The following is a 271295-nucleotide window of genomic DNA, read 5'->3' as shown; positions in this document are numbered from 1 at the left end:
ATACATTTACAGAGACAAACAAAACTGACACAAACACATACATGATTTCTATTTACTTTTTAAGAGGTCCAACCAGCCTCCTTATCTTGTGCAAGCAGGAGTGGATCCTCAGACCCCAGTGGGTCTCTGGGGATCACTGTGTTTACCCAGGCACAGTAATTACATAGGTCCATCGCTACCCTTCCCAACTCGGCTGGAATATTTGGGCAGAGTAGCATATATAGGTTTTTGTGCAGGTGGTGGGTCTCATAAGGTCCACAGGCCATAGATTGCCAATCCCTGATACAGAGAAAGAATTCCTGGGTTCACTTCCTAATGGTATGTGCTATCCTATCACAAATATGTTTAGAGATAGGATTGCTTAAAGGAACACTATAGCGTTAGGAATACAAATATGTATTCCTAACGCTATCGAGCTCTAGTCACCATTTAGGGCCCCGTTCCACGGCGCATAAATTATTTATTAATCATTTATTTGCTTACCTAATCTAGTGCTGGGCTCCCTTGGCACTAGTGACCTCTCCTCCTCCATCGACGTCAGCTTCCGAGTGGAGCCAAATGCGCATGCGTGGCCAGAGACGAGCGCGCATTAAAACCCACCCATAGGAAAGCATTACTCAGTGCTTTATTATGTGGATCTTTATTGACACTGGACTCCATGAGGATGTCCAGCGTCAAATAAGTGCGATTTACTCCGTGTAAATAGTGGAAGCGGCCTCTAGTGGCTGTCAGGGAGACAGCCACTAGAGGCTGGATTAACCCCTTAATGAAAACATAGTTTCTCTGAAACTGCTATGTTTTCAGCTGCAGGGTCAAAACTAGGGGGACCTGGCACCCAGACCACTTAATTGAGCTGAAGTGGTCTGGGTGCCTATAGTGGTCCTTTAAATGTACTGAAATATGAAATAAATGTCATTTTTCTACTATACAGGGAGTGCAGAATTATTAGGCAAGTTGTATTTTTGAGGATTAATTTTATTATTGAACAACAACCATGTTCTCAATGAACCCAAAAAACTCATTAATATCAAAGCTGAATATTTTTGGAAGTAGTTTTTAGTTTTTTTTTAGTTATAGCTATTTTAGGGGGATATCTGTGTGTGCAGGTGACTATTACTGTGCATAATTATTAGGCAACTTAACAAAAAACAAATATATACCCATTTCAATTATTTATTTTTACCAGTGAAACCAATATAACATCTCAACATTCACAAATATACATTTCTGACATTAAAAAACAAAACAAAAACAAATCAGTGACCAATATAGCCACCTTTCTTTGCAAGGACACTCAAAAGCCTGCCATCCATGGATTCTGTCAGTGTTTTGATCTGTTCACCATCAACATTGCGTGCAGCAGCAACCACAGCCTCCCAGACACTGTTCAGAGAGGTGTACTGTTTTCCCTCCTTGTAAATCTCACATTTGATGATGGACCACAGGTTCACAATGGGGTTCAGATCAGGTGAACAAGGAGGCCATGTCATTAGATTTTCTTATTTTATACCCTTTCTTGCCAGCCACGCTGTGGAGTACTTGGACGCGTGTGATGGAGCATTGTCCTGCATGAAAATCATGTTTTTCTTGAAGGATGCAGACTTCTTCCTGTACCACTGCTTGAAGAAGGTGTCTTCCAGAAACTGGCAGTAGGACTGGGAGTTGAGCTTGACTCCATCCTCAACCCGAAAAGGCCCCACAAGCTCATCTTTGATGATACCAGCCCAAACCAGTACTCCACCTCCACCTTGCTGGCGTCTGAGTCGGACTGGAGCTCTCTGCCCTTTACCAATCCAGCCACGGGCCCATCCATCTGGCCCATCAAGACTCACTCTCATTTCATCAGTCCATAAAACCTTAGAAAAATCAGTCTTGAGATATTTCTTGGCCCAGTCTTGACGTTTCAGCTTGTGTGTCTTGTTCAGTGGTGGTCGTCTTTCAGCCTTTCTTACCTTGGCCATGTCTCTGAGTATTGCACACCTTGTGCTTTTGGGCACTCCAGTGATGTTGCAGCTCTGAAATATGGCCAAACTGGTGGCAAGTGGCATCTTGGCAGCTGCACGCTTGACTTTTCTCAGTTCATGGGCAGTTATTTTGCGCCTTGGTTTCTCCACACGCTTCTTGCGACCCTGTTGACTATTTTGAATGAAACGCTTGATTGTTCGATGATCACGCTTCAGAAGCTTTGCAATTTTAAGAATGCTGCATCCCTCTGCAAGATATCTCACTATTTTTGACTTTTCTGAGCCTGTCAAGTCCTTCTTTTGACCCATTTTGCCAAAGGAAAGGAAGTTGCCTAATAATTATGCACACCTGATATAGGGTGTTGATGTCATTAGACCACACCCCTTCTCATTACAGAGATGCACATCACCTAATATGCTTAATTGGTAGTAGGCTTTCGAGCCTATACAGCTTGGAGTAAGACAACATGCATAAAGAGGATGATGTGGTCAAAATACTCATTTGCCTAATAATTCTGCACTCCCTGTAGGAGGTTTTTAGACTTTGCAGTCAGCACCATGTCTTTTGCACTTGATACCTAGCTGAAGTAGGTGTAAAGTTGAGAAAGTTAGTGACAACATACAACCTATCAGTCATTATAAAACATCTAGAATGGAAAGCTGGTGTTAGCTAGCATTTTACATGTCCTATGGAAGATATTCAAACACAACAACAGCTGCTGATTACCAGTCTCTAACAGTGAAACTCTGTTGCATGGAAACATTTACAAGTCACTAACGTTCTGGCAGGCATTTTAAACATTGCTGGCCTGTCAGTAAGAAATAGCCGCAAGAAAGGATACAGGCGCACACCCGTGCAGGGCCCGGGCTAAATATCTCATCCTTTTAGCAGTGAGCTGGGATTTCTTAAAAGGTCCCTCTCAGCTGGCAAGGGCCGTGTCCCTGCAGTGTAAGATTTCTTTAAAGATAATGAGCTTAGATTTAGAGTGTTTAGCTTCACTCCACCCTATGTTAGGGTGGTCAGTTTTGTCCAACTTATGCACACGGTCCGCACAACATAGACTGAATTCATAAGTGAGAGGAAGGCCATAGGCCACACATGCATATAACCCATTTCACCAAACAGTGATATGCTCTGAGTGTAACGTGATAGCAGCCATAGTATGACAGGTATCAGTTTATAGAGCGGTCCTCTCATTCTCTTGGGATAAATACTTATCTTGTAAAAAGATAGAGAGTCTCTTCCTGGTTGTAGTTTTTGTGGCTTGTAGCTGCAGGCAGACCTACGTGACAGTAAATTACGGGAAATTTTGAAGGTATGTACATGCGTTTTTTAATTTCATGTTATTTGGCAGTTTTTAGTGCATTAGCTATACTGAAATAAATATATCAATTTTGAAAACAAGCGCTTTTACTTTAAAAATATCTCATCCGTGATTTTTACAGTGATAAAACAGCCATTTCAACACCATGTGGGAATTCCTCTTAATTACTCACAATTATTTACACAAGAAAAAAAGTAAAAAGACGTGCTGAGAGGTTAATAAATTGTTTAAACTTTACGAACATTTTCTGCGTGTTTTCAATAGTCTCCATTCCAGGTACATACAAAAGGTTTATAATAAAATAGTGTAACCAGTTTTTTTTACATACTGTATTTATTACTGTATGTATGCATTAACTGACTTCCAGAACCACAATAACTCTAGATATGAAGAGATTCTGTCCTCCTTTTCCAGTCTCAAGGGGAAACAGCCCAGAGGGCCTGTACTTGTAACAAATCCCCCACAGATAGAAAGCCAGAATTGGCATACAGTTTAAAGGGATACTATAGTCACCAGAACAACTACAACTTAATGTAGTTGTTCTGGTGAGTATAATCATTCTCTACAGGCTTTTTAAAGGAGCACTATAGAGTCAGGAACACAAACATGTATTCCTGACCCTATAGTGTTAAAACCACTATCTGGCCCCCTTTGCCTCCCTAAATATAGTACAATCATACTTGTATTCAAGTCTGAAGCTGCTGCCTCTCGGCCTGTGAACTTTCTCTGACATCACCAGAAGTGGTGGCATGACCCAATCACAATCTCCATAAGATTGGCTGCGACTGACAAGGAGGCAGAACAGGGGGGGGCAAGCCACATAAATGGTGGTATTAACACTATAGGGTCAGGAATACATGTTTGTGTTCCTTTAAATAAAAAAGGACTAATGTATACAACAAATAAACCAAACAGAGATCAAAATATTTAAAATATCACTCAATAAAGTCTGTCCTCCCTGGAGAGTATATTAGCTTATCCGAGATATGTTTCCCCTCTAAGATTGTTTAGTCCCACAAACATTTCAATGATAAAAATAAAACATTTTTAAAATGTAATTTTAGGTATAACATTGAATTGTTTGTGCAACTACAGTATCCAGTCCAATGGAGTCTCATCAATAGTGCTGGGGAAGTGCCCCACCAGTTCTTGCAGAAAATAAACTATATAATTATTTTCTTCTGTTGGGTTTTAAACTTTTTTTTTTTTGTAAACTAAATAAATAGTGTTTTCCTGGTTGAGCAAACTAAATGAATTTGTGTCTGTGTGATAAAAATGTGGTCTGTCCCTTTAACCCCTTAGTGACCAGACCACTTTAAAATTTTCTTACCATTTGGGACCAGGGCTGTTTTTACATTTCTGCGGTGTTTGTGTTTAGCTGTAATTTTCCTCTTACTCATTTACTGTACCCAATCATATTATATACCATTTTTATCGCCATTAAATGGTCTTTCTAAAGATACCATTATTTTCATCATATCATATAATTTACTATAAAAACAACTATAAAATATCATGAAAAAATTTAAAATAACACACTTTTTCAAACTTTGACCCCCAAAATCTGTTACGCATCTACAACAGCCAAAAAACACCCATTCTAAATAGTTTCTAAATTTTGTCCTGAGTTTAGAAATACCCGATGTTAACATGTTCTTAGCTTTATTTGGAAAGTTATAGGGCAATAAGTACAAGTAGCACGTTGCTATTTCCACACCATTTTTTTTCTCAGAATTAACGCAAGTTACATTGTAACCCGAATATCGGTCAGGAATCCTTGAATAATCCTTCACATGTATATATTTTTTTAAAAGAAGACAACCTAAGGTATTAAACTTGGGGTATTTTGACACTTTCCATGCAACCATTTTACCACCAATCTATGCTAAATTAAAAAATAATAATAATAATAATTGGTGATTTTTTGACACACAGCAATTTAAGAATACGTGTACGGAGAACTTTAAGGGTTACTGCCAAAGAACACCCCAATATGTGTTCAGCAACAACTCCTAAGTACAGTGATACCACCCATGTACAGGTGTATTTAAAATGGTGGTATTTTAACACTTTCCATGCACTAATTCTACCACCAGTCTTTGTCAACCTTTTGGGTAATAATTGTTTTGTGTTATTTTTCACACACATTGTACTTTAGGTATGGATTCTCAGCTCCTGTTATGTATTACTGCCAAAGAGCACCCCAAAATGTTTTCAGCAACATCTCCTGAGTACAGTGATACCACCCTTGTACGGGTTTGTCGTGTTCTCTGGGGGCTAAAAGTCCTTATTTGGAGGGTGCGCATTCCAGTTTTCCAACTTGGAATTTTCACAGCTGGTCATCATGCACCCATGCCCTATTTGGGACATTTTTAAAGCCGGCCAATGTAATTTACCCCCATCAAATCATATATTTTTGAAACGTAGACACCCTAGGGTTTTTCAAATTGTGATATTTTAACACTTTATAGAAACATAGAAACATAGAATGTGACGGCAGATAAGAACCATTCGGCCCATCTAGTCTGCCCAGTTTTCTAAATACTTTCATTAGTCCCTGGCCTTATCTTATAGTTAGGATAGCCTTATGCCTATCCCACGCATGCTTAAACTCCTTTACTGTGTTAACCTCTACCACTTCAGCTGGAAGGCTATTCCATGCATCCACTACCCTCTCAGTAAAGTAATACTTCCTGATATTATTTTTAAACCTTTGTCCCTCTAATTTAAGACTATGTCCTCTTGTTGTGGTAGTTTTTCTTCTTTTAAATATAGTCTCCTCCTTTACTGTGTTGATTCCCTTTATGTATTTAAATGTTTCTATCATATTCCCCCTGTCTCGTCTTTCCTCCATGCTATACATGTTAAGATCCTTTAACCTTTCCTGGTAAGTTTTATCCTGCAATCCATGAACCAGTTTAGTAGCCCTTCTTTGAACTCTCTCTAAGGTATCAATATCCTTCTGAAGATAGGGTCTCCAGTACTGTGTACAGTACTCCAAGTGAGGTCTCACCAGTGTTCTGTACAATGGCATGAGCACTTCCCTCTTTCTACTGCTAATACCTCTCCCTATACAACCAAGCATTCTGCTAGCATTTCCTGCTGCTCTATTACATTGTCTGCCTACCTTTAAGTCATCAGAAATAATCACCCCTAAATCCCTTTCCTCAGATGTTGAGGTTAGGACTCTATCAAATATTCTGTACTCTGCCCTTGGGTTTTTACGTCCAAGATGCATTATCTTGCACTTATCCACATTAAATGTCAGTTGCCACAACTCTGACCATTTTTCTAGTCTACCTAAATCATTTTCCATTTGGCTTATCCCTCCTGGAACATCAACCCTGTTACATATCTTAGTATCATCCGCAAAAAGACACACCTTACCATCAAGACCTTCTGCAATATCACTAATAAAAATATTAAAGAGAATGGGTCCAAGTACAGATCCCTGAGGTACCCCACTGGTGACAAGCCCAAGCTTCGAATATACTCCATTGACTACAACCCTCTGTTGCCTGTCACTCAGCCACTGCCTTACCCATTCAACAATATTGGAATCCAAACTCAAAGATTGTAGTTTGTTGATAAGCCTTCTATGTGCAACAGTGTCAAAAGCCTTACTGAAATCGAGGTAAGCAATGTCTACTGCACCACCCTGATCTATAATTTTAGTTACCCAATCAAAAAAATCAATAAGATTAGTTTGGCATGATCTCCCTGAAGTAAACCCATGTTGTCTCTGATCTTGAAATCCATGTGTTTTTAGATGTTCAACAATCCTATCCTTTAACATGGTTTCCATCACTTTCCCCACTACTGAAGTTAGGCTTACTGGCCTATAGTTGCCCGACTCCTCCCTATTACCTTTCTTGTGAATGGGCACAACATTCGCTAACTTCCAATCTTCTGGGACTACTCCTGTTATCAATGATTGGTTAAATAAATCTGTTAATGGTTTTGCTAGTACACCACTAAGCTCTTTTAATAGCTTTGGGTGTATTCCATCAGGTCCCATTGACTTATTTGTCTTTACTTTTGACAGTTGAAATAGAACCTCTTCCTCTGTAAACTCACGTGTAATAAATGACTCATTTATCCTTTTTCTTAACTGAGGTCCCTTTCCTTCATTTTCATCTGTAAATACCGAACAAAAATATTCATTGAGGCAGTCAGCTAGACCTTTATCCTCATCTACATACCTTCCTTCTTTTGTTTTTAATCTAACTAATCCTTGTTTTACTTTTCTTTTCTCATTTATGTATCTAAAAAAGGTTTTGTCCCCCTTTTTTACTGACTGTTCTATTTTATCTTCTGTGTGTGATTTGGAAGCTCTTATAACTTGCTTAGCCTCTTTCTGCCTAATCTTATAGGTCATTCTGTCTTCCTCACTCTGGGTTTTTTTATAATTACTAAATGCTAACTTTTTGTTTTTTACTATTTTGGCTACATCTGTGGAGTACCACAGTGGTTTCTTGAATTTTTTGCTTTTACTGACAAGCCTAATGCAATTTTCTGTTGCCTTCAGTAGTGCAACTTTTAAATAATCCCATTTCTTTTGGACTCCATTTAAATTGCTCCAGTCTGATAATGACTCCTTTACACATATTCTAATTTTGGAAAAGTCTGTTTTTCTAAAGTCTAAAACTTTTGTTTTTGTGTGGTGTGACTCAGTCACTGTTCTTATATTAAACCACACTGACTGATGATCACTGGATCCTAAACTTTCACCTACAGTAATATCTGATACCAAATCTCCATTTGTTAACACTAAATCTAGTATGGCGTCTTTACGAGTTGGCTCCTCAACGACTTGTTTTAGAGACAATCCCAGTAGGGAGTTTAGAATATGTGTGCTCCTGGCACAAGTAGCTATTTTTGTTTTCCAATTTATATCAGGAAGATTAAAGTCACCCATGATGATAACTTCCCCCTTCATTGTCATTTTAGCTATTTCTTCAACTAGTAGATTATCTAACTCTTCAATTTGTCCTGGGGGCCTATAAATCACACCTACACGAGTTACTTTCCCTGCACTAATTCTACCACCAGTTTTGTTGAACTTTTGGGTAGTCATTTTTTGTGTTTTTTTTTTTCTCTCACATTGTACTTTTGGCATGTATTCTTAGTTCCTGTTATGTGTTGCTGAAAAAGAACACCCCAATATGTGTTCAGCAACATCTCCCAAATACAACAGTGCCCCCAATGTACAGGTTTTATGGGTTTTTGCAAACTTACAGGGGTCATGTTCCATGTTTGCACATTGCAATTTGCCAGATTGGTTTGCTGGGCCTATGTTACCTTTGAGACCATATAGCAGCTCAGGAATGAAAATTAACCCCATCATGTCATACCATTTGTAAAAGTAGACAACCCAGGGTATTCAAAATGGGGTATGTCCAGTCTTTTTTAGCAGCCACTTAACCACAAAAGCTGGCCAAAGTTCACATTTTTATTAGTTTTTGCATTTTTTTACACAAAAACTGCACTTTTACTGGTGATTTCATCATTGTGATAGGTTTTACTGATTTATAATACTCATATGTGTGTTCAGCGAAGTCTCCCGAGTATATCAATACCCCCATGTACAGGTTTCATGGTGTTTTTGAAAGTTACAGTGTCAATATAAGGCTTGCCCAATTCAGTTTGCCAGATTGGTTTGCTGGGTCTGTGTTGCATTTTTAGACCATATGGTAGCCCAGGAATGTAAATTAAACCCCATCATGGTATACCATTTTCAAATGTAGATAACCCAAGGTATTCAAAATGGGGTATGTCTAGTCTTTTGTAGTAGCCACTTAGTCACAAATGCTGGCAAAGGTAGTGTTTTTATTCATTTTTATAAATGTTTTATTTTTGCAATTTATATTATATAATACGTGTGTGTGTGTGTGTGTGTATATATATATATATATATATATATATATATATATATATATATATATATATATATATATATATATATATATATATATATATATAGTGGAATATACCTTGCACTCAGGCTTCAAACATACCAGAACAGGTGCAATACCAGGGCTTGAATATCCAAATGATAAAATAGTATGGTTGCACTCACGGATTTCCAATAAAATATAACTATTATTCCAGTTCCTTAAAATAGATCAACATTTCAGTCCATCTTGTGGACTTTCATCAGGATCCTGATGAAAGTCCACAAGATGGACTGAAACGTTGATCTATTTTAAGGAACTGGAATAAATGTTATATTTTATCATTTAAAAATATATATATATATATATATTCACACACACCTTTATTTCCTATATATGTATAATATATTATAATTAAAGCATTTTATAATATATTATATATATATATAATGCATATTTATGATTACATTATAAGTGTATTTTGAGATATATGTGCATATATCTCAAAGTAAACTTATAATGAAATCATATATATGCTTTAATAATTTTAGCAGCCTGGAGACTGTGTGACAGCTCAGACAGTCCCCCTGCTGGCAGCTCCTAGAGTCCTATTGCGGTGATGTGATCATGGTGATCACCGGGGTCAAGGTAAGTCCAGGGCTCCTATTTGCCGCGGACATACTAGGTACGTCTGCGGTCCTTAACAACCGTTTTTTTTTGTCGGCTGTGCTCAGTATATACATAAATAGATCACTATAAATACTGCACTCAATCGCATATAATATGCGTAAAAAAAAGAAATATGTACAATATATTAGAATGCAAAATTCATTTATTATATATTCGTTGAAAACAGAAAAAAGGGGATGAAATGAAAAAAAAAAGTAACTACTAAACTACTATTGCCAAATATATGGAATGGTGTACACTCTGTTAGTTCATTCACTATACAATAATTAATATATATACACTATTATATACAACTAATCTTATATACACCTAATAGCTATAACTTGATAAGTGATAATAGAGAATATATACAGTCCGGTGGATCCACCAATAATTGATCAATAATTCATGCTGGAATAGCCGTTGATTGTCTGATCAGACAAGAAAATATATCTTGTATTTCTTTTATGTGTACCAAAGAAGAAAATGGACAAAAATAGAAAGAAAAAAAAAACAGAATAACAAAAATATACCCCTTATGGGGGTTACCTCTAATACCTGCACCACCCTGTAGTAAAGTGCCAACACAATAATTATAATTGTTTTTCAAGTGTGTGTTTTGATATATATATATATATATATATATATATATATATATATATATATTAATGTCAAAATGCAGTTAGAATAAAATGACATATATATATATATATTTGTTTTTTTTAAAATAATTTTTACAGTTTTTTACTTTTTTTTTTCAATTCTTTATTATCATTGTGCATTAGCGGTACATACATGCTTGCATTGCCACAACAGCTAGTGCAAGTTGTTCAATCAATAGGATAAACAATTGTCAGCTTTGATAACATGGCACATTTTTAGATATATAGTAATATATTAAGTAATGAATAGTTAAGTACCGGTAGCTGTAATTCAATTCCTGCCTAAGTGTTGCAAGGCTAGTAATCAGTGGGTAAGTGTAGGGCAGGGCGCATTAGATGCCTCTTTTACCAAGGAGTTGGCTAGGATCCAGTGGACTGAGGGTAAGTGAGAGAGGCCTGTGCCCCCCTGTATACTCGTAAGATGGCAATTACTGTTGGGGGGGTGGGGGTTGTTTAAGTGGAGCCAGAACAGTGTGTGGGTAGTTCCCTAGGAGGTTATGCAAGTATGCCATAATCATAAAACAAAATTAACTTTAACTTTCAAACGATGCTTATGGAAAATTATGGAACTGTGAGCTATACATAACAGCCACGGCATTATTAATTATTTACAGGAAAGTTCAGGGCACCGAAGTGGATGCTGTTTCTCCTCGTTCGTCTGCCAGTATGAATGGACATGCTGTAGCAGGATTCCAGGCCGTGGATGTCATCTGTAGGTTAACTGTAGCTTGTTCAGGTGTTTGCTCCTCCAGTGCAAGTTTCTGTTGTGTGGCTGGGATCTCAACTGCTTCTTGTACTTTGAGGTTGCCAGTCTCTCTGGGTATGAGCAGACTTCTGGGTGAGCCCCATCAGTAGGGTATATCATGTGTAAGGAGCTCTGTAGTTAAAGGTCTCAGGGACCATCTCCAATCCATGGTGGTTTTAGATATATCAGGGTAAAAGGTCAGGGAATGTCCTTCAAAGTGTAGAGCGGTTTTATTGCGCACTGCCGCCATGAAGGCCGTGCGGTCTCGGCCTTGTTGGAAGCGCACAATTGCATCTCTCCCTCCCTCTGAGGTACCTGTCTTAGGTTTGGTGATCCGATACCAGCTGTCTAGTGGCATCCCTTTGGCCTGTTTGGAAGAGCGATCCCAGCATTCGGCGGAATAGGTGCGGTAGTTCTGCGGTCTCCACCGCATCAGGTAGGCCGCGTATTTTGACGTTCTTCCAGCGCCTCTTATCTTCAAGTGTAGCCATGCTGTCTTGATGATTTCGTTGGGCTTTTTGTAGGACTAAGAGTTGCTGCTCTACCGTCGCTAGTCTGCTCTCCTGTGCGGCAGTGTTAAGCTCTGTGTTTTGCAGGCGGGCCGATACTCCGCTGATCTCTTCACGGAACGTGCCGATGTCAGCTGCAATATTGCGGCGCAGCTCACCAAGCATGTCCCTCAGCTTCTCCTCCGTGATCGGAGGTTTCGCAGGTGAGTGGGCCTGTCTGCTCCTAGCTTGAGCGCCGTAGTCACCCTTATCAGACCCAGAAGCTTCGCTAGATGAGTTATAGAGGCATTCTATCTGAGAAGACATTGCGGGCCTTTGGAAGTTTTGGGGCCTCCGCAGAAGGACTCCAATATCAGCCGTTATAGGGTGTCTATCCGTCTTCGGTTTTTTATTCCGTCACCCCATGTTGTCTGGAGAGCAATCTGCTACAAGGGGTGTCGTTAGGGTAGGTTTTCCACCGTTTTTTAAGTTGAATTGAGCATTTTTTGCTCGGAGCTCGAGGCATGTGCTTCCTCTTGGTTTGGCTGCTGGCTCCGCCCCCAGTTTTTTTACTTATTTTTAATTATTATTTAATTTTTATAATAATATATATATACAATATATATAGTTATTATATATATATATATGTGTGTAATTTTACTCTAAGTATATTTTTATATTACTATATGTATTAATATATTAATAAAAAAATACACTGAGTATGACGTTATATATAAGATATATAGATATACATATTATATATAGATATAATATATGTATATATATATATATATATATATATATATCTTATATGTATATATATATATATATATATATATATATATTTTTTTTTTTTTTTTTAATTGAATAATTTTATTTTCTTTACTTTTATTATCTTTTTTTTTTACTTTTTCACCAGCAGGGGGACTGCCTGTCAGTTCAGGCATTCCCCCTGCTGGCAGCACTGTGGACACCTATTGTGGCCATGTGATCGCTCTTTTAGTGCAGAGAAAAGTGTGTTCTGCTTTGTAAAACGGTTCCAACAAATAAACTTCATGAGTCGTTTTATCTACCACTGCCAGCAGTACAGTCAGCGGCCACCTTCTAAGTATACCTCATTAATCCAAATATCTAATTAGCCAACCGTGTGACAACAACCTAATGTGTCGACATGGTCAGGCAGTTTAACTGCTGTTCAAGCCAAACATTACAATGACAAAAAAATGTGATCTAAGTGCTAAGTGACTTTGACACAGTGGCCGAACTACGAGGCCACCACCAGTGATGGTCAGACTCGCTATTGGCATTGGGCCCCAGAACTCTGCCTGTTAAGAGCGGGTCGGGCTGATCTGGGCTGGGGCAATTAACTAAAAAAGTGTGAACTTACCACAGGGGCCCAAAACAGCTGTACCTTAGCCTTAGGTACTAATTAGGGTGTACTTAAAAGTAATCTGAATGTACCTTTCCTGGTACAATACTTTGTTATTATTATTATTATTATTACTTGGTTACAGTCATCCACTGAGTAATTGCTGGGGGGGCGAGGTGGATTGCTGCTAGATGATCCTCAAATATTCCAAGTCTATATCCTTTAGAAATTGGCGTATACAGCCGTCATGTTGCTACTGACCAGAACTCGTTGCTATGTCCTCACCTCTTCCTGTGCGGAGGCAATGAAAACTTGACTTCTCCCTGCACACAAATAGGAATTCACTCTTTCTCTGGCTTTCTCTGACTCTCTTTCTTTCTGTGTGTCTCTTTCCATTCACCTCTGTCTCTCTTGCTCTCCTTCATTCGGTGTGTCTCTTTCCATTCACCTCTGTCTCTCTTGCTCTCCTTCATTCGGTGTGTCTCTTTCCCTCTCTCTGTCTCCTGGATCTCACTTTCCCTTTCTGTCGCCCGTTCTCACATTTGTTCTGCCTCTCTGTCATTCTGTGTCTTTATCTGTCTCTCTCCCTGACCCTTTATCTCTCTCTTTCCCTCTCCAGCTCTCCTCCCTTTGTGTATCTGTCTCTCTTTCTCTGACTGTCTCGGACTTTCCTTCTCTGTGTGTGTCTCTGTCTCCTCTGGCACTCTCTGGTTCTCATTCTCTATGTGTGTTCTATATTGTCATTCTCTATGCCTCTCTCCCTTCTACTCTGTCTCTTTCAGACACAATAACACTCAGCCATCCACCATGCAAAATCACACTCAGCCAACCACCTCATGATCACACAGAGCCACCACACACGTCCCATTCAGGTGTCTTGCTTAGGGAGAAAGAGGAGTGGCAACAAGATGGTCACAGGGCCCTTATTTGATTCTTACACCAGGCAGTTGCAGTTCCTAGTTAAGTTCCTACTTTGATAGTGAAATGATTGGTGGTGCCAGATGTGGTGGTTTGAGTTTCTCAGAAACTGAATAGCAAGAAAGCCAAAACGTACTCAGTCACCAATGTTCTGTGAGGTAAAACACATTATTAATGAAAGCTTTCAGAGTCATGTGATTCAAATACATTTTTCCACTCACACCGAAATCTTTTTAATTAAATGTCCCTCCCTATCCACTCCACCCACCCCTGTGACTCTTCCCATTCCCTTACTACCTAAACCCAAGCCTGTTCTTTTTCTTTTCTGTTTTGTTTAGTATAAAAAGTAAAGGTAGATTGCTATTTAGATCCATAAACCGTGAAGTGGCTCAAGCAACCACATGGTGGTAGTAGAGGATCACATAAAAAAACATAGGTTTCTCAATCTCTGATAATTTCTATAGCATTACTGGTCCTATGAGGAACAAATCATATATTATTATTATTATTATTATTATTATTATTGCCATTTATATAGCGCCAACAGATTCTGTAGCACTTTACAATATTATAAGAGGCGGGATATAGGTATAACTAGGACACTTACAAGAAAACTTACAGGAACGATAAGTTGAAGAGGACCCTGCTCAAAGGAGCTTACAGTCTATAGGAGGTGGGGTGTAAAACACAATAGGACAGGGAATAGCATTTAAAATAGGTGGGAGTGAAGCAGTACTGGAGGAGAGAGTAAAGTGCTGCCCTATAGGAGAGAGCAAGAGACAGGTATGTGAGGTAGAGGATACTCTGGGAGGCCATACCCTTTTTTCTAAAAAGTTGGGTTTTAAGGCACTTCTTAAACGATTGGAGACTAGGGGAGAGTCTGATGGCGGTAGGCAGGCTATTCCATAGGAAAGGAGCCACCCGCGAGAAGTCCTGCAAGCGTGAGTTGAGCGTATGGGTGCGAGCAGCGGACAGGAGAAGGTCACAGGCAGAGGGGAGAGACCGAGAAGGGCAGGGCCGGCGCCACCTGTAAGGCGACCTAGGCAGCCGCCTAGGGCGCAACTTACCAGGGGGCGCCGGATCCCTGTCCCCGCTGCGCCTCCTCATGCTGCGCCGCCTGAGCGCTTTAGCAAGCCCCAGGCGGCGCAGCACTGCTGCACGGAGGGCGGCCGGGTTTGAGTGACCGGCAGGAGGGAAGCGCAGAGCGCTCCCTCCTGCCGGTCTCTCCATGTAGCGTGGCCGGGCGGCGCGGAACGCGGGACAGGAACCTTTGTTTCCTGTACCCGGCCGCCGGCGGAATGACAGGAAGTGCTCACTGAGTGCGCATTTCCGGTCATTCCGCCGGCGGCCGGGTACAGGAAACAGAGGTTCCTGCCCCGCGTTCCGCGCCGCCCGGCCATGCTACATGGGCAGGAGGGGAGGGTAAGGACCACTAAGGGGGGGAAGGGGGGGATTGTAAGGACCACTAAGGGGGGGGCAGTTTGTAAGGACCACTAAGGGGAGGGGGGGGTGTAAGGACCACTAAGGGGGGGGGGGTTGTAAGGACCACTAAGAAGGGGGGGGGGGTTGTAAGGACCACTAAGAAGGGGGGGGGGTTGTAAGGACCACTAAGTGGGGGGTATAAGGACCACTAAGGGGGAGGGGGGTATAAGGACCACTAAGGGGGAGGTGGGGTATAAGGACCACTAAGGGAGGGGGGGGTATAAGGACCACTAGGGGAGTGATGGGGGGGGGGATAAGGACCACTATGGGAGGGAGGGGGGATAAGGACCACTATGGGAGGGGGGATAAGGACCACTATGGGAGGGAGGGGGGGATAAGGACCACTATGGGAGGGAGGGGGGGATAAGGACCACTATGGGAGGGAGGGGGGGATAAGGACCACTATGGGAGGGAGGGGGTGATAAGGACCACTATGGGAGGGGGGGGGATAAGGACCACTATGGGAGGGAGGGGGGGATAAGGACCACTATGGGAGGGAGGGGGGATAAGGACCACTATGGGAGGGAGGGGGGGGGTAAGGACCACTAGGGGAGGGGGGATAAGGACCACTAGGGAAGTGAGGGAGGGGGGATAAGGACCACTAGGGAAGTGAGGTAGGGGGGATAAGGACCACTATGGGAGGTTGGGGGGGATAAGGACCACTAGGGGAGGGGGGGATAAGGACCACTATGGGAGGGAGGGGGGATAAGGACCCCTATGGGAGGGAAGGGGGATAAGGACCACTAGGGGAGGGAGGGAGGGGGGATAAGGACCACTATGGGAGGTTGGGGGGGATAAGGACCACTATGGGAGGGGGGATAAGGACCACTAGGGGAGGGGGATAAGGACCAGTAGGGGAGGGGGGATAAGGACCACTAAGGGGGGGAAGGACCACCAAAGGGGGGTAAGGAGGGAGGACTACTAAGGAGAGGGGAGGAGGGTGATTACCACTAAGGGGGTGGGGGGAGTAGGGGAAGGTCTACTAAGGGGTTTGGGAGAGGGAGGACCACTAAGGGGTTTGGGAGAGGGAGGACCACTAAGGAGGGGGGAGTGAGAAGACCACCAAGGGGGACTGCAGAGGGACAGGGGGCCAAGGGAGAGCACTAAGTGACAGAAGGGGAGAACACGGAGGGACAGAAGGGAAGGGGAAATCAATAATTGAGGGGAGAGCACTATGAATTTTTTTAAAAAAAGAAAGAGCTGTTCCCCTCCCAGTCTCTATCCTACCCCACAAACCCTCTCTTTTACACTACACACATACACAATGCACCCCCCCCCCCACACAGAAACATACAATGCATTCCTACTCACACACAGACACACCCGAAACACACAATGCATCCCTTACGTTCTCTTACATAATTAATGCACCCCTTACAGACACACACTGCATTCAATTACATACAATGCATTCCTACTCACACACACACACACACACACACCCAGAAACATACAATGCATTCCTTACACGCAAACACACACTACATCCCCTATAAACACACTACATCCCTTACACAAATTGCACACATAAAACATCCCCAACTCATGGATGGGCCATGTAGGTGGATTTATGGGTGGGCATTGTAGGCGTATGCCCCCTGGGGGCCCAGACCTTGAGCTGTGTAAGGGACCCTAAAAAATGGAGCTGCTTCCTGTTCGTTAATTGTTGTGAGCACTGTTAAAAACAGTCTCCAGAGAGCCTCTTCTACACCAGACCTGTGGAGCCAGACTGAGCCCATCATCAGCCTCTTGTCCTCATCTGGTGGTAAGTAGGCAATCCAATATATTATTAGTGGCACTAATCTCTAATTTACCTCACATTAAATGGATACTATAGTCACCAGAAGCACTACAGCATAATGTAGTGGTTCTGGTGTCTATAGCCTGTGCCTGTAGGCTTTTTAATGTAAACACACTGTCTTTTCAGATAAGACACTTTGTGAAGACTGGCGTTGGCCCATATGGCAGAGCATATGGGCGGGGCATTGTGATGTCACATGGTGGGCTGGACATATGGGGGGGCGGCAAATTTCTTTTTGCCTAGGGCGGCAAAAATCCTTGCACCGGCCCTGGAGAAGGGGCATACCTATGGATCTGTGAAGATATATAAGAGGGGCTAGAATTAGTCAATGCTTTATAGGTATGGGTTAGCACTTTGAATTGACTGCTATAGGATACAGTAAGCTAATCTAAGGTCTGACAGATGGGTGAGGTGTGAGAGGACCGACTAGAGAGGAAAATCAGTCTGGCGGCAGCATTTATTACAGACTGTAGTGGGGCAATATGGTTTTTGGGAAGACCAATTAGGAGAGGGTTACAATAATCCATGCAGGAAATTACTAGAGCATGGACAAGCTCTTTGGTACCATCTTGCGTAAGAAAGGGGCGGATATGGGCTATGTTTTTAAGGTGGAATCTACAGGATTTGGTAACATGCTGGATATGAGGCTCAAAGGTGAGACTAGAATCAAATTTGACACCAAGACATCGCGCTTGCAAGGATGGAATGATGTGGATACCACTGACTTGAAGGGAGTGCGAAAGAAGAGGATCAGTATTAGGAGGAGGAAATACTGATTTTTGAGAGATTTAGTTTTAGAAAGTGGAAGGGCATCCAGTCAGAGATGGAGGAAAGGCAAGCAGTGACAGGTTGCAGGACGGCAGGGGAGAGGTCTGGGGAGGAGAGATATTGCTCAGTGTCACGTAGCGTACAGGTGGTAGTGGAATCCAAATAAGGCAATAAGTTTGCCAAGAGAGGTAGTATAAAGAGAAAATAGAAGGGGACTAAGGACAGAGCCTTGGGGGACTCCAACCGAGACAGGATGAATGGAAGATGTATCATTATAAAATGAGACACTAAATGAGCGTTGGGAGAGATAGGAGGAAAACCAAGAGAGGACAGTGTCACAGAGACCGAGTGATTGAAGAGTTTGAAGAAATAGAGCATGATCAATGGTGTCAAAGGCAGCAGAGAGGTAAAGAAATATTAGTATGGAGTAGTGGCCTTTGGAATATTTCACATTAAAATATTACATTACTAATAAGTATAATAATGTTACTAATGTGAAATTAATATATGTTTGGGTCTTTAGGATTATTAGAATGATGTATATATACATTTTACCCTTTATGCCATTTTCTATTTTGATGATTGTATGTTCAAGAGGTACAGACTGGAAGCACTGTTTAAAGAGTGCAATGTATAAGCTATGAATAGGCTACTGACATAATGTTATTTTATTCTATTTTATTTCATATTATTGTGATCGTCTAAATCCTTGTGGGGACCGTATGAAGTGGAACGCATATGCGTTCCAGCTATGTGCATCACTTCCGCATAGCCGACAAGAACACTGACACTTCCGGGTTGGTGGAACACACGTGCGTTCCACGGACGTTTTCCGGAACTCCATACAAGGACTGTGAAAAACGAGCAAACGAAGTACAGCTGTTGGAAAACAGCTGATTGGAGGAATCAAAGGAAAAACCGGCGGGAGGGTCTTTAAAAGGAAGCCACAGCTCCCAGAAGATTTGAAGCACCTTACTACTCCTGAGGAAGTCTGAGAATACAGACGAAACGCGTAGAGTTATTTGTAATTTTGTGATTTTATTTTATTTTTATTTGCTTTTCCTGCCTACATTTCTGCAAGAATCTTCCTATTCAACACTGATTGGACACACAGATTTGTACTGATGGGCCTTTTTACTTCTTTTATATTGTAAGTGTAAGCATTAAAGCTGATTTTTTACTTCATGACAGTACTGTACTATGATATTTTTATCTTTTACATGCAATACCAACCATGAGGAATTCGTGAGAATCCACTAATTTGATGAGCCTGAAAATCACTTCCATTTTGTGAGTGTAACATATAAATAAGGGGCCATTTGTGAATTTACGTTAATCCTCTATGAGCGTATTCTTTCTTTATTTTATAGGTCTAGGTATATCCCACCTTTCTATCATAGCCAGCATTACGCAATTTGAACTCCAGTATCTCTTCTGTGTGCTTAGACTATGGGCTAAGCCTCACATGCAACAATGAGCCTTGGGCGCCCATGACCCTGTTTTTTGGTTCACAGGTTGTCTTTTCTTGCACCACTTTTGGTAGGTACTAACCACTGCATACTCGGAACACCCCACAAGACTTGCTGTTTTGGATATACTCAGACCCAGTCATCTAGCCCTCAATATTTGGCCCTTGTCAGTCACTCATCTTTCGCTTGCCCATTTTTCCTGCATCCAAAAAATGAAATTCTAGAACTGACTGTTCACTTGCTGCCTCATATATTCCACCCCTTGACAGGTGCCATTATAACAATATAATCAATCTTTGTAAAGATGGTCTTGGGAACAGGCATTGGAATTGATTCTTGGCTGTAAGAAGAAGTGGGCCGAGGAGCCCACGTTTTCCCCATTTGGTATTGAATGTTTAAGTCCATTACAGGTAGAGGCCAGGGGACTGGATATTTCTGGCCAATCAGAGATATTGCATTGAAGTAGAAACATAGACAGTTAGATCGTTTTTCATTCTACTCCTCCAGGTCCATTTTTGTAGACAAAAAAGCAACATTTATAACAGTGATTGACAGACACAAGATGGAGGCGCTCAATTCTAGGATTGGACTAAATAGAGCGATGTGGATTTGTACATTAATTTTTATACTATATTTTGAATATTTGAAATAAGTAACCATAATATTAAAAGTCCTGGGAAGTCACAATTCCTCTTTAAGACACTCTAGCAGATGTCACTGAATAGGAAGAGTGTAATTGTTTTCACCGTTGGCTGGTATGTTTTGTCGATGTGTTTTGTTATATCCCACAGATGATTGTCTATGGGTGAGTGCTGTACAGAATAAACACAAGAGCATTCCGTTATCTTGAGAGCAGATTCTGTCATTTGGCCTCGTGCCCAGCCAGATTTTGCAACATATGTATCAAAATACACAATTACATTACTTGGTGGGAGAATTTAACGTTATTATCCGCTGGCTTTCCACAAGATGTAGGAGGTGATAAATATAGCATTTTTACATTTGCTTCCAGTAAATGTTAAATTACGCCATCACCAAAGTGAGATATACAGTTTACTTGGTGTAATGGTCGACTTCCTTCCCTAGTCCTTCCCTCTATATGGCTGTAAAGGATAACATAACCACAGAAGTTCTATATTGTTAGGGTGATCGATCTTCCCCCTTAAAAATAATCTATTTTGCTTTTCTTTAACTCGCAAGCAGATATTGCATTTTTGAAGATTATTTGCCAAATGCAAATGGGTATTAATTAGACTAGTGCACGGCAGGAAAGTTTGGTGAAATATTTTTTTTTTCAGAAAATTACATTTATTTTAGGACCACCACTGCTCATTCATGTAATGTGTCGTCATAATTATGTACGTATATCTCTATTAAAAAAAAAATAAGTGAGAGAACATTTTGTACTGAGAAGAACAAAACTTCCACACACATCTATTCTATAGAGTGGGGCCCTAGTAGAAGGAGGAGTCAATTAGGCATCAATTAAAAAAAACTTTTAATAAACTTTGATTTTTTTTTTTATATTTTGAAAAATACTTCAATATTTTATATATATATATATATATATATATAGAGAGAGAGAGAGAGAGAGAGAGAGAGAGAGATTTTTTCTTATGTACTATATTTTTTTATATATGTAAATAATAGTTTTTTTAGAGTTACACAGTAACTCGTGTAGGTGTGATTTATAGGCCCCCTGGACAAATAGAAGAGTTAGATAATGTACTAGTTGAGGAAATGGCTAAAATTACAATGAAGGGCGAAGTTAGTATCATGGGTGACTTTAATCTGTGGAGCACACATATTCTAAACTCCCTACTGGGGTTGTCTCTAAAACAATTTATTGAGGAACCAACTCGTAAGGAGGCCATACTAGATTTAGTGTCAAATATTAGTGGAGATTTAGTATCAGATATTACTGTAGGTGATAGTTTAGGATCTAGTGATAACCAGTCAGTGTTCTTTAATATAAGAAAAGTGACCAAGTCACAACACACAAAAACAAAAGTTTTAGATTTTAGAAAAACTGACTTTTCTAAAATTAGAATATGCGTAAAGGAGTCATTATCAGACTGGGGCAGTTTAAATTGAGTACAGGAGAAATGGGATTATTTGAAAGTTGCACTACTGAAAGCAACAGAAAATTCCATTAGGCTTGTCAGACAGAGCAGAAAAATTAAGAAACCACTGTGGTACTCCCCAGAAGTGGCCAAAATAGTAAAAAACAAAAAGTTAGCATTTACTAATTATAAAAAAAAACAGAGTGAGGAAGACAGACAGATCTATAAATTTAGGCAGAAAGAGGCAAAGCAAGCTATAAGAACCTCCAAAGCATACACAGAAGAGAGAATAAGAATAGCACAGTCAGTAAAAAGGGGAATACAATTTTTTTTAGATACATAAATGAGAAAAGAGAAGTAAAACAAGGATTAGTTAGATTTAAAACAAAAGAAGGAAGTTATGTAGAAGAGGATAAAGGTCTAGCTGACTGCCTTAGTGAATATTTGTGTTCAGTATTTACAGATGAAAAGGAAGGAGAGGGACTTAATTTATGAAAAAGGACAAATGGGTACTTTGGTACACGTGAGTTTACAGAGGAAGAGGCTTTATTTCAACTGTCAAGAGTAAAGGCAAATAAGTCGATGGGGCCTGATGGAATACACCCAAAGTTATTAAAAGAACTTAGTAGTGTACTAGTAAAACCATTTACGAATTTATTTAACAAATCATTATTAACAGGAGTAGTCCCAGAAGATTGGAAATTAGCGAGGGTTGTACCCATTCACAAGAAAGGTAGCAGGGAGGAGTCGGCAACTACAGGCCAGTAAGCCTTACTTCAGTAGTGGGGAAAGTGGAAACCATGTTAAAGAACAGAATAGTTGAACATCTAAAATCACATGGATTTCAAGATCAGAGACAACATGGGTTTACCTCAGGGAGATCATGCCAAACTAATCTTATTGATTTTTTTGATTGGGTAACTAAAATTATAGATCAGGGTGGTGCAGTAGACATTGCTTAACTAGATTTCAGTAAGGCTTTTGACACTGTTCCACATAGAAGGCTCATCAATAAACTGCAATCTTTAAGTTTGGATTTCAATATTGTTGAATGCATAAGGCAGTAGCTGAGTGACAGGCAACAGAGGGTTGTAGTCAATGGAGTATATTCGAAGCATGGTCTTGTCACCAGTGGGGTACCTCAGGGATCTGTACTTGGACCCATTCTCTTTAATAATTTTAGTGATATTACAGAAGGTCCTGATGGTAAGGTATGTCTTTTTGCTGATGGTACTAACATTTGCAACAGTTTATGTTCCAGGAGGGATAATGACAAATGATTTAGGTAAACTAGAAAAATGGTCAGAGCTGTGGCAACTGATATTTAATGTGGATAAGTGCAAGATAATGCATCTTGGGCGTAAAAACCCAAGGCCAGAGTATAGAATATTTGATACCCTACTAACCTCAACATCCGAGGAAAGGGATTTAGGAGTAATTATTTCAGATGACTTAAAGGTAGGCAGACAATGTAATAGAGCAGCAGGAAATGCTAGCAGAATGATTGGTTGTATAGGGAGAGGTATTAGCAGTAGGAAGAGGGAAGTGCTCATGCCATTGTACAGAACACTGGTGAGACCTCACTTGGAGTATTGTACTCCAGAAGGATATTGATACTTTAGAGAGAGTTCAGAGAAGGGCTACTAAACTGGTTCATGGATTGCAGGATAAAACTTACCAGGAAAGGTTAAAGGAACTTGCAAGGAAAGGTTAAAGGAACTTAACATGTATAGCTTGGAGGAAAGTCGAGACAGGGGGAAATGATAGAAACATTTAATTACATAAAGGGAATCAACACAGTAAAGGAGGAGACGATATTTAAAAGAAGAGAAACTACCACAACAAGATGACATAGTGTTAAATTAGAGGGGCAAAGGTTTAAAAATAATATTAAGAAGTATTACTTTACTGAGAGGGTAGTGGATGCATGGAATAGCCTTCCAGCAGAAGTGGTAGAGGTTAACACAGTAAAGGAGTTTAAGCATGCGTGGGATAGGCATAATGCTATCCTAGACTTAAGATAGGGCCAGGGACTAAAAAAAAATAAAAAAATTGGGTAGACTAGATGGGCCAAATTGTTCTAATCTGCCGTGACATTATATGTTTCTATGTTAATTGGAGAACAAAACCCTTCCTTCAATATTGGGAGGATGTAACATTCATAATGGTGGGCTTGTTTTTTATTATTAAAACAAATGTAAGATATGAATGCGTATTGTGTAAACTAACACAACTTTAATCTGGAAAAAATAGATGATACAGGCTATCTTCCACTCCCACACAGGCACAGCAAGGGTAAAAGTAGGAAATCGATGTCTACTGGTTTGTCTTAGTCAATAGCTGGGATCAAAGTATCTTCTTGAACACGAATCCTGAAGCAACCGAACATGCTCGTCTATTGCTGTTGTCGTTGGTTGGTATTACACATGATACTTCAGCGATATGAAATTTGGCAGCTCATTTGGGCCTCACACCTCAAGTAGCAATGTCACCACCGGAGAGCTTTGCAAAATATGTAAAGGCTCTGGAAGTTGACAGAGCCGTTTTAAGTTCCCTAAAGACTTGATAAGATGCTAGACGTATACTTGGAGAAACACTGTAACGTTAAAAAGTAAATATATTTGATCTTAACATTAGAGTTCAAAAAACATGTTTAAAAAAAAAAAGTAACAAAATCACTTCGAAATTACCTGTTATCTGGGGCGTGGGCCTGACTGCTGTGCTGAATGGCAGCACATGGAGTGAGCTCCTTGCAAATACTCATCTAATCTAGCAAATTATTACTGCATACGTGCTTGAACAAACTGTGCCTCATGTGCTGGGGACAACATACACTCAGCAAAGCTGACATCGGAAGCTTTTAGATGGGCAGTTTGCACTCTATGATCCTCGGTGGCCTACCTAAGGGTGCAGGCGAGGGAGAAGCGGACAATCTCCATGCTGGTATTCCCTCTGGTCTTGCGGACAACGGAAATGCACCCGCTCCCCTCCCCTGCCGGTGAGGGATTTCCTGGCACCAGCTACTCGGCTCTACTTACCTAATCCTGAAGGGGCTGTGACCCTATTAGCGTCTCAGCTGCACAAGGTCTGCAATACCGCTCCTGTCAAAATGGTGGACATCACACGTGCTGCCAACACACAAGGCCTGCTAGAGACCAGTCTGACACGGCTTGATGCAATCTTTGCCGACTTCTGGCTGAAATTTGGCAGTAAGCAACGTCAGGCTGATAAGACAAGATGAAGTGGCAAAGCATCGCAGCACTCACCTTCGGAAGTCCAGTGTACTGCGGCTGCAGCTGTCAGACAAAACACCATCACACCTGTCTGTCCGAAACAGCCGAAGAAGAAGTCACAATCCTCAGACGCATGTCTGCCTCCCTGGTTCCCCACCACCCACAGACACTCTCCTGGGCTGTGGACTTTTAGGGAATTACCCCTCACCAGGAGGAGGAATCATCGTATACATGATGAATACTGCAAAGCAAAAATCCTGCACCATAAGCCAAACAGGGTCTTGAAGCCATCAAGGAGATTCCGTTAGACCCCAACAAGTCTACCCGACTACCCTCCAGCCACCATACACCTACGTTCATATGTGCACCAAAGCCTGATTCTAAATTACTCATGGCGGGACTCTGTGCTGCGGGGCATAAGTTAAACTTACAGCCGAGCAGTTGTATTCTCTCTCAGATGTGGTGTTCCATCATTCTACGCTAAGGAAGACTCTTATGTTTCTTGTATGTGGGACTCAAGGCTAACTTGTCCAAGGAACCTCCTGGAGATACTTTCCCTACCAGTGATCTCCATGCATCCCACTTCCTTATTTATTTACTTATATCATGTTCTCCCTAATATGCACTGTGTTCTTTCTTGCCTTTGCCTTATTATATTTCTTTAAAAGTGCAGTATACCTAGCGTTTTATGTTCTATCAACTATGCTTTACTTTAATGTCTATGCCGACGAGTCATTATATGATTGTCTGTTAACCCCTACACGCCAAAAAAGTCTTCAGTTGTGAATAACGACTTTTGTCCAATCTAATGATTCTCATAAAGAATCATTGCGGTGATAAGGTGCATGAGTGGGGATTTCAGCCCGTTGTCAATATAAGTATTGGATGTGCTTGGCATCATTTTGTGAGTGATGGTGAGGAGTGTGAAGACCTTCGTAAATTGAAAGTATTAAGTGATAAAGCACCTCTAGTGCTGTGTTTTCCCAATTGGTGTGGAAAAAATGGGGTTCCGCCGTCATTCTGCCAACCAGAATGGCCGCTATTTTATCGCTGAATAGGGCCCCGGGTGCCATGGCCCTTTAAGAGCATGACAGGGCCCCTGTAGTAGCAGTCGGCTGGGAGGAAGTGACAGCAGATAACTTCCTCCCAGCTTTACAGAGTGCTTTACATTATAGGGAGGAGGCCGCTGGAGACGGCCGCACTGACAGGATGGATGGCAGAGGAGAGGCAGGAGTGAGCTGCTGCATGGACAATCTCATCAGCCTCAGTCAACATCACCAGGAACCCAAGGAGGGTGGCTCTGATGTGTGTCTATCTGTGTGTCAGTATGTGTATATGTACCAGTGTGTGTATCTGAGTGTGTGTATGTGCCAGTGTGTGTATACTTGTGTGTCAGTGTGTGTATCTGTGTGTGTGTGCCAGCGTGTATATCTGTGTGTCAATGTGTTTGTATGTTCCAGTGTGTATATGTAAGTTTGTTTGTATGTGCCAGTGTGTGTGTATCTGTGTGTCAGTGTGTGTATCTGTGTGTCATGTTCTGTGTATGTGTCACTGTGTATGTCTGAGTGTGTGTTTGTGCCAGTGTGTGCGCCATTGTGTATATATGTCGGTATGTGTGTATCTGTGTGTTTGTATGTGCCAGTGTGTGTGTGCCAGTGTGTGTCTGTGAGTCAAGATTTGTGTATGTGTATCTGATTGTATGTGTGTGTGTGTATATGGCAGTATTTGTGTATTGGTGTGTGTCAAGGTCTGTGCGTTTGTCAAGTTCTGTGCGTGTTTTAAAGTCTGTGCGCGTGTCAAAGTCTGTATTTTTGTGTCTGTGTGTGCATGTGTCCGTGTGTATATGAATGTGTGTGTATGTGTCAATGTGTTTATATGTGTGTATATGTGTAAGTATGTATGTATGTGGCAATGTATGTGCATACATCCAAGCAATCAAACACAACATGCAAACACACCTCTGCAAACACAAACATTACATACAAAAACACCCTTCAATTCAAATTCCAAATTTATATACAAAAAAACACACCTTTCACACAAAAACACCAATACTACACACAAATGTACATTTAAAAGCCAACACTACATGCAAACACACCACTGCACGCAGATGCAAACATTATATACAAACACACTGTATTAAAATGCAAAATTTATATACATACACCTACTCTACACATAAAAGCACACCTGCTCCTAAGTACTATAATCTGATAACTATGTCTACAGTGTAATAACATTTTGGGGGTTCTACGCTGTTCATACACTATGTCAAAGGATTCCATGGGAAAAATTAATTGGGAACCCCTGCTCTAGTGGCTTTCTGTCAGACATCCATTAAATGTGTAGTTTAGGCAAAAAGTAAATAATGCCATTTCTCAGACACGGCAATGTTTCATTTACATTGTCAAATATAAAGATGCAGCATATATGCACCAAAACCACATCTCTCCAAGCACAAAGGCCAACGCAAAGTTAAATACCATTGCTATTTTCAGAATTTTCTCATTTATATCCTTTAATATGCCTAAAAGGCTCTTGACAAAGTATACAGTACAAAGCAGCTTTTTATTTTAAAGGCTGTACACACATTATATAATTATTGGGCAGTGAGCATATTTTAAATTGTTTTCGTAAGAAAAATATGAGAGGGAAAAAAAAATCATTTGTTTAAGGCGTGCAGACTGCCTACACTGAACTATAGAATGTGCAACCTGTCAGAGCAAGCACTGTTTGAAACAAGACTCCGGAACGTCAAGTGCTACATGTAATTGAAGATGATCTGGGAAAACATACACTTGGGAGATAGACAGACTGACAGCAAGCAGCTTCCCTTATTTATCGCTACCTGCACATTCCTTGTAAAGGATACACGCAGGTGAGAAGGAGGCTGGACAATACACACTCATATAGGTGTTTTGTGTATGTATGTGTGTATGTGTAGGTTGGTGTGTGTGTGTGTGTGTGTATGTGTGTCTCTGTGTATGTGTAGTGTGTGTATTGTGTATATATATATATATAGATTTAAAAGACACGCTTTTGATAATTGATTTTGGCATCGTGTCTACTAGACTAACACAACTAAATATTTTTTTTTTAATTTTTTTTTTTTATATTTCAGACAGTACCCGCCAGTAGATTTCTGCTGCAGTTCCTGTAACTCAGGCCTTGGTACATAAGTCATCATCAATGCTTTCCCTTTTATCTCATTTTCCTTTCTCCCTTTTTTCCTTCCTAATAAGTCCACATGACTTATTAAAGTATATAAAACATTGATCCAAAAAAAAAAAAAAACACCCCACAAAAAAACAAACAAAACAAAACCAAAATACATTACAAACACAAAGATGGTGACAAATTATCTATCTATTGGTCCTCTATAATGTTCCTATATTAATACTTGGGTTAGCTTTGTTATTACTTTTGCTTTATTCTCCTTTTATTTCCTAATTTATTTGTTGGATTAGGTTATCCAGTCAGCTTATTTAGCCATTTATCTATATCAACAATCTTTTTTTTCTTCAGATTTCTATTTACACCTCCTTCCATTTTTAACTGTAGGATTAGCTGTTTTTTTATAGTTTCCCAGTTTGGTAATGTCTTAGTTCTCCATCTTCTAGATATATAAATCTTTGCCGCTATTAAGGCATTAGTAAGGAAATATTGCAGATCCGTGTTGTATTGGCTGAAATTTAGATGCAATATAAACATTTCAGGAGAGAAGGGGATTTTAGTTCCAGTTATTTCTTGAATTTTACTAATAAACAATTTCCAAAATTCTTCCATCAGAGGACAGCTCCACCAAATATGTAACGAGTCTCCTACTGCTTTATCACACCTCCAACAGATGTCTGATATGTTCGGATCTATTTTATTCAAACGGCTAGGGACCAGATAAAGTCTGTTTATTATCTTAAAATGTAACTCCACTAAGTTTAAACATTTAATATGTTTAGCAACTGTAAGCCATGCTTTTTTCCACTCTTTTTTTATCAAACTTTTTTATTATTTTCAAATCTTTCTCCCATTTCTCTATGGCCGGGAATGTAAGATCTTCTTCCCTATGTCTCAGAATTGAGTTACACTTTTTTAATCGATTTCTTATATCTTTCGCCTTTATTAAGTTACTTAATTTACAATTAGCTTCTGATTTTTCTCTATCTAATACTTTACTTAGGTAGCTTTTAATTCTTATATAATTATATTTTTCGTTTTCTGGAAGAGCAAATTCAGTACGTATTTGTTCATATGGTTTGAGATTTGATCCTGTCATTAAATCTTCTATAGTATGTATGCCTGCTTTGGTCCAATTTTTTAAATTTAGATCCTCCATGTTATTTTCCAGTATTAGGATCGGTAAAGTGTTAATAATACCGTTTTTGAGTCCCAGATTTTTCCTTATCTTACTCCATGATTCTCCAATGTCTTGTAACACTATGCTTTCCGAGCTTGGTTGACAATTATCCGTATTCCTTTTTTGAGTGAACCAAAAGAGAGTTAACAGATCTTTATTATTTGACATTTCTTTTTCGATTGCATACCATCTCTCTAATTTAGACTCTGGCTGTTGTGAAATAATACAATGAAAAAGAGTACTCGCTTGGTAATACTGTTGAATTATTGCGAGTCCTACTCCTCTATTGGCTTGCTTTATCGCTAAGAATTTTCTTGCCATTCTTGGTTTTTTTGCTTGCCATATAAATTTGGAGAAGGATTGTTGGATCATTAGCAACCAACTATCGGGTACTCTCAGAGGGATCATTCTGAACAAATACAACCACTTTGGCAGGATATAAGATTTAATTATGTTTATACGGCCCCACCAGGAAAATTCCAGATTTCTCCCGTCTTTTAGTAGCTTATTCATTTTAAGGAGTAATGGGAGAAAATTGATCTCAACTATTTTCCGTGGATCTGTACAAATATTGATTCCCAGATAGTTAAATGATTTCTCAATCCAGACAAAATCAAACCTCTTTTTTATCTCTTTTTTTTCTTCAATATTTACGTTACTCGCCAGGATAGTGGATTTATTTGTATTTACTTTATAACCTGAGGCCTGTGAGAATTGTTTTATAGTTGTCATAAGCTGTGTTATTGATTGTAACGGGTTTTCTAAAGTTATAATCACATCATCAGCGTAAAGGTTTATTTTTATGTTTTCTTTCTTATGATCAAAACCTGAATTTTTTTCTTCTTGTCTTATGGCAGATGCCAGAGGTTCTAAAGATATTATGTAAAGTAACGGGGATAAGGGACACCCCTGTCTTGTTCTGTTGGATAGTGGGAACCACTCTGTTCTAAAGCCATTTCCCATAATTCGAGCTGTTGGAGCGGTATATAGAGCTGAGATATTTTCGAGAAGTCTTCCCTCCAATTCAAATAACTGCAGTGATTGTCTCATGAACTGCCAGTTGACCCTGTCGAATGCTTTCTCTGCATCCAATGACAGGGTCAACATGGGAGTTCCTGTCTTCCAAGCGGAGTTCAAAATGTCAACTAGTCTTCTGATATTATGAGTAGATGACCTACCTGGGACAAACCCAACTTGATCTCTGTTGATCACCTCTGATGTAATTTTTTTTAAACGTTCTGCTATCATGGCCGAATACAGTTTAATATCAGTATTCAAAAGAGAGATTGGACGATAGTTCTTTATTTTCTCTACATCCTTTTCTTGCTTAGGGATTGGTACTATATTTGCTTGTAGCAATTCTGCAGGTATGCTATTAGGTGTTGCAAAAGAGTTGAAGGCTTCAGTTAAATCCATTTTGATGTTATTTCTTAGTAATTTATAAAAAAGATTATCAAATCCGTCTGGCCCTGTGGATTTATTCTTTTTTAATTTGTTAATACAAAAAATCAATTCTTCTTCTTGAAATGCTTTATTGAGCACCTGTAATTGTGTTTGCGTAATTTTTGGGCTGTTAATGTTCCCAAGGAATTCGCTGATATTCGCCTTTTCAATTGAGTCTTGGGTATTATATAGTTCCTGATAATAATTCTTAAAGGCTTCTGCTATTTTTTCCGGTCTCAGCAGGGTCTCCCCCTTATGGATAATTTTGGTAATGACTCTTTTTGATTTTTCTTTTTTTTGTCTATTTGTCATTAATGTTTCTGCTCTATTTCCGGTGTAGTACCATATCTGTTTTAAGTAAATCAGAGCTTTATTAGCCTTTGTCATAAGATGTTCATTTATTAATTTTTCAGTTTCTGTTATTGAGTTGGTGATATTACACGATGGGTTCTTTTTATTTTGATCAAGTAAGTTGTCTAACTTTATATACAGTTCAGCTAAATTAGCTTTTTTTTAATTTAGTTTATTTTCTTAAGCTGATAAACTTATAAAAAGGCCCCTTATTACTGATTTGTAAGTACACCAGATCATTGCTGGAGAGACTTCATTATTTCTGTTTTCTTTAAAAAAATAATCTGTTGTTTCTTTAATTTGTTTAAGATTATCTTTATTTTTCAGTATCCAGTATCCCACAACACAACTAAATATTTAAATTTAAATTTTTTAGAAATATTTTTTGTTCTGAAAGTCAGTTTGAGAGCGTAAACGTTGACAAAACATGTGGTATGTGGATGGCATTATGAGGGGGAACAATACTATATTAGGCAGATTGTCTTTTAAATCTAGTGTTACTCCTATGGCATGCTGCAATACTATGTATATACACACAGAAACACACAATTCTTGCTCCTCAACCATAATACCCCAGGTAATGTGTATGATACTGTTCACTTATCAATCAAAATTTGGTAATTACCTAGAGGAAGGCTGTAGATTACCTTTGCAGCTGTTTGTCTGACAGTCTGTGTTTCCGTGAGCTTGTGTCAGACAGGAGCGATTAGTGAATAGTAAATAGCAGGTGTTCGATACCAGCTGCCAAACATTTTTTGATACATGCAATTCAGATATATGACTGTTTTCTGCAATGCATAAGAAGTTGAGCAAAAGGTCTTCGGTTCAAAGGTAAATCCCAGTCTCAAAGTAAAGGTGTCTACTATCTATCTATCTATATATCTATCTATCTACCTATCTATCTATCTATCTACCTATCTATCTATCTATCTATCCTGGGAAGTAAAGTCAACGTGACTTTCAGTAATAGGGCAAATTAGCAGGTCTGAAGTTAGATATTCACTTTGATCAAACTCTGATAATCGTAAAATCCCAGAAACTGACAGTTCCACTTGAATTCTTTTTTTTCTTATATAGTTAGTCTAGGACAGGGGTCAGCAACCTATGACACGTGTGCCATGCATGGCACTTGAGGTGCCTTTGTACAACATTCAAGGCTGCCAAAGCCAAACAGTCTCCCAGTGGGACTTCAGATATCTACTAATGCAACCCGAGCGATGATTGCAGGTGGTGAGGAACAATCCTCAATTTACGCATTGCAGCACTTAGAGGAAGTGTTCACAGATCACTTATTCCCAACACTTGTGAAAGGAAATCTGCACTGGAGTAGAGCAGCCCACAGCAGCTATTGCAACTCCCGCCTCTGACCTGCACCTAGCCATCCTGATCACCATTGGACCTCAGTGAATCCACACACACTTCTAGATATACACAGAGTGGCAGAAGAATCCTTTCCTAAGGTTGTGCGCTGTGGCACTTTAACAGCGCGACCAAGCCCCTTCTAGGCATGTGCAATTCTTTTAGTTCCGATTGTAAATTCGGACGAATTTCGACAATTCGGACATTCGGATGCTTCCGAATGTTCGAAGTGCCGAACCGAATTGCCGAACTGCTGAATTTCAGAAGTGTCGAAGTGCTTTGGATTTCTGAAAAGTGGCAAAACAAGAGTGGGAGGGAAAATTACGTGAATGATGACAGGAATCTAGACCAGTAAGCTAATTTCTGGCACTGGGAGCCCTACAGATTTGTAAGTGGTTGTGGTGGCAGTCTGGGCACCTAACCCTACCCCAACCCTAACGTAACCCTACGCCAACTCTAACCCTATCCACCACAACCACTTACACATCTAGGGATTGGGGTAGGGTTAGGTTTGGGGTAAGGTTGGGTTAAGGTTAAGGTTGGGTTAGGTTAGGGTTGGGGTAGGGTTAGGTTTGTGTTAGGGTTAGGGAGCCCAACAGATGTGTAAGTGGTTGTGGTGGCAAGAGAGGGATGCTTACGAATTGCAGAAGTCCCGAATTGCCGAAGTCACAAATTTCGCAAGTCCCGAATTGCCGAAGTCACAAATTTCGGAAGTCCCGAATTGCCAAAGTCACAAATTTTGGAAGTCCCGAATTGCCGAAGTCCTGAATTTCGGAAGTTCTGAACCGACCGGAAGAGCCGAAGTCCCAAATTGCTGAAGTCCCGAATTTTGGAAGTGCCGAACCGAACCCAATTTTTTGTCCATGCACATCTCTAGCCCCTTCTATCCTGCACAGAGAGCTGGGAGGAAGTGACAGTGTATCACTTCCTCCCAGCTCACTCACACAGCAGCACGGTAGGAGGAGGAAGAAGCCGCGAGGATGGGGCCGGATAGGGAGTGCAGTCCCCCAACTCCCACCAGCCACAGCCAGCAGAAGGTAAGAACCTGCTGGGTGGCTTAATTTTTTTAATGTGTGTGTGTATCTGTTTGTATGTGTGTAATATGTGTGTATCTGTAGTTAGTGTAAGTATCTTTGTGTTTGTGTGTATCTGTGTGTGTTTGTGTGTATCTGTGTATGTGTAGTGTATGTATCTGTTTGTATGAGTGTAATGTGTGTGTATGTGTAGTGTGTAGTGAGTGTGTGTATCTTTATGTAGTGTGGGTATCTGTGTGTTTGTATGTGTGTAATGGTTGTAGTGTGTGTTTGTATGTGTGTCTCTGTGTATGTGTAGTGTGTGTATTGAGTGTGTAGTGTGTGTCTGTGTATGTGTAGTTTTTGTATATTAAATGTGTGTAATGTGTATATGTGTGTATAGTGTGTGTATCTGTATGTCTGTGTATCTGCATGTGTGGCAGTGTGTGTATCTGTATGTGTCAATGTCTGTATGTGTCTGTGTATCTGCAGGCATATCAGTGTGTCTGTACATCTGTATGTGTGTCAGTATCTGCATGTGTGTCAGTTTTTGATACATAAAGTTGCACAGACACACTTATACACATGCAGATATACAGACACACAAACACTAACACACATGCAGATGCATAGACAAATAGATACAATCACTGACACACATACAGATACACAGATACAAACACTGACACACATGCATATACACAGACTCAGTGTATAGGTATTGGCTGCAGTGCACACACAGACACAAGCTACATCCTCAGCATACACACAGACACATGCTACATCCCCAGCACACACACACAGACACATACTACATCCCCAGCACACACACAGACACACTACATCCCCAGCACACACAGACACATACTACATCCCCAGCACACACACAGACACACTACATCCCCAGCACACACACAGACACACACTTGACCTCCAGCACACCCACATAGATACACTACCACTGCAAAAACATATATGTTTGTTAGTTTTTTGGGCGGGGGGTAGCATTTCATACTTGGATCCAGGCAGCACAATGTCTTGGGCCAGCCCTGCAAACAGCCCACACAGAAACACACACACAAATCCCACAAACACAACATTACTGACAATCTCCACAAGCAGCTTCTCACATGCCATACCGTAGCAGCCCCACAAATACACACACCACCAAACACACAATGTGTCATCCACACACAATTCTATAAGCAGCCCCCATACACAACCCACATTCATAGGTATCATACGCAATGCCACAAACTACTCATAAACATATACAGTATAACAGCCCAAATACAATGTTACAAAGCAACTGCAGCACACATAAATAACACAAGCACAATACAGCAACATACAGGCCTCAATTAAAAAAAAAAAAAATAGGAACGGCATGCCAAGGGACTTCAAGATCTTGTTTTGGCACAGTACTACTAAAAGGTTGCCTAACCCTGGTCTATGATCTTTCAAGTCAATACACACATTCATATAAATGCAATCACACTCTCACCTACTCCCGAACATGTATGTAACCATAAGTACCATAGGTATGTGTGTAACGTGTCTATGTCTGAGTGAATATGCATGTGCTGAATTAATGTGCCTGTGTATAATGTGTATGTGTGTATGCAGTCCATGCATGTGTATGTGAAGTTGTATATTCCATGTGTACAATCTATGTGATAAACTATTATTATTTGTGTTTTGTAATGCAGCTGTTATTGGGCAGAGACTGTATGGTTGGAAAACTGGTGGTAAAGTGTTGCTCGTAGTCTGCAGTTTACTGGTCCGCCCTTAGATGAGAAATTGTTGGAATCAAAATATAGGAATGCGATTTATCAATACTGCTAGGAACCAACACAGATTAATAATCTATATCTATACAAGTACATTGCAAATATGGTTTGATTTAACTCTCACAGAGAATTAGAGAAACATCTCACACCGTGGCAGGATAACCAGAAAAGCGATATATATATATATATATATATATATATATATATATAAAGCCTTCTGCTGGTTCCTCATATGCTTCACACCATGGGTTTAAATCCATAATCAGCATGCCCTCATGTTTGGGGAAGTTATAAGGTGATGGGTGTGAAGCTACACAACTGGAATTTGACTTTACACCTGTCTCAGTAAACATTTTCTCTTAATCGATTGCATTCCTGACCCTATAGTATTAAAACCAACATTTAGGTGGCTTGCCCCCTTTAGAAAGGTTTAAAACTTACCTTATTTCCAGTCTGCTGCCCCCCCCCAGTCCTGCCTCTTTGGCTGACATAATCAGAATTGATGATCTCAGCCAATGCAATGCTTTCCCACAGTGCCAAACGCGACCCTGGCCGTTTAGCATCTCCTCATAGAAATGCATTGAATCAGTGCATCTCTATGAGAAAAGTTCAGTGTCTCCATGCAGAGCGTGGAGACGCTTAACGTCAGTGTTTCACAGCATAGTGCAGCACTGACCCAGGAAGCACCTCCAGCGGCCATCTGAGGAGTGGCCACTGGAGGTGTTCTTAGGCTCTAATGCAGGGCCGGACTGGGAAAAAAATTAGGCCCAGGCATTTTTCAATCAAAGCGGCCCCCTTAGAAGGGGGCGGGGCCAGAGAGGGTGTGTTTTGTCATCACTAATGACAAGCACGGCCCCTCTCAAAGTGAGCATGTTAGTTCAATGCGCAGAGCCCCACTGAAGAGCTCTGGCATTAGAAAAAGGCCCTGAATTTGTTCTGTGCAGCGCAAGCAAATTTAATAACATGCTTGCGCTGTGTTTGCTTTTAAATTGTCTCTGGTGTCTCAACAAGTGGGATACCAGAGGACAAAAGGGCCAGGAAAGTGCATGGTGCATATGTTTGGAGCCTGCTTGTGAGATTGCGTGTGTGTAGAGTGTGGTGTGGTATTGTGTAAATAGGTCAATTTCATTTGTGTTTGTGGTGTAATATGTGTGGCTAGGGGCTGTAGAGAGTGTGTGTATAGGGGGCATAGTGTTATAGGGGATCTAGCGAGTGTGTGCATATGGGCTGTAGTGTGTGTGTATATGTGACATAGTGTGTGTACGGGTTGTAGAGAGGGTGTGTTTAGAGAATGTTGTATGTGTTTGCTGACAAGGAATGTAGTGTGTGTGTAGGTGGTGCAGTGTGTGTGTGTAGGAGATCTACTGTGTAAAGGACCCAGAGTGTGTGTATAGGAGATTGTGTGTGTGTGTGTGTGTGTATGTGTAGAGGATGAAGAGTGCATATAGGGCAAGGGATCTAGCGTGTATCTGGAGCGTAATGTGTGTAGTAGTGCAGTGTGAGGGGAGCTGTAGTGTGTGTGTATATATATATATATTTGGACGTATTGTATGTGTGAGGGGCGCAGTGTGTGTGTATGTAAGAGGGGTGCTGTGTGTGAGGGTGTTTTTATCTGCTGTCACATTCTAGGTTTCTAATTTTCTTTGTCTGTTAACTCACCGAGGGTTATTTTATATATTATATATATATGTGTGTGTGCTGTATATGTGTGAGCAAGGGTGCTGTCTGTCTGAGGGTGCTGTGTGTGAGTGAGGGTGCGCTGGGTGTGTTTGGGTGCTGCGCTGTGTGTCTGGGGTTGCTGTGTGTATCTGGGTGCTGTGTGTGTGTCTAGGGGTGCTGTGTGTGTGTCTAGAGGTGCTGTGTGTGTGTGTGTCTGGAGGTGCTGTGTGTGTGTGTCTGGAGGTGCTGTGTGTGTGTGTCTGGAGGTGCTGTGTGTGTCTGGGGTGCTGTGTGTGTTATTTAACCCCTTAAGGACACATGACATGTGTGACATGTCATGATTCCCTTTTATTCCAGAAGTTTGGTCCTTAAGGGGTTAAATTTAAATATATTTTTTTATTAATAAATTTTTTTTAAAAAGTTATATGACCCCCCCCCCCTTCTTAACATGTTTTTTCTAAATATGTGGCAACACTTCTAGTTAAAAACAAAACAAACTGTCACCTCAAAGAAAAAAAAAAGTTAATAACCCTTTACTCAAGTATTGAAAGTAAGTAGTTTTTTTTTTCTTTTTTAAATGAAGTAATGAAGTATAGAATAACACATCCCTACCTTTAGTATAGGACAGGATCTATCCTGGGAGGAGGGAGGGGAGCCGTTCTGCCTTGGAGGGGGAGCCATGCTGCCTTCCCTGGTGGTCCAGTGGTGAGAGTGAACTCTAGCCTGCGGGCTAGAGTTCACTCTCGCGAGATCTGAGCATTGCCGCGGTAACCGCGGCAATGCTCAGAATCCCGCGAGAGGACCCGGCGGAGCTGCTGGCTAGAGCTCCGCCGGTCCTCTCCTCCCTCCCACACTCCTCAGCCGGCGGCCGCTTAGAATTGTCTCTGGGCCGGTGAGGGAGATCTTTGATCTCCCCACCGGCCCATGGAGACCCACAGCAGGGCCGGCGCTCGGGTAGCGCTGGCCCTGCAGGGGCTGGTAGGGGAGATCCTGTCATCTCCCCTGCCGGCCTTGGCCCCACGGCCATCGCGGCCCACCGGGCATTTGCCCGGTGTGCCCGATGGCCAGTCCGGGCCTGCTCTAATGTAATCACTGCCTTTTCTCCCTTTACCTCATTTACCTCATTTACTCAAATGTAACCCCATTTACTCAAAGGAACCTACTTACAATTTACTTCAAGGGGCAAGTGTCAGAGGTAGCAATATATATTTAATATATGAATCTACTGATTAATTTAAAGTTAAAACTGCTTTCATTTACCGTGGGGGGTAATGTAAAGCAATACAGATTCCATGCCTCCCAAAATTTGAAATGTATAGTGAGGGACACTATATAATATAGGGTTATGAGTGGGAATGTGGTCAGGGGTGGGGCTGTTCTAAGAAATTTTAGGTAACATATTTGTTACAACTTATGTAGCTAAAATGTCATTTATAACTAAAACAGTGTATTTTATTTACACAGACTGATTTCTAACACAGTTATTGTAGTTTAAAGACACATCACTGTGAATATTATTGCTGTGGAGCTCTGTTACACACACTTAGACACACCAACAATATGTGGTTCCTAGAAAAGAGGGACAGATGACCATGGGCTCAAGATAAGGACCGTCCCTCCTAAATAGGGACAATTGGGAGGTATGAGTTTCTTTTGAGGTAAAGTAAAGACATATTGGAAATTTTAAGCAACATAGCCACGACAGATCATGCACTGTATTCTGTGTTGTATAAAACACCTCTCAACACTCTTAGCCAATCACTGCCTTCCATCTTGGACGAAGTTGACATTGATAATACAGGAGTGTATATTAAAAAGTGGCTGAGAATGGGGGGCGGAGCCAACAGTCGAACAGAGCGGTCGCATCTCCAGCGAGCTCCGTGATAATACCAGCTTATTATCTACAAACTACACAATATTATCCCCCCAAAATCATACGACCAAGCTAACAGCTACTACAACCTAGGTAGCATGGGAAAGAAATGCAAAAAGCTGAAATCGTACGGAACACGCCCGGGAGCAAGTATTGGGGACCTGTGGCGAAGAGCACAAGGGGCCTTAGAGCCCAACATGGCGGACTACGCAGGCTATGTGGACGACTTTGCCAACTCCGACGACCCATTCTCGGACCAAGAAGAGACTGTCTTACCTGCTTTGAAGCCGCCGACAACACCCAAAGCACAGACGGACGCAACTCCGGTTACGAAGGTGGAGATGAGGGAGTTGCTGGCCGAGCTACGCCGGGGCATCCAGGCCGACATGGCAGAAATGAAGAGGGACATCCAAGGCCTATCAGACCGCGTGGATGTCGCTGAACGCACCACAACGAGCCATACACAGCAACTTGCTGCTCTGCAGAGGGATGTCGCCGCTCTACAACAGCAACACATCCAAGCAGAACACAAAATGGCAGCTATGGAAGACACGCGGCGGGCGCAAAACCACAAGATCAGAGGGATAGCGGAGTCTGTCTCGGATGCAGAGGTGCCTCATCTAATCCGACGGCTGGTAAGCACGATTCTCCCCATCAGACAGGCCAAGGGCATGAATATTGACGGCGCATTCCGCATACCCAAACCCACGACAGCCCCACAGACAGCACCCAGGGACATTATTGTCAAATTCAATAAACGCCAGGATTAAATGGCCGTAATGGCAGCCACCAAGGGAAATACGCCATATGTCTTTGAGGACATGTCCCTCCTATTCTGCGCAGATCTCTCTAGAGGTACGATGCAATGGCGCGCAGCCCTTAGGCCACTTACCACCATACTCCGCGCACACAACATACAGTACCAATGGCGCCCACCCCGTAAACTCCAAGTACTCCACGGGACCGACACCTATCTAGTATCCGACCTCCCAGAGGCAAGAAAGCACTTGGCGGCATGGGGCCTCCCTCAAGACGCCATTCAGCAACCTGGAAAGCACCTCAGCTCCCGTATGGGGAACCCGGCCACCTCCGAGACATTTGTCCCGAGAAACGCCAACCAGTGCGTTTTCAATGCTTTCCTATGGGGAATTAAGCGACGCTGGAGGTCCTCACACAGCGTCCTGTGCTATGGACACGGAAGTGCCCTCTAGAAGAGGAGTTAACCCTGCATGGTAATTTTCGCAGTTTATAAAAAAACTGCAATAATTACACTTGCAGGGTTAAGGGTAGTGGGAGTTGGCACCCAGACCACTCCAATGGGCAGAAGTGGTCTGGGTGCCAGGAGTGTCCCTTTAACATAGACTGAAAAATAAGGATTTGGGAAGAGCGCAGTTAACTTTTTTCCTTTGGTTGTATTAGGGCTGATGTGTACTATGGTCGTGGCTGCCGCCCAGGAGTGATGGGAGTTTGAAGGCAGGACTTGTTTTTGTGTATTTGTATTCACATTTGTATCACACAGCTATGTTACAATGCTGCCTCCCACCCCATGTGTTCCCTATTAAGGGTTAATAAGCATGTAGGGGTTTATAAAAAAAAATACCCCTCTTTGTCTCATTAGAGAAATCAATCTTTGCTAGAAGCTCAAGGAAGTAGGCCCTACACTGAGTAGTCAGTGTAGGGCCCACCTAAGAGGTTTGCCTTGAGATGGCAGGTAGGTATCCCTCCCATGGCCATTGGAGTAACTAAATAACCTCCATTTGTTTAAATATGCTTAGGGGTTTGGGAAGAGCGCAGGTAACTTTTTTCTTTGGATAAAACTATAATTTCGTCTTGAGAATGAATGCCCCCTTTTATGCGTGACAACACCTTACTTGCCTAGCAACTGCTGATTGACATAGTTTGATGTCTACAGCAATTCCCAAATCCATATCATCTGTTGTTTAGAGTGTAAGTCACTTGTGAATTCATCAACCCAAAGTGCATAATGTTGCATGTACTTAAAACTTCATCTGCAATTTGAGTGCCAAGCCCCTAATCTATCTAAATCCCTCTGCATATCCTGCTCACATTGCATTACCTTACACAATGCATGACTTTTAATGCCTGTTTGAAGATCATATATAAAAAAAAATGAATAAAAGGGGTCCCAGAACAGGCCCCTCAGTGACACTTGTGTCCAGCTTGAAAATGTACCATTAATGACAAATGTTTGTATTCTATTTTGAAGACAATGTTTTAAAACAAAAATATTTGAGTAGACCAGTTTTTTAGTTTGACATGATCTTTCAGAAAACAATGCAGATTTCTGCTGATGTCATTCTAATTCCCAATGAAATCCTAATTATCTCTTAAAAACCCTTTCAATTTTTTTCCAGTTACAGATATTAAGTTCACAGGTCTTTAATTTCAAGGCAGATGTTTTGAATCCTTTTTGAATGTAAGAACCACATCTGCCTTTCAGTGGCAGGACTAATATAGAGTGAGACCTGGTGGAAGAGTATTTTTTGCCCCCCTCCCCCCCCTTCTCTAGTGCAAGAGTGGCCAAAAGGTAGATCACATCTGTTGTATAACTCCAATGATGCTATGCCAGCTGTAGATCTACTATTTGCCCATCCTTGCAGGGTTATTTTTGTGAGCAGTGTTTGTGCGTTTGAATGTACACATGTTTTTGTATAGAGTATATGTGCATGTACGTGTGTATTTGTATGTACTGTTGCCATTGCAATGCAGTGGTGTACTTGTGTGTAGTGTTTGCGTTTGAATGCAAGGGTGTGTTTATATGTAGTGTTGGCTTTTAAATGCAGATGTGCTTTTGTGTGTAGTGTTGATGTTTGAATGAAAGGGTGTTTGTATATTGGGACAAACGCTCCTTCCTACGAACATTTGCCAGAAACTCCTGGAGGAGTGTGAAAACTGACCTCCTGCCCACCGGCTATGATCCAGGTCAAAGACCCCGTTCGGGAGTTACCCTACACAGCCGCCATTAGCAGCTTTCCCTTGGTGCCACTGGTTCGGCACTTTCCCGAACTCCAGCTCACTGGCAGCCGTTCGCATGAAGAAACCCACAAATGCTCCTCAGAGGTACTAAGCCGCGACTGCTATGGAACTAATTTCGGTATAAGTGATACCGGAGAAACTGACGGAAGCCAAGCACAGAGAGATGGACACAGGTTTCTTCAGGAAGGAAGAGATTCTTTATTGGATCACCGATCGGGACTCAGAGGGACTAATGTCACCAAAATACAGCAAGTTCTGAGCCCCGGACAATAGTGCAGGCTCCTTATATAGGCATATAACTCCTCCCATATTAAGCTCCACCCGCACATTCTCTTAACCAATCAACACAAATAAGAATTAACTTCCTGTTTGACCGCATGGCTTGTCCAGCACAATGGAGGAGGGGAATACTATATCCTGTATTCTTGCACATGCTCCGTACACTACTGATCGTATCTTGCCACGTGCAACCAACTGATCGATACGTCAGCATATGCACGTACACATGCCACGTGGTAATCTCGGCCTACTAAATTTATTTTTACCGAGATTCCACCACATTCCCCCCTTTGATGCCTCTTGATATTTTACAATTACTTGAGGCATCACATAACCTTAGTTTTGCTTACACCGCAAGTTACCTTGAACCAGACCAGACTTATCTTATGATGTGAATCTTCAACATTCATCTTCCTGCATTGGTTCTCCTTGATCTAGAGCCCTATATTTATATATCGCCATTATCTGTGCAGCAGCCTTCCTCTCTGCTATACTTCCTATCAGGCTTTGCACAGACCTAACTACTAAGGGTATAAGACACGGTAGGAGTAGACACAACAGTAAAATCAGTAGGACTCCACCTACCACTGCCTTAAGCCCTCCAAACCACTCATACCAGCTACCAAACCAACTACTTGGATTGTACCCCTTCCATACCTGAGTAGGCACATGCGCTAGTTTAACCATATGGCTAGTAAGCTCAGCTATTGCTTGCCCTTCGTCGTCTATTTGAAGACAGCAATTGCTTAGGTTAAACTTCCCACATACACCTCCCTCTACTGCCAAAAGGTAATCCAAGGCTAATCTATTTTGGTAGACTGCTGTCCTCATCCTGGTGTTATGCTTCGCTAGAAGATTGAGCGCTTGTGATGTCTCATTTGTGATAATCTCAACCACCGCCTGTAATCTTATAATACGGTTGAGCATATAAATAGGGGTTCTATAACCAAAGGTACCATCCTCAGCCCACGTGGCTGGCCCATAATAATCTATAATACGCTGGGGAGGCCATTCATTATCTTCCCAGGTGCCTATCTCTATGGGTCCCCTTTTCTTCCTATGATTCACATCATACACTTTAACACCTAAAGTCTCACCTGTTTCAATCGGTAACAAGAAGAAGGATGGTTTGAGCATACCCAACACACATGCCCCTTCCCAGTCCTGTGGCAGCTCCGAATAGGCTTTCTTACCACAGATCCAGTACAAATTTGCTGGGGCTCTCCAGGTAGATGTGATAGATAGATCAAACCACACATCCTTTAAATTGGCGTATCTAGCAAACGGGTTTGATGGTTCTGAGACATTTGAAGCCGACCACCAAGTTGTATTCTTTGTATCATCATCATAAGCTTTTTGCCCTAGACAAGTTAATTCTCCTACAGAAGTATTATACATTATTCCTTTCCTTGCTATGCAAACATAACCTATGATGGAGGTCTTTAATCTCCACTCAGATTTACCTCTAACACTCATATGATAATCGGCTTGTGTAGATATTAATTGGTCAACTGCCTCAGAACCGGACATTACCTCCTTTGCTTCCCAAGGCCATTGGTCTCCCATGTTAGTACCTCCACACACATAGCAGTTGGTAACATTAAGACTACCGGCAATACTTTCAGCTAGGTCGATGAACAGGTTTTTAGCGTTATGGGGGATCTTATTATCTATACTCATCTCTTCATAAAAGGAATGATATACTTGATGAGTCTGGGAGGATACCGTATCAGTCTCTATCTGTAACGCTCAATTGTTGACAAGATGGAAACAACTGCAGATTTCTGAGTTTGATAATGTTTATTACTTTAAATAAAAAAGATAATCAATTTGAACTGTCTCTTTAATTCCTGGCAGGTTATAACCAGCAGCGGTGTTTGAAGTTGTTTTAGGATAAGGTAAATTTAACACAACCAGCGAGAAGTTCCAAATTAGGATGCAGATAATTAATAAGTAGGTGTTGGAAACAAGATTATGAGTTGATGTGGAGCAGATAGCGAACCACTTAGATTTAGGATGGTTATGTATTAAGTTTGAGCCAATCTGGTTTACTTAACTTATGAAGGAGTGATAATCCAAATTGGTGATAGAGATTCCACAGAGATTCGAGGTTGCAGCAGGCAAGAGAATATCCAAAAACAGTCCGAGGTCGTAGGAGAGGAGAAGGAAGGTAAATGATTAAACAGTCCGGGTCCGATACACAGTAGAAGTAAATATTCAGGTTGAAGTTCGCGGGAGCTTTCGAGTTGATCCAGCACTGTGGTGTTGACGCGGACTCTCTATGAACCCTGGGAACGACCACGTCATAGGAGGGGGAGTGGCCGCGCTCCGAGAACCCGGAAGTCCACGGTTAGCGAATGCCGGAAGGTCTGACAGAACCCCCCCTCATAAGAAGCAGCCACCGGATGCTGTCAACGAGGTCTGGATGGGTAGCGAGCATGGTACGCGTTGATAAGTCGACGAGCATGCACCGCGGAGGACGACACCCATGAGTCTTCGTCAACTCCGTAGCCCTTCCACCGGACAAGATATTGTAAGGAACCACGATGGATTCGTGAGTCGAGAATCCTCTGAACCTCGTATTCCTCTTCACCTTGTACCAGAATGGGATCAGGAGTGGTATGAACATCCCTCATGAAAGGGTCGGAGTGGTGAGGTTTAAGCAACGACACATGGAAGACTGGATGCAGTTTCATGGTAGGTGGAAGTTTCAATCTAACCACGTTTTCGTTGATGAGTGACAATATACGAAAAGGGCCAAGGAAGAGTGAACTTAGTTTCTTTGAGGGACGGTTGGTAACAATGTTTTTTGAAGAGAGCCATACAAGATCACCAACCTTGTAAGTAGGGGAAGGTCGTCTACCAGTATCGAAAAACTTTTTCTGAGCAGATGATGCATTTTTAAGGTTATCACGTAACCTGAGGAAGAGGGCAGACATGAACGAGTTATGGTTGGAGACGTATGGATTAGAAGAAGGAAGTCCTTGATCGGGGAATGAAGAAGGATGGAATCCAAAATTTGAGAAGAATGGAGTCATTTTGCTACTAGTGTGTACCGAGTTGTTGTATGAGAACTCTGCCATTGGTAACCACGTGATCCAATCATCTTGTAAATGAGAGCAATAACACCGCAAGTATTGTTCAAGACATTGGTTAACTCTCTCTGTTTGTCCGTTGGTTTGAGGATGATAGGCTGAAGATAATTTACGTTGAATGTTGAGGGAGGAACACATCTCATTCCAGAATTTGGAGGTGAACTGTGTTCCTCTGTCTGATATGATTTCTTCAGGAAGACCATGGAGTTTCACGATGTTGTTGATGAATACTTTTGCAAGTTCAGATGAAGAGGGTAATTTCTTTAAAGGAATAAAATGGGACATCTTGGTGAAACGGTCTACCACCACCAGAATGGTGGTATGATGTTGAGAAGGAGGGAGTTCTACCAAGAAATCCATTGAGATGGACTGCCAAGGTCTTTCTGGAACAGGTAGGCTCAGTAATTGACCGAATGGTGGATGATGGTCAGATTTTGATCTCAGACAGGTTGGGCAGTTTTTGACATAAGATTCTATGGTTCTGTCCTGGCGAGGCCACCAGTAATATCTTTTAGACAGCTCCAGTGTTTTTCTTGTACCAGGATGACCAGCCAGAGGGGAATCATGAATCAAGGAGAGTATTTTATTCCTAAGCAAGGGAGGAATGTATAACCTGTCTTTGAAGTAGTACAACCCGTCCTTTTTTGATAGATTGTCTTGCTTGGGAAGTTCAAGATCTTCTTCTTTAAGATGTTTAATATCATCAGTTAATGACGAAATAATACCTATGATTTTAGGAGGTTGAGTTTCGTTTACAGGAAGATCTTGGTGAATTCTGGACAGGGCGTCTGCCTTTTTATTTCTGGATCCAGGTCTGTAGATGATTTGAAAATTGAAACGGGAAAAGAAAAGATTCCAGCGTACTTGTCTGGCAGAAAGTGTTTTGTTGGAATGAAGATATTCAAGGTTCCTGTGGTCGGTATAAACAATTACAGGAGTGCGTGTGTCTTCAAGTATGTGACGCCAGTTTTCGAATGCAGCTTTAATACTTAATAATTCTTTTTCTCCTACAGGATAATTTCGTTCAGCAGGAGACAAAGATCGTGAAAAAAAAGCTACTGGATGGAGAGGATCTTGAGGCGTTTGGTGTTGAGAGAGGACAGCCCCGATAGCTGTATCAGAAGCATCCGTTTCCATGACGTAGAGAAAAGCAGGATTAGGTAGTTGAAGAATGGGAGCACTTGTGAATCTCCGTTTTAATTCATCAAAGGCTGCTTGAGCCTCTTCGTTCCAAGCAAAGGACCGTTTACTGCTATTGAGCAGGTTGAGGGGATGAGCAACCTTAGAGTAATTTTTAATGAACTTCCTATAGAAGTTGGCAAATCCCAAAAAACGTTGTAAGTCTTTAGTATTAGTAGGAGTAGACCAGTTGACAATGCAATCTATTTTGGAGGTATCCATACTTATTGAATGAGGGGAGATAACATATCCCAAAAAAGTGATTTCATTGACTTCAAATATACATTTTTCTGGTTTTGCGTATAATTTGTGTGTTCTTAATCTGGATAATACCCATCTCACGTGTTTTCTGTGTTCTTCAAGGTTGTTGGAGTAGATGAGAATATCATCTAAGTAAATGATGACACAGACGTCTAGGAGATCTCGGAAGATATCGTTAATGAAATGCTGAAAGGTTGCAGGGGCGTTACATAGCCCGAAGGGCATGACAAGATATTCGTAAAGACCATATCGGGTTCTGAACGCCGTTTTCCATTCATCATTGGCCTTGATTCTAACAAGGTTATATGCCCCACGAAGGTCAAGTTTAGTGTAGATGGTAGCTGTTCTTAATCTTTCAATCAACTCATTGATCAGGGGAAGAGGGTAACGATTCTTAATAGTTATTTTATTTAAAGACCTGTAATCGATGATGGGGCGTATAGTCTGGTCCTTGTTTCTCACAAAAAACATGCTGGAAGCGGCTGGTGAACAGGAAGGTCTAATGAACCCCTTCCGGAGGTTTTCATCTAGGTATTCCTTGAGGGTTTTTAGCTCTGATTCAGAGAGGGGATAAATATGTCCAAAAGGGATAGGAGCACCAGGAACAAGGTCAATCGGACAATCATAGGGTCGATGAGGAGGAAGTGTCTCTGCTTCCTTTTTACTGAACACATCAGCGAACTCCGAATAGCTGGAAGGTATAGTGGATTCCCTAGTAACATGCAAAATGGGGATGTGTTGTAGACATGTTTTCTGGCAATATGCAGAGTTAAACGTGAGAGAGAAAGGAGCCCAGGTAATAAGTGGGTTGTGAGTCCGTAACCAGTCTATCCCTAATATTATAGGATAAAGAGGAGAATTTATGACATCAAAAACAAGAAATTCAGAATGGACATAATTAGTAGTAATCCTTAAAGGGACAGTTTCAAGGCGAATGGGCCCCGAGGAGATTAAGGAGCCATCAATAACTCTGACAGAGACGGAATTACGTTTTTGAACACAAGGAATTTTATTTTTTGTAACAAAGGATGAGTCCAGGAACACCCCATTAGCACCGGAATCAATAATGGCCTTAGTCGTAATTCTTTCTTTGTCCCACTGTAATATGAGAGAGACAGAGGAGAAATGAGAGGTTGGTTTAGAAGGAAGTACACTCATTATAGTCGTGGTAGAACCATGCTTACCGCCTCTTGGACGTTTCAATAGGGGACAGTCTGGGACCACATGTTCTTGCGAAGCACAGTACATGCAGAGGTTCAGTTGTCTTCTTCTGGTTCTCTCTTCTGGAGTAAGAGGACTTCTCACAACCCCTATTTCCATAGGTTCAGTGGGAGTTATAGGTTTCTCCGGTGCCTTTGAAGAGGTGAAGGGTTTTTTCCATAGAGAGCTAGTGAGTGATTTCTCAGCTTTTCTTTCCCTAAGTCTTCTGTCGATACTGATTGACAGTTGAATAAGTGTATTTAGTGTAGTAGGTAGTTCCGTTCTGGAGAGCTCATCTTTGACAGCTTCAGATAACCCAATACGGAACTGGTTACGTAGAGTTATGTCATTCCACTGAGTTTCAGGTGCCCATCGTTTGAATTCAGCAATGTAATCTTCAACAGGCCGGTTTCTTTGCTGCAGTGTTCTAATGGTTAAATCTGCAGTCGCTTGTTTGTTTGGGTCTTCGTAAAGGAGAGACATGGCTTCAAAGAATTCATCCAGAGAATCCAATATGGGATCATCATTCTCAAGAAAGGAATGAGCCCAGGCCATGGGTTCACCTCTCAAAAATGAAATAACAGAACAAACTTTAGATCTTTCTGTGGGATATGATCGGGGTTTTAATGCAATCAACAACTTGCAAGAATTGATGAACTCTCGGTATTGGGACCTGTCTCCAGAGAATTTTTCGGGGTTGGAGACAGCAGGGTCACTAGCCGAGTGTGTAACTGTGTGAGGAGTATGGGTTTGCAAGTCCCTTACATAAGTAAGGATTCTTTCATTGGTGATCTGTAGATCTTGCATGCCTTGAGTGAGAGTATCCACCCTTTGGTTTAATCTGGTGATTTCAGAAGTGAGATCTGCTGTATCCATTAATTAGGCTGGATCAATCTGTAACGCTCAATTGTTGACAAGATGGAAACAACTGCAGATTTCTGAGTTTGATAATGTTTATTACTTTAAATAAAAAAGATAATCAATTTGAACTGTCTCTTTAATTCCTGGCAGGTTATAACCAGCAGCGGTGTTTGAAGTTGTTTTAGGATAAGGTAAATTTAACACAACCAGCGAGAAGTTCCAAATTAGGATGCAGATAATTAATAAGTAGGTGTTGGAAACAAGATTATGAGTTGATGTGGAGCAGATAGCGAACCACTTAGATTTAGGATGGTTATGTATTAAGTTTGAGCCAATCTGGTTTACTTAACTTATGAAGGAGTGATAATCCAAATTGGTGATAGAGATTCCACAGAGATTCGAGGTTGCAGCAGGCAAGAGAATATCCAAAAACAGTCCGAGGTCGTAGGAGAGGAGAAGGAAGGTAAATGATTAAACAGTCCGGGTCCGATACACAGTAGAAGTAAATATTCAGGTTGAAGTTCGCGGGAGCTTTCGAGTTGATCCAGCACTGTGGTGTTGACGCGGACTCTCTATGAACCCTGGGAACGACCACGTCATAGGAGGGGGAGTGGCCGCGCTCCGAGAACCCGGAAGTCCACGGTTAGCGAATGCCGGAAGGTCTGACACTATCCCTATAAACAATAATGTCCCAGGATCTAAACCCGTCCCGTATATCTGAAACCCAAATAAATTGCCATACTTATCTAAGAACTTGTCGGGGTTATTAATAAGTATATGGACTGGGTTACATTCCATGGACTTACAATATGGGCTAGTCGGCAACTTAGTCACTATCATGTCTTTGTCTACTGTCTGTCCCCAAGTCGCCCACCCCACACAAGACCAATATGGGCAAAAGTTATAGTCTTTATTTGGGCATCTAGGACTTACATACTTATTTTTGCTACTGGGACAAATGTATTTATCGTTAGACCCATACGTCCTCTCCCATCTAAGATCCCCACATACATTCCACGGCTTTCTACCACTCGATATCGCATTACACGCATCAAATAGCAGAACACCCGAAGAATGTACGGATTCTAACACCGTCTTGTTAATTAGGGTCCCCTGAGGATCTCCATTCCTGAGAGTCAACCAAATTGTACGAGGTTGATACTCCGGACTGAAGCACTTAGGTTCTCCTACTCCTAAATGGCACACACTATAGTCTATATTTAAGTATCTACATCTCGATACATCTCCTTTACACTCGTATTGTGAATGCCAAATTAGGGTTTGGGAAATATGGTTACCTGTTCTCGTAGTCTTAATGCATACCTCACAGCTAGGAGTGTCGGTACCTCTACCTTCCTGAATATAAAAACACATGTAAATAAACACAATCAAAAGCACATCTTTCGCCGTCATCCTCAGTCTTCGTCCGTGCGATGGAACCTCAGCTTCCAGGATGTGAGGGCTGCAGGGAATGGAGTCCTGCTCGTCTTCACAGGTGTCCCTTCGAGACTTTCCTGGCTTATACACTATGTGTTGGTAAGAGGACAGGCTTTATTATGGCCTTCTCACTCACACCTGTAACAATAAAATTTGTAATCCACAATAATTCCTCGTTACTCCGACTGAGTAGTGCGTTTCAACCGGATCTTGCAGGGATTCTCTGGATCTGCTGTAACTTGCCAAGAATCGACTGCTGCTGGTTTAACCCTGGAGTGATGTATCCACGGAGTCACTTCGGCTACTTTTATCGCTGTAGGGGTAGACAAAAGAACAACATAAGGACCTCTCCACTTGGGCCCTAACGGTACATTATTCCACTCTTTAATCCACACTTGGTCTCCTGGATGATAACTATGAACAGGGGGATAAATATTCACAGGTAATCTATCTTGTACCCATTTCTGTACCTCCTCCATAGTCTTACCCAATTCTACAACCTGCTGCCGAGTAATTCCTTCTCCCAACTGACTCAAATCCCCCCTTAAGTTACCAAGTACGGGAGGTGGTCGTCCATACATAATTTCAAAAGGAGAGAGGCCCATCCTTCTGGTAGGGGTACTGCGGATTCGCAATAGAGCTATAGGTAAGAGAACGTTCCACTTAAGTTGGGTTTCCTGACACATTTTAGCCAACTGGTTCTTAATAGTTCTATTCATTCTCTCTACCTTACCAGAACTCTGGGGTCTATATGCAGTATGAAGCCTCCACTTTATACCAAGCATATGAGTCAGTTGTTGTAGGCACTGGTGAACAAAAGCTGGACCATTGTCCGATCCTATAGAACAGGGTAGTCCATATCGAGGTATTATTTCTCGTAGCAGGAATCTTACAACTTCTCCTGCTTTCTCTGTACGAGTAGGACATGCTTCTACCCAGCCTGAATAGGTGCACACAATTACCAGCAGGTAACGATGTCCACCCGATTTAGGCATCACTGTAAAGTCTATTTGTAGATCGGACATGGGGAGTCCCCCCATAAACTGGACTCCTGGTGGCTTTACTGGTCCTTGTCTTGCATTATTCTTAGCACACGTTACACATCTGCGTACAATGGCCTGAGTCAAGTTGGACAATCTTGGTATGTAGAAATGTTTCCTGAGAGATTCTTCAGTACTGTCTCTCCCAGAATGTGTCCCGTTGTGATAATTTTGGACAATTTCTACCGCTAGCGATGCTGGTATAACTATTCTTCCATCTTCTAGCTAATACCACTTGTTCTCCAGATACTTTCCCGGTTCAGTCTTTAACCACTCCTCTTCTTGAGTTGTATAAACTGGAGTCCATTGGGACAGTGGAGTTGGTATTAGAGCAGCTATATGCCCCACATACTCCTGTCTTCCTGATTCAGCAGCACGCTTAGCTGCACTATCTGCCATCCGATTTCCTTTGGTTACATCACCATCTCCTCTCAGATGCGCTCGACAATGTATGATACCGACTTCTTTCGGCTCCCACACTGCTTCCAATAGTTGTAGGATTTCAGCTGCGTATTTGATTTCTTTGCCTTCTGAATTCAGTAGTCCTCTTTCTTTATACAAAGCTCCGTGGGCATGAGTGGTTAAGAACGCATACTTAGAGTCCGTATAGATATTTACTCTTAAACCTTCAGCCAATTGTAACGCTCGTGTTAGTGCTATCAATTCTGCCTTTTGTGCTGATGTTCCTTTCGCCAGTGGCCGAGCTTCTATCACCTTGTCTATTGTTGTTACTGCATATCCTGCATAGCGGATCCCTTCTTTCACATAACTACTGCCGTCGGTATAATATTGAACATCGGGGTTCTGGATGGGAAAATCACGAAGATCTGGTCTACTTGAAAATACTTCATCCATTACTTCCAAACAATCATGTTGACTTTCAGTAGGTTGTGGCAAAAGGGTAGCTGGATTTAAGGTGTTTACAGTCTCTAAATGCACTCTTGGGTTTTCACACAACATTGCTTGATACTTGGTCATACGGCTGTTACTAAACCAATGATTTCCTTTGTAATCCAACAACGTCTGTACTGCATGTGGGACTCGTACATAAAGTTCTTGACCCAGAGTGAGTTTATCGGCTTCAGCTACTAGCAGGGCGGCTGCAGCTACGGCTCTTAGACAAGGTGGAAGTCCGCTGGCCACTGCATCCAGTTGCTTAGACATGTAGGCAACAGGTCTTTGCCATGATCCCAAGTACTGTGTCAATACTCCCACAGCCATTCTTCTTTGCTCGTGTACATATAAGTAGAATGGTCGTGTGTGATCAGGTAGACCTAATGCTGGGGCACTCATCAAAGCCTTCTTCACATCTTCAAATGCCGTTTGCTGTTCTTGGGTCCATAAGAAGGGGTCGTGCTCTGTACCTTTGATGGCTGCGTACAGAGGTTTTGCTAGTATCGCATAGCTGGGAATCCATATCCTACAGAAGCCTGCTGCCCCCAAGAATTCTCGCACTTGTCTTCTATTCTTGGGTATTGGTATTTGGCAGACAGCTTCTTTTCTCTCTGGCCCCATAATCCTTTGACCTTCAGAGATATGGAATCCCAGATACTTGACAGTTGGCAAACACAACTGAGCCTTCTTTCTAGACACCTTGTATCCTGCCTTCCAGAGAATATGTAGTAGATCGTGCGTTGCTTGCTGACATTTTTCTTTTGTAACTGCTGCTATCAACAAGTCATCTACATATTGTAACAATACACATTCTCCTGGGATAGACTCGAAATCCAATAAATCTTGACTTAGGGCTGAACCAAATAGGGTAGGTGAATTTTTAAACCCTTGGGGCAGTCTTGTCCAAGTCATCTGGCGTTTTGAGCCCGTTACAGCGTTCTCCCATTGGAAAGCGAAAATACATTGACTTTCTGCGGCAATTCGGAGGCAAAAGAAGGCATCTTTGAGATCTAAGACTGTGAAGTAAGTAGCCCCGCCCGGAATTAAAGCAAGCAGGTTATATGGATTGGGTACAACTGGATGTATACTAACAACCGCATCATTGACTGCTCTCAAGTCCTGCACAGGTCGATACTCATCTGTACCGGGCTTTTGAACAGGCAGCAATGGGGTGTTCCAGGGGGAAGTACAGAATTTTAGGATACCATACCGTATGAACTTATCCAGATAGGATTGGATGTTCTTCTTAGCCTTCTGCGGGATGTGGTATTGTCTTAGGCTTACTGGATAAACCCCAAGTTTTAGTTCAATTTTTATAGGTGGAATATTGCGGGCCAGTCCTGGTGGGTTGTTCTCTGCCCAAACTCCTGGTATGTTAAATAATGTCTCATCACTCCTAGGGTTTTGGCTAGTCAACACTGTATAAAGTCGCCACTCTTCTTCCTTTGGTACGGATAAAGTCATAATACCTGAAGGTCCATTAAACTTTAAGGATGTTGTTCCATTTGGTAGGAACGTAATCTGCGCTTGTAATTTTGATAGCATATCACGTCCCAGCAATTGGACTGGACATTCAGGCATATAAAGGAATTGGTGTTTTACTACGTGGCCTCCCAATGTACAGAGTCGACTTTTAAGAACCGGTCTTTCAGCACTTCTTCCAGTTGCTCCTATCACAGTAATAGTCCTTCCAGATGGAGGAGCAACTAGATTAGTCACCACTGAATGTTCAGCACCAGTGTCGATCATGAACGCGCTCCTTTTTCCCCCTATTGATACATCGACCATAGGCTCCGCTCGACCAAGGGGGATGGAGCCCGGTCGGTATCAATAGTCCTCCATGACCGTGTCAGCCAATCCTACGAAGTCCCTACCTTCTCTATCGCGGGACCTTTGCGCTGCTGGAATATACCTGTCTTCCCTAACACTTCCTCTGTTCCCATTACTCCCTCTATAACCATTACTCCCTCCGGGGCCTCCTCTACCTCTCGCTCTGCCTCTAAAGTTTCCATAACCTGTCCTAGGTCTGTCTTTCTCAGACTGTTCCCTTCGCGGACACTCATTTCTCCAATGCCCTTCTTCCCTACAGTAAGCGCACTGATTTCTACTTAGAGGTTCCTCATTCCATCTACTATCGCCTCTATCTGGGCCCCGTCTATCTACGCCTGCGATCGCTACCGCTAGCATATCAGCCTTTTTACGCATCTTGCGCTCTTCCTCTTTCTTACTTTCTGTATCCCTGTTCATATAGACCTTATTTGCTACCTCCATTAGTTGGGTGATGGACATACCTGCAAACCCTTCTAACTTTTGTAGCTTGCGCTTAATATCTCCGTATGCTTGGCTGACAAAGGCGGAGTTAACCATTCGGGAATTGTCTGCGTCTTCCGGATTAAAGGGGGTGTACAAGCGGTACGCCTCCAATAATCGGTCATAAAAGACACTGGGTGCTTCATCGCTTTTCTGAATCACCTCAACTGTCTTCGACATGTTAATGGCTTTCTTTCCTCCGGCTTTCATGCCAGCAATTATAGCGTCTCTATAGGCTCTAAGTTGAACCATATCAGCACCATTTACGTTCCAATCGGGATCAGTGTTGGGATAGTGTGTTGCGGCCCATGCTGCTGGATTAGCTTGGTTCAAAGCACGGGCTCTATCTTCTAATGCTTTAATGGCTGCTTGATTTATTCTTGTCCTTTCCTCATTGTTAAATAAAGTCATTAGTAACTGCTGGCAATCAGCCCATGTCGGATTGTGCGTCTGTACTATTGAGGTGAACAGATCAGTCATGGCTTGTGGTTTCTCAGTATACGAGGAATTATGGGTCTTCCAGTTTAAAAGGTCGGTAGTGGTAAATGGGACATATACGAAGACTGGGTCAGCGTGTGCCATTTGTCCTGCGGCATCGATATAAGCTGACCCGGGATTTAAGCGAAGAGGCATCTGATAGTGCTTTAATTGTTGGGCACCAGTCAACTGTCGGGTTTGGATGGGGCTACGTAGGGAAGCGTCAGTCATGGGTTCCGGTCGGGGAGAGATAGGGTATGGGGATGTGGGAGGTTGGTTTTGGGAAAAGGTAGTGAATAGAACACTTCGGGCCGAGCTAGATGAAGCTTGACCGGAAGTGTGAAGTGGCGCCAAATCAGGATATTCGTTTCTAATGGGGGTGGGTTCTGGTTCCGGAAGGGGAGATTTAGTACGAGGGGGTGTGGATCCTGTACTGGAGGAGGAAGCGGAAGTGGATGAGGGTAATGAGGGGAGGGGTGCAGGACTTCCTGCGTTTGCGTCACTTCCTCTTAACGGAAAGTAAGGGGGCGGCAAAGGGATCTCGGACTCAGGGGGCGTGTCCAAAACGGGCCTAACACCAGTCCTAGTGGACGAACAAGTCCTAGCTACCATGAGGCGACACTGCTTCTCGTGGCATGTCTGGAGCCATTTTGGCGAGTCATTTACGGCCTGTCTCCAACAGTCAATATAAGGAAACTGGCCGTAAAGTTCAGGCCTACCTGATACAGCCACATGTAAGCGCTGTACCAGAGTTGGATCCAAACTGCCACGTGGCGGCCATGCCGCAACCAAAGTAGGCCACTCCCTAGTACACAAAGTGACCAAACGTACAGGAGACATCTTTACCCCAAAATCACAAACTTTGAATCCCTTTTTAAAATTCTTAACCATACATCCTAAGGGATCCGGAATCGTTGACTGCGACGCACCCATATTTAACAATGGAACGTCGTCGACAACGAATACTATACACGCGTACTTATTCAACAGTCACACCCGTTTCCTCTGGCAACAGCACCACGTGGTACGGTTACCAAGTGAAACGTACACAATAACACAATAAACACTCAGGGAATTCCCGTACACACACAGCTGTTACACCAGTCACTATATAATCAATATTATGCCCTTTGGCGTAACTATACAGTCACCCACGCTATAATTCTCTATATACGAATTACCCGTCTATAACACACCCCAGTAACATCGTCTTTTACAAATAGCGGTTACAGTACGGTTAGCATAGGTCAAAGCACAAGTTAAGGTCACAATACAATTATTAGTGGTTATGGTGTTAAACATGCAATGGACGACAATGATTAGTACTTATTATACAATGTCAGTAAATATACAGGGTTATGGTACCGTGCACTATAATACAGCAACACACTATCAACACTCTCGCTAGACGGCTGAGCTCGCGCTATCTAACAAGATATACACTTTACTAAAACAATCGTTAACACATTTACAATTCCCAACTAAACTATTGGCCAGTACCTTGAATGGACTACCTAAAAACAATCTACATACGTTTTGGTTAGCCACACTGCCCAATCACCACATATATAGCGAGCTAGAGAACCGAATTTACACAGACGCCTCTTAGTCGCACTATCAAAAGTCTAGTGGGTTCCAAATTTACACGCCTTCCCACTTAGCCCAGATAGGATGAGAACTAGCGAACCGGATTTACACAGACGCCGCTTAGTCTCCCGGTCCCTCCGACCTAGCGAACAAAATATACACCCTAGAACGCTAGTCTAGACAAGACACCGGTGTCCGGCTAGGGCTTATTTTACACCAGAGCGCCCTGCCTGACTAACCAAATCAAACGGTCTGACTAAAGAGCGTTCGATCGAGCGGTGCGCCTTCGCTCCTTCCCTCCGACAGAGGGGGCAGATACAGATTCAAAAACCCCTTTGGGCCTACCGCACAATCGGTATACCCCTAGCGGGTCCTGCCGTCTAAAACAGCAGTTATCTTACCTCCTCGTTCCTGAACCTGAGTTCACACTCATCGACGGGGACACCCCAGCACTTCTCACGTAGAGGCCGATGATCTCCTGGACAACAGACCAGTGGCGCCGAGACGAAGGGAGGTCCACGCAGAAGTTCAGGGGTGCAGCCGTAGAGAACGTGGGCAAAGATAGACCGTCTCACGCCTCTGCCTCTCAGCTACCGTTGAACGATGAGCTTCCCGGCCAATGCACCAAATGATACCGGAGAAACTGACGGAAGCCAAGCACAGAGAGATGGACACAGGTTTCTTCAGGAAGGAAGAGATTCTTTATTGGATCACCGATCGGGACTCAGAGGGACTAATGTCACCAAAATACAGCAAGTTCTGAGCCCCGGACAATAGTGCAGGCTCCTTATATAGGCATATAACTCCTCCCATATTAAGCTCCACCCGCACATTCTCTTAACCAATCAACACAAATAAGAATTAACTTCCTGTTTGACCGCATGGCTTGTCCAGCACAATGGAGGAGGGGAATACTATATCCTGTATTCTTGCACATGTTCCGTACACTACTGATCGTATCTTGCCACGTGCAACCAACTGATCGATACGTCAGCATATGCACGTACACATGCCACGTGGTAATCTCGGCCTACTAAATTTATTTTTACCGAGATTCCACCACATAAGGACTTCGTGGTTCCCTGGTCACCTCAGCGGTACTTAGCCGCGAATGTTATGGAACTGTTTTTGGCATTAGGTGACCGTGCAGTTTCCGGACAACTTGGTCTGGGGTTTTGACCACTTTGTTTTTTATAATTCTTTATATTTGTTGTGCAGGGGATAACAATCATGCTTGTAATGCCACAATAGCAGTAAGAAGCATTTCAAAAGCGTGCAATGACATGGCATGGGGAACAGTTGTAATTTTTTTTTTAAAATAGTAGTATAACACACATGAGTATTACATAATTAAGACATGTCTAACTATGAAGTAAGGGGTAAGCTGATCATAAACAAGCTAGGTGGTAGTTCAATTTTATATTGTTTATGCAAACCTGCTGTACAAGCTAGACAGGTAGGTAGTTGGTAAATACTTAGAATACTTAAATAATTAAATTGATATTTATATAGGAAGAAGTAGACAAACAAATAGCAATTTCAATATTTAACAAGATGTGGGTGCGCTGGGTGAAAGCTAATATCTTGTGAATATCGAAAAGAAACAACAACACTGTAACGGAACGCCTGGCACCCCGACTTGGTACCTCCGTTAATGGATGCTCCTAGCGTTTCCTGAGGACTCCAAGCACTCTGGCAGACACCACAATCACCGAATCAGAGAAGCATATAAATCCTCTCAAGCCTCTGAATGCTGTAGACCGTTGAATAGGAACCATACGAATAGGCTTACACTCCTAGCAGTCAACTGGAACAGCATGCAATAAATCCTTCCCCCAATAATGAGACGACACTTCACTTTGAGGGTAAAACAGGAACTCTGGACTGGCTCATCCAGCCTGGCTTTTATTTCCATCTCACACATACAGGCCACACCCAGGGGGAGGCATAAAATGACCAATAGTATCATGGGTGCAACCCACACATCCCCTCCCCTTTGTGTGACACATAATCCCATTATGTATACAGTTTAAAATATACTTTTTACACAACTTTCATAACTCTAAAACCATACATCACATTCACATAAAAATACATATCCACAATCAATCCATTCAGGGGAACAACATATTAAAAAAATGGCATGAATCCGACCAGGGGTTCAAAAGTTACTAAAAGTATCTTTTGTCCCTTACTAGCCGCATGGCAAACCGTTTTAGACAGATTTTACCTAGGCCTCTATCCTGGAGACAAAGAGGAAAGTAATCCAATTATCCAGGGCTAGAAGCAGACTCCATTAACCACATGGTTACAGAAAGACATAAAACACTTTAAAATACAGAAAGTCACCTTTTACACATCACACACAGACATTTCACATATCCCCAGATAGCTGGGATCTGAGTGCACAAAACTACCAAATAGCGCGCAGATCCTATTCACACAGTTCAATTGCCATGGAGCTAAAGTCTTTCCCATTGTCTTTCATTATATGAATAGGCTCCATGGTATAGCTATCTGGGGTATCACCGCTCACACAGGGCCATAATCACTGAATAAAAGTCCCTACGTTTTCAGGGGCCATAGTCTTAAAGGGTATTGTTACCCAAAGTCTCAATATGTCCCCAGACAGTTCTTAAAGGGCCAGCAGCAGTATAATAAAATACCATTCACTGTGCTTAAAGGGCCAGCAGTCGCACAATAAAATACAATATGCCCCAAATAACCCAGGGGCCATAGTCAGCAGGTAGGAGGCGGGCAAACCGGCTTCTCCAGGGCCCAGTGGCGAGGTTGGTTTCGCCACAAACACTGCAGTTGTTAGAGTCTGGTGCAGAGTTAATCGAGGATCCCTCCTGCTTCAATCAGCCTGTGCCACTAATGGGCCAGATTAGGAAGGGTATATTGGTACCAGGCAGTGCTTTTCCTCCTGCCATCGGCATATAATATAGGGGTACCTCGGCTTGAGATGCAGATACCAGTGATAGGTGCAGTCCCTTCTTCCATACCCGCACGCCACCTCCAGCCCAGGCCACCCTGGGAGCCGGTGCCTGGTATCCATTGATCCTCTTTCTCCCCTTGGAGAGATTGCATGCTTGCGGAGTCTTCTTGCGTCGGGGTGCCCGTCACACACGTGGACGGCTTTGTAAGCATTGCTCCATGTGGGCTTCCATCCCAGATGAGGAACAGTGAGCCTAAATGGCTGCAGGAGCTGGCTGTGTGACAGGCAAGGGAGCAGCTTTCGGTCGGCTGTTTACATGTTGACAAAACTCCTGGCATATCCTGTCATACTTGGCCTCAAAAGCTTCCCTCCATCTCTGTACCTCCAGACTCGTTTGGTTCAGGCATTGTTTTGGTGCGCCCACCATGCTGGATTTGCCTTGCAGTAGGAGGTCATTAAAATTCTCCGGATCTGCTGTAGCAGTGAGATAAGTGTCCCAACGGGGACCGGGATATCCCCCACCGGTCCAAAGGGGGGGTGACGGGCTGTAGTAAGATCGGTATGAGACGCGCAGCCATAGTCGGGGGTTGGTGTTTAATTGGTGTTTAATTGTTTGGATACACATACACTGCCATATACATACACATATAAACACACCGACACCTACATACACACAGATACACACACTGACACATGCACACACTGACATATGCACACTCTGACACATAGATACACACATCCTGACACACAGATGTATGCACAGATGCACACTCTGGCACAAAGATGCACACACATACACACTGACACATGCACAAACTCTGACACACAGATACACACACTGACATACACACACCTTGACACATACAAACACACACACAATCTGACATACAATTTGTAAAACATATTTGCAGCCACCTTTGTGTTAGCTTAACTTGATGTGTGCAGTAGAGTGGCTTGCCTGGGGACCTGCTGGCTGAGGCTGATAGGAGCGAGTGTGAGGCTCACTCCTGCTTTTCTTCCTCAAGTTGCTGCCTGTGCCTCTTCCCTCCCACGGTGCGCTCTGGAACAAGCTGTCCCTTCCTCCCAGATGGCCTATGTGAAAGGGTCAGTCGGGTACCAACAGTGCTACCAGGCCCCTGTTTAGAAATAATACCCATCAGGTGGCTCGAAGTGCATGTGCCACCTGATCGGTCCCTCTAGCATACCGGCCCCAATGAAGGGTACCATTTGCATTGTCAGTAGTGGAACCACTGCTGCCTTGCTCCAATTATCTGGTACAATTCCTGAAAGAAAATAATTCTAAAAGATTAAAAACAGAGTTTCGCTTATTTTTACACTTAGCTCCCTAAGTACTCATGAGTAAGTACTATCTGCAAAAAGGATTTTTAAATGAACTTTGTTTTGTTACTACAGCACGTTGTCATGAGTCAACCAATCTTTTTTTTACGGCAGTGATTAAGTTCATCAAAACTTTCAGCTCTGGGCCCATGAGGCGTTTAATCCGGCCCTGCTCACACCCATGGGGCTTATTTGATAAACAGTGAATCATTCACTGTGAACGGTGGAGATTAAACATTTTAAACCCAAAAAGACACACTGGAAATATAACTTAATAGGATTTTTTTTTTCCAGTTTGGCTACTTGGCAGTCAGGGGTATTGACTTGTAAAATTTAGGCAAACTGATATGGAGAAATTGTCCAATTAGCAGACTTGGATTGGCTAACAGGTGTCAATTACTGTTTAGCCAGGTCAGAGATCACTGCAGGAGAGAGTGGTAATCCAGGATTGCTTGCAGAGTACGCAGGACCTTTAAAAGTATCATATTGAATTCTTTTTTTTTAGAATTGTCTATAGAATGGACTGGACATATTCCATATTTGGAAGCTCCCTTATATGTTGCCTCTCTAATAAAGGCAGAGGTTAAAAAAGTTTAGTGGTTGTTTCGTAACGTATTTACTGAATCCTTTCTAAAAGTTACCTCTTTAATGGTCACTTGTCTCCCACACTTGTGCAAACTGAATGTACAACATTAAGCTACGAGGGAGTCTGAAATAGCATTTCAGCCTGAAATATTCTCTTCATTCCCCTAGAGTCATTGGAATGCATGTCTGCTACTCATTTAGAGACAGCACAAACAAACTCAAAAATATCAACTAAGATTTCCCTTTGCTTCTCATGACACAATGCCTACAGAATGAGTTTGTCCCTTACCACCCAGATCTCTGATTTATCAGTGTCTGCATTTTTGTATTATTCATTTTACTTCAGAATATAGTGAGGACTTTAAAATAATATTGATGTAATGATCATCATCAATTAATTATAGTTAATTATTTTCTTCCTTATTAAAAAAAAGTCCCAGCGTGGCAAGGAAAGATGGGGCTTTTGCGATCGAGGTGAGAGTGTGGGTAGACCCATTGTGAGTAACTAATAGAGTTCCCTGTGTACCCCATCTATAGGTCACATTGGCATTGCATAGTTGTTGCATTAGTGGGTTTAGCAACCTGCGCCACTAAAGGGTGGCCCTTCTCAAATCTTGTTAAAAAGATAGGTGGGAGTCTTCAAACGACAATGGGGTCTTGACGCAGTCATTATGTGCCCCCTATCCTGGGATGACATGCTGCGTAAGATGATGATGCAAGCAACTTGTGAGGTGGTTCTGAGGGGACTCATCTATGATGAGTTTCCTGGCCACAGCTGGGGGTACTATGGTTGCCAGTAGCCATTTCATAAAGTGCGGCAGCTCTTTGGTCGTGACAGTGGCTGGGATACCGTGGATTTTGATGTTATTGCGTCGGTGACTGTTCTCTAGTGCATTCAGGTGTAAGGAGAGGTTGTGGTGTGATTTTTGCAGTTGTTGCACCGAGTCTTGGACCGTTAGTATTGTCTATTATTATGCCATATTCTGTGGCACGCACCCGGTTAGTTGTGGAACGTATATCGGCTCTGAGCAATGCTAGTTCCATTGCCTGCATTTTTTGAAAATCATGCAGTAGGATCTGCAGATCATGTTTGGTGGCGGAGGGGTGATCCCTCCGGGGGTGTTGATGGCACATTGTGGTGGTCAGCTCTTTCCGGGCCGGTTGTTCGACTTGAGCCGGTTGAGTGGGAGCTGCTTGGTCGCCTCGTGGGATCGTTTTGGGCCTCACAGGCCGTTAAAGCATGGCCCCAATGTCTCTATTGACTGTCTGGGTGCTGACTCTCTGGGATCGTCGCCCCATGGCAGGCATTTGGTCTGCTAGGCAGGGTGGAGATCCGGATACATTGTCAGGATCAATGTCTGTGTAAACCCCGCCGAGGAGTTCCTCCCAGTCTGGCCGTGCTTGCTTGTAGTAGGCCCCGGGTTTTCTTGTCCGCTTAGGCGTCGTGGGTTTCAGAAAGTAGGGCATCTATCGCTGCAGTATCATGCCCTGAGTCGGGTAAGGGGTCTTAGGTGTTAAAGAATTTAGGCGAGATAAAGAAAGTTGAGCAAGAGCTACCAGAAATGGCATCTGAGCAGGTCGGTGGTTGGATGCACCCCAATTTCAAATATTATTATTTGCATTTAAATAGTGCCAACATATTAGATTTAAATAGTGCCAACATATTCTACAGGGGGTATGCTCTTCTCAAACAATCTGACAAGATTTGAGGCAGGCACATATATATATTTAGGTGTATTGCCCAACGACATTTACTAATGAGGTGATGTGACTGGGATTCAAACATGGGTTTTCCAAACATGGGTTACCACTGATCTAATCAGCTGAATAAATATGGAAACTTAAAGGGACACTCTGCCCATTGGAGTGGTCTGGGTGCCAACTCCCATTACCCTTAACACTGCAACTGTAATTATTGCAGTTTTCATAAACTGCAATAATTACCTTGCAGGGTTAAGTCCTCCCCTAGTGGCTGTCTACTAGACAGCCACTAGAGGGCACTTCCTGGTCCATAGCACAGGTTTTCTGTGCTATAGCGTCACTGGACGTCCTCATGCTGTGTGAGGACCTCCAGCGTCACTAAAATCCCCATAGGAAAGCATTGAAAAGTATTATTTTCAATGCTTTCCTATGGAGAGGTCTAATGCGTGTGGTCTCCCCAGCCGGCGGGCGTGATCAGTCTCCCCGCCGGCTGACGTGATGGAGGGGAGGAGCGGCGGCGGAGGAAGAAGCAGCGACCAGGGACGTCGCTGCCTTTGGTAAGTGACTGAAAGGGTTTTCACCCCTTCAGCAACTGGGGATGGGAGGTGGGAAGGAGAGGGGACCTGCAGTGCCAGGAAAACGGATTGTTTTCCTGGCACTGGAGAGTCCCTTTAAGGTGGAACACTCCCAAATTATGTAGCTGGAGATGTTACTTCACTCTCATTATTATATGAACCTTGAGGCTAACAATTAAATTGTTCCAAGATTAGAGCTGCTGCTTTTCAAAATCCCACTCAGGGCTGCAACTCCACGAGCACCCTCATCAGCAACATACCTGCTTACCTACCTAATTTTCCATCTCTCCAACAGTCTTTATTATTTTTATTCACCTGTTTTCAATATATACTATATTTGGGAGGCATGTTGCTCTCCCTATGTTATTATTCATTCTTCTTCTTTTTGATAACCTGCTCATATTCTTATTTTGCTTTATACTTCTGCTACCTGGTTATCCCCTTTTTTCCATAGTCTCTCCTCTTTATCTCGTGGCCATCTATGTTTGCCAAGACCTCTGCCCCATTGAGCGTGCTCCTTCATAACCATTGGCTTCTTCCATCATCTGGTCCCCATTTCTCCCTTACAGCTGTTGTGTGTTCTCTGTATCCTCCTTCTTATATTTCCCATAGTCTCCTTCTATTTCCCCTACTACTTTGCCCCCGGTTTCTGTCCATCTTCCCAACCTCTGTTCCAAAGTCATCCCTTTTTTTTTTTTATTTCTCTCCCAGTGGCGTACACACAACCCATCGGGCCCCGGTGCGAAAACTGATCTGTGGGCCCCCTCTCCCCCCCCCCGCTTACTCTGCGCGGGCTGGGGCCGCAACACATGGCGGGCGGGCACCTGGTCGCAGGGCTGCGACCCGTGCGACCGCGGTATGTACGCCAGTGCATGCATAAACACATACACTTAAAGGACCACTACAGACACCCAGATCAAATCAGCTCAATGAAGTGGTCTGGGTGCCAGGTCTCTCTAGTTTTAACCCTGCAGCTGAAAACAGCAGTTTCAGAGAAACTGCTATGTTTCACTGAGGGTTAATCCATCTCTAGTGGCTGTCTCATTGACAGCCGCTAGAGGATTTTCTGCGATTCTCACTGTGAAAATCACAGTGAGAAGACGCTGAACGTCCATAGGAAAGCATTGAGTAATGCTTTCCTATATTGGCGGTTTGAATGCGCGCGTGGCTCTTGCCACGCATGTGCATTCGGAGCTGAGAGGCGGATCGGGATGGAGAGATCCCCAGCGCCAAGGGAGCCCGGCGCTGGAGAAAGGTAAGTGCTTTAGACACACACACACACACACTCTCATGAACAGACGCACACATTTACTGACAGACACACACTCAGTGACAGACGCACACAAACATACTCAGTAACAGACACACACACTAACACTAACACACTCTAAAACTAACACACTCACTAACACAATCACTCACACTAACACACACTCACTAACACACACTCACTAACACACACTCACTAACACACTCACTCACTAACACACACACAAACTAACACAAACTAACACTAACACACTCACTAACACTAACACACTCACTAACACACTCACTAACACACTCACTAACACACTCACGAACACACTCACTAACACAATCACACTCACTAACACAATCACACTCACTAACACACTCACTAACACACTCACTAACACACTCACTAACACACTCACTAACACACTCACTAACACTAACTCACTCACTAACACACTCACTAACACACTCACTAACACACTCACTAACACAATCACACTCACTAACACACTCACTAACACACTCACTAACACACTCACTAACACACTCACTAACACACTCACTAACACACACACACTAACACACTCACACTAACACACTCACACTAACACTCACACTAACACACTCACACTAACACACTCACTCACTAACACACTCACTCACTAACACACTCACTCACTAACACACACACAAACTAACACTAACACACTCACTAACACACTCACTAACACACTCACTAACACACTCACTAACACACACACTAACACACACACTAACTCACACTAACACACTCACACTAACACACTCACACTAACACACTCACACTAACACACTCACACTAACACACTCACACTAACACACTCACTTTAACACTAACACACTCACATTAACACTAACACACTCACATTAACACTAACACACTCACTTTAACACTAACACACTCACTAACACACACACACACACACTAACACACACACTAACATACTCACTAACACACTCACTAACACACACACACACACACACACTAACACACACACTAACATACTCACTAACACACTCACTAACACTAACACACTCACTAACACTAACACACTCACTAACACTAACACACTCACTAACACTAACACACTCACTAACACTAACACACTCACTAACACTAACTCACTCACTCACTAACACTCACACACTCACTAACACACTCACACTAACACACTCACTAACACTAACACACTCACTAACACTAACACACTCACTAACACTAACACACTCACTAACACTAACACTCTCACTAACACTCTCACTAACACTCTCACTAACACACTCACTCACTAACACACTCACTAACACTCTCACTAACACTCTCACTAACACACACACACACTCACTAACACTAACACACACACACACTCACTAACACACACTCACACACACTCACTAAACACACACACACGTTTTTTCTGTTTTTTTTTTATTATTATTTAATCCCCCCAGCCTCCTTACCTGTGTGAGAGCTGGGGGGATTCCCTGGGGTCCAGTGGTGTTGCGGGTCACCCGGCTGGCGGGCGCGCGAGGGAGCACTGTCCCCTGGGTGCTCCCTCTTCAGCTCCCTCGCGCGCCGCGTACTGATACCGGAGCCGGAAGATGACGTCATCTTCCGGCTCCGGTTTCAGTGCGGTGCGCGAGGGAGCTGAAGAGGGAGCACCCAGGGGACAGTGCTCCCTCGCGCGCCCGCCAGCCGGGTGACAGCAGGGCCAGCCTCGGGGGGCCCGGAGGTGGCCGGCTCCTGGGCCCCCCAGCAGAAGAGGCTGGCCCTGTGGGTACATACCGGGTCGCAGGGGCGGCCGGGCCCCCTGGTGGGCCGGGCCCCCTGGTGGGCCGGGCCCGGTCGCAGCCGCGACCCCTGCGACCCTGGTATGTACGCCACTGTTCTCTCCCATTCCTTTCCTTCTCCAATGATATATCCTATCTTTGTTAGGTTTTTCCCCTACTGTTGTCTGACTTGCTCATCTTCCCCTACATTTCACTTGAAATCCCATTCCTCTGTCTCTTCATTTGTCTCCTTGCTCTAGGTCTATGTCCTTATCTTTCCTATTCTTCCTTAGCCCATCCATCCTTCCTCACCCATGTTCTCTGCTCCTCCCATATCTATGCCATCTATATTTCATTCTAGCACTTTCCACTGCAAATCCTAAATATCTTGTAATACTTTTCCCACTGACATTTCTTCTACTTCAGTCTGTTCTTAAAGTGTTCAGTTGTTACCCAGATTTACTTTTTCTCCCTCCTAAATATTGGACACAAGATGGAGCCATAGTCTGTGATGGCTAGAGCAGTGGTTCCCAAATCAGTACACATGACTCATCAACAGTCCAGGTTCTGTCAGGATCTCCTTTGGAATAAAAAAGGGAAATACATAAATTCAGGATTGTTGCTGGGCCATGAGGACTGGTTTGAGAACCACTGGGCTAGACGATGGAGGACACCTGTTTCTACTGTTCTTCTGACCTGGTTTAAATAGCTCAGACCACTGCTACCAAGATATTAAATCATACCCAGACAGAAGTACTCTGATTTATTTTACCAACAGAATGGCACAAGGCCGAAAAAAACATCTGGGGTTGCTGTATCTCTCGTGCAGCGGGAGCTGGCCTGAATTTTGGATTTGTGCCGGCCTTTTGTGTCTGATCAGTCTGATATACAAATGGTTTAGGTTATCTCTGTAATGGCAAACGATGAGCTAAAAGCAGTTGGAGAACTGAGCGGGACCAACAGAAAGGCAAGTTATTTGAGTTGTTGTCCATTCTCAATTTTCTCTTTGCTAACTAACAGAAGGGCCATCCATAGTCTCCCTTGCTGCTGTGGTTCTGCAGTTATATTATTTCTCTCCTCCTCCTACAGCACAAATTCAACTAAGTTTCCGTGCCTTCCGTCTGGGTGTAGTTTCTTTGATGTGCTGATACAGTAATGTGGTGTAATAAAACAAACTTTTCCTGGTCTTCATTGACTAACACCCCCGTTTCAGTTTTTAGTGTATGAAAGTGTAGGTACACTAAAAACTGAAACGGGGGTGTTAGTCAATGAAGACCAGGAAAAGGCAGGAATTTTAAATAACTATTTCTCCTCTGTATATATTAAGGCAGAACCCATGGCAATAGATGTGCAAATGATTGCTACTAAAAACTTGCAGAATAATTGTAATTAGTTAACTCAAGACAAGGTGCTGCAGCAACTAAAGAAAGTTAATATAAACAAAGCTCCAGGGCCTGACGGTATCCATCCACGTGTACTTAAAGGACCACTCTAGTGCCAGGAAAACATACTCGTTTTCCTGGCACTAGAGTACCCTGAGGGTGCCCCCACCCTCAGGGACCCCCTCCCGCCGGGCTCTGGAGAGAGGAAGGGGTTAAACTTACCTCTTTTTCCAGCGCCGGGCGGGGAGCTTTCCTCCTCCTCTCCATCTTGATTGCGACGTCATCGGCTGAATGCGCATGCGCGGCAGGAGCCGCGCTCGCATTCAGCCGGTCGCATAGGAAAGCATTTACAATGCTTTCCTATGGACGCTTGCGTGCTCTCACTGTGATTTTCACAGTGAGAAGCACGCAAGCGCCTCTAGCGGCTGTCAATGAGACAGCCACTAGAGGATTTGGAGGCTGGATTAACCCTCATTATAAACATAGCAGTTTCTCTGAAACTGCTATGTTTATAAAAAAAAAGGGTTAATCCTAGAGGTACCTGGCACCCAGACCACTTCATTAAGCTGAAGTCGTCTGGGTGCCTAGAGTGGTCCTTTAAGGAACTAAGTGTAGAAATAAGTGAACCTCTGTTTTTAATCTTTCAAGATTCTTTTCTTTCAGGAAGTGTTCCGGAGAATTGGAGGAAGGCAGATGTGGTTCCTATATTCAAAAAGGGTTTGAAATCCTTGCCTGGAAATTATAGACCTGTGAGCTTAACTTCTGTGGCTGGTAAAATATTTGAAAGGTTATTAAGGGATAATATTCAAGAATTCCTTGAGAAGAACATGTTTATCAGCAAAAATCAGCAAGGTTTTATGAAGCACAGGTCGTGTCAAACTAACTTGATTGCATTCTACGAAGAAGTAAGTAGAAGTATAGATCAGGGTGTTGCAGTGGATGTGATCTATTTGAATTTTGCCAAGGCATTTGATACAGTTCCACACAGAAGATTAGTGTTCAAACTCAAGGAAATCGGTCTAGATGAAAATGCTTGTTCTTGGGTAGAACATTGGCTTAAAAACAGAGTACAAAGAGTTGTCGTTAATGGTAAATTTTCAAGCTGGACAGAGGTGGCAAGTGGTGTCCCTCAGGGGTCTGTTCTGGGACCCCTTCTATTTAACATGTTTATAAATGATCTTGAAGACAGCATTGAAAGTCATGTTTCAGTGTTTGCAGATGACACAAAACTTTGTAAAATAATACAATGTGAGCAAGATATTACTTTGCTGCAGAGGGATTTAGATAGACTGGAGGACTGGGCACTCAAATGGCAGATGAAATTTAATGTTGAAAAATGCAAAGTTATGCACTTCGGCGTAAAGAATACACAAGCAACGTATACCCTTAATGGAAGCGAATTAGGGATAACAACACACGAAAAGGACTTGGGAATTGTTATAGACAACAAACTATGCAACAATGTGCAATGTCAATCAGCAGTGGCCAAGGCCAGTAGGGTATTGTCATGCATGAAAAAGGGCATTCATTCTCGGGACGAGAATATAATTTTGCCTCTTTATAAATCACTGGTAAGACCACACATTGAATATGCTGTGCAATTTTGGGCACCTGTTCTAAAGAAGGATATTATGGCACTAGAAAAAGTGCAGAGGTGGGCTACAGAATTAATAAAAGGAATGGAACATATCAGCTATGAAGAAAGGTTAACAAATTTAAACCTATTTAGTTTAGAAAAACATCGCCTGAGAGGGGATATGATAACATTATACAAATATATTCGAGGCCAATACAAACCATTGTGTGGAAATCTATTCACAAACCGGACTTTACATAGGACACGAGGTCATGCGTTTAGACTAGAAGAAAGAAGATTTCGTCTAAGGCAAAGGAAAGGTTTTTTTACTGTAAGAACAATCAGGATGTGGAATTCTCTGCCTGAAGAAGTGGTTTTATCAGAGTCCATACAGATGTTCAAACAGCTACTAGATACATACTTGCAAAAACAGAATATTCAAGGATATAATCTTTCAATGTAGGGTAATAACTGCTTGATCCAAGGATTAATCTGACTGCCATTCTGGGGCCAAGAAGGATTTTTTTCCCTAGCTTGTTGCAAAATTGGAAGTGCTTCAAACTGGGGGGTTTTTTTTGCCTTCTTTTGGATCAACAGCAAAAAACATATGTGAGGAAGGCTGAACTTGATGGACGCAAGTCTCTTTTCAGCTATGTAACTATGTAACTATGTAAACTATAAACTAGGAAAATAAACTATTTTATGTTTTATAATGTGCAGTGTATCACACTGTAGGTAGGCACTGATAACCACCAATGTTAAAAAGAAAAACAGGATATTTTTATAAGGAGCCATTGGCCTATCAATGGCCACGGCCTGGAGTAGTTACTCCACCAGCCCCTTTGTTAATCCAGCCCTGCTCATTGCACAATATCACATCACTTCCAAATCTTAAACAGGTGCCTACATTGAATTATGTTTAATCTGGCTTTAAGAGGGATATAACATGCAAAGTGTTGTCCTTGATCTACAGAGATGCATGACTCAAACTCTAACTCAAGGCGCATTACACTGGTATATTTGTTCTTGAAACCAAGACAACAGGAATTTTTCTGAAAATTAAATTACATGTGAATCATCTTAAATCTAGTGGGTTATAAATAACTCTCTCTAACAGTAAGTTTTGTTTTCAACCCGGCAAGTCTTTGCCTGTATTGGAGTGCAAGACACATATCCCGGAGGTGCTGCTTTTAAAGACAGAATTCCAAAATCTTGCATGACAAGCAAACATTTCTCAGTTACGGACGGAATGCCTGACCTTCCCGGCTATTATTATTGTATACATTTGTAGCTCTTAGTAAAGTCCCAAGCTCAGTTAGTCAGACCTTCTGTACACAGATTGCCCTAAATAAGCCACACACAATACTGAACTCCTTTCCCATTGTTTTCCAAATTAAACATTGTCCTAATTTGAACTGTGACAAAAAAAAAAAGCTACAAAGGGCATATTAAAATTTGTGTATTAGTAATCACATGCTATTTTAGTGGGTTCCATTAGTTGGACTTGGAACATTAAATTTAATAGGCACTAGGTAACTGCCTATGTCAGGGGTAGGCAACTTTTGGACTGCATGTCACATAATCCTCTTGCAGCCATAATGCTGACAAAGCATTAGGGGAGACGTAGTCCACATCTGGAGTGCCGAAGGGTGAATAGCTCTGGCCTACGGTACATCAGCACTGCCGTCTTGCACTGCAATGGATATCTCATTGACACTGGCAGGAGTCTAATGGAGCTGTTTTGAATATATTTTACTATATATTACATTACAGTGGAAGACTGGGTCACTGAAAGGATGTTCTGAATGTGTCCCGGATAATACAGGTTCCTTTCAGAAAAGGTTTGTAGATAATATGTGTCCCTTTCAGCAAAGGTTTGTAGATTTTATAGCAGGCACCCCTATCATGAATACAATTGTTTGTCCTGTTGACATTTTTGTATCCTTTGACACATTTTCTTTTTTTGGGGATTTGTACCCTGCACTTTAGTGATCAAAAATTAAAAGTGAATAAAATGTTGGTTTGCAAGCTATGTATAGTTCTTTGTGTGTACAAACATGCAGGTTGCAGTGGGTCATTGTGAAAACATCAGAAAATAAAATTAAATTATCTAAATATTTTTTCAAATTACCACTATTAGACGTAGTTGCACCAAACTGCTGCCCTCCCAGACTTAAGTGTATTACAAATCCCACAAAATTTACAAAATGTTATTCTCTGGCAAGCTATTGGTGCCTGACACTTATGGGAGTTGTAATCCATAAAATCTGGAGAAGAACAGTTCAATACAGGTGTATACAGGGTAGGTGTAGCCTGATTCTGTTAGCAAACACTTGTATATATTTATAGCACAATAACTAAAATGGATACTATCAAATCGAATATAGTGATCATAAACCTTTCATAAAAAGGCGTCATCTTACGTTCACCATATACAGATGTGTTTTAAAGCTTAATTATACAAGTGAAATGACTTCTTCCAATCTTCTAGGTAAATCAATCATTGCTATCCCATGCCCTAAATTGCATAGCCGATCTTGCAATGTTTGCGTTCTGATATTTTGTATTTTTTAATACCGTGCCATCTTGTTCTGTTCTCGTTTTTTTATTTCTTCTTAGTGGGATTTTCTTAAAATTCTATGTATTTGGTTCTGTACTTTCAACCATTTCATTTTAATGCACTTTTTTATTTTGAGAAAATATCATCATGTATGAAATATAGCGTGCAGGCAGGGCTATCACATAAATATCGGCTAAAAACAGCAAATTTTGTGTATAGGTTGGTGTACAGGGATACCCCAAATATTCAGATGATGTCAATTTACACTGTAGAGAGGAGAGAGTGAGAGAATGCATCTATTAGTGTGAAAGCCATTGTTAGAGCAAAGGGAATGGCTTTACAGAAAGAGAAAGGCAGGTCATGTAAATCAATTTTAGGGATCTAAAACGATGTAAAAAAACACTCCAAGTCGCTCCTTTTAGGCTCTGTCAGATTCCTTTCCCGAGCTGCATAATATTGATTGCGTTCCTGGTTAAAAATGAAATGCCTTGCCTGGATCTTACTGGCTGGGTTTTAGCCCATTATTAGGGTTTTGAGGCCTCTCTTTCATATCCAAGCCAGATTTCAACAAAAATGTTTTGTTCTTTTAAGTAGATGTTTTAAAAGGGAACTATTACTTCCAAGAATTTTTTAAATATCATTTCTATTTATCCCTAGAGTTAACAAATATATATTTGCAAGGTGTCAGAATTAGATACATGGAAGCTTAAAGAAGCGGATCGTTGGTGAAGGACTGCAAAAGAGATTTTGCCTTGCCATGGCAGGTGAGCGTACACTTTAATGGCCATTAAAGTGATACTAAAAACATCCAGTTATTTAAATGTGAATAGGGATTTGGGATAGTGAGCAGGTAACTTGTAATTTTTTTTATTGTATGTATTGGGGCTGATTTGTACTATAGTCATTGCTGCCGCCCAGGGGTAGTGGGAGTTTGAGCGCAGGGCTTAATTTTGTATACAGATATAAAGTTATATTGCATGTTGCTTCATGAGTTACAAACACCTGCAGATTTTACAATATGTGTTGCATACATGAAAAAGAAAAGGCTTTTTTAAAAATAACATTATAATTAAAGGATCACTCTAGGGTCAGGAACACAAACATGTATTACTAACACCGCCATCTAGCCCCTCATGCCTCCATTAATATAGTAAAAATCTTACTGTATTCAAGCCTGAATCTGTAAATCTGCATGCTGTTAGACTCAGAAAAACAAGCAGTTTGCTGACATGTGGTAGCCTGATCCAATCACAATGCTTCCTCATCGGATTGGCTGAGACTGACAAGGAGGCAGAACAGGGACAGAGCCAGCACAGTTCAAACACAGCCCTGGCTAATCAGCATCTCCTCATAGAGATGAATTGAATCAATGAATCTCTATGAGGAAACTTCAGTGTCTGCATGCAGAGGGAGGAGACACTGAATCGCAGGATGCTGTGCACACTGCTGCCCTGTGCTCTGCTGACAGCAGATCTGAGTGGATGTAGGCAACTCCGAAGTCCCTCTGGTTCACTCTGAGTGACTGCAACTGGAGGTGTTCCTAGCTTTCAATGTAAACACTGTATTTTCTCAGAAAATACAGTGTTTACATGAGAAAGGCAGCAGGGAGCTATAGTTCTCACCTGAACAACCTCATTAAGCTGAAGTTGTTCAGGTGACTATAGTGTTCCTTTAAGGCAAAAATCACTTACCTCTGGCCAGAACCTCAATTTCCTTAAACTAGGAATTATGTAGAACTGCATTTTGTAGGACAAAATAGCTAATCTGTAAAATAAACTGGGTTTTTGAATTATTTTAAGTTATCTGTGGCTAAGACTTACATTTCTATAGTAAGTTCTCTACATTAGCTAGTTTTGTGAATACACGAAAAAACCCAGAAAAAAATAACAAACTCTCTGTCTATGATAAGGGTGTTATTGCACACTCCACAGGTCCATTTTAGGATATTGACATGGTTACCCGCTAAAGTGGAAACTGTTGGGAATTCAAAGTGAATTAAAAAAAATTCTACCAAAACAGGAAAAATTCTTCAAATCAGACGCTTCCAGTTTAGCTACCTTAGACTTACATTTCAATTCCTGTCAATTCTCACATTAGTAAATAACTCCATTACCCTAAGATCTGAAACACTACTACGGGTAGTGGTACAGAGGGGCAATGTGGGTACAGACATAGGACGAGTTAGTAGATTTTTTTTTTATTAAATGAGACTGCCTGATAATGGTGTGCATTTGAGTTTGGTGAAGAGTAAAGTACAGGATGAATTGCTTATTGTTTTAAACATAAAAATATGTCATCAGCAAATGCCTTTTGGATTAGAGTTAAAATAAATAAATTACGGAAACCACTATACACCAGGGAGCCTGTGGTCTGAGCAGATCTTTAAATATACAGAGGAGCAAAAGGGAAACAGCAAAATAGCATTTCTCTGGCAAGATCTTCAGAATAGCAACAGATCTTTTCAAATGCTAATAAGGACACAACCTTGGACTCTGCGTGCTCTTCCTGGGAAATCCTCGCTCATCAAAATAATCCTTATTATTTATTCAGTTATTCATGGAGCACTGATAGCAGGTACCATTAGTAACATGTATCTTTTTTTAAAAAAATGATGAAAGATACGCAGTATCCAAAGTCAGATCCCCGGTGGGTCACAGCAGGCATTATCCACCAAAATCAAAGTAAGACTTGTTGACTTTTGTCAAGTGTTTGTCAATGAATGTGAGATCATACAAAAAAATATATAGAATAAAACCCCCACGTAGCTTTTCATCATATGATTATGCATGGAAGGGTTTGTAGAAAACTGATAAAATCAAAAGGTTATTTATGGAACATTGTGTAACGAACGTTTTGAAGCAAACATGTAACCTTGTATGGATTAAAAAGACATTCTATCCCACAGCCGGCCCAGCACCCAAGGCAAGGCAGACACATAAGGCTCCCAACTCAGAAACATGACGCTAATGACAATGTTTTTATGCTGTACCACCCATGTACCCTCCCCTCTTTCTTTTTGTATCCCACTGTTTTTACCGTGCGTTTTCACCGATAACATGCAACATATGTACCACTTGTAAATCTCAAAACTTGCAAATAATGAATGTAAAAAAAAAAAAGAAGACATTCTATGCACCATAATAACTAGAGCTTACTGTGGGGATTTTGGAAACAAATTGAATGGGTAAAGTTCCTCAGGATTTTTTTTGAGGAGTTTTGAAATTAAATGGGGGATTCTTTGCACCCTAAACTCTGCATGACAATAATAAGTATATTTGGAGTTTGTGCCTTTCGGGTGACTGCCTGGAAGGGGAGCTGGAGAACAGAACGTTGCGGCTCACCCCTCTATTAGGTTGCATGGCGGGATTGCATTCAATATTGTTGCCTTTATTCCATCTCTGATTAGATGTCCTCCCGCTTTCTGAAACCCAATCTCTCTAAAACTGTGCTTCTTATTTTTCCTCTTCATATTTCTGATACTCCTCTTTCGCTTTTCCCGCACGTTGATAGTGCTTGAATAAGTCCGCACTTCCAAGCTCGTTGTTTGGGTGTTATCTTTGAATTTGTCCTCACCTATATACCTCCTGTCCAGTCTGTTGCTACATCCTGCCAAGTCCACCTTAAAAACATTCTTACACAAGATGCTGCTAAGGAGCATGTTCAAGCTCTAGTAATCTCTCACATTGATTACTGTTTATTGATTGATTACTGTTTATTGATTATTGATTATTGATTACTCACATTGATTACATTGATTACTGTAACTATTTCCCCAAGAAACCATGCTGCCTGCCTACAAATTGTAATGAATGTTGCAGGATCCTCTCCTGTCGCTCCTCTCACACTTTGCCCCTCTGCCCATCCTTATTATAGTTTCCTGTACCCTATCGGAGTCTATTCAAAATACGAACCTTACCTCTAAACAACTGTAGCCCCTGTTATATTTCTTCACTAATTTGTAGGTGCGCCCCTTCTCAGTCTCTCCACTCTGCCGGTGACCTTCTCCTGTCTACTGCTCACACCCTTACTGCTAACTCATGCTTGCAGGACTTCTCGCGGGCAGCTCCCTTCCTTTGGAACAGCCGGCCTCTTCCCATCAGACACTCTAGTTTTCTCAAAATCCATTTTTTCAGAAAAGCTTTTGGCCTCCCAGAGTAACTTCTGTTTCACAAACCCATCTCTTGCTCTCTTTTAAAGGGCCACACTCCACTTTCACTTACCAGTCCTGCTACTTTCCTAACTAGTCATTTGATTTGTACCCCACCTCGATGGACTTCCTATTGTGTTTTTATACCCATCCTCCTCTAAACTGTAAGCTCGCTCGAGCAGGGTCCTCATCAACTTATTTTTCCTGTAACATTTTGTAATTGTCTCATTTATTGTTAAATCTCTTCCTTTTACAATATTGGAAAGCGCTGCGGAATAAATTGGCGCTATATAAATACCAATAATAATAATCCCTGTGCTGCATGGGCTTATTTCAGGCTGTGCTTTCATTGAGAGAGTACCAGCAGCACATTGTTTGTTCATGAGTAGAGAGGAGAGGACATAACATAGGAAGGTGGGGGGAGATGTCATGTAGGGTAGTCACTCAATTTCCATTGTGCTCAATCCCTAGGTGTTTCTGGGATCTAACAGCGTTCCTGCTTACAGAAGACACAGATTTAGTTTGAAGGAAGAATACATTTTTCAAGACTGCACTTTGAATCTTGTGTTCAGAAACACTCCCATATAAACTATTTCAGTGTTGAGATCCAGACCTTACAAAGACCTTTTCTCCTCAGCAGACGAAAACAAATATTTTCTAGATAGAGCACATGTGTACTTCAGCTGAGATTTCACAGAGTATTTTCAAAGCAAAACAAACATGATCAATAGGCACAAGTTTGGAGACTCTTGTAGCGAGGGGTAGAGAGAGACTTTGTAGATGGGTAGGAGATCAGAGGATCAGTAAAGCAACTGTAGCCAGATTTAACCCCCAATCCTTTTATTAACCCATCCAATAATGAGACCGCTGTTATTAGTGCTGGGGATGATTGGATTTAGTGCCCCATTTAGCATTTGCAGATTACACTGAGTATGCATGTTATATTATTGTTACCTTCTTTTAATAGTTTACAGATATTTCACAATGATTACTCACTGGCTATAAGTTTTTGGTAATAGACTACAATCTTAAAGGCAATCCACCATGATTACTCATTAGTACCAGCCTTTAACATCTCAAACATGTTAATTCATCACTGTTACTTTTTGTCTCTCTCCCCATTTTCTCTATGGATTGAAAGTTTGTGGGCATCTCGCTGTGCACTCTGTATAAAATCGGTACACATGCTAGATTTTAGGCTTGTGGGAGCGCTCTGCTTTCCTTTTCTACCAGTTCAACTAGTAATGCATTTAACCAGATTCAAACACCATCCCTCAATTCACCTATAGTGTAGCAATGTAGTTTAACTATGTATTGTATCTAAACATGCAAACATGCCCTGGGGAGAAATATGGGAGTGTGAGAGCAAACTGACCCTAGGAAAATGCTGATGATTTGTATACAAACAGGGCTAAGCCCAAAAGACTGGGATGGCTTAAATAGCGCAAGGAAACTTGTGACGCCAAACGCTGCGAGAACGATGTCTGTAGAATGACGCAATGAAAAAACAGATTGTCAGTGTGTGATCCTTTATTTAAGGTGCCAAGTAAGTTGCTAATGTTTCCGTCACCAACTTACTTGGCCGCTTAAATAAAGAATCACACACTTCCAAGGTTTGCTCTGGACAATCTGTTTTTTATTGATCCAATATCTGGCTGCTGGCGATGCCGGTGTCTGTGCACTCTGGGTGTCTGCCTTTGTCCTCCATCTCACTGTTATCACAAATGACGCAAGGCGCCAAAGCATGCGAGTATAGAAGGTGGTGGATATTGGTGTCAAGATTGATGCAAATATGTTTCATCCCAGACCTTTCAATGAGTTTCCAGGATTTTACATTCTGGCTGTACATCTAAGTACTTGCATCTGTCTCCTAGAAATCCACTGATGGAATCTTGACGTAAATCCTCCTTAAAAAGAATTTAAAGAAATGTCCTGTTTGAATGCTGGTTCTAATTAGAATGTACCTGTTATTGAATGGGTTAAGCCATTATGACTAAACACAGGTTGCATTGAGAGGTTTTTGACATAGAAATGATTAGAACTATAGAAGGAGGAAGCAATTTAACCTTTTTGTCCTTTGAAGGCTGTTTGATTAAACTGCAATGCCTGAAATAGCAGTCATAGCTGTGATTGACCTACAGGCTAATGTAGGCAGTGGACATTCCTCTCATTGTTTTGTAATGCATATTTCACCTTTTCAAAGTCGACATTAGCACAGACCTGCTCCGGGACCCTTACAGTATACAAAGCTTAAAGAGATCTTAACATTCACTTTTACTGATTGTGTTTTTATTTAAACACCCAGTACTAGTTATGCAATGTAACTTTCAGTTTATTATTAAGTTTAATATTAGACTTAAAATAAAAATAAAAAATACAACTACCATGATGCTTTGCATGCCTTTATAATGACAAAGCATCATGGAAGCTGTAGTTTTAACACATCTGGGGAGCTACCTTTTGGGCACCCCTACGCTAAAGCAATAAATATTTGGTCAGGGACACTTGTTGGCTGAAGAATTCCTTTGTAACTTGTTATAGACCTGTTGAGGTTACTGGAAGTGTCTCTAAATACCTTACTCCTTCCTCAGTTTTAATAGTCCTACTGCTGCCTCTAAGTCCTCTAGTTCCTGCTAATTCCATCTTTCTTCTTTGTTCTATAAATCTGTTTGGGTCATGATCACAAACGGCCACTTTAGTCCTTGCTTTCTCAGTAAACAATATGTGTTCTTCTCTATGCCACCTATCCAAGCAGGACAATCTCACTCCACAGAGTACAGGTTCTCCTCACTTACCGACTGGGTTCTGTTCTTACGACTCGGTCGTAAAACGAATTGGTCGGTAAGTGAGGATGTGCTACACAGCACGCGCATCAGTGCAGGTCTATGTATGGGCAGTGGCGTCTCTAGGATTCATTTTTATGGGGGGTACAGGGTGGGCCAGGGACAAAAGTAGTGGGGCACATTCAACCCCGCCCTCGCCGCAGTTTGACCCCGCCCCTGCCGCATGTTGAGCGTGTTGGTGTTGTTTTTTTTTTATAATCCTTGGTGGAGGATTCATTATTTTCAACCAGGGATTATTAAAAAACAAACACATTTCCTTTGATACAGTGCCATAGTTGCCAACATTTGAAAAAAATTTCCAAGGACATTTTGCAGCACAGCTATCAATTACTGTCTGTGTATAATATCCCTGGACAGTCAGTGCTCTCTGTATAATACATGGCTGTGTGTATAATATCCCAGGACAGTCAGTGCTCCCTGTATAGTGCTGCTCTCTGTATAATACATGGCTGTGTGTATAATATCCCAGGACAGTCAGTACTCCCTGTATAGTTCTGCCTTCTGTATAATACAGGTCTGTTTGTGTATAATATCCCAAGACAGAGAGCAGCACTATACAGGAACACTGACTATCCCGGGATATTATACACACACAGATCTGTATTATACAGAGAACAGCACTATAGTATTATACAGATAGCTGAGCATATACCCCATGTCCCAATCTCTAGACTACTAGTACCTGTCAACAGCAGCTCCCAGACGCGTGTAACAGGGCTAAAGTGTGCGGCAGCTCACACAGATGATTCAGATGATCACACACACAGACTGCTGAGTCCATATACACACAGACACAGACTGCTGAGTCCATACACACACACACACACACACACACAGACTGCTTAGTCCATACACACACACACACACACACACACACACACACAGACAGCTGAGTCCATACACACACACACACACACACACACAGACTGCTGAGTCCATACACACACACACACACACACACACAGACTGCTGAGTCCATACATACACACACACACACACACAGACTGCTGAGGCCATACACACACGCACACACACAGACTGCTGAGTCCATACACACACACACACACAGACTGCTGAGTTCATACACACACAGACTGCTGAGTCCATACACACACCCACACAAGTTTCCTCACTAGCAGAGACACACACACACACACACACACACCTGAGCACATCAAGCCTACCTGTTGCTGTCAGCCATCTTCTGGCCTTTGCAGCAGCAGCAAGGTCTGCTGCTTAACGGCGGGGGTGGGGCTTATTTGCGGGAGGTGGGGCTTTGTTGCATGCCTTTAGAATGGCAATTGACAAAGCATCATGGAAGCTGTAGTTTTAAAACATCTGGGGATCTAACTTTTGGGTACCCCTGTGCTAGAGGGAGTGGGATAAAGTGACACAAAAGGTAAAGGCAGGGGTAGAAAAAGTAGGTTGGTGGAATAGTATTTACTGAGCAAAGATATAAAATCATACATTATTTTTTTTATTATCGTCTATTCTTCTGCCTCAAAAAGGCCAAATAAACAATCATAACCCAGTGCATCTAATAAAAATAAAAAATACCTGTTTTACTAAAGCTGTCATTAGAAAAATTATGCAATAAAAGCATTGCCGGCAGGTAAATGGACTGGACTTTTAAAATCAGGGGCACAGATTGTAATAATCCCGGCTTGGGTATTCGGCATCAAGGTCCGGATTTCATCCATCGGGCAGCATTCATTCAAGCTAAAGTCCAGACACAATTCTGGCTCGCACTGAGCCAGTACTGATAAATGCAGACATTGTTAAATACTATGAAGTATATCCAGCGTTTGCAGTCTCAATGGTCCTGTATGCAAATGGATGTTTTTTCCCCAATCGATACAGGACCATTCAGACTCTACTAAACAGACTCATATGCTTCTGATTTAATCACATCATGGCATAAGAACATAGTAGTAAGTCTAAACCACCCATATCGGGCAAAATGATGCCACAGACACAAACAGATTACACAGTGCCCAGGAGTTAATGAGATGCGTAAGTTAGAAATTGCATGAAGAAGGAATTTTTATTGATCCTTTGCATGCAAATGCCACAGTTATAACAGTGTTTTCCTCACCCCCTGCAGAGCTTCAGGGATAAAGGTATTTGAAAGAATAACCATTAGAGCTACGCAGATTCCCTAGTTTCTTAGTTACAGTGCCGAGAGCTGAATATTGTGTTACTGTAGTGGGATACACCCTTCACATTTTTCCATGTAAGATAATGTTCTAATTATTGTTTTATCCTTAAATAACCTGACATAATTTCCTAAAATGACTTTGCAAATGACAGTTAACCTCCATTTATTTTAGTCCTGCACACCAATCCCTATAAATTACTGGGAATTAAAGGTTTATAAATATTTAAAGGATTTAGAGTTTAAGAAAAATGGAATTAATAGAAACCATTCATCCCCAACATTGGAGAAAAGGAGAAATGCAAAGAACCGGTTTCAAAAGTTAATTCAGGTCAGCGTGGCAGGATACTGCGCTGTGAGCCTGCTACCCTCGCTGATTACGAGATAAAATTATTTAGCTAAGTACCTACCACACAACTTCTCTCCAGGGCTGGTTTTACCTAACTTGCTGCCCCAAGGTCAGTTTCCACAAAGCACCCTTTCTCACTCTCAATATAGATATATATAGCTGTTTCATTGTTAATGCAAATCATCAGCATGAGGTTGGTTACTGGTTTGCTTATGAGGTTGGTAGTGCTTGGACAGCAAATTCCAAATAGGTTACGGTGGGCACCTTTTTTTTATTAAAAATCCCTTCCAGAGACTTCATGTGGAAGGGGTTTTCAATCACATTTTTTCCTCATAGATACACACTCAAAGAAACATAGGAAAACACTCACATATGCACACATTCATTTAAAGTGACACAGATAGATACATTCACAGATACAAACTCATAGACATGCACTCAATCATAAATCAGTCATAGGTGTACACACTGACACACACATAAACAGTCACACACACACATACACATAATAATGTTAGACACATGCACACACATTCACAGAGTACAGCAATACACCCTTTGCTTTTGTCCTTCAACACGTGTTTCTCTCCACTGGCCCCTGTTCAGCATACTGGCAGTCCTTTGTGCCTGCATGCTACATCACAGCACTCTTGAGTGTCAGGAGAGTGGGGAATGTGATGTCTATAACAAAGTGAGCCTATATCATTGCATTTCATACTGGTCCCACCCATAAGAGCAATCCAGAACCGAAATGCCTCAGAGTTCTCAGATTCCCTGCAATGCATTAATTTGGCTCTCCCCAAGATAAAAGGATAATCCAGACATGGACCCAGTGCTCACTGTGCCAAGAGGGGCATCAGCTATACCTCACTGACGAGGCCCAAAGAAGGCTAAAACAATCGTCCGGGGTCACTGTATCTCTCATGCAGAGAGAACTTGCCGGCATTTATGTTCTGGACTGTCCTTATTGAATCAGTCTGATATGCAATGGTACAGGTTCACTCTGTAATGCTACTAGCTGGGATTTACCGAAGGGAGTTCCTCTAAACTTTTATCCATTCTCAGAATGGCGATTAAACAGTTTGGAAGTATCTATTACCATATTAACAATGTAATTCAAGAAATTCATCATCCTTTACCTAGAACTGCTACCATAGGGTCACTGCAGCTTTTGTCACCAGTCACTGAGGGAGCTCTGCAAGGGGTCATCCTTGGTGAGGAACCATATACTGCAGCTCAACAGGAAGAGAGGCTGAACTCCTCCTGGGAATGAGGACTAAATAGATCCCAGCATTACATAAAGAACTGGGTCTCTAACGTCAGGATACTTATCAGCTTAGAAGTTTATTCCAGTCCAATGGGAGTGATGGGAGGAGCTAACCCAGGAGTGGTGCTGTCGTGCCTATGGATGGTAAATAGATATACATAGTACAGTTGTGCTCAAAAGATTGCATACCCTGGCGGTAATTGTTACATTTTGGCAATTTTATTGACGGATAGTGATCATATGAAGCCATTTATTATCACATAGTTGTTTGGCTCCTTTTAAAATCACAACGATAACAGAAATCACCTAAATGGCCCTGATCAAACGTTTACATACCCTTGAATGCTTGACCTTGTTACAGACACACAAGGTGGCACACAGGGGTTAAAATAACAATTAAAAGTTAATATCCCACACCTGTGAATTTTTAAATTGCAATTAGTGTCTGTGTATAAATAGTCATTGAGTTTGTTAGCTCTCACTTGGATGCACTGAGCAGGCTAGATACTGAGCAATGGGGAGAATAAAAGAACTGTCAAAAGACCTGCGTAACAAGGTAATGGAACTTTATAAAGATGGAAAAGGATATAAAAAGATATCTAAAGCCTTGAAAATGCCGGGCAGTACTGTTCAATCACTTATTAAGAAGTGGAAAATGTGGGGATCTCTTGATACCAAGCCAAGGTCAGGTAGACCAAGAAAGATTTCAGCTACAATTGCCAGAAGAATTGTTCGGGAGACAAAGAAAAACCCACAGGTAACCTCAGGCTGCTCTGGAAAAAGATGATGTGGTTGTTTCAAGGCGCACAATAAGACAATACTTGAACAAAAATGAGCTGCATTGTTGAGTTGCTAGAAAGAAGCATTTACTGCGCCAATGCCACAAAAAGCCCGACAACACCTGGACACGCCTTGCAGCTTCTGGCACGCTGTAATTTGGAGTGACGAGACCAAAATAGAGCTTTATGGTCACAACCACAAGTGCTATGTTTGGAGAGGGGTCAACAAGGCTATAGTGAAAAGAATATCATCACCACTGCGAAGCATGGTGGTGGCTCATTGATGTTTTGGGGTTGTGTAAGCTCTAAAGGCACGGGGAATCTTGTGAAAATTGATGACAAGATGAATGCAGCATGTTGTCAGAAAATACTGGCAGACAATTTGCATTCTTCTGCACGAAGGTTGTGCATGGGACGCTCTTGGAATTTCCAGCATGAAAATTACCCTAAGCACAAGGCCAAGTTGGCCCTCCAGTGGTTACAGCAGAAAAAGGTGGCCATCGCAGTCTCCTGACCTTAATATCATCAAGCCACTCTGGGGAGATCTCAAACATGCGGTTCATGCAAGACAACCAAAGACTTTGCATGACCTGGAGGCATTTTGTCAAGATGAATGGGCAGCTATACCACCTGCAAGAATTAGGGTCCTAATAGACAACTATTACAAAAGATTGCACGCTGTCATTGATGCTAAAGGGGGCAATACACAGTATTATAACTAAGGGTATGCAGACTTTGGAACAGGGGTCATTTCATTTTTTTCATTGTTGCCATGTTTTGTTTTATGATTGTGCAATTCTGTTATAACCTACAGTTGAATATGAATCCTATAAGAAATAAAATAAATGTGTTTTGCCTGCTCACTCATGTGCATGTATTACCAATTCTCCAAGGGTATGAAAACTTTTGAGCACAACTGTATACAGGTATACAGGTATACTTTTCAGAATTGTTTACAACTTTGTCTAATTCAGAGATGTTAAGAAAAATTAAATCTTATACGAGTAATGTTTTTTTTTTAATTCTTTATTTTTGCGTTGTGCTTATGGTTACACACATGTTTGTTCTGCCACAACAGCAGGCGTGAAAATATTCAAGCAGTACAAGTAATACAACATTATGACATTTTGAGGTTTGCACACATTTTGTTTTTTTGTGATTAGGTATTCAATGAGAATGTGTTTGTCAACAAGATAGGCATATGGGTGTGTCAGTGCTGTATTTCAAGATTGCCAGATTTGGCATTTCAGGTGTATACATGCTGAGTTTAGTTATGTGTGGTATTGTACAGGAGAGACAAGTCGTTATGTTAGTCTGGGGAGCTATACGGTTTGTGGTGGTTCAAGGTATTAAATGAGCTAAGATGAAATAGGGTTACGCAGACTAACTCATGGGATAGGTCTTGTAGCAAGATATCTCAGTCAGGTTCTAGGTGAGTGAATGGGTCGTGGTGGGTTCAGGTGGTGGAGCTTTGGGAGACTGGGTACCAGGGTATCTAGCAGCCATGGTCCCCAAAGGGGTTGGTTTGCCCCTGACCAAGGGGATGGCGGGGGGGGGATTTGTCGCCTCTCCGAAAGGTATGTGGAGCTGCCAATATTTAATGGTCCTCTGGGAGGTGAAGCTGTCATGTAGGCTGTCAAGTGTGTGAACCTCATCAAGAAGTGCTTAACTGGAAGGATAGCAAAACAGTAACTATGTACGTGAGAAAAAATAACAAAAAGAAAAAAAAATAAAAAAAAATTTAAAGTCAAATGTATCATAAACAGCGCTGCCCTTCCTCAGGATACGTGTGGAGTTTAGGAAAGTTCTCTTGCACCTTGGCCAGTCAGGTGGCCCGGTCTACTGGTTCCGTTGTTCGCGGGGTGAATGGTACTATGTTGTCCGGGTTCCATGTCTGTGCAGGGGTTCTTGCAGTGTGATTCCTGTCTGGTAGTCCCAGTTTGGCAAGTACTGCAGGGGCTTCTTTGTCCGTTGAGATCCTGTGTGTGATCAAGAGGGATCTGGGTGTGCCCCATCGGTACTGCACCCCAGCGGTGCGCAATTGGCTTGTGAGGTGGGTCAGTGTTCGGCGCCATTGGAGTGTGGCTCTAGTCAGGTCCTGAAAAAATAGTAACTGTGCATTTTCAAAGTCCATGGGAGTTTTACCCCATATTGCTGACATGATGTTGGTTTTGTCCAGTGAGGTGGCACAGCGTAGGATGACGTCTCTAAGGTTTATGTTGGGTATGTTGGGTGAAGGCGAGAGTCTGTACATCCCATCAAGGATGTTTTTTCTGGCTATTACAGGCGGTAGGATGGTGGCAAGGAGCCTCCTCACATAGTGAGGCAGTTCGTCAGATGTGACGTCGGCGGGTACCCCGCGTATTTTAATGTGGTTGTGACGGGCACGGTCTTCATGGGTCGACATTTGTAGGGAGAGACCCTGCTGGTTGGTCTGCATTTGTTGGATCTCTTTTTTCATTTGCGTTATGTCAGTTTGCATGTTCGTGATGTTCTCCTCTGTCACCCGTACTCGTTCTGTTACGATTTGTAAGTCCCCTTTAAGTATGCCCACATCCGTGGCCAGCGTTTTTTTAATATCTTGTACCAGTTGTGTAGGTCCTGTTTAGTGGCCAGTGTGTTATCTGGTGGCGCCTGTGTTGTTGTCAGGGTGTGCTCTCCCTTCACCTCTGTTAGTACAGGCGTTTGGGGTTGAGAGCGGGATGGTGTCGGGGCCTGTGGGGCCTCCGCGGCCATTTTGGATTGCGCCTGCCTCTGCAGTAGGGTTCCGATGTCGGCTTGCTCCGCCGACGGGCATGGCTGTGTTTTTTGAGTGCGCCTCCCCATGTTCGTTGGGGTAGTATTGTGGGTCGGCAGGAGATCACCTACTGGGTCTGGCTCACCTCGGGCATAGATCCCGTCGAGGAAGTACTCCAGTCCGGTGATGGTGGGCGAGGGATAGGCCTTGAGCCTTTGTTTTACCTTGCCAGATCGCGGGGTGTGGAAAAAAGGCATCAAAGTGTGCGCCCCACCGTCCCGATGCTGTTTTGAGTTTGGTGGTCTATCAGTCCCTTCTCCGGATGTTTGTGGATTAGTTTCAAGAGTTCAGGTTCAAGCTCCGCCGTTTTTTGCATTTTTAACATGCTTGCTTTGACATTTTAGGAACATGCCAATGTTTAAATGATCGAATTTGAAATTAAATGCACAATATCAAAATTTATATTTTAATTTTGCGAATTTAATGATAATTATATTAGCATTAAATACACATGTGTATGTTAATTATATTAGGGTAGTTCTAATCAATGAGTATAAAATGGGATTGCTGGGAAAAACTGAAAAGGATTAGGGGGGATTTAAAGTGGGAAAACACACAGTGGTAGTGTAAAGATGCACATATTCTGTTCGTTTCCATGGTGATTGCTCCTTATTTAGCAATTTTAATGAAAATGGCTCCTGCTTTTTTCTTGATAAATCTCCTCTTAGTTATTAACACTCTCAAGGTGAGTCAGGTATATATGAAATATATCTCAAAGGCATTTTCTTCTGACTCGCATGAAAACGTTAATTCAACTTTTATCTGTATTTTCCCCCCAAGCAAACGATGGGAAATTGACACCTGTTTGACTCATTATGAAATTGCTGGAAAAACACCTAAAATTTCTCTATCAACAAATTTCCCAATGCATAAAAAAAAAAATATATACAAAAACTTTTGTAAAACCAAAAGTATTATTTCTTTAAGGATCATCTTCTACATATATTGAGAAACAGTGAAAAAGGGTGCAGCTTTGTATTCCTAACACTATAACGTTCCTTTCAGTATATAAGTTACAGTAGTTTCTATTTTAAAGGGATCTCTATATTATCTACATCAGGGCTGCCCAAAATGCAGGTCCTGAGATGCTTGTGCGTGTATTTAGAAGGGCTTTAGAATGGCAAAGCATCATGAAAGCTGTAATTTTAAAAAAATCTGGGAATCTACCTTGTGGGCACCCCGGTCAACATATTGTTACCTTTATATCTACATTGAGAACACATACTGATATTCCTAACGTTAGAGTGTCCTACTGCTGGATTAGTTTTAACCTCCACCAGTTTGCACTAAAAAGCAGGGGGGGAAAACATTTTATTTAACACTTCTCCAGTGCTGAGACTCCCTTGGTACTGTTTCCTGCCCCTAAAGTCATCAGCTCCTGGTCCAATCCATTGCTCCTGACAGAGGAGCATTGGGGACAAGATGTGCTTGCACGGCAAACCCGCACATCTAAACAAATGCTTCTAGTAGGAAAGCATGTATTCAATGCTATAAGCTGCATTTGATGGCGTTCAAAGTCCTCATGGACGTCAAATATCCCATGACAGAGTTCTACTCGCTTGCTGAATAGGGAGTACCACTAGTCTGGCTAGAGGATAGCCTCTAGAGGCGTGTGTAACCCTTTAAAGTAAACATTGCTGTTTCTACAAAACAACAATGTTTTACACTGAAGGGTTATAACTTCGTGGCCGCTCCACCCAGAAAAATACATCGAGATAAAGTGCTCTGGGTGAAGTCAGTGCATTTAATTTTAATTGATTAAAGACGGATGAGCTACAAATTCTTGGCAAGTTGTTGAAATGCAAAACTGATTAAAGCAAATATGTCTGGCAATAATACATCACTGTAACACTCTAACGCTTTTTGTAAGATATCATCCATGCTAAATATTTTATATAATTTATCTTTCTTTTATCTGGCTGGATTTTTTTTGTAAATTCTTTATTTTAGTAGTTTAAGTCTTTTTCAAGAAGGTTGGGGCACACAATGGAGCTGAGGGGTGGGGTAACAATCATCTCAGTTACATTGAGGTGCAACATCATAACACGATGTAGTGCAAAGTTATTACAGCAAGTATTCGTTTGGTGCTGCTAAGTCCTGAGTGGTCTGTCTTTCTAATCTTGTCGTCTCATTTTGAGAGGGTCATGTGGCTGTGGTGTTCCGTGTTCTAGTGTTTGGGGTTGTGGTGTCTCTCCTGGTGTTGTTGTCAGCTGAGTTGTGTGTACTTCAGTGTCGAGGGGTTATTTGGTTATTGGTGTTGTGTGTGTGTATTTCGTGGAGTGGGGTGATGTTGGAGGGGTTTTTCGTTTGTCTGTTGTGTAGACATTTGTCCCCTTTGACTTTTATATGTGGAGTTATGTGGACATGTGTCTTGGGCTAGGTTCCTTTAGATGGCTTTGATGCTTGTTTTGACCGTGCCTTTGGTTGTGGAGGTTTTGATGTTTACATCGCGAATGTTGTTCTAGTTTGGGTCCTGGTTTGTATGGGTGAGATGTGTTTCACAGTATGCAAGTGAGTTATCTATGTGGGCTTGGGTGGCTACTTTCGTGGCCTGTTTTAGGGGGATAGGGGTTCTGGTGTGGTGGTGGTAGTGGGTTTGGGTGGTCGAGATAGGACTGTATTCAGGGGGGTCCACTGCGTTCCAGGGATTGAGCTCAGAAGGGGGGAGGTGGCTCTTTGTCCCCCCGGTCCTCCGCTAGTTTATTGGTAGGGAATGTTGAGTCCATGGGTCCCAGACCTTATGGTAGTGTTGTATCATGGAGCAGTGCCGACAGTTTATCCATTTCCTGGCTGGATTTTTAAAATCATGTATATTGATTAAACATGTTCAGTCATGTTCGTTCAGACTACTGTTATGTGGCCAACTGCAGCTCAACCTAGCTATACTGCTGCTGCATTCTTTATGAAAACCTCAGCAGCAGGTAAGTTAGGTTGAGCAGCAATTAGTAACATAACAGTAGACTCTCACCCAAGATGGCGGCTCAGCCAGATACAAAAAGTGTAATTTCCTCAAGAAAAAAAATCAATATACATGGTTTAAAAAACACACAATTAATTTAATTAAATGTAATACACTTTTAAAATTTTGGAAGTGAAAATTTAAGGCCACAATACCTGAATTAGATACTCACCCGTACCTCCCAACATTGAGAGGAATGCTATTTGGGATGGCGTCCAAATTGGCTGGCCCTGCCAGTAATTCATTTGCGCCCAAATGGATGGGGCAGGCCATAGAGCAGGCCAGCCTGGCATCAGCACACGTCACACATTTCATACACAGGGAGTATGATTCATTTGTATCGCTGTAGAAAGACTGGTAATAGATTTGATGTGTGTAGTGTATACATGGAATGATAACCCAGTAGAGTGGTTACTATTGATTGACTACAATAATGGAATGGTTAGTTTGGCTGTCCTGGTACAGGAAAGTTGCCATGGTTGATTACTCATTATCAGAGTTAATTTAATTGTAAAGGAATGTGCTTTGTGTCATATCACAAGAAAACGATTTGCAGAGTAAATTCTTCCTTTGAAGCCAAGCACCCAACTGCGTCCTATGCCCAGGTGTAAAATTCTGCACCCATGTACACGTTTCTCCATATTTACTGACTCCAGATATTTCTGCAGTTCATACTTAGCAGATCTTGGCCCCTTTTGATATGCTAATTGACCATTAGCACTCAGGAAACAATTATCGGCTATGGGTCATAACCAAAAAAACTATTATAATAATAATCCAGAGGTGAATAATCACATCTCCTCTTATACATAATCAGGACAGCAAGAGCATTACGTACAGAAGTAGTCCAAATATGACTAGTCTAACTTAAGCCGTTTGTGGGAACTGGGAAAGTCTAAGGAGCAGACAGACAGGCCAGGTTAGATGTCTCTGGAACACATAAATTGTGGCCATTCAAGAGAAGTCAAAATTATTTCTGTGTCAGGCATACAGGAAGAGATAAACATATCTTTATACACTACTTTACAGAGATTTGTGTTTAAATTGGGCTAAGGAGGAGAGTGGAGTAACCATCCTAGAGTTCCCACAAGTATTCCTTCCCTCTACCCTGGACCTCCTTCTGGGCTGATTTAGAAACCTGAGGTGGGGCAAAAGGGTATAAAGTCCCTGGAACTCACTGGACGTTAAATCTAATTTAAAGGAACACTATAGTCACCTAAATTACCTTAGCTAAATAAAGCAGTTTTAGTGTATAGATCATTCCCTTGCAATTTCACTGCTCAATTCACTGTCATTTACGAGTTAAATCACTCTGTTTCTGTTTATGCAGCCCTAGCCACTCCTCCCCTGGCTATGATTGACAGAGCCTGCATGAAAAAAACAAACTGGTTTCACTTTCAAACAGATGTAATTTACCTTAAATAATTGTATCTCAATCTCTAAATTGAACTCTAATCACATACAGGAGGCTCTTGCAGGGTCTAGCAAGCTATTAACATAGCAGGGGATAAGAACATCTTAATTAAACAGAACTTACAATAAAGAAAGCCTAAATAGGGCTCTCTTTACAGGAAGTGTTTATGGAAGGCTATGCAAGTCACATGCAGGGAGGTGTGACTAGGGTTCATAAACAGAGGGATTTAACTCCTGAATGGCAGAGGATTGAGCAGTGAGGCTGCAGGGGCATGTTCTATACACCAAAACTGCTAAGCTAAAGTTGTTCAGGTGACTATAGTGTCCCTTTAAGTGAGTTGCAAGTTTTATATAAGTACTATCCAGGGCAGAAGATGCAATTACTGTTAACAGCATAGGATTTTCTGTTAATTTCTCCTTTTTATTTTTTATAGTATTTTTTAGTACATAGATATTTTGCTAGTTTGTGTTTGTCGGTTGTTGAACTAATTTGTTTGGGCAACCAAGGCACCCTATTTATAACTTGCCTTGATGGTGGCAGCTTTTGACATTAGAATTTAGTGTGAGTGTTGTTAAAGGGGTACTCTAAGAACAAAATCGACGTTAGCTAAATGAAGCAGCATTAGTGTATAGATCATGCCCCTGCAGTCTCACTGCTTATTTACCTGCCATTTATGAGTTTGTTTGTTTTTGTCAATCTTTCTTTACTGTCAGTCCGCACAGTTTACAGGTAGTGTACTGTCTTAGGAACAAAAAGCAACATACATAATAACGGGTTGTCATTAAGAGCAGTTGTACAACAATGGGATTGAGTGTTTTAAATTTAGTGAAAAGGTAATAAGTAGAACATGCATAACATCAACAACTGACCCAACTGCCCCTGATGGGAGAGTTGTATGTGATAATAAGTAATGTTATGGGGTGGTATAGGCCATGTGCTTTTAGATGTGGTAGAGAGGTTTCTGGTGTAGGTCTTAATATTAGCCAAGAAATCTTCAGCACTCAGCCCCTGTTCCAGGCTTGTAAGGTGGGCCTTGTGGCAGCAGGGGTTACCTCGGTGTGTTGTAAGCGCACTGACACTAAGCTGATCTCTCCCTTGAAGGAGTTAATGTCAGCCGCTATGTTGCGCAGTGGTCATCCAGGAAGGCTTTTAGAGCACCTTCCGTCACCGGCGAGTCCTCTGTCCGCTGCATGTAAGTCAGCTCTCTGTCTCTTAGCTGTCATGTCCAGCTCCTCCACATCTGCAAGAGACGCTTCGCTGGATGAATACGACAGTTCATCTGAGAGAGGCGCCATGACAGGCTTCTCAGCACCCCGTGGCCTCCGCAGCATTTCACCGATATCAGCGATCGTCGGGAGTTTATGCACTTTGTACTTCTTGTTCTTTCGCCCCATCATTATAGGAAGCGATACCACCCACCTGACGATCTTTTTGCCGTCCTGGAAAGGCAATTGTTTGGTCTTAGTTCTCTGGTCGGCCTGGAGCTCACTCAGGATGCGTCCGGACGGTTTGGCAGCTGGCTCTGGCCCTGCCATTTAGCAGTTAAATCACGTTTGTTTCTGTTTATGCAGCCCTAGCCATACCTCTCCCGGCTGTGACTGTCACAGCTTGTATGGAAAAAAAAATCATTTTCATTCAGTACAATGTGTTTAATTTAAAAGTTTGTCTGTAAATTAAACTTGAATCACATACAGGAGGCTCCTGCAGGGTCTAGATGGGTATTAACAGTGCAGGAGATACGAAATTCTAAATTAATTTCAATGTGCAATAAAGGAAGTTTACATTAGATCTCTCTTTACATGAAATGTGTAGGGAGACTGTGTAGGTCACATGCAGGGGTGGTGTGACTATGGATGCAAATACATTGTGAATTAACTCCTAAATAGCAGAGAATTAAGCAGTTAGACTTCAGGAGCATGAGCTATACAACAAAAATTGCATTAAGGTTTAAGTGGGGTTTTTATCATTATTTTTGGTCTCGTGCCGACAATAGTGATTTTTAACCCTTTCACCCTTAGAATCAACTAGGTAATGAGTGCTGTGACAAGGCTGACATAGTATCTGGCTCTCTGCATCAATGCAAAGGGCCTATTGAAAGATTGCGCTGGCACTTAAGTAGTGCTGTACTGTACAAAAGTATGATTTGCTGGGAAAGGTCGACAAAAAGACACCTTACCTAAGATCTCACTCACATGCTCAACATCTGAAGTATTCAACACAGCACATTAATAAGCTACAGGCCTCACTCCCAAAACCCAGAAACATGCAATACTGACTCTCTTCATTTTCATCTTCCTGCAACGTTCAGGTTTTGACTGAAGCTTAGAGGATAATTACATGATTTTGCTATTTCATGACGAAAAGTCATGATTTTATAAAAGACACGGAGGCGAGTATTGCTTAACCCTTTCTTTACTGTCCACCAATAGCAGCAAAGTATATTAACAGTAAGAAAAAACAGTAACCATAGAGATAGGACACTCCCATATCCAGTCCCAGTATAATAGGCAGCACCTCCTCCTCCAATTCCTCTTTCTTTGGAGATGCTACCCGCCAACAGTAACCGGAAGTCAGGAAACAGTCCAGCACTAGAAGGGCCACGGCCCAGAGTCCTTGTTGATACAGGAACAGCGGATGCCCTCAAACATAGGCAAAACCGGGAACGAATGGTGACACTTTAACCATAGGGAGTCCATCTCTTTGTCAACTCTTGAACTTCAGCTAACTTGTGGAAGTCCTGAGCATAGAGACGTCCTTCATGCGATGCGCTTAGAAGTGGATCAACCTGTGAAGACATAATGACAGGAGCCCAAAGGTTAAATCGGTACTAACACTATTTGCCCATGTCAAGATACGATACATTGGAAACCAAGCCACCCGTTAGTGTACCCCCATTCGTACCTGAGTCAAGAGTCCCCATGTATGTGAAGTGTCATGAGTCAGATGTACATATAAGTCATACATTCATGGAAGGCAATGTTATACTTACCGCCCGAAGCGAGAAATGACAGGGGGGGGAAATTATATAAATAAGTAATAGGGAGGGGCAATACTCGCCTCCGTGTCTTTTATAAAATCATGACTTTTTGTCATGAAATAGCAAAATCATGTAATTTTATGTCAAGACACGGAGGCTCATATTGCTAGTTTAAAGCTGAGCAATGACCGACGAGAAAACGTGTGGCTGAGGTCGGAAGTAGAATTCCCTGAAGGTGGATTCTCTGGACCAGTCCGCCATCCTCATAAGGTCTTCCAGGCGTGCCCCCGAAGAGGCCATGGACATGGCTGACGCTCCACGTGTGGAGTGGGCGCTAAAGATGGATGTATCCGCCCCCGCTTGCGACATAATCCACTTCACCCAACGAGCCAGAGTCGTGCTGGATACAGGGGTGAATGGTCGACGGGTCGCGAGGAAAAGTTGAGGCGTTGGGTCCGACCTATGGGCCTTCGTTCGAAGTTCGTATTCCTTCAAACAGGTCACTGGGCACAACACTGGGTTAGATGGAAAACTCGGGTACGAGACTGAGCGTATGGCCGTCTTCGTCCTTCTGGAGATATTGAATGTCACCCCATCCGGGGTGAAGGATCTCGCATCATGGTCCAGGGCATGTACCTCCGAGACTCGTTTACATGAAATGAGACAGAACAGGCATACCAATTTGGCAGAGAGTTGTTGCAAGGTGAGGTCCGAGTAGTATCGCCGTCACAGGAGCCGCCACGGGATCCAGGTCCCTAGCCAGGCACCAACCAGCCCAAGCTCTCCAAGCGGTCCCATATGAGCGTCTAGTGCCGGGAGCCCATGCGTCAGCCAAGAGGCGTCGAGTTGTGTCCGAAACTCCTGGGACTTCCCAGGGTCCCCCGAAATTCTCCATGCCAGTAACCGTAATGATCCGTCCAGTAGGAGGGGGTGTTGTTGGCCCATCGGGTTCAGCAGAAGGTCCCGGTTGGGCGGCAGAAGAGCGGGAACGTCTATTGCCAGTTCCAGGAGTTGAGGGAAACACGACTGGGTACCCCAGAATGGGGTTAGCAGGACCATATCCGCCATCTGGTGCCGTACCTGGAGTAGCACTTGGGGGAGCATGGCAAATGGCGGGAAAGCGTAAAGGCATGAGTCAGGCCATTCTTGTAGGAACGCGTCCACTGCCTCCGCGGCCGGGTCCGGGCGCCAGCTGTAGAACCTGGGTAGTTGGGCGTTGAGTCTGGAAGCGAAGAGGTCTATAGAGAAAGGCCCCCAAAGGGACGAGATAGTGGAGAACACCTCTGTATCCAATTTCCAATCGCTGGTGTCTGCGAGATAGCGTGAGCTCCAATCCACATGGGTATTGTGAAGGCCAGGAAGGTATTCCAAGGTACAAAATATTGTGAATCACCAAAGTGATAATTATGAATGAGTATAATACAAACTGCAGATGTGTAGAATTATACGGATTCAAAATAGTATCTGCAAAAGATATATAAACACTACATAGGGTAATATTGTAAGAGACCACTGAGAAGTATGGGTGGTAGAGAACTCACAAAATTAAGTTGAAATCAGGCGTATCTCCCTCTATATTGGGGAACTGGACAGTATAGAAGATCTCCAGCGATGAGTCTCAATATGAGATGGTGACAAATCTTCTAATGCACTCCAAATACAGAAAAGAAATAGATAGTGCAGATGGTATAAAAAATTAACAATTTAATTGCATATATTGCACTTACAATGTATCAGAGTAAAATCAGCTTGTCTCCACACTAGGTGGTATTCATAAGCAGCAACTGAACCAATCAAGATGTAGGATCAGGAACAGTGGTAGCAGCACCAAACAATGTACAAATAAAATAAAAGTTCGGTATATAGGAATATTGAGACTCATCGCTGGAGATCTTCTATACTGTCCAGTTCCCCAATATAGAGGGAGATACGCCTGATTTCAACTTAATTTTGTTCTCTACCACCCATACTTCTCAGTGGTCTCTTACAATATTACCCTATGTAGTGTTTATATATCTTTTGCAGATACTATTTCGAATCCGTATAATTCTACACATCTGCAGTTTGTATTATACTCATTCATAATTATCACTTTGGTGATTCACAATATTTTGTACCTTGGTTTTCTTTTTTCTTTTTTTCTTGTCACTGAATTTTGAGTGTTTATAAGGGTACACTTGTAAACCTAGGGTACTGTGTGCTATATAGACGGTTAACCTTTTGTCTTTTTCCCAGGAAGGTATTCCGCCTGGACCGTCAGGTTCCTGGCTAAACAATAGGTCCAGAAATCTTTCGCTAAGCGGGCCAACATCGCTGAGCGTGTGCCGCCCAGGTGGTTGACATACCGGACCGCTGAGATGTTGTCCATACGCAGTCTGATGCATGCACTGGCCGTGCCGTTCGCAAAGCTCTTGATCGCGAAGGAACCAGCCAATAGTTCTAGGGCATTGATGTGGAGTCGGGACTCTGCGTCTGTCCCTCGACCCCCAGTGGTCACCCCGTTGCAGTGTGTGCCCCAGCCGTGGAGACTCGCATCTGAGTCCACCGTGAACTCTGGCTGAGAGCCGAAGATGGCCTTGCCATTCCAGTTGGATAGGTTGTGGATCCACCAGGTCATCTCGTCTCGGGATTCCGAGTCCAGGGGGACCAAATCTGCATACGAGGCCCCTTTGCGAAGGTGTGCTATCTTCAGGCGTTGAAGAGCTCGGTAGTGGAGCGGAGCCGGGAACACCGCCTGGGTGGACGAGGTCAGTAGTCCAATGAGTCGTGCCAGGTGTCGCAACGACAGCTGGTGTCTCGTAAGGGCACGTCGTAGTTCCTTGCGGATTAAGCATATTTTGGTTGGAGGGAGACTGAGAGACTCCGCTTCTGAGTCGACCGTGAACCCCAGGAACTCCATGTGTCGGGTCGGGGATAGGCAGGACTTCTCCCCGTTGAGCAAGAAACCCAGGCGACGTAGGAGATCCATTGTCCATTTAAGGTGTTCTAAGAGGACTCCCCGATCTTGTGCCATGAGGAGGATATCGTCCAGATAGACTATCGGCCTTACCCCGCGACTGCGCAGCCAAGCCATGGCCGGTCGCATCAATTTGGTGAAGCACCACGGAGCAGACGAGAGTCCGAACGGGAGGCATGTGAATCGCCATGTTCCGCCTTTCCAGAGGAACCTCAGTAGGTCCCTGGATGACTCGGTCACCGGGACCGTTAGGTAGGCATATTTGAGGTCTAACTTTGCTATCCAGTCTCCACGTAGGAGTAAGTCCCGAAGGAGGTGGATTCCCTCTATTTTGAAGTGTCGGTAGCGCACTATGGAGTTTAGGGCCTGAAGGTTTATAACTGGGCGCATCTGGCCGCCTTTCTTTTCCACCAGGAAAATGTTGCTGATAACCCCAGCATGGTTCAGTGGTGCCCGTTCTATCGCTCCTTTCATGTGGAGTGACAATAGTTCCTTGTCTATTAAGGCGCGGTTTGCCTTTGACATTACCATAGGGTGAGGGGGAGGAATGCGACCCGGGGAGTCTACCAATTCTATGTGGAACCCCTTTACCGTGTTCACAACCCAGGCATCTGAGGTGATCTCTAACCAGGCATGTAAAAAATGACGGAGTCTGCCCCCTACACAGATAATGGAAAAAGCATGAATTAGGTGTGGTCTTACCGTAAGGGCGTCTGGAACCGGGGTTTCCTCTGAAGCTTCTGGAGCGCCATGGTCTTCCACGAGATGGGAAGAAGGGAGACTGGTGTCTCGTGTCCTGATAAGGTGGCCTCTGGTTATAAGAGCCTTGTCCCGATCCTCGGGAGTTAAAATTAGATCGGCCGGACAGACGGCTCCTGAATCTGCCGGCCCTGGAAGAGACCCGTCCCTGAAACACTCTCCTCATGGAGGACTGGGCCTTGTCTAAGGCTGTGAAAGCACCTACAAAGTGCCCCAGATCCTTGATAAAGGAGTCCTTGAACAGCTGGCCCTGAGCGTCTTTGCCCGCCTCAGTGAGGGCGAGGTTGGCCAGTTTGGGCTCGATTTTAAAGAGGATGGCTTTACGCCGTTCTATAGACAGGGAAATGTTCACACTACCGGCTATGCAGATTGCCCTCTGCACCCAACCACGGAGTTCTTCCAGGTCAACCTGTCTATTCTCAGTTCTGGCCATCTCGGCCAGGTCAAATAATTTTGCTAAGGGACCAAAAATGTCCAGGTGTTTGTCCTGGCATGACTTTAATGCAGATTCCAGACCCTTACGGGGATTCCAACCCATCTTTTCAAGAAACTGCGTCATTTTAGGGTCTACAATAGGTGTCTCGCAGACTTTATTAGGGATAAGGGGTCTAGGGCATTCTGCTAAGAGCTTGCTAAGCTAAGTCTTGCTAAGAGGGCGCCTAACCCAGTTCTCAAGATATTTTGCTACATGGTCGGCTGGGAGCCATTCTGCCGACCTCGGGTGATGGAGAGCATCCGGGTCAAACATAGGTTCTCCAGCCGGGTCCATGAGAGTCGAACCCGCGGTTGCGGGAGAGTCACTGCGAGAGTCACTAATTACCAATCCTGGTAGGGTAGGGGCAAATGGGTCAGTGTCCTGCCCGTCCGACTCGTTCTTAGAGTCATCCCCGGACTCATCAATAGCCTCCTCACAAGACCCGATTTCTGAGTCGGAGTCGCTCTCTGTAAGTGCTCTGGCACATTTCCAGTGCCGCGCCCGTTCTACCTGGCGCGGAAAGGCTCTTTTGCGTGACACAGGCACGCTATCTTGGGTGGCTATTTTCACACCAGTCTTGGTGGTTCTGGAGGCGGGAGGGATCAGGTGTTTAGATTTGGCCTTAGCCTTTCTAGAGTCGCCCCCTGGGAGGTTTACAGAGGGATGCGCTAAGCATGTAGGTATGGCAGACGCTTCTGCGGGTACAGGTTGTGCCTATAAAGCCTGAGAAATAGTCTGAGACAGGGTTGCGGACATTGAGCCCATGGCGGCCATAATGGCGTCTGTGACTGAACGTTGCAGTGCTAAGGCCTGGGCATCATCCGGCACCGACATAGGGTCGCCCGCAGAAGAAGGAGGGCCAGAGTTGGCAGAGATAGGGTCAGCCAGCGCTTGGGGTATATCCCTATCCTCAGGGGAAAGAGGGGAGACAGGCCCTTTAGGTTTAGGCATAATAATATTAACTGAGGCTAAGGTCAAGTCCAAATAAAATATATATATATATATCTATATGCAGAGAATATGCAGTATAATATGCAGTATAATATATAGGGAGACAACCAAAATATATACTGAGTAGTGAATAGAAAATAGAGCTGCTAAATATGTGGAGGATGCAACTAGCAGGAGTTAATCACCCCAGGCTAGGCAGTGTAAACAGAGGAAAAAGGAGGGAGCTCACCAGGGTCCAGACCGGCAGATAAGGAGAACGGAGGGAAAAAGAGCGCCAAAGTGACTGATGGCCGCCGGGGGGAACACGTAAAACAGGTGAATCCAGCATTCAAATTTAAAATTCGAATGCAGCAATAGGAGAATAGGCAGGCAGACTGGTTCACATCAAACGGGTGAATCCAGCATTCGAATGAAAAATTTGAATGCAGCAATAGGAGAATAGGCAGGCAGACCGGATCACATCAAACAGGTGAATGCAGTCAGGCGTTCGCATAGAAAATTCGAACGCAGTAATAGGAGAGAAGACAGGCAGACCGGCAGAGTAATGGAGGGAAAGTTTAGAGCGATAACAAGGGAATCAGAGAAGGTAGAGCAGGATAAAGCCGGACAGGGAAGGTCTGGGACCCTGGGCTCAACAAGTTATACAACACAAGGTCAAATATATACCATATACCATCATACATTAACCAGTGAATGGTACAAAATGTCAGCAGAGAAAAATAATTTGTGAGGTACTTATCTGTCTGGTAGCAGCAAAGAAAGAGGAATTGGAGGAGGAGGTGCTGCCTATTATACTGGGACTGGATATGGGAGTGTCCTCTCTCTATGGTTACTGTTTTTTCTTACTGTTAATATACTTTGCTGCTATTGGTGGACAGTAAAGAAAGGGTTAAGCAATATGAGCCTCCGTGTCTTGACATAAAATTCATTTAATCTATTCTACCGTTGTCACTGTATTATCATTTTTACTATAACAATGTCACCATTTTAGCCGTAGTTAGTTACTGTAACATTCTGTGCACGCAGTTATTCATTATTTTCATTGAATGTGTTCCATCAATATTTCATGTACACATAGCTATTAATATTTGGGGTCACAGAATTTGGTTGGAAAACTTTGTAGTTGTCTGCAACAAATATCTGCTTTCCCCACCTCCTCTCTGCCTCCTTCCTTTGCCCATCCTAGCGGTAAATACCTTCATATAACTGTGTCTCATCCCCATCTCTGATCGTTAGGCCTCAATCCACAAACCCAGAAACATTTATAGCATGTTCCTTCAGCTTATTTAATGGCACCGTCATTCCCCTTTACATTTTATCAATAGCTTTAAAGGACCACTCTAGGCACCCAGACCACTTCAGCTTAATGAAATGGTCTGGGTACCAGGTCCAGCTAGGGTTAACCCATTTTTTTTATAAACATAGCAGTTTCAGAGAAACTGCTATGTTTATACTGAGGGTTAATCCAGCCTCCAAATCCTCTAGTGGCTGTCTCACTGACAGCCGCTAGAGGCGCTTGCGTGATTCTCACTGTGAAAATCACAGTGAGAGCACGCAAGCGTCCATAGGAAAGCATTGTGAATGCTTTCCTATGCGACCGGCTGAATGCGCGCGCAGCTCTTGCCGTGCGTGCGCATTCAGCCGACGGGGCGGAACGGAGGCGGAGAGGAGGAGGAGAGCTCCCCACCCAGCGCTGGAAAAAGGTAAGTTTTACCCCTTTTCCCTTTCCAGAGCCGGGCGGGAGGGGGACCCTGAGGGTGGGGGCACACTCAGGGCACTCTAGTGCCAGGAAAACGAGTATGTTTTCCTGGCACTAGAGTGGTCCTTTAACTCTCTGTTAATTTCTTCAGACCATCACTTCCAAATTCCAGCTGCTACCTCTTGTCTCAAATCCCCATTATTGTTTAGATTGTAAGCTCACAGGATGTCTAACTAATCACTTTGTATAAAAGGGCTTCAATGGCTAGATCTTAGCTTGCAGGCAGTGCCTTTTTCACCTTTTATATTGGTCTGTGCATATTGTATGTTCTACCCTAATTGTACAGCGCTGCGGAATATGTTGGCGCTTTATAAATGCCACTAATAAATAAATACAGGCATTTTGGAAGACACAAAAATAAATAAATAAAGGAGACACAATTGAAAAAAAAACTTCTTGACAGTGCCCCCTTTGGCACCACTAATGTATGGTCATGAACTTTGCCTAAATCTCATCTGCAGATTTTATATAAACCAGGCGTTTTGGGCAGCTGTAGATCTACAACCTGTTCTATAAAGAGTTCAATGACATCTTTATTTATAGATTTCAATGATAATATCCAGCAGATGGTTCTGTCTTTGCTAGTTTACAGTCTCACAATGTACATTATCCAGTGTGCTTTGAAAAGACACTTTGTAACGTAATAAAACTTTCCTTATTCTAAGTAAATCTATTAATTAATATAAATGCCATGCTGATGATATATTAGGACATTAAGGCTACATGCTCTTTGGGCAATTTGGCTTTGCTACTGCTAATCATCTTGTGCTAAATCTATTGTTCCATTTGTTGCTTTTTTCATGTACCAAGTTATTCTTAAGCAAAAACATGACTTGACGGCCAAAATGAGTACAATGAGAGTATTGTGAAAGATTCCAGCTCTTGTTAAGCTCATTATTACTAAAAGATAACAACTCCTACGCAGCTACAACAATGGCAAATGCTTATGTGCTGAGCAAAGCATGATCCAACAATTAAGCAATTTTCATTTATCATCAGTTGCGAATAACACTGGTTTTAGTCTGACCTTGTACCTTACAGTAGGATGGAGAGGACCACACTGTCTCCTTTTGAGTTTATTAAAGGGACACACCAAGATACATTTCAATGCATGGAATAGAATAGGTAATATATAACTGACTCGCACCACATATTTCTCTATATTTAATGTATTTTTTATTTTATTTTTTTTAAATATAATTATGAATTATTTTGGGCAAGAGATACGTATATAACACTCTAAAACATGCCTTTTCTTTCAATGCGACAATAATGCACAAGACCGCTGCTGGTTAGATTCAGACAGCAATAGATGTCCAGCGATTTCCAAAGTACATGGGGGGGGGGGTGTTACAGAACAGCTGGCCATAAGTCCATGAATAAACCAAGGGGCGGTATTTATTTTGTTTTGTTTTTTGACAATCTTTATTTTTATTGAAACTTTAAGCATTATCAAACAGAGACCAATAAGGAGTCAAAGCAAAGTATCATAACATCTCATTTGGTGTATATGCTCCTGGATTAACTGTCTCATTTTTATATAAAATAAAGAATCTATAATAAACAGGCTGGATTGCCATGTTTCAAGCTTATTTCTTAATATAACTATAAGCTATGCATGGCTTGCTGGTTATGTTAATTGGCGAAGTAACGAGAATACATATTAATCTGACATGACTTCAGCAGAGGGTATAATGTCCGCTGTACCAACGCATCTGCTAGTAATGCATAGCAGGCAAATTGCAATATGGCTGTAAGTAATAACTGCAATAAAACATGTTGGGTTTTAGATGTAAAACCTCAGACATAACATGTAGCTACTCGCTACCAAACCACAGTAAAAGAATGACTTTAAAACTGAAAAATTAAAGGAAAACACAGTGCTTATTTATATTTCTAGTGAGATGGTGACCACTGTCTCTAAGTGAGTGCTTCTGAGCCTCAGTCGATACCCGCAAGTGGTATAATTGCTGTTGGGTGCGCCTCTTGCCCAAGGTCTGGGTGAGAGCTGGCATTAGTGTACCATCAACTCGGGTGCTGCCAGAGTCAGAGTTTGTCCCTGCCTTAGGATGAGCGGAGGATTGAGGTGTAATTTGCCGGTTTGCATGGGTAATCTTACGTCCTCACGGATGATGCTGGGGCTCGCGTCTCTCTACAGTGGCTGCCTCCACTTAGGTAGCCCCAGGGAGAGTGCTCTCTGGGCAGCTACGAGCCTGGCCTCGTAGCTCCCGAGTAGGGAGAACAGGGAATATAGCTCTGTTAGGAGCAGGTAGGGCGATCCGAACCACCAGTACCTCAACAGTGTCCCCACCAACCTCAGGGACCCGTTCATGGAGTACCGGTGCAAAGACCCCGCAAGGGAAGTGTCTCCTTTTGGGATATGAATGACCACCAGGGTGGTGTTCGCCTATACGAAATGGCGGCCACCCAGGGGAGCACTCATTAATTACTTCCCTTGCGGTTTCACACTTATGTTGCAGGTGCAAACGTTCTGATTGATTGGTGTTAACATTCTAATGGGGTACCGGGGTGGTCTATGTTCGGGAGACGAAAGGGTTCCATTCACAAGAGCGCTCCCGAGCGGTCAACAGGGCATTTTACATAGAAATACATGGGGAAACATACAATACACAGGGGAAAACACCTGAATTAGCAGTGGGCATGGTACTCAGTGATGGCGGGTTGTATTTGTCTAATCTGTCTACCTCCATCTGTTCATCCATCTATCTATTTACCTATCTACCTAACCATCCAATGTGTAAACAAGTTCTATGTATAATTATATCTCAGAAAAGTTGTTTTCTAATAATTTAGCATTGAAGTAAATTTTTTGGAATACATTTGAAACAGTAGATTGATTCCTTAGTTTTCTTGCATGGACAATTATTTACAATTTATTTTTTCAACTGTATACAAAATGCTACATGTCATGTTTAATCAATCATTAGAATATATATATATATATATATATATATATATATATATATATATATATATATATATTAGTTATTTTATGTGTCTGGATTTATTTTGGCAAAATACTTGATTTTTTTTTTTTTTTTTTTAAATTCTTTATTTTTAGTTGTGCATGACATAACAACGAGCCTACGCAGCCACGACAGTTGACATAGGCGGTAACAGTCAAAACAATGTATACATGGCATAGAAAACATATTGCACAATTTTAAATTTTGGTAAAAGAAAAAGCATAGACAGCGGGTAAGAATGACCTTCTGTAAATAAGTCTGCCTGGTCGACCTGCCCCTTTATTTATTTATGCAGTTAGCGTTTCGTATCGGCAGGCCAAGGGCATCTCCCCTAAAATACACAGGTAACATTAGCATAACTAGATCTGTAACCATGAGTAATAATGGTGGTCAATGACAACCCATTCTCGTATCTGAAGCCGTTGTAGTGGTCTCCCGAGAACTGGTTGGTGATGCCCGTAGCCGTTAGTCGGCTCGGTTTCCGCGGTTTTGCAGAGGTAATCAGAGCGCTACTTGAAGTCTGAGGTATGTCATATATCTACAGTGCATATGGGCATAAGAGCAGCAGTAGCGCGTGGCCTCCCCCAGCGAGGAGGTCCCTGTGGTAAGCGGGGCTCTCTATAGGGTCTAGCCCGGGGGCATGACTGTAGTGGCTACACCTCTCGGGAGCTCGCTCCCAACAGCCTCTGGCAAATATATGCTAGCCATAGTTACAAAAATTAAAGAGAGATAGAAGAAAAAGGCCAAGAAAGAGAGAAAAGAGAGAAATCAGAGAGACAGGGGTAGGGTGGGGGGGGGGGGGGGGGGGCGGGGGGCGTGATGGGGAGGGGGTCGTCAGGGACCCTCATCCGTCCGTCTACATAAGTAGGTATCGCTGCTAGTCCTAACACAAGGGGCTATTTTCCCAGGGCGCCCAGAGTTTTTGGAATTGTATCTGTGTTCCTCTGACCCGTGCCGTCAGGTCATCCATCACGTATACCTCTCGTATTCTATTAATTACCCCCGCTATGGCTGGCGTGGTCTGTTTAAGCCAGTCAGCTGCCACTGCTCTCCTGGCTGCCAGCGTAAATTTATGAATGAGTTTTTGTTCACGTCTCGTCCACCCTTCTACCGTTCTACCGAGCAGGTAAAGCCACGGGTCCAGGGGAGGGGGTCTGGAAAATACCTGGGCCATCATATCTCTAACCTGTTGCCAAAAGCGAACCATCAGGGGGCATTCCCACCACATGTGGATATAGGTCCCTTTCATCCCACAACCTCTCCAGCAGAAATCTGTAGGGCACTTTTTCATGTGGCATAGCTTTACAGGGGTTGTATACCAGCGAAACATCGTCTTGACTGCTTGCTCCTGTATCGTTACGCACACAGAAGAGCTATGATTGGCTTCCCAGATCTCCTGCCATTCCACCCCCTCTAGGTGCTCCCCTAAGTCCCTTTCCCACTGATCAATATAGGCCATGTCGCCCTCAACCGTGGACACAGAGCAGAGGTGAGCGTACAACTGGGTTATCAGGCCCGTAGGCATATGGTCTCGAAGGCATATTCGTTCAAAAAAGGTCATGGGTGTTTGGGCCGCAGCTCGGACCCACGGGAGTCTCGCAAAATCCCTTATTTGAAGGTATCTAAAGAAGTCTGCAGGTGTGAGGTGACCCCGTTGTTGTAGGTTTTCAAAAGTTATTACTTCGGAGCCCTGCACTAACTGGTGAATGCGCTGCAGGCCTATGCGTTCCAGATTCCTAAAGTTCCTTGCCGACATACCCGGCGGGAATGCCCTATTTCGCAAATAAGGCATCAGTGGAGACGGGGTTGATGCTAATCCATACTTCTGCTGGGTCCTATCCCATACGTGAAGAGAATTCAATATAGCTGGGCACGTAGCCCTAATAATAGGTCTTTTATCTTTAGGAACCCAAATTAGTAGCTGCGGTATATCCGCCCCCACCATCAATGACTCCAGGTCTACCCACCTCCGCTCACCAGGCGGAGAGTGCCATAAGGCTATCTGCGATAATTGTGTCGCCAAGTAATAGTCATATAAGTTAGGCAGACCCAGGCCTCCCCTATTCTTTGGCCTATATAGAGTGTGTCTTGAAATTCTGTGACGTTTATTTTGCCACACAAAATTCCCTATCGCCTGCTGCAGGGGCGCAAGATGCGACTTGGAGAGGTGTATGGGCAGAGATTGAAAAAAGAATAGTATCCTAGGTAGTATATTCATTTTGACCGCATGTATCCTCCCTATCCAAGAGATGGGCTTTTCGTTCCAAGCCTCCAGTTCCCTAATGAGTTGTTTTAGGAGTGGTGTGTAGTTTTGTTGCATAAGGTGGTCTGGTTCTGCCGTCAATTTAATGCCTAAATATTTAATCGACTGTCGCTCTATGTGTATATGGTGTTCCCTCTGAAGAGCATCCTGCTCTACTTCTGAGATCGCAATAGGAAGGGCGCTAGACTTGGACATGTTGGCTTTGTAGCCTGACACAGCTCCGAAGTCCTCCAGGACCTTTTGCAAGGCCCGCAGCGAATTGATGGGGTCAGTGAGCGTCAAGAGCACATCATCCGCATATGCTGATACTGTGAATTCCCTGCCCCCCACTCGAACCCCCTGAATATTCGGGTGTGTCCTGAGGGCCTGGAGCAGCGGTTCTAAAGAGAGAACAAATAGGAGTGGGGACAACGGGCAGCCCTGTCTGGTGCCATTATACAGCCTGAAAGGGGTCAGCGGGGCTCCTGAAATTTTAACTTGCGCTCGCACATCGCTATACATGGCTTTGATCAGAGTTATCGCTTGGTCGGGGAAACCAATATGAGCTAGTAGCGTGAATAGGTACGTCCATGTGACCCTGTCAAAAGCTTTTTCAGCGTCCAGAGAGACTAGCATAGTTTTGGTGCGCGTAACTTTCTGTTTCCAAATGATGTCGATGTTCCTACGGGTGTTCTCGAACAATTGTCTGCCTTGCACGAATCCCACTTGATCTGCATCCACCAAGGTGGTCAGATAGGGGTTCAGTCTAGTCGCCTGAATTTTTGCTAAAATCTTCATATCGTGGTTAATAAGGGAGATAGGCCTGTAGCTACTCGGGAGGGCCGGGTCTTTGTCCGGTTTTGGTAGTAAGACAATGGTCGCTAGTGACATATCCAGATCCGGGGTGCCCCCCGATCTGAATTCATTGAAAAGAGCCGTTAAGTGGGGAGTCAGCTCCTCCCGGAATTCCTTATAGTAGCTCCCGTCGAACCCGTCAGGTCCCGGAGCTTTCTTCCCTTTCAGGGCGGCTATAGCCTGCGCTACCTCCTCGTTTGTGATTTCCGCCGCTAGTACGTCCGCAGCTGCTTGGTCTAGTTTAGGTAGCCCTAGGTCTGCCAGAAATCGCTGCGTCAGCGCCTCGTCCCCCTCCTTCCGCGTCTCGGACCCCGGGGAATGATTGTACAGGGATTTGTAATAATCCGTGAAGACTTCCGCGATATCTCGTGGACTAGATTTAATCGAGCCATCTTTGTGTCTTATGGACGTAATGTGACCCCCGCGGTGTCTGGGTTTCAGGACCCTAGCCAAAAGAGTGTCCATTTTATTTGCATGTTCGTAGAAACTCCTTCTAGACCATGTAAGGGATCTGGCCGTATCGTCGAGAAGCAGCTGGCGTATTGCCAACCGTACCTCCCGTAGACGCTGCGCGGTGCTATCCGTCGGGCTACCCTGGTTTTGTTGTTCCACCCTCTTAAGGTCTCTCAGGAGGCTTTCCAGTCTCCGAAATTTCAATTTCTTTCTGGCCGTTGCTATTTTTATGAGCGTGCCTCTTATCACTGTTTTGTGGGCTGCCCACACGGTCGCTAGTGTCACATCAGGGGTTGTGTTGGTCTCGAAAAATTGTTCAAGCTCCGCCCTAACCTGGTCTGCTACATCTTGGTCTTTCAGTAAGGAGGCGTTGAGTCGCCACGTCCATGGGGTCGCTTCGCATAGCTTCCCCAGGGTTAGTGATATGTCGGCATGATCCGACCAGGAGATGGTCCCGATGTCCGTGCCAAGTATCTTAGGTAGGCACCCGGAATTAACCAGGAACATGTCGATCCTAGAATACGACCCATGCGGGGCCGAAAAGAAGGTGTAGTCCTTCGTACTTGGATGATGTGCTCTCCACACGTCCACCAGCCCCGAACCCGCAATGAAGTCCTGCAGCAGTCTGTCCTGGCTCCCCCTCCCCTGGGACCTGTGCGTGCCTCTATCCGTCCTTCTGTCAACTGCAGGGCTGGGCGTCGCGTTCATGTCGCCCCCTACGATCACCATCCCATGGGGTAATGTCTGAAGTTTGGCCTGAAGCGATTCCCAGAAAGCTGTCTCTGGGCGGTTTGGCGCGTATATATTAACTAAATGGATATGGTGGGAGAGCATGGTGCCCGACACTATCACATATCGACCCTCCGTGTCGGATTCAGTAGCTACTACTCTAAGGGGGCAGCTATTCCGTATCAGTATCGCCACTCCATTGCGTTTACATAATGCCCTGGCTTCATAGGTCGAGTTGTAAGTGTGGTCTTTCAGTTTAAATTTAGCCTGTCGGGGAAGATGCGTTTCCTGAATAAAAGCTATGTCGGTTCTCATTCGTTTTATTTCTCTGAATAATAATCTCCGTTTAGTCGGGGAGTTAAGCCCTTTAGCGTTCAGGGAAGAAATTTTAACTGCCATGAGTCCAAACCACTCGGTCTGCTGCAGTGCACGCCCACCTCTGTCTCCTCCGCGTTCCCACCATCTGACTCCGCCGCCACGCCCCCAGGATAGAACAGGGAAAAAGCAAGAAAATGAGATGTAGGAAGGGGGGGGAGAGAAAGAAAGAATAAGAGAGAGATAAAAAGAAGAAAATAAAGTCACCTAAGAAAAGGTGGTGCACATCTCGCGCTCCACCAAAGTTGCCTGGTCTTACTCTCCGCCAGGCGTCTGTGGGGTCAAGACCCCGCATCCCAACCGCGTCCAGCGCTGGAGAGAAATGCGGGTTCACGAGCCCATCCCCTTCAGCACAATGGTGTTTACATAAATTGTATCTAGACATCGTAAAATACAGCATGGCATGAGAATTACCCTTTGGTACGCGCTGCCAGGGCACCGTATAGAGTATCCGCACGCCCTAAGGCCTCGCCACATCGAAAAACATAGTGTGTAAGCATTTAGTAACTATACAACATAACATTTCAAAAAAGTAACCTTAAACAGTAGTATGACTGTAAGACCTGGGATTTCCTATCCCCAAACAGGACCATCCTCCCGCCTCCTCCGACCCATGACCCCCTGTATTTCCAAGCCGCCCCCAAGCTATTCCTTGCTTTGTGATCGTGGTATGCAATAATGTTAGTATGCAGTCCTCCTCCCTCTTGTGTTGGCGTCTATTTAGTTTACTTAGTTTACATGTGCCCCCTCAGTTATGGCAGTTTTAGATTTAACACGTTATCTCTTATGTGCACATCTTTCTGGTGTTTGCTTGTTTACTCTTTTGTTTATAGATTGAATTTATTGTTTATTTTATATAGTTTTTCCCTTGTTTTTTCTTTTTTTCTTTTTTGTTTTTTGTTCATTAATTTTTTTTTTTTTTTTTTTTTTTTGACGTGAGACAAAACTTTATTTGTTGCTAGGGCTAAACACGCAAAGGAAGAGGGTTTACATTTTGCTGTGCCCCGTCTCTTATTTTACGTTGCGTGATGCAAAACTTTATGTGTAATTAATTCAAAGAACAATAGAAAAATGTTTATCTGTTTTTGTTCCCCCCTTTACAGGTGGTTGTACCTGAGTTCCCTATGTTGTGATGTGCGCTTTGTAAAATATGTGTTTGTAGTATTGTGAAAAGACTCCTGCATGTGCTTATGGGTGTCATCAGGAGGTGACTATGGTTGCATTCCATTGCCCGTCCCTTTATCTCATTTCTACCGGCAGTATGTTTGCTCCACATGCTCCCCTATCGCAAAACAGCATGCTCCCCGGATTGTAATCTGAGGTCGGGGAAAGAATAACCTGCACAGGGTTGAGCAGAAGTGTGTCAGTCCCCCTAAGGCAGTAGGAGATCCCCGTGCATAAAACAAACCAGAGGAATAGAAAACCATAAAATGCTAAACAAGGTGAGTCAGGCCCGAGGGCCGCATGGGTGGTCATAGCCTCCACCCGCCCCTAGTGTTCGTAGCAGTCCAGCAACTTTCAAGCCCCCCCTCGGCCTGTAAGTAATGGGCCGTGGCTCCTTGCTGCGGTGTCCCAAGCCTCCTCTCACACATCTTAGCAGGGCAGCCGGACGAGTATGGGAAAAACAGACCCCCGTCCCAGCACCCTTTGCCTGGAAGGTTGTGGCATCTCTCCCATAGCCCCCTCCCCAAAATCACCAGGAGCCCCCCCTCTCCCCACTCTAGGCCCCAGAGACCAGGGGTCAGGGAAGTTCGGGCCCTACAGGCCCTAAAAAACCCCCCTCCCAAACACAGTCCCGGTCCCCCCCCGCTGAGCAGAAAGAGAAACAACTCTGGGCCAACATACTATACCGGCCTCCGAAGTCAGCGCCGACCTGCTCCCACCTCCTGCCATTCGATCGGAAGAAAGTCCAGATCCCGGTGCGCAGGCCTCATGTCAGGTAGGTCTCCTCGAGCAGCTACTCCCAGGGCCTTCAGGAAAGCTCCCGGGTCCCCGGTAGGGGTCAGAGTAAGGGTCTTCCCCCCTCTAAAGGCCATAAGACGAAATGGGAACCCCCATGCATACTGTATGTTTGCTCCCCGCAGGGTTTCCGTAACGGGCCTCCACTCCCGTCTCCTCTGCAGCGTACTGGGGGCTAAGTCTTGGTACACCTGGATTTCTTTTCCGTCGTGCATAATCTTGGCCTCTCTGCTTTTACGCAGTAGTGCTTCCTTCGTCTGGAAGAAGAGGAACCGGACGATGACATCCCGAGGGGAGTTGGCGTCAACCCTTCTCGTTCGGAGGGCTCGATGGGCCCTCTCCATGTGCCACCTGTCTTCAGGGAGATCTGGCAAGAGAGGTCTGAATAGCGCCATGAGAATCACTGGTAGCATGCCCTCCTTTTCGCCCTCCGGCAGGCCACGTATACGGAGATTATTTCTCCTAGACCTGTTGGACATATCTTCGATAGCCAGCTCCGTTTCAGTCACTCGGGCCGCCAGGCCATTAAGATGGGCTACCGCCGCATTATGGGCCTTGGTTGTGGCCTCCATCCGTTCCTCGAGTCGGGCGGTGCGTGTGCCCAGGGCCGCGATCTCGCCACGGAGCACCTCTGTGGCGTTCACAATTTCGCCAGCCAGGTAAGACTGGACTCCATCGAGGCGCTCCAGGATTTGTGATGTTTCGCTCCTTTTCCTGCTATCTCCCAGCGCCTCGTGTGGTGAGGATGGTCGGGGCGAAGGGCTCCGTCCGGCGCCATCTTGGGGATCCTGAGGCCCGGTCTTATGAGCCGTCATCAGGTCCAGAACTGTCGTTCCTCCCTTGGTCCCCCTCCTGGGTTGTTTTTTAGAGTTCTCCTTGTCCATGCTTGGCAAAAGGTGTCGATTTGGGTCTAGATTAGTGCTAAAGTAAGCTGTAAATTGTGCGTTGGGGCAGGAGCTCTACACAGCCACGTCCAGCTCGATCCCTGGTCAGGCCACGCCCCCCAAAATACTTGATTTTAACACACTTAGTCATATTTATCACTGAGAGTTTCTGGTCATCTGTATATGATGTGATTCATCAGATGTAGTTCATCCTTAATCTCTTTGGATATAATTGCACATTCTACAGTCATTTGGCTGCCATATGATTGAAATTGGGAGGGGGTAATGCTCGGATGTGCAATGACACATGTGGATTCTTTGCATTCCCTGTATCTTTTCTGGGGGAAGATGATAGAAATCCCGTGTTTGATGGATTACCATAAGAAATACTCTTATAGACATATATAATACACCTGTGGTTCAGATCCAGAACACATTATAAAACATGAAATTTATGGAGGTTTTTACATTTACTTTTTGTATTTCTTCTATTCTTGCTCATCTTTAACAGCATTGATCTGTTTTTTCTATTCTTTGCGTTCACCATCTCAGTGTAAGTGCCTTAAAAAGTCACATATACTATTCAGGAGTTTTGGGTTACATAACTTAAACTTGAGATGTATATTCAGTGTTTAAATAAAGATATAAGCAAACATCGAACACTTTAAAAAAAAAAAAAAAGAAGACATTTCTATATTCACACAGACCAACTTGTTTATTTTGCAGTTTGGTTTTCAATTCACCCACAATTTGATGTTTCGATGATTAAACCCCAAAGAGCAATTCCATAAAACAGGAATTGTGAACAATTGGCAAAGATCAAATATAGACAATCTGAAAAAAAATAGGAATATGTATTTTTCATCATTATATAATTGTGCTATTTTGGCCATTAACTGGTCCCATCAGTTCCCAGGTTAGTTTTAAAGAAGAATAACCCTATTTGTCACAAATTTAGAAAAAGGGTATTTCAAGAGGACGCCATCACTTATATAAATAATGCGGCCATTTTACTACTTTATAAATAATATATTGGACGTTATTTATCATGTTTAAACAAGTCTGAAAGCTGCATATTTTCATTACCAGACTGCTTTATGTTAGTTACCTTTTCCCTTTGTAATCCTTTACTTCATTTGTCTTTTTGTCTTGTCCTTGTTATGGATATAATTAGCTCATATTAAATATAGATTTTTACGCAATCTGTCCTTCATATTGCTTTGACAGAGTGAAAACTTGTTCAAATACCCTTGCAAGCAATTAAGGGCCATTACATTTCAACCTATCTCTCCACACCTTCGATGGCAGAAAAAGATAAACTACCTCTGTCAGAGAGAGACTCTTCTGTCTGCAAAGATTTCAATACTATAGAGTTGTAATATTTTCCAGGTGTCTTGGCTTGGCTTAGGCAAGAAAATCTACAAAATCTTTCAGAATTAATTTTTTAATTGATATTTATCTGTCTAGTAAGGAGATAAATACAATGCATAGCAAATGTTCTTTAGAGAAGACAAACCAAGACAGGATTCATGAGAGTACTGAGAACAAGCAACTCGGATACAATTTCTCCAGATGATCGTTTTGCCCATGGTGGGACTCGTCAGTAAGGTTTTGCTGATACCTCTCTAAGCACACTAAGCAATAGGTTGACATATGGACTACCCTTTTACCTTAGGGAGACCTTAGGCTACATTTGCACACAAACCAAACAAGTGCTTGAGTGAATATTGAAAACAATTTACAACTCAATTAGCTTGTATTTTGGTTGTTCCCTGCTCAGTTCTCCAGCTAGTTTTAGCTCACTTGTGCCATTACAGAGCAAACCTGATCAATTTTCATATTCAACTGATCTCACCTTTAAAAGCAGATCTATAATGTATCATTTGCACCCCAAATGATCGTTTTGGTCTTGGTAAGCTTTGTCAGTGAGATGTGACTCCAGTTACTGTGAGCAACAAGTCCATATCTGGAATAGTCTGTTACATTATGAAACCCTAGTCAATTTGGAAACAAACTGAGTGCAGTTGAATGAAATTCTCATGACATGCAGACAGCCAGATAATAAAACAGGTGGCCCTCGTTTTGCGACCTACCTGTTTTACGACTGCTCGCACTTACCACCAGGTCCCTTGCGGGGTGGAAAGTGTGAGCTGTAGTGGGAATTAAAGGGATTCCCTGCTCTGCTGTGTTCTTCTATGTTCGGGGATATTTCCCCGAAAGTAGATGAACGCAACAGAGCAGAGAATCCCTCTAAGCCATGTTCAGAGAATTTTCACAGAGCATAGATTAGAGGGATTCCCTGCTCTTGTGCGTTCATCTATGTTCAGGGAAATGTCCCTGAACACAGACATGCGCACCAGAGCGGGGAATCCCTTAAAGTATGTTCGGGGAAATTTCCCCAAACATAGATTAGAGGGATTCCTTGCTCTGTTGCGTTCGTCTATGTTCAGGGACTTTTACCCAAACATAGACATGCGCACCAGAGCAGGGGATCCCTTAACTCCTCACTTACCGACCAATTCGCTCTCCGCCCGGGTCGTAGGAACGGAATCCAGACGGTAAGTGTCTGTATGTTAGACACTAGTATTAATATTTAGACATTGATATCCTACAGTCAGAGAATTCTAAGTTTGATTGTTTTAGTAAGAGAGTGTCTCTCTTTTATCTCTGAGTATATTGCGTTTAGTTTTCTTCAATCACCCATTCCTTTAGTAAGTGAAAAAAAATGTGATATTTAATTTCAAATGTTTAATAGAAGTATAAAACACAGCATATTTTATCTTGCTAAAAAAAAAAAAAACTTAGGATCCCTCTTCATTTCTGGGTGACACAAATAATAATCATGCTACAATCATCAGTGAACAAAAATATTCTGGTTGCATGAAGATACAGTTGTGCTCAAAAGTTTGTATACTCTGGCAGAAATTGTGACATTTTGGCATTGATTTTGAAAATATGACTGATCATGCAAATAAATGTCTTTTTTTGAAGGATAGTGATCATATGATGCTATTTATTATCACATAGTTATTTGGCTCCTTTTTAAATCATAATGATAACAGAAATCACCCAAATGGTCCTGATCATAAATGTACATACCCTTGAATGTTTGGCCTTGTTACAGACACACAAGGTGACACACACAGGTTAAAATGGCAATTAATGGTTACTTTTCCACACTTGTGGCTTTTTAAATTGCAATTTGTGTCTGTGTATAAATAGTCAATGTGTTTGTTAGCTCTCACGTGGATGCACTGAGCAGGTTAGATACTGAGCCAACAGAAAATAAATATCAAAAGACCTGTGTAACAAGGTAATGGAACTTTGTAAAGATGGAAAAGGATCCAAAGCATTGACAATGCCAATCAGTGCTATTCAATCACTTATTAAGAAGTGGAAAATTAATGGATCTCTTGATACCAAGCCAAGGTCAGGTAGACCAAGAAAGATTTTAGCCACAACTGCCAGAAGAATTGTTGAGGATACAAAGTGGTTGTTTCAAGGAGCACAATACAACGATACTTAAACAGAAATTAGCTGCATGGTCGAGTTGCCAGAAAGAAGTCTTTACTGCGCCAATGCCACAAAAAAGCCCAGTTATAGCATGCTGTAATTCAGAGTTACGAGACCAAAATAGAGCTTTATGGTCACAACCATAAGCGCTATGTTTGGAAGAGGGGTCAACAAGGGCTATAGTGAAAAGAATACCATCCCCACTGTGAAACATGGTGGTGGCTCACTGATGTTTTAGGGTTTTGTGAGCTCTAAAGGTATGGGGAATCTTGTAAACAATGATGGCAAGATGAATGCAGCATATTATCAGAAAATACTGGCAGACAATTTGCATTCTTCTGTATGAAGGTGAAGGTTCTAGAGTGGCCATCGCAGTCTCCTGACCTCAATATCATTGAGCCACTCTGGGGAGATCTCAAACATGCGATTAATGCCAGATGACCAAAGACTTTGCATGACCTGGAGGTATTTTGCCAAGACAAATGGGCAGCTATACCACCTGCAAGAATTACGGTCCTCATAGACAACTATTGATGCTAAAGGGGGCATACACAGTATTAAGAACTAAGGTTATTCCGACTTCCAAACAGGGGTCATTTCATTTTTTTCTCTGTTTTGTTTTATGACTGGGCCATTCTGTTATAACCTATAGCTGAATATGAATCTCATAAGAAATAAAAGAAATGCGTTTTGCCTGCTCACCAGAGCCGGATTAACATAGGGGGTGATGGAGCTGTAAGTTGTAAGTTGCGTCACTGCATTATCAGCACCCGATTTGTAAAATGCACGATTGCATTATCAGAACTCTTTTTGTAAAATGCACCATTGCATTATCAGCACTCTTTTTGTAAAATGCATCACTGCATTATCGGCACTCGTTTTGTAAAATGCATCACTGCATTGCCAGCACTCTTTTTGTAAAATGCATCATTGCATCATCAGCACTCTTTTTGTAAAATGCATCATTGCATGATCAGCACTCTTTTTGTAAAATGCATCATTGCATCATCAGCACTCTTTTTGTAAAATGCATCATTGCATGATCAGCACTCTTGTTGTAAAATGCATCATTGCATCATCAGCACTCTTTTTGTAAAATGCATCATTGCATGATCAGCACTCTTTTTGTAAAATGCATCATTGCATTATCAGCACTCTTTTTGTAAATTGCATAATTTCTCCTCCTTGTGACCTATCTGTTATAAGGAAGCCTAATGTCATTTAGTCTTTAACCTAAATTACTAATGTACTTACCTGAGGTGGTAAAACATACTAACCAGCCATGGAGACAGAGGAACAGCTGCAGACCTGAATTTCAGCAGCAAATGGGGATGTATCCAACTAACAGCATAAAGAGTTTAATATATAGGCTTCCATCTGTACCCCATATGTCATTTGTCATCACCAGTGGGGGATGGTTTTAAACAAACCCCGGACATGGTGGAATACATAAAAGAGGCATAACCAGGTGGTCATTATGTTTCATGCGTCGTCAGTGATAAGACGCTGAACCCTGGTTTGGCCTCATGTATGCAGTGGACCACTGTCATCCCCTGAGGGAGAGAGTTAGGTCAGACCGCCCATTCACTAAAGAAGGTACCCAGGCTGGCGACTCATAGATATACGGTGTTGCTGTGTCTTCAGGGATAAGAGGCTGAACCCTGGTTTGGCCTCATGTATGCAGTGGACCACTGTCATCCCCTGAGGGAGAGAGTTAGGTCAGACCGCCCATTCACTAAAGAAGGTACCCAGACTCATAGATATACGGTGTTGCTGTGTCTTCAGGGATAAGAGGCTGAACCCTGGCAGGGACACAAAAATATTGGCCTGGTGAGCATAAAAACAAAAAAAATATAGGGCTGCTTAAGCAGACTCCTTCCAAACTGCTCTGAAGGACAGGGGAAAAAAGACTGCATGATGGGAAGAGTGTGGATCTAATTCAGAATTCTATTTCCCGTCCTTCCTGCTGTGAGGGGAGGAGCTAAGCCATCATTAAATGCTGCCATGTTTGATCGGGAAAAATACATAGTGCAAAACTGTGGTTTAACATGTGACGAGATGTAGTCAGAATGGACTCAATATTAGTTGTTTTCTCTATTATAAATTATAATATGCTTTTCCCCTACAATTGGTACTACATTTATGACTACATACTTATAGAAGAATGAGGAGAATATATATTTAGTGTCAGTTATATATGGCAATTCATCAATACATTTTATTTTCCCTTTTTTAGGTTTTTCAAATAAATTTTTAAGGAACAATATCTGTAAGATGTTATTTATCTTTGTAGTTTTGTAACCTGCATAATTTTCTTAGAGTATTTATCTGTTATAAATTTGTACCAAGCTTTTTTTTTTTTTTAACTATTTATACAAAAATGTTTTGAGAGTTACAAAAATACCAAAATGTGTTTTTTTGTGAATAACTCGGTCAGACTGTAATTTGCTACAATTCAATATTTAATGAATGAGTGATCCAGAGGAAGGCTAAAAACCCGGACATACCATGGATAATATGTCCAAGTAAAAAATTCCTTCCTGACCTCATATTAAAGGACCACTATAGGCACCCAGCTTAATGAAGTGGTCTGGGTGCCAGGTCCATCTAGGATTAACCCTTTCTGCTGTAAACATAGCAGTTTCAGAGAAACTGCTATGTTTACCTATGGGTTAATCCAGCCTCTTCAGATCCTGTTTAGGTCCATGCAGCAGATTATCCAGAAGGTTTTGGTTTATTCTGATGAGTTCCTGTTTACGCTGTACTCCCAGCTCCACACTGACTGGCTTCAGATTGTTCAAGCTCTTGTTACAAACTCTGATCTTATTATGATGCATGATGACATCACTGTTTAGTTGTCACCTTATAACGTATATAGGCACATCAAATGTCTTGGTTTTATTTATCCTTAAAGGACCACTCTAGTGCCAGGAAAACATACTAGTTACCCTCAGGGTCCCCCTCCCGCCCGGCTCTGGAAAGGGGAAAAGGGGTAAAACTTACCAGCGCTGTGCGGGGAGCTCTCCTCCTCCTCTCCGCCTCCTCTCCGCCACGTCGGCTGAATGCGCACGCGCGGCAAGAGCTGCGCGCGCATTCAGCCGGTCGCATAGGAAAGCATTAATAAAGAAGCAGTATTATGAGTCAAATTAACCCGTAACCTAAGAAACAGAAAAACAATGGCTGCCGTGGTCTCGCGCCAGTGCGCGTGATCCAAGATGGCAGCCGGCTACCTGAGGAAACGCTGGAGATGTTCTCCGCGGTCCGCGAGAGCCCAGGAAATCGGAGGAGGACAGAGGAGAGGCCTCTCAAAGTCCCAAGCAGGGGGAAACAAGACTCCAAGAGAATGCACAAAAGAAACAAAATAATACAGAAAAGTTAAATACGGCTGAAATAAAGGATAATATATAGACATAAGAGGAAACGTAAAATGACAGGAAAGAAATAAGTAAATAACAAGTTAGGGCAGACAGAAAATGATAAGTAAATATACATACATATAGATTAAGTAAAACAAAAAGAATTAGAATGTGCAAATAAATGACAGGAGTAAAAAGTCACTGTGACCCCTGACCCAGGGATGGAAGGTTGTGGAAAGGCTCAGCTTTAAAACGGTACACAGTGTGTCAGTACCATTTAACAATGAATGTAAGGAATCAGGCAGACAGAAAAACACGTACCCCAGCAGGCCCCAAGCAAGCCCGGCCGCAAAGTGAGCCGAAAAATGCCCTGACCTGTCAGGGGCCGCCCCTCTCAAACGAGGCATCATAGCTGGGAGAGGGCAGCTGACTACACACACTCTCCCCCGCCGCCCCTATGCACGATGGTCGCGGCAAAGCGCAGGCCGCAGGCCGGCAGTGTCGCGGGAATCAAAGCGCGGATGGGGGGAGAGACACTGGCTGCCGGAATCATGTGCAATAGCCGTGGGCAAGTTCGCGGGACCACCTCCGGCTCTTGGGGAGATCGGAGAGGCAGATATTTAGCAGACGCCACCTGCGACCCCCGAGTAAATGCACAAAGGAAGCGCTCATGTGGCAAAATAAATAAATAAACCCCGCGGCATGGAGGGGCAGCAAGGAGAATCTGAGCAGTAGCAATGGTACTCTGACCTGTACTGATGTGAAGCAGCAAAGAAAGAGGAAGTTATGTGTGAGGAGACGAGTTTTATTGTATCTAACTTTTTTCTGATTGGTTGATTTTCTCTGTGTTAATGTGCTGCTGTGGAGTTCTAGTAAAGAGAGACTTAAGCAAATATGAAGCCTCCTGTCATGTTATAAAATTGGTATAATGGGGGTCTTCTGTTAACCCCTAAATCCCTTCCACTAATTTACCTTTCATCAGTTGCGGCATTGTCCTCTGTAGCTAACGAAGATTCACCCCCATTTTGACCATCACTTACTTCTTTGTTTCTTTGTTAGTGTTGAATATTGTCCAATCAAATGCTCCCTTAGAGAGGAAATGAGGACAAATCTTCAATCCAAAGCAGAGATCGGTGATTTTATTGAGATTGGATTCATAAAATAAAAAGGTCTGTATTAATTCACGTGCTGTTTTGAAGTATTAAATATTATGTGTCCACGGATTCCACACCGAAAATTGACGTGGACACTCTAAAACAAAAAACATTTCTTTGTCATGAAGTGGTTTTGGTTCAAAGACCCAGTCCATTTTATTCTGTAGTTAAACTACTTGTTTGATTTTAAGGTCATTTATTTCTTTGCTGAGTTACCAAATAAAAATATAATTAAAGAAAAAAAAAGATTTTAATCTATGTATATTCAAGTATGTATATTATATTATATTTAACTCTCGTCTTGTGAAGTGGGCTCAAGTCTTGCTTAAATGTGTGTTCTACAAGTATTGTAAAATCGGTAACTGAGAGAATAGACAGTCAGTCATATGTGGCCTTGTGTTTCGTGACATGTTTCTGATGTTCTTAAAAAATAGATACATAACCATACGTTGGATGAGAAAATCGTGCGCTTGCTGCTGTATTTGGACTGGATTTTTACTCCCCTCAGGACTTCAGAGAAAGGAATTTTCTTTTGATAATTACTATCCCTCCTGAACTGAAGATTATTGTTCCCACCTTGCGTTGCCTTGACAAGCCTGACATTATTTGTCGAGAGTTGTTGACAGCTACACAGGTTGAAGCCATTCTACAGTATCTGTCTGACACAAGCATATCACACAAACATGTCGTAAATCTTTGTGCCCTACTACTGTGTATAAGACAGAAGCACGATTTTAAAGCTTACGTGTTTTCTAACCTTTAGAGAAGCAGTTTTTGAAATTTTTGTAATTTTCTTTTTTAGACACAGAAGAATGAAGTGCCCATGGCACATTGATAGAATTTTAATTCACCCTTCAGAATAGGGGAACGGTTGTTGCGTTGCTATTTGGGGCTGATACCGGAGAAACTGACGGAAGCCAAGCACAGAGAGATGGACACAGGTTTCTTCAGGAAGGAAGAGATTCTTTATTGGATCACCGATCGGGACTCAGAGGGACTAATGTCACCAAAATACAGCAAGTTCTGAGCCCCGGACAATAGTGCAGGCTCCTTATATAGGCACATAACTCCTCCCATATTAAGCTCCACCCGCACATTCTCTTGACCAATCAATACAAATAAGAATTAACTTCCTGCTTGACCGCATGGCCTGTCCAGCACAATGGAGGAGGGGAATACTACATCCTGTATTCTTGCACATGCTCCGTACACTACTGATCGTATCTTGCCTCGTGCAACCAACTGATCGATACGTCAGCATATGCACGTACACATGCCATGTGGTAATCTCGGCCTACTAAATTTATTTTTACCGAGATTCCACCACATTCCCCCCTTTGATGCCTCTTGATATTTCACAATTACTTGAGGCATCACTTAACCTTGGTTTGCATACACCGCAAGTTACCTTGAACCAGACCAGACTTATCTTATGATGTGAATCTTCAACACTCATCTTCCTGCATTGGTTCTCCCTGATCTAGAGCCTTATATTTATAAATTGCCATTATCTGTGCAGCAGCCTTCCTCTCTGCTATATTTTCTATCAGGCTTTGCACAGACCTAACTACTAAGGGTATAAGACACGGCAGGAGTAGACACAACATTAAAATCAGTAGGACTCCACCTACCACTGCCTTAAGCCCTCCAAACCACTCATACCAGCTACCAAACCAACTACTTGGATTGTACCCTTTCCATACCTGAGTAGGCACATGCGCTAGTTTAACCATATGGCTAGTAAGCTCAGCTATTGCTTGCCCTTCGTCATCTATTTGAAGACAGCAATTGCTCAGGTTAAACTTCCCACATACACCTCCCTCTACTGCCAAAAGGTAATCCAAGGCTAATCTATTTTGGTATACTGCTGTCCTCATCCTAGTATTGTGCTTCGCTAGAAGATTGAGCGCTTGTGATGTCTCGTTAGTAATGATCTCAACCACTGCCTGTAATCTTATAATACGGTTGAGCATATAAATTGGGGTTCTATAACCGAAGGTACCATCCTCTGCCCACGTGGCTGGCCCATAGTAATCTATAATACGCTGGGGAGGCCATTCATTATCTTCCCAGGCGCCTATCTCTATGGGTCCTCTTTTCTTCCTATGATTCACATCATACACTTTAACACCTAAAGTCTCACCTGTTTCAATAGGTAACAAGAAGAAGGATGGTTTGAGCATACCCAACACACATGCCCCTTCCCAGTCCTGTGGCAACTCCGAATAGGCTTTCTTACCACAGATCCAGTACAAATTTGCTGGGGCTCTCCAGTTAGATGTGATGGATAAATCAAACCACACATCCTTTAAATTGGCGTATCTTGCAAGCGGGTTAGATGGTTCTGAGACATTTGAAGCCGACCACCAAGTTGTATTCTTTGTATCATCATCATAAGCTTTTTGCCCTAGACAAGTTAATTCTCCTACAGAAGTATTATACATCATTCCTTTCCTTGCTATGCAAACATAACCTATGATGGAGGTCTTTAATCTCCACTCAGATTTACCTCTAACACTCATATGATAATCGGCTTGTGTAGATATTAATTGGTCAACTGCCTCAGAACCGGACATTACCTCCTTTGCTTCCCAAGGCCATTGGTCTCCCAAGTTAGTACCTCCACACACATAGCAGTTGGTAACATTAAGACTACTGGCAATACTTTCGGCTAAATCAATGAACAGGTTTTTAGCATTATGGGGGATCTTATTATCTATGCTCATCTCTTCATAAAAGGAATGGTATACTTGATGAGTTTGGGAGGATACCGTATCAGTCTCTATCCCTATAAACAATACTGTCCCAGGATCTAAACCCGTCCCATATATTTGAAACCCAAATAAATTACCATATTTATCTAAGAACTTGTCGGGGTTATTTATAAGTATATGGACTGGATTGCATTCCATAGACTTACAATATGGGCTGGTAGGCAACTTAGTCACAATCATGTCCTACTGTCTGTCCCCAAGTTGCCCACCCCACACAAGACCAATATGGGCAAAAGTTATAATCTCTATTTGGGCATCTAGGGCTCACATACTTATTTTTACTACTGGGACAAATATATTTATCGTTAGACCCATACGTCCTCTCCCATCTAAGATCCCCACATACATTCCACGGCTTTCTACCACTTGATATCGCCTTACACGCATCAAATAGCAGAACACCCGAAGAATGTACGGATTCTAATACCGTCTTATTAATTAGGGTCCCCTGAGGATCTCCATTCCTGAGAGTCAACCAAATTGTACGAGGTTGATACTCTGGACTGAAGCACTTAGGTTCTCCTACTCCTAAATGGCACACACTATATTCTATATTTAAGTATCTACATCTTGATACATCTCCTTTACACTCGTATTGCGAATGCCAAATTAGGGTTTGGGAAATATGGTTACCTGTTCTTGTAGTCTTAATGCATACCTCACAGCTAGGAGTGTCGGTACCTCTACCTTCCTGAATATAAAAATACACATATAAAAACATTATCAGAAACACATCTTTCGTCGTCATCCTCAGTCTTCGTCCGTGCGAAGGCACCTCAGCTTCCAGGATGTAAGGGCTGCAGGGAATGGAGTTCTGCTCGTCTTCACAGGGGTCCCTTCGAGACTTTTCCTGACTTATACACTCGTTGGTGAGCGGACAGGCTTTATTATGGCCTTCTCACTCACTTACCAAATCTCTGAAACAATAAAATTTGTAATCCACAAGGTTCCTCGTCACTCCGACTGAGTCGTGCGCTTTAACCGGATCTTGCAGGGATTCTCTGGATCTGCTGTAGCTTGCCAAGAATCGACTGCTGCTGGTTTAACCCTGGAGTGATGTATCCACGGAGTCACTTCAGCTACTTTTATCGCTGTAGGGGTAGACAAAAGAACAACATAAGAACCTCTCCACTTGGGCCCTAACGGTACATTATTCCACTCTTTAATCCACACTTGGTCTCCTGGGTGGTAACTATGAACTGGGGGATAAATATTCACAGGTAATCTATCTTGTACCCATTTCTGTACCTCCTCCATAGTCTTACCCAACTCTACAACCTGCTGCTGGGTAATTCCTTCTCCCAACTGACTCAAATCCCCCCTTAAGTTACCAAGTACGGGAGGTGGTCGCCCATACATGATTTCAAAAGGAGAGAGGCCCATCCTTCTGGTAGGTGTACTGCGGATTCGCAATAGAGCTATGGGCAAGAGAACGTTCCACTTAAGTTGGGTTTCCTGACACATTTTAGCCAACTGATTCTTAATAGTTCTATTCATTCTCTCTACCTTACCAGAACTCTGGGGTCTATATGCCGTATGAAGCTTCCACTTTATACCAAGCATATGAGTCAGTTGTTGTAGGCACTGATGAACAAAAGCTGGACCATTGTCCGATCCTATAGAGCAGGGTAGTCCATATCGGGGTATTATTTCTCGTAGCAGGAATCTCACAACTTCCCCTGCTTTCTCTGTACGAGTAGGACATGCTTCTACCCAGCCTGAATAGGTACACACAACTACCAGTAGGTAGCGATGTCCACCAGATTTAGGCATCACTGTATAGTCAATTTGTAAATCGGACATGGGGAGTCCCCCCATAAACTGGACTCCTGGTGGCTTTACTGGTCCTTGCCTTGCATTATTTTTAGCACACGTTACACATCTTTGTACAATGGCCTGAGTCAAGTTGGACAATCTTGGTATGTAGAAATGTTTTCTGAGAGATTCTTCTGTACTATCTCTCCCAGAATGTGTCCCGTTGTGATAGTTTTGGACAATTTCTACCGCTAGTGATGCTGGAATGACTATTCTTCCATCTTCTAACTGATACCATTTGTTCTCCAAATACTTTCCAGGTTCAGTCTTTAACCACTCCTCTTCTTGAGCTGTATAAACTGGAGTCCATTGAGACAGTGGAGTTGGTATAAGAGCAGCTATATGCCCCACATACTCTTGTCTTCCCGATTCAGCGGCACGCTTAGCTGCACTATCTGCCATCCGATTTCCTTTGGTTACATCACCATCTCCTCTCAGATGCGCTCGACAATGTATAATACCGACTTCTTTCGGCTCCCACACTGCTTCCAATAGTTGTAGGATTTCAGCTGCGTACTTGATTTCTTTGCCTTCTGAATTCAATAGTCCTCTTTCTTTATACAAAGCTCCGTGGGCATGAGTGGTTAAAAACGCATACTTGGAGTCCATGTAGATGTTCACTCTTAACCCCTTAAGGACACATGACGTGTCTGACACGTCATGATTCCCTTTTATCCCAGAAGTTTGGTCCTTAAGGGGTTAAACCTTCAGCCAATTGTAACGCTCGTGTCAGTGCTATCAATTCTGCCTTTTGTGCTGATGTTCCTTTTGCCAGTGGCCGAGCTTCTATCACCTTGTCTATCGTTGTTACTGCATATCCTGCATAGCGGATCCCTTCTTTCACATAACTACTGCCGTCGGTGTAATATTGAACATCGGGGTTCTGGATGGGAAAATCACGAAGATCTGGTCTACTTGAAAATACTTCATCCATTACTTCCAAACAATCATGTTGACTTTCAGTAGGTTGTGGCAAAAGGGTAGCTGGATTTAAAGTGTTTACAGTCTCTAAATGCACTCTTGGGTTTTCACACAACATTGCTTGATACTTGGTCATACGGCTGTTACTAAACCAATGATTTCCTTTGTAATCCAACAACGTCTGTACTGCATGTGGGACTCGTACATAAAGTTCTTGACCCAGAGTGAGTTTATCGGCTTCAGCTACTAGCAGGGCGGCTGCAGCTACGGCTCTTAGACAAGGTGGAAGTCCGCTGGCCACTGCATCCAGTTGCTTAGACATGTAGGCAACAGGTCTTTGCCATGATCCCAAGTACTGTGTCAATACTCCCACAGCCATTCTTCTTTGCTCATGTACATACAGGTAGAATGGTCGTGTGTGATCAGGTAGACCTAATGCTGGGGCACTCATCAAAGCCTTCTTCACATCTTCAAATGCCGTTTGCTGTTCTTGAGTCCATAAGAAGGGGTCGTGCTCTGTACCCTTGATAGCTGCATACAGAGGTTTTGCCAGTATCGCGTAGCTGGGAATCCATATCCTACAGAAGCCTGCTGCCCCCAAGAATTCTCGCACTTGTCTTCTATTCTTGGGTATCGGTATTTGACACACAGCTTCTTTTCTCTCTGGCCCCATAATTCTTTGACCTTCAGAGATATGGAATCCCAGATATTTGACAGTTGGCAAACACAACTGAGCCTTCTTTCTAGACACCTTGTATCCTGCCTTCCAGAGAATGTGTAGTAGATTGTGCGTTGCTTGCTGACATATTTCCTTTGTAACTGCTGCTATCAACAAGTCATCTACATATTGTAACAATACACACTCTCCTGGGATGGACTCGAAATCCAATAAATCTTGACTTAGAGCTGAACCAAATAGGGTAGGTGAATTTTTAAACCCTTGGGGCAGTCTTGTCCAGGTCATTTGGCGTTTTGAGCCCGTCACAGCGTTTTCCCATTGGAAAGCAAAGATACATTGGCTTTCTGCAGCAATTCGGAGGCAAAAGAAGGCATCTTTGAGGTCTAGGACTGTAAAGTAAGTAGCCCCGCCCCGAATTAAAGCAAGCAGGCTATATGGATTGGGCACAACTGGATGTATACTAACAACCGCATCATTGACTGCTCTCAAGTCCTGCACAGGTCGATACTCATCTGTACCGGACTTTTGAACAGGCAGCAATGGGGTGTTCCAGGGGTTAGTACAGAATTTTAGGATACCATACCGTATGAACTTATCCAGATAAGATTGGATGTTCTTCTTAGCCTTCTGCGGGATGTGATATTGTCTTAGGCTCACTGGATAAACCCCAAGTTTTAGTTCGATTTTAATAGGTGGAATATTGCGGGCCAGTCCTGGTGGGTTGTTCTCTGCCCAAACTCCTGGTATGTTGAATAAGGATTCATCACTCCTAGGGTTTTGGCTAGTCAACGCTGTATAAAGTCGCCACTCTTCTTCCTTTGGTACGGATAATGTCATAATACCTGAAGGTCCATTAAACTTTAAGGATGTTGTTCCATTTGGTAGGAACGTAATCTGCGCTTGTAACTTAGATAGCATAACACGTCCCAGCAATTGGACTGGACATTCAGGCATATAAAGGAATTGATGTTTTACTACGTGGCCTCCCAATGTACAGAGTCGACTTTTAAGAACCGGTTTTGCAGCACTTCTTCCAGTTGCTCCTATTACAGTAATAGTTCTTCCAGATGGAGGAGCAACTAGGTCAGTCACCACCGAATGTTCAGCACCAGTGTCGATCATGAACGCACTCCTTTTTCCCCCTATTGATACATCGACCATAGGCTCCGCTCGACCAAGGGGGATGGAGCCCGGTCGGTATCAATAGTCCTCCATGACCGTGTCAGCCAATCCTACAAAGTCCCTACCTTCTCTATCGCGGGACCTTTGCGCTGCTGGATAATACCTATCTTCCCTTACACTTCCTCTGTTCCCATTACTCCCTCTATTACCATTGCTCCCTCCGGGGCCTCCTCTACTTCTCGCTCTGCCTCTAAAGTTTCCATAACCTGTCCTAGGTCTGTCTCTCTCATACTGTTCCCTTCGTGGACACTCACTTCTCCAATGCCCTTCTTCCCTACAGTATGCGCACTGATTTCTACTCAGAGGTTCCTCATTCCACTTACTATCGCCTCTATCTGGGCCCCGTCTATCTACGCCTGCGATCGCTACCGCTAGCATATCTGCCTTTCTACGCATCTTGCGCTCTTCCTCTATCTTTGTCTCTGTTTCCCTGTTCATATATACTTTATTCGCTACCTCCATTAGTTGGGTGATAGACATTCCTGCAAACCCTTCTAACTTTTGTAGCTTGCGCTTAATATCTCCGTAAGCTTGGCTGACAAAGGCGGAGTTTACCATTCGGGAATTATCAGCGTCTTCCGGATTAAAGGGGGTATACAAGCGGTATGCCTCCAATAATCGGTCATAAAAGACACTGGGCGCTTCATCACTTTTCTGAATCACCTCAACTGTCTTCGACATATTAATAGCTTTCTTCCCTCCGGCTTTCATGCCAGCAATTATAGCGTCTCTATAGGCTTTGAGTTGAACCATATCTGCGCCATTAACATTCCAGTCGGGATCGGTGTTAGGATAATGTGTTGCGGCCCATGCTGCCGGATTGGCTTGATTTAAAGCACGGGCTCTATCCTCTAGCGCTTTAATGGCCGCTTGGTTAATCCTTGTCCTTTCCTCATTATTAAACAATGTCATTAATAACTGCTGGCAATCAGCCCATGTCGGATTATGTGTCTGAACTATCGAGGTGAACAGATCGGTCATAGCTTGTGGTTTCTCAGTGTACGAGGAATTGTGGGTCTTCCAATTCAAGAGATCGGTAGTCGTGAACGGGACATATACGAAGACTGGGTCAGCATGTGCCATTTGACCTGCGGCATCGAGATAGGCTGACCCAGGATTCAGACGAAGAGGCATCTGATAATGTTTAAGTTGTTGGGTACCGGTCAGTTGTCTGGTTAGTATAGGGCTACGTGAAGGGGCGTCAGTTATGGGTTCCAGTCGGGGGGTAATAGGGCATGAGGATGTGGGAACTTGATTTTGGGAAAAGCTGGTAAATAGAATACTCCCAGCCGAGCTAGAAGAAGCTTGACCGGAAGTTTGAAGTGGCGCCAAATCAGGATATTCAGATCTAACGGGGGTTGGTTCTGGTTCCGGAAGGGGAGGTTTAATACGAGGGGGGGTAGATTCTGTACTGGAGGAGGAAGCGGAAGTGGATGAGGGCAATGAGGGGAGGGGTATAGAACTTCCTGCACTCGCGTCACCTCTTCCTATAGGGAAGTAAGGGGGCGGCAAAGGGATCTCAGACTCAGGGGGCGTGTCCAAAATGGGCCTAACCACAGTCCTAGTGGACAAACAAGTCCTGGCCACCATGAGGCGACATTGCTCCTCGTGGCATATCTGAATCCATTTTGGCGAGTCGTTTACGGCCTGTATCCAACAATCAATATATGGAAACTGTCCGTAAAGTTCAGGCCTACCTGACACAGCCACGTGTACACGCTGTATCAGGGTTGGATCCAAACTACCACGTGGCGGCCATGCCGCAACCAAAATAGGCCACTCCCTAGTGCACAAAGTGACCAAACGTACAGGAGACATTTTAACCCCAAAATCACATGTTTTAAATCCCTTTTTAAAATGCTTTACCATACAACCTAAGGGATCCAAAATCGTTGACTCCGACGCGCCCATACTTATCAATGGAACGTCGTTGACATGAATACTATGCACGCGTTCTATTCAACAGTCACACCCGTTTCCTCTGGCAACAGCACCACGTGGTACGGTTACCAAGTGAAACGTACACAATAACACAATAAACACTCAGGGAATTCCCGTACACACACACAGCTGTTACACCAGTCACTAAATAATCAATATTATGACCTTTGGCGAAACTATACAGTCACCCACGCTATAATTCTCTATATATGAATTACCCGTCTATAACACACCCCAGTAACATCGTCTTTTACAAATAGCGGTTACAGTACGGTTAGCATAGGTCAAAGCACAATTTAAGGTCACAATACAATTATTAGTGGTTATGGTGTTAAACATGCAATAGACGACAATGATTAGTACTTATATACGGTGTCAGTAAATATACAGGGTTATGGTACCGTGCACTATAATACAGCAACACACTATTAACACTCTCGCTAGACGGCTGAGCTCGCGCTATCTAACAAGATATACACTTTACTAACAATCTTTAACACATATACAATCCCAACTAAACTATTGGCCAGTACCTTGAATGGACTACCTAAAACTATGTACACCCGTTTTGGTTAGCCACACTGCCCAAGCACCACATATAACGAACTAGAGGGCGGAATTTACACAGAACCCTCTTAGTCTATTTACTCTATCAAAAATCTAGTGGGTTCCAAATTTACACGCCTTCCCACTTAGCCAAGATAGGTTGAGATCTAGCGAACCGAATTTACACAGACGCCGCTTAGTCTCCCGGTCCCTCCGACCTAGCGAACAAAATATACACCCTAGAACGCTAGTCTAGACAAGACACCGGTGTCCGGCTAGGGCTATTTACACAGAACCCCGCCTGACTCCAAACCAAATCAAACGGTCTTACTAAAGAGCGTTCGATTGAGCGGTGCGCCTTCGCTCCTTCCCTCCGACAGAGGGGGCAGATTCCATACACAGATTTAAACCCCTTTTGGGCCTACCGCACAATCGGTATACCCCTAGTGGGTCTGCCGTCTAAAACAGCAGTTGTCTTACCTCCTCGTTCCTGAACCTGAGTTCACACTCATCGACGGGGACACCCCAGCACTTCTTACGTAGAGGCCGATGATCTCCTGGACAACAGACCAGTGGCGCCGAGACGAAGGGAGGTCCACGCAGAAGTTCAGGGGTGCAGCCGTAGAGAACGTGGGCAAAGATAGACCGTCTCACGCCTCTGCCTCTCAGCTACCGTTGAACGATGAGCTTCCCGGCCAATGCACCAAATGATACCGGAGAAACTGACGGAAGCCAAGCACAGAGAGATGGACACAGGTTTCTTCAGGAAGGAAGAGATTCTTTATTGGATCACCGATCGGGACTCAGAGGGACTAATGTCACCAAAATACAGCAAGTTCTGAGCCCCGGACAATAGTGCAAGCTCCTTATATAGGCACATAACTCCTCCCATATTAAGCTCCACCCGCACATTCTGTTGACCAATCAATACAAATAAGAATTAACTTCCTGCTTGACCGCATGGCCTGTCCAGCACAATGGAGGAGGGGAATACTACATCCTGTATTCTTGCACATGCTCGTACACTACTGATCGTATCTTGCCTCGTGCAACCAACTGATCGATACGTCAGCATATGCACGTACACATGCCACGTGGTAATCTCGGCCTACTAAATTTATTTTTACCGAGATTCCACCACAGGGCTACGAGGACAGAGTGGGATATTGGGTTAAATGAAAGAAAAGGTACTGCATTATGTGTAAGGGTGCGATGGATAAACTAGATTAAACTAGACACTTAAAACTGTTGTATTGGATGTAATTTGTGTGTTTATAGAATGTAGTGTACATGTATATGGAATTCAGTGTGTGTATAGTGGATGGTGTGTGTGTGTTTGTGCGTGCGTGCGTGCGTGTATTAGCCGTATTAGTCCAGTAGACAAGATGCCAAAATACCAGAGTATTGCAGTATGCAATGATACCTTTTTTTTTTTTTTTTTTTTTTTTTTATAATTGATAATTGGAACTTTAAATATATTCTTTTTTTTTTTTTTTTTTTTTTAATTCTTAATTTTTATTGTGCATAGGTGTACAAAACATCCTGCATCGTCACAACAACGAATGCAGGAACATGCAAAATTCACAATGAAAACTGGTACATAATGTTTCGATATATGCAAGGTATTACTTTGTTTCATTTCGCTGCATCTGCACATTTTTATGGTAAAGTTAAAGTACAAGAGGTAACCGCACCCATCTTCATGGTAAAGCGAACGTATTGTTTAGAAATGCACGTTTTGAATTAATACAGGCTGAAATAAGTTATGTCCAACAGTGCGAAGGCAACAAGTGGTATCAAGGCTTACTGGGTAGGCAGACATTAACATCGTCGAGTAAACTGGGGTAAGATAGGGTAACATGTTAATCCTTAGTGTATTCTGTAGCTTAGTATCCGCTGGGTACTATTCCTAGGGGTGGAGCAAGTTCAAGATGCAATTCGTAGGGGTATTAGTTGAGATAGCATGCCCACCCTGAGCTTAGGTTTATCCTTCCCTGTGGGAGGGGAGTCCGTTAGTTAGGCTGGTGGACTCTGGGGTTCAAGTCTCCAAGGGAGGTATCTCGCAGGGGCCAGTCTGGTTATCACCTTACAATTTGTACAAATTAAGCTCTTGTCGTGCTGTGACTGGAAATGAGCATTACATTTAAACGATGGAGCACATTTTTGGTGCAAAAAGCACTGTTAGGCTATTATATCATGTCATGACTGACATGTCAGTCTCACACAGGTAATATTTGAGGTTCGCCATTAGACAGTTATGTGCAGAAAGTAGCAAATTTAAGTTTCCTTATCTGGCATATAAACATGAGGAGTGGTAAACCAAATCTTTACATTTTAAATAATAATAAAGTAAATTAAATGATTGTGTACATGGCTAGAATAACAAGATGAAAATAACAAGATAGAAGTACCACTGGATTGTTTTAATTAAGCTACAGCTTAGCATACACCGTAACTGCATGAACAGGACAAAAAATATATATAGATTAGCTTTGCTGTAGGGTGGTCAGCAGCCCATTCATCCGATGCCTGTAGTGGGAGAGACGCTGTCATTAGTCGAAAGGCTCAGGCTTTTCTCCCAGTCCAACGTCTCTTCATATTCAGGTGATATGGTCAGGCTGGAGATACAAGGACGGAGTGTAAGCTGCTGTGGCAGCCCTGCCAGGCAGCAGTGCCTTATCTGTCTCTGATGTGTTGTAGCTTGCCTCATCATTTGAGGTCGCGGTCTCCCTCCATGCTGCTCTGCCATGCGGTAGACAGGATTCCTCCCAGGGCGTGGTTCGTGTCGGCGGTGAGGGCTCACAGCCGGACCAAGATTACAGCGTTTGACAGCCCTCCTCCGCTTCTTAACTTGTGTGGCAGGGTTCCGTTTAGCAGGCTGTGGCTTGGCCTTGCTCCGCTCGGCGTGTGCTTGGGTCCCAGGGCTCTGTGGTTTACGGGGAGCCTTCCGGCCACTGGAGTGGCCGGGCGGACGCACCTCTGTGTGGGCCTCCTGCCCAGGGTAGGATGGACGAGGAGCTGCTGCTGCTTCGTTTTCCTGTGTCGAAGGTGAGGCTTGAGAGGGGGGTCTGTGCTGTAAGCGCCTGCAGAACGCTTGCCAGATTTGCTCAAACTGGATCTCGGAGTGCAGTCTCCATTGTTGGAGCTCTGGGCTCTCCTCGTGTAGCTGGGGGTGCGGCTTGGTGGCCATCTTAGGTGCTTTGTGGGACCCGCCGCTCTGCGATATATTCCCTTGTTGTAGGTGAGGATAACCCTCCAGCGGGGACCGGGATATCCCCCGCCGGTCCATAGGGGGGGGTAGCGGGAGAACGGGTGAGCTATGCAGTGCGGACCCAGTGTCGGGAGATCGGCCGCCTCCCCCGGCCTCCAGGCCGCCATCCATGCTAGGCCTCAGGCGCATATCGCAGTAGTCAGCAATAATAGTCGCTTGTGTGGTACCAAAAGGTTCTGCAGCACTTCGCCTGGCTACTGGTAGCCCTTTTGTAGCGTTCCTGGGCTGTGTTGTGGGATTTTTCCCGCTGTATTAGTCGAAGAGAGCTGGAGCTGCGTCTACATGCGACTTCTCAGCTCAGCGTTCAAGCCCCGCCCCCCAATGATACCTTTTTTATTGGACTAACATAATATTTCAAAAACAAGTTTTTGAGAGTTTTCCTCTCTTCCTCAGGTCTGAAGCAATACTGATCAATCTGAGTTTAACACTTAAAACAACTGATGTTAGAGAAGGAGAGAAGGAGGTAAGTGGGGTGTCATAAATAGCAGAATATGTGCCTGGAAGTGAAAGGTTCAGGTTGGCTGACAATAGCCAGAAAAAGTAAATTAAGGAGAGTCAATAACTTAGTTAAAAAATGAACAACAAGAAAGCAGGAGAGCAGGGCATGCAAGTATATAGCTGCATTTATGTATCTATATAAATTGATCCAATAAAGGTGAAACAAGAATATTGAAAAAGAACTATATAAGACATTAAGATGTGTGTTTATATAACGTTTTGATAGTGTGTGAGAAAGCCAGAGTTTCAACATTAATGGTGTTGAAATGTGTGATCATTTTCATCTCAAATGTCTTTGGTTTTTTAGAGTGAGTGGATGCAGTGTGTGTAAGCAATCAATATATGTGTATAGTGCATACAGTGTGTGTTTTTGTGTGGGATAGGTACTGTGATCTGTGGGGGGTCAGAGAAGCATTTTTATTTTTCTTATTTTTACCTCTGGCTAGAGACATACCGCGATGGTTCTGTGACCCCTTTTTCAGTCTGCCAGGTGCCCAGGCATCTGGTTCCCTTGCCATACAAATGTGCAATGGCCTGCTAGGGAAATCTTTGATCAATCTTCCCATGACTGTATATGTGTATAAACACATAAATGTACACACACATTCGCAATATGTGGTACAGATGTATGGTCTGTACCCAGGGCCAGCCCGTCCATAGCTTGTGGTGGAGCCACAGCTCCAGACGGCACTCTAAAAGGGGTGGCATTTGGCGGGCTGGTGGCTCTCTAATTAGGTGAGTTAGGCAGCCGCCTAAAGCCTCGCAGCCACCTAACTCACCATAGTGCAGACTGTGTCAGGTCCTCGGTCCCTCACCAAGGACCCGACACCAGGTGGGGCCCCCGCGGCTTGCCAGGGTGTGAGCTACAGAATGTGCAGTGTCTCGCGATCTCTGGCCAATCAGACCGTTGCCGCGGGTTACCACGGCAACGCTCTTACTTCTGGATATCGCAAGACACTGCACAGTCTGCAGCTCACACCCGACGGAGCTGCAGACCGTGCTGGCTCTCTGCCTCTCAGGGCAGATTGGAGAGACAGCCCACCGGACCACCAGGGATCAAATACACTGGACCACCAGGAAAAAAAGTAAAGTATTTTTAAAATTACAATCCCCTCACTGTCACCCCACCCCACTGTGTCACCCCCTCCCTCCCTCAGTCACTCTACCACCCCCTCCCTTACTGTGTCACCCCCTCCCTCCCTCAGTCACTCTATGACCTGCCACCTTCTCCTTCCCTCAGTCACTCTGCCACCCCCTCCCTTACTATGTCCCCCCCCCTCCCTCAGTCACTCTGCCACCCCCTCCCTTACTATGTCACCCCCTCCATCCCTCAGTCACTCTACCACCTGTCAACCCCTCCTTCACTCTGCCACCCCCTCCCTCCATCACTCTGGTACCCCTTCCCTCCCTCAGTCACTCTGCCACCCTCTCCCTTACTATGTCACCCCCTCCCTCAGTCACTCTGCCACCCCCTCCCTTACTGTGTCACCCCCTCCATCCCTCAGTCACTCTACCATCTGTCAACCCCTCCCTCACTCTGCCACCCCCTCCCTCCATCACTCTGCTACCCCTTCCCTCCCTCAGTCACTCTGCCACCTGTCACCCACTCTGTCACCTGTGTCACCCCCTACCTCCCTCAGTCACTTTGCCACCCACTCTGTCACCCCCTCAGTCACTATCACCCACGCCCTCACTGTGTCACCCCCTCCCTCATTCAGTCTGCCACCTGTCACCCCCTCTCTCACTGTGTCAACCCCTCCCTCAGTCACTCTGCCACCTGTCACCCACTCTGTCACCTGTTTAACCACATCCCTCCCTCAGTCACTCTGCCACCTGTCACCCACACTGTCACCCCCTCCCTCCCTCAGTCACTCTGCCACCTGTCACCCCCTCCCTCCTGCATCCACTATACACACACACACACACACACACACACACTCTGCATCCGCTATCTACACACTGCATCCATTACAAAATACACACACACTGCATCCACTATACAGACACACAATGCATTCACTACACATGCTGCATGCAATCCACAGACATTGCATTCACTACAAACACTGCATAACATAATGGATGTGGGCGTTTTTTGCTTGGTGTGGTTTTGTTGGGGATGGGCGGGGGGGGGGGGGGGGGGGAGGGGGGCAGCATTTCATCCTTTGATCCAGGCAGCACAATGCCTTAGGCTGGCCCTGCCTGTACCCCAATCCTGGGTGTCTGATTGTTAAAGCATTTGGTCAGAATAAATTGAAGGAGGTGTTGATGTGCAGATGGGGGAACAAACGAGAACAGGTCTCTGGTTTCTCTAAAGTCAGAACTGCCAAAAACAAAACAAAACTGAAAACAAAACTGAAGACAAACCTGGAATCCATTTAAATTGCGGTCTGTTATTTTATATATGTTTTTACATCGGTTCAATTTGTCCAGGTGGAGACTTGTAAATGTTGCCTTTGAGATCGAATGGCAGCCCAGGCTTTATAATTATCCCTCTCCCCGCATACCATCTGCAAAAGTAGACAATCCAGGGTATTCAAAATGGAGTATATCCAGTTATTTTAGTATCCACTTAATCACAAACCCTGGCCAAATTTAGTGTTCATATTTGTTTTATGCATTTTTCACACAAAACTACAGGTTTACTGATGAAATCATTGTCACTCTACATTTTACTTCTCTAAAACACTCATATTTGTGTTCAGCGATGTCTCACAAGTACAATAGTACCCCCCATGTACAGGTTTTATGGGGGTTTTGGAAAATTACAGGGTGAAATATAGGGCTTGCCCATTTAGGTTTTTTTACACGTTGAAATTTGCCAGATTGGTTTGCTGGGCCCATGTTGCCTTTGAAGCCATATGGTAGCCCAGGAGTAAGGCTTACCCCCATTATGGCATACCATTTGCAAAAGTAGACAACCCAGGATATTCAAAATGGGGTATGTCCTGTATTGGTAAAAGCCTATGGGGTTAAAGCCCACCTTTTGTAAGATGGGCATAGCATGCCCGTCGTCATTAAGGCGTTAAATACATTTTTTTTAAAAAAAGAGTCTGCACTTGCACAGGTGGTGTCATAGAATACTGCTCTGTACTCCATAACACTGTTATTCCATTTGCTCAGGTAAGTGTAAAGTACTTCGAGGCTTGGGTCTAATAGGTCAACCTTTCTTGATGCATGCCTAATCACTATAGAATATAGAACAGGCTAAATAGTGGCTGTACCAGTCACTCAACACATTACAACAGGTTATATGACACACCTGTCTCTGTTGCATTTATCTTTTACCCTAAGGCCTAAGGCATGTATCCTTAGATTGGACTAGTGACAGTTTGCTTTATTTTAAAGTATGCATTATGAATAGATTTCAGATTTAGAAAAACACTTTTTTCTTAAATTATCATACAAAATACCCCAACATTTCTCTTATATATGTCCTGTATGCTTCTGTGATTAATTACTCAATAATGAAATGTCCTATAAATGAGAACTTGGATGTGGATATACTATTAAATGGGTTTGCTCACCTTTACATAGAGATAAATAAGGACCGCCATTGATAATAGCAAGTGCATTAGACGTAAAGGGGAAGCATCAATAATTCTACAAAGCCATGCAGGGTTATTTACTAAATTGAGAATTTTCAGGCATTCAAAAGGAATTTGAAAGTTCACTACGTTTACTACGTTTATAGAACGGATATTTGGGGTTTAACTTTTAAAATTTGAATTCCAAAAAAAGTCCCACTTTATTAGATAAACCTGATAATGTTTAGGCACTGTCACTCTTATGTCCAATTAAAATCAAAACAAAATGGCAAATTTTCCTCCTTGCTGCAGATAACAGGTGCACATGCTCGAGTCATCTAATTGACGAATGCAAAAAAGAGGAGATTGATCCTCATTAATACGGGATGCACAGCTCTATAAGGCCCTCCCTCTAGATATTAGGACAACGGAGAAACATCAAACATTTCAGAAAAAGTTTTTTGTGCATAGAAGCCAAGATTGCTCTGTGTGTATCCACTATATAAATTGACAGACAACTTGAGAGAACAAATGTTGTTTTATCCATCATACATAGTAAAAAAGGAACAACACAGAAAATATTTGAAAATGTAAATATCATAAACCTTCTTTAGAACATACAGAAAACATGTAACCCTTTGAATCTGTCTTTGGCAGTCAGATTAAAGGCACACTCCAAACACCATAATCACTTCAGCGCACTATAGTAAATGTTAAAGGACCACTCTAGTGCCAGGAAAACATACTCGTTTTCCTGGCACTATAGTGCCCTGAGGGTGCCCCCACCCTCAGGGACCCCCTCCCTTTTTCCAGCACTGGGCGGGGAGCTCTCCTCCTCCTCTCCGCCCCGTCGGCTGAATGCGCACGCGCGGCAAGAGCTGCGCGCGCATTCAGCCGGTCACATAGGAAAGCATTTACAATGCTTTCCTATGGACGCTTGCGTGCTCTCACTGTGATTTTCACAGTGAGAATCACGCAAGCGCCTCTAGCGGCTGTCAATGAGACAGCCACTAGAGGATTAGGGGGAAGGCTTAACCAATTTATAAACATAGCAGTTTCTCTGAAACTGCTATGTTTATAAAAAAAATGGGTTAACCCTAGCTGGACCTGGCACCCAGACCACTTCATTAAGCTGAAGTGGTCTGGGTGCCTAGAGTGGTCCTTTAACCCCTTAAGGACCAAACTTCTGGAATAAAAGGGAATCATGCCATGTCACACATGTCATGTGTCCTTAAGGGGTTAAGTAAACAATTTGCTAATTTATAGAGCAAGCATACTTCTTCCCTGGGGTGTGCCTTTATGCAGCCTGAAGCTCTATCTACTGAGCCAAGTCTGACAGTGCAGGCCTTAGCTTATTGGCTGAGAGCAATCAGTTGATGCTGTCAGCAGATAAGCTGGCCCTGCAAGGCAAGGCTAAACTCAGGAGCCCAATTAGAAGTTCCTAGTAGGAACTCCTGGCTCTCACATTTGACTGGAGTGAGGAAAGGAGCAGAGCCCGAGGGACCACAGGTAAAATATCAGACCAATAGCAAATGGTTTGTCTACTTATATTGGGGAGAGGGTGTGGGGAGGTCAGTCCTGGTACCATATCCACTACCATACGCTGTAGTGATTATCGTGCTTGGAGTGTTACTTTAAGTGACGGTGTCAAAGAGATTTAAATCCGCCCTGTGCCCTCTTTCTATGTGTTGCTTCTCCAGCCTCGACCATGAGTGAACTTGGTTTAAAAGGGACAGAATGACCCCCAAAATGATAGGCCTCTCACCACCAAGATATAGTTTGCACCAAAGACCACTTCCTTCAGATGGCTATGGATACCTTTGGCAGGTTCATTGGTGTGCTAATTTGGGCAAATCAAAACACGTACAAGCCAAGAAGAAAAACATGTATAGACACCTCAGGTAAATGCAAAACAAAAATCAGACTGAGGACATTTGTAAGTTATAGGTATCTGGTAAATGATATGATAACTTCAGGTGTTTTCAGCAAATGTCAGTGGTCTAATTAGACAGATATTAATCACAGGCTCTCATTTGTTTGAATGTAGACACAGTTTTCCAATCAGTCTACATTTTAATTCTACTTCTGCAAGAACATTGCTCAGAGCAAAATAATTCTTATTAAGATTTATTTTGGATAGAAAGACTTTAAGTATAGGTTACATGTGTTAAATTTAGGTGTTAGATTCTGAAAAACAGACTTTACCTGAGCAAAGGAAATGGCAACAAAATGGAACTTAACCTCAAGCCTACAACATTGACTTTTAGGCACAATATCAAACCTTATTGTTTTAAGATTCTAAAGTCTATCCTTCCTATGAATGTTACTAGATGCTTAACATATAAACTGCCATTATATTAAAATTGGATCGCAGAGAGTCGTTTTTCCATATGATTCAATGTTGCCATTTCCTATCAATTAACACTTACTTGCATATAAGAAATAGCATTAATACAAACCTGGTAATTCATTTGAAAATTGTATCTACTTGTTTATTTGATAGAATCAACGTCCAGGTCCCTTGTATATGAGAGGGGTATGGTTCTAAAATTCACTTATTGGAGTTAAAGTTTTTTATTTATAACTACCAGAAGTCAGTACTGGCGTGTACCCTTATAAATAAATTCTTAAAGGTACACTATAGCGTTAGGGTTACCAACCTATATTCTCTATAGTGTCCCTAACTTGATATGTCACCCCCACCTCAGTCCACCATAAAAAGGTCTTTAAAAATTATTAGACTTGCCTTTGTTCCACAGTCGAGATTCCTTTGGCGCTGGCTTGATCTTCTCCTCCCACAATGGCGATGGCAGGATCTAATGCGCATGTGTGGCGATGGCTGCACATGCATTAAAGCTTCTCCGTAGGAAAGCAATGAATCAGTGCTTTTCTATAGTGAATTTTAAGATGTTAGACATCCTCATGCATAGCACGTGGACGTCTAATGTTGTTTAACAGTGTGAAAGTAGGTTAGGGACTCGGAAACGCCTCTAGTGACTGTCTTTCTCAGAAGCTGCAATATTTTACATTGTGGGGTTAAACAGACATGGGTACTGCATACAGACCTCTTCAATTAAATAAAGTGGTCCGGGTGCCTATAGTGCCTGTCTAAATGGATACTCTAAGCACCAAAATTACTTTATTTTAATGAAGTGCTGTTGGTGTATAAATCATGCCCCTGCAGTCTCACTGCTCAATTCTTTGCCATTAAGGAGTCAAGTCACTCTGTTTATGCAGCCCTAGCCACACACACCTTGGGTGCAGGGCCGGCCTTAGGGGTGTGCGAGCTGAGCACCGCACAGGGTGGCATGGCGCAGGGGTGCCGAGTGGACGACACAGCTCACACATATAGGGGCAGATTTCAAAAGCTACTGCAAGTAAGGGGGTGGGGCTAAATTTCAGCAGGGTGGAGCTAAATACAATGCGGGGGCAGAGCTAAATGCTGTCTGAAATGGCTGCACACTGAGGGGAAACAGGAATGATCCCTGCTTCCCAAACAACTATACACCACGGACTGAAGTGCCACTGCTCCATCTCCAGTGCCTATAATGGAAGGAGGTAACTGTGTAACTGTCTATGTGTGTGTGTGTGTCAGGGCTCGGGTCCTGCCGGAACGCGTGGGAATGGCGTTCCTGCACTTTTTTCACAGCAGCAACGCCGTTCCCATTGCTCCTGCAGGCACTCAGGGGACGGCTAAAAATTCCGCCCCCAAATTCCCCCCGTGTTCCCCCTGTCATGCAAGGGGCCCAAGAGGTGGCCTCATGACCACCTGATGGACCCCCCCCCCAGTGGGCACGTGTTCTCCCTACTCTGCTCCCTCGTGCGCCGTTTGCTGATGCGGGGAGCCGGAATATGGGGGGGGGGGGTGATTTTGGGTGAGTTCCCACACTTTATTCCCCAGAACTTGACCCCTGGTGTGTGTGTATAACTGTCTGTGACTATCTGCCTGTAACGATGTGTGGCTGCCTGCGACTGTGTGTGATGGTCTGCTTGTAACTGTGTGTGGCTGCCAGTAACTATGACTATATGTGTGGCTGCCTGTAACAGTGTATATGTGTGTGTGTGTGACTGCCTGTAACTGTGACTGTGTGTGTAACTCTCTGACTGTAACAGTATGTCTGACTGTAGGACTGTGTGCATGTGACACTGTAAAAATACACACTTTTATTTACACATTGGGCTACATCCATTTTTTTTAAAATCTCAATTAAATACCCATCACAAATATCACACAGTCAATACACGTGTAACAAATCTCACACACAGTCAATACACACATACATCACACACAGTCAATACACGTGTAACAAATATCAAACACTACACCTGTATACAAACACTATACATGGATGAGCAGGTGTGAAGATTCTCCACATAGGGCATCTAAAGACCTACAGCCGGCCCTTTCTGACAAAGACTCACACAGCCTTCCTACACACTTTGTGAAAAATAGTCTACATTTTTGAGAAGTTAATAGCAAAGCATAATGTAATAACTTCTAAAGCAAACACACCGTGCTGTAAATCTGTTTAAAAAGGAAACAATTTTTTAATGGAAGCTGCACGAGTCACAACCAGGGGAGGTGTGGCTAAGGCTTCATAAGCAGAAGTGATTTAACTCCTAAATTGCCAAGAATTGAGCAGTGAGACTTCACAGGCATGAGCTATACACCAAAACTGCTTCATTAAGTTAAAGGGCTTCTGGGACATTAAACCGGTTCCTGCAGGGTGAGAATTGAAAACCGCAGTGATTACATTGCTGTCTAAGTCACTAGAGTTGCTAGAGGCACAGCAATAGTTGGTTCTAATAGCTCCTTAAAGTTGTTTTAGGCTTAGGTTGCCCCCCTGAGGCTGACACAGCACCATTTAAATTTATATAGTTCTACTACAGTCAGGAATATACTTTTAGGCTAATCTTGGGACAAAGCCATTTTAAAGAAACAGTGCCCTTAATTCCATGTTACAGCTAGGCACATTTAATTTGCATGTGCCACTAGCATCAAAAGTTATTTTTCTACAAACAAAAACACACATATAGGGTTACGATATACAATATAAAGAAAAGTAGACCATTATTTCTCAGGCAACCATTTTGAATCTGTGAATATTATACAATAGGTAACTTTCATTCTGTTTACAGATACGCATTAAACTAAAATTAAAAGTAGATTGAAGCTATACAGTATAATATAGTGACCATAATCCACAATGCACATATTAATAAAAAAAACAACAACTATTGCTTCTTTACTGTATGCATATTTGTACAGTGCATTGTAGCCGAATTATTTACTCATTTAATATATTTATGTTAAATACATATAGCTCAACATCAACTTGACTGCGCAAAGGATGTGCAGAGGTTCCTATGTGTTTGTACATTGAGATGCGTTCTACCAGTGGTCAACCTTCCCACCACCTACTTACTATTTAATGCAAGAATACAGGAATAATAGGAGTGAATTTTAATGAGCTATAATGCCAGAACAGAACATTACTAATCTGCTTAATTCCATAACTCCAACTCTATTCCACAGTGCACAATGTCCTCTGCACAGTAGTTACAGGAGTATTTTATTCTGAAAATAAATTACACAAAACAGGAAGGTTCATGGCTTACATTTAATAACTCATACGCCATGAAATGATGTTTATCCTTATAAATAAAGCTTTAAAAATAACAAACATAAAAACAAATATGATACATTTGTGTTAAGGTGTCCTTGGAGTGCGTTTTTTTTTTTTTTCCTTTTCTTAAAACTTTCTAGAATTCTTACTTTTTCATTATAATGAAAAAAAAATAATGTTCACAATATGACTTAACAAGTAGTAAAGTGCTTCTTACAACTGTAAGATTTACATTTCAAGAGGTAAAGTTAGAATACTTCCTGAATATAAGTATTTTGTTCTGTACCTTCAAATAAAAAAAATACATTTCATTAAAAGTTCTTGCTTTTCATATGTTGCATGTTCATAGGTTGTATGACTGCTGCCTGCAACATACAACATTAATTAATCTCCATAGTTGGTATATCAATAACATCACGGTCCAACACCATTTTGTAACTCATCCTTTCAGATTGTAAGCTCATTTCGGTATGGTCCTCTTCACCTACTGTTCTCATATGTCAAATGTGTTTTGTTAGAATTATTTGTCTTGGTTTATCTATTGTACAGTGCTGCGGAATATGTTGACGCTATATAAATCATTGCAATTGTATTTATATCTTCATAATTGTCTAAATGTCAGCAGAGCAAGGCCTCATGAAGATTGGTTGCCTGGTACAAAAACGCTTGGGGCAACGAGCAAGTTGGATGATGACGACAGAATTTTGCGATGCGTCTTCTGGTGTCTGTTAAATGCTCTTTTTCCTCCAATGTACACTGTGAAAGTTACGGGGGTCTCCCTTATTTGTTACGTATGTTTAGTGCATTATGTAATGCAATAGGCCTTCTGCTTTCAGCTCACTTGCAATCCCTTTTCAAAATTTCCACAACTTTTCTACCCAGCGCTGGTTTCCAGAGCTGAACAAAACTTTTCATGTTGACTATAAGATGACCAGTCCTTGTGTCTTCATAGCCCGCCACGAGATATTCAAGCCCTTCAAAGAACATAATAGAAGATGTAAATATACATTAGTAAAGAACCCAAAAACGTTCAATGTTCCTTTTGTTCTGAATAAATGTGCCTGAATCTATGGGAGTGCCTGGACCTTTTCTTCATTATTAACATCTAAACAAAGCGATAACAACCTGCACACTGTCCCTATATTCACAAAGTAAGAGAACTGCCTAAAAAATATTTTTCCTGTTCTTCTCTGCAGGGCCGGACTGGGGATACAAAGCAGCCCTGGAGAAAAAAAATCTATTCCAGCCCCATAAGTCATTGCGCCATATATTGTTGCATGTAATATGTAAGGCTATGTCTTGCCACCCCAGATGATGGAGTAATATATATATATATATATTGCTTTTTCTAATATAATATATTGGTCCTTTCAGAGTAAAACATTTAATTATACAGTAAGCATACTCACATGCAGACACAGACAATCTCACTGACACACACAAGCTCATTGATACACAGCCTCATAGACAAACAATTTCACTAATATACATAAGCTCATTGACATAAAAACTTTTCAGAGAAGACTTTTCAGAGAAAAGGCAGTGTTTACATTGCTTCCTAGTGACACCTCTAGTGACAGACACTCAGACGGTCACTAGAGGCGCTTCCTGTGTCAGTGCGAATTGGCTGAGTTCATCAAGCTTGATGATCTCAGTCATAGAGGCAGAGACCAGCACGACGTTGAAAAAAAGAAAAGAAAAAAAGGTGAGTAAAACACTTTTTAAAAACACACACAACTGACACACACACAAACCATGACAGACACACACACACCATGACAGACACACACACAAACCATGACAGACACACACACACCATGACAGACACACACACACCATGACAGACACACACACACACCAGGACAGACACACATACACCATGATACAGACACACCGTGATACAGACACACACACCATGACACAGACAGACACACACACACACATCATGACACAGACAGACACACACAATGCATGACACAGACAGACACACACACACAGCATGACACAGACACACTCCCATTGACATACATTGTTGCTACCTGTGTGGGTGGGCAGACTGATATGTGTCCTGCGGCCGCAAGGAGAACTTGAATGGCGGCCGTAGGGGAAGCTCTTCTGGCGGCCGCTGGGGGAGCAGGCTGTTCTGTCTCTGCTCTCCCTCCCTCGTGCGCAGCTTAATGAGACCGGGGCCGGAATAGGACGTCATATTCCGTCCCCGGTCTCTTTCTAGCACGCAAGGGAGGGGGAGCAGAGACAGAACAGCCTGCTCCCCCAGCGGCCGCCAGAAGAGCTTCCCTTGCGGCCGCCATTCAAGTTCTCCCTGCGGCCGCCGGACAGGTCACCGAAATGTCTCCCCGGCCCCAGGTGCCGACGCCCACCGGGAAATGTCCCGGTACCCCGGTGGGCCAGTCCGGCCCTGCTTCTCTGTCTATGTCAGCATAGTCCATGTCAGGAACAGTTTGACAGGTGTGGAATGCATTATATTTTAAATAGATGTAATTTAAAATCTATACATTTACTAGCATTTATGCTAGCACAATAGATTACAAAATGAGTGCATCAATGACAGGTACAATTTAAACACCAAAATGAGCATGTAAAAAAGAAAAAATGATTTGCAAAATAAAAACATTATTCACTCTGAAATTACTTTTATACATATCCCCAAAAATGTGAATCCATTTTTATCTTTTCAAACACAAAAAAAGACACACAAAAAAAAGCAAAGAAAATAAATTAAATAACCTTACCAGGATTTAGAATGGGACATGTACAACCCCTATTAGTCCAGGATTCCGGATAGATTGTTCTCTTTCCACGCATAATCTTCACCTTTGTCATTTTTAAAACTTTCTTGATCTTAACATTAACCTCAGCGTGAGATCCTCTATCATGAGCTGACAAAATCTTTATTTTCAAAACTGAAAAAAAATCAAAAAAAAAAAATCTCTTAAACTCAATGTGCAGGAATTAATTTCCAAACAAATAAAGTGCCGACCCACCTTGATTCAAGCAAAGCCCTCCCACATTATAGCAGTAATCCACCCCCTGAGAACAGCAGGTTCCATAAAAGTTCTGTTATTTGTGTGATTCTCTTCATTCATTTAATTACAGCTGCAGTGATTTTGTAGGTCATAGATGTTCTTGAGCCTAAAACAAATGTAAATGCTACCTGCTGTGTCAGAATCTGTTTAACAGCCCTTCATGTGTGCTGGCACAAATTGCTTCACTCATGTATTTTCATGAATGAAGCTTTCTGGCAAGCTAGCGCAAGCTGAACACATGATCAGATGCCTTGTAGGACTGCTGTGAGATTGTAGCCAAGCTCAAAATATGTTCTTAGTTTTTTCTGTTGTATGCTTTTGTAATTAACACTGAAAGAACTGGAACCACACTCTTCCAAGTGACCAACAAAACAATGCTAATGTACTTTGCATACAACCAATCCAAAAAAGGCTTCAGGCCCACCAAGGCTCAATATCGGCAGTTGTATTGGAACATTGTATACAAAGCAATATTTCAAGCTTGAAAAATACCGCCAAAGGAGGCTGACATGTTGCTTCTTATACCATGTTCCACTAAAATTGCCTGATATTGAACAGTGGTGTACACGAAACCTTTTTTGGATTTTTTTGTAATTAACACTGACTTACGATTTCTATTTTGGACTAATCCAAACCGTGTACAGTTCTTTTGCTTAAGTGTTATCATTTATTAATTGATTTATCTAGGATTTAATATTTTTTTATACACTTTTAAAATGGTTTAATATTTTCTTAAATATTTTAACATTTAGATTTTTTTTTTTTTTACATATTGATGGATTTTTTTTTGTTACGGGACTGGAGTGTCACTGCCAAGGCTCTCCTTTCCCCTTCGAAGTATCCCATTCAGTGCAGTAGTCACCAATTATAGCTCGCTGGATAGCTGTATTGTATACCAGTGTTATAGCCTTTTCCCCCCACACATTAGTTGAGAACGGCCGCCAGAGCTGTCTCTACCCAAAAGAGTTCCAGGGTGAATTTGGCTGGTCAAATATCAGGAGCTCCTGTAGAATGAAAAAATGGCGCTCCCCCTGGTTCTCTGGGAGCAATGGTTTATGAGAGTGCATAGTCTATGCCCTCTAAAGAGTGCTCTCCTAGCTGGTTGAGAAGTGGTGGAAAAAGGAGGTAGAAGTTGGGTGGGAGAGGGGTTAGGCGCAGCCGGGTCTAAGTTCCAGTGGAGTTGTAGGTAAGTTCGGCTACAGTCCTCGCGGCTCTCTGGGCTTCCTGGAAGGCCAAGGGAAAAGGTGCTCCTGCTGAATGGGCTTAGAGAGGATGGTGAGGAGGGCCAGTGGTCTGGGACAAAGTCTCTGGAAGTAGGGGTATATGGGTATATGGGTCACAGTGATTATGCCACTTTTTGAAGTGAGGTGTGGGGCTGTTCTTCATCTTGACACATACATTATATATTACTCAAATGTTAATGTTTCATTTAAATTATGTTTAAAATGTAATATTAAATCGGGGCTACCAAGTTATAATTACTGGATACATTTTTCAAATGTTTTTAATATTTATGGATAAACGTTTAAAAATGTTAACTTTAATGTTTAATACTATGAGAATCATTTAAATTTTTTTGATATTTTGATTTTTTTTTTTTAACCCCTTAAGGACACATGACGTGTGTGACATGTCATGATTCCCTTTTATTCCAGAAGTTTGGACCTTAAGGGGTTAACATACCAATATATTTTTAAACACAATATATTTTGTGATATTTTACGTTCTAAAAAAAAAAAAAATTGTTCAAAGTTTATCCAAAAATATTAAATCGTAAAAAATGCTTATCCAAAAATAGGGGGAAAAAAAAGAGGTCTATGTAGGAAGTGGGATTATTCAAAGACTTACATTATATCTAACAACTAGTAAATACACAGACTACAATCTGCCTTTCTTTATTTTTCTCAATTTGGATCCTAGTTGAGCATTCACTCATCTTTAGAGGACACAACTTTCCAATCGCCAAACCAAAGTTATAGATCATTCCAAAAGAAAGTCTAGCACTTCTCAAATCTTCTCAGTGTGCTTTTGTTGGTGTCAGAACTCAAAAACATTAACACAATTGCAACTAGCCAGTTGTCCTTGTGTATACCATTGGCTGATTGAACTGTTGATGCATTAATCCTGTTTTAACACCTGCAAAAGCACTTACAAGATGACTTTAGGACCTTTTCGGAATTTTATTTACTTCATCTGAAGGTTAGTTTATAGTGGAGCAACTTGAAAACACGTCTGTATGGGAGAACAGCTCTAGATTGCAATCTATGGCATTTCACCTCTAATTGAATTTACCCTTCTACATCAACTTGTGTAGTCAACATTACAGGACATAAGCGCTCAGCTGGAAGGGTTTGAACAGAGCAAAGAATGTTTTAATGCACATACCAACCATGTTTTACAGTGCATATATTTGTTTTGTATCATACAACTAAAAAGGTTTCTATGTGTTTTTTATTTCATAACTCGTCCTGCTAATAACGAAGCATGTGAAAGGGTGGGAGACGTGTTACTTCGTAAGATTTATGCAGTTGTTATTTGCTCCCACGTCTTATCTTTAAGGAAGATTAAATATCATCCATGTCATACTCAGGAAGCCAGAGCAACACCAAATTATAATTTTTCACTGACACAAGACCTCTTGAACTTTCCTTTGCAGGTCGCCCTGTCTTTGTTGGCTAAATCTTATCTCCTGATCCACTCCCCGAAAGGAAATAGGTGCAGACCGCATTAATAAATACCACTAATCTTATACACACACACTCCGTTTTGCAGAAACATGAATACATATTTATTTATTAATGGCAAAGCAATTTCATATATCATAAGACTGGTCATATTGCTATAAAGACAATTTAGATCCAGTTTATATTAAAAAAATAATAAGATGGTGGAGGAGAGTCTTCTGTAGCAGGTTAAAAAAGTATTCTGGGAATCATAAGTTGTCCATCTCAATGAAGTGGTTATGGTGCCTGAAGTACCCTGGCGCTATCTTACCTTCTTGTGTTAAACCATTTTTGAATGGCTTAACACAGAAGCATTCCCAGGTGTCTGTGTGCTGCCTCTTCTTTGCTGCAGAAGCATTAACACATGCAACAAAGGGGCATCAATGATACACTGAGAGCATCAAAAGACCCTCTCAGCCTATTACTGGCTGTCCTTCACAAGAAGAGGTTACAAAATGTAAAAGATGAGTGACCAGTGGTAGGCTGAGAGAGACAGCAAACAACCTGGGCCTATCCCTACCACCACTTTGCTGCTCAAGCTAATGTGTCCCCTCGTGATCTCACGGTGGGGTTCAAAATAAATTATAAAATGGAGGGTGCCTACACCTGCTGCCAATGGGTGAAGAACCCATTAGGACCCTCTGGTTAATATTTATTAAAGATCTTGCTGTCCATGGGATGCAGCTGGAGAGGACATTAGGTCACCCCCCTCGTTAATATAGTTAAATCCTCCATCCACCATGGGGTGGTGGCTGTGATAGACACTCCATTTATTCAGAGCCCCACGCCCTACAGGGGGGGGCACTATGTACCCTTACTTTATTATATATCTTGAGCCAAACTGTAGGCGCACATGGAGGGGACAATATACCTCCCCCCCCCCTCTTTAATATTTATTTGTAGCCTCATGGTGAGGACAGGAGGACTGTTATTGCATTAGCAACTGGGCAGCCATGATGTTTAGTAGACATATCCCTACCATATGGACTTCCATAAGTCAATCATATTTACTCCCATAAGCTTTTATTTGTTATCGTAACCACTTGGGGTATTGTGGAAGGAAGGCAGTGAGTTAAGTTTTAAACATGAAAGCAGTTGTCTGAATTTCGATGCCAATGAGAACATGCAAAGGGAATTTGGACGACCCAAACAAAAACATGGATGTAATTTGGTTTGTCCAAATAGTTTTTGGGTTTTTTTTTCTGACAAAACTATTTGGACAAACCAAATTTTATATCTAGCAAACTGTAGTAATACAGGGGGGGGGGGGGGGAAATAAAGGCAGTCACTATTGTCTGTGCCGACTAGGCATTAATGTGTGTAATGGAAATATTGTAAAAGTTCCCACAACACTATTTAACTATAATCTGATAGACCTCTTTTTTACTCACCATATGAATATTTCATGCCACAAAATATTTTAGGATTCCCTAAAACCTGCTCTTTGCACTCGCATTTCCCTAAAAAAAAAAAAAAAAAAAAGTACAAAGATTATTAAATAAGAATCCAAATGAAAGATTTGGTTAAGCAATCAACGACTAACATATTTTTCTTTAAATGGAATAATTCAAATCATGAACAATGACACAGGTTTCTACTTAACTTCGTTAACTTTACTTAACTTCACAAAGAAAACATTATAGATTCTAAATTTTCAATATGCAAACACCAGGAAAGCATAACCTATGCAATTAAATGTGTTTTTTTCCAAGTCCACAAATAAGTGTATTAATTCATATTTGTGAATTTACCAAGAAGGACACAGTGAGATTTCTCTTATTTACAAGTATGTCCACTGCCTAAATATTTAGACATACTCCATATACTCTGTGACGCACACTTTGCCTGGCGTCATGCAGTGTGGGGTCCATTATCTCTGTGCAGTGCTAGTAGATACATTTACCAGTTTGTCCCTGAATATTGGTAGTTATGTTCTCAAGAAGCAGCTGCCGTTCGTTTAATCCACTCCTATCTCATTAATTTATACATTCGTGAAATGTGTGTTGGGAGAAAAAGTAAGGAGGCATTTTCTTAAAAAAATACGCATCAGGACGTATTCTTCTAGGTATTTAACGACACACACGTATACATAGATGTATGTGTGTAACTATGCAACAGCAATGTGATATGCATTCTGACCCAATGGCTTAGGGCCTATTCACTAGAAGTTGTTAGATGAGCTGATACTGATGCATACTACAACAATCAAATGGGTTCTTTGTTCAAAAGTTTCATATTGATCACACACAGACTCAAGTGTTATCATCAGAGAACCTTTGGTAAATGTACACCCTATTTTTCTTCACTATAGAACTCACCATGACCACAATAAAATAGCAAGCAATCACAGGCCTCCCTAACTGTACAAAGAAATTGCTCTTGGAGCTGAAGGCCAGGTGTCTAGCATAGAAGCAAGACGCCCTGTGTTGACATTACAAGCTGGGATAAGCCGTAAAACTGGGAGCAGCTTCCGTCAATCCAATAATTAGAAAAAGGAATGCTTTTGGATTCCAATAATAACAAACCACATTAAATACATATTTCATTGACACAAATTATTTTTTATTATAGTGTAAATTAAAGAGAGGATTAGAAAAACCACAAATCTGGATGTGAGAGAGAGATTTCATTCCGGGTTAGGAAATGAATGTGTTACTTTGTACGCTGATAAGTTTGGGCAATTTGTTCCGCACCATTAGTCAGTGTTAGTTTTAGCATCTTATTCTAATATGACAGGCTAGTCTACGTTCTCATAAAAAGGTTTTTTTTTTTAATTCTAGTTTGTGATACTGTATTTTCTTGAGTAATAAAAAAAAAAAGCAAATGATATTCACTTATACATATTGATGCTACTGTCTATATGGCTTTAATGATTAACTTGTTTATGTCACATGCTTTTGTAGAGGTTTAGTATAAAAAAGTGGAACAAAACAAAGATTTTATAACAATTTTGTCACATTATTTTGTACACACAGCATATAAAAACACGGCAAAATAGGTTGTTTATTTCTCCTAATTTTCTTTACTTTAATTTACTTTGTGTGTAGGTACACTTGCAGATGGTATGTGTAGTATTTCATAGGGAAATTATATAAAAAATAAATAAAACACAAAAACACTCATTGGTTGTTGAATTTCACATTTATTTGAATATAAGAATATATGTAAAAGCTGAGTTCTCACCTGAATGTCGAAGAGCAGAAAAGCCTTGTTCATCTTCCCAGTCCCAGGCTTGCTCGCTCTCATTATAAACCGAGAGAATATCAGGGTACCAGTTGATTTCCGTGCTTCAAAATAACAAAAACAAATGGTTCGTATGTTAATCAGCCCATACAAATACACACAGCAGCAATGGTAGTTCAACAGACCTTTTTTGTTAACACTAATTTCCTAGTAAACATTAAAAAAAAAAAAAAAAAACGAAAATGTTTCCACACTGAGAGTTCTTCAGGAAACAGAGTTTATGTCACTGTATTTTTTTTCCCTATTTTGTAAATTTCAAATGAAAATCTAAGCCAGAATGTGCAATCATTGCGCAAACCGACATGACGGTGAAGGAATTCATATTGTGTCTGACCCCTTCACCAAAATGCTGAGGTTCAATTCTAGATACAAATGAACATGAAGAGAGTATGGTGTGAGAGGAACGATTCATGCTGAGTGTTGACAGATAAATGAGAATTAGTTGGGTGCCTGGATAAAAAATGTATGGAGTCTATGTCAAAACAAGTCTCCCTGTCACTGTGAGCACAAACTCATTTCTATAAAATTTGTGATTCAGAAAGTTTGGAGATTCTGTGTACTTGGACTCCATCATCTCAGGAATTTTTGGGGCTGATACATGATGGAACACAGGGGTCCAGACATAGCGCAAGCCAATTAATCATGGCCATTCATGATGCACTCCATCATTTGGGATTCTGAAATTATAAGTATCTACTGACATCTATCTACAAGCATGGAAATTAAAGCTATGTACATAGTCTTATTTTAGTACCACAATTACCCCATTTATCAGAGATACATAATAGATTGATATATCCTAAAAAATATATATCGTCTCCATGAATATTCAAGAGGAACACTAGTTTTGTTAGTCGTGTAATTTTTACAGAAGACCTAGGAGAAGTCCTAAAAAAAAAGCAGGAGAGATAACAGGCCATCCTCTAGTCTGGCTGTGGACAAGTTAGCAGGCAATTGGCTTCAAAAGTGGGCCTACGTGTGTGTGTTGGTAATTGAACAGTGCTAAAACCACAGAGTTATTTTTCCGAAGTTTCAGTTGATTTTACTATGCCATTATCTCAACTATTGTGTTCATAAAATGAAGCAAAGTAAATCACATAGGTCACTAAAACAAATGGGCTTTTAACATGCTAAATCTGCAGGAAAAAATAAATAAATTTCAATTGTTATTTTTAACCTGTTTAACGTCTTTCACGAGAAAGAAGTGGTGCATGAAGCTTTGCATAGCACTATAGAAGCACAATGAGAGCTGATACAAAAGAAGTCAAATTATAAGCAGTCAGAAAAGGCAATCCATGCCTCAGAAATGTTGATTCAGTTGTGCTCGGAGGAACGTACCTAAATTCTGGTATATAAGTGGTACTTGATATTTTGGAATGGTGTCTTGCATTGCAAGCTTCAACATGTGTGTTATATGGAATTTCTGGCTAATTTACCCAAAATAAACAACTAATTAATGTATCCATTTTAAGTATTGTGGTGTATCAGCCTATTAACACCAATCATATGTTTGTATGCTGTCTAGAAATAACTTTTTTTTTACATTTATCAAAAGAAATAATAAATAAACTAATGGAGTCTCAAAAACAAATGGAACTCCAAACCTGGTTTTATACAAAGTCAGGGAAAGTAAGAGACATTATAAAGGTATAAATTATATTATGACCAATCCGGAAATACGCACGGAGTTTAAATAGTGGAATTTACTACAAACAGTAATTACACGTAATCCCAAGATGTGATAAGAAATAAAATAATAATAACGAATGCTTTATTAGTACATATAAATAAAAGGCAAAATATGTATGGGATAATTGCTAAGTGGCAAGGGGTATATCAATCATCTGGAGGTCCTCTGTGTCTCTGTAATACGGCACAGACCTTATAACTATTCTATGGGCCCCTACTGGTAGGAATAAAGATCCCTTATGAAGAAAAGGGTAAGAATAAACCAATAAATAATAAGTAAATAAATAAGTAAAAAAGTCTTCCTGGGTTCATGTCCAAATCTACTAGTCAGCAGTCCGACTAGAAGGTCTGAGACCCACGCTCAGAGAATATCCAGGCAGCAATCAGTATATACCCAGGGTCTGGATCTTTTACCTTAGACTGGCTAGTGTTGCACAGAGATAGTAAATAGTAACAAATGAAAAGCCACTGATTACAATTGCTCAAAAATCTCAGCTGTTAACAAATCATGTTAAACATAGCAAGTAGCTTTAAAATCAATTAGCAGAAGAGAGATTCTGAGCTAATAAGACCCTATAGTTCCTAAAAACACCTTCATGTGACAGGCACATTCAATGTGTAATAACCTTAATTCCGTGTTCCTGCACATCACAGAGATCAGCTACCATCAGCATCCTACTTGTCGATTCTGTGGTGCCAGACAAGGGGTATAACATGCAATCACGGCATAAGCTTTCCATAGGTTTCCTTTATCAGGCCACTGTATTGATACAGTTCACGATCTTATCTATGCTTACATGTGGTTAGTTTGAGATATGTGTTCCATACAGAACACACACAATGCATGGATACATATTCCTTGCCCAAGCTAGTTAACTTGGAATACTCAGAATACCCAGCACCTATGCTCAACCTTTATGCTAAGTAGCCGAGCCATGATATTCTGTAAAGTCAGCACGGTGTCAAATATTCAACAAATAAGAATTACATCCGAATCATCAAGTTTATATTTTTACATTTAGTGGGCATAAAATAATCTTGCATAAAATCATAAATACGTACATAAAATTAATATTAAATGTACATAAATTTGCAATATCATTAGTATAATCTAGTAAACGGGTTCTGCTTGATTAAAGCACGATACTCACTTAGTGATGCAATCGCCAGTAAGGGAATCACAGCTTCCAGCACAGTCGCAAGGCCTACAGCCATATTCTCCAAAACCCCAGTATCCAACCATGCACCGATCACAGTGTGGACCAGCTACCCCTGGTTTACATGGGCAATCTCCGTTGTTGGGGTCACAGTATGTGTACGCACTAGATGGAAGCACTGCAGATCCAACTGGGTGACATGAACATGCTAAAGACATAATCAAAAGAGACATTTATTAGAAGGGTTACTCTTAGAAATGAATCCATGTATTTCCAGTTTTCTAGATCACCAAGGACAGTAGAAGGTTACATGGCGTGATGGACCTGTCTTTAGCTGTCATGGGTTTATTGACATTGAAAACAGCAACTGTAGCACATATACACACACTTCTATATGTTGTATCCTTGCAAATATGATTTTTCAAAAAGTAAATAATTGTAGTGTACAATAAAAGCAATTAACAATATTACATATGAACATCCTGTATTTGCAAGTCTATACCGAAAGTAGACCTACATGCACTCAACATTTTAGAATCCCAGGAAGGTCCTGTGAATATCATACAATGTATGCATTTAAATCAAGCGTCGTTTGACAAACGTGTGATGTAAGGATGTCATGCTTACAATTTACGTTTTTGGAACACAATGCATAGGTGTTTAAAAAATGTGTAGGGGACCCATTGGAACATGGATTTTGGCATGTGAATTTTGCAGAAACCACTCTTAGAGGGTATTCCACATAGGACAGCCCATAGTACCCATCTGATGACCCCGACAAAGGATCGTGTTGGGTTCTCCAGAGAACTTTTCCTTACAGCTATGGGTTGAGAGTGGTTACTCACGTTACAGTTTTTTATGCAACTATTGTCATCTGTGGCTTTCTGGATTATTTTCTGGACTGTCCCGACCACCATTGGGAAGTGAATGAAGTGTCAAAGCATATAGTCTGAGGAAGGGACACCTGTTTTTCTGAAAAATAGCAAGGGGCTTTGAGGACTCTCACAGCCAATCTTAGATAATGTTCATCCAGTTAAGTGCGTTTTGTCTCATAGCTGAATAAGCCTGCGGTTATTTCTTCCTTCAGCATATTGCTATAGGGAAAATGCCTTGATCTAATTAAAGTGTTTACGCATATGTTTTCCATCGTTTAATGGCGTAGTAATGTACACAACATACACGCAGGTTTTACTTTGTAGACTGTTAGTCATTTTGTTTAGACATTATGGCGTGTTTATTATGCCTCTTTGTACCAAGATGTGCAGTTGTTTGTTTCTCTGCTTTCATATGACTTTGTATTGTCTATACAACCACACAATAAAATATAAATAATTACAACATATGCCATGCAAGGACAAATTATATCAACAGAGAGGAACAACAAGTACAGGAATTGCAAGTTGAAGTTTTCCTGACAGTGATGGACACTTCACATGGATTGCTGCAAAATTCTACAAACGGCCTCAAAAACTATACAGAATTCAATTAGCACTTTTGTGACTTAGTTACAACAAAATCTATACACCAGGAAAGTCACAAAGCTTGAATTTATAACACACTGCCATTCAATAAGTACTGGTGATAAAATTATCCATGGTCAATGCACAAATATGCATAACCCAGTCTAAAAAATAAATAATAATAAATAAATAAAAAAATACAAATATTTAAATCCCAAAACCTAGACACTCAATCAACAGAGGAAATAGTCATTTGGACTGACACGTTATTATATCTGGACAGGGTTAATATTTGGTAAATACTAAAAACTATCTTCTAAGTACCAAGTCTGTGAGTACAGCCATGTCAAGGGAGATTTGATGATTGTCCTGCATGGTCGTAATAAATACAATATCACGGAACACAGGGTTATTGTAGAGATCCAGATGCTCCCTGGGACACAATTTGGTGCCACTGCCAGCACAACCCATGGCTGGTGAATTTTTGATAATGATGTCTTTAAACATGTTGTTGCAATTCTGACCAAAATTTGGAAAATGTTCTGGATCAGTAAACTAATAGTTCTGAATTTTGAGGCTGTTCGGTATATGGTAATAACAGTCATTTAGATAAACTGTGGCATAGCCACCCAGTAAAAATGGCAATGAGTTACCCTTTCCAGCCTCTTTTAGGTCATGAAACTATATCTACGATACATTCCAGTGTCACACAAGAGGCCAACCATCATATACCACTAACCGAGAAGACGTGAAGTTAGGTTCACTTAAGGGCTTGCATGCAGAGTGAGATCACACGTGTTTATTTGAGTTCTGCTTGTTTAGTCTCACAGAATACTTGTCAAATGCGTTCTGTAGCATAGGATTTAATGTACAAAATAGGACAAGAATGGAACATTCCTTGTCAGAGATACACATCTTGAAAACAAAAAGACAGAGTAACTAAACTAATATGCTGTGACATATGTTAAATGGAGACTATAAGAACTACTCATTTTCCATCCAAAAAAACAATCTTTATAAAGAGTTTCATACTTTTACATTTTTTCCCCACAAGCAGATTCTATATAATATGAAGAATTGGCTGTGTCCCTAAAACAGTTTCGTGACTCACATTTGCTCTACAAATAATTGGAGACTCACAAGTGAATCATTTGGCTTCATCTGGTCTGTATGTCAGAATGAATATCAATGATTATGAAACAATCTCCATCCTTCTTGCCTACATTTCTAGTTTGCAAACCCCTATTCTTTCTTATCCAATATTTGACTGGAATTTAGATCATGGATAACATATATATAGCATTTTGCTGTAAAATACATTATTCTAAATATATGCAGCCTATTCAGACTACATGCAGTAAACCAAACACTGTTTCCAGGTATAGCAGTAGATGAAACGTAGGCACTGAATACCTGAATATTCTTTAAAGGATCGCTGTAGTCACAAAAAAACACTTAATCTCAGTGAGGTGGTCTGGGTCTGTCCTTTTAACTCTGCTATCAGTGGTGGAACTACAGGGCTCGCTAAGGTCGTGAGTGTGACACAACCTCTGTGTTCTGCCTGTCACAGAGGACCCATGAGTTGGCTGTGTGGCCTGCTTGGGACTACCCCAAGGTTTGCAGATTTCCACAAAGACACAGTAGGCACCTGCTTATACAGATGGTAGGCCTACTCTGACTAAATATACCTTGTCCAGAGGGGGCCTTTAATCTTTGTGCTCTTCCAGCACTGCTCCCTCATATCACTGGAATGTCGTCAAGAGCAGGGATGTCAATCCTGTCCTGGCATCACTAAACGGGGCACAAGGGAGCAGAGCTGAAAGAGCATAAAGGTAACTGTAGCCCTAATAGACGCCAGGGAGAGGATCCAAACCAGTTCTCCCAAAGGTAGGGAGGCTGGGTCAGCTTAAATAAAAATTAAAGGAAAAAAACAAAAACTATAAATAAAACTAATTTGTGAGTGTGAAAATGTCTATCAGTGTGTGAGTGTCAATGTATGTGTACCTGTGAGTGTGTGTCTGTGTCAGTGAGTGTACGTCAGTGCATGTCTATCAATGAAAGTGTGTATTGATTAAACAGTGTGTGTAGCAAAGACTGTGTCTCTGTCAGTGAGTGTATGACAGTGTATGTGCATCAGTGAGAGCATAAGGGGGGCTCTTTCTATGATTCTTGCACAGACATTGGATATGCGCTCGGCACTCATTGTGCATGCGCATCACGTCCCTCTGACAGGAGCATTGGATTGGAGTATTGCAGGAGGAGGCCATGCCTCCTCAATTACGTCAAGGGAGGTGGAGAGGTGAGCAGTGCTGATGGATTCATGGCTCTGGGAAAAGATGAATATAAATATATATATATAGAAGGCATATGCTTGAAATTGTGGGAGGGATTTTATGGCTATTTAAACCCAGCAAATCCCCTTACTCACCTGTCTGCGACGATTTCGGAAATTCGCTTTCATTTCCGTTTTCACAGACCTCTGACGTCAATCTGCCGCGACGCTCGTACACAGCCCGCCGGTTTTCGTGAGCGTCTTTCATCCGCATGGAGGCCTTTCGGCGGTTCGCCTCAAACCGTGAGTCCATTCGTATTAATCTTCCTTTCCACATACGTTCCTTTCGCATTATCATTCCACGACGTGTAACGCTCTGTATGGCTTCCTGCACACATTTCCTTCTCTCTAGCTGCCTGTTAAACCTGCAACCCCCCACTACTTCCTACACGTGTCCCCTTCTCCTCTCCTCGTTGGGGCCACCACTCGGTTCCACGAGCGTTCCATTGGAGAATCTCTTCTGTCTCCTCACCTCCTCATTCCCGGAGGGATTAGGAGATCCTGAGACGGATTAGAAACCCAATCTTTCTTTTGTGCACACTGGTTTCATATCTCACTCTAATTTCTCTCCATTAACCGGAGCTACCAGAAGTGAGGGCAGGCTTTGGATAAAATAGCTGATCTCCAATTTGTATCTCCCCAAGGAGTCTTCCTTTACTTAGACGTTGAGCACCTCATCCCCTGCCTCCCCCTTTGTGTCTATTTTTCATACCGTCCTCGGGCCCCGTCGGCTGCCCAGATCCTCCGAGACTGAGCTGGAACGAAACACACTTTGCTTCCTTCTTTGTGCAGTACCTACGATTTAGGTATCCCAGGCTACCTGAGATTGATGGGAGTTATTCTCACAGGTAGCAAGCTTGCTCTGCATCTATCTTAAATAATTCTGTCCACAAATATCTATTTATTTTTATGGTGTAGTTTGTGCTGCTATCGTGCTGAAGGGAATCCACTAATGGGCTCTCTACTTAAATGTCATTGAACACATTACTGTTATATTTCCAGGAAGACGCTAAAGCCTTTAACATTACACTACAGCTCACTTCTGCCTCTACCCAAGTTTACCATTTCACCCACAGTTTTAATTTTATTCCCTACTGTTCAGGGCTGCATTACACAAAATGCATAATTAAAAAACTCTCTATACTGCTCAAATTATAATGATGGCCAACATTTGCGGATCTAATCCACGGTAAATGAATAAATCCCAGACATCGTGTTTGTTTCACCTGTGCGCATTATGATAATTACTCGGGAGTCGTTCATTGACTGGAATGGATACTGCTTGTTAGTCAAAGACAGCACTACACATTTCTTCAATCTTTGATTTTTCTTCTTGCAGTTACTAAAGTTAACCTTTACAGCCTCATGGCCCCTATTACAATATCATTCATCCCAGGTCTCCCTATTTAGGAGGGACAGTCCCTATTTTGGTAGTCCCTTTTTATCCTAATATCCCTCCATGTAGATATGAGAGAACGCCGCACAATTATATATATATATATATATATATATATATATACGTATACATTTGATAAGTATCACTGTGAATAGCACTGTTAAAAAAAAATAAAAATAATAATAATAAAATAAATAAATAAATAAAAAAAAAAAAAAAAAAAAAAAGTATATATATAATGATTCTGTGATTATATCAATATATTATCCCTGATGTTCATGTACGCACACATACGCAGATATAAACACTGATATACAGATATACAGAGACACGCATTGACGGTTACGGAAATTTGCCTGCTCGTTTGGTTATGGCTGAATTTTTGGATAACTGGCTATTCTGACTTTCTTTAACCTGCTCATCATTGTGCGGGTCTTTGAAGCGATGTATGTACACAGCACACGAAGCGTTGTCTGTCCCAGCCCTAATTCATCCTCAGTCGGTGCGGCGATTTGTGTTACGTGTAAAACCTGGCGTACTCCTACGCAGACAAGCACATACGTTACTGGACAAATGCATCTACTTTCACATCGCAGTTCTGGTGAGCGAGCCTCGGCTACGGCAAGTACGCGTTTAACAATACTACAAACAACATCTGCATATATAGGTATAAAAAACAATAAAAAAAAAAAAATAAAAAAAAGATATACACGTCTATTCGTATTGCATTTCGAATCAGGGCCACGGTCTGGCACCACGAGCCCCGAGGGCCATACATACGTTCGTACACGCATTCCAGTTCATACGTCCCGACCATCCGGACCCCACATGCTCACTGGGCACTCCAGTTTCGGTCAAACCATACGATCCTAACTCTTTGCTGCCCACGTTTTGTTCTGTAGTACGTCCTCTCTCACTAACTACCCTTCCATCTTAGTTAGCAACTGCTGGCTGTTAGGTTCCTAGGTGTCCACTAGTTGTTATTCTCCCCGGCTTCTTCGCCATAGGTTAGTGGTCCCGCGAGGCCAACTTCCATCCTCATACTCGGAGGTACTACTCCCCTCGGGCCAAATCATAGCTAGTCGCCTCGCATTGTGGCATAGAGAGGGCCTCATCCGTCACTCCCATTCTATCTTATGTTTAACTGTCACCGAGAGGCCGACACCCCGCCACCTCATTCAGTAGCTACGCTACCCCCTCGCCCCAACGCATAGATAGAGCCTCTCACGCCGCTTGGCAACTAGCAGGGCCTCACCTGTCACCAACCTAGTGTAATCGTTTCGCCGCATGGCGGCACTAGCTAGTCGGCCAGCGCACACACACACTCACGCTCGCGCTCCTAGTAAACTGGGGGGTGGGGCGGCACACCCCAGACCCGTCAAGCATAGTCGCTATGTTTTAGATCCCATACCCGCTTCAGGTATCATAGCGCCTTATTTCCCGCCTTGGTTTCGATCGTGCGTTACATACTCCTACATTGATGCAAATCAGTATTTCAGAACTATCGTACTCGGCTACTCCGGTGCTTTCACGGCGTTATCTCTTACGGGCAATGGGTCTGCTAGATGCTTAGTGCTAGCAGTTCGGGGATACCTATACATAGGTATATACATATATATGTTACCCCAACCTGTCGCTCACTGGCGATCCTTAGGTACCGCGTACACTACGTGCCCAGACCAAGCTAGGAGACTCCAAGTCCAGCGGTTCCTTCAACAACTTGTTTCAGGCATTTCTTACTTATATTCAGTCGAATTGGTATGCTGGGTCTCACGTTGCCCTCCACATTGCACGTTGTACAGATTTGGCCTCGTATTGGACCATCGTCAGGTCCTCCAGACGCTGACGCGACGCACAGTGACTGCTTCCGGTCTCATGTATTACGGATTTACCGTTTATTTCTTCGCGACGTTTTGGGGGCACTTTGGTACATTGAGTTCTAGATTACCGTTTATCGATTCATTCTATCACTCAATTTTCACGTCGGCGTCGCTTACACAAGCAATGCAGGATAAGCTTTAACGATCTGATGGGACCGGGTGAACGGTATTCCCACTTGTTTCTTATCGAACATCGAGGCATCACTCCGCCTCCATTTTTGGCCAAACAAATACCATTCGAATCCTTAATCTACTAATTTAGGGACTTGTCTGCACGCCTGACATTCACAGGGTCCTCCATGCGCAGTCAATTCATTTGTCACGCATTTGTCGTTGTTCACGCTTCTCTTTATGTAGGCTTAAGTAGTCCATCAGGAGTTACTTTCGGTCATGCTGGATGTTTTAATTTCAGGCATAACACCTTATGAATCCTGTTGTACAATCTTTCACGATCTCATGCCTACCAAGTGACTGCCATAGGGTACTTGCTATACGAACACATATCGTCTTCAAATTTTGTCAAAGCTCCTCTTCAGATTCCTCTCTCGTGCAAACATTTCCCTACGGTGGGTCACGGCTTTGCATTCTATTCTTCGATTCACGTCACGGCAGTTTCTTCAGGCGCCTGTTACAGTCCTTTTTCGCTATGGTTTAATGCAGGTAATCGCACGTGTTCGGTCAGGTTAACGCTTTTCCACAAGAGGTTAATACCCTGCCGCGCTTAGATGGTACAAGTCCACATGGCCTAAATCGTAGGTAGGGCTTCTCTCAAACACAGGGCTACTGGCACGGCCTCAACTCTTACGGGATAGTCCTTATCTTCACCTATTGGTTCCCACTAGCTAGCAGCTCTACTACACGAGAAAGCTCAATGAGCTTCTGAGTTTTGCATAATTTAAACCTATTACGTTTCCTTCCTCCTCACAGCACGCTACAAGAACTAGCTCCAGGTATCGTATTATCTTTAATAAACACTAACCCTGACGTCTCAAGTTCCCCTGCAGTTTCCTCCGCTTTAGCCACTTCCGAAGTCCTGAAGTCGGACCTTGCTTAAACGTAACGGTTGAGATAAAGAACACGCAGTCCAGATTTCCTCTGCAGGTCAAAAATGGTATCAATCATGCCTGTAGTTAGAGTCTATGCAGGTAAGATTTGTCCACTAATACTAAGCAAACGTACTCTACGGCTTACGATATGTGTAAGTATTGTATGTGGTTCAAGTTGCTAAATGCGTTCCGATTGTAATGGTTGCTCGTACAATTTTGCCACATCTCTCAAACAGTTCATGCTATACATTCACTCCTTGTTTGTTAGTCTTGGCCTCAATCCGAAGTTCCTTCTCGGTACATTAATTCCGTGTTAGGGCCGCCACAGCAGCCTCAAGTCATCCAGTTCCAACTCATCTTGTAGAGAAGATGGGTCGCTGGAAGTCCTCGGCATACAACCGGTTCATTCCAAATCCAGAAAGAAATCAGGCTCGCTTTCTATAATATGTCTAAATGTTTTGTTATGTTTAATAAATGTCACACACTTTTTGGCCCTCTTTTGCAGGCCTAACCTCACGTCGGTTTCGGCACACCTCAACCGACTTTCATATATTAAAATTACACACAGTTTAATGTGCGCCCCTTCCATAATCCCGTACACAAATAGAAGGCATATGCCTGAAATTGTGGGAGGGATTTTATGGCTATTTAAACCCAGCAAATCCCCTTACTCACCTGTCTGCGACGATTTCGGAAATTCCCTCCCACCACACCCTCTTCATATATCATTATACCTGGGTGGGCCCTTTTTTGCAGGCCTAACCTCACGTCGGTTTCGGCACACCTCAACCGACTTTCATATATTAAAATTACACACAGTTTAATGTGCGCCCCTTCCATAATCCCGTACACAAATATATATATATATATACATACACACACACTGCAAACAGGGTTTGGGTTGTCGTTTTTCAAATTTCATTTGTTTTAAATTATTTTCTATTCTAATCAAATGCACAATTGATAGAGAGGTTATACGCAGCAGACATTAAACGAGTTTCTCAGAAAGGAACACTTCATTTTTGCCATTCAGAACTTTGTAAATGTGCAGTATGATTCATGAGTTTATTGATTTACAAAATCTCTTCACAGCAGGCAGAGTTTAACCGCTATATAATTTTTTTGGCTCATGCCACAGCAGTTTTGGCAATAGCAAGGAAAACGAAACAGCGGCACTTTCAGCAGCTAATAAAAAATCCTATAACAACAAGATAAAATCACCACCCACTAACTCTGTTTTTGGCTCCTGGCCACTGGCTGAAATTGGACTGGGTAGTGCTGCTCATTCTGTCTACCTGCCTGCAAACTATGGGATTGCGGTTACACAAACGGCTTTTTATTTACCCATAATGCATTCTAATTTGTAGCGAGGCGAGGAGAAAAATCACAGTCAAATGACAAGCAGGACTGAGAGGGCTGCATAATGTGACATATGCACTTAACAGCATATTTAGTTGTCAGCAATGTATACATTGGTCTTCGGACCCAAATATTCCCTAACTGGTATCCTTTTTTTAAAGGCATGTAATGTTAGAAAAATGTAAATAGAACTACAAAATAAAAAAACTACAAAATAATAAAAACTCAAAATAATTCAAACCTAAAAACTACATCATGCCACCTGTAGCGCATAGCGCAGCACCGCTTAGTGGAATAGGGCCTTGACAGAGCTAAGAGGTGGGCATTCATAGTTAGCATACTTGGATCGGCTAGTTATCTGGGATAGATAAGCTGATAACTATAGGGCAGCCATCTTAAAATGTTCCCATTCTAATGTTTTCTCACAGATCTGGCTGTTGTCCCTCCACCTTCCCTGATTTTGTGTTAAGTTTGGAGTTATCCTCCGTCTGGTCACAGTGGTGGGGGGGTAGGGGGGATGGGTTGTTATTAGGTATTGAATTAATTATGTGTTTTAAAACTTTGTATGTGGTTTAAAAGTTGGTTTTGAGCGGGCATGTGGCTCAGAACCTGTGGGTGGGTGTAGGCGTATGTCGGTATACCCCTACATTGGTTTATTTGAGCAAGTTGGTATGGTAGGTTTTGAGCTGGCCTGTGGCTCAGAAGCTGGGGGGGTACGATATAAAAGCCTGGCAGAGGAGTAGCAGCATTCAGCTTCGGCATTGTTCCGGGTGGGGATTACTAAACTTCGGCTTGAGTGAGCAGCCCCGTGCCATAGGAGGACGGAGCGATAAAGTTGCCGAACTACTGTACACCAATGCTTTTTTTGTGGTTTCTTGGAGACGAGTGCCACAATTTTTTTTTTTTTTTTTTTTTTTTTTTTTTTAAATTTGTATTTTATTGGTGTTTTCACAGTGGAAAATGCAAAATACATCTGGAACATAGTATAAGAAATGATAACGTTCACATAATATAGGAAGTTATAAAGATCACATATTAATTCTGGAACAATAAACCGTGAGTGGGCGATATGTGGGATATTGGCAGTCCAAAGGTGCCCTTGTAGTTTGGTCGTACTGAGCTTTGTGTATGGAGATAGGGGTATCTTTCAATCGTTGTTTATGTGGTCCCACTATTACCCACTGGCTAATGTGGCTCTGTCGTAGGCCCATAAGAGGGTTAAGCCACTGTTTACCTGTCTCCAATTGTGCGCATAATTGGGGATGTCGTGCAGCTATTTTGTGTCATGCTCTCTAGCAGGGTGCTGCGTTGGATGCCGCTGATGGGTGCTATCCACCGCTTACTAGGCGCCAGAGGGTTTATCGTTGGACATTGCTGGGCCACTATTGTGTGTCTCGTCGTTGGCTGCTGGAAATTACTAAGGGCTGCTATGTGTGTGGTCTCTCTACAGGTGGCGTGGTTTGACTTGGAGTCTAGTCTGTGGGTTTAAAGGGCGAACTCTGGTGGGACCCTGTGTGTCTGTTCCCGGCTTTTGGATTGTCTCTGGGATATTCTTGCTCGGAGTCAACTTCTGGAGGAAAGCCTCTTTATTCTCTGGAGAGGAGAGGGTGAGTACATCGTTGCCGTGCGTTGCCAGGAGGGAGCCATCTATCCCCCACCGATATCTGATCCGCGCCTCTCTTAGCTGCCGGGCCACTGGTGTTAGCTGTCTCTTGACTGCGAGGACGGCAAATGGGAGGTCTCCGTATATGGCAATATCACATCCTTCGAATCGCATGGTGCCCATCTCCCTCGATTTGGCCATGATCCCTGACCGGGTTGTGATGTCTTTTGTCGTGGCTATTACGTCTCTTGGGGCATCAGCTGGGGCAGCCGCTGATTTGCGGACCCGGAACGCTGACGTTAGTGTCTCTGGATTTGAGTGGCCCCCTATACCCAGTGAGGCTATGAAACGTCTGAGGAAAGGCAGTACTGCGTCCCCATCCATGTGTTCCGGAATTCCGCGGAGGCGGATGTTCTTCCGTCTGTGTCTGGACTCCATCACTAGCTGCGATTTGGTAAGTTTGCTTACTTGTTCTGTTAATGCTTGCAGCTTATTGTGGGCGTCTTGCACGCTCTGGTCTCTGGCAGATTCTTTTGTCTCGATCTCCGTGACTCGTTGTTTGAGGGTCCCTATTTCTGTGCGTGTGTCTAGGAGGTCAGCCTTCCACACACGTCGCATATCCAGCAGGAGATTTTTAATATCTCTCTTCGTCGCTGGGGAGGAATCCTCATCTGACTCTGACTCATTAGAGGGGGTCCCTTCCGACTGTGAGGCCGGGGTTTCCTCTTCCTCGTGATAAGTCTCCAAGGCCTCATCATCGCTAGGCGGGTCGGGCGCCATTTTGGCTCGGGCCTGTGGTGTAGGCCTCTCGAAGGATAATCTGATATCCTGCATTTTTGGAGCCTCTGGATGGTAATTTTTTTTGTGCTTTCGCCCCATGGATCCTTCTGTGCGAGGGCGGTTGTCGCTTAGCGTGTTTTGGGATTTGGAATCCGTGTTTAGATCGTCTTTTCTGATTTCTGGGACAGAGCTCTGTGTGAACACGTCTTCTCTGCTGCTCAGTCGGCCACGCCCCGAGTGCCACAATTTTTTTATGTAAGAGTTCTATTTAGGGGAGAGGAGTTTTCCAATAAATACAGTGTTACACTATTTGGATTATTTTGTATCCTTTAAGGTATTTGTATACACTTTCATGTACTGCATCCAAGGGACATGGATTTCAGAATTTAGTAAAATTCCCCCTCACAGACTACCCCAGGAATCTTGAACATTATACCGTGTGGGCAAGTTGGTATGGTAGGTTTTGAGTTGGCCTGTGATTCAGAACCTGGGGGTGTAGTGGCATTTCGGTATACCACTACGGTGGATCATTAGGGCAAAATGGTATGGTAGGTTTCAAGCTGGCCAGTTGCTCAGAACCTGAGGGTGTAGAAATATCTTGGCATACCCCCACATTGGATCATTTGGGCAAGTTGTCTGCACTTAATTATGTTTTTTGATGTTATTTATGTTGTTATATTGTTATGGTGTTGTTAATTTGGGGGTTATTTATATACGGTGTCATAATGTTTGTTTGACAATTACTTTTTGTATTAAAATTGATATATTATATTATTTTATATTATATTAAAAGCTGTTGACAGCATTTTATCCAACATATTGGTGTCCGTGCATTTTCGGATATGTATGTGTTTTTTTTTCTTTTTTTTTTAAGCAGTATGAAGAAACCCTGTGATTTTTAGGAAAGCAATCAATTGCAAGTTGCACAGATGTCAATAGAAAGCGGTCATGTGAAGAATTCCCCAAACCTCTGCAAAGCAGGAGTTTGTTTAAAAATATTTTTGGGAACCATGAGTAAATGGCAGAAGCTGCAAAGCCTGAAGATCTGAAATTAATACAAAACTGAAAAGTGAATATTCTTTTAATATTTTGTTTAGTACCAATTATTTCTTTTGGATTTTTTTTAAAACTTTTTTTGGCCCTTTGAATTAAAGTGTTTGGATACAATATTCTGTTGCTGATTTTAATGAGTATAATTCATACGAAACTCATTAACCAAGGATTACATAGCTATTGCAAGTAAAAACTAGACATGCTATACGTTTTAGAAAAAAGGAGGGGAAAAAAACCAAATAAAAAACACAGGAAGTAATGTTCTTTTTTTCATGGTACCTACAGCTTCTGTACAATTTAAAGAGCATTACATTTTGTCTATACATTTGGTAGTAGAATTGCTAGCAAATGTATAGATTTGGGGGGAAATAAATTCTAAAATTGGTGTTTCTTCCACCGGTCAGTCAATTTTTGTTGAAGAATTGACTGACAGGGGAAAGCAGAAAAGACTTCCTACAGGCTGTCCTCCTGCTCTCCCAAGTTTAGCAACCACAGCACATGCGTGTGAGGGTTCCTATGGTAACTCCCCAGCTGATGCTACTAGCCCTGGCTAGGAAGTATAGTAATGGAATGACCAGAAGCCAACATGCTGGCAACAAAGTCAGCGTGTTGGCATCCTCAAGCAAGGTAAATTAAAGAAGACACTGGGTGGAGCAAAAGACCGACCGGAGGTAAGTGTTACAGAAATGTAACATTCACAAAGCTGAATAAAGGGTGGTCCTCGATGATCGGGGGTATGGTTAGTGACCTCTGAAAAGTATACAATGAATACATTGTAGATATCTGTGATGTATAGGTATTCAATGTATTTGGGGCTGATTTAAGTAACCCAAAAAACAAAACAGACAACAGGTTCACGTTAACATTAAATATCTATAGCTGATACAAACAGTGCAAGAAAACTGTAGTAATCACCATTCACCAATGGTTGTATTCACGAAATTGAGAATTGTAGTTAACGTACAGCGGACTTGCAAAATATAATTACGCAAGCCCATTGTCAATTCTATTACAAATTTAGCAGAAATCACTTTTTAGCGAATAAAACCCTGAATGTCACGGACCTCTATTATTTAAAGATTAACCCATTACCCTTACAACATTTTTTTTCACGTTACAGCAAGGGTCTTTCTACTCAATACCTAAAGCCACAAGGGTGTCATTTATCAAAATGTCAGGTTTCCATAGGCACAAATACACAACACAAGAAACATTCTTTCTGATTAATGACCTATCCTTTCCCATAACCTCCCGTCTTTATGGTGAGGAATCATTTTGTTTATTTATTTATTTGGGGGGAATGTTCTCCATCAACAGAGTGCTTGGAATGTTGTTGAATCTAGAGTAGTACTTGTTTAGTATTTAGCAATCCTTTCTCCAAAAAGAGCGAAGAAACACAAACAACTTTAACTTGTTTGGCAGATAATCTTTTTTAGGGCACCATAATGTCTAACGGAGCTATGAATTATCATAAAGCTACTATCAGGACAATTAATTGAAAAAAATTGAATATATATTTTTAGTATAGACTTGTACTGAAGGGCGATTGAGTCCTCCAAACCTTATAGAGACCATTAATTAATGCAGATTTAATACCAGATTACAAACACCTCCCTCCCTTGTGCCATTTCTCCTGTCTTACTATTTGGCAACTCACCAAGACATGGCAGTTCTGTAAACATTCTATCTTTTCATGTATCTGAAGACGGACACTTTTTGTTTCAGTGAGAATGGCTGGACAGGATTTTATTGATAGCTATGCATGTTATGGACTATGTTTCAGAAATAAAATAAGCATTTTTATGCTCAAGTGCTATTACAGTATATAAAGAGTCCCAAACCCATGTTTACATTTTATCTTTGCTTACAATGTACGCAAATCACAAAACGTTATCACATCAATGTACCAGACTTTTATTAAAGGACCAATAAAGTCTCAATTAAGTGGTCTGAGATACTGCAATAATTACATTACAGGTTTAAGACTGCCTCTAGTGGCTTTCAGTCGTCTTTCAGTCACCTGCATGAGGACATCCGGTGTCAGTTAAATACCCACAGTAAAGCATTGAAGCAATACGCTCGCCGCGCATGCGCATTAGCCCCCCCACATCGGGCGACGTTGGAGGAGGTGGACATCGGCTCTGGAATTGGATAAGTACAACAAAGGTTTTTTAACCCTTACAGTGTGTGTGTGGGGGAAGGGGTGGGGGGGTTTGAAGGTGGGGGGAGCCAGAGGGATACATTAGCGTTAGGAACACACTTTTGTATTCCTAAAGTTTTAGTGTCCCTTTTACCCTTACTAGAGACGGGTCACGTCAGATGCTGACGTGAGAGTCAGAGCTAGAGGCTGCAGCGGAGGAGTGTCTGTGCTGCAAATGAGGTAAGTAAGCTTTATTTAATTTTACAGAGCAAAGATTGGTGGTCAGTAATCACATCAATAAGAAGGAGCCTATAGTCTTAAAATAATCAAAGGGACTACAGGTTCTCTTTAAAGATATAATTTCAGGTAAGAAGTCGCCAGTGGGTGCATGTTATTTTGCTAAATATTTGCTGGAATTCAGAAAATGTTTAGATGGGAGAACAAATTACTGAGAGGAAAGGACATGTCAAAGTTCATGTAAATGGAGCAATACATTGTAAGCTTGTCAACGCACAAATGGACAAGGCTGTACATTACTACCACTTAATGGTTTATCGTGAAATTCTATAGTTCTAGAACGCCACGGACATTCAAGTATAAAACAGGTGCAGCAACACAAAGTAAAGGCATAACTGAGATGCATAAAACACAGCTCGGTTAAAGCATTACATTAAGCAGCTACATTTTCTTAATGCATAGTTTAGTTTTTATGTGTGTTATGTGTGTAAGCCTATTCATCAATGTCTCCAGGCGAACATTCAGAGAGATGACTTGATGCTCTGGATTTGCACTATGGGGTTTTGAGTGTCTTAATATCTAGAAAATGTACAGTGATTTCTTTATGTAAGTGCTGAACAGGTCAGGTAAGTCAGCATTAGTTGTTTGCGGTGATTGCTTATAAAATTTAAATTAAATTAACCATTTGCATATTACATTTATTATCCCTGCCTGTGCTCATTTGCATGTCAAGCTCTGAACTCTAATTTCTCAAATTTCTTCCCAAGGGCAACTTCTCAAAGTTGCAAGCAATGCACAGCAGTATTTTTTCATATTAAGCCTGCCCTTTAAAGAGCTGTAGCCAACATGCCTTGGGTTTCTTTGCACTTAAGTATGGGCTTGTTTCCATGTAGCTATCATTAATGAGGCCATTAAAGCACTAAAGATACCATCAGGTGCAGTGACAACCACTCTATTTTAATGATGGATTTACATGGTTCACACCTGAGTTTAAAGGGCCACTAAAGTCACCCAGACCACGTCATCTCAATGAAGTGTCTGGATGCAGTAGTCCTGTAGTTTTAACACTGCAATGTAGAACATTGTAGTTTTGTAGAAATATGTTTTTGTTTACATTGCATGCAGGGCCGGATTTTCCTATAGGCTAACTAGGCTTCAGCCTAGGGCCTCAAGATCAAGCGGAGCCTACATTCAAATTGTTAGCAAAATTAAAATTACACTATTCTAAAAACAGTGAACACTAAAACACTGAACTGAAAATAAGGAGAAATTCTACGCATATGATATGACCAATGGCGTACTAAGATGGGGGCGGTCCGCCCAGGGTGCCACTTACTAGGGGGGTGCCCGGGCAGACTGCAATGCCCCTCCTGCTGCGATCGCCGAGACCGGCGGTCTGCAGCTCCGCAATGTGCAGAGCTGCAGACCATGGATCTCGCGTGCACTGCCCAATCAGAGCGTTGCCGCGGGTTACCACGGCATCGCTCTGATTGGGTCTCGTGAGATCCATGGTCTGCAGCTCTGCTGAGCTGCAGACCGGAAATAAGGCCACCGGACCACCAGGGACCCCACCGGACCACCAGGGATTTAACCCCTTAAGGACAGATGACATGTGTGACATGTCACGATTCCCTTTTATTCCAGAAGTTTGGTCCTAAAGGGTTTAAGGTAATTTTTTTAGTCACCCCCCCCCTCTCCTCATCACCCCCCTCCCTCTCACAATCACCCCCCTCTCCTCATCACCCCCTCCCTCTCACAATCACCCCCCTCTCCCCATCACCCCTCACTCTCACAATCACCCCCCCCCCCTCTCCTCATCTCGACTTTTTTTTTATTTATTGTCCGTGCCACATTTTTTATAAAGGTTAGTACCAATCACAACATGTTTCATTTAACATATTGATATATATCACAGTAATTATGTATTTTATTGTCTCTCATATAATTTACAAACTTAAAAATGGGAGGTGAAAGGGCCTCATAAGTGGAATAGCCTAGGGCCTCTTTTCATTTAAATCCGGCCCTGATTGTATGGTTAAACACACTTCTAGTGACCATCTTCGTGACACTGCAACAAGCAAGTTTCACTTAATCATGTGATGTTCAACGTCATCACAGACAGCAGCTCATAGCAAAATATTCTCTATGAGAAGCATTTGATTGGCCGTGGGTGCTCGAATCTCATCCCCACTGGACGGGCACTGGATTGGACAATTATCAAGGCAGTGACGCCTCCAGGATTACATAGCATTAGTAGAGAGTAGCAAATTACATCACAGTCTGAATCTTGGCTCTGGGAAAAAAGTAAAATCTTTTTTCCTCAATTTTGTACAGGATAACATGGGGGGGGGGGGGGGAGTAAGAGGGGGTGGGTCGAAATATGTTTAAATTCATAACACTATAGTGTTCCTTTAACATCTGCACATAATTCACATTTGCTTGCAAGGACCCCAGCACTTTGATTAGCCTTTAATAGTTTTCAAGTTTGGAATAAGTCAGAAAATGCCTAATCTGCTCTAGCAAGTTCATGAAATGATTGCCCAGAAACACAACACCTGCATTTGAACATCATGAAGATTTTTTAAAATTTTATTTTAGAGGGGGAGGGGCTGAATGACATTTCTGACATTATTATTAATTTATGATTGTATTGATAGTTTGTATTGAATTGCTATTTGCATCCACCTGACTTTACCAGTCGGACTCATACATATTCAACATAGACATTTAATCTACACTATGCTATGTTCTTTAGTGTTTAAAGGGATACTATAGACACAATACCCACTACAACATTTAGGAGTTCCTCTGTTGGTTAGGATTGTTGTGATGTATTTTTAGTTTACTTGTTCATATCAATCTACAAAAACAGCTATATTGTGTAGCATTCAACCTTTATACAATTGCTTGGTTCTTTTTATTTAAAATTAATTATTTGCCAATATTGAGATGTGGCACCTTTGGGAAGCTACTTTATATGTTTAAATACAAACAAAGTTTCATTTTGACAAGATAGTGGTCAAATATATTCTGAGCATTCCATGCATGAAATTAAAGGAGCACTATAGGGTCAGGAACACAAACATATTTCTAACCCTATAGTGTTAAAACCACCATCTAGCCCCCCTGGCCCTCTCTTGCCTCCCTAAATATATTACAATTGTACTTGTATTTAAGCCTGAAGCTGCTGGCTCTACCCCTGTCTGCCTCAGACCTGCAAGCTGTCTGCTGACATCATCAGAAGTGTTATTCTGAGCCAATCAGGATTGGCTGAGACTGTGAAGGAGGCAGATCAACGGCAGAGCCAACACAAGTCAAACACAGCCCTGGCCAATCAGCATCTCCTCATAGCGTTTAATTGAATCAATGAAACTCTATAAGGAAAGTTCAGTGTCTGCATTCAGAGGCTGGAGTCACTGATATGTTGTGATGCACACTAGGCAAGACAGCTTAAGGAAGCAGCTCTAGCAGCCATTGAGGAGTGGCCAGTGAAGTTATCACTAGGCTGTAATGTAAACACTGCATTTTCTCTGAAAAGACAGTGTTTACAGCAAAATGCCTGAAGGTAATGATTCTACTCAACAGAACAAATGCAATAAGCTATAGTTGTTCTGGTGACTATAGTGTCCCTCTAAACTGATCTTTGGCTTCATCTGTTTCTAAGCAGAGGTAGGTAATATGATATCTAGCAGAAAAACTGATAATTGTAGCTGCTGGTGATGACCACAATAGATTATTCTTTATCAGATGTTAACTTTGCTGGTCCTAAAAAGGCCCCACACACTTTGCTTTTATCAAGGAAAACTTCTGCTTATAACTCTATAGGTTTCTACAAATATGTAGGTCATCACTGGGTATCTATTGCTGCATTTGTTATACAATAGTTATTTAACTCAGGGGCTGGGGCGTCTAAAGATGATCAATGACTGGCTGCAAACTTTGGGGCCACCTATACAGATCAAAGCTTAAAAATGGCTCTCCAAACAAAAGTAACCATTTCAGCATTGGTCGGTATAGATTAGAATCAAATTTAACACTGTAGAAAAATAAACCCCATCCTAACTCAATAAGTTTCTTTTGATTAATGACCTAACAAAGATACTTTACAAATTAAAAATATTGCAAAGGAAAAATAAACTTCCTTTTTGAATTCTCATCACAATGCTTTACAAAATGCATAGACATTTATTCATCTTTTCACTGTTGATGTGATAGGAGATCTGGTTCCCTTTGTAAATAGTGCATATTTGTAATGCCCTACGGGGCAAATAAAGAACAAAGCAGAATTTTTAAGAAATTAGCTGGAAGGGGATATTCCTTTTTTTTGGGAAATATTGTATTGGGAGACAATGTCCTTAATTCAGAACTAGCTGCTGTGAGCTCTGTATTATTTTTATTGTTCATTGGAATACAAATGAAATGTGTGCCACAGGTTAAACTGTCATCAGAAAGGTATTGAAAACCTTTTTGTGAGTGATGTCCTAGTGACCACATTTAGTCCAAGGGATCAACATGCAGATTAAGCAAATAACCTACTGGCATGTGTTTATCTGCAAGATAACTTCTTTCATCTATCTCTGTCCTCCCAGAGACCTTCACAATGTGATACAGAGAGGAAAACGAGGGAATGTAGACTATTAAAGCAGGAATTGTTTTATCAGATGAATAGATTTTCTATCTATTAATAGCTTTTAGATGTAACTTTCCACTTCTGTATAGCCTCCATTAAATCAGACTCTTCTACATAGACATAGGCAAAATTTAGTTTTTCCTCCCCAATTACCGTCAGTGAGTAATATTTATATCATATGTTTTGTATAACCAACTGCCGCATTTTGATCATTTTTAGCACATGTATTGCTTGACGGCTCTTGCCTTTACATACCATATGTAATAACAAGTTGTTTCATTAATTTTCATACATTTCATACTCATCTAGGAGCAATGTTGTGACAGCTTCGATAGAATAATAATATCCAGAAATGGAGAGGAAGTCCGCTATGTGGGTGTAAATTAAACATGCTGTGTTTTGGTTCTGTCTGTTTAATTGTACTGAATGACGTGTGCTTCTGTGAAACATGGTGACGACGCTCTAATAACCTTGGGAAATTTTTAATCAATGGAATATCAGAATCTTGTAAAATATAAAAATGTATTATTTCGTTTTGTAATACATCTACAAGATGTAAATTTTTTTTTTTTTTTAGCATTATAATAGCCTAAACACTCCGGAAACATGGTTAAAAGGACACTATAGCCACCTAGACCACTTCAGCTCATTGAAGTGGTCTGGGTGCATATTCCCAGATCCCTTAACCCAGCAAAGGTAATTATTGCAGTTATTAATTAACTGCAATAAATACCTTTATGGGTTAACTCCACCTCTAGTGGTTGTCTACCAAACAGTCACTACAGGGACTTCAGGGTCGTTAGGTGACTGCTTGGCGTTTTAACGCTATTCATGGGGATGTCTAGTGTCACCCAAATCCCCATAGGAAAGCATTGTATAATGCTTTACTATGTGACAAATCCTAATGCGAGCACAGCCATTTCCACGCATGCGCACATTAGGTCTCCAGTAAAGGTGGACCCGAATCAGCGCCGAGGGACATCACAACGGGAAGGGAGGGGGGCATTATACGGAGCCTTAGTGCCAGGAAAACAACTTTGTTTTCCTGACACTATAGATTCCCTTTAAGACCGTACAACATTTTTATTATTAATGAAAATAAAAGGTTATAAACAGGTAAAATATAAAGGTTATATAACTCAACCTATATGAATCCATTCCTTTAAGTAAAAAACAAAACACTTTTCCATCCCTAATCTGGTTAATACAGTCTCTATCTGAGAGGCCATCTTTAAATCCTCACTGGTCAAAGGCACCATTTATCTGACAGGAGATCATTCACAATATGAATTGCTAAAACCAAGCAATAGCCTATTTTTGAGACGACATTGGGATACATGAACACACATGCTTTGTTTTTGTTTTGTTAAAAAGAATCAAGCATTCAGCTGAGGTGCTTGGAAGTGTAACCCTGACACCCATACTGGTTCAGACACTCTGCATAATTTCCAATGAAATGTTTGGGAAAAAGAAGACGATGGTTGCAAGATCTCCCTCATATATTTCACTGGAACTCTGCATATTTCCACAGTTCCCCCCCAAGAAAATGCCCCTGAATCACATATATGGTGCAATACTATATAAAACATTTTACCATTCAAGGCTGTGCTAAACACCAGTGTACCCCTCTATAATGTGTCTGTTTAATTTGTTTGTCAGACATGACCTTTTCAGTGCTAGCAACATTTGCTTCCATTTTCCCCACCTATTTATCGAAGAGACATAAATATGTGAAAACAATCCCAGCTTCTGTGTATGGATTTATCATCTATAGGGTTATTTGCCAGAGTGAGACTTGCAGAGAATTCAAAGTTAATATTGAATTCAAAGACAAAACAACCATACTAAAAGTCTAATTAGGCTATTTTGGTCTAAATTCTAAAATTATCTTTGAATTCACTTTCAAATCCTGACATTGATCATTTTAGTGAATAGCCCTTATTTGTCTCTCTGTCTGAAAAGATGTGTACTTTATTTGTGTAACACGAAATGTAGATCACCCAGTGCTGTCAAACTACCCCCTCCTACACCCCATGATCCTACAGCTAAAATATGTTTTGTGATATGTTGTACAAATCTGCGAGAGGAGGCAGAGGGGCCGAACAGAAAGGGGATGAGAAGATAATTTAGGGGTAAACCATTCAAAAACGGTTTAATCCTATAAGGTGAAATGGCACCCAGGACAGACCCCATAATAACCTAATTCCTTATTAAATGTATTGCCTTAATACATGCATTTGTGCAGTTCATTTTTGCCAAAATCATTTTATATCGTAATAAATTTGTAAATACATAGGGCTTAATTATAATAAATAAATACTCCAGAGGAAAGTAATGTAAACACCCTCCTAGATTGCCCAACAACTAGAATTACTATTCAATTAAACATAAGGATGCATATTACATAGCAGCATAATAATACATCATATCAGTTTATGGCATGGCTCCCACATTTATACACACCTCACTCATCAATTTAATAGATGACATGTTTACTGTACGGTTTGTTAGCAAGCACATTCTTGGCGTAATGAAGCCAGTACAACATAATCATATACTTCAGTGGATTGGAGTGTTATGTAAAAGAAAGGTGATAAAGCAAGACGCAACAGATTCATAGAAAAACAAATGCAACATTTTCTGTCTCCACTAAATCTGATTCTTCAGAAACTGCACATAACTTAACAAATCTGCCATTCTCAGTGTCACGAACGTGTGATATTACAGCGATACAGTACATAATAAACAAGAGGTTCTTAACACCCTTTTTTTTAGTGGGATCCAAACTACATACGTGGAGTTTGCATGGCTTCTCATTTTTCAGTTGCAATACATTCTAAAGTAAATTCTACAAAACACTTTTATTAGAATCTTTCTGATAAGGCTAAATCTGCACTGTTAAATGCAGTGCTGCTACAACAAATACTGTATCGTGATCTGTTAAATGGAATCTAATCAATATGCTGTATCTGTTCGAACCAACAGCAAGCCCTGAAATGGCAAGAGGTCCATTTTTGGATGCAAGAGTTTAAAACTACTGCTTAATAATTGTCAATCTTCTTCCTTGCCCACCTACCAGGCAGTGGCGGATCCAGAGCCTGATCTCGGGAGGGGCACTTGTAGATTATTTAAATAAATAATCCAGGCACAATAACCATTAAAGCTCAGTGTAGTAGTTATGGTCCCAGTAGTGCCAGGATCCCACCCCAGAGTAAGTAGTCATACCGTTTAAGAACAGTTTGACAACTTACCTGTGGTCTGCTGGGATATAGGGCATAGGAACAGTGGTGTGTGTTAGGGGTGAAGTGTGTGAGCGGTGAAGTGTGTGTGTGAGTGCGGCAGTGTATGTCAGGGTTGCAGTGTGTGTGTTAGGGGGCAGTGTATGTGTGAGGGCACTGTATGTGTTTTTGGGGGGCACTGTATGTCTGTGTGGGGCAGTGTGTGTATGGGGGCAGTGTTTGTGGGGCAGTGTGTGTTTATTAAAATGTATTTAATAAAATATATATATATATATATATATATATATATATGTCCTCCCTCCCTTCATTACTGGGACGAGGGGGGACATTTCTCCATCCCTGGTGGTCCAGTGGGATTCCCTGGTGGTCCAGTGGCGGTGAGGTGAACTCTAGCCCGCAGCTCCAGGGCTAGAGTTCACTCTTGCGAGATTTGGAGCGGGAAGAGAGCAGGCTCTGGGTTTTCCCATCAAGGGGAAAATCTACCCCTAAAGAGGGTGGCCTAGCTGACTGACAATCTGCCCACTCAAGTAGACCATGCACAGAGGGCTACTGAAGCACACTGTGCATGGTCCTAGTGTCCAGTTCCCTTCTGCATTTTGAACACAGTACCCAAAAATGTGGGACTATCCGAGCAAATTCAGGACTGTTGACACATATGCTGCTCTAAACCTTGCTTCTTTGTGTTTTGCTGAAGATTGCTTCTACAATGCCGACATTACACGCAAAATGTATAACTATAGTTCAGGGAGCTTTAAACAAGCCTAGCGAATCACCAACCACATTGCTTTATGTATATTGCTTTCCCTGAATAATTATATAAAGGAATCACCGTATATACCATATGATGGGAGGAGTCCTAAAGTTTATTAAGCGGCTCAAAAGTCCACATATAAACATATAATATACATGTGTTGTTTTGATCAGAGAAATGTAGTCCACTTTGATTACCAATTACAGGTACGTGTAGTTTCACAGTGGATTTTTATTTTATTTTATATTTTGCAAGATCTTCAGCTTATATTTCTACATTTCTTTTATATTTCAAAGAAATTGAAGAAAAACTGTAGCGTCGCTAACCGTACCTTTACAGGCGTCTGGTGCAGAGAAGGGAATTTTCAAATCTCGGAAGAAGCCTGGCTTGCAATTCTGACAGTGGATCCCTTCTGTGTTGTGTTGACAATTGTCACACACCCCTCCACTCCGGTTCCCTGAAGAGATCCATACATCCAGGCTAAAGTGACAGCTGTCAGCGTGATCATTACATTTACACTCTGAAAAGGGCAAAAGCAGAACAAAGCATTTGATTACTAGCAAGATAAAAACAAACTATACAATCCTCTGATGTTCTTCTCCAATGTGGTTACAGACAAGCAATATTCCTTGCATGAGAAACTGGTAATCCCATTGCAAACACCAATACAATCACAGCCCATATTATAAACTACCAATGTCTCATGCAAAATGGAACATGTTTTAAGAAACTTGTGCTAGGTTTTGCTATAGTGTACTACTCCACATTATAGATATCTTGGGGTAACAAGAGCCATGTTCAATACATATAGTAAATGTGAAAATAAAATTCAATAATTAACTCTAGTAATACTTTTTAGAAATTGTAGTTTGCAAATGACACAGATCTATTGAAATGATCACAATCTAGTCCTCTTACAATGTTTTTATGCTTTATGATATTTTTGCATATGTAGGTCAATGGGTCTTGGTATTTCAGACACCTGTTAAGCAGCGCAATACCTAAAATTTAGTAGCGACAGTGTATTTTACTGTAAAATGGCAAATTAAGGAGAGAGCCAGTGGTACTAGATTATAAACACTGGTTACTAAATAAGGGGTAATGGTCAAAAACGAAAGAACTAAATAATGTGCAAAACTAATAAAACCTTATATCCGACTATTTTAAACATTCTAACCAAATATATTCTAAAAAACATGCTGTATGCATATGTTATAGCAGTTATCCTGAACATTATCTGCTCTGTGGACTGCTTACAACTACATAACTAACATTGTATATGTTCGGAATAACTCGAAAACCATATAATGGTTAATGAAGTGAGGATATGAATAGTTGCTTTAACCAATGGCCCAGATCTATTAAACTGAAGTAACTATTTGTGTTAAAGGGACACTATAGTCACCTGAACAACTTTAGCTTAATGAAGCGGTTTTGATGTATAGAACATGCCCCTGCAGTCTCACTGCTCAACCCTCTGCCATTTAGGAGTTAAATCCCTTTGTTTATGAACCCTAGTCACACCTCCCTGCATGTGACTTGCACAGCCTTCCATAAACACTTTCTGTAAAGAGAGCCCTGTTTAGGCTTTCTTTATTGCAAGTTCTGTTTAATTAAGATTATCTTATCCCCTACTATGTTAATAGCTTGCTAGACCCTGCAAGAGCCTCCTGTATGTGATTAAAGTTCAATTTAGAGATTGAGATACAATTATTTAAAGGGACTCTATAGTCACCATATAAAAGCAAGAAAGACAGGTCCCCCAGCCTTCCTTCTTGCTTTTATATGAACTTTCATTCATAAAAAAAAAAAAAAATCGGTGGTTTTATATTAAAAACTTACCTCCGTTCCAGCGCCGAGCTCCCCGCTAGGCCGCGCCCCCTTTTTCGTCAAAATGACGAAATCGCGGGGCCCAATGGGACGGCTTCGCGCTGGACCAATCGCGTTCTTCATAGAGCGGCATTGAATGCCGCCCTATGAAGAACCTGAGCGCTTTACCGCGCATGTGCGCGGAATGCGCGTTCGCGAGCTGAGCTGTCTGACTGACAGCTCAGCTCGCTTTCTAAAATTATCAATAATAATTTAGGGCCCCCACCCGCCCTGTGCGGCGGGTGGGGGCCCTAAAATTATCAATGAGGGGGGGGACCTACTGTCCCCCCCCGGCCCCCACCCCTGTGCGGCGGGTGGGGGCCCTAAAATTATCAATGAGGGGGGGGACCTACTGTCCCCCCCCCGGCCCCCACCCCTGTGCGGCGGGTGGGGGCCCTACAATTATCAATAAGGGGGGGACCTACTGTCCCCCCCGGCCCCCACCCCTGTGCGGCGGGTGGGGGCCCTAAAATTATCAATGAGGGGGGGGACCTACTGCCCCCCCCCGGCCCCCACCCCTGAGCGGCGGGTGGGGGCCCTAAAATGATCAGTAAGGGGGGGGACCTACTGTCCCCCCCGGCCCCCACCCCTGTGCGGCGGGTGGGGGCCCTAAAATGATCAATAAGGGGGGGGACCTACTGTCCCCCCCCCGGCCCCCACCCCTGAGCGGCGGGTGGGGGCCCTAAAATTATCAATAAGGGGGGGGACCTATTGTCCCCCCCCGGCCCCCACCCCTGAGCGGTGGGTGGGGGCCCTAAATACAAAGGGGGGGGACCCTAGTTAACCCTCCCCCCCCCAAAAAAAAATATCTCCCTACCTACCCCCCTCACCCTAAAAATAATGAGGGGGGACCATTAACTAAAAACCTGTAAAAAAATGAGATAAAATCAACTTACCATTCGATGTTTTCTTTCTTCTAAAATCTTCTTTCTTCAGCCCCAAAAAAGGCCAAATAAAAATCCATAATAACCGACGCAATAAAAAAAAAAAAAAAAAAAAAACCGAGCGCAAAAAAAAATAATCCATCTTCACCCATGGAGGGCTCCGCGCAGACTGAGCTCCGCAGGGCGGGGGAAGGCTTATAAAGCCTTGCCCCGCCCTGCAATTAGGCTAAGAACACTCTGATTGGTGGGTTTAAGCCAATCAGAGTGCTCTTTGTCATTTTACAAGCGTGGGAAAGTTCTTTGTAATTTTCCCACGCTTGTAAAATGACACAGAGCACTGTGATTGGATGGATTTCAAGCCATCCAATCACAGTGCTCTGTGTCATTTTACAAGCGTGGGAAAGTTCTTTGGAATTTTCCCACGCTTGTAAAATGACAAAGAGCACTGTGATTGGATGGATTTCAAGCCATCCAATCACAGTGCTCTGTGTCATTTTACAAGCGTGGGAAAGTTCTTTGGAATTTTCCCACGCTTGTAAAATGACAAAGAGCACTGTGATTGGATGGATTTCAAGCCATCCAATCACAGTGCTCTTTGTCATTTTACAAGCGTGGGAAAGTTCTTTGGAATTTTCCCACGCTTGTAAAATGACACAGAGCAATGTGATTGGATGGCTTGAAATCCATCCAATCACAGTGCTCTGTGTCATTTTACAAGCGTGGGAAAATTCCAAAGAACTTTCCCACGCTTGTAAAATGACAAAGAGCACTGTGATTGGATGGATTTCAAGCCATCCAATCACATTGCTCTGTGTCATTTTACAAGCGTGGGAAAATTCCAAAGAACTTTCCCACGCTTGTAAAATGACAAAGAGCACTCTGATTGGCTTAAACCCACCAATCAGAGTGTTCTTAGCCTAATTGCAGGGCGGGGCAAGGCTTTATAAGCCTTCCCCCGCCCTGCGGAGCTCAGTCTGCGCGGAGCCCTCCATGGGTGAAGATGGATTATTTTTTTTGCGCTCGGTTTTTTTTTTTTTTTTTTTATTGCGTCGGTTATTATGGATTTTTATTTGGCCTTTTTTGGGGCTGAAGAAAGAAGATTTTAGAAGAAAGAAAACATCGAATGGTAAGTTGTTTTTATCTTATTTTTTTTTTCTTTACAGGTTTTTAGTTAAAGGGTCCCCCCTCATTATTTTTAGGGTGAGGGGGGTAGGTAGGGAGATAAGTTTTTTTTTTTTGGGGGGGGGGGGGGGGGAAGAGGGTTAACTAGGGTCCCCACCCCCTTTGTATTTAGGGCCCCCACCCACCGCTCAGGGGTGGGGGCCGGGGGGGGACAATAGGTCCCCCCTATTGATAATTTTAGGGCCCCCACCCACCGCTCAGGGGTGGGGGCCGGGGGGGGGGGCAGTAGGTCCCCCCCCCTTATTGTGAATTTTAGGGCCCCCACCCGCCGCACAGGGGTGGGGGCCGGGGGGGGACAGTAGGTCCCCCCCTATTGTGAATTTTAGGGACCACCCACCGCTCAGGGGTGGGGGCCGGGGGGGGGGGCAGTAGGTCCCCCCCCTTATTGTGAATTTTAGGGCCCCCACCCGCCGCACAGGGGTGGGGGCCGGGGGGGGACAGTAGGTCCCCCCCCTATTGTGAATTTTAGGGCCCCCACCCACCGCTCAGGGGTGGGGGCCGGGGGGGGGGGCAGTAGGTCCCCCCCCTTATTGTGAATTTTAGGGCCCCCACCCGCCGCACAGGGGTGGGGGCCGGGGGGGGGGGGCAGTAGGCCCCCCCCCCTTATTGTGAATTTTAGGGCCCCCACCCGCCGCACAGGGGTGGGGGCCGGGGGGGGCAGTATGTCCCCCCCTTATTTTTTATTTTAAGGCCCCCACCCACCGCACAGGGGTGGGGGCCGGGGGGGGACAATAGGTCCCCCCTTATTGATAATTTTAGTGCCCCCACCCGCCGCACAGGGGTGGGGGCCGGGGGGGCAGTATGTGCCACCCTTATTTTTAGGGCCCCCACTCACCGCTCAGGGGTGGGGGCCGGGGGGGGGGGGAGGAGAGTAGGTCCGTCCCCCCCCCCCCCCCCCCCCTTCAACCACTATTGTGGCCAGACAGCATCCCTGTGGGTTCGGGCTTCAGCTGTCAGCTGAAGCCACGCCCACAGCAGTGCTGACAGGCTGTCAGCACACAAAGCGCGTTCACAGTGCTTTGTGTGCTGATAGCCCGTCTGATGCATTCACCCAGAATGCATCGGACGAGAGGCCTTTTTAGGGCCTCTGAACTCGGAAGTCCCTCTGGTGGCCGTCTGATTGACTGCAACAAGAGGTGTTCCAAGCTTCCAATGTAAACACTGCATTTTCTCAGAAAATACAGTGCTTACAAGAAAAAGGCTCCGGGTAGCTGTAGCACTCACCTAAACAACCTCATTAAGCTGAAGTTGTTCAGGTGACTATAGTGTCCCTTTAAGTTAAATTACATCTGTTTGAAAGTGAACCCAGTTTTTTTTCATGCAGGCTCTGTCAATCTTAGCCAGGGGAGGTGTGGCTAGGGCTGCATAAACAGAAACAATTTGAGCAGTGAAGTTGCAGGGGAATGATCTATACACTAAAACTGCTTTATTTAGCTAAAGTAATTTAGGTGACTATAGTGTTCTTTTAACCCCTTAAGGACCAAACTTCTGGAATAAAATGGGATCATGACGTATCACACATGTCATGTGTCCTTAAGGGGTTAAGGTTTAAACATTTAGAATCTTGATTTGCACTGTAATCGTTTATAGAAACCGGGGCAATGAAGAACTCTAAGGCAGATGGTTCTGAATTCTTAGGTTGGAACCAAAAATGGATTCCAATGTCCTCTTAATGCAACCCCACTGGTAGGAAGGTATAGAATAATTTTAGGGCCACTGGCAATTACCCACAATACACACTGAAAACACCTAGAACTTGTGCAAGTCATTTTTCACAAGACATTTTCTTTTAAATTTATATTAAAGATTTAGCAAATTGCATAATATTCCAGTTCATACAAGGCAAAGCTAGGACAAAAAATACTAACAAGGAGGGCAAATGGAAACATTGCTTCATTTCTCCTGTTCTGTAGACTTTCTCATTGCTAAATGTGATAAGGACAAAAGTTATCACAATGACTGCCATGGAGCTAAAATGGAGACGCCGAGGTGCAGGATAAAGAGGTGTTAGATTTCTACATTTTTAACACCCCAAAAATACACATTTGTATAAACATAGAGGTAAGTAACCATACTATTAAAAGTCCTGAGAAGTGACCGTTTCCATTTAATTAATGGGTTGTCAAACTAATGCCATTATATAAATTAGGTCCCGAAATAAACAGGTAAGGGACAACTGACTAAAAGCATACAGATCCTCTCTAGGTTGTGTTGATGTTTAAAAGTCTTTATAATAATGATATCATTTTGGGTGGTTGCACAACGTTTTATGCCTCCAACGCCATAAGTCTTCCTATTTTTAAAAATGATATACTAATTCTAAAGTGATTCAAAATGATTCAAAATGAGCTGCCACTTGGGAAGAGGAAGACAGGTGCAAGTAGCAAATGATGATGTTCTAAGTACATACAAGATATAACTTTGACGCGATTACAAACTTGCTATTAAATGTTAATGCTCCACTTTCTTTATGTCTCTTGATTTATGTAAAAAACAATTTAAGGGGTATGTTAAATACAATTATTCTTGGTCGTCATGTAATCTGAAATATGCCTCATATTATGAGGATTTCTCAAGGTTAAATGGTAACAATGTATTCCATAAATATCTTATCTTGAAGGTTCCATGACAAAAACAAAAACCATATTGACGCTACATTACGAAATTGTACAAGTTAATTAATGAAAGTGCATAGGGTCTTCTGAAAAGAAAAAAAAATGGAATAAAAATAATAATGTTTTGAGAACTCTTCAAGGCAAGTCGAGGAACGAAAACAGTTTGCAATTCGTTTTACATTGTACAGCAGACAATTCAAATTTTTTATGAAATATTTTGGAAACGGTTTCTGCTGGAGGCTGCGAGACACATTAACACTTCCAGACTCATGCTGCACAGGTGAAAAGGCTGCTTATACGGAATTCGATTTTATTATTTCACCATATTTGGTAATAGTTCCTTACTTCTGCACATGTTGGGTGCCCCGGTGTTTCCATTTGCTGGTTGCCACGGCTGATCATTATAAAGAGGAGCGCAGCGTTCACAATTCGGACCAGATGTATTGTGCTTGCAGATGCACTTTCCGTACACCTTAAAAAAAAAAAAAAAAAACATAAAACACAATATGATGAAGGTTTCATGGTTCAAACTAAACTACTCATCCTCACAAGAAATTTTATGATTTGAATCACAATCGGTATTATTTTCAATAATTTCAATATAAACCATTTATAAAAGTAGCTGAAGGATTTCAATTAGATTGAGACTTTTTCTGGCTACTTATTATTGTTGCATTCTTCTGGATGAGGCTATAGGGAAGCAGAGTCTGGTCCTGCTGTTCGCGCCCCCCTCCTTTCAATTATCCCTCAAGCGCAGTTCATTGCTCGCAGCTGGGAAGAAGTGACAGGCTCTGCATGTGTGTCATTATGTATCAGTGTTTGTGTATCTGCATGTGTGCCAGTGTTTGTGTGTCTGTGTATCTGCATGTGTGTAAAAATTTGTAGCTGTGTGTCTGTATCTCTTTGTCAGTGTATCTGCATGCGTGTCATTGTGTGTTTCTGGGTGTCTGTTTGTACCTGTGCATCTGTATCTGCGTGTGTATGAGTGTGTGTTTCTGGGTGTCTGTGTATGTGTGTGTCAGTTTGTACCTGTGCGTCTGTATCTGCATGTGTATCAGTGTGTGTTTCTGTGTGTCTGTGCATCAGTGTGTCTGTGGCAGTGTATTTGTATATGAGAATACATTTCAGCATTCAAACTCCAACGCTACACACAAATACACCCTGGCATTCAAACGTCAACACTACATACAAACACATGCTGACATTCAAACACAAAAACAATGCTCATTGCTAAATACAGCCCTGCAAGGTTGGGCAAATAGTAGATTCCCAATTTGCAAAACATTGAGGGAGTTGTACCTTTGCTATGAGGCAGGGGGAATTGTTGTACCAGAGTCCTCTCTAGGATAGTTCTGCCACTGTGCATTGACAAACACCTCTATAATAATTATCTTTAAATAAAACCTTTATGGTCCCTAGAAATGTGTTTTTCTTTGTTACCTGGCATACCTTTCACCCCCAAATTCTAAAATATTTCTTACAGGGTCTGTCTTAGATAGGGAATCTATCGTTCAAAAAACAGAGCCAAGAGCTTTGTTTACATCAAAAGACATTTGTGAAATATGCTTCATTGCAGGGATCACACAGTATGTTCTATTTATCATGAAATGTCTCAGAAGCCCATCCAAACATTTAGTACTTGCGATACAGTATCAGCTGAAAATGAAACCTTGAAAATAATACATTCAAATATTTCAAATGAAAACATTTAAATGCTTTGAAGAACAGAGTACACAAAGAAACACAGATCCTGTACCAAATAAAAAGTAACTCCACGCACCACAAACAACTATACTCCCTGTGTTGGTTATAGTGCAATAATGCCATCTGTTGCACAAAATTGCACAAAGTTGCACAAAATTACTTAGAAAACCCAAAATGGAGTTGGTCACCACTTGCAATTCTTAAAGTTTATAGAGTGAACACTGCAACATCAGGAAGAAGCTTAAATCTCTGAGCCAACCCTGGCCAACCAAGACTGCTGAGCATGTCCCATAATTGTATATGTAATTAAACACTCTGCAGAATGTTCATTTGCACACTCTCTTATACATAATTATGAGAGAGCCTGAGAGAGCGCTACGGAATCTGATGGTGCTACATAAATAATAATAATAGTATGCTCCCATCATATCCACGTATGACATGCAGTGCGGGTACATGTATGGGCAGTGGACAATGTTTCTAATGCCTGTGATATATTTCATTGGGGAAGCTTATAGCTGCAGTAATTTTTGAAGATAAAAGTTTAGAAACAGGACTATAGGTAATACTGATCATTCAGCCTACTGTAATTGTTCAACAAATCAGAAGTGTGTGTATATATATACACACACATACACACACACTTTGTAGTACATCAGTGGTGTACATTCTTCTTGTAGTATGTCAGTAGAGTACTGTTTGTAGTATGTCAGTGGAGTACATTTGGTAGTGTGTCAGTGGAGTGCTTTTGGTAATGTCAGTGGAGTACTTTTGGTAGTGTGTCAGTGGAGTACTTTTTGTAGTGTGTCAGTGGAGCACTTTTTGTAGTGTGTCAGTGGAGTACTTTTTGTAGTGTGTCAGTGGAGCACTTTTTGTAGTGTGTCAGTGGAGTACTTTTTGTAGTGTGTCAGTTGAGTATTTTTTGTAGTGTGTCAGTGGAGTACTTTTTGTAGTGTGTCAGTGGAGTGCTTTTTGTAGTGTGTCAGTGGAGTACTTTTTGTAGTGTGTCAGTGGAGCACTTTTTGTAGTGTGTCAGTGGAGTACTTTTTGTAGTGTGTCAGTGGAGTATTTTTTGTAGTGTGTCAGTGGAGTACTTTTTGTAGTGTGTCAGTGGAGTGCTTTTTGTAGTGTGTCAGTGGAGCACTTTTTGTAGTGTGTCAGTGGAGTACTTTTTGTAGTGTGTCAGTGGAGTATTTTTTGTAGTGTGTCAGTGGAGTGCTTTTTGTAGTGTGTCAGTGGAGTACTTTTTGTAGTGTGTCAGTGGAGTACAATGTGTCAGTGGAGTACTTTTGGCAGTGTGTCAGTGGAGCACTTTTTGTAGTGTGTCAGTGGAGTGCTTTTGGTAGTGTGTCAGTGGAGTACTTTTGGTAGTGTGTCAGTGGAGCACTTTTTGTAGTAGGTCAGTGGAGCACTTTTTGTAGTGTGTCAGTGGAGTACTTTTGGTAGTGTGTCAGTGGAGTACTTTTGGTAGTGTGTCAGTGGAGTACTTTTTGTAGTGTGTCAGTAGAGTACTTTTTGTAGTGTGTCAGTGGAGTACTTTTTGTAGTGTGTCAGTGGAGTACTTCTGGTAGTGTGTCAGTGGAGTACTTTTTGTAGTATGTCAGTGGAGCACTTTTTGTAGTGTGTCAGTGGAGTACTTTTTGTAGTGTGTCAGTGGAGCACTTTTTGTAGTGTGTCAGTGGAGTACTTTTTGTAGTGTGTCAGTGGAGTATTTTTTGTAGTGTGTCAGTGGAGTACTTTTTGTAGTGTGTCAGTGGAGTGCTTTTTGTAGTGTGTCAGTGGAGTACTTTTTGTAGTGTGTCAGTGGAGTGCTTTTTGTAGTGTGTCAGTGGAGTACTTCTGGTAGTGTGTCAGTGGAGTACTTTTTGTAGTATGTCAGTGGAGCACTTTTTGTAGTGTGTCAGTGGAGTACTTTTTGTAGTGTGTCAGTGGAGCACTTTTTGTAGTGTGTCAGTGGAGTACTTTTTGTAGTGTGTCAGTGGAGTATTTTTTGTAGTGTGTCAGTGGAGTACTTTTTGTAGTGTGTCAGTGGAGTACTTTTTGTAGTGTGTCAGTGGAGTGCTTTTTGTAGTGTGTCAGTGGAGTACTTCTGGTAGTGTGTCAGTGGAGTACTTTTTGTAGTGTGTCAGTGGAGTACTTTTTGTAGTGTGTCAGTGGAGTACTTTTTGTAGTGTGTCAGTGGAGCACTTTTTGTAGTGTGTCAGTGGAGTACTTTTTGTAGTGTGTCAGTGGAGTATTTTTTGTAGTGTGTCAGTGGAGTACTTTTTGTAGTGTGTCAGTGGAGTACTTTTTGTAGTGTGTCAGTGGAGTGCTTTTTGTAGTGTGTCAGTGGAGTACTTCTGGTAGTGTGTCAGTGGAGTACTTTTTGTAGTGTGTCAGTGGAGTACTTTTTGTAGTGTGTCAGTGGAGTACTTTTTGTAGTGTGTCAGTGGAGCACTTTTTGTAGTGTGTCAGTGGAGTACTTTTTGTAGTGTGTCAGTGGAGTATTTTTTGTAGTGTGTCAGTGGAGTATTTTTTGTAGTGTGTCAGTGGAGTACTTTTTGTAGTGTGTCAGTGGAGTGCTTTTTGTAGTGTGTCAGTGGAGTACTTTTTGTAGTGTGTCAGTGGAGTGCTTTTTGTAGTGTGTCAGTGGAGTACTTCTGGTAGTGTGTCAGTGGAGTACTTTTTGAAGTATGTCAGTGGAGCACTTTTTGTAGTGTGTCAGTGGAGTACTTTTTGTAGTGTGTCAGTGGAGCACTTTTTGTAGTGTGTCAGTGGAGTGCTTTTTGTAGTGTGTCAGTGGAGTATTTTTTGTAGTGTGTCAGTGGAGTATTTTTTGTAGTGTGTCAGTGGAGTACTTTTTGTAGTGTGTCAGTGGAGCACTTTTTGTAGTGTGTCAGTGGAGTACTTTTTGTAGTGTGTCAGTGGAGTATTTTTTGTAGTGTGTCAGTGGAGTACTTTTTGTAGTGTGTCAGTGGAGTACTTTTTGTAGTGTGTCAGTGGAGTGCTTTTTGTAGTGTGTCAGTGGAGTACTTCTGGTAGTGTGTCAGTGGAGTACTTTTTGTAGTGTGTCAGTGGAGTACTTTTTGTAGTGTGTCAGTGGAGTACTTTTTGTAGTGTGTCAGTGGAGCACTTTTTGTAGTGTGTCAGTGGAGTACTTTTTGTAGTGTGTCAGTGGAGTATTTTTTGTAGTGTGTGAGTGGAGTATTTTTTGTAGTGTGTCAGTGGAGTACTTTTTGTAGTGTGTCAGTGGAGTGCTTTTTGTAGTGTGTCAGTGGAGTACTTTTTGTAGTGTGTCAGTGGAGTGCTTTTTGTAGTGTGTCAGTGGAGTACTTCTGGTAGTGTGTCAGTGGAGTACTTTTTGTAGTATGTCAGTGGAGCACTTTTTGTAGTGTGTCAGTGGAGTACTTTTTGTAGTGTGTCAGTGGAGCACTTTTTGTAGTGTGTCAGTGGAGTACTTTTTGTAGTGTGTCAGTGGAGTATTTTTTGTAGTGTGTCAGTGGAGTATTTTTTGTAGTGTGTCAGTGGAGTACTTTTTGTAGTGTGTCAGTGGAGTACTTTTTGTAGTGTGTCAGTGGAGTGCTTTTTGTAGTGTGTCAGTGGAGTACTTCTGGTAGTGTGTCAGTGGAGTACTTTTTGTAGTGTGTCAGTGGAGTACTTTTTGTAGTGTGTCAGTGGAGTACTTTTTGTAGTGTGTCAGTGGAGCACTTTTTGTAGTGTGTCAGTGGAGTACTTTTTGTAGTGTGTCAGTGGAGTATTTTTTGTAGTGTGTCAGTGGAGTACTTTTTGTAGTGTGTCAGTGGAGTGCTTTTTGTAGTGTGTCAGTGGAGCACTTTTTGTAGTGTGTCAGTGGAGTACTTTTTGTAGTGTGTCAGTGGAGTATTTTTTGTAGTGTGTCAGTGGAGTGCTTTTTGTAGTGTGTCAGTGGAGTACTTTTTGTAGTGTGTCAGTGGAGAACAATGTGTCAGTGGAGTACTTTTGGCAGTGTGTCAGTGGAGCACTTTTGTAGTGTGTCAGTGGAGTGCTTTTGGTAGTGTGTCAGTGGAGTACTTTTTGTAGTAGGTCAGTGGAGCACTTTTGGTAGTGTGTCAGTGGAGTACTTTTGGTAGTGTGTCAGTGGAGTACTTTTTGTAGTGTGTCAGTGGAGCACTTTTTGTAGTGTGTCAGTGGAGTACTTTTTGTAGTGTGTCAGTGGAGTATTTTTTGTAGTGTGTCAGTGGAGTACTTTTTGTAGTGTGTCAGTGGAGTGTTTTTTGTAGTGTGTCAGTGGAGTACTTTTTGTAGTGTGTCAGTGGAGTGCTTTTTGTAGTGTGTCAGTGGAGTACTTCTGGTAGTGTGTCAGTGGAGTACTTTTTGTAGTATGTCAGTGGAGCACTTTTTGTAGTGTGTCAGTGGAGTACTTTTTGTAGTGTGTCAGTGGAGCACTTTTTGTAGTGTGTCAGTGGAGTACTTTTTGTAGTGTGTCAGTGGAGTATTTTTTGTAGTGTGTCAGTGGAGTACTTTTTGTAGTGTGTCAGTGGAGTGCTTTTTGTAGTGTGTCAGTGGAGTACTTTTTGTAGTGTGTCAGTGGAGTGCTTTTTGTAGTGTGTCAGTAGAGTACTTCTGGTAGTGTGTCAGTGGAGTACTTTTTGTAGTGTGTCAGTGGAGTGCTTTTTGTAGTGTGTCAGTGGAGTACTTTTTGTAGTGTGTCAGTGGAGTATTTTTTGTAGTGTGTCAGTGGAGTACTTTTTGTAGTGTGTCAGTGGAGTGCTTTTTGTAGTGTGTCAGTGGAGCACTTTTTGTAGTGTGTCAGTGGAGTACTTTTTGTAGTGTGTCAGTGGAGTATTTTTTGTAGTGTGTCAGTGGAGTGCTTTTTGTAGTGTGTCAGTGGAGTACTTTTTGTAGTGTGTCAGTGGAGTACAATGTGTCAGTGGAGTACTTTTGGCAGTGTGTCAGTGGAGCACTTTTGTAGTGTGTCAGTGGAGTGCTTTTGGCAGTGTGTCAGTGGAGCACTTTTGTAGTGTGTCAGTGGAGTACTTTTTGTAGTGTGTCAGTGGAGTACAATGTGTCAGTGGAGTACTTTTGGCAGTGTGTCAGTGGAGCACTTTTGTAGTGTGTCAGTGGAGTGCTTTTGGTAGTGTGTCAGTGGAGTACTTTTGGTAGTGTGTCAGTGGAGTACTTTTTGTAGTAGGTCAGTGGAGCACTTTTGGTAGTGTGTCAGTGGAGTACTTTTGGTAGTGTGTCAGTGGAGTACTTTTGGTAGTGTGTCAGTGGAGTACTTTTTGTAGTGTGTCAGTGTAGTACTTTTTGTAGTGTGTCAGTGGAGTACTTCTGGTAGTGTGTCAGTGGAGTACTTCTGGTAGTGTGTAAGTGGAGTACTTTTTGCAGTGCGTCAGTGGAGCACTTTTTGTAGTGTGTCAGTGGAGTACTTTTTGTAGTGTGTCAGTGGAGTACTTTTTGTAGTGTGTCAGTGGAGTACTTTTTGTAGTAAATCAGTAGTGTGCTTTTTCTGATACACCAGCAGTGAAGGTTTTGAGTACACTTGTGGTGCACTTTTTATAATCAAACCAAACAGGACCTTTCTTATCCACTTTATGCAAAGTCGGGGGAACCTACACCATTCTCCACTGCCTATTGGAGACTGCAGGGAACATAAAATACATTTTAGAGATTTATTTCCTTTAATATAAAGATTCTATTGTCTTTGGAATGACCACCTGACCTAATAACTGCACAGAATGTCTAAATATTTTACTAGTAAATCAGCTATCATGAGCTTTTTTTTTGAAGATTTGAATGTACTCTAGTATAATATAAACTTATTAATAAAATAGCAGGTAACATGTCACTTCCCATCTCATAGTTTAGTGAATAGATCACAAAGATACACACTGTAACCAGGAAGAATGACCTTGCATGGAAAAATATATGGCCTTGGGTGTGGGTTCCTGACAGGCACATACAAATGTTTACGCTCAGTCACTGTAAGTAATTCATGATTGCTGTGTAGCTGTAAGCTTTTAATGGTTCTCAGCTCCCCTGCCAGAGTGTTAGTCCAACTAGATTTATGGGGATTTACCTTTCCCTTACAACATGATTAGAACTATGATCATACACAAACCGCTGTGTTTCCTGGACAGATTTTTGTCTTAACAGTAGATCAAAGTCTCCATTACAGTCTCCTTGTACTTATTACCGCCCCATAAAGTAAGTATATTATGTTTTCATCTCTGTGCCCTATTGATCTCAACACAATACCATAAATGTTGTACAAGGAATACATATCTATCTATATATGCTGTGAAAAGCCGCAGCATGCCATTACAGACCTATATGCCAACTTTATCGATGGTAAGGAACCATCATTGCTCCTTAAGGTGTTAACGATATCGCTATATTGCTTACTGAACGTGATCCCAGACCTGCTACAGTCAATCCCTGTTACAGTCTATCAATGCATGCCATTACATCTAAACCAGGGGTGTCCAATAGGTCGATCCTCAGATATTGTAGGACTACAATTCCCATGATGCTTTGCATGTCTTTAGAATGAAAAAGTATCATGGAAGCTGTAGTTGTAAAACATCTGGGGGTCTAATTTTGTGCACCGCTTTCTAAGCCATCTAACCCGTACACTCAAAGGGCCAGAGTCTATGGATTCCTTAATATTGATCCATATTTGCACAACATTTTTAAACACCTACTTCCCAAGCTGTCGTGAGAGAGCTGATATGTGTTGAACCCTCTGTGAACTTATTCATTCAGTGAACTTTTTAGAAGTGGAAGTTAGTCTCTAGAGCTTGGCACAGAATAGTCCTCCAGTTCACATGACATTCCATGGAGTTTAAGGGGAAATGCAGTGCCTCTCACACTGCTGGACGAGCCCTTGACTCAGAGACTGGCATCCGTTTCTTCTGCATAATTCCAATTCATCAGAAAGCAACTCACGAGTGCGAATAGAGACAGGGCAGCACTGTGCTTATTCCTCAGGATTTCCTACCTCAACTTTCTCATATTGTATAGTAAAACATAAACAAAGGACTAATCGAAATGACAAGGTTGTAAAGGGACAATCCATTCACAGTTTTAATCAGCATGTAAAATGCAAATAATCCAATTTAAAAAAAAAATTGTCATGTCATGGTAGTAAATTAGTTAAATGTACTTATTTTGTCAAATAGACCGTATATAAATAGTGTATAGCTAGTACAGTATCTCACAGAAGTATTACGTTACATTTTATGCATTTTTGTAAATATTATTATATCTTTTCATGTGACAACACTGTAGAAATGACACTCTATTACAATGTAAAGTAATTAGTGTACAGTCTGTATAACAGTGTAAATGTCCCTTCAAAAAAACTCAACACACAGCCATTAATGTCTAAACCGTTGGCAACAAAAGTGAGTACACCTCTAAGTGGAAATGTCCAAAGTGTCAATATTTGTGTGGCCACCATTATTTTCCAGCACTGCCTTAACCCTCATGGGCATTGAGTTCACCAGAGCTTCGCAGGTTGCCACTAGAGTCCTCTAGTCCTCTAAAGGTGATGATGACATCACGGAGCTGGTAGATTTTAGAGACCTTGCACTCCCCCACCTTCCATTTGAGGATGCCCCACAGATGCTCAATAGGGTTTAGGTCTGGAGACATGCTTGGCCAGTCCATCACCTTTACCTTCAGCTTCTTTAGCAAGGCAGTGGTCGCCTTGGAGGTGTGTTTGGGGTCGTCATCATGTTGGAATACTGCCCTGCGGCCCAGTCTCCGAAGGGAGGGGATCATGCTCTGCTTCAGTATGTCACAGTACATGTTGGCATTCATGGTTCCCTCAATGAACTGTAGCTCCCAGTGCTGGCAGCATCCATGCTGGCTCAGACCATGACACTCCACCACCATGCTTGACTGTAGGCAAGACACACTTGTCTTTGTACTCCTCACCTGGTTGTCGCCACACGCTTGACACCATCTGAACCAAATAAGTTTATCTTGGTCTCATCGGACCACACAACATGGTTCCAGTAATCCATGTCCTTAGTCTGCTTGTCTTCAGCAAACTGTTTGCGGGCTTTCTTGTGCATCATCTTGTGCATCACCCAGAGGCTTCCTTCTGGGACGACAGCCATGCAGACCAATTTGATGCAGTGTGCAGCACATGGTCTGAGCACTGACAGTCTGATCCCCTACCCATTCAACCTCTGCAGCCATGCTGGCAGCACTTATACATCTATTTCCCAAAGACAACCTCTGGATTTGATGCTGGGCACATGCACTCAACTTCTTTGGTCGACCGTGGCGAGGCCTGGTCTGAGTGGAACCTGTCCTGTGAAACCGCTGTATGGTCTTGCCCACCGTTCTGCAGCTCAGTTTCAGGGTCTTGGCAATCTTCTTATAGCCTAGGCCATCTTTATGTGAGGCAAAAACTCGTTTTTTCAGATCCACAGAAAGTTCTTTCTCAAGAGGTGCCATGTTGAACTACCAGAGACCAGTATGAGATAGTGTGAGAGCGATAACACCAAATATAACACATCTGAGACCTTGTAACAATAACAAGTCACATGACACCGGGGAGAGAAAATGGCTAATTGTGCCCAATTTGGACATTTCCACTTAGGGGTGTACTCACTTTTGTTGCCAACGGTTTAGACATTAATGGCTGTGTGTTGAGTTATTTTGAGGGGGAAGCAAATTTACACTGTTATACAGGCTGTACACTTACTACTTTACAATGTAGCAGAGTGTAATTTCTTCAGTGTTGTCACATGAAAAGATATAATAAAATATTTACAAAAATGTGAGGGGTGTACTCACTTTTGTGAGATATTGTATATATCACATAGCTATATAATTCTGGACTAAGCAGTTCCATGCAGTCTCACACTGGAATTGGACATTTAAGAGACATAAACTCAAATTATAATTTTTTTTTTGCTTATGAGAAAATGTATATGTGTCAGTGAGTGTGAGTCTGTCAGTAAGTCTTTTTAGGTACCTGGCCCCACTCTGACCTCATGGGAAAGGTGTTTTTACTCATGTTTTTCCCCCACATCATGGGGGTGGAAAACGGAGTGACTGCCACTAGAGGTGTTACTAGCAGCAATGTAAACATACATTGCTCAGCCTACAGTGACAGGCTATAGACACCAGCATCACTACATTAAAGGGACACTATAGGCACCCAGACCACTTCAGCTCATTGAAGGGCTCTGGGTGCATATTCCTGGGAGCATATTACCTGGAAAGGTAATTATTGCAGTTTTTAATAAACTGCAATAATTATCTTTATGGGTTAACTCCACCTCTAGTGGCCGTCTACCATACAGCCACTAGAGGGAATTCCAGGTCACTAGGTGACTTTTGCTATGCATGAGGATGTCCAGCGTAACCTGAAACCCCATAGGAAAGCATTGTATAATGCTTTCCTATGGGGCTGTTCTAATGCTAGCGTGGGCATTGCCACGCATGCACATTATGTCTACTCCACAATCTGACGGCAGGGGAGGAGAGAAGGCGGACCCCCAAGCCAGTTACAAGGGACATTGGTTCTGGAATCAGGTAAGTGACAGAAAGGGTTTTTAACCCCTTCTGCACCATGGTGACGGGGTGGGAGGTGGGGGCATTATAGAGACACCAGAATCATTACATTAAACTGTAGTAGTTCTGGGAACTATAGTGTCCCTTTAACACATGCACTGACCAGCCACAACTTTAAAATGCAATGACAGGTGGAGTGCATGACATTAATTATATCATTACAATGGCACCTGTCAAAAGGTGAAATATATCAGGGAACAAGTGAACAGTCAGTTCTTGAATTTCATGGGCAAAAATGGCCAAATTAAAAGATGACATGGGCCAGATAGTGATGGCTAGATGACTGGGTCAGGGCATCTCAAAAAAAGCAACTCTTGTGGGGTGTTCCCAGTATGCAGTGGTTAGTACCCGAAAGTACTGCAAGGAAGGACAACCGGTGCTCTCTGATGCACCTGGGGAGCAAAGGCTAGCTTGTCTGGTCCGATCACACAGAAATGCTACTGTAACTCAAATTGCTGAAAAACCTTGGATCCTGGCATCCATGTGGATGTTACTTTGACATGTACCGCTTACCTAGAGATTGTTGCAGACCATGAACACCACATAGCAATTGTGTTCCCTGATGGCAGTGGCCTCTTTCAGTTGGATAATGTACCCTGCCACACTGACAAGAATTGTTCAGGAATGCTTTGAAGAACATTACAAAGTGTTCAAGGTGTTACCTTGGCCTCCTAATTCCCCATAACTCAATATTGCCAAACAGCTTATTGTCTTCCCATAATCTCTTTAAATATGCAAGCCCGTGACACTAGCGATACCAACTAGACATTCACAGATGACCCATAAGCTACGGACTCCACTGCTCCTTTATTGCAGAGGCCCACTCAGTTTGCACCAATTCGCAACACACTGGACATCTGAATAAACTCCTTGGGAACCTACAGCAATGAGAGTATCCCCCAATTCCTCATAAGATACAAGTCAATGTGCGTTTATTTTGGAGCCCACAGGTTCAATATGTATGTACATCCAGACATTTTCACACGTTGCTCAGGATTTGAGGGTAGTATTTGGACAGGCTTAAATCCTGAAGACACTTAGGTCCATTCAGAAGCTGAATGCCGAAATCTCTGATAAGTATTGTGAGCAATGTCTGGATTTTGCGATCTGAATGCCCCAGGATGGTAAAAGATTATTTTTGTTAATCAGGAGGACTGGGTGTATTAATATATTACTTAGTTAATAACACTGCAATTACATCTCTTACCCGTATTTATAAATTAATGAGCAGCTGTACAGATGTACGTAACAAAAGAGGCCACTTGGTGTGTGACAAAAAATATATATTTTTTTTTTTTTAAAGTGCATATTAAACACACATTATATATACACAGTTATTCTCACACACTAATGTATGGCAACATGATAGAACTTGTAATTTGACTTGTGATCCAAGGTTCTGCAGTGGGTTGAAAGAAGACTATGGCATTTTGTGTGACATCATTGGATCTGACATATAAATGTCAGCAGGTAAATTAGCCCGTGATTATAGATAGATACAATGAGTGACTACAACATCTCTCCCAGCTATGCTCCTGGCTTCAGATGGCTTTTCACTGTCACGCGAGAGCTCTAACTAGATTAACAGCAACTTAATAGCTACTTGTGAAACCATCACACAGTGAATTACCTCCTCCACCCAGACAAATGACTAGAGATAAGAGATTTGGGGGTAAGAGCTAATGTTATTTTATTACATAAAAGAATACCCATTCTCAACTTATCTCCTGGATTACTCGTCCTTGGTGACACCTTTTCCTAAATTTGGCCCAACAATAGCACAGTGCTTTGTGTTTTGTTTTCATTTTTTATTTGCATCATGTACCAGGCTGTCCTAGCACACTCAAAGCATACTATAGAAATGTGTTAAGCCCATGTGGGGTCATGTTTGTACAAGCCATAAGAGTGCATGCTCTTGCGTACCACTTATTTAAACAGATACCCCTGTAGCATTATGAAGCAATGAAATCACCTGAACAGGTAGGTGTGTTTTATACAGAATAATTTTCTTATTAATAAAAAAAAATTGAAAATTTATATCAAACTCATAATAAAAAAAAAACTCTTTAGCTTTTTCAAGGCGCCTTACGTGTTCCTTTAAATAGTTTAATGCAGTAATACACAAAACTGTGTACTCACCACCTGCACTTTGCTTGTTGTCCTTGCTTGTCGGACTCCTTCTATCGGGACACAGTGATCTGCATGTCCATTGCAGAAACAACTGCCCTTAACAATAAAATCATAGACTGCATAGTGGGCCATATACTGGGGTTTAATGTCTGGATCCTTGTTCTTGCAGGGACATATCTGTTGCTTCAACAACTGCACGCGAAGGTTAGTGATCATGAGTTGGTCTTGTGCTTCTTCGCTGTAAGGATCGTCAGAGGAATAAGGACTAGACATAGCTCGATAGATCACCTGCAGAAACAAGAACACAAATGCAGGTTAATTTAACAGGACAAACATGGTTAATAATTAAACATGTGCATAAATATAAAATTTATGTCTAGGAGCTTGCAAACGTTGAAATGCAAATATGAAACCAGTTTGTTCAAATATCATAGCAATGAGAATTGATGCAAAGTATAAAATGATTATTATTGCATAGTTTGTTAATGTACCAAGGGATAGTTAATGGTGTTAGGTTGGCAGCCTCTCTGGGTAATTCAGTTACACAATTCACACTTCGCAATACATATATATATATTTATAATGAATATCAAGTAAGGAAGCCTCTGATGAGATGAAATGTAAACGTTTTATTAAAGGAAGCAGATATTTTGCCAGTTATATTATCCCTCCCTTCCATATTATTAAACATTAATTATGTGTTCGGCTAGTTGAGGAGATTATAACTGCTGCTAACAGTACACATTGTTTTTAACGTGCTTCCTAGTTTTACATTCAGGATAGAAAATTAAGAACTTGTGAGTTTAAAAGAGCATTCTAAACTACTACAGCGCATTGCTATAAATCTATTGTTGCCACCCAAGATTGGACCAATTTGATAATAATGTGGAAGTGTAATTTCTGAAATACCAGAGCAAATACTTAGAAGTAAGCTGTGTGTGCTGGAATGTTCCCCATTGGAGCAAGTAGACATACAACTCTGGGTGGCAGCCATATACTCATAGCACTATAAGCACTGCAACGAGCTAGAATGGTTATTGTTATTGTCTTTGGCATTGAAAATAATGCTAAAAGATAACCTTCACTCATAAGCAGACCTCTAATCACATTTTCTGTCATTAATTCTTTTTTTTTTTAAATATATGTACTGAGCTAGACAATTGATATTTCCATGTACAGTAGAATTCTTAGGCCTCCACTTTCAGAGTGCTATGTTAATTATCGCTTCACTCAGTTTAACAGGTTTATCCCACCACCAGGTTTTTGTTTTTTTAAGGAAAGTATTTTATCTGAAAACAAGTATACACATAGGACAATGGGAGATAATTATATATTGTTTGGAACGGAAAAGGCAATAAAGATGATCATAAAAACTAACAACTGTGTGAAGGGATGTAACAAAGTTACAAAGCAGAAGGGGAAGGCATTTTGGTAACAGACCTCTGAATGAAGTAATTGCCTCCTGCCCTCCCATAGATAGAGGCATTTTCAACAAAATGCTGGCAATGACAGTAATAGACTGCATGGTTTCAAAAAGCCAGTAACAAACAACCATAGACTCACCATAAAGGCATTAAACTTGTACATTTTAAAATGTACAGACAAGGTCAACAACCAACACAACTCTCATTAGGCTGGCTTTGCATTATGAGAAGTAGAGTTTTTGAAGCATTACAGAGATTAGGATTGTCAGCAATAGACAAAACATGCCATTTACTTTTTCCTCAGTAGTCTACAATTCCACTTTTTATGCTCCGAATTCATATTTCCAGGTTAACTCATTAGGTGTATGTTACCCACAGTACCCCCAGTAGACAGAATTTGACTCTGGTGAATAGAACTCTGAGCCTGTAGTTTCCATGGAAACAGTTTATAAATGTTTGTAACTCTTGACAGCACAATACCAAATTTGATTTAGGGGGACATCTGGAAATAACACATAAACACAACGAGTTACTCCAATGTGACACAGGCACACCTGGCTGATGGGTACCATGTTGGTTAACCCCATTTATTCTGAAATAACTTGCCCCGGGGAAGTATTTAAGCAATGCAGTTTACACCCTTGCTTATGTTTTCAGATACCACCTGTGGCTGTGCTACGATGAGACAGCAATAATATATAGTAAACAGTTTAGCCTAATGTGTATTTTTATTTTCAAATCTTATGTTTTGTACTAAATGTTTACATTCAAACTTTAAATTCACTTCAGTTTGGAGTTTAGTGAATAATCCCCTATGTAATTATTTCTCTCTCTGTGTATATAATATATAAATACATTATATATAACACACACATTTATACACATCATTTAGTGTAATATGGAGATTGTAATAATCACTTTCAAATTATTATATATTTTAAAGAATATTTCTATATCCATCCATCTCTATATCTACACTGAACAAAATTAAAAAAACACTTGTTTTTGCCCCCATTTTTCATGAGCTGAACTCAAAGATCTAAGACTTTTGCTATGTACACAAAAGGCCTTTTTCTCTCAAATATTGTTCACAAATCTCCCTAAATCTGTGTTAGTGAGCACTTCTCCTTTGCCGAGATAATCCATCCACCTCACAGGTGTGGCATATCAAGATGCTGATTAGACAGCATGATTATTGTACAGGTGTGCTTTAGGCTGGCCACAATAAAAGGACACTCTAAAATGTGCAGTTTTACTGTATTGGTGAGGTCCGGATTGGGGGGGGGGGTCCAAAAAACAGTCAGAATCTGGTGTGGCCACCATTTGCCTCACTCAGTGCAACACATCTCCTTTGCATAGAGTTGATCAGGTTGTTGATTGTGGCCTGTGGAATGTTGGTCCACTCCTCTTCAATGGCTGTGCGAAGTTGCTGGATATTGGCAGGACCAGGAACACGTATATGTCGTATAAGTCTATCCAGTGCATCCCAAACATGCTCAATGGGTGATATGTCCGGTGAGTATGCTGGCCATACAAGAACTGGGATGTTTTTAACTTCTAGGAATTGTGTACAGATCCTTGCAACATGGGGGCGTGCATGATCATGCTGCAACATGAGGTGATGGTCGTGGGTGAATGGCACAACAATGGGCCTCAGGATCTCGTCACGGTATCTCTGTGCATTCAAAATGCCATCAATAAAATGCACCTGTGTTGGTTGTCCATAACATACGCCTGCCCATACAATAACCCCACTGCCACCATGGGCCACTCTATTCACAATGCTGACATTACCCACACAACGCCATACATGCTGTCTGCCATTTGCCCTGTACAGTGAAAACCGAGATTCATCCGTTAAGAGAACACCTCTCCAAAGTGCCAGATGCCACCAAATGTGAGCATTTGCCCACTCAAGTCGGTTATGCCGAATAACTGCAGTCAGTTCGAGACCCCAATGATGACAATGAGCATGCAGATGAGCTTCCCTGAGATAGTTTCTGACAGTTTGTGCAGAATTTCTTTGGTTATGCAAACCGATTGTTGCAGCAGCTGTCCAGGTGGCTGGTCTCAGACGATCTTGGAGATGAAGATGCTGGATGTGGAGGTCCTGGGCTGGTGTGGTTACACGTGGGCTGCGGTTGTGAGGCTAGTTGGATGTACTGCCAAATTATCTGAAACGCCTTTGGAGATGGCTTATGGTAGAGAAATGAACATTCAATTCACGGGCAACAGCTCTAGTGGACATTCCTGCAGTCAGCATGCCAATTGCACGCACAAAATGCGACATCTGTGGCATTGTGCTGTGTGATAAAACTGCACATTTTATAGTGGCTTTTTATTGTGGCCAGCCTAAGGCACACCTGTGCAATAATCATGCTGTCTAATCAGCATCTTGATATGCCACACCTGTGACGTGGATGGATTATCTCAGCAAAGGAGAAGTGCTACTAACAGATATTTAGACAGATTTGTTAACAATATTTGAGAGAAATAGGCGTTTTGTGTAATGGGGGCAAAAACAAAAGTGTTGCGTTTATAAATTTTTTCAGTGTATTTATTTATCTTTGTACACACACGCTAAGCGTTGCTTGGAGCAAAAGCAATGACAATTTGTAACTTCTCATTACAAGTGATGTGATTTTCTATTCATTATGTAATAACTGAATTTAATCGTTTATTTTGACTGAATAGCATTCACACTTTTCATTATCAGAGTCTTTTGAAGATAGTGGCTCAGCTTTCTCAAGGAACAGGTGGTTTTTGATTACCTAAGAATGCATGTCCCATTAACACATTTCCTAAACCTGCCCACCTCAATTTGCAGGCAAAGTATTGGAAACAAATACAAATGCATAGTTAATCGGCTAATATTTCAAATTATACCTCAGGCAGTGTTGCACTAATTCTTACATTTGTTCAATCTTTTTATTGATACATTTCTTCATAAATAAATGTTTCAGCAAGCAACATTCATTTTTTTAATTTCTATATTTAATATGGCATCTCTTAATAATAAACACTATTGAGAAAAAATGCTCCCTAGGTGATCTGTGTAAAATCAGTAAAAAGGTAAATAAACCCTCATAGGGACACTCCACACACCTAATGCACGGTAGCTTGCTGAAATGCTTTCTGTATGAAGAGAGTGTGCTTTTTTAATTTTACAAAAAGTGTAGATTTCAATAGAAATTGACACTTTTATAAATGAACCTTGTTACATCCCCAGAGCTATCAATCAGAAAACTGGTCTTGTTACTTCCTGGTTGTTTAGCTCAGAAGTATCCAGGATATCCACATTTTCCAAAGATTATAATGGGAATGCTAGAAAGTCAGCTGGAATCTCTGGGGTTTTACAGTTAACTACTTCAAGAGGCTTTTTTGTTTAGATTTATATGTATATTTTTCAATGATTATCCATTAAATATTTTACAAATAATGTGTCATCTAAAGCCTGTAGTGTCCCTTTAAACAGAAACCACGACCAAGAAGATTTGACTGAATTTTTATGAACCCTTGCTAGTTTGAGAACTGTTTTTCTCACCTAAGGCTTAATACGTTACAGTTATATTTTAATAACAGCAGGTGGCTTGCCTGACGCAAATAAAAATGCACATTGTTAGTATAACCTGGAGCCACAATTCTTATTGGTGTTAGGAATTACAGTTTTTTTTAGTTTTTTTTTTTATTAAGACATAGGTCATACTTGGTTAATACAGGACACATGGGAAAATGGAAGAAAAACTCAAAATGTGCGACATATATCCAGAGTCAAAACGTCTTCTAAGAATTCAATTGTTACAGAGAAATAACTGACACTATAATTCTGTGTAAGTTAGAACGTGTCTAGATCCCTTTATCTAGCCAGACAAGAAGGAATGGAATTCGGCATTGGAATGTTATGTACAGTTCAGATTTGTTTTCCTACCTTATCTGTACAGGTTCTCAGAAATGTTCACTTGCACTTAATTATAATGTAATCAGTTAAATTGATAAACCAGAAGGAAGGAAAACAAATTCTCACTTGGGATTATACACATATATATATATATATATATATATATATATATATATACATATATATACATACATACATACACATATATACACATACACACATACAAGCATGTAAAAAAAATATTTTTTTTATTTTTTATTATTTTTTTACAATTATTAAAACACCAACATTGTTTTTTTTTTAAATTCTTTATTTTTCGTGTTGCACATAGTTAACACAAACTCTTGCACTGGCCCAATAGCAAACACAAGATTGTCAAAATACATTTAAGAACAAATATAGGGCATAGTAGGTTACGGCACACATTTTTTTTTTTTTTAGCTATTTCACATGGTATTCAAACATGTCTAGGATATATAACAAAGCTTAAGACGTGGTTGATGTAGGTTACATAGACATGAGTGGGTATGTGAGTGTAATGCTTAAAACATGCTGATGCGTCTTGCGTGTATGCAATAAGCAGTTAATAAGCAAGTAGGTTGTTCGGCTAGCAGGTATGTCATTGAGAGATTATTTAGTAACAGGCTATCCGATCTGCTGCCTAGTAGGTGCTGTAATTGCTACTTATCACGACACAAAGATAGACAAAAAAAACATAAGAAAAGCATAGATGAAAACAATGATAAAAACAAGTGAATTACGCAGGCTAGCACGGTTAAGCATGTTTACAGTAGTAATTTAGGTGAGGCTTAGAGGCAACCCTCCTGAGGGAGCCAGACGCTTATGACCGAGCATATAAAATAATCAACTTATGTCTAAATGTTTAACCTATGCAGGTAAATAGCCTCAGTGTGTAAATGCTGAGCTGATATAGGTAGGTAAGCTTCACCAAATTGAACAAGCAAGTAACCACTGGAGCTGAGGGGGTTCCTACAGCATTAGATATCATTGTTAGGCATTACAGTGTGAGTTATCACAATATGGCTGCGGTGAATTTCAGAGCATGTTAGGTGGCAAGTGGTACTCGAGAGGCTGTTGCCCCCTGTTGAGTCTATGGGGTTGTGAGAGTCTCTGTGCTGGCATGTAGTGCTCCTTCCCCTGGCGGCCACAGATCTGGCGACCACAGGTACTCATCTTTGTGTGTTAGATCTCCCCTTGTCAGGCTCGGTGGTCCGGTGAGTCCAGCACTTGTCCTCTGTGTAGGTGTACATGTGAGTCCAGTTGGCTGTTACTCGCTTTCATCCCTCGCCTCCTGCTCTCGGCCCCACCAGGGGACATCCGTTATGGGCAGTAGGTGTTTCTCCAGACAGCGGCAGACCGTGATTTCAGCGGTTATATTTTGTTTGGGGCCCTCCGGCTTGGCAGATGATGTAACTGCGGCTCATAGAGACTCCCTGGTGTAGGAGTGGGTGGCACAGGGCTGTGATCCGCCGCCATCTTGCGAGGTGAGTCTTGCGGGTTCCGTGCGCTTCAATCCCCATGCGGCTCAAGCCTTCCTCAGTGGGGACCGGGATGACCCCCCCGGTAAAACACCAACATTGTTAAGTCTTTGTCACTTGCCATACTGTCTTATACCCCAGGTGTCCAGCTTTATACCAACAAATCAGCGCCCACAAGGGTGATCGAGGCAGGCAAAGTTATCTAAACTGCGAAAAATGCCAACAGAAATACCCTAAGCTTTTTGAGAAGGCAAATTGCTGAAGCCATGATGGCACATGCATCAACTTCAGGAAAAAAATGTATTAATCTAAAACTCATTGGGCTACTCAGACCATATAAAACTACCAAGAAAACTGAAAGAACCATTATAATGAACCACAGTGCTTATGGTTCTTAGGGGGCCCTTTAAAATGACAAATGTCAACGACACAAATTGTTTAAAAAATATTGCAAGTATGAATAGATGTTTAGCTTTTCCAAATCAAGAGCAGAATTCTACGAAAGTCAGTAGTTGTTGTTTTATTCCCGATGAACGGTTGATAAATTACACAGACGGCCTCTTCAATATTAATATAATGCCATGCATGTCCGTAAATATGTTTTGTGAATGTTTTGTAAATTCTTTATTTAGAATGAGGTTTTGTTGTTACTCAAGAAAGAACATCACTTGTTGAAGCGCAGCAAGTGTACAGGCATCAGGGGTCCGTCAGTACTTAGGGGCCTTCCTCTGGTCACCCCACAGGAGAGGGAGAGCAGTAAGGGCCTTGGAGAACGCAGCTCTGGATGAAGCATAGAATAGCTTGAGCTTCTGATACCCTTTACTGCAGTCACCCACTGCTAACTGTTATAGGAGACACCTAGCTGTTGGGGATCAGCTGCTGCTAGAAACAGCCTTCTACCTATGGTTGGCCACCGGAGATGCTACTATCCCGTTGGATAACCCCAGGACCTTATCTCAGAGTGCGCTCGTAACATTTACCACCTCAGCCAAGAAAGAAGCAGGCAGTAACCAAGAGTACTAGTTTGTCATCTTTACCTTCTACTTGGGACTGAACCTAGATCGGAGGGCTGCTAAACCCCACGCACCCAACTCATCCCCATTTCATTTATACTGAATCATCCTGTGACTTAATCACAATCAACCCACCTCACCTTAGCACCCACTTGTTTACACCCCCCTTGCTGCCCACACCTAATCCCCCACTCATATACACCCAGTAACCCACACCTAATCCCACACTCATATACACCCAGTAACCCACACCTAATCCCCCACTCATATACACCCAGTAACCCACACCTAATCCCCCACTCATATACACCCAGTAACCCACACCTAATCCCCCACTCATATACACCCAGTAACCCACACCTAATCCCCCACTCATATACACCCAGTAACCCACACCTAATCCCACACTCATATACACCCAGTAACCCACACCTAATCCCACACTCATATACACCCAGTAACCCACACCTAATCCCCCACTCATATACACCCAGTAACCCACACCTAATCCCACACTTATATACACCCAGTAACCCACACCTAATCCCACACTCATATACACCCAGTAACCCACACCTAATCCCCCACTCATATACACCCAGTAACCCACACCTAATCCCCCACTCATATACACCCAGTAACCCACACCTAATCCCCCACTCATATACACCCAGTAACCCACACCTAATCCCACACTCATATACACCCAGTAACCCACACCTAATCCCACACTCATATACACCCAGTAACCCACACCTAATCCCACACTCATATACACCCAGTAACCCACACCTAATCCCACACTCATATACACCCAGTAACCCACACCTAATCCCCCACTCATATACACCCAGTAACCCACACCTAATCCCACACTCATATACACCCAGTAACCCACACCTAATCCAACACTCATATACACCCAGTAACCCACACCTAATCCCCCACTCATATACACCCAGTAACCCACACCTAATCCCCCACTCATATACACCCAGTAACCCACACCTAATCCCACACTCATATACACCCAGTAACCCACACCTAATCCCACACTCATATACACCCAGTAACCCACACCTAATCCCACACTCATATACACCCAGTAACCCACACCTAATCCCCCACTCATATACACCTAGTAACCCACACCTAATCCCCACTCATATACACCCAGTAACCCACACCTAATCCCCCACTCATATACACCCAGTAACCCACACCTAATCCCACACTCATATACACCTAGTAACCCACACCTAATCCCACACTCATATACACCCAGTAACCCACACCTAATCCCCCACTCATATACACCCAGTAACCCACACCTAATCCCCCACTCATATACACCCAGTAACCCACACCTAATCCCCCACTCATATACACCCAGTAACCCACACCTAATCCCCCACTCATATACACCCAGTAACCCACACCTAATCCCACACTCATATACACCCAGTAACCCACACCTAATCCCACACTCATATACACCCAGTAACCCACACCTAATCCCCCACTCATATACACCTAGTAACCCACACCTAATCCCCCACTCATATACACCTAGTAACCCACACCTAATCCCCCACTCATATACACCTAGTAACCCACACCTAATCCCCCACTCATATACACCCAGTAACCCACACCTAATCCCCCACTCATATACACCCAGTAACCCACACCTAATCCCACACTCATATACACCCAGTAACCCACACCTAATCCCCCACTCATATACACCCAGTAACCCACACCTAATCCCCCACTCATATACACCTAGTAACCCACACCTAATCCCCCACTCATATACACCCAGTAACCCACACCTAATCCCCCACTCATATACACCTAGCAACCCACACCTAATCCCCCTCTCATATACACCCAGTAACCCACACCTAATCCCCCACTCATATACACCTAGTAACCCACACCTAATCCCCCACTCATATACACCCAGTAACCCACACCTAATCCCCCACTCATATACACCTAGCAACCCACACCTAATCCCCCTCTCATATACACCCAGTAACTCACACCTAATCCCCCACTCATATACACCCAGTAACCCACACCTAATCCCCCACCCAAACTTCCACCCGTCACTTACCCCCACATAACCCACATTTATTTACACTCACCTCCGATCATCACATATGCCCACCCACTCATTTACACCCACAATGACATATACAGGGCGAGGCAAAACATTTTTTATTGCAGCGATGGTAATTCCATGACTGTTACTTCTTCAAATCCACACTTTATTACAAATGGGCCCTTAAAGCAGCGCATAATAAAGATGGGGCCGTAAAGCAGTGCATAATAATGTATGAAAGTGGTTTGTTTGTAAACAATAAATTACAGAGAATTTTAAAAAGATTTTATGTAAAACTAGCCAAGATAAGAAATCAGTAGAGCACTATAATTATACCCGTTTCTGGGCATGAAAATACAAAATTTGTTTTTAAAATGTCACACAATTCATGATTAGGTATTATAACCCACTGGATGGGACTGTGGAAGCCCATTGCAGGTTAACAATGTTTTTGGTCAGCAATGAAAGTCATTCACTTCCAGGCCCCTGTCCATGGTTCTGAGAATGCTGGCAAAACATGCAATACAAACACCACATATCAGGGGTGGTCAAATGGTATATATCCAGCTGGAATTGCAACTCCCATGATGCAAAGCATGGCATACCTTTGGTCACCCCTGCTATAGAGAAGTAAAACGGAATCCAGATTAAGAGTGAAATTAGTAAGATTACATTGCCTGGTAAAACTGGTCTTTGCTGCCATCAGTATTAAAATGCTTATGGTTTGTAAGAATATTTAAAATAATCATCCTGAACTTCTTTAAAATTTACAAGACACCCAACTAAGAAAGACATTAAAGTCGCCGTTCACTTCCCTGGAATATACACCAAGGTGGGGGAGGGGGAGGGAATCATTCGTAATTTACATCAACGTTTTTTTAATTCCATTCTCAGGTTTTTTTTGTAATGCACATTCAAGTTTTATTAATTGACAATACAACCAGTTCAGGCACAATCTTAAAAAAAAATAAAACTCAAAAAACGTAGTATGTTGTTTGTATCTCAAGGACCTCATGCATATACTTACATTCAGCAAAACTGTCTACTGAATAACATCAGTCATTATTGTCCAACTTAACGGTACTCATTTATCGAGCTCGGAAGAATTGATAGAAGGCTGAATTAGTTAAAGGTTGAAAGAAAACAGGGCTCTAATGGTGTCAACATCCTTGCTCCTTGCCTGCTGATCTCCTAATGCAACAGTGGAGTTTCACATCAGCCCATCCAACTAGGGCCACAGTGATAGGCTGCTCCACTGGGGAGGAGTTAGTTAATTGAGTTAAAAGAATTTGACACCAATTTTGGGATGACGTCCAAAAGCCATTTGCACCATAAGCACTACAAATGAACTGATAGGTATAATGGTTTGTTAGTCAGAGAGGATAGGACATTTAAGTATAGAGGTAGCGGCACGTTTTAGTCTATACTGTAGTGGCAGTTTAATTAATTAATTAACATTGATTCACAATCTTTCCTGTTGGTTTTCGGCACCATTATACAGATCCAAGTGTAGAGGGAGGCTTACAATGCCAAACCACATTGTATTGCCACGTAGCTCTAACTGAATTACCAGATGCACTTCCAATAAAATGTTACACATCCAACGAGATAATAAATTAAAGATGTCATTATTTTATGTTACATAGAAACATAGAAACATAGAATGTGACGGCAGATAAGAACCATTCGTCCCATCTAGTCTGCCCAATTTTCTAAATACTTTCATTAGTCCCTGGCCTTATCTTATAGTTAGGATAGCCTTATGCCTATCCCACGCATGCTTAAACTTCTTTACTGTGTTAACCTCTACCACTTCAGCTGGAAGGCTATTCCATGCATCCACTACCCTCTCAGTAAAGTAATACTTCCTGATATTATTTTTAAACCTTTGTCCCTCTAATTTAAGACTATGTCCTCTTGTTGTGGTAGTTTTTCTTCTTTTAAATCTAGTCTCCTCCTTTACTGTGTTGATTCCCTTTATGTATTTAAATGTTTCTATCATATCCCCCCTGTCTCGTCTTTCCTCCAAGCTATACATGTTAAGATCCTTTAACCTTTCCTGGTAAGTTTTATCCTGCAATCCATGAACCAGTTTAGTAGCCCTTCTCTGAACTCTCTCTAAGGGTTCTTTATTTCCAATTTACAGATTGATATGTAGTTTTATTGATAAATGGTTTCAGATATGGAACAAAAATGCTATAATCTTTCCTAATGAGAAAATTGTTGTCACAAACTACTCTACTATAGAAAAAAAGTAATATACACAAAAATATCTAGTCTACACAAAGTCCTCGGGTGAAGATCACACATTATTATCTCTTCAGCAAAAAGGCAAAATAGGCTTACGGGTTTACTCACTAAAGAGTCAAGTGTTCAATAGCAGTAAAGTGCTCAGGAGACAAATCTTGCAGGATCCTACGCAGACACTATTTTGCATGTTTGTGTATGTGTGAGAATATAAATTTAATGTGGCATGTGTTCGTTTTATCCCAACATGCACTAAACTGGAAGAAGAGATCAGGGTAGCAAAGATTCTATAAATAAATATCCCTACAGCTTTCTCCACAACCGATATCACCAGGTGGCAGGGAGTTAAATGTTAGCGACAGCTCCACCTTTATCACAATTATATTATGATTGTAGCCGATTTATTATTTTTAGATCGGACAGCCATGAATATTGTTTTATTTTCATTTTGTGGCTTGTGCTTTTCTCTATTGGATTCAAGTTTCTATATCATGATCTAACTGCCAGGGGCGTATTAGCCGCAAGTCAAACAAGGCATTTGCCTTGGGCGGCATTTTCCAGGGGGCGGCAAAAAAAGCCGCCCCCAAATGCCCAAGGCAAATGTCTTGTTAGCCTTGCGGCTAACAGACATGCCGGCGGGCTGCTGGGCGATCGGGCGGCACTGCCTGGCGGGCGGGCGGCCGGCGAGGGAGCACTTCCCCTGAGCTGTCTGCTCAGCTCCCTCGCCAGCCGCAGAGTGAGGCTGGGAGGCGGAGCCGGAATATGACGTCATATTCCGGCTCCCAGCCTCACTCTGCGGCTGGCGAGGGAGCTGAGCAGACAGCTCAGGGGAAGTGCCGGCCGGCCGGCCGCCCGCCAGGCAGTGCCGCCCGATCGCCCAGCAGCCACTGGACCACCAGGGAGGAAGAGACACCCCCCTCCCCAGCATTCCCAAAGGTAAGGAGGCTGGGGGGGGTTGGGGAGGGGGGTTTAATAAAAAAAAATGTGTTAAAAATAAATTTAAAAAAAATGTGTTAATGTGGGTGGGTGAGTGTGTGTCTGTGTCTGTTAGTGTGTGTCTGTGTCTGTTAGTGTGTGTGTCTGTTAGTGCGTGTCTGTGTCTGTTAGTGTGTGTGTCAGTGTTTGTGTCGGTTAGTGTGTGTGTGTCTGTTAGTGTTTGTGTCTGTTAGTGTGTGTGTGTGTGTGTGTGTCTGTTAGTGTGTGTCAGTGTGTGTGTCTGTTAGTGTTTGTGTCTGTGTGTGTGTCAGTGTGTGTGTGTGTCTGTTAGTGTGTGTGTGTGTGTGTGTGTGTCTGTGTCTGTTAGTGTGTGTGTGTCTGTTAGTGTGTGACTGTGTGTGTCTGTTAGTGTGTGTTTGCCTGTGAGTGTGTGTGTATGTCAGTGAGTGTGTGTGTCTGCAAGTGAGGGAGTGTGTGTCTGTTAGTGAGTGTGTTTGTGTGTATTTAGAATGCGGGGCGGGGGGAAAGGTTGGGTGGGGGTGGCGCCTGAGTTTTGTCCTGCCTTGGGCAGCACAAAACCAGGATACACCACTGCTAACTGCATACCTTCCAATTATCAGAGGTACTATAGCAGGATTGGCTGGTGGACAGGCTTGGAATATTGGTGCCAAAGGGCAGGACAGTTCAGAAGAGGAGCAAGCACCCTAATAAATTGGGCACTCACTCAAAAATGGACTGTTTGAGTATATCTGAAGGCAGTCTATGATCAGAGCCCTAAAACGATGCAGCACTCATAGTACAATCACTAAGGACATTCCTTGGCTATCCTCATATGTATGACATCAGGGAACATATCCAGGATTTCAGGGCACAGTTGGTACAATAAGGAACGGACGATGCAATAGATTGCTTTGTCTTGTCTGGGTAAACTTTTGTCATTTTTTTGGATGATGTAAAGAACTCGCTTGATATTCATTTAACACCTGTATCAGGGCAGTTATTTATGTGTTGGTGTTGGGGAAGGCTGCCATATTGGACCATGACCATTTTATGACAACTTGTTATCAAACTGATATAGTAAAAAAAAATTGCTTTGAGATTAGAACATTAATTTAGACTGAAGCTCACGCAGTCTGCTTGTCATGTTGAATTACTGCAAGTAGGATATTAATCATTTGGTATAAGCTTGCCTTTTCAATTTTAGGTGTTACAGTTCAGTTAATATCATCCTGTTTGCCAAGTAATTCGCTTACATGTGAAAGTATTCCTGGTAGAACAATCATTTTTTACAAATCACAACAGGGCAATGCTGATTAATAAATCAAAAACAAATGGTTTAGTCCGATTACGCAAGTATAAAAGATAACAACAGAAATCGTCAAATACTTATTTTTGCACAACTATATAAAGTGGAATCTTTATTATAGAAAGTGTGACAAGCCAACATAAAAAAAATGATATATTGATAACAGTATGGAGTGGGGTTACAGAAGAGAGTTGAGGGAGTTTGCAGGCAAAAAATAAATAATTCATATTAATAGCAATATTAAATTATTTAACTAGGGAGAGTAAAGTCTGCCTTCACCAGGTTTCCAAGATGGAATAAGGTCTTTGTGCCATTACTCAACTAAGCTGCTAGAAATCAAATCTGGAGTTACAGAAAGTATAACGATATTGCAGTTGGAGCTCTAACCACCGAACTATCTCACTGGTTTTGTCAGAGTCAACGAAAATAAGATATGAGGGGGGGAAATAAATATATGATTGAAATATTAAAATGCATGGTTTACGAATGGGTAGATGGATAGTTGGTGAAATAATAACAACATAGAAGAAAAGAGAGCGAAGGGAACCTGCGTAATTTTTTTTACTTTCCGCTCGCAATCATAAAATCCTGTTTCTTTAGAGAGACAGCGACCTTGGAAAACTATTAAAGAATTGTTACATTGTTCACCAGTAACAACTGACAAGCTTTCATCATCATATGCTAAACTGTCAGTGAAAGAAAACAGCCTGATAACTTGCAATTTGACAGTCCGTTGATTTTAAAAACTTGGCAAATGCTTTCATCTTGCCAACACTTCTGTCCCTAATGGCCAAGCAAGTGATAAATTAAATTATAACAGTGCATTTAGCATGTGGCTCTAATTAAACTATTTTATTGATTCATTACTCATCGCACTTAAATACAAATTATTTGCACAATAACTTAGTCACATTTTCCTTCTCTGTTTTTTGTTACACCCACACACTACCTCATATTTTTACAAATCAAACAGGGCTGCTACGTTTTGTCCTCTGGACAGTATCGTGGCTTTAAAAATGTAAAACCCAGCTATTCAAATCTGTTTAGTCTAGCGCAGTGATTGTATGACATTTAGTGGCCATCACATCGACTGCAATTAAGTACTAGTTTCCAGTATTATCAAGAAGTTGTTCTCAATTTCTTGTACTTAAAACGCTTATTTCTACATGTAAACAATAGATGGTGCAGGTTGCGTATGAGCAAGCCGTCACTCACACAACCTTTTGTCGAGCTGAAATGTTTACACATGCCAGTCTATAATAAAATATATACAATAGTTTAACACTTTAAAAACAACCAAACGCTGCGCTTTGGTGTCCCCTGGGAACTGGAGATGTCTAAAGGTTCTCCTATAATTCCGCAGACATTATTATCACTATCAGTCAGACAAAATCACGTTTTCATAATGTTGATAATGTAGAATTGCACTAGAACTCCCTTGAGAGCTGTTCTGGAGTTGTTTAAAGGGGTGGAAAATAAAATGTTTAAAGGACTCTGATGAGGTTGGGAGCTCCGAGATAGGGAGAAGATGCTTAGACCAAAGGTTGTACATTTGATAAAAGAAATGGTGGTGACAGGAGACTTTGAGAGAAGACAGGCCCAAGCACACACAGGAAGGATACAATTAGAGAGAGGTTAAATCTAACATATCATGAAGGACCATTACATATAGGAAATGAATGTTGAACACATGTGTAAAGCATTCAAATTTTATTTTTTTTATCTGATATGTGTTATTATAGTCTGCTACATGGTGTGGCGTAACTGTAGCACTCTGAAGAATGTATTATTTTCTTAAGAGGTTCTATTAAATTCGATGATTCATTCTAACCACAACTCCCCCCGTGCAATCTTTAAAAGCTCCATCAAAAACCTCATCTCTCTTAAGAGACTTACTAATCATTCCATAATAACCACACTTCTGCTTTTACTCTCCTACAAACCCAACTTGTGTATGATGCCTTACCTCTCCCTTTTAGTTTGAACGTTTGCAGACCGTGTGGTCAAAGTCAGCTGTGTGGTTTATTTTTTAGCCAATACACAGATATTGAAATAACGGGAAAAACATGTAATATAAACACATATATGTATATAAACTGGCAGGTTGACGAGTTTCCCCTTTGGAAGAAGGTCCACACAATAGGCCTAGTATATTCAAAATCAACTGAATATACTTATCACAAATAGAGTAATGTTTAAACATGTTTCTGGTGCAAGAATAACAATAAAAAGGTCTTCAGAAACATTCCAGACGCTTTACAACAAAATACTCCAAATGAAACCAGTCCTGGCCAACACACATTCAATCCATAGACCACCCATAGAATAGAATGATTAGACTTATGGTGGATTTTTTTCTTGGAAACATTGTGCTGAAGATACCTTATATAGCCAATGGCCACAGGTGATATTTCAAGGCAGTTGCCAAATGCTCCATTAAATTAAAGTCTAGGCCGGTGCTGTATGTGTGTGTGTGTGTGTGTGCAATTTGGCAGTGCATTGCTAGACATATGGTATAATAAGTATAATGTAATGAGATTGTCTACATGTCTGTACATGTTTGCATACATTTGAGCTCACTGGGCTAATGCATTGTCAGTAGAATCTGTTCAACCCTTGGATCGCCGTTTCAAATGACTCAGCCGTTCATCCTTCCGAAGTAGATAAATTGAGTACCATTAAATTGGGTAATGGTAACAACCCCTGTATGTTGGGCTAAGGTAACATCCCCAGGGCGTACTTGAAAACCAGAGTAATCTGAATGTACCTTTCCTGGATAAATACTTTGTTAATATTATTATTTGCCTCATAAAATATCCGAATTATTTGCTAAAATGGAGATTGTTGAAAACGGATGCTTTTATGCCAAGCGAGTCTAACTGAAAATGTGCAATTCCCTGATTAATTCACAATAATCCCAAGTTTAGTGAAAAAAATCTGATAATAAATAAGAGCACAATAAAACAAACATAGAAGCATGTAAAATAAATGAATATGTGGTGTACATGAATTATAAGTCGGATTCATTAACTGTGACAAAACGTCATCCCACACAACTGCACAGGAAATAGTGTATTTTTAAAAAGCTCAAATAAATCACACTCTTTTCTTTACCACTTGACTATTTGAAGGTTTACTATAAAGAGTTACAGGACTATGATCTGCAACAGTTTCCCTTTGTTTAATGGAATCTATGTCTGCATGGCAAGGTGAGGATGCAGGTTATAAACAAAGTAAATTTTTCTATAACAAAGTAATATATTTTACATTTATTTAAATTAAAGGGAAATGAAATGGGATATTTATGTTTGGAAAAAAACTTTTTATAAACAGCATAAAGCAGTCTGTGTTCTTTAATAATGACAACTCAGGCTCTAGAACTGTGTCAGAGCTGCAAGTTCTTTCTGCATCTGCCACATGTGTGATTCTTATAGATCAGGCCCATTTTATACATTTCCCAGTATGAAACAAATAAAATGTTAAAAGGGGCTCTAAAGCGTCAAGAACACAAACATGTATTCCTGACACCAGGGCCGGACTGGGAAAATTTGGCCTGGGCATTTTTCAACCACAGCGGCCCCCTGAGAAAGGAGCGGGGCCAGAGAGGGTGTGTTTTGTCATCACTAATGACAAGCACGCCCACTCTCAAAGTGAGCATGTTGGTTCAATGTGCAGAGCCCCGCTGAAGAGCTCTAGCATGAGAAATAGGCCCTGTATTTGTTCTGCACAGCGCAAGCGAATTTAATAACGAGCTTGCGCTGTGTTTGCTTTTAACTTGTCTCTGGTGTCTCCATAAGTGGGATACCAGAGGACAAAAGGGCCAGAAAAGCGTATGGTGCATACGTTTGGAGCCTGCTTGTGGGATTGCATGTGTGTAGAGTGAACAGATTGTGGTGTGGTATTGTGTAATAGGTCAATTTCATTTGTGTTTGTGGTGCAATATGTGTGGCTAGGGGCTGCAGAGAGTGTGTGTATGGGGGCATAGTGTGTGCATACTGGATGTAGCGAGTGTGTGCATACTGGATGTAGTGTGTGTGTGTGTGTGTATAGGTGACATAGTGTGTGTAGAGGTTGTAGAGAGTGTGTGTTTAGAGAATGTTGTATGTGTTTGCTGACAAGGAATGTAGTGTGTGCATAGGGGATCCAGAGTTTGTATTTCAGAAATGTATTGTGTGTAGGTGGTGCAGTGTGTGTAGGGGATCTTGTGTGTAAAGAACCCAGAGTGTGTATAGGAGATTGTGTGTGTGCGTGTGCGTGCGTGTGTGTGTGTGTGTGTGTGTGTGTGTGTGTGTGTGTATATATAGAGGATTCAGAGTGTATATAGGGATCTAGTGTGTGTAGAGTAAATGATCCAAAGCTGGGTAAGGGATCTAGCGTGTATCTGGAGCGTAATGTGTGTTCTGATACAGTGTGAGGGGTGCTGTAGTGTATATATAGTGCTGTAGTGTTTAGTATAATATATTTTAAAGTGGTTATGGTGCTAGGGTCCTATCTAAATAGGCTTTTGTTTGACAAATTTGTCAGACTGATAGAATAGTAATTTAAAGGGTCGCTTGGAGCTCTACTTTACAGCCATACAATCAAAGATCTAGGAGTTACACTTCTTGGCTCTCAGCAGGTATAGAGTGCTCACATGCAGGGCCTGAGACACTGCCTTCGGAAAGGGGGTGTTTGTAAGGCCAAAGGCTGACCCTGTCTCTGATGGATGTGCAAGCACAAATCATAAAAAAGACAGACATAGTCTGTTAGACTTGCAAGTGATCTCTCCCAGTTAGCAGTGCCTGCAAATCCATTTCATATCAGTGCTGCACATAAACTCATTTAGTGTACGAGTTTGTATGCAATTCTAAAAGAGAAAAATAGAGCACTATGACTGACAGGGCTTGGATGCAACTCTACAAACTCCACTTTTAAGGCCTCTTTTGTCAATCTAACAAGTGTGTTGGGGCAAATGTGGGCAACGGGTAAAGCTTACCCAAAGTTTACCCACAATCCATCTGTCAACGCTGTCAACAGAATTCCACAGAAGGGCAAATTGAGGAGAACTAAATGGAGGCACCCATGTATTAAGATTCAGCACAATGGAAAAATTAGAAAAAAAATATTTAAAAAAAGGCAAGTGTCAATGGGGGGAGAGTAAGCATTTAGATTCAAAGGACAAAGGGCATGAGCTAAAGAAAACTGAAAGAAAAACAAACCATGACAGAGCCGCTTTACAAAAATGAATGTAAACCATGTGCTTTACTCATTGCAGTATTTAGCAGGTCTGCAGTTCGATACATGTTTTACACACATGCATACACAAGCAGCTATGTACTCCTGAGATAAGCAATCTTTGGAACACCAACAAAAACAAACGTTATATCCACCCTCCCTTGTTATCTTTAGCCTGGGAGGGGGGGCCGTACTGCTGCCATTCCTGGTGGTGCTAGTGGTGAGTGAACTCTAGCCTGCGGGCTAGAGTTTACTCTCGTGAGATCTGAGCGGCAATGGTAACCACGGCAATGCTCCAACCTCGCAAGAGAAACCTGGCGGAGCTGTTGGCTAGAGCTCCCCGGGTCCAATGGCCAGTCCGGGCCTGCCTGACACTACAGTGGTAAAACCACTGTTTGTGGTCTGCCCCCCCTTACCTCTGGAAGTTTGATTTACTCACCTTTTTCCAGCACCATCTGGGGCTCCTAGAGTCTGGCCATGCCCCAGACTGCCTCCTTGGCTGACATAATCAGAATTGATCATCTCAGCTTTCCCATAGGAAAACATTGCATGGGCTGACATCATCAATTCTGATTATCTCACCCAAGAAGGCGCGGGCAGAGCCAGACGCCACACTAGCTAATCAGCATCTCCTCGTAGAAAGTTTAGTGTCTCAATGCAGAGTGTGGAGACAGTGAACATCAAGGCTGCACACTGTGCAGCACTGCCCCAGGAAGCACCTTTAGCAGCCATCTAAGGAGTGGCCAGTGGATGTGTTTCTAGGCTGTAATGTAAACACTGCCTTTTCTCTGAAAAGAGGAGTTCATTCATTTCCCATAAAGCTCTGTCCAATAGAGACTTATGAAATGTGTCCTTTATCTCCAACAGCAGTTCCATTCCTCACAGCATTTTACAAATTGCTGTAGGTCTAAGCCATGCAATAATGCAAAGTTGTGATGGTGCTTACAGTGACCTTAGAGTTTGGCCCATGATTGGCAGGGCTGCTCAAGAACAACGTGTTACAATGTTGCAACTAATTTTACAAATATACATTGTACTGTCAGGCACAATTGGTCAAGGCATTTAGTCTTACTATTGTTATGAACTATATAATGTAAATGACTTCCTATGTGTTGCATGGCATACAGGACCACAGGATATAGTTAAGCCACATGCCAATTCTCACATAAGCAGAGCGCTGTATATGTGTAAAAGGCAGTGTTTAAAACTCATATTTGACTATTCTCTGTTAACCCCTATGCGCGTGTACAATATTTCTGTTCGACAAGCAGGTGCACTATGTACATACTCAAGCTTGTTTGAATTGTTATTTAAACACCTGGAAACGTTACTCTCACCAATGACACTTTTTACACATACAGACACCCAATGTTTTTTTGTTTCCTTTAGTTAATCCACAATACAATCAGAATACAAGACACTTTGCCTGCAAGAATACAGGTACAGTGGATAGCTTTCATTTTTTTTATTAGGGTTATTGTCATCTAGTTTAGATTTTACTGCACCTGAATAAACAGGGGTGGGGAGTCATGCATTAACACCTGTATTAGCTTTCTATTTATATGTATTCAAATTCGTTTTATGACGTCCATATTCTGGACTTTATTCCAAAATAGAATGTCACAAAAGTCACTGTGTGGATTCACTATTGCAAATGGTACATCGGCTGTTTAGAAATACCCTGCTGTGGTAGTAAGTAAACACCTCAGATGGTGTGGCTTACTTAACCTGAGAGTGTTGTTTTAATTTTCACTTTGTAATATGTAGACGGAGTGCAGAAATTATTTAACGTAAAGCTGTCCGTGATATCAGACTTACTTCTTGTTTTTGTTTATGTTTTTTTATTTGTTTGATTGGCCAATCAAGTTGTATTGTTCTATTTAATAGTGGTAGCTACTGCATCGATCACATTTTGAGAATGGGTTACCTCTAAGTGCCTATCGAATTGGGAGTGCTTCTGACAGTGTCACCTGCAATGTATTTTTGTTCTTTTAGCATTGTTGTGCGAATACTGGATGTTGAATAAATAGTTTTGGATGTTTTTGCCCCACTGATACAGAAATGTCACTTCTGTTATTTGAGTGTTGGTGTGGCAGTATCTGGGCATGGGTTGGCAGAGAGTATAATCACTTGGGTGGGCCTGTGAACCAAAAGTTCTTCATAAAGACAGAGTCAGAAGACTATCTTGGCAAAGGTGATGATACCCGCCATACAGGAGTAGGCAGAGGTGTCAGTACCTCCCTGGAGGAAGAAGTAGGCACTGGGGTGATGGCTCTCTGTCCATTGGGTAGTAGGCAAGACCTTACTCTGAAGAATCATGGTGGTGGTCCTTGGTGCTAGAGTAGGGACTGACAACATTGTAGGACAAGCCTGAATTCCATGCAGGGGACCTGTCACCCCATTACAGTCTAGTTATACTTTTGCTTCAAACTGAGCAGGAACACACACTGTGGATCCCAGTGGCAGCTATTAGTGTCACACAGTCTAGGGAGCATGTGAAGGTCTCTCAGTCCACTGGATTGTATCTTTGTATATGGGAATTGAATGTGCCTCAATGTCTTTCTTTCCTCATGTTTCAACCAGATCCATCATTAAGGAACTATAATAAAAACATCAAAAGTTAATGACATGCCAAGTTATGGACACCTCATGGATGTCTTGGCATATCGACCACCTCAGAAGCCCATATTGCAGATATTAAAGTACAGATGGAAGACAAATGTCTGAAATGGAAACACCAAGTCAGAGAGATAAAATGGAATTATCAGAAATCTTACAGAACACCATTAGGTTCACCATCTACCACATATGATATCTCAAGACTAAAGTGTTTATAACTGGGAATTCAAAGTCCGTTCAAAATTTAATTAGCATTTTAGCTCAAAAACAGTCAAAATAAATAACCTTTGAGATTTTAGTTTTTCCAATTCAGCTATTTTATCCTGAAATTCTGTTACTATTTATGTAAATCATTGAATACCTTTACTATGTACAAGGCACTGTCAAAACGCAAAAGGCATGCTACCCAATATTTCAAATGGGCAAAAAGGGACACTATAATTTTCGAGGGTTAGTGAGGGTGTTTTGAGAAATTTTAGGTGACTTACTAATAATATATTAAACTAAACTGTGGCTTAGAACAATGTATCGAATTACACATTTATAGTAGTTTAAATACACATTACTGTGAATATTATTGCTGTGGAGCTCTGCTACACACTCAGACATACCAGCAATATGGAGCTCCTAGAAAAGAGGAACATTAGGGCACAAAAGAGGGACAGAGGGATTTGGGTCCAAAATACCGACTGTCCTTGCTAAATAGGAATGCTAAAGGAAAGGATTCATCGTTCATAATATTACACAGAAATGAAGACTCCCTCCCCAGATTGTGTCCACTTTTTTCAGTGCTTTAGAAGCAAAACAAGCAGGTTTATTAGTAGTTTCATTATATAGGCTTGCATGCTTTCATTTCAGGCAAATTCCTGTAAATAGATCCTGCTAATCTGCTGTGTTGGATAACCGCAAGGTTAATCACTGAACTCTTTATTGTGATATACTGAAATCTAAATGGCAAAATGTAGCCAAAAATACTGGATTAGGAGACATTCTGTAATTTGGCTATAGTCGCAGCTTGGAAATCTGAGCCTAAATGCTGCCTCTCAGATTTCAATATGGAGCTTAGTGGAAACACGCCTAGGAGAATGCACCTGTCAGTGATCCGCATTGTCCAGTATAAAGTCAGGTGTGAATGTCAGTTGCAGGGTAACACCCACCGAACAAAACAAATAAATGTTACAAAGAGAGTTTATAGCACAAAGGACACACAAATAGACCTTGTAGGATGATTGAGGACAAAGCTGGATAGAAGTTCAGGATCAGGGTGTGAGAAGAATTATTTATTTGGCTACAAAATCAGTAACAATACTTGTCGTGGATAATCATGGATGAGATTCCAGCTGAAAACATGGCTTTAGGACATGGGCAATTATAGCATGGAACAGGACATTACAGCACATCTACCAAATACAGAGCAGGATTTACACCATGAGTGCCTGTAGGCACAGAATTCTCAAATTACCCCCCAACCAAACCAGAACGCTCGGTTTATTCTGAGGGGGCGGGGCCATGCAAAATCGCTGATTGAGGGGGTGGGGCTATGCACCAATCTCTATGTTCAGTCTGAGGGGCGGGGCCATGCACAGATCACAGTTTGAGGGGGTGGAGCCGTGCACAGATCGCTGTGTTCAGTCTGAGGGGTGGGGCAATGCAAGAACATGGTTTAGTCTGAGGGGAAGTGGCCATGCATAGATCACTATGTTCAGTCTGAGGGGGCGGGGCCATGAACAGATCACAGTTTGTCTGAGGGGGCGGGGCCATGCACAGATCACAGTTTGTCGGAGGGGGCGGGGCTATGCATAGAACACTATGTTCAGTCTGAGGGGGCGGGACCATGCACAGATCACAGTGTTCCGTCTGAAGGGGCGTGGCCATGCACAGATCAGGTTCCCTCAGACTGAATGCAGCGATGCCAGAGTCCAGCAGCCTCTATTCCAGTCAGCATGGGCAGGACGTATGGAGGGCCCTTTTAACAGGCAGAATAGGCATCCCCATCAGGAGCTACTCTGCCTAATGGGAGATCAGGCCTGACCAAACACACAGCCACACAAGCACACAGACATACAACCAAACTCACAGCCATGCAACCATACAGACATACCACAAAGCAAACAGCATTGCCATCAAATACACATACATGCACTTGCTTGCTACTCACGGACATAAAGGAGCTGCAAGATAAACATGTCCCAAAAATGTATGCAGACATGCACAGCCTTGCCAAGGACAATGCATACATATACACACGCACGCATTACAATGCGAGGCTGCACAACACATCAGAGAAACCCCATACATGCAAACAGTGGCACGTGTCCCACACCACCTCAATAGCGACACAGAATGTTTGTTTGAATTAGCAAATAATAATAATAGTAATGATCTGGGTATGCTACATAAAGTGTGTACAGTTGTATACTGCCTACATACTACTCCCACGCTGAAATAAAAGCAATGTTACTATCAGTTTCCTGCGATAAACTTTGACTCGTCGAGGTCTATTTTGCAGGCAATCTTAAATATTTTTGCCGCAGGTAAAGAAACACATGCCCCTCCCCTGGTAGAGATTTATGGCCTCGGGCCTTTTTTTTTTTCTTGAGATACCTCCTCTCTGAGTAAACAGACTAGGTTAGAGTTACAAGCATCGGGAGGGCTTGCTCTGACTTGTTGCCAGAGTGCAACCCCCTGGAAGTCGTTCTCCCTGACACTAGAAAACCAACGAACTCATCCAAAACCCCTGCACGTGTAATAAAAATTAAAAAAAAAAAAAATTACTAAAATAGATCTAGATTTATAGAGTTAACTATTCCCAGTGCATTTGGCTTGATCACAATTACAAAGTTTATTTACTAAACCATCAATTGTTGTGAATGGACAAAGATCAAAGTAGCCAAATTCGACATTTCTCCAACACAGTTATTTTGGCCTAGATTACTCCCACGCCAATTCCTATCCACAAATACTAATTTATTCACTAAACCCCTGCAGCAGTGTAGTGTGCTCAGTACTCAGATCCCAAATATGAAATGAATGTTCTGAACCCATGCAATAAAAATGTACCTTTATAAGAATTTCCTCGACGAATGGATATATAGAGTGAGCAATGTCAATGGTATGTTCGATGATTAAAGATTTTTTTTCTACTATAAACTACTGCAGAGTTATTACAGGTAAAACATGCCTCTTTATTTAGAATGTTCAATTCTTTAATGTTGCTGTTTGTGATTCTGGACTCCCCCACAATCAGTCAGGCTGTCAATCAATAAGTGATGGCTAGATTAATTCACAAAAGTGTTAAATTAGAGAGATTTCAGAGGTAATTTTTATTTTTAGGCCAGAGTAGCCAGACTTGAAACCTAGTTGATTTGGAGAATTTCCCCCAGTTTATTTGTTTTGACTTAAAGGTTTTAATGTACTTTAAATTATCAGCAATTCACATTTGAATGAATAACCTTGTGCGTCATCTACATTTCTTTACTCTGTTACTTCTTTAAATCCATTGTGCTCCATGTGGTAACTGCATTGGGCTATATTAGGGAACTGGATGATTGCGTAGGATCGCACCCAGGTTACATTATGGCATAAGAATAGGTTTAGCAGCATCATGTAACAGTGTGGTGTCGTTTACAGGGATCTGAGGGGCAAATTATGCTGAGTTGTGCAGAATACCGTTTAGAAACCCTATTTCTGACGGGCATCTGTAACGTTTTTTTACTTGCAATTCCAGATGTCATGGGGTAGACCGAAATTAGATGTAACCTGGCCTTTAGAATTTTTTTTCGCTGTCTTATTTAGTGTGATTTAAAGGGAAGCTGTTATCCGTAAATTGTGTGAATAACAAGTTCGCCTTCAGGAAGTCACTGATTTAATCTATATGCTGTGCTGCAGAGGTCCCCAGCAAATCAGCACATTGTAAAATATATAGAGTTATTCCAAATTTAAGGGTAAAATAAGCCAAACTGGTAAAGTGAACTATATTTTCAGCTTGGCCAATCTGACCTTAAATATGAATTTCACTTTGAATTCTTACTTTACTGAATAACCCTGAAACAATACTTCTTTAATCATTCGAGATGGCCTCTAGGAATAGACAGGGTGGCAAGCCTCACTCAGAAGACATGAAATGGTATCACACAGCTGATAGAGTTAAGAGGTGTACAATGCCACCTGCAACAATGAATTGGATTTTTATTTTGGTGACTTAAATAGACTGTAAATTCACACAACTTGAGGCAAAGTGCTCTCTTTAGACCAGAGGCACGCAGAGAACATGTTGTTAGGTGTGCACTTTTTTTTAGTTAAAGGAAAATATTTACATTTTTCAAATTACACTATAGCAAAACTATTCTTTTTTTTTTATCACTGATCACAAGATAAATGATAATCCTTATCTTCTACCAGATAATAAATGTCACACATGTCTGGGTAAGGACCTAAATAGGCTAAAGTATAGATAAGAGTGTCCTGCATAGGGGTGTGTCCGGGCGCACGCCTATTTTTCAAATACATTAAAATGTCTCAACTGTTCGTCATCTACCCTAGAATAGCACCTATTGAAAAGTCTCCTGTGTTGTGTTAGAACATAACCATTTATATGGGTTTAAACTAAATCTGCCCTGTGCATTGGTTTCATTGGACAGGTGCAAAAAGAGCTCAAGGAGTTGACATGGAGCCAAGATGGAAGCTCTCAGTTTTTAGTTAACGGTATAGAGGTATATACAATGGTGTGAAAATAAGAAAATCTACCACAACATGAGGATGTAGTCTTAAATTAGAGGGGCAAGGGTTTAGAAATAATTTCAGGAAGTATTACTTTACAGAGAGGGTAGTCAACGCATTGAATAGTCTTCCAGCTTAAGTGGTAGAAGTTAACACATTGAGGGAGTTTAAACATGCGTGGGATAGGCATAAGGCTATCCTAGATATCAGATAAGGTAAGGGACTAATGAAAGTATTTAGAAAATTGGGCAGACTAGATGGGCCGAATGGTTCTTATCTGCCGTCACATTCTGTGTTTCTAATTTCTGCATTTCATTTTAATTTTTAGACATTACAAACTCAGATTTGTTAAATATGGGGATAAATAAGCATTATATTGAAAAAAAATGTAAGAATTGACCTTTAATAGTTTTACATTACATTGTAAAACAATCAATATTGAAATACACTAGAAATGAGTGAGGTGTAAACAGCATCAATACAACCAGTAGGATTATCTGGAAAATAAAGATATTTTTAACTAGTATTTCCACTTTAACGTCACCTGCTGGTAATTCGATCATCCTATAAAATCATTTGTTCGGGAATTCTTTTGTATGTATTTTTTTCCAGCCACAATGGAGCACACAAACTATGTTTCTATCTCAATAGCAAACAGCTGTCAAAGTCAACACCTACCTATCAACAGGACAATATTACTGTTTATTTAAACATTTTAGCCAGGAACAAAGGCCAATGTTTTAATGAAAAGTGTTTCTTGTTAATGGGCAGCACTTTTTAAATTCTCTAAGTAATGTTAATCTGGGCAATATAAATGTAACACATTACATTTATTATATTGTGAGGTATAATTCCACAAATAGAGAGCACTCGCAGGTAAAAAAAAAAGTTTGCAAGTCTTTATTCAAAGATGAGGCAGGTTTACACATACGTCAGGCCCTTTCTGTAAACGTGTGGAAGATCAGAATTGCTGAATGCAATGCTCTCCTGCTGGTCACCCAGACCACAGACATTTGCCCAGAGGAAACGCGGTCGGTGCTTAAACATTAAGATTAGTTAGAAGTGAATATTATAGATAGCTAATAAGCCAGACAGACTAAGAATGTCTAACAGTGGCATGCACTATTGTTGCCTCGAGTGGATCAGGTGTTCCAATTGATACTTTGGGCTATTGTCCTTGATCAACAGAATTAATAATAGCTATGATGTAAAGTGGCTCTGTCACCACCTTGTCACTATTGCATTTTTCATAATTATAAAATTTTTAGAACATACTCTTACTGGCTACATTCGTATTACATGGAAATCAAAAGCAATCAAAAGATACCAGTAACCAAAGTAGGACCTGCTACAGACTATGGTCAAAGTCTAAACAAAGTCTCACTGTGCCTAGAGGGATATCAGCTACACTTCGCTGACGAGGCCCAAAAAGTCAGAAATGATCGTTCGGGGTTGTGCAGAGGGAACTTCTTGGCATTTTGAACTGGGCTCTCCTCCTTATTAAGGGGATCAGTCTGATATGCAAATGGTATAGGTTCCCTCTGTAATGGCACTTTTGAGATAAAAAATGACCTGAGCTGGGACTAACAAAAAGGGAAAATTAATACATTTTCTGATCTTTTGCCCATTCTCAGATTCTCTGCTTTCAAGCCCAAGTTGACAATACTTGACAAAAGGCGGAGCTTCCACTGTCACATTTTGCCAATTGTCACAACCATGGGTAAAAATACATCTTATGACAGTTAGGCTATGGAGGATCTCACAGTTTCACAATGTTTTTTATAGTCTTCTGTTTTATATTCTTGTGCATGAGTGAGAGAAAGCCATTAGATCAGCTCTTGGTGGATAAAGCACGAATTTGAGTAAGACCTACTGGTTGGTCAAAATGTTGTTTACTTGCTGTGGGGACCTCAATAAACTTGGAGTGCTTTTCCCCCTATATGTGCTGGACATTTGTCGTTTTGGGTTCTACATTGAATAGTTGTGGAACCAGAATCTGTTTTTACACTCTCAAGGAGTCAGTACATATATGAGTTTGCTGATGGCCCTATTTTAGTATACCCAATGCCTACAAGGGAGAGCTTCAGGTATGTATATCTACACTTCTCCTCAACTATCACTGCACAAACTGGCACATCACATTCAGTGTCCTTTACAAAAATTGTAAACGATATATACCGCTTCAAATGAAGACCAAGAATATGATCAGTGTTTTTATAGTTTTTAGTCAGTCCTGTGGGGTAGATGTTTTTACCACCTCACTACATTCTACTTACTACTGTGAACATGTTTTTAATCCCATTCCATACTTTAAAACGTGTAGAAGTATGTATTTTTATGCTTCTAGAGCTAAATGTTAATTCTGTCACTAATCTGAAAGAAAAAGCTTATTGGATTACAGTTTTACATAAAACTGCAAAGTGTGTGTGATTGACAATTGTAGCAGCTATTAATGGCCAAATATACCTGAATTTAGGTAGGCACTCAAAGCACCATAGCTACTGCAACTCATTAGGCCTAATCTCTCTAGTGTCCCATGGCTAATGTGGATGTAGACTTCATTTTCCCATCCAACTTTGGATGGCAATAAAAGGCTGAGAAAGCTGGAAGTGTGTTAGCCAATTTATAAAAATGGCTACTTCAATAAAAATGGCTACTTCTCATTTGCAAATTAGGATGGTATTAATAGACTCTGTGCTCAGCTATCCCCAGTGCTCAAAGCCTATCATTGCCATTTTGCAACCAGCGTGGAAGAGAGAAAAGTTTGCATTACAAAAAGAACTGGACAGAGGTGCTGGGTATTTTGTGCGTTGAAGGCCTTTGTTTTTTTTTTTTGTTTTTTAAACCACCTGAAAATAAGATTTAACATAAAGGCTCCTTACGCCATAACCTCATAAATAAGCTGTATTAGTCATGTTACTTGCATGTCCGTTTAAGCTTACTAGTCAGAAGTCTTTGTGGTGAACCGACAAGTTACGATGCAAATCTAATTACTTGTGAAATAAAACTTTGACAAGTATAAATTAAGAAGCTGTCTATAGACGTTTGCTAAATTCCAGACGTGCACAGCTGTTTACTAGGATATTAAATGATCCATAAGATTCAAAGGACAACTTCCTACATCAATGACTAAAATTAGTTTTGGAACAGACCATATATTCTTTATTTTTATAAAGCCCGCCATTAACGTTAAAACAATCTTCCTAACAGAATTCGCATTATGTAGCTTTTTAACAGAAAATCTGTGCATTTTGAATCTTCACAAATTATGTCATCTTTATTCCACAATGTTTGAAAGTGTGTGTGTCTGTCTGTCTGTCAAGGAAATTGGTAAAAAAGTTAAATTTAGCCAAATGGACAATACCCCAAAAATCTCACACTTCTCCAAGGGACATTTTCCAAAAATGTGTTCTAAAATCTGCAATTCTTTACAATTTCTAATTTAATGAATAAGCTTAATTCATATTAGACAACTCCTTTAGACGTGCAATTTCACTCAGACTAATGGTCTATGTCTTTTCTAGGATCCAACAAGTAGAAAGCAATTTGCTCCAACATTTGTGTGTTTTGTAAGATCACTGATAAATCTAAATTTATATAATTAACCATGCACATCCAAAAATTGTTCATAACCCACTCCACCGGAACGCAATCTGCAGGTTGGAAAATATAAAAGTATTTGTTAATTTCTGTGCACTGGAGTATCTACTTGAGGTTAACCAAGGTTAAAGAACTGGCTTTGGTATTACCTTTGGCATTAATAACAGTCAATAGGTAAGGATGGTGCTTGTTTTGCAGTTGAAGTAAGTGATCTCTAATATTTTTATATTTTTTGTTTATAACTTCTATGAATCAAACTGATATTTTTTTTTTTCAAACTTGTTCAGAAATTATTATAGGAATATGTATTTCTAAGACACCCTGCCTCCCACCACTGTCACTCTCACACCCTGCCCCCCACAGCGTTCCTACACACTGCCCCCCCCCCCACACTGTCCCTTTCCTACACACTGCACCCCTATGCTGTCCCCTTGCTACACACTGTTCCCCCTATAATGTCACCTTCCTACACACTGTTCTGCCATTTCAGCCCACAGGTAAGAGGCGGAAAGGGGGGATAACCCTAGCATTTATCCAACTCTACACACACTACATGCACTACACAGACACTACTACACACACACAGACACTACATCCACTAGACACACTGCATCCACTACACACACTCTGCCTCCACTGCACAAACTACACACACACACAGTATATTCAATACACACACTGCATACAATACACACTACATCCATGACAATTACTGACGCAGCATCCATGACACACAGACACCACTAAAACACACACTGCCGCCAGTATACACACACTGCATGCAATACGCACTACATCCATGACACAATAACAGACGCAGCATCCACGACACGCAGACCCAGCATCCACTGAACACACAGACGCTGCATCCACTGAACACACACACACTGCATTCACTACACAAACAGACATTGCATTCACTACACACACTGCATAACATATCGGATGTTGGCGTGCTTTTGGTGCAAGCGGGGGGCAGCAGTTTATCCTTGGACCCAGGCAGCACAATGTCTTGGGCCGGCCCTGCTTAGAGCAATCCTTTAAAAAAATTTTTTTTTACTTTACCGTCTCTTTAATTCTTTAAATGGTTACAATTTGCTGTAGAGCATACAACTGTGGAAAAAAACACCATCCTTTTATTTTCGGCTGAAATAAAGTCTAAAGATTAAACAGGCCAGATGAACATTCCGATGCCGCATGGCAGCTGCACACATCTGGAGATAAGTAGGCCTATTTTCTCTCCATTGTTTTACTGTTCATTTTACAAACAGCTCATTGATGCTTGTTTATGTAAATTTACAGTATTGAGTAAAGTAAGATCTACATCGAATGACATGCTGACCTGAATCATTTGTTGAATAAATAAAGCTTCTTAATAGGCCAGTCATGAGATTTGGCTTAAATTGTTTCTTGCTTAGCACTGTTGCTTGCCTGTTTATTTTTCAGTGAAGTATAGACTATCAAACCAGATGCAGTGGCATCTCCTAAGGAAGGTACACTACAAAATCTCAGGATTTGGCACCCAGTCCTAATTAAAACTTTTGGAATTAATGAACACCATTTAAAATTAAATAGATGAAAACATTAATTTGCCCAAATCCTGTCATTTAGACAGCTGCCCCTGAGCTTTACCCAAACATCTTTTACTAGTTGACATTAGGGCATCACGATGATTTACTATAGTGTGAATTGAGAGGAATTCAAAGTGAAAAAATGAAATTCTATTTACAAAACAGGTCAAATTTTGAATTCTCAAATTCAGCCAAAAAAAAGCTTTGCAAAAATGTGATACAGTTTGTTCCTGGGTGCATAGTAGAAATATGCATTTCAGTAACTCGCTTTCATTTTTTTAAAATAATATATATATATATATATATATATATATATATATATATATATATATATATATACATATATATATATATATATAAAGAGAAAGAGAGTTATTGGAATGCATACATTCACCATGTACCCAGGAACAAACTGTATCACAGGAATGTTAATCTCTAGCTAAGCAGGATATGTGAATTTATTCAGTTTGATAACATATCTGGGAACGGGATATAGAAGTTGTTTTCTGTATCATTACACCGTGTAGTCTGTAGGAAAATGCCAATTCCTGGACATGTGTACTCCACGTCAGCCGCACACTGATTTGCCGCCACTGACAGAAACCTTGGCACTTTATATTTGTAAACATCGAGAGAATAGGAGCTCGAAGAATGAAGACGCATTCTTAATTATTCACTTTCAATTCCCCCAGGGCAGATTGATTTCACACATCACAGAGAACATATTCCATTCCCTGACTACCATAAATAATGTTTGAAAGATTAGACGTAGCTGTCTGAAATTCCTTGGGGCAGACAATATGAACAGATCAAAAAAGCATATCAAAATATTTCTTACATTAAGCAGCTGTAAAGTGGAATTACTATAGGAGTAACAAGGAGTGCCATTTATTTATTTTTTTATAACTGCTTTTCTCTTGGTGGAGGTAAATTAAGATTTGTTCAACTCTGGTAAAGACTACTAAAAGAATTAAAAATTTGAACGGTGCAGTGGCGCTTAGAAGTAACAAAGTTATCTCCGTAAAACTTCTGGGTGGTCAGTGACATCAGATTGGTGGAGTCACTTCCTGGTATTTATCAAGTTAAATGTGTTTGTATATTTTGAATGCATTCCCTATATATTACTGGGGCTGGGGTTTAATTCCACCATACAGTATCCTTTTCAGAAACGTGTTGATGAAGGGTCTACACAGCATTATAGCCATACTAACTGACATGAATTATCTAATTTGCAGTTAAAGCAAATAACATTCGCCCTGAGATTGCCCTGTTATCTAACAGACAGCTCTCTTTGTAATAACATTGGCCTCTGTCCCATCGAAATCTGGCTTGACAACCTCGTAGACAACTTCTGTAATATAATATGACTAATACGCGAAAACATGATGCTGACTTTGCAAGATTCCTTATACATGGATGACTGTTTGTCATAATGCATTCTGAATGGGCATCATTGACTGTTGGATTTTGTTATCCCTCTTCTAATCTTTATAACTCGCACACAGGACACAGAGAGAACTTCGAAAAAAACAAAAACATTAATAAAAAAGTCTGATTGTTAATGAACCAGTAATGCTTATTTTTTTGTGTATAGGCAATGTTCTTATCATCGAAACATAGATGACGCAGATAAAAGCCTAGCAGACCAACTAATCTGCCCATATTGAAATCTCAGGCTGATTTTCCCATCTTTGTTCTTCAAGATAACCTTATACACATTCCAGGCATTCTTAAATTCTTTTATTATGGAAGTCTGTAAGGAGAAAATAACCGTTTCCAAAATAAAGGGTTCATTCACTAATTGCAATCACTCTGAATATACTGTATGTAATTTCATTCATTATAAACTAATCCCTTTGAGCAATAGCCATGCACAGTCACACAGTAAACTTGAGAAAAGCTACAAATAGGGTACTGGCCATGGTACTGACATAGTGACGGGATAAGTAAGGCAGACGTGCAAGGTTTCCACCACTCTCTAACCAAAAACTAAAAAAGTATCTATATTTACTGTCATTATCTTTTCTGCCCTCAGCAACTTTGCTATAAGTAGAAAGGGAAAGCTAACCCATAATAATGTAGCCATGGCTATCTTAAATTAACCACCTACCCAAATCAAGGAAATTGTAAACCAAAAAAAATATTATCCTCCACTGAATCTTAACATAGTATAACATACTAACTTTTTGATCTCACACATTCTTTACTTTATTCAGGTGTGAATTAGAAATATTTGTTTAACTCACTTCTTGTGTTTAGTTCTACATTTAATGTATTTTTTAGATTTTAAATTAAAAAAAAAAATTAATTTAGGGCAGGGCTAATCTTTCTTGACGAGTGTTAACCTTAAGCCAAATCGCAGCCAAACATGATCTTTTTGTATTTTTTTTTTTTAGATCGCTTTCTTATGTTGGCAGTGTTTTGTGATTTATTCAACAGCTTTTTTATGCAAGAGATCACACATTTTTATACAATTTAATGATGACATTACATGGGAATTAGTACAGGAGGCATAAAATAAATGAATGAATAAAAATGATACTGATATTATTCAATAAGTAATAAATGGGACCAAAAAAAATATATGCCACCCCAGGAGACTACTTAAAAAAAAAAAAAAACAGATAGAAAATATAAAACACCTACCTCTCCTCCACTACATGGAAAAGCTTGAGAGTATCTCGAAGTGCAAAGTGATCCTTTTTCTACAACATCATCTGCAAGCTGAAAGGTGTCAGGGCAATTTGTGGCGAAGAACTTGTATGGGCGCCAAGTGAGGCCAAAATCTCGAGATCTCTCCAGAATCATGGCAGCAGGCCGAGGAGACTTGAACACCATGATTAAGTGAGTAAAATAAAACTTTGCTTCCAAATCCAACTGTATGACCTCCTGTGGAGTATCCCTGGTCGACTGCCACCACGTCCGGGGTAATTTAAAAGTGGAGTCTGCCATGGCTGATGGTGGGTGGGAAAGTCGCGGGAGTGCCGTATTACATTTATCACACTTTGGCTCATTGCAGGTCTGGTCAGGCTTTTCACTGTACGTGCAAAACAGTTCAGTGTTATTGTAACCGCACGTCGTTTGTGTCCGTAAGCTCCTGCCAATGGCAATGTTACCCATACGAGGATTGCATGCCTTTTCACAGTGAGACCCGATTCGGACCACACTGCTCAGTCCTACAGTGGAAATAATTTGGGAAAAAACAATAATGGGTGAAAACTGTATTTTGTACGAAATGATTTTCAAGATCAACAATTTGTTATGCACAAAGTTCCACAATACATTTATTTATATACGTAGACTTGAGCTATTTTGATAGAATAAATGGTGTTGCTAGTGTCTCAGAATCACAAGGGCCCAAGCTGTGTGAGGGAGCAGAGTGGCCACACTTACCATGATATATCCCCATTTGTACTGGAGTGAAGAATAGGGGATTTACCCTATTAACTCATTAACTCATATCTGGTCTCTGCGTTCACAATCTTATAGACAGAACAATGTGGGAGATTCTCCTGATCCATCACACACGATAATCATGTGATGAGACCACCTGATGTTCTGCAGTGTGGGGTCTAGATACACCTCACATCTTAATAGTTTGCAAATCAAGTCATCTCTTGGGACAAGGTTTTGTTTTAATAAAATTAAAATATTGTCCAATTATGCTAATACCCCATCACCTATTGCCATGTGAAGGACAGGTAGGTGTACAGTGGCTGCCATGTTTCCCTTTAAAAGAAGCTCGGTCACTTTTCGGTATTTCATGAAGATATAATCTTTATGAAACATTAAACAAGACTGCATTTGTATTCCACTGAAATTCCAAAGCAATCCGCAGATATCACAAGACAAAGTAAGACTACTTTGTCTTATGATAAATCTAAGCTTGACAAAAGTTAGCTAAAGGCAGAGCTCCTCCGTCAACTTTTGTCCAATCCCAGGAGCTGATGGCTGCCGGATTCAGACATTGATCTATGGAGACTCCCACAGTCTTAAAGGCTCCTCCACAGACCTCAGTGCGATACTCTCACGCATGCACTGACGCAGTTCATGTCAAATGTAGTTCCAGAAGCGGAAGATGAGCGCAGAATGAAGGCTGAGGCGACTGCAAGGGACAACTTTAACTATGCAAAGACCCACGAAAGTGAAAGACCCACTTTAATATAAGCATCTACTACTTTCAGGCCAATCAGCGTCCATTCAAATCTTGTTAAGAATTTAGGGCCTAGAATGGTGGATTTTCCCATTTGGAATCAAGACATTTAAATTCACTGTATTTATTGTTCATAAAACTGTGTTCCAAGTCCCTAAAATTGGATATGAATTTTTCACATGGAGGTGACCATTGTTTTAGATGAAGCTTGAATATTTATAAACACTTACTATTACACAAAAATAGTGCTATTCACACAGCTATCCACTGCGCATAACCATAAGTGCGCTGACTTGGAACGCCCTTCAAACCACAGCAACACAAACAACATTTTACGTATGTTTTATTTTGACACAAGTTACATGATGGGAGGATGGAACTATAGTTATATAATCACCAGACTTTTCTTTTCTCTTCATTTTTATAGCCGTGAATGATTACACTACATGCCATTTAGTGAATCACTGTATTGGGTGTAGTAGCAGTAAATTGTTTTTACACATATATTTCTTTATTTTGGCTTTTTTAAAACCTTGTTTGGTGGTCACACAATGTCTTGTAGAGGACAATCAAGTATAGTATATTAGATCTGATTGGTAACTATTGCCAAAAATACATAATTCTGAATAGAAACCCAGCAAATAAGATTGCCAAGCCTACTCAAGAAACTGTTTATTAAACTAAACTACATAGTTAAAATACATTCTATGCAGATAATAAGCCAAGACTCACACTCTCTCTGTCAATCAGCACACACAACAACGACCAACGACATAAGCCCTATACACCACTCCAACCACCCAAATGGGAACCGGGGGGTACCCCAGGAGGGCAGCAACACCCCTCCCCCCTCACGAACCCCCAACCCTCCATCCTATTCCACCCTCAAAGCAGGACTTATCACGATCACCCTCATAGCCTCCCCTCCGGCACACAAAACCCGCAAACTATACTGTAACCTCAAGCCAACGAACAAACAATGTCGACTCCGTACACAACCCGGGGCACGACGCCCCATTCAGACCCAACCTCTCCGCGAGGGACCTGAACACAAGTTACATAGAATACAATCTTACCCAGAGATCCTCACCATAAGCTGACACACAAACCAATGGTATAACCATCCAACAATTTTAGAATGTACTGTGCCAAACTTTCTCATGAACAAACCGTTGTTTTTTCATACTGTTACTACCTAACTTTTAACCTTTCCATTCTGTAAAACTGTTTTTACCCTGCAAAATGAAAATAAAGAATCTTAAAAAAAAAAAAAAAATACATTCTATGCATATGTGCTGGTGTATACAAAATGCATTAGGTCTTTTAATAACGCTTTCATCACGGGGGGCGTGGCTGACTACGCTACTGAGCGGTCGTGCTTCTGCTGAGCTCCCGCTCCATAGAGAAAAAAAACGACTTTTAGCCCTAAAATACACGACCCAAGACGACTTCACCTACCCTGTAACCTTGCCCGAGAAGAGATGAGGCGAAAAAACAGAAAAATCGCCCATACAGAGGGTGCAGGCCACTACGATATTCGCCTGTCCTTTAACAGGCCGTCCTCACAGGCCAGAGCAAACATGGCGCTCGGAGACCCACGCGGCTCCAGCGACTCTGAGCCGTCACAAGACGAGGAAACTCAAGCGCCCCAGGCCTATGGCAGCGTGTACCAGAGGACGGACTCGGACTCGGACAAATCCCCCTCCACTAAAGGGGATATCAAAAACCTCCTCCGAGACCTGAGGGAGCTTTGGAAAGCGGACCTCGCAGGAGTACAGGAGGAGATTGGCGGCCTGAGACACCGCATGGGAGCTATAGAGGCAAAGGATAAGGAAAGAGGGGAAACATTAGAGGACACGAAGACCCGATTAGACACACTCACCCAACAGGTGCAGCGCCTATCCCACACGGTGACATCCCTAGAAATCCGACACCGGAGGAGGAATGTCAGGATCCGCGGGGCACCAGAAACGGTGGGACAAGACGCCTTACTGGGTTTCGCCCGCGAAGTGCTCGCTGCACTAGGCCTCAAAGATGAGGGCGGACCACCAACCCTGGTCACGGCTTTTAGAGTCCGTAAAGCCCCTACAGCACCCGCAGACGCACCGCGAGACATCATAGCGGTGACCAGAGACATCAGCGCGAAATCCTCCATCATGGCCCGGGCCAGGCAACGATCAAACCTGCAGATAGCCAATTGCAGGATCTCCATATACGAAGACCTGCCCTTTGCGGTCCTCCTAGACCGGCGCAGATTCGCACCCGTAACCCGGATCCTGAGAGACAGAGGAATCAGGTACCGGTGGGGGCTGTCGGGAACCCTGGTGATGATGCTGGGGGACTCCATACACACGCTGACTGCCTCTGAAGACCATACGGAATTTCTACAGAGCCTCCCGCCGCCGGACCCGCACACCGCAGCACAACAAGCGACAACGTCCCCGAGGACTGCAAACCATGACCCTAAACAGAAACGCGGCCTTAGCCAACCCGGAGTGACACCTGGCCAGGGGCGACGAGACCGCCCAAAGGACTCAGTGGACAGAAGGAGGACACTGGCTGGTACCCTAACTGGGCCACCTGATGCTTACTGATGGTCACACAGCTCATGAGCACCTACTCCATAACGAGTACCGAGACTGACTTGTTCTCATTCCCACTATACCAGAGACTCTGCTACTGAAATAAGGTTTCGTTATATCAGGGTTCTGTTTTTTCACGCTTATTATTATTACTGATATTATTATTTTTCTTTGTACTGTAATTTACACTATCAGACTGGATTCATCGTATAGGCCAACACTAACAGAGACTGAGCGTCCCCTACCAAGAGACACTCAAGCAGTGAGTAAACCCCAGACACACCCCTCATATAGGCTTACCACCATGGGACACAAGGCATCACAAAATGACCCAGGGGGAGACAGCACAGAGATGACCCTTCCGGAATCCCACACAGAGCCTGACTTCTCCTACACCACCCCCCTCCTAGACACCCACACCCACATAACAAGACACGCAAGTTGGAGCGACAAACAACACCATGACGAAACGAGGGCGTACATAGACAACCCGACCCAACAGTCACACTCTCCACTGGAGAACTGAAAAGGCACCATACACCCGAAACACCCAAAGCCCACTAAAGACTCAGGCTGAGTACCGCAACAAACTAGGGACCGACCATACACGAAAGACACACACTGCAAGATGTTTTCATTGCTCTTTCTTTTCCAATTTTATTAATTTCCATTTTTTTTTTCCTCTTCTTAACGTTTTACCATGTAAATGATACTTTGATTTAATTTAAACGTAAACTGTCTAATCCATATGACTGTAAGGTATTCCTTATGCATACCCAAATAGGGACAAGACACGTATTACTTAACCACTCACTTCATAAAACTGTGCTCCTAAATGTCATTACGCTGTATATTATGACACACCCGCTACTGCTGTCGTGGCACAGCGGGAATGTTTGTTAATTCTTATTGCACAACCAAAATAAAGAATTTAAAAAAAAAAAAAAAATAACGCTTTCATCACATTTGCAGAACCCTTGACTTGAATAGACCCCAAAATGGCACTGCCACCCTACATACTTAAAGCAGCACTATCACTGTCTAGGGACTTTGCAGAATTTGCAAGTCCCCCCAATGGTGACATCACCAGTGGGGGTCTGGTGGCCACAGGAAGGCAAAAGTAAGTTCTATTTACCGGAACCTGTCTCTCATGGGCACTGCCATCTTCTTCCAGCGGATCCTCTTCATCGCCTTGCGATTCAGATCCAGGAACAGACATCACTGTTGTTGTACTCTTGCGCATACGTTAGAGTACAGCATTAAAGGGTCTATGGAGGACCCTGCAAGATTGCAGGATCCACTATAGGTAAAGCCAATTCCCTGCAGCAGTCACTGGTGACTGATGAGGGACTGACACATCTAGACGGCGGTAGCTTCGCCCAGTGTCTAGAACTGTCAGGCATAGGAAATACACAGTGACAAGGTAGTCCCTACTTTATCTCAGTATATCTCTTGACTGTGTTGAAATTTCAGTGAAATTCAAGAAACAGTCAATATGAGTATTTCATAAAGATTCTTTTCAGGCCGGGAGGAGGTGTGACAATGCCGCTTTAATCTGTTTTAACAAATAGTCACTAAAGTAAAACAATAAACTGGTTTTGTTGCTTGAATTTTTTAAATTATTGCTTCTAATCTCGTACATCAACCAGAACATTATCAGACAGTGTTTTATCAATAGAAAAACATTAGAATCATTTACTCCATAATATATTTTATACAAATTATTATTTGGAGAACTGTTAGATATAAATATTACTTTTAAATATATTTTTATTTGACAAACCATAGAGATCTAATTGACAATGCTATATGTATAATTCATACATGTTTATTCACGAAGATTAAAAATCAAAAATGGGCTTATAAAAATTAAATAAAATAGGTTATCTTGCAATTCACTGGGTTTTTATGCGACACAATTAACTGTTTTATGAGTAAACTTCTTTTATTAGGTGTTCTTGCATAGCAAGACCACTTAATGTTATCTCACATATATATTATTATTCTTATTATAGCCAAATTTACCACCCTAACTCCTCCCATAGTTTTTACACTACATAGACAGTAATAAGCCGAAACGTGCGGATTATTCCCGATTGGATTGCTATTACTTTGTGGAACGTTTCGCCGAATGGTTCACGGAATATCGTCGTTCTTGTGGCGAAATTGGTCCCATAGGAATGAATGGCAAAATGTGCAAAACTAGAGTGGGAGCTGGCAAAAGCTGAAAAATCAGGACATGATTTCTAAACTGCCACCAAGCCCTCATTTTCAAGCCCACCTACACAAATCTTATATCAAAACGTTCAGCTATCCCTGCTGCCACTAAAAATGTCCACGGCTAAGCCATAGTCCTGATAGTTTTCACAATATGACCATTTGTTTGCAACTCACGCCGTCCATTGACATTCATTGAAACTCCACTCTAGCCAGCTCAAACTTGAAGGTCAATTTCTAAACTGCGACTGTGCCTTCATTTGTAATACTTCAGAAACATACTATGCATCAAAATGTAGGTCTGGGTCTTGTGTTTCTCACAATATAAAGCTATTCGCTGTAGGATGTATAGTTTTTAAAATATGACCGTTTGAAGATGGCAACCGCCAAAATACTCTGACCTGTGCCAGGCTGGAGCAGCAAGTGATGTCATAGACAGGGCCTTTTGTACACCTGCTAATGTTTTTATAAATGTATGTTTTTATGTAACTGTGAAGCACTTTGGGCAACAACGCTGCAATTAAATGAGCTATTTAAATAAATAAAATTTGAAATGCATTTCTCACTCTATCAAGCTTGCCATGTGCACTTTTTAAATTTGATCAATCAATTGGTTAGTGTAATTTTTACTATCTTTACTCACTCCAAACACTCCGCACAGTTACTCTGCCCACTCCATAAAGTTACTCTGCCCAGTCCAACCACACAACAGTTACTCAAGCCACTCCACCCAGTTACTCCGCCCACTCCAGTTGTAGACTACTGGTGGAGGCAAGAACACTTCACACAATTTCCCCAGAAATTGGAGCTTTTCTAGTCCTATTTATCTTTGTTAAGTAAGATGTCATTCCTGAACAAACTTTCCAGACACAAAGCGTTGCTTTTTCAAGCTACTATTGTAAGGCTTCTGACATTGATAAATGACACAAGAAGGGTAATTATCATTCTTTTCAACTATAAACAAAGTGCTAAAATATCCAATTCAATATTCAAATACCGCAAACACCGACCCTATTAAAGGGACAGAATGCAGATTTTATTGCATTCGGTAAACATAACAGCCATCTTCATACGAGTCTCCTCTCTTAGAACAAAATATTCAGTTGCTTAGTTCCCTAATTATCCATACAAATTAAACCACATGTGGTCTGCCCACATTTTGATATTTAAGTGTGATTTATAAAAAAAAAAGTTCAAAAGAAAACCAGGTGTAAAAGTAAATTTTAGTGTTGAATGGAAGTTGCTTGCATTGCTGAACTGGACTGAGGGACTTAAAGGGACACTGTGAGCACCAATACCACTCTATGGGAAGCATTGGATTGAAACAAGATAACAACAACTACGGATTATCTCGAAATAGGCAGCTGCCAAAAGTTGCCTGGCATTTGGGAAATCCTGTAAACCATGTGATACGAGTAGCTTTCTTGTAAAATGCATTAAAAACAGGAAGTTTATTCCAGACGTGACAGTTTGATGTTAAAACCAGGAGATACACACAGGTGTCAGATAAGTACTTTTTAAAAAACCAAGTCAATGCATGCTAAGCTAGATGCAGATCAGAACTGCAGGCAGATAGAATGTAAACAGAGTTAATTTATGTACGTGTAACTTTAATTGTATCCAGGGCAAAACAGAACTAGGCTGGAGGCTGATCAAATGATAATGGGACGCAGAGATGGAAAGCATGCAATAGATTATGTAAAACTCAAAAATTCTCTCTTGAATATGAGAGCTTGGAAACTAACGTAAAGGCATTCAAAACATCTACTTGCAAATATTAGCATGCTATTTTAAACCATTAGCATGGCTTCAATGACTTGACTATATTTTCATTTTATATTTACAATTTGCCTTCTATATCACCTTTTGAAGTTCATGAATACAAATTCTACATATGAATTAATGTTGGTTGCCTAAGAATACCAATGTGCTACCCTTGCAGATTTTTAATATTTTCGTAGGAAATTTTAAAACAAAACATAAGCTAATATAAACTAAATTATTCATAAACACATGCTATTAAGGCAATATTTTTTTTATCTTAAGTGATGAGAATGAAGGAACACGTCAAGCAATAAAACCATTACAGCCCATGTCAGCCGAGCGCACTCAGCAAATAAGCACAGTCCTGAATCGGTTTTGTTTAACTTAGCAAAGACCTGTTTGAGGAGGGACAGATAGACCCAGGTAAGTTATAGAAGCATAACTAAACAGTTTAATAGAGCCCTCTGGGAGGGCACCAGGGTACTCGATACACCAGCGCTGTAACTACCGCCAGTGCAGCCACACCAGGGCCCGCACGCTGAGGCGGCCCATATACTTAGGGCCACCAATTGTCCTCAGGGGTCCAGTCGTGTGCTGCAGCCATCCTTTAACAGTGTAATTGGATCCCTCTAACATCGGCAGTGCTGGTCCGCTTCCTCCAAGATAACATACATGGAGCCGTGTGGAAGGGAGAGAGAGAAAGTCAAACTGACTCCCAACAGCACTAGCCAGCAGAAGTCAACCTCCTGCACCCAAAAGATAGGAAACAGGAGGGTCGCTAAAAGATGAGCAGCATGTGCGACTGTATGTTTGTCATCGTGTGTGTCTGTGTCTGTATGTGTGTCATTGTGCCTGGATGAGTGTCAGTATGTGCATGTGTGTCAGAGTATGTATCTGTATGTTTGTGTATCTGCATGTGTGTCTGTGTGTGATTCGGTATGTCTGTGGCAGTGTGTGTATATGTGGATCAGTGTGTGTGTGTCAGTGTGTGTATATATGGATCAGTGTGTGTGTGTGGCAGTGTATGCCTATATGTGCATACATCTAAGCGTGCAAACACCAACATTATACATCAATACACCTCTGCATTTAAAATGTCAACCCAACTCTGCATTAAAACAGAGATTATATATAAACACACCGTCGACATTCAAAAACCAACGCTGCACTACCTTTGGCCAATAGGGAGGGACTATAGAAATTCTTGCACCAGGTCCCTCTCTATGTTAGTCCTGCCACTGAGCTACACCATAACCACTACATGGGGCTGTAATGCTTATGGTTCTCCAAGTGTTCCCTTAATGTAGTTTAATTGGTTATGGGCAAATATATTATGCCATTCATGACAAGGGTAAATCTTTCGAGACACTTCATTAGTATAAAATTTAAACAAAAAAAAAATAGTAAGTAAAAAAATCTTTAAACCATAATTATGTGTGTTGCAAACAGGTCGATTTTAAAACCTGTTTTCATAAGCAGCGTTTATTTTTGCAGATACCAGACGCTGTTTATACTGACTGACTCTTCTGAGTTGGTCAGAGGAGAGAATCATGCTGATATTGTTCATGTTCAGCCCTGCCACTAGCAGGAATCCCAACAGTCAGGAGACTGCACAGGTTGTAAAATTGCCGCTAATATAATCTAATCTAAACTGTGATTACATTATTAAAGCAATAGAATCTTGCGGTCTTTTCCAATGTTGTCGCTACTTTTTACCAAGTATAACGTGCTGACGTGCCAGCTGTTATTGTTCGCAAACAGGGACATTTTACTAACTACACAATTTCACCATTAAAGACAGGTAGTTATTGGCTATCATTGCTAAAAGGTAGACTCTAGTGTAATATGGCAGGGATTAGAGGGCACGGTATAGTGGGTAGGGCAATGGGAACTGGTAGGTAAACAAATTGCTTACTTGATTACTTCGTGGCAAAATGTCCATGGAAATTTTTTTCAACATTTGGCATCTATGCAGCAAGATTTATTACCTCTTTAATGGTGATTTTGTTTAGTTTTTTTTACTATATATGACACGAAGCAAGATTGATAAGCTGCTGTTTCACAGAAGATGTTGGGACTGGAAGTCTCATTATCCTGAACACAGTTCAAAACCGTGCCCTACACACTGGGAATCGTAATGAAACTCTAGGTTTAGGAAATGCAGGTAAAAATATAATGTGCTTACCTACTTTTACTCATTCACTAGCTTGTTAAAAAAAAAAAGTAAATACAAGTTTTTTGTTCCCAGAAATGCTTCAGCATAACTTTGAGATAGCCAAGTAGGCAGTTCTACTACTGTAGAACCTTTTCAAATCTCAGGTCTTAAGCCTCAATTCCTGGCCGCATCAAGTCAGCATTTTATACTACTGAGATCAGTAAAATGAGTTGGGTAAAAAATAGAAAAAAAAAAAAGTACCGTAATTCCAGGACAAACCTGCATGTGTAAAAAAATCAAAACACATTCTTCTGCATAAGATACTTTGATGATTATTAAGCATGCTAGTAAAGGCTGTTCCTGGAGTAGTTGTTAACATTGTGTACACATTCTGTATCATTTACTGAAATCTTATATTTGATGTTATACTCCCTGGGAACATGAATTCACAACCCCGGGCCAGTGCATTTTTCATGATCATTTCTTACATTACTTAGGCATGTTTTTGCTTATTTGCCGTGTGACAAATATGTGCTTAAAGTTTTGATTCAGTTGCCTTTTTAACATATTTCCCATGTGTTTAGATGAAAAAAATTCCTCCTACAATTAGTTTTGCATATTTAGTACCTTTTAGATATAATTAAACATTTTCACTACTACACTACAGCCAATGTATTAAGCCCAAGATGTTTTTGGAGCAGTTTGACAAAAAAATTGGGGTTTCCCCCCCCTACTCATTACCTGTCCCCTCTGCAGCTGTAACAATAATGCAGGGATTACGCTTGTACATTATCAAATATGAATCTGCCCAACCTTGGATGACGACGAAAGGCTGAGAGTGAGATTTCATTTATTTTTTTCTCTACAAAGCTTGCCATAGACAATGCAATTAGGTTTCCTGAATATTATCCAACGTCTGTATACAGGCATTTGCAACTTTATCTACAAAGTTAAACCGCCTAATTTTATTTGACATTCTATCAGTTTTTATTTTCATGTGTTTACTGCATTTTTAAATCATTAACAAAAATTCTGCCTTGGCTTTCCTTTCATCTCCAGCGGATTATTAAATAAGGTTTCCGTTAATATCTCTGTTTAATGTCAACTACAGTCTTCGTGGCTTTGATTGAAGAATCCTTAATGCATCTAAAAGCATTTATAATCCGTGCATTAGCCAGGAGGGCCTCATCTTCAAAGTTATGCTATCCATTTATTGAGATAGCCTTGTCTATTTAATAGTATCATTTCCAGACTAGTCTACTATTGTGCAAGACTTGTCCTTATTAAACATGTAACAAGTACATCTACAACCTGAGCTGCCTGGGATAAATATATTGTCGTACAAGTAATGGTATTCCTTTGTTGTTCCACATCAACTGCGAATGCCTTACAAATGGGATGTCCCATTACAGAAATGTTATTTAATGAGCTCCCAGTTACTTTAGCCATGTGTACCAAGTCTGGAACTGTCCAAAGCATCTCGATATAGGTATAGAGTTAGAAACTTATTTCAACCAAGTGATTAAATACAAATCCTCAAGCTAGCAAATGAAAATATCGGCTCAGGCATTCGTTTAGGAACACGAACATATCAGTCGGTAAACTAGACGAGAGCAAATGATTGATCATAGAATATATAGCTGTTGAGTGTGCCAATGTGCTTATGGTCATGAAATTGTGGCTAATAGTAGGGTCACGCATTCTGAGCGAAAACTGTAGGCTGTATCCAAAAGGTCCAACCTTACGAGGTCTTATGTCTTATGTCCAACCTTATGTCTTATGTCCATAAGGTCCAACCTTATGTCTTAGGCCTTATGTCTGGGAGCTATCATATCACGGAACCTGCAGATCAGCAACAAATACATATATTTAAAAAAAAAATAAACATACAAGTTTCACATCACATACAAAATGAAGACAGATACATAGGAGTTGCTTTCATCAAATCAATTACAATGAACATACATTGCTACAGTATGTGTCCCTTTTTAATGAACTATGACTATTTTAGAAAGTAAGCTCAGATTTTATACTTAACACATATGTATTTAGAATATTATTTCGCCATTGTTCAGGACATTCATTTAAAACATACTGCACATATTTTCTTATTTCCTAAAAACCACAAACGCAGCAGAAATATGTGAAGATGCTAAAAATTGTAAAGAATGTTTTACGAAGAGAAATTTAATTTTACGTGGAGGTGGATATGGTAGAGGAATGTGAGCAAGAGAACAAGATGTGACTGACTAATCTTATGTCATGTAGTATCATGTAGGAATTATTCTGAATTCTCAGGAACAGTTCATGGGAATTAAAAGTTAGAAGTATTCTCTTTGTAAAGATTAGTTGTATATACAGAACTATGCACGTCATTATATATATATATATATATACACACACACACACACACACACACACACACACACACACACACACAGAGAGAGATCAGCCACAACATTAAAACCACTGACAGGTGAAGTGAATAACATTGATAATATTGTTACAATGGTACCTGTCAAGGGTTGAGATATATTAGGCAGCAGGTTAACAGTCAGTTCTTGAATTTCATGTGTTGGGAGCAGTGAGAGGAATATCACCAGACGCGTGTTGGTTATCAAACTAAGCCTCTCTCGTTTATTTTATCAGTATGTGTTTTTATGCATTAAAAAGTAAGTGCTTACGTGCAAATACTCATAGAACAGTAGTAGGAAGGGAGTGAAAGGCTGAAAGGAGTACAGATAAGACATAGGGATGAACGTCATGTACATATAACAGATAAGTTCGGGAAAAAAGAAGGAACAGACTGATTTAGGAGAGACCGCTCATGTGAGGGCTATCTGCTCCTGGAACTAGACATATATGGTCTTAAGTGTCGTTTTAAGCATTAGGCATTTCCTGAGTCCAAGTTAGCCCATTTTAATATAGGCTATCTAATAGACGCCTATAAGCTTGAACCTTGGAATCAAAGTAAATTCTTTCACAGCAGGAAAAATGGGAAGCAAAGAGATCTGATGGACTTTCACAAAATTCAAATAGTGATGGCTAGACAACTTGGTCAGAGCATCTCCAAACTGACAAGTCTTGTGGTGTATTCCCGGTATGCAGTGTTTTCATGAATTTATTTTTTAAATGAGTAAGTAGAATTCATTATCAATATTTTATATCAGGAATAGAAAAAAGTTAAGTCAGTAAATCAACATTAGTCTTAAGGCTGGCAATGCATTATGGCAGTAGTAGATCTGCAACAGATAAGATTCCCCCATTTGGCTAACCCTGTTTCATATCAATCCACTTTAAATGAATCCTGGTGATCTCAGCCAATCCAATGATTTCCCATAGAAAAGCATTGGGAGGCTAGAGAGCGTGCTCAGCAATAAGCCACAGAGAACAGAGTTTGACACAGTACTTGAAGAGAAGGACCTTAAGTGGTCTTCAGGAAGACAGCCACTAGTAATGTGTTAACCCTGCAATAGAACCATTTTTCATTGCAGAGTTAAAACTACAGGGCCACTGTGCCAAGACCACTTCATTGAGATGACTTAGTCGGTGTGCCTTTAGTGATGCGTTAAAGAACAGATTTCTATAACTGTGGTACTTCGTTATGACCTCATCTTACTCCCAGTGTAAATTATAAGATTGAGGGAAGATCACCATAAGTTGGCTTTTGACAAAGTCTTTGAGATAGATTTCACAAGAAAACGGATATCATACCATAGGCAGGATTATTTCCCGACAGGAACACGAGGAATACAGGAAACATCAAGTCAATCACCAAGATCATTCCTCACTTTTTGGTTGATGAACAATGTCTTACAACATGATAATCAAACTGAGGTTTTATAATGCTTTGCATGATCTATCAAGATGTTGGGCTTGGGGTGGGGGCCTGACACAAATACCTAATCGAAATCAACAAAATTAACAAGTTCAATTATGTTCAATTATGGGGGCTTCAAGGTAGAGAAAATTTGCTGTTTCGCCGTAAGAACTCCAGAATTGCCCCAAGGACTCTGGAGTTCTCCTAGCGTCATTGGTTCTACCTTTAGACAGAGCCATCCACTCTTGATAACAAGCTATAGCACAGAAGTGCACTACAGTGCAGACATTTACAGAGGTTCAGCAGAGGTAATTGCTTATTTCTCTTTTTTATTCTATCTACCACGGGGTACAGACATGCAGAAATGACCACTCTATGCGTTGCAGGTCCTTCTGGCATTTGTCTGTATTTCTCATACATCACAACAAAACGTAAATAGCAAAAAAAAATTATATAATCAAATATGAACGAGAAATTCTCACCTTCAAAGTCTACATGTCAACACATTTCTAGATTGAGCAAGATCAATTCATAACATTATATAACTTACAAAGTAATAAATGAATGTCTCCATCAAAACAATATAGGGAAATACAACTTCCTCCTATAAACAGATACCCAGATTAATCATTTGCCCCGAATCTATTTCTGCTGACGAAATTAAAAATGGTCATTCAACAACGCCCCCTTAAGAAACCCCCAACCCTGATGGCTTCTTTTTTATAAATATTGCAAACTATTTTCTAATGGTTTAACTTCACATATCTTTCAAAATGTTCCACCAAGCTCAACAAAGAGATGCCAGAATCTTAGCACACAAAAATGGGTCCTGCTGTATCTCACATACTATGGCTTTGTTATAAAGCATTTTCTATACCATAGACTGTCTCACTTTAAAATAGGTTTAGTAAGCGAACAGTACACAAACGCTCTAAAATACTGTAGATTTCACCAAGTTACTTACTCAGTGTACCAATTCCACCTACTAAAAGTATCACACTTGCATCATCTCAGCTATACAGCTTTGTAGAAACCCTTCTTATAATCATCATAGCATTTAATCAATGGTATGCCATTCTATATCACATAGATGTCACACTTCATGAGATCCGGTGAGGATCGCTAAAAGCATAGGTATAGCAAACTTTTTTTTTTTTTTTTTTACATTCTCCCAGCTAGTACTAACACAGCTTCCAAGTAGCCCTCTGGGGCTCAGTAAGCTATTACAATAAAGAATAATTAGCTTGAGATTGCATCATATAACAAATCAATCTGTTGTTAATACATACTTTACTTTGTAATCCTGCCAGCACATTGCATAGAGAGATGCATGAAGTACAGAAAAAAAACAACATTACATAGAACCATTTTCGATATTATAGGCTGGCATCTAATCATGTATTCATTACATTCAAATCAACAAATCACAAGTTTAGTTATTGAATGTAGCCATACATATGTAGCAATACTTCCTTTCACAAGACTAGCTATCCATCAGGTAGCATTCTAAATACAAGTTTCAAGTTTATATCAATCATTACACTAAAAGCTGATCAAATGTCATAGATATCCACTGAGTATTCTGGTCTACCTCACAATATAGTCCGCAATATGCTCTGTTACTTTTTGTAAATGTACCGATCCGAATCTAACTTCAAAATAAGTAAGAGACGCTCTCATAGATCTCATTGTGGTACTGAAAGAATACTTGGTCACCCCTGGGAAAGAGCAAACAGATCTTTGTAAGAGATCAAAAATTCTTTCCTACAGCAGCGTTCCTCCTTACCAAGTCCAACGTAGTCTAACTAGCTAACGGGAGACTCCTGCTAACAGGCCTCCCCCCCAACTGTCCCGATTTTGATGGGACAGTCTTGATTTTTTGGTCCTCTCCCGCTGTCCCAAATTAAATCCCTCTACAGAGTCTTCCCTCAAAAGGCCTTTCAAATCTATAGGTGGACCTCCCCCTTTCCAAGTGGATCCAGCCCTATAGGCGGGACCTGTGACATGGTTTGCATCACTGACCCACACCTTTTTCACCCACCAAATCAGCATTGCGCTTCACTGGATGCCAAAGTTGAGAGGTAAGTACAATGGAGATGTACTCCCTGTCTTGACCTGATCCAATGAGATGTCATGTCCCGTTCACAATAATAACATGGAAAATAAAACAGTTGGGAAGGGCATACATTAAGGCTTTAACATAATCACATACATTCAGTATATGTTTCCCAACAACAGGCGGTCTTATTCCCTTCAGGACCCAAGGGAAATCTACCGTAGATTACACATAGGAGCACACCACCACATACAAAATATTAAGCTTTATTGTATCACGTTGGTGAACTCTATCACAAAACAAAATTACACAGTAGCAAAAAGACAATACACTAGAATCGTATACAACATTCAGGATTCAAATCCCAATCCTCATTACAGAATTTAGCAAACAAGCAAATATCTAAGATAACAATTTCTAACCAGCATACCATGGAAATAAATAGAGCTGTATTCAGGGATCGAGAGCAGAGCAAATTCATACAAAAGGAATGGAACGTTTTGGCCAAGTGCCTTTCTCAAGGGGAGCATCTCCAGACCTCAACAAAAGGGGTTAGGAAAACAGCATTTTTTAACAAACATTTATTAGTCCTTACAAGAACTAAGGTTATTCACTGAACCAGCAACTTAACAAGGAATGTAAACATTTGAGACATCTAAAAAGCCAGTCTAAGCACCAGAATCTGTCATTGTAGTGGTTATGGTGCAATAGGTGTGTAGGCACTGACTCATTTTTTTTCATGTCAAACCATTTTGAGAGCATTTTAATGCTAAACACGGTGTTCCCAGTGTTATCCAGGGTCTCTAGGATCACATAATCAGTAAACACTTTCTCTCTATATTTATTACATTAATATATATTAATATATATTGCCCCAGTGCCCCAGTGCCAGTGTTATTCCAAGGGGGGTGGGTGGTCCTCCCTTGGTGAGCAGGCGCCTGTCTATCAGCATTTTGCTTGAAAAGTAGTGTGAGTGTACTACAGATGTTATTATGAGTGTGTATACGTCTATGTGTATGTGTGAGTCTGTGTATATATGAATCTGTGTACATGAATATATGTGTGTACATAACAATGTATGAATATGAATGTGTAGGTATATGTGGATGTCAGTAAATGCATGTAATTTCCCTAACACAAAGGTACAGAGGGAAACCCAAAACATTTTGTAGGCTCACATAGTAGTATATAGTCCTGTTAAAACATATACTGTACACAACTTCACATCTAGGTGACCACTGTTAAAAAAAAAAAAAACCCTATCAGTTTAGAACGACAATTTATGGATTTATAACCGCATTCTGTGTTTTGGAGATTTACCCTGTCCCCTCAGAAAAGACTAAAAGGCAAAACAAGACAAAATATCTCTTTGATCTCTTCTTATTAGAAAATGTCAATTCACTCTCACCCTCCAGTAATATCCCAGAATACCTCTGTCCAACTGAATTTTAATACAACATGCCTAAAACAAATTCACTGTTCACAGAATATTCAGCTTCCTGTTATGTATTCCTGAAGCCAGGGGGACAGAGATCCCACGGGGAAGGTTGGTAGTATAGAGAATTCTACCATTAGAGCTCAGAACTGAATGATTAATGCACAGATCAAAAGCCTTATAAACAAAATTCACCAGAAGCACGGGTCCCGCTGAGCTGTTTGTTTATTATTTTCAAAATGTAGTAATTTAACATCAATCCTTTATAAAAAAAACGGTTTGCATTTTAAGCAGTTTTCAAAGAGTAATGGGTTTTCATAGGCATGATTACATTGCATTGCATTAATCCCAAATTTTTGTATATTTGTTCATCAGATATTGAAGTTATTTTAAAAGGCTTTCTTTTCTCTTCGTTAAATAAATATTACAAAAATAAATCATATAAAAAAAACTTCTGAAGATAGTTGAAAGAGTAAAAGTAACTGCGTTAAGGAGAATTTTGGAAAGATGTGTGCACCCTACAAAACAGGGAATGTTGCAAAATATGAGGGATTATCCCCACATAGTCCATATACAGCGTAGTTACAAAAAAAATAAAACTTAGGGGAAGGAGCTGAAATGTAAGAGTTGATCATGAGTGTTAAGAATTGCATGTTGTAAAAATAGTACATTGAATGATACATTTAAAGGGCATATAGTTCAGTTGTCAGCCTACTACTAAAAGCTGTACAGTCTGCAGTAGAGCCATCCAAAAGCAGTTTCATGTCAGGATTACTGATTGATCCAGCACGCAGAACTGTATCACACCTAGGACTAAAGGTAACGTCTTACCGGCCTTAGAATGGCCGGACTTAACGCCGACTTAAGACAATACCCAGAAATAAACGCTTAGGAACACACTCTTGGACAACCACTAAGGGAAACCATGACAGGGCAATGAGGAAAGGCAAGGAAGGAATTTAAGTAAGTCTCCTTTAAATCCTATTGGCCGTATCCGGCCTATGAACCCAGAACGTGCGTGCACGTCCTTTGCGTGAAGCCACACACACGTTGACAATAACGTGGGCGGACGTGGGGCTACAAATTGATATGGATCCGCAGCGGCCGGCGTCTTTCGCCATGCCGCAGGAGCCAGATACACCGGCACATGGCCACCAGCAAGCATCTCCACCAAAGCCAGGAAGGTAGTTCTCACGGACACCAAAAGGTGAGGACGAACATGTGACATTTCATTCATGAAAAAAACCCCAAAAAACTGTATGAGAGAATCTACTCTGGCAAATTAATAGCAGCTGTCAGGTGTGGATAGGATTACAATCCTCTACACATACCTAGGAGTTTTAAGGCACATACACAGGCAGAGCAAGAAAGAAACAAACCCAGTTTTACCCCAAGTCGCAAGTGATAGAATACCTTGTATGCCATCTGGACTATCTTGAATTGGGGCTCCTGTAACTTCAATAAAAGCCAGGGCTAGTCATGGAGCAGTGGAGTGAAGTGCTTTAAGTATGACCTAACTTAACATTAATACTTCTTCCAACCAACCTGTTTGTCCAATTCATATTGTGTAATCCTCTACAACTTAGTCAAGACTCATTGAAAGAGTTGATTGGGTGACCATTGCTGTGATATTCTAAGTGAAGAAGACCTGGAATCCTGGCGCTGTTTATCAGCACAGCTGCCAAGATGTGTCAGGATGCCAACTTTTTGTGTAGAGCAATTCTTCACGACTTCACTGGTATACCAGAATTCTCATGACTGAAATGCTCTGCTGTTCTACTCAAGGTCTCACGGAGATTGGTCAGATTCACATTGCTCACATACATTCGATGATACAGGAACGTCCAGATCAACAACTCACTGACCATCATGATAAACTCCATCAAGGCAATACAATATCTTAATGCTATGAAGTCTTTGGCACATCATGTATCAAAAATGGTTAGTTATATCACAGTCCATTTTTAGGGTGTCTGTATATCACAAATAACAGAACCATTTTATCACAACTGGATAGTCACTTCTCAACAAGCTTTCAGGGGTAAACATTAAAAGTTATGAAGGCTCTAAGGTGCAGGTCATTCAAAAGCTTGCAGTAAATCTGGTACGCCACGGGTCACAAATATTCTAGGTTTTATCAAATTAGGTGTGGTTCTCAAGATATGAAGGGATTAATCTAACCTTTGTTCTTAAAGGATTAATAGCATATCACAGAAGAATAGTAAAACTATTAGGCTGCAGACAGTGCAGTAACTTAAATAAACTCTATCTTTATTATCTAGATACTCAAATTGCAGGTTGCAATGTAAACAACAGGCCATATTTGCTAGCGGTCTGGGCCCATCGATGGGTTTTCACGTTCTACTGGCCTTTGACAATAACTACAGGGTGGGGCAAAATTTAGAGTAGAATTTACAGGTAAATAACTTATTTGTTAGTAGTTAAAAATGTTTGTTGCAGTTACATATAGTAACGGAGTCTTGGAAGATCCACCATGGGTAACTTCACGAAGGAACATCGAGTAAAAAAAATAAAATGATTTGTATGCAATATCATTGAAACTGGTTCATTAATTAAAAAAATAGAAACAAATATTGACTCATCAAAACCTACTCTGAATTTTGGCCCACCCTGTATTATTCATCCTAACATCTAGAAACCACTGAAAATAATCTTCACCACATATCCAGGGAATGATATTTCATAACAATAGTCTGAATAACTTTGTCTCATATAATTATAAATTGTGACCAGTTTATTAAATATCCCAACGCTATATTGTAGATGCATCTACGACATTGCTGGGTAAAGAGGTCATTTCTAAACCTTATTGTACCAGTATTTGTTTAGTGACATTTTACGATAATTTTGTCAATGATGGTATTTCAAAGGAAAAAAAAAAATGTTTTTTTTATTGTGCTTGTAGAAGCCAGTGACCTAGATTCTGTTGCATTCTTCAAATAAATTAATGCTAGACTACAGAGGAATACATTTGCTACGAGAATCAGAGTACCGTACCTGCCAACTGACCTCGTTTTTAGACAGTTGCTGTTTTTGTCTGCTTTTCCGCACAGTCATGCCAAATTTGAAAACTTTCTGCACAGTCATAAATTTTTGGCATTTGTGGGTGTATTGTTTTTTTTTGTTTTTTTTAATGGTCAGTTGCTATGTTATTGCCAATAAGTTTTAGTGTTGCATATCAACTAAGATTTTAAATTATTCTAGATGTTTTCATTTTGAAATGTTTACCCTGCATCAGAATTACATTTCTGGATATGCTCTACAAATGTTTGTCAACAACAACAAAAAAAAAACCACTAAATATTACAGAGTTTTGGGTCAGACAGACATATTTTGGACCCAAACTCTGATATTTAAAGGAATTGTGGCTCCATGACTTCGGATTATTCATCATGAATGGTCAGGAATTCCAAGAAGGGGCTTGCAAATTTAAGGACAAAATAGCAGAGTTTTAAACAAAGTTAACTTAGAGAATTGTTCCAATTTTGCTATTTTTACCCTAAATTTTAAATTAACTTTAAATTTAAAATGACTGCTAACAATAAATCCTCTTAGAGATGGGGTAAGATAAGACTACTAAGCAGAACGTTTTTCCTGAAAATGCGACCACATTTTCTATAGGGAGAGGAGGAGAGGCACAGGTTTTAAACAAAAAGGTTTCTTTGAATAAACAGGTCAACAACTAAATACAAATGCGCAAACACCACATATCATTCATGTCACTGTAACAGGGCTTCCCAAATTGAGACATGTATTGGAACCAAACCTCGCTTGCCACATGGTGCCCAATCTTTACCCGTCAATTGTCCACACTATGCACAATGTATATCCAGCACCATCATAAAACCCATAACAGAGATAAAAGTATTAAAATATAAAAAAAAAAAGCTATATTGTCCTATTTTATTTATTTATTTTAAACATGAATGAGATACTGATTGGAGCACTACACCTTTCATTTATAGAACATGTATATATGCATGATTTTTACTACTTCCCCTTGGAAGTGGGAGCCAAGCTACATGATCATTTTATTGGAAAAAACATTTGCATTTAGATGTCCTGTTATTGCTTGTTCACAAGGACTGTCTCCTTTGTTTAGTAAGTAGGAAGCAAGCAGGAACAGAGCTTTGTAATATATTCAGTTACTCACCATTTATCATGACCTAATTTGGGTTTTTGGTGTGCCATTAGCCAGTATTTTCACAATAGAAGTACTATATTATATATCTATATAATACTGTATTTTTATTTATATTTTGCTGTGGATCCCACTCCCATATAACTTAGAGTGATAACTGTTCAATATTTCAGTAGAGAAGAGAACGGGAGAAGTCCTTCATGTCCTCTTCAAAAGTGTAGAGCATGTGACAGGTGTTTTGGGAGGTAGGGGTTCCTGAGAATTCAATATCTCCCCTCAGGTAACAGAGCTGTAAATCAGGCCCTGAATTTTTTTTTAAGTTTTTATTTTTTTATTTCTTATCGTTTGCAGTACATGGCAAGAAAAATTCAGGAAATGCAGGTTACGCTAGAAGCAAAAACTGTGTTACAGTAACTCCGACCTGAGAAATATTTGAAATCTTCGTCACCGGCATGCTACATATTCATTACTACGTAAACCACCCCAAGCCTCTAAGAATGTTAATGTGTCAGTTCTTCTGTTCTGAAGTCTGCGGAGTAGAACCTTTTAAGAAACACAGTGTATATAAAGTACCATAACAGCTCACTAAACTAGAAAATCTTGAGAGCAAACCGAGTAAAAGTTATTTTTGTTTTTTACACCACGGTTGGCAATGATCTGTAGGAAAGGGGACTAATTTTTACAGTACTGAAGTTATGCACAATTCCCAGCCAATTGTAATTATTCTTACAATTTTTTTAATATATGTATATATATATAAAAAAAAATAATGAAAAAGTTATTCACAAAAATGTGAAATTACAGAAAAGTAAAGCGACTTTTAAATTTGAGGCCAGAAAAGCAAACCTGAGAATGTGAAGACACTGTGCAGCACCTCTAGTGGCCGTGTGAGTGCAACTAGAGTAGTAACTAGCCAGCAATGTAAACAATGCCAGGACAGGCTGTAAACACCAGAACCGCTGCATTAAGCTGTATTTGTTCTGGTACCTATAGAGTTCACTTACAGTAGAGTGCTATAGACATACAATTATTGGATAAAGGTAAATTAGAGACATTCTAAATGTAACTATTGCCCAACAAAGATGACACATGAGCAGCACTTTGTACTGGTAATCCTTAAAAGACCAAAGTTAGAAATGTGGAAAACCGACAAGAAGATGGTCATTTTAGGACGAAACAGCTAAACTGGAAATTATTCTTAAGTTCACATATGTTCCATCTCTGTTAGCTTGGCCTAAAAATGGCAATTCTCTTATCAATTATCCACAATAACCACTATAGTAAAAATAAACTCTAATTACGCAGTAAACTGTCTTTTTAGAAGCCACGTGGTTGAAGTGAATTTCTGCAAAATTTATCTTCAGAGTTTCACCCGACTGTGGTCATATAGGATGAGTAGGCTCTAAAGAACTGCTAGGAAGATAATGAATTTGAGACTTTGCCACCAAGTCCCAGCACCATAACCACTACAGCACAATAAGGGTGCAAACCGTTTAGCAATGATTTACCACCTTTCTAGGTCCTACCCAACGCTGGGCCATCTGACATGGCTATTGACCAGCTTCTGGCTTCCTCAGAGCTCTGCATTCCTTTATGGGTAAGGTATTATAGTAACCAAACACATGTGTGGAAAACAAAATGTATTCAGTTACATCTACTGGACTTATTATTGCAGAGAGCATATGTTATCCTGGTTTTAGAATCTAGTATTTCTTACATTCATCTCTATAATATCTGTTTTTCAAAAAAAAAAATTGGGGGGAAATATATAGGATAAAAACACAAGTCAAATGAGCTTTTTTTAAACTATACTTGATAATATTTCTAGAATCCATGAGAAAGCAACTAATTAACAATCAATGCATAGTACACTACAGCTTTTTAACTATTCCATAGGTCCGCTGGCACCTTGCATAATCTGTTACAAAGGGAGAACCCCAGAACCAATTTTACCTTTTAATTTATAATATTTGAGGCTGATATACTGTAGACTAGAGCGGTTTTCATGGAGGAATTACTCTTACTTATTAACCATGAGTTTTAAAAAAATAAATTCAACCGAGAATTAGACTTTTTTTCAGCTCTAGTGGTTTGACCTACAATTTTCAAGTTGCTTGGCAACTCACTAGCTTAGTAATACCCCAAAAGTACTAACACTGGATCATAGCAACAGGGCCCAACCAGTCCATTTATAAGCATCAGAAAGTGCATATTGCAAGTGCTTTTTCAAAATAAATTGTCTATGACACAGTCATCCGGATTTAATGCTGGTAACGCATTCTAGAATTGTAGTTCTACAGCAGACGGGATCTTCATTTTGTTGAAAATCAAAATATAATCCAGAACACAAGCTACACCTTAAGTGAGATGATGGCGATACCTACTGATGCTTAGCCTACATGTTTTGGAGACTACAACCACTTACAATGCAAGATGGCCGATGACAGAACTCAGTTCTTCGTGAGGAGGATATTTCTAGTGAAAATGAATGGACTGCGTCTCTGTTAATATTGCAGAGCTGATAAAGTTCAGTAAAGGCTGGTCAGAGATAAGGCTTAGTAATTCAATGTATTGATATGAAACATGTACTTGTGTTGCTAACGGTTTCTTAGTTGATAGGTTAGAGATAATAAAATATTGCACACAATCAGTACCTTACAGGTTCAGTATGGAGAGACTGCATGGCAGGGATGAGGAAGACTGATTAGAAGATCACTATGTACTGTAGTGGTTCTGTACCAGGAGAACCCTTGGGAGGACCCACTGTTAATGGTCAAATAGTTTTTTTAAACAGTTTGACATTTACCATGTTCCCATGCACCTGCAGTCCAGCCAGATAGTAGATATCACTAAATAGGACGTTTCCTACTGTTTAAAGAGAGTTTGACTCTTACCTGGACCAGCACCAGGAGACACCTGGCACTATAACCACTTTAGCGGGCTGTAGAGCTTAGACTGAACCTTTAAACGAGGAGCTGCAATTTCCCTGGGAATTACATAATTTAAAAGTACCTGGAACTTGTGTTAACATGTTTTAGGTGATGCTCTAAGTTTATATTAAAGATTTATCACAAGACATCACAATTCAGTTTAGTGCAAAACACAGATCTTAAAACAATGACTGACAAGGGAGCTAATATGGATGTGTCCATTAGCAAGGTAAAGATGTCTGGATTACTACATTAAGCTTAATTTGTCACCTCACAAAATAGAGATTTCATAAATACAGAGGATAAATAAAATACAAAAAAAATTCAGGTAAATTACAATTTCCATTTAAACAGCAATCTGTGGATATGAAAGCACTTGGCTGCCTTGAAAACAAACAATTCGTGCTGATACCTAACAAATACTATTTAGTTAGGGAAACATCACAGGGGGCTTATTTACTAAACAGGACATAAGGGGGAGGGGGGAGACAAGGGACTTGCAAAGTTTAGGCCAAATGGAGGAATTATGTTCTCTTTTTTATATTTTAGTCTTATGTTTGCAATTTTCTATATGATAAAGAGTAAAACAAAAGAACATGCCATTGGTTCCCATGGTGATTGCTCCACTTCCAACCCTGTGGCTCACAGTGTATAAACAATGTGTACACATTTTCCCTAAAGAAACCCCAAATCCCTTCCACCAGACAAAACTCTCAATACAAAGTATCACGGTGTATTGCTGATACTATTGCATGCACTGCGCCATATTTATCATGGTAACATTGCACTATGCTTGGGCAATGTGTAACACACAGACATTCTATCCGTTTCCATAGTGATTGCTCTTACTATTGAGCACTTAAACCCCCCAGATAAACACCTGTTTATACCTTAACAGCATTACTAAATACAGGATTACCTGCAATTCAAGTTTGGCAGTGAATGGGTTAAGTAAACACTGTCTAAATCAGGCAGAATTCAGACATGTCAACTGCAAAAAAAAAAAAAAAAACACTCATCCATGCACTAATATGTAATCTGGAGAATCTGGGCCCAAAATGATAAAACTAAAGAGAGATGTATCTTGGAACTATCCGTCACTATCAGACTTTAGTTATGAGAATTACTTTAGTTTATATTAAAAGTTGACATTGTCTCTTGGCATGGAATGTGTTAACATAAGATCTATAGTATGACACATCTACAGTAAAATATCTGATTTGAGGACAGTGGTACTCCTGTTCCCAACACTGTCCTGAGAATGTATCAACCTCATGCATGCACCAGTTACACTAACAGGTATGTATCCAAAGGATCGATACTAATGATTGACATCAGGGCTGTTAAATGTAAGAGTGTGACACATAACAGAATTATATTGAAACCAACCTGCAGCCAGGGTAGAGGATCCTACTAGTACCACCAGCCAGCCCAGAACATCCATGGCAGGGCTTTTCACAGAAATAGTGAAAAATATTTTTTCTTGAGAAGAAAAAAACAAAAAGGCCTTAATTATCCCGAGTTAAATGTTTCTAATAAGTGGACAGATCTCCAATCAGATGAACAGACCCACTCAAGTCCCCTCTTTCAAGAGAGAAAAGGATGTCTTCTGAGGCTCACTTCTCACCTCCCCAAAAATTGAGGGGTGCAGTTACTATCAGTCATCTCCCCCAATGGAGTCCTCTGGCTGAGCCTGATAGTGCAGGAGTTTGGTCCCCTGTGAGCTCTCTAATGCAGGGATGTTATTGGGTCAGGATGTGGTTATTGGGTCTCTCTCTCTCTCTCTCTCTCTCTCATAAGTGTGGGATGTTGGAGCTGTGGCTGCAAAGTGTAGGAAACTCTGAAGGCAGCAGGCTAGACCATGCAGCATTGCCTGCCCTCCCCTGGCCAGCCCCTTACCCTCCCACTCTCCCTGTACACGCCTAGCATGCCTGAAGCTGTGTTTCTGAAGCTGTTGTCGTTGATAGCAGAGGCATTTACTAACCAGTGGACAGAAACATTTTATTAGGGCTATTTACTAAACTCTGCATTGAACTGGAGAAAAATCCCACTGGCGAAATTGAGGTTAAACAGCACGATCTCAAAAAGATTTTTTTTTATTATTATTTTTTTTTAAATCTCAAACTATTTGGATTTTATTTTAGTACAATATGGAGTTTAGTGAATCATTTTGAAAGTTGTTTTCACTTTCGCAATTGTGGTAAAAAAAAAACAAAAAAAACACGTTGAAATTCACTTTGCATTCAGTCTGAATTCTTAACAATTTACACTTTATTGAATGTTTTATATTTATTAATTCAAGTCCAAGAGCTTCAGCAAAATGCATGTTGGGATTTCCATACAGGCCAAATATTAAAACAAAATAATAATTTTGCCATTTGCCACTTTCTCTACTTGATTTACCATAATTACTATAATACTGGCTTAAAATAAAGGATTTAAAAAGCACAAACAAATCACAAGTATCATATTATTAAAATTGTCAAAAAGGGGCGTTTATGTGTTGCACATTCCAATGGTTTCCAGATTATTTGTCATTATTTAGAATAGCAGGTTAACCCCTAAACCTGGCTAATTCACTGTGAATTCCTGTCTCCCACATTGAGCATAGCTGACTGTCATTGACTTCCCTCTGGCTGCTGTCAGCTGTGACACGTTTATGAGAGTCTGTCAGCCATGGTGAATGTATCATAACAGGGACATTCTAAGAGTTTGAGTCATTTTACATGAACATGCAGTATAGGCGATTTTCTTGTAATTCCCCCCCTACCTGTAGACGGAGGTACTGCAGCTCAAAGAACAGCAATAAAAGTGTTTTGTTAACCCTTGAGATGCCAGGATCAGAAAGGCATTGCGACTAGGGTTGCCAGACCGACCATTTTTCTTGTACACACATCACATCTCAATGCTGTTGGATAATACATGAAAAGTGCTACTCTGTCTGAAATTACTGCCTCTCCTTGCAGTTTATAAATTATTTTTCAGGTATTCTCTGCGTCAGGGAACCCTAATTTCAAAGAGCCACTGATATTAGCTTTGACTCACAAACTAATATACTTGAACTCATCAGTATATAAACGCCTTGGAAGAAAACACACACACACCTCTCTCCTAAGAGCAGGCGATACATAGCTGGGATAGTATAGTACCTGCCAAAAATGGGCTAAATCGGCATCCTGGCAAACTTTACAATATATGATCACATACTGTAACTAAATCCCTTTTACGTTTTCTTAAGTCAGGTGTTTTTTTTTTTTTTTTTTTAAATCCTTGAATCTAGTCATCTTTGAAGTTGGTATTATTTGTATTTCTCATTCTTGGGTCGTCTACCAGATGCCAAGGAGTCTGAGGGTTCTGTGCAGTATAGCTGCTCCTAGAACCCTTCTGGACATTGATCTCCGATGTTCCACCTGGAATCTGTTGAAGCCACTACCCCAACTTGGGGGTCAGAGCCCCTTTCACACCTGGGACACACACCTGCGCCTTCACTGTGCACATCCTTTCTAGCTCATCTTTCAGTCCTTGGTATATGTCCATCATCTCATGTTCCTTCTTCTTAATGTTATGGTCACTGGGTATCTTCCATTCCTTGTTTATCACCATGATATCTGATTGGTTGTCCGGGACAATATCTAACCTAATATATGTCTGTCTGTTTATCTATCCATATAAAAGCTACTGCCTTAATGGGTAAGAATTTAATTTGATACGACAAATATCATTGCTGAATAGTCAAATTTGACACCAGTATGAACAAGGATTACAATCATTCAATTTTTTCATAAAATATATTAATGAGGCAATCTAGACACCATAACCACTACATGTTGCATTTAGTGTCCCCATAGAATACATTCACTACTATCACAAATATTCACTTACTAAATAGAACAATGACCCAAATTATAGTCCAGCAAGCACTCAACAATGCTTCCTTCCAAATTTTATTCCCAGAAAAGAAGCCCAGGTTTATAGTGGGGCCCATTCTGTTGGGTTGCTGGCTGTAGAGATTGTATTAACTCAGACAAACTAAGTGACAGTAACAACACCTAGGGATCTACCTCTGCAGTACCTGAAGACAATCAAGTAGATTGGTTTTATGTCTGAGGGCTTGGCAGGACAAGAAACATGTTAAGTTTGCGTGATTGTCTTCCCTACTTCATGGCATGTTGCAGAATTCTTTGAGTTTTAAGAAGTAGATGTTGGTAGTAATGACAGCAGTCAAGCTTTGAAACTTTGAAAAAAGACTTACTTATCGTTTTTGTTTTGTGTAGGTGGGTAGGGGAGGATCCTTGTACAAATTACCCCACAGATGATGGTGGCGCTGAAACTTAAATTGACCAAATATAGTTAAAATACTCTCCCTAGAGACTGTTGTTTTTTCAAGACACTGTTTAGTTTTTATATCCTTGTTTTAGAAACTGATTAGATCATTGGTGTTCATTAACAACTGTCAATAAAACATATACAGCATGTCTCCTGGTTAGCTATTAGAAACATAGATTATGAATTTATCATTTTAACACATTCCTCTTTCCTCGTATTACAGGATCTTCTCATTTTTATTGTATCCAGAACTGACCATGCACAGTCCTTAGTGATATGTTTAAATCCAGGGGAGGGCTGGCAACATGTGGCCTCGGGAGCAAAAACAATTTAGTGGCCCATAGTGCAATTTTACCAACCCACTCATTAACATCAGCGATAGACACAAGTACACAAACAAAATAGATGTTTTGATAGACATACAGCATAATTAAATGACCACTCTAGTGCCAGGAAAGCATACTCGTTTTCCTGGCACTAGAGTGCCCTGAGGGTGCCCCCACCCTCAGGGACCCCCTCCCGCCCGGCTCTGGAAAGGGGAAAGGGGTTAAATCTTACCTTTTTCCAGCGCTGGGCGGAGAGATCTCCTCCTGCTCTCCTCCTCCGATCCTCCTCTTCTCCTCCCCGTCGGCTGAATGCGCACGCGTGGCAAGAGCTGCGCGCGCATTCAGCCGGTCACATAGGAAAGCATTCATAATGCTTTCCTATGGACGCTGGCGTGCTCTCACTGTGAAAATCACAGTGAGAAGCACGCAAGCGCCTCTAGCGGCTGTCAATGAGACAGCCACTAGAGGACATAGGGGGAAGGCTTAACCCATTCATAAACATAGCAGTTTCTCTGAAACTGCTATGTTTATGAAAAAATGGGTTAACCCTAGAAGGACCTGGCACCCAGACCACCTCATTAAGCTGAAGTGGTCTGGGTGCCTAGAGTGGTCCTTTAAACTGAAAGAATTAAAGTTCTATACACTAGGGCAGTTAGATGTGAAAAGTGGTTAGAGAGCAGCCTGGAGAGCAATTGCTTTGCCAACTTGACACTTGGACATCGCTAATCAAAGAGGGAGTTCTCCCCAACCAGGCAAGCATTTAGTAGTTCTGAAGGAATGCTGAGGGAATTCCCAGCAAGGGAATGCTATTAATGCATTAAATACATAAACCTGGGGGCGGGGCCGGGCCGCCATGCTGAACGGCCGCACACAAGAACAGCTCCGGCAAATAAACATAATATCAGCACATAATCCCTGACTAAGCCCACTAGATGAATGGAAGCTGTGGCCCATTGTAAGAAGGCAACCTGGTACCGAAGAGGAGAGGCTTGCCAAAGTGTTCTAGTCCCTTGGAGGGGAGTTCCTTATCGCACAAGATGGGGATTACTCGGGCGGAGAGTGGGACAGACGGCCGCTGCCCCGCTGTTCTGCCTGCCAGGTACTAACCAGAAACACGAGGCTGGATGGTACTGGCCCCGTTTCCCCCCCCTCTGGACCGGGGGGGGTGATCCCGGTCCCCACCCCATGGCACCTGCGAGCACGAAAACACCAGCAATCCAGGCTGCAGCGATGTGGACCAAAAGCTCAGAGGCCGCACTTAAAATGGCGGAGACGAAGCGATACATGTGCTGAGAGGAGATCTGCCTCAACACTCAACGATTTGCTGACACAGGCAGACCAGAAATATGAGAATTTCTGCCCAGAAACAGCCAGCCCTGTATTTACTTAATACATGCACTCCACCTCGAAAACAGGGTTCCAGATACAAATCAAGCCGACACATGTACACTGACAGGGTTCGCAGAGAGCGCTGTATACAATAATTACCTGAGAACCAGGTCTGGGACCTGCTTCAGACACAGCTTTGCCCGCAATATCATCTTTAAAGCGAGGAGACTGCACTGCTTCAGTCGGATGCGTGCGGAGAGGAGGCTGAGGATCGCCAGAGGAACACCAAGACCACCCGTAGCTGCGACCTATCCGCGGTGGGCACCGGCTGAACCGCAAGTTGAACACAGCCACTCCGATGCCTGCCTGGCACGCCACCACTGCCTTCACCTTAATCAACAGCTCCCAAGCTTCTGCCCCTCCAAAAAGCAGGCCTGGAGCCGCTGGGACACTGACTGTCAGCCTGTTGACGTGGGGGGACCATGTGTTGGTAAACTTTAGGACCAAACACCTACCTGTCTATATTCTATAGGGTAGCCAGCCTTATATCGTTGTTTTTATTTACGTAGATAACTCGTATTGCCAGTACAGCAAACAGCAACAAGCCACATATATTACTATACTTATGCATGGTTACCTTATTAAGCATTAATCGATAATACTTTTGTAAACACCTACCTGTCTATAATCTATGGGGGAGCATACTAGCGTCTGCATACCTTACTACTTTAAAATGCATAGCGTAACTCATATATTGCACCTATGTGACATAACATTTAATATAATCTTAAACGTCATTAAACTAGACACTCATCGACTTGTATAGCTTAGTATGTCTAAATATATCTACTATTATTATAAAAAAAAAAAAAAAAAAAAAAAATACATAAACCTTGTATTTCATGTCAATAAGCAGTAAATGCATAAACCATGTATATCATGCCAATAAACAGTAAATATAAAAATGTCATGTATCATGCCAATGAACAGTAACTGCATAAACCTTGGTTATCATACCTAGGGGCAGTAAATGCATACTTTTGGTATAACATGCCAACAAGCAGTAACTGTATAAACTTGCCATTAGGCAGTAAATTCATCAAATTTGTATATCGTGCAAATGAGCCATACATGCCTCCAAAAAGCCTGCCAGTGCCATCTGTGTCATTGCTCTGCCCCCAGCAGCTCTGTGCCATTGTTCTGTCCCCAGCACATCTGTGCCATTGCTCTGCCTCCAGCAGCTCTGTGCCATTGCTCTGCCCCCAGCACCTCTGCGTCATTGCTCTGCCCCCAGCACCTCTGTGCCCATGTTCTGCCCCCAGCAGCTCTGTGCCATTGCTCTGCCCCCAGCACCTCTGCGTCATTGCTCTGCCCTAGCACCTCTGTGCCATTGTTCTGCCCCCAGCAGCTCTGTGCCATTGCTCTGCCCCCAGCACCTCTGCGTCATTGCTCTGCCCTAGCACCTCTGTGCCATTGCTCTGCCCCCAGCAGCTCTGTGCCATTGTTCTGCCCCCAGCAGCTCTGTGCCATTGCTCTGCCCCCAGCACCTCTGCGTCATTGCTCTGCCCTAGCACCTCTGTGCCATTGTTCTGCCCCCAGCAGCTCTGTGCCATTGCTCTGCCCCCAGCACCTCTGCGTCATTGCTCTGCCCTAGCACCTCTGTGCCATTGTTCTGCCCCCAGCAGCTCTGTGCCATTGCTCTGCCCCCAGCACCTCTGCGTCATTGCTCTGCCCTAGCACCTCTGTGCCATTGCTCTGCCCCCAGCAGCTCTGTGCCATTGTTCTGCCCCCAGCAGCTCTGTGCCATTGCTCTGCCCTAGCACCTCTGTGCCATTGTTCTGCCCCCAGCAGCTCTGTGCCATTGCTCTGCCCCCAGCACCTCTGCGTCATTGCTCTGCCCTAGCACCTCTGTGCCATTGTTCTGCCCCCAGCAGCTCTGTGCCATTGCTCTGCCCCCAGCACCTCTGCGTCATTGCTCTGCCCTAGCACCTCTGTGCCATTGCTCTGCCCCCAGCAGCTCTGTGCCATTGTTCTGCCCCCAGCAGCTCTGTGCCATTGCTCTGCCCCCAGCAGCTCTGTGCCATTGCTCTGCCCCCAGCAGCTCTGTGCCACCTCTCTGCCCAGAGCTACTTGCTGAGGCAGCCGGATTGCATCCCCTGCACTTACCCCAGGACCCAGATGGCATCCTTAGGACCTCCCTGTTGTCTAGTGGGAGGCAGCGTGGTTCACTTTGGTGAAGTCATATGTCACCGGTCACGTGTTTCACAGCCTCTGACTTCACGGGAAGCACGAGAGGCAGATAGACAGGATCTGGGCTGTGCATATGCACAGTGCAGCGGCACCGCGCTGCCTCCTCCTCCCCGCAGAGGCAGCTGGCTGACTGCCAACCGCAAAACATACTGGCAATGCTGCTAGTATAGCATCTCTAAAGGGATTACCAGCCGGGTATGGCTAGAGTTTTGGGTTGGCTGTGGGGGAAATTGCCCCCCGGCCCATCCTGCCCCTGCTTAAATCTGTCCTTTATTATAACCAATAATATTTATAGAGAAAAGGGGGACCACAAAGCACCCTCCACTTCACAACTGTTGTCCAAAAACATCCAGTTCTCAGACAAGTTACCACAAAAAGGTATTGTCCAGTACCTCATCACCTCCTATTTATACTACTGCAACTTTCTAATGATTGGTTTTTCTTGACTCAATTCCAATCTATAGAAAGTGCTGCAGTGGTCATAGTATTTGGAGTGTGTTTTTAATAAACAGGTGGTCACCAGAGAGTAGTTTGTGATTCCTGTCTTGCTAAACATTGGTTAACATTCCCTTACTTTGTTATTGAACTGTTTCAAGCCCTTGTGCTATTAAAAGATTGGTGCTCCACACCGAAACAAAAGGCCCAATCATATGACTGCACGTCAAATGTAAACCCTGATACAATGTGTACGTTAGCAAAACATGCATGGGAGTAGTTCACAAGTACACGTATATCGCAAATATGTTTGTTTCTTAGTGCAAACTCTCACATCTACATTATTATACAGTATTCCCTGTTATTCACAGTTATCAAAACGCACCATCAGTTAAAGAAAATAAAGTGTATATATTGGCATTGTAGCAGGCTTATGCAATGTGTGATCTTACACTGGAACTAAATCCCTATTATTTTTGCCCAAGTCAGTTCTAAAAAAAAAAAAAAACATGCCAGCAAATGTATTAGGTGTATAATAAGGACCCTTTAGGCATCCAGGCCACTTCATCTCAATTGCCATGTCATTGGCATAGTGTTTTGCCACTGATGGAAAGCATTTGATTGGCTTAGATAATCAATCTCGATGATCTCAGCAATGGAGTTGGGATGGCAGCATGGACACAGGTGCTGCGTGGGAGTAATGGTGATTGAAACTGCATTTTAACTCCTTCCAAGATGGGCCTAAACATTTAACAGGGCGCTCTAGTTTTTTGAATACACATCTGCAGTGATGTCCCGAACGGTTAGCAGGCGAATAGTTCCTGGCGAACATAGCATGTTCGCGTTCGTCAACGCGGGCGAACACATGCGATGTTTGGTCCGCCCCCTATTCTTTATCATTGAGTAAACTTTGACCCTGTACCTCACAGTCAGCAGACACATTCCAGCCAATCAGCAGCACACCCTCCCTAGCAGACCCTCCCACCTACTGGACAGCATCCATTTTAGATTCATTCGGAAGCTGCAACCATTTTATTTATTTTTTTCAATTTATTATTATAATTTTTTTTCAGTGCATATAAATGTTACAAGCAGATACTCCCCCCAGACACTCTGTATTACTGCAGATACTCCCCACAGACACTCTGTGTTACTGCAGATACTCCCTCCAGACACTCTGTGCTACTGCAGATACTCCCTCCAGTCACCCTGTGTTACTGCAGATACTCCCTCCAGACACTCTGTGTTACTGCAGATACTCCCTCCAGACACCCTGTGTTACTGCAGATACTCCCTCCAGACACTCTGTGTTACTGCAGATACTCCCTCCAGACACTCTGTGTTACTGCAGATACTCCCCCCAGACACTCTGTGTTATTGCAGATACTCCCTCCAGACACTCTGTGTTACTGCAGATACTCCCTCCAGACACTCTGTGTTACTGCAGATACTCCCTCCAGACACCCTGTGTTACTGCAGATACTCCCTCCAGACACCCTGTGTTACTGCAGATACTCCCTCCAGACACTCTGTACCACTGCAGATACTCCCTCCAGACACCCTGTGTTACTGCAGATACTCCCTCCAGACACTCTGTGTTACTGCAGATACTCCCTCCAGACACTCTGTGTTACTGCAGATACTCCCTCCAGACACTCTGTGTTACTGCAGATACTCCCTCCAGACACCCTGTGTTACACAGATACTCCCTCCAGACACTCTGTGTTACTGCAGATACTCCCTCCAGACACTCTGTGCTACTGCAGATACTTCCTCCAGACACTCTGTGTTACTGCAGATACTCCCTCCAGACACCCTGTGTTACTGCAGATACTCCCTCCAGACACTCTGTGTTACTGCAGATACTCCCTCCAGACACTCTGTGCTACTGCAGATACTCCCCCCAGACACTCTGTGTTACTGCAGATACTCCCTCCAGACTCTCTGTGTTACTGCAGATACTTCCTCCAGACACTCTGTGTTACAGCAGATACTCCCTCCAGACACCCTGTGTTACTGCAGATACTCCCTCCAGACACTCTGTGTTACTGCAGATTCTCCCTCCAGACACTCTATGTTACTGCAGATACTCCCTCCAGACACCCTGTGTTACTGCAGATACTCCCCCCAGACACCCTGTGTTACTGCAGATACTCCTTCCAGACACTCTGTGTTACTGCAGATACTCCCCCCAGACACCCTGTGTTACTGCAGATACTCCCTCCAGACACTCTGTGTTACTGCACATACTCCCTCCAGACACCCTGTGTTACTGCAGATACTCCCTCCAGACACCCTGTGTTACTGCAGATACTCCCTCCAGACACTCTGTATTACTGCAGATAATCCCCCCAGACACTGACACAGAGCAGAATAGAGACTGTTCCCCCTACATAGGGTCACTTGGCAAATATGGATTGACACCTATCCTAAGGATCCCTGATACACACTGACACAGAGCAGAATAGGGACTGTTCCTCCTACATAGGGTCCTCAGGGACCCTGATACACACTGGGGGGGGACCTACTGTCCTCCCCCCGCCCCATCCCTGCGCGGTGGGTGGGGGCCATAAATTACAAAGGGGGAGGACAGTAGCGCAGGGGTGGGGGCGGGGGAAGGACAGTAGGTCCTCCCCCATTGTGATTTATGGCCCCCACCCACCGCGCAGGGGTGGGGTCCGGGGGGGAGGACAGTAGGTCCCCCCTCATTATTTTTATGGCCCCCACCCACCGCGCAGGGGTGGGGGTGGGGGGAGGACAGTAGGTCCTCCCCCCATTGTGATTTATGGCCCCCACCCACCGCGCAGGGGTGGGGGCCGGGGGGAGGACAGTAGGTCCCCCCCTCATTATTTTTATGGCCCCCACCCACCACGCAGAGGTCCCCCCCCAGTGTGTATCAGGGTCCCTGAGGGGGGACCAGTCCCTCTTCTGCTCTGTGTCAGTGTGTATCAGGGATCCTTAGGATAGGTGTCAATCCATATCTGCCAAGTGACCCTATGTAGGGGGAACATTCCCTATTCTGCTCTGTGTCAGTGTGTATCAGGGATCCTTAGGATAGGTGTCAATCCATATCTGCCAAGTGACCCTATGTAGGGGGAACATTCCCTATTCTGCTCTGTGTCAGTGTGTATCAGGGATCCTTAGGATAGGTGTCAATCCATATCTGCCAAGTGACCCTATGTAGGGGGAACAGTCCCTATTCTGCTCTGTGTCAGTGTGTATCAGGGATCCTTAGGATAGGTGTCAATCCATATCTGCCAAGTGACCCTATGTAGGGGGAACAGTCCCCATTCTGCTCTGTGTCAGTGTGTATCAGGGATCCTTAGGATAGGTGTCAATCCATATCTGCCAAGTGACCCTATGTAGGGGGAACAGTCCCTATTCTGCTCTGTGTCAGTGTGTATCAGGGTCTCTGAGGACAGGTGTCAATCCATATGTCAAGGTGTCAATATGTCATATGTCAGGTGTCATTCCATATCCATTGTGATTTAGGAATGTTAGGTGATTTATGCCCTTTATGGATTAAATCCAGACTCTGCATCAACTGTGTAATTTTCCATGGGAGTTTTGCCATGGATCCCCCTCCGGTATGCCACAGTCCAGGTGTTAGTGCCCTTGAAACAACTTTTCCATCACTATTGTGGCCAGAAAGAGTCCCTGTGGGTTTTAAAATTCGCCTGCCCATTGAAGTCTATGGCGGTTCGCCCGGTTCGCGAACATTTGCGGAAGTTCGCGTTCGCCGTTCGCGAACCGAAAATGTAATGTTCGCGACATCACTACACATCTGTATTCCAAGCGCTATAGCCTTCCTTTAATTTCTGTCATCATTCCATTTATTAATTTACGCTTAAATATTTTCAAGTGTACTGCCATCTCTGAAAACAGCAATGTTTCATCAACGGCGTCCACTGGAAAGCCAATCAATGTATCTATCCCCAATTTAGCACGTGTCAGCCTTTCACCCTCGTCTACTTGTAATTTCAGATTTTTATTATAAATCCTTCACTCTTGAATTCAATGACTTTACTTAAACTAGCCTTCTTGTTGCCGGTCATATTGTTTTCAGAACACTGACGTGCTTTGCAAAATAAAGAACGCTGAGTGAAGTGTGCCATGTGCAGAGCCCTTTGAATTTAATATTTAACTGCAAATATGTTCAAAGTCCATTTATTTGCCTGTGTATGACTGTGTACAGTGTTTCTTTTACAGTTTAACAAGATGCTTTTACAGTGATCTGTGGTTAATTGGATGTCTGCCGGGCTGCTGTATTGCTGTGTCAGACAGAATCAGACTCATTACTAAGCTGTTGAGCCAAAACTAGACCTTCCAAATTCTAAGAGATATCAGAGCACCATTTGTAACATTAAACCTGGGGCTAGCCATGCATCAGCTGGTGTAGCAATGCGTATCATGTGCCGATTACCTTTATCATCTCTAAAGGGATTTAAACAGAAAGAAAAGAAATGGGATCAAAATACTCATGTGTTTCTTTTTTACCATTGCAGTGACCTTACATTATGTCCAGATAAAGAAGATACTGTTGTTTTAGAGACACCCTGAAGATTTATATCTCTGGTAACCCTAGACAGTGAGCTTTGAATTAGAGTTTTCTCCTCCTAATCTGCCCAAAACAAACCAGTTATGAAATATGTTGTCTCTAAATATCAGGGGTATTCAGTGGTTCTTATATCCAAAATTGGGTACCGATCCTCCCAATAAATTAGTTACTGTAGCAGTGCTACTTTCTTATGTGCAAAGCAGACCACTCTGAACTGTGTAGATTCCAATGAAAATGTTGTAAAGAACTACAGAAACATGGCAAGCACCATAATCACTACAGCACACTGTAGTGTTTTTGGTGCCGTATGTGCCTTGGCTGTCTACAGGGTTTGGGTTCTGGCATGGGGTCCCACGGGGCAGCTACTTTGGGCCCTCCAGGAGTAACTGGGCCCAGGGCAGCTGCCCCTTTTGCCCCCCCTTTAAAGACAGCCCTGGCTGTTGCCAGACTGATTTTCCTCTCTAGTAGGTCCTCTCACACGTAACCCCTGTGTCAGTCCTTACATTGGCTTCCTGTATCCTATAGGAGTCAATTCAAAGTGCTAACCCATACCTATAAAGCCTTGACCAATTCTAGACCCTCTTATATCTCTTCACAGATCCATAGGTATGCCCCTTCTCGGTCTCTCCGCTCTGCCAGTGACCTTCTCCTGTCCGCTGCTTGCACCCGTACGGCCAACTCACACTTGCAGGACTTCTCGCGGGTGGCTCCTTTCCTATGGAATAGCCTGCCTACCGCCATCAGACTCTCCCCTAGTCTTCAATTGTTTAAGAAGTGCCTTAAAACCCATATCTTTAGGAAAGCTTATGGCCTACCAGAGTAACCTCTACCTCACATACCTGTCTCTGTCTCTTGCTCTCTCCTAAAGGGCAGCACTCTACTCTCTCCTCCAGCTCTGCTTAACTACCACCTTATTTGATTGCTATTTCCTGTCCTAGTGTGTTTTATACCCCACCTCCTATAGACTGTAAGTTTGTTTGAGCAGGGTCCTCTTCAACATATCATTTCTGTAAGTTTTCTTGTAATTGTCCTTTT

The 271295-nt window shown here is 41.8% G+C and overlaps 1 protein-coding gene across 1 annotated transcript; it reads right to left on the bottom strand.

Moving 5' to 3' along the window:
* Positions 1-141730: 141730 nt before the first annotated feature.
* On the bottom strand, positions 141731-258814 carry NTN4 (netrin 4). The gene is made up of 10 exons (XM_063447086.1): positions 258426-258814; positions 232409-232938; positions 197616-197894; positions 184566-184692; positions 178002-178190; positions 153759-153972; positions 150859-150962; positions 149067-149135; positions 144659-144829; positions 141731-142882 (listed from the first exon to the last, which is right to left on the bottom strand). Exons 1-10 carry the CDS (start codon positions 258478-258480, stop codon positions 142746-142748), a joined length of 1875 nt encoding a protein of 624 aa, XP_063303156.1. The 5' UTR covers positions 258481-258814; the 3' UTR covers positions 141731-142745.
* Positions 258815-271295: the final 12481 nt, after the last annotated feature.

The sequence above is a fragment of the Pelobates fuscus genome, chromosome 3, assembly GCF_036172605.1.
Source record: "Pelobates fuscus isolate aPelFus1 chromosome 3, aPelFus1.pri, whole genome shotgun sequence".
Lineage (NCBI taxonomy): Eukaryota > Metazoa > Chordata > Amphibia > Anura > Pelobatidae > Pelobates > Pelobates fuscus.
The sequence above is the reverse complement of the archived record's forward strand: the minus strand, read 5'-3'. Positions and strand labels throughout refer to the sequence as shown.

Excerpts from the sequence above, each read along its gene's own strand:
- NTN4 (XM_063447086.1), bottom strand. The coding sequence starts at position 258,480 with ATGGATGTTCTGGGCTGGCTGGTGGTACTAGTAGGATCCTCTACCCTG. Across the intron at positions 232,939-258,425 it reads ATCCTCTACCCTGGCTGCAG|GACTGAGCAGTGTGGTCCGA; the intron begins GTTGGTTTCAAT and ends TTTCCACTGTAG. Across the intron at positions 142,883-144,658 it reads ATGTCCCATTCTAAATCCTG|GGCTTGAATATCTCGTGGCG; the intron begins GTAAGGTTATTT and ends TGTTCTTTGAAG.